Raw genomic sequence first — 260805 nt, forward strand, 5'->3', positions numbered from 1 at the left:
AATATTACTGCATCCAAAATGATAAATGGATTTTTGTGACTTCTTTTATTTTACTTTATTGTATAACCTGTAAAGCGCTCCACAGTTATATTCCCCAGGATCATAAAGGGTTTTTTTTCTGAAATTGCTCTTTTAATCTTAACTTACTCTTAATTATTGTTCTCTTTTCAAGGACTTGTTGGCACATGGTAACTGATTTAAGTTTAATTAAACAATGCCACTTCTTGATAGCCTTCCCCACTTCTCAAACCATTTTAGTCTCCAAGCAATGTTACTCGCTCTTTGGGTTTCATTAGCCCATTGGTGGCATCTCCTTCTCACAAGCCAAGCAATCCCTATGGGTACATCTCAAGATGCCAGCAACACACCTAACGTACCCCCACACTGACAAACACACATTTTACTCTCAAACCACACCTCTCAATAAGTGCTGAATGTTTGGGTCACTTAGAATTTTTCTGGCTTATAAAAGCTATATTTTAACAGATTATCATGGGACACTGTGTTGTTTCAGTCCATATGTGTATTGATCAACCCAAATTACTTATCACTCAAGTTGCTCGTCGCTCAAACGTTTGTAATTTCTTCATGATGAAACTCTTCTATCATCTAATTCTTTTGTGTCTTGAATTATAACGCACAGTATTTATTATTAAGTCTAATCTCTGTGTAATAGAATTCCAGAACATAGTCCTACTTTCTGGCTGTGACTTTATAACCATGAGGCAAAAGCTTCCCTTTTTCCTTCTCTCCCTGTCCTCTGGTAATCACTATTCTGTTCTCAACTTCTATAAGCTTGGAATATTTTATTGTTAATTTTCATATATTATGTTTTGATCATATTCTTTCCCCTCCCCCAACTCCTTCCAGGTCACCCCCTCTCTACCTACCCCAACTTTATGTTCTTACTTCTCGCAAAACAAACAAAACAAAGCAATCCAAAAACAGAAAATAAGGAAAAATAGAGTCTGTCTATTTCAAATTATTTTGTAAGGATATTATACATGAGGCTTTTATTAGCAAATATTAATTATATATAAAAATGGATTTCACTATAGCATTTCACACACACACACACACGCATCATATTCACCCTAATGTCCTCTATTTTTACATGTGCTAAATGTGTTTTCACACATGTACAGGTGTAGTTACATGTTTGGCTCTGTATATGTGAAGGCTTGAAGTTGACAGCAGGTACACCTTGATTATTTACCACTGTAGTTTATTGAGATGGGGTTTGTTACTGAACCTAGAGCTAGTTAGTCCAGCTAGCAAGCTTGCTCCTTCCCAAACCATCTTACTTCTGCCTCCCAAGTACTCGATTACTGGAAGTCACCTTGCCTGCTCAGAATTTACATGGTTCAAGAGATCTGAATTCTGGTCTTCATGCTTCCATGGCAAGCACTAAATTATGATCCACTGAGCCATCTCCCAATTCCTCCTTAGGTTTCTCTCATCTCTTTCGCTCTTCCACCAGCACTGATTCCCTTCCACTTCACAACATCCCTACCTATTACATTATTATCTGTGTCTCTCTATTACATTCTTATCTTGTGTGTGTGTGTGTGTGTGTGTGTGTGTGTGTGTGTGTGTGTGTCCCAACTAACTTAATCAAGGTTGCTTACAGAAAGATGAGTGGGGGGTTATTTATGGGAACATGGCAATTTACCAGTGGCTACACCACTAAAGAAACTGTCTCTCCCCACCTCAGCTACCGTTGACTGCCTTAGACCCTTAAGAAAGAGTGAGTGAGTATTCCTTTCCCTCCACTCCCTAGCAACATTAACTGTATATAAATTATCAAGGAGGCCAGAGCCTTAGGAGCCCCTCCTTGATCCATGATGAAATGTTGAAGGGCTCAGTCTTGTGCGCGACTCCTGCAGGTCATCACAGTTACTTACATTTCAAGAGTGCAATGGCAATGCCATGTTCAGGAGACAGTGTTCCATGTCACTCCAGCCCTTCCTCGGTTTCCGCATTCTTTCCGCCACCACTGCTCCATGATAGTCTATGAACCTTGGGAGACTTTGTTTTAGTCTTGGATACATGGTCCTGTAATATCAGGGCTGGCCTCAAAATCTGTAAGATCTTAAACTCCTGATCTCTCTGTCGCAAGTGTTAGAATTCTAAACTGCATCATTAGCATCCCTGGTTTATGCGTTGTTGGAACCAGGACCCAATGTCTAGTACAGGCTAATGAGCACTCTACCAAATGAGCTACAACTTTATTCTAACTTGTTAATGGAAATAGCTTTGCTACAAATAGATGATAGCAGATCCTACTTCAGAAATCCCACCCCCAGGAAATGTCCTCGCTAGGCACAATGAAGATCTCTGACATTTGCTTGTTTATAGTGCAGAAATCTGACCTCAAACCCCTTAGTAATTATTATTTGATGAAACTGTTGATAAGATTAAAGGCATTGACCTTAAATTTATCCCCGGATTTAAAAAGCTGCCTTGCTATACTTGAAAAGCTGCCTTTACGATTGATCTTTATTTGGTGTCTTTAAACAAAAAAAAAAAATTAAATGGGTTTCCATTCAGCCACCTCCATTAAGGCACAGTGACTCCATACTTCAATCCTATTGCTCTTAAAAGTTGCAAGAGCAAGCATTCAACTGTCAAAAGGAAGATTCAGTATCTGACTGGCTGGAACAGTGATTGGATAGGAAAAGGTTTAGGATTGGAGATTTAAAGAGATGAGCCTTTTGAAATTGCTTGGATTTATGGATGACTGAAAGAATGTGACTGCCTCCTAAAACAAAAGAAAAAAAAATTTAAATGAAAGTGACAATGAAGAGCTACATATTGCACAATGAGGGAGTATCAACATGCACAATTAATAGCAGGAAACAGGCTGAAGCATCTCCCGTTAAGCCACGTGCCATCTGGCCCAGAAGCAGTCATTCTACCAGACTGACACCAAAGGTCGGCAAGAGCGAGAGCCGTATGTCCCGCTGCCAGGCTCCTGGATTTTATTTATCATTTAAGAGAATCTGATCTGTCATTCCCCTGGCTCCTGTGGGCTTTAAATTCACATAATCAACATATCACTGCCAGAGACTTAGTAATAGCCAAGGCAGTTTAAAGGTGAGTGGAGAATAATCATACTCCCGTGCCAGATGCCTTCAGTTCCACAAAGAAATAAAACGTCCATCTCCCACTCTGAAAGCAAGGCAAATTGCCTTGTCTAAAGGAAATCTCGCCTCTCTTCTCAAGTGAGCTGGGAGCTAGATTTTACTTGCTAGGAGGACTGGGCCTTCACAGAAGTTTCAGCAGCTGTTCTCCAAATGTGGCTCCCAGGCCTCTGGGGATTCTCAAGGCCCTTCCTAAGGGGCCTAAAGCTCACAACTATTTTCCTAATATTTCCTCTACTTCCTGGTTCATTGTTTGACGTTTGTAGGGTGATCCAAAAAGTGAGGGTGGACAGAACCGCTGAGTCTGAGTCAAAGCAGCAATATCAAGTTATACTGGTAGAAGCTACACAGAAGACAGGGAGTGCCTGTTTTCTTTAAGAATATTCTCGATGGGGCTCTAAAACTTGTCAATTTCATTATTTCTGAGCCCTTAAGTACACCTTGTGTTCTTATGTTGTGTGACAGTAAAAAACATGATGAATTACACATGTTTCACTACATGTTGAACCACAACTCTCATTCTAAGAAAAGTGTTTTGGCTACCATTTTAGTTGGAAGGTAAGTTGTCTGTCCTTTTCATGGATGCTACTTTTATGTGAAGGAATCGACAAACTATGGCCAAACAAAATTGAGTATTTGGTCAGCATCTGTCAAAAATGAACTAATTGATCCAGTTACTTCAAAGAACAAAAGTATTTGGTGTTGGTGTTAAAACTGAACTTTTGCAATGAAAATTGGAATTTTGATAATCTTGTATCTTCAATAATGAGTGTAGCAGCTTCCAAGCACTAAAGATTTATCTGATGAGATGAGTGATTATTAATAATGAGCTCAATTCTTTTGGAGTTGCATAATGAAATGTGCCAGCATTTGGAAGATCTGTATAATGCAAACAACCAATATTCTCCAAATGTTCAACTGCTTGATATTAGAAAAACAGGGACCCACTTTAGGTCAAAATACTAACACAGAATGTAAATTCTGTTTTTATATTTCAAAATCCATATTGAAATTTACCATATTAAATCTTGGTTTAGAGTTTCAAAGAATAGCCACAGTTACCTAAAAGCCTATCCAAATATGCTTCTCCTTTTTCAATACTTTATCAATACAAATTTGGGGGTTCTTCCTATTCTTCACCAAAATTAAATATTATCATACATTGAATTAAGAAGAAGTATGAGAATTCAATCATCTTCTATTAAACATTGAAGAGATTTAAAAAACAAAAACAAGATGTCCCTTAAAGTGCAGGCATAAAATTCCACCTATCTGAAGCAGGAGAGGCACAAGTTCAAGGCATGCTAAAGTGAATTCAAGGCCAGCCTGAACAACTAAGTGAGACACTATTTCAAAATATCTGATTATATAGCTAAGTGGCAGAGTACTTGCCTAGCACAAGTGAAACACTATATTCAATGAAAAGTACCACAGAAACATAAAGAATAAAATAAAACAGAAGTTGGAAAAAAGGGTGAGTGGGTGAAGTTTACTCCCTGGCATCCTTATAGTTGGAGAGAACCGACTCCTACGGGTGGTCTTTTGACCGCCACACACATGCCATAGGATGGGATGTGATATATATATATATATATGTGTGTGTGTGTGTGTGTGTGTGTGTGTGTGTGTGTGTAGCCACTCTTGTTAATTTTGCACAAAATATTTTTTTTTTCGAGACAGGGTTTCTGCACAAAATATTTTATATACTGTACTAATATATTTTATTTTAAAATCAATTTTTGTTTCTTGATAAGCATAGTACACAAAACATAGTCTTATTGGGTTTCTCCATAATATTTAAGAAGCTAAGGAGAAGGACTCCTGTGAGGAAAATATTTAAGATTTACTAATCTATCATAGTAACCGCAATAGTGCAGTACTGGCATGAAAACTGGGCATGGTTGTGCACAAAGCAAAAGAAATCGCCTACAATGTGAGAAAAGCTTTACCATCCTACAGGGAGCTAATATTCTGAACATATAAAACGAAAAGAAAAGGCCAAGCAAGGAAAGAAAAAAAGCTTTGGGCTAGAGGGATAGATGAGCAGTTAAGAGCTCTTATAAATCTTGCAGAGGATCCCAGTTTGATTTCTAACACCTATAAGGGGCACCTTACAACTGCCTGTAACTTCAAGTTCCAGGGGTTCCAATATATTCTTTTCATTCCTGTTGGAGGGAGGTTGCTTGTTGATTCCCGGCCGCATGGCTGGCTTAGACCCGAAATAAACACACAGAAACTATATTATTTAAAACACTGTTTGGCCTATTAGCTCTAGCTTCTTATTGGCTAACTGTTATATTAATTTAACCCATTTCTATTAATCTGTATATCACCATGTGGCTGTGTCTTACCAGGTAAAGTTCCCAGCATCTGTCTCCAGGAACTTCATGCCTTCTCTCTGACTCCGCCCTTCTTTCTCCCATCATACAGCCTAGCTTTCCCCGTCTAGTTCTGTTCTTACCTGCCATAGGCTCAAAGCAGTTTATTCATTAACCAATAAAAGCAACACATAGACAAAAGGACCTCCCACACCAGATTCCCAGGTACCTATACATACCACCCCCAACACACACAAAAAAATAATTAAAAATAAATCTAAGTGAATATTCATTCCAATTATGTTCATAGAACAATTGTTTATCATAGCCAGACCATGGAAACAACCTAAATTCCCCTCTACGGAAAAATGGATAAGGAAAATGTGGTACATTTACACAATGGAGTACTACACTGCAGAAAAAAATGACATCTTGAAATTTATGGGCAAATGAATGGCTGTAAAAAACATCATATTGAATAAGGTTACCCAGACCCAGAAAGACAAATATCATATGTACTCACTCATAAGAGGCTTTTAGACATAAGCAAAGAAAAACCTGCCTACAATTCACAATCCCAGAGAACCTAGACAACGAAGAGGATCTTAAGAAAGACATACATGGATCTAATCTACATGGGCAGTAGAAAAAGTCAAGATCTCCTGAGTAAACTGGGAGCATGGGGACCTTGGGAGAGGATAGAAAAGGAAGGGAGAGAAATGGAGGGGAGTGGAGAAAAATATATAGCTCAATAAAAACAATTTTTAAAAATTACAAATAATAAACAAATATCTAGCTGCTCTAGGCTACCTGTCCTCTCAGAACCCCTGCTTTTTTGTCTGGTATTATTACTCCAAGCTCTGGCCCAACTGATTAGGATGACTCAGAAGCCCTAGAACTTTTCCACCTTCTAAATTAGCTGAAGTTGGAATGTGGAAATGAGAAAGAGATCGAAATCACTTAAATAGCAAACTCTGTGACATGCACCATGTATGTGATATGTCATTTAATTCTCACAAAGTCCTTATTATAATATGTCCAAATAATAGCATAACAGAACACATGAGGAGCCAAGTTTATGGACAAGGTCAATAAAAGCTCTCTAGAAATGACAAATGTTTGTAAGCCAAAGAAAAACATCTCTCAAATAACAGCAATGCCAATTTCAAAACACATGTAGGTGATTCTCACAATACATATTTATTGTAAAGCCTTAGCAAATTCATATAGGATTTTGACCATTACAGTATTTTTTAAAATGTTTTTCAATGAATGACATACATATAATTTTTGACAATGAAAAGATACCAAAGCAATCTTCATCCTGAAATATGGTGAGAAGCCCTGCATGGTTTAATACAAACACTATAAACTCTGAACATTGCAAACTTGGTGTCTTCAGGATGCAGGCTGTGCGGAACAATGCTTTGAACTCTGTAAGCCCCCCATTGCCAGCAAAATAGTTAAAGTAAAACTCTAATCAGTAATGTCTTTAACAACCTGTGGGACAGGAAAGAGGGATCAGCAATTAAAAAGAACATACTACTCTTGCAGAGAACTTGAGCTCAGTCTTCAGAACCCATGTTAAGTGACAACTGCCTGTAACTCCAGTTCCAGGGACTCTGACGTCTCCATGGGCACCAGCAATCATATTACTCATACCCGTACACTGACTCAGATACATAATTTAAAATAATAAAAAATTTAAAAAAAAATAATAGCCTGGTACGGTACTGGTTCAATAAGAGAACACAAAAGAAAATACTGTGAGAGCACTAGGGAAGGCTTGGCCCCTGCTATGCAAGTGTTCTGCAACTACACTAAATGTCAGGTCAATGGACTTTCATTTTTGATTAGAGATCAAGTCCAGAGCCTGGTGTATGGCACTAGGCAAACACTTTACCAGTGAGCCACAGGCACCCCTTGGAGCTACATTTTAAAAATAAATGTAAATGAGCAGAGAAGAGAAAAACTAGCCTTCTAAGTCAATGAAGCAACACTAGCAGAAACACACATGAAAAGGGCAATGTATTAGCCACAGTAGAAGTCTCAAGGTAACGGTGAGATACAGCCAGGAAAGGCATTTGGGGGCCAATGTTGGAGGGCTGGATGGATTAATAAGTACTATAAGTCTTTCCTAAAGGCAATTCAAAGCCATTGAGTAAAGAAATAAAAGGGAGCAACCGAGAGTAGATGTGGTGTAGATTGGCAAACTGGGACAGGAATTAGAAAGTTCTATTAGAAAGCAATTCACAATCCAAGACTGAGATTGTTCAAGTCTGACTAGAGAAAATAGAAGTCAAAAGGAGTAAGCATAAGGGAGACATTGAAGAGTCACAGTTTGGTAACCAAGGTAGTGGAGACGCAGGAAAGAGAAGATTCCAAGATTTCAAGCCCAAAAGTCTCACATGGTACAAATGCACAGGAATCACTTGGCCTGGGGTGCATCTGCTTACCTCTACATCCTCCCAAATTTGGTGCTGGAAGGAAGGAGGCCTGGGTTTCCTGCCATGGAGGAACCTGTCTCTACCGGACAAGGTAGAGCAGCATACTGGCCTTCCCACTGGCCAGTCCTTCAACTGTTTGCAAGATGTCTGCTCCTTCTTATCACAGCACAGTGAGACCTGAGTTGCTTTACAAGATGGTAGGTGTTCGCTACTACTCACATCCAAGCTTCTCCCATCGCTAAACACTTCTGCTGCCTTTTCCCTCAGGGTTTTCTAGTGACAAGGCATTTGTATTGGGCTTTTATTTTTAAGGTTGCTACCTTGCATTGTAGAACTCGACTTTCTGACCCGTGACTTAATTGGTCTCTGCTGTACTCGACAGCTGTGGACAATCAGTACCTGCTTCCAATTTCCCATTGCTTTTCCAGATTTGCTTAACCCTAACTTGTGAGTTAGCCAAAGAAGCATGGGGCTGACTGGCATTTCCCACATCTACCCTGGACATGGTGGTACATTTATAATCCCAATGCTAGGGAAGCAGAGACAAGTGACTGCCTGGGGTTTACTGGCCACTGAGCCTAGCCTAAGCTGTGAGCACTGGGTACCAGTGAAAGATGCTGACTCAAAAAACAAAATGGAAGACTCCTGAGGAACAACAGCAAAGGTTATTCTCTGACATGCACACACAAAGAGAGAGGAAGAGGGATAGAGAGGCGGGAAGGAAAACAAGAAGGAGAAGTTGCTAGTACTAAAGATGAACTTTTTCAGCCTGGAGAACACTGGGGAGGGAGTCATGATGAGGATGAGATAATTGTCTTCTGGTACAGAAAGGACTCTGCTGGAGAGAGGAAGTCTGGTTGTCCTCCCATCTGGCCTAAAGGCAGACCAAGGGCTTTAGCTACAGCATGGGAGATTTACATAAGATCAAAGAACTTCTTGAACAAATGTGGAAATGGGTTTCAGAGGGGTTTGTGCAATTACCTTTTCCGGAGATGGCTAAAAATAGTGTAGCCGACCGACAGCCGGAAGGCCAGGAGGTGTTCTGTGGGCAAACAGGAGGTAAGCTGTGCTTGTCACCCATCCCAAGCCCCCACCTTCCTCCTTCACACATCCTTTGATCCTCAAGGAAGCACTCTTAACCCTTTTCAAGAGCAAGACTTCTTAGACAATTTCATATATATATATTTTTAAATTAGTTAATAAAGCCATTGTCCCAGTGGCTACCACCACACTTACAGAAATATTATTCCAAAAGTAACAGAGGCAACTTCTGACAAAATGATGTCCTAGGCAGACTTAAAATTGTTTCTTTAACTGAAGGGTTGCACGGCTGGCTTTTAATTAGGGTGGATTAATGCAGCGTTCCCGTCTATAGAAACCTAAATTGAAAGGAAGGAAAAGCAATGAGGTAATTTGAGGGAAGGAAAAGCAATGAGGTCATTTGAGGAGGGAAATAGCCTCTTCGTCCTCTCCTTCCTAAATATAACTCTGAAAAAGATGGAGATTTGTATAAAAATTTGTCATTCATTGCATACCCTAATAATTTCTGTATCTGAAATCTCAAAGATGTTACATAACTTTCCAGAGTGTGTAGGCATATATATCACATGCATGTGTATATGTTTCTATATGTATACAATCATATGCATGCACAAAGTATATATAGCAGTACATATATGCACATCCCCTTTTTTCAGTTTCCACAAGGTCATTAAGAGAAACTAGTCATGTAAATTGCCTATGTCCTCCCTCTGCCCTCTGCTTCATTTGGCAAAAGCAAGAAGCTTGCACATTAGCGCATGAGATGACCTTCATAATCCTCGACTGTAAAATGTGTCCTTGGCATTCATTTTAAGAAGCAAGAGGAGGCAACTGGGAAGTGAAGTGTTGTCTTTTTGTCACAGCACCGTCCCTTGATGTATACAATCATAGTAAGATATTAACAAGGGAAAGATGGTGATGTGGGAAGGTCATTGGTTAATCAATAAAGAAACTGCTTGCCCTCATAGGTTAGAACATAGATGGGTGGAGTAAACAGAACAGAATGCTGGGAGGAAGAGGAAGTGAGCTCAGACTCGATAGCTCTCCTCTCTGGGGCAGAAGCAATGAAGCTCCGACCCAGGATGGACGTAGGCTAGAATCTTCCCTGTAAGCGCACCTTGGGGTGCTACACACATTAATAGAAATGGGCCAAGCAGTGCTTAAAAGAATACAGTTTGTGTGTTGTTATTTCGCGGCATAAGCTAGCCAGGCGGCCAGAGGCCGGGCTGTGGGAAGAGGCCCGCAGCTCCCTCAACAAGATGGAAAGAAAACCAAATGCTTTTCATCATCAAAATGAGCATCCCCATCATCTTTTACTAGAAAAAAGACCATGTCCATATATCAATTCCAGAGGCACCAATTGCCAAATCTTTTCAGAACAATTCTGTCTTGCTGAGTCTCACATCTCTCCTCACTTGTCTCTCTCAAAACCATCAGCATATCCTATCTCCTAAGCAGTACTGCAACAGCCTCCTATCTGACCCTCAGGCCTTTAGCCTCAGCTCTCTCTGAATGTTTTCACACTACCATCAGCTAAACGATGATTATACAAAAGCCAAATCTTGTCAACAATTCAATTTAAGTTACACCGTTGTTCACAAAAGCCTCCAAGAACAATGCAAATTTCAACATTGTGATATTAGACAGCTAGTTAGAAATTAGCAGATTCATAGATCACTGAAGCTTGACCCTTCCTCCCTAATCAGTTTTGGGCACCACCTCCTGTGTTGTGGAGAACGCATTCATTTAAGAAAAGGGAAGTATCTCAATTGCCCCTTCTTACCATTTGAAATACCATGTGAAGGAGAGAAAAGACATCCTAATTGCTCCTGCTTAAGATTTAAAATACCACACAAGACAGAGGCAGGTAGAGATAACAGGGCTTTGTTGATGTCCACCAAGGGAAAGCTGGAAGCCAGGGCAATGGCTAAGCTGGTAAAAAAGAGCTGGCTGTCCCAGTCCAATAACCTGGCCAGAGTTGAATCCCTGCAACCCGAGTACAAATGCCAGATAAAGTTACATCTTTAAATCTGCCATCCTAACACTCCTGCATCAAGATGACTGGTGAGATAATTGGCCAGAAGCTCTCAGGCCAGCTAGCCTAAAGTATGCAGCATAGTAGCCAAAACAAGAAAGAGCATGCTACAGCAAGGTGAAAAGGGAGAACCAACTCCCAGAAGTTGTCCTAAGAGCTCTACCTACACACACACACACACACACACACACACACACGCTAACACACACAAAACAAATTTTAAATTTCTTTTTATTCTATATGCATGAGTGTTTGCCTGGATAAATATATGTATATCACATGTAAGCCTGGTACCTGTCGAGAGCAGAAGGCATCACATGCCCTGCACCCTGCAACTGAAGTTACAGATGGTTGTGAGCCACGATGTGGCTGCTGGAAACTGAACCCCAGTCCTATGCAAGACAGGCAAACACTCCTAACTTCCAAGCCACCTTTTCAACCTCATATTGTTTTTAAAGAGAAAGCTATTTACTCCTGCTAATAATAGGACTGCTTTTATAAATTGGTTGTATATTAAATTTAATTCTTTTAAACCTGCTTTGTTAGAAGATTTTGATCAAAATAACGGGATCTAAGTTGTATCTTTGGCCCTTGGTACAGACATGAGATTCTAAACTGAAAAGATCCTAAGATTATTATCTAACCATGGGAGGCTTTCTGGTAGAGAACGAAGCCATACTATTATCTCCTCCAATAGACTTCATCCAAATGAGCCTGCCTGGTGCCTAAAGAAGAAAGTACCCTTCAGGAAAGCTATCTGTCCTAGAGACCTTGAGAAAATAGGATGAAGCCTAACTAAATATGAAGGCCGGCACAGCGGTCTCTCTAGAAGTAGTCTATCCCCATGAGAGGGTTTTCCTCCTTTTCAATAAATGGCCCTTTTGATCATCGCCCACGCTCATCCTTTGAGGGTATCTCATTTCATCCTGTAATAAGCCAGACTGGCTTCTACACTTCACTTATCTGAACTCATTTAACGGGCATCACAAGGACCAGGGGACTGAAAGGCCAGAGTGTGATACCAGCAACAATGCCACTTCAGGACCATTCCCGTCAGGCCCCTGCCAAACTCTCTTCCTTATCACAAACTGCTCCTCCGTCGCTCTTCAAACTCTTGCTCGCTTCAGATTTCCAGGAAAGTTATTCTGGATTCTGTTGTTTTCGCAACTACACTTCTGTGCTTTCTGCAAGGCTGGACTTTCTGCCTGAACTGTTGGCGCTCTCCTTGTTTCCCCTGCTGTCTACAATGCATGCTAGGAATCTCTGCTCTAGGGATACAGGTGGCTGAGTACCGGAGTGCTCGTCTAATACAAAGTCCTGGGAGTCCATCCCGGCAGCAGAAAAACAAACAAAACACTAAGGTTCCGTTTCATGCTATCTAGGCCAGGACCTCACACCAAGTCTAGTCTCTTAGCTGCTTTTCTTTAACAAGTATAAAACTGCCTAGTAATATCAAAAAGGGGCTTAAAAGAGAGGAAACATTTTGTTAAAAGAATTCAATACTTGATATTTGTTTTAAAAAATATCTGAGTAAAGGCGGGCGGTGGTGGCGCATGCCTTTAATCCCAGCACTCGGGAGGCAGAGGCAGGCAGATCTCTGTGAGTTCAAGGCCAGCCTGGTCTACAAGAGCTAGTTCCAGGACAGGAACCAAAAGCTACGGAGAAACCCTGTCTCAAAAATAAAAAAAAATCTAAGTGATTATTATTTAGAACAAAAATCAAAATTCACTTGGAGTTTGTGCTTCTGTTCATTTAAAAACATTTATTGTTAAAATATCCTATGGAGTAGCTATTTCCTCCTGGCTTGACATGACAACCGCCATCATGAAACAGAGTTGTTGTAATCTATGGAACTTTATCATTCAATCATGACACCAAAATAAGCAGAACAATACAGTGGATGGCGAAGTCTATGGTAAAGGTAATGAGACTGTACTAGTAAAAAGGGGTGGAATCCAAGCTTCTGGTCACCATTCTCTCATGCTCCAGCTGCCCCCGTCTTGCTATATAGGAAGCAGAAGGTGGAAATGTTTCAGTGATGCTGGTTTCCTTGAGTCAGATACACTGGGGGAGGGACTTCCTGGTGGATAACTGCCTTTAAGTTATCCCTGGTCTTGTGAGTAACCATGATAAACTCATTGCTTCACTGATGTGGACATGAATGGGATCCTTTCTTTGATCTCTCAGTGCCCTTTTGGCCTTGGGTAAATAGAAACATTTCATACAGCTCCCCAGGAAATGTCATGCAGTACGTATTTTTATATGTAATTGGAATCATAAAGTATGTTCTGTTGTTTTGTTTATGTGTGTGACAAACATAATGTTGCCTGCAGTTGTAATTTGTTCATTCTTACACATTTCTTATTTGTTTACTCTGATGTATTTGGATCCTTGCCAACATTAGACTCTTACAAATGGTACTTCTAACGGTTTGACAAGCATACAACACATAGGCATTTCTTTCAGGTATATATTAGGTTGAACAATATAAATTTTCCAGATTCAACCTTTTTTGTCTACTAAAATGACAACTTACTACCCTGGAATGACTGAATCATAGGATACATGTATACTCAGTTTGGGGAGGCAGTGCCAACTATGTGGCTGGGTTCTCTTTCTGGCTTCCTCTTAAGTTCTGTCAAACGAATTCAAACAAGATAGAGTGTAATGTTGAAGACAGACTTTATTACAGAACCACATGAGGTATTGTCAAGAGTTAAAGTAGACAGTGATCAAAGGGGCCACTGCAAAGGGAAAAACACTCTCATAGGGTGAAAGTAGACAATGGCCAGAGTGTTGGCATACACAGTTTAGGCTTTATACTATTTTTCTCAAAGGCCTAAGAACAGGCAAGTTTTTCATTTAGGTGATTGGCAGGCCCATTTGAACTTACTCTTTCTTTTAAAGATTATCTGTCTGTCTGTCTGTGTGTTTGAGAGAGAGAATGAAAGAATGAATGAATAATGAATGAATGTACCCTCAAAAGCCAGAAGAGGGTGTCAGATACCCTGGAACTGGAGCTGGAGCCGGAGTTACAGGTAGTTTTGAGCCACCCAGCATGGGTAGTGGGAAGCATAAATGGGTCCTCTGTAAGAGCAGAAAGCCTTCTTAACCAATGAGCTATTTATCCAGCCACTAGTTTCACCCTTAAGGAAGGAGACAAATGTGTATCTTTGTTCTTGATCAGGAAGCCTCCTGCTATATAACAATTTCATAATCTTCTTTGGCAGTACAGAAAGTCATATCTCAATTCAGAGCCAGAAATATAACTCAGTTCTCATTGTTTTGACCAAAATCATATCACAGAGCAGTTTTTCACTATCGCCATTTATGTTACCAGGAACACAGGAGGAAGGGCTCAAAGCTGACTTGGAGGAAAGGGCTCAATGACCTTCAAACCTGATCATTTAAAGTACTTACCCAACAAAATGGTTTAAAAGTTACTATACTAGTTGTATTTCCACCTTGACTAGATGAGAGGTGTGTTTGTCTAGGTCACTTTTTATTGCTGTCCTTCTGTGAAGAAAAGTGAGTATAACCAAGTCACTAGGTGGCCATCATTTGTACTTCCTTAAGGACTAGTGAAGCTGAGTACATTCCATGTGTCTTCATAATTTACATATCTACTATGGAGAATCTCTACCCATTTGTCCAACTTTCTATTGGTTCGCTGCCACATTCATTTTTATGACTACTTTGATTTCACAGCTGAAGGCATTATAATTCGCTCATTGCTTAGCTCTATAAATATTTTGATACAGTCCTTTCCCCCAAAGAACCCTGTGTTTGACTCTATTCAATTAAATATTACAGTACCGAAGTTTTATTTACATATCTTCTCTGGATTTCTAAGTAATTTTGGGGTTGTTAAATAATTGAGAACTAGAAGTATTATTCATCATTGCACTCATAACTCCAGTTTTAATATTCACAAGTGATCAATAAATATTTGTCCAGTTTAATGAAATATAGTTTTACATTATATTCTTCCTAAATTTCTGTGAGCCCTTTTGTGCTCATTTGTTTGAAACTCATCCCAGCATCAGAAGTGGTGTGAAGCAGAGTGCTCTGCCCTGCCCCCTATGTTAGAAAGGAATAACCGTAGTCACAAATGGACAAAGGCAAAGACCAGACAGAGCTAGAACGTTTCTCTGAAAATAAGTGAATATAACATATAAGCAATAATTACAATTGACAAGACAGAAACCTTAAGATTCTTTTAATATTTTAATACTGCAATGGGCAACAACATTGATATATAATTTACACCAGAGTGGTAAGGACTAATAAAGCTAATTACTAAAATTAACCTGCAACAGCCTTACACATGTAATCAAGGCAAATATTAGTAAAAATGAACCTGGTGACCTTTAAAGTTGTATAACTGTGGTGCTTTCTATTGTTTTTAATTACACTTCACAGAGAAGTTGTTGATTTGCACTTCTGAATCTCCATCACATTTTCACTTTCCTGTAGAAAAGATCTATGATTTCTAGTTTAGTTCTATTATAAGTCAAGTTTCTTCATACATACAATTGTTTTTATTTTCAGTATTCTCTCTCTCTCTCTCTCTCTCTCTCTCTCTCTCTCTCTCTCTCTCTGTGTGTGTGTGTGTGTGTGTGTGTGTGTGTTATGGTGTGGCGTGCTGTATGTGTGTTTATGTCTTGCTGGGGATGGAATCCTGAACCTTCCACAACATAGACCATATGAGGGTTACAACCTCAGCCCAATACATTTTTACTGGGATGGTATTTTAGTACATTAAAGAATAGACATGCCTCCTTTGATCAGGTAACTTCATTCTTAAATACTTACTCCAAGAAAATTAGAAGGAAGGGGAAAGCCCTATGCATGAAGATATTTATCTCTATGTTATGATAGTGGAAAAATGAAATCAAGAATTTCTAATAATAAAAAATTAATTGTAACCCAAGCATGGTGCTACAAGTCTTTAATCCCTGAACTTGGAAGGCCAAGACAGGCAGATCTCTGTGAGTTCAAGACCAACCTAGTCTACATAGCAAGTTCCAGGCCAGCCCAGGCTACATAGTGATAGTCTATTTATAAAAAAAATAAGTCTATAAATTATTTTATACAAACTCACCAGAATATTATGTTTCCATTTCCATTACAAATAGAAAATTATGATGTACATATAGGTACAGGCCAATGCTGATAAATTTATAAAATTTTATTGTGCTCCAGATAAAATTATCCCACACAATCATGCATAGATTCATATAGAACATTATTGGAAAAGCACATATAAAATCACTGGAAATTTATAGTGGCAAGATTATGAAGGATTCTTTAACGTTGTTCTTGTTTATACAGTTACTTTCTCTCCTCTTCCCTCTTGTATACAGCCACCATCATTCTTTCCAAGGACGGTGACAACCACCTCCCATCTAGTCTACAAACTTCTCTCATGCTCTTTAGTCTTCTTCCATGATCTATGTACCCTCAATTCTCCGCACAGCTAGAATCATCCTGAAGATTATGAGTCAGCATTGCCAGTTGTGTGCTCGAAACCATCCAAGGGCTTTCTCATCTCATATGGAATAGAAATAAGTATTCTTACACTAGTCTGAACGAGCATGAATGAGCTGTGCATTCACTTCCCTCCTGACATTAACTCATATTTCACTTACCTGGATCCTCTGTTCCACCCTTAGTAGACTTCCTCTGATGTACATGACATTAGGACCATTTCCATTCCCACGTCTTTGTATTGAATCCTACCTCCACCTTGAAGGCTCTGCTCTGAAAGAATGTCTTTGCCCAAATTGTTTTCTATCCATTCTGTTTAAATTTCCAATACCGCAACCTCCATATATGCTAACTCCCTTCCCCTGCCCCATGATAATTATTAAGATATATTAAATCATATGTTCACTTTTTTCTTGCCTTCCAAGAGTATGGACTCTACAAGGGTGAGGCCTTTTAACCGTTTTGTGTATCGTAAGTCCTCAGCAGCACCTAAATATTGTAAGGCACATAGTAATGATCAATATTTATTTTTTAATGAAAAAATAAAATGATTCAACATATTTTCAAGGACATTTTACATGTTAGATACTGTTCCAAGTGCTAGAAGTGACAATAGCAAACAAGACAAAGTGTTTAATGAAACTTACAAGACAGTGATGGAGTACAAACAATATGAAGGAAGGAAGACAAGAGACAAGAGATAACGGGCAAACAGACAAAAGAAGGAGAAGAGGAAGGGAAAAGGCGGAGGTGGCACACGCCTTAATCCCAGCACTCAGGAGGCAGCAGGCAAATCTCTGTGAGTTCAAGGCCAGCCTGGTCTACAAGAGCTAGTTCCAGGACAAGCTCTAAAGCTACAGAGAAACCTTGTCCCGAAAAACGAAAGGGGGGGGTAGAGAAGTAAAAAGTAGAATTACCAATTGTGGTTCGATCCAGGGATCTACAAACCAAGTAATGTGACAAACTTTATAGTGACGAATCTTGGAAGTAATAAAGTCACATAAAAGAAAATATTTAGGTAAAACAACAAAATCTGAGACTAAGAAGGGAGAAGAAGGGAAGGGAGAAGAAGGCTTCATAATGTTAGAGAGGCAGAAAAAGCCCAGTGGAGTTGGAGGAAAGGCGATGGAGAAACAATGCCTGAAGAGGAGAGAGAGCCAGGCTCATGGGCCTCCAGGTCGTGAGATTGAAAGAAAAGAACACTGAAGAGTTTTCAGGTAAGGAAATGGCAATGCCATTATAATAATTTTGTTTGTGAGGTTGGGACTTACAGTCTCCAGAGTCTTGGATCAATCAAAATGAAATAAAGCCACTGGCGCAATGACTCATCGGTTGTGAGCAGACAGTAAATGATGGATATTTCCCCTTATTCTTAAAGCACATGCCTTCATACCCATCACCAGTGGTCCAGGTTGAGGGGACTGATTTTATTAGCAGTATGGTTTGCGGAATAATTATAATATTGCTGAATGCCAAAGAACGTTTTTCAGTGATTACAGTAAAATCAACACACTGAGTATCCACTTTTAGAGAAGTATCTGCACTTAAAAAGACATTTGATTGATCTCGTCCCAACAAGCTCTGTGCATTAACTCAAACTCAGTCTGCGCCAGAGTCTGTGGATGCAGGCTCCGAGGACTGAGCTTGGCCCTTGTTGAGAGGTAAGAATTTCTCTAGAGCATCCATGAGAAATCTCCTTCAACCTTCCCTACAGTACCCCATGCAGTTTGGAAGGTAGACAGAGACAATCCTTTCATCTAAAGTAGATTCTCCACAGGCTGTTATATGTCTTCAGCAGAAGTAACCAAAAAAAAATATTTATTCATGTGTTTACTAAAATAACTAAATATATGTCAGCATCCATATATCCACATATAATACAATATTCAGCAATTTAAAAGAATCTTTAAACTCTAAGAGATGGGGTTGGATAAAAGCAATCATTCAGGATAGAGTGTTTCCTTTAGGATCAATTTTTTCAAAAACTGTAAACTTGCATTGAAATGTAAGGGAAAGATGAGGATCTACTCTTCTTCCCACAAAATGACTATGTATTTGCCTGGGGTGTGGTTATGGAGAAAATATATATATGAAGAGAGAGAAAATTTTTAGAAGAAAGTGTAGGCCTTACATGGACAAAGAATGGCATCCCTACTAGGAGAAAACTGTAAACACCAGAAGGCCTTGAAATTTGGAAACTTTAGTTAACAATCACTATCAGAATGTTTGGTAGGGTTAAAAACAAGGTTATAGCCTTAAAGACCCTCAAATACCCTCAGGCAGCATTGCAAAGGTTTAGTTCTCTGGATAAAATGACCTGGAGACAACGTGAATATGTGAGACCCGGTTGAAGGTAATCACAGCACTGGACTCAGGTACTTCTGAGGAAGCCTAGGAACTGCACTGATAGCGAAGGTACTCTAGCCCACTTGAGAACGTGGCTCTGGCAGGCCTTGCCTTTCTCCCCAGTCCCTCTGCCCTGCTAAAAACCGTTAGACTACATTCCTAAAGCTAACCACTAAGATCTATTCACTTATTTGGCCACTTCCTCCTCCTGAGGCTGACTACCAAAGTCCAGCAATTTGCTCTCGGAATTAAGATTTCCAATTAAAATCAAACACCTCATCCTAACTCGGTGTTTCCTTTTCTACCTTTATAAACTGCCATTTCCACGTCTATCTCCTCTCTATCCAGAAGCTGTCCTTTGTCCTCCTCCGGGACTAATGCCTGTTTTCCCCTCTCCCTTGTTCCCTTCCCCTTCTCCCTCATCCGCTATCTCCTGTCTTTGACTCTTATTTCCTGCCATCTCTCCTTCTGGGATAAACAAATCTCCTTTGTGCTGAGAACTTGGTCTTGGGGGTCGATACTTTTCCCTTCATTGAGGGGATACCCCAACTGGGAAATCTTGTATATTCAGGGCAACAATTGGGCCAAAATGAATTCAAGCCCAGAACTGCTCCTTGCCAGCTAAAAGCAGATAAGCATGTCATTAACCTCACCAAGTACTTCCTCACCTGTAAAACATGGGTGGAAATGGGTAACTAAGTTGTTGTAATTATTACATTATGATTACTAGGCAAAAATCATTAACAAATGCCTACTGAAAATGTGTTCAATTTGGGGATAAGTACGCTCTGGGATAGTTGTGCTATACCTTAGATGCCATGGGGATTTCATAGCTGTCTCTTATCTCCTGATTCCATTTGCCTCCAAAACAGTTTGGACATTAACACAATAAGGCTGCTACGTGATAAGCGATGCTTTTCTTTTTCTTGGGACATTACTGACACTTTTGTCAAATTGCAGTGTACATGGTATGCAATATTTTAGATAACTTTAATTATGAATTCTTTTCTCAGTGTTTCATATCACCTAAGCAGTGGTTCGCAACCTTCCTAATGTCGTGACTCTTTAATACAGCTCCTCATATTGTGGTGACCCCCAACCATAACATTATTTTCTTTGCTACTTCATAACTGTAACTTTGCTATGGTTATGAATCATAATGTAAATATCTGTGTTTTCTGATGGTCTTGGGCAACTCCTATGAAAGAGTCAGTTGACCCTCTCCAAAAGGGTTACAACCCACAGGTTTAGAACCACTGCCTACGGTTGCCCTTAAACTCACTATGTAGCCAACGGTAACGTTTAATTTCTGATCCCTGTCTCCACCTCCTGAGCACTTGGATTATAGGCATTCACTACCACACCCAATTCATGCAATGCTGGGGACTGAACTTCATGCATGCTAGCAAGCATTCTACCAAGTGACATACGTCTCTGGCCACCAAATAGGGGCTTTTTACCTATTTGGTTCTTTCTCTGTGAAAACAGAATCTCAATTCAGAATTGATTAGAAAACAACATTTGTGGCCTATACATGAACAATCACCTTCCTTTCTAAGACACATTCAGGGAACAAATCATAAAATAAAAATGATCTGAGTATTTGTCTATGTGTTACCCAAAGACAAACACATAGGCATTCTCATGAATATTAACCTTCATCAGGCGATGAAAGGAGACAGAGACAGAGGAGCACGGGACAGAAATCTCAAGGTCCAAATCAGGAGCAGAAGGAGACGGAGCACGAGCAAGGAACTCAGGACCGCGAGGGGTGCACCCACACACTGAGACAATGGGGATGTTCTATCAGGAACTCACCAAGGCCAGCTGGCCTGGGTCTGAAAAAGCATGGGATAAATCTGGACTGGCTGAACATAGAGGACAATGAGGAATACTGAGAACTCAAGAACAATCTTAGAGGGTTTTTGATCCTACTGCACGTACTGGCTTTGTGGGAGCCTAGGCAGTTTGGATGCTCACCTTAGGAGACCTGGATAGAGGTGGGCGGTCCTTGGGCTTCCCACAGGTCAGGGAACCCTGATTGCTCTTGGAGCAGATGAGGGAGGGTGACTTGATCGGGGGAGGGGGAGGGAAATGGGAGGAGGTTGCAGGGAGGAGGTAGAAATCCTTAATAAATAAATAAATTAAATTAAATAAATGATCTGAGTAGCATTTTTTCATCTCATAATAAATAAATGAAAATTATTTTATATAAGTTTTCTTAAAATAATAGAAAATACTAGAGTATTACTCAGCAGTAAAAAACAAGGACTTCTTGAATTTTGCATACAAATGGATGGAAATAGAAAACACTATCCTGAGTGAGGTAAGCCAGACCCAAAAAGAGGAACATGGGATGTACTCACTCATATTTGGTTTCTAGCCATAAATAAAGGACATTGAGCTTATAATTCACTATCCTAGAGAAGCTAAATAAGAAGGTGAATCCAAAGACAAACATATAGGCATCCTCCTGAATATTAACCTTCATCAGGCAATGAAAGGAGACAGAGACAGAGACCCACATTGGAGCACCGGACATAAATGTCAAGGTCCAAATCAGGAGCAGAAGGAGAGAGAGCACAAGCAAGGAACTCAGGACCGCAAGGGGTGCACCCACACACTGAGACAATGGGGATGTTCTATTGGGAACTCACCAAGGCCAGCTGGCCTGGGGCTGAAAAAGCCTGGGATAAAACCGGACTCTCTGAATATAGCGGACAATGAGGACTATTGAGAACTCAAGAACAATGGCAATGGGTTTCTGATCCTACTGCACGTACTGGCTTTGCGGGAGCCTAGGCAGTTTGGATGCTCAACTTACTAGACCCGGATGGAGGTGGGTGATCCTTGGACTTCCCACGGGGCAGGGAACCCTGATTGCTCTTCGGGCTGATGGGGGGGGGGACCTAATTGAGGGAGGGGGAGGGAAATGGGAGGCGGTGGGGGGGAAGAGACAGAAATCTTTAATAAATAAATAAATTTTAAAAAAAGAAAATACTATATTCTTCAGCAATGTTTTACATCCTAGTAGGTATTTTCCTTTCTCAATAGAATATAGCCTAAAAGCTTACAACGTAGCTGTAAACCTGTGGCTCAGCCAGATTCTTCTATTCAGTTACCTTCTTAATTGATCCAATTAACAAAACAAAGTACACGTTCAAATTAAACATGTATCTAAAGCATTTAGAAATGATTACAATTATAGATCAGGCTTTCTCTCTCTGATCAGAAGTTACTGGGATGCTTCTGTGGTGCTCAGCTCCCAGCTCACTTTGGTATGTTAGTAAGGCAGGGCATTGTCAGATAGCAGGAAGTATCTCATTTTTCTTTTCATATCTCCAATTCTAAAGGGGATTAAATTATCCAATTAAGCTGTTAATTAAAAAGACTCCTACAGAAGAAACTGCAGGCTACTAATAGCATTTGCAGTTTTCATTGTGCTGTGTTCAAAAGCAATCTTCTAAACTCAGAAGAGTGCAAAGTTACTGTCCTAAATTTCACTTCCAAAGGCACCCGACAGCAGCAGAGAGGCCAACGAACCCCCTGGCTCTTCGTACTGGGCACACAGCCGGCCGCACTACACTATATGATGCATCCGCCCCAAAGATTGACTTCAGCCACATGACTGAGTTTTAGCCAATGGAACAGAAACAGAAGTAATGTAAACCATGCCCAGGGACCAGAACAAATCTTCCATTTTCCATGGCCATTTCCTTCCCATCAGCCTCTTGTTTATGAGCATGTATCGAATTGGGTCTTGAACATTGTACAATCGCTGTATTGAAGGAGCCTGGGTTGCCAAATCAACTGGGGGAGGAAAGTTCAATAGTCATTAATCTCCATTATGCATGTAATGAAAACAATATAAACTTAAGTTGGGCTAAGCCTTTAAGACTGTCTGTTTCTATAACTAATGTGGCCTTAATCACTAGAGAAATCAGGTAAACTGGAAAGGCATGCAAAAATATCCTTAGCCTAACTAAACACATCAGTCTCCTTCAGATTTTGATGAGGGCTACCTAGATACATACCTGAAAATCTAAAGAAATTCAGTACCTCTTGAGTCTCTTGAAATCTAAGTTACATAAACCATGGTAAGGAAGATTCTGTGTCTCTTTCCTCTGTCTGCAGAGGAAATGTCTCTCTTAAACCACAACCTAGAAATCATTCTGTGATAAACTCTCTCATTTATAGTCATATTTCCTTCAAACCATGAGTTTATATACATACATACTTACACAAACCCTCTCCCTCCCTTTCTCCCCCCCTCTCATTTTGTGGATCAGTCCATGAACTAGAAACTCATCCTTAAATGAACACCCCAACAGAAGGCCACCAAGCTACAACTAGACACTTGTTAGCCATTAACTCTAGAGCCTCTCACTTCTATATCCCATGCATGACGTCATGACACAGTAGATTGACTCAGGACCTCAAGAGCAGAACTTGACCATATAAATGCTAGGAATTTATTTAAGATAATTAACGGGATCCTCTATTTGCATTATCAGCCAAATCCCAGCAGGCTCCACTGAGAAGTTAGCGTGAATTGTATAGTATACCTATAGATTTGCTTGAATTCAGAAGTGGCCAACCTTTTCGATTCCTGTCCATCTTATTGTCTCAGGGCACCAGGAAATTACAGTTCACTGAAAGTGGGCTGGACAAATAAGCCCCACATGCAGGAAGGTATATATCTAGAGAGCCATAGCCAATTAGGAACCAAAGTACACAGAAGGTGAGTTAGGGCTTCTTGTCAAAGGACTTTGCTAGAATCTTGACAGAGGGTGAACTGATAATGTACACCACAGGAGAGCTGGCTGAATTTTTTTTTTACCTGTGTCTCAAACCATACCCCCAAGGTACTTACACATCATCAGATGCTATTCAACAGTACAGTTAACAATGTCCATAGCCCTGTTAAAGCAGGCAGCCCATTGAAGCCAGAAACTGCATATTATCCACCTGAATATAGCTGGCTTGGGGATTTCAGTAGAATGGATGCTCAGTTCCCATGTGCTGGATGAATGGCTACAAATTGCCTGTATTATTAAAGCACACTGACAGCACATAGAGATTCTTTGCTCTGCTAGCAATGGTCTTGTGCATTGTTACTTTTGTGAGACCAGCCCCACTTCGGAGGTCTCTCTTTCCCTCTACAGGAATATTATTGCAAAGGAAATAAACTACACCTGTTGACTTGTATTCTAGAAGGTATGTAATGACCATCTCTCATTGTCTACAGAGAAAGTCCCTGCGTTCAAGTCCTACACTCCCAAAGCAAGAAATTCAGTTTTTTGTAGTGGTTGACATAGTTTTCTGGCAAGTATCTTTAAATCAGACCTGAATATGCACATATATAATAGATTGTAATTGTTCACAAAAAGGAGAGCAACAGAAATCCTTTAACCAATGTTTTATTGTCCTTACAATGATGATTCTCATTGTTTCACAAGGGGAAAAAATCACATCTACTAGTTTTCTAGATTTGTTCTTTAAATGCGCAATCCAAGAACATCTTTCTTCAAAACAGTAGGGTAGAGCCACTGCTGACCAGGGTGTTATTCTGTGAAACAGCCATATACTCTTTCAGAATTTAAGATGTATCGAGACATTATGTTCAAAATATCAAAAATGGTGGCTACCAAATACTAAGTTACTTTAGAAATACAGGCTGAATAAACATATTAAGAAAGATGATAATCTAAGAGATGCAAGTTAATCCAAAGGTCAGAAGCCCAAAACACGGAGATTATCTTTCGAGGCTCTGAAATATTTGACAAGCAATTTTAAGCCTTCCCATTTCTCTGGCATGAGCACCATCCGTCTGGAAAGCCATGGTTCTTAGTGTCTTCTTAGCACTGCTCCAGGGCTAAATAAGAGAAAAGTTATGGGCTGCGCTGTGAGCTTCATTGAGGTAAGGCACTAAATACGCTTGGGGATGAATTCTGAGTTCTGAGCTTGCATCAGCCGTATCCGAATCCATCTCCTAAAGGGGGGTGGAAATAGGAGGCCTATGCTGAACACGTGCTGAAACGCTCATCAAACTTTAGACAATGGCAGCAAGGCCAAACAAGGCAGCTTCAGCAGCTTTAAATATACAAAATCCTTGACTCACACAAGAGAATCTCCCACACATAAAAAAATAAAACCTCATACATGCCCGGTTAATAGTCCACTTGCAGAACAGCTGCTATGTGAGTCAGAACAGTGTGTTGTTGCAGCCCTAGCCTGAGAGCCAATATTTAATTTCCATTTGATTTCCCATAATTAGTTTTGAAGATTTTGTGGCTCTCCTCCGGTGGCCATGTTTAGCAAGGATTACCAAAACCCTGTCTTGTTTTCCTTAGGCCAGGTACCCAGCTTTTCTTCCATCCCTCCAGGTATGTCTGACCTTCTCTCTACCACTTAATTGGTGTCTATTTCTTTACAAAATCAGTCGCACAGGAGAAGAACAATACTGTAAATTGGAGGGTCAGACAGAACCATTTGGAAAGCTAGTTCGTGTAGAAAATGTGTGTGGCTACTAGGAGTGATTCTGTTTGTCTTCATAAGTGAAGTTGTACCGAATTAGTCACTAGTCCTGCCATCCAGAAACTTGGAAAGCCCCAACTAATCACAAACACCAATACCATTTCAAAAGTCATAATGCTATAGTTTTATCAAATACTCTCTCTGACCTGCAGGAATGTTTCTTTGGATTTTTTTTAAAAAAGGACATCTACAGGGAATGCACTATTTATATAAGCATGACAAACCAGCTATTCTGAAGTGCCCGAGTACAGGAATAAAATGAGGATTATCAAATCAAAATGCTTACACCGGAGAAAGGCACATATATTCCCAACACCTGAAAAAATACTGTTTGCTTTTAGAAATACAAACCAAGGTCACATTAAACCATGGTTAAGGGGAGGAAAAGGCTGCTGCCCTTCAGAAGTGTATCCACTCAGAGAGGAGGAAGTCAAAGGGAAAATCACTCTCCTCAGACTAATGCCGTGTAATTGTTTTCCTCATGATGGTGCCCTTCCATTTTCCTCCCTTCGGAAGTTCCCATAGTTACAAAAGTACGTGGCTCACACTTACTTTTTTTTTTTTTTGCAAAAGGGTAACAAGTCACAAGGATACAAAATGACCTCCTGTGGTTCATCTGAATTTGTCATTTTGCTTTTGAAAGTTTTCTATTGGCCCACTTAACCCAGCACCCCATGCACAATGGTTAATGTGACGGGGGTAGGGAAATGCCTATCCTAAATAAAACTAAAGCTAAACAAGAAATACCAAGTAGCCACTTGAATGCCATTACAATTTTATCCTACACACTTTCTTAAATGTGATAACAATTTCATCCTACATACATACATACTAATATTACATTAACCAACACTAAAGATGCTCATTTAAAAAATAATGCTCTAAGGATCAAAATACAGCACTGCTTTTTTAAAGATAAACCCTTCATAACACTTAAAGAGTAAATTTGTGCACCTTAGATCTAGGCAGGATTTTTTTAATTGGATTCATCTAAAGTGCCTTAATTCCAGAAGTTTTTGAAAGGGATTTTCTTTTCCAGGGATGTAACATTAAGTGGGCTGAGATGGAAGAGCCTTTACTCCCTCCTCAGTGTGGTGTTTATATAGTTGTTCTAAAGGGAAATGAAAGCCATATGTTCTTGACATGGAAACAGAAAATTCTTTTCTCGATGTCTGCTCGGTTCAAAATTAGGAGATACACAATGAGGGTAACAGTTTCCAGAGACTGGTCCTTTCAATGGATATACTCAACTCAGGTCACCTGCAAAGCTGTGGATTGGAATTCTGTGTCTCCGACCTGTGGCTAACCAAAACAGATAATAGGGATGCCAGTTTAACCAAATCGTTTTGACATTTGTTTTCATTGGTTTGGCTTTCTCATGAAATATATTTGGTTCAGCTCTCGAATTCTTTTATAAGCCCAAGGACTTTGAACAGATACTGTTTAGATCCAAGCAAGTCAACTACCCAAATACTAAAAATGCATTAAAAATAAAAGTTCTCAAAGAAATAAAGGCAAAAGGCGGTAGGTGCTGAGTCGGTCGTTGCCATCTCTACTGGCATCCCTCAGCTCTGGCAGAATGGTAGGAACCAGCACTCCCAGCTACCAGAGTCGACAGGAATTCAGGCCTCTGTTCATGCTGGAATTCGGAGGACAGTTAAAAGCTTTCTGAAATTCCTCAAAGTTGCTAACAGCACCATTGACCCTGAAAATAAGAGATGACAAAAGTACATTGTTATTCAATTCATACACATCCACAGGTTCTGGATAAAACAGCCAGTCCATTGCCTCAAAAGGATCTTTGCATGCATTTAATCCATTTACAAGGAAGACAGCTAAAGCTCAGCTAATTAAGAAAAGAAATTAATATCATCGAGAATGAAAACCAACATTTCCTCAAAGCATGGCCAGAACTCCTCGTACGCTTCCAAGTCTTTAAACTCCTACACAACTAGATCATCTCCAAGATTTTGTTTTCTAGCTTTTGAAAAAAATTACTTTTGGCCAAGTGTTAAGGATAGAATATAACTGATAGTAAGTGTACTCTGTAAATTATTTGCAAAAAAACATTTCAGTCAACTGGTTAGTAAAATGAGATTAGTTTCTAAAACTTAAATATCTGGTACAAAGGGCACAAATCATAAACATAGAAACCACTATTTTATCCAGATGTGTCTGTCACTACCAATTTGGGATCAAGGAAAGGTATCTCAAGCACTCCAGTTTCTTTGTCTCTCTTGCCAAGACTTCTTCAAAACTACAGCACTAGCTGTGTTTGAACTCCATATGAACAGAAAGTCCACTGCCTACAGCTCTGTCTTTAGCGCTTTCCCTCTCCGTAAAATATTATGAAAGCCATCCATCTTGCTGCATTTCCAATTAGTTTTTAACAATGCATTTAATGTACCAAAACACTCATTTGGAGATTCACACTACCTAGAATTTGGCTAAGAATCAACTAACAGATAGGATCTAGCTGTTACAGAAGAATCATTGTGACCTGGCTTTTAGCTCCAGAATCTGGTGTACACGCACAAGTTCCTGACTGCAATGAAGACCACCGATTCCTCCTCAGCCCTTTGGTTGTAACTGTCTTTTGGAAATGCTATTTCCATTGTGTGATTTTTTTCTCTGCATTCAGAATCTACACTGACTACAGATATCAGTAACAAGTCAGCTCCAAACCTCCCCCTCATCCATTTCTTACTCAGCTGAATATTTAAAGGGTTTACTAAAATTTAACTCAGCATTTTATTTCTTCCATAATAGCATGATTACCTCAGGGCATCTGAATGAATGCAATGGCCTGTATCCAGCAAATCCCCATAACGTCTCGGGCTTAGCTGGGGTTTATGGGTAAAGATTCCTAAATCACGGAATGAGTCACCTTAGGCAGGTGTGAAAGATAGACTAGAGCTGATAATCAGGACGTGCACTCTGGAAATTATTAGCAAAACTCCAACATTTCAGGCAACTAGCTAGTAAAATAAAAGTTGTTTCTAAAACTTAGCTGGTGAGCAATTAATCTACTGTGTGGTTTCCTCTGCTGCATTTTTCAGTGGGAGCACATTTTAGTCCATTAGAAACTGTCAGCCTGCGTGACAGTTCAGCCCAGTGGGGGAGAAGTTCCAACACAGTGATTAGATTTTTATGCTAGTGGGTAATTTATAGTCGATTTCGAAGCATTTCTAAAGCAAGGTTTTAGGAATACGATTTTAAAATATAGAGGAAATCCTAGATGACTTTCTTATGATATGCTAATGGGTCATTTAAATATTAAACATAAAGATATTCAGGTATAATGTGTTCTAAGCAGAGTAACTATAAATTAGCATGGTTTCTTGGATTTCTTTATATAATTAACTATCCTCTACTGTAGGAAATTTTCTCTCAAGCCATAGAACCTAGTCAAGGATAAGTAATATCAACCTTAATTTTGTTTTTACTTAATATTTTATACATTCTGAAATTACAGTTGTTAATCTTTTTCTTTTTGTATATAAGCAATTGCTTCAAAGGGCAATACAAGATGAAAAACAAAATGCAATGTCTCTGGCCTTAGATATGAATTATAATTGCTTAAGATTACCACATATATCTTTCTTTGTGTTGAGAATGAGGGCATATTTGTTTATGTTTGATAATTTACAGGGTAAGGGGAAAAACAAGAGCTATTACAGAGAATACTTTTAAAGAGAAAACAGACCAGAGTAAACCAGAATTCTAGAAGTTGTAAGCAGACTAGTTCACTAGATAATGAAATCCATTCTGAATTTATTTTTTGCCCAAACCTCCCTGCTAAAATAGATGGTTGGATCAATTCAATATTCCTGTTATTGAGCAGTGACCTCATGGCACCTATGGATTATTAACCTCCAAAGGCAAATTATATAAACATATATATAAACATATATATATTTGATCATGTGTATGTGTACAATGTGCATGCTCAGAGGCCTTGGAGACAGGAAGAAGAACTCAGATCTCCTGGTATTTGGTTTCCAGGTTGTTATGAGCCATCATGTCGATGCTGGAAATTGAACCTGAATCATCTTCAAGAACAGCAATGCTCTTAGCCACCAAATCATCCCTCTGACCCCATGCAATTCTAATTCGATATCTGAATCTTAATATTAAAACTGATTTGGACTGCAATTACTTCTGAGGCATCACAATGATGAACCTCATTATGCAACTTCACTTGGAAGGGAGAGGCAGGGAGGGGAGCAGAGAAAAAATGTAGAGCTCAATAAAAATCAATAAAAAAATAGAAACTTCACTTGATGTAACACTAAGCAGAAATTTAGTTGAAAAGACACTGAGAAGACCAGCTTACTTCTAAGGAAACAAGAGATGCTTAGTTTCTTTGGCTAGATTCCATTATCTACACAATGAAGATTATGTATTTATTTTATTGTGTGGACTTTTGTTCATAACTCCCATCTGGCAGCACACTGGTATGATTGGGAAGCACAGAATGGGGAGAGACCATTAAAACCTGCTGTCCCCCATTTGCGCATTTACCGAAATTGTGGAGGACTGTGAGCACCAATTTGGACTTGTTCTCTGGCTGCTTCTGGTCTGTAGGAATTGCACCTCACCTAAAAGATAAAGACACCCCTGTAAATATACTTCTACTCCGATCATACCTTTCTTACTTTCTTAACTCATCCAACTTGAGCTGAAGAATAATTCTGAAATTAATTGATAGCAAGCATTTTTAGTGCATCAACGAAAACTTTAAGCAACAGTAACATCTATTATTCAAATCCCCAGAACAGAAGGAATTTATCAATGTGAATTCCACAATTTGAGTAAATTAGGAAGGTTTCCAGGCAAATGATTTAAAGCAAGAGAATCAAATGTGCCCTGGAATTGAACAATGTATTCAACTTATTAATTTAATATTTTAAATAACTTTTTATCAAATTAAATCATATACATTTTAATGAATAAACTTAGTGAACAATACCATGGCTTAGCATAATCAGGAGGTATACTGATTATAGATGTCCCTGAATGTCTTGCTCGCCTCATCCTGGTCTGGACTTGAGATAAGAATACATGTCTCGGGCTGGAGAGATGGCTCAGAGGTTAAGAGCATTGCCTGCTCTTTCAAAGGTCCTGAGTTCAATTCCCAGCAACCACATGGTGGCTCACAACCATCCATAATGCCCTCTTCTGGCCATACACACAGAATATTGTATACATAATAAATAAATAAATTTAAAAAAAAGAATACATGTCTCTACATCCTTTGAAGTTAGGCATGACTATGTGCTTTGTTCTAATCAGTAAATATGAGAAACTATATATTCCATTTCCTGATAAAAGTTTAAGAAAACTTGTCATTAATTTTAATATTCTTAGGACCAATTTAATTTGCAACATTAAGATTCAATTGGGGCTGAGTAGATGACTCAATCTGTAACGTGTCTAGTACAAGCATAAGGACCTGTGTTCAGAGCCCTAAAACCTATGCAAAAATGCTGGGCATAATGGCATGTGCCTGTAACCCCAGAGCTTGGAAAATGGAATGGGAGAGGTGGTAGAGAAAGGTGGAGCTCATTGGCCAAACAGCATAGCCAAATTGATCAATTTTGTGTTTAATGAAAGAAACATGTATTAAAAAAATAAATGTGAAAAGCAACCAAAAAAAGACATTCAACATCAACTTCCGGCCGCCATACACACATACAGCTACTAAATAAATAGAAATGGACATTGAAAGAACCAGAAGTATAAAAATGAATTTTAAAAAAGCATGAGAAACAAATTAGCAGGTCATGGCTTCTACAGGCATAGAGAGGGCAGGAAAGTTAATGGGTTACTGTTATTTTGATAAGGACAAATCGTCTCTCGCAATATTTATGAATGTTTTTAAAGATCTTCTTGTAATGCAGTTTCTTAAATTTCTCAGAAGTTAGCCCATGTGAGCTTATTTTTCACTTTCAATTTTGCCTCATCTCTTGGGTTATTTTCTCTTTTATACTTTGCTTACATTATTATATAGTATTGACGATGCTTTGTAAGTCATTTAAGAGATTCCTGGAAATACATTATGGTTGTTACTGTTCTCGAGTACTTTTCCAGGGTAGAAAATAACATATTCCATATAAACAGATGTAATCCAATGTAGAAAAGAGTGAAAAATCTCTTTATTCTGTAAGGAGGGACTCGAAGACAAATTCCTCAATGGTGATTTAAAAAAAAATTAGGATTACTCTTTTCCCCCCAAATTGCTTCAATTTGACAAAAATGTTGTATTTGAAAACATCATAGACATTTTAATCGCAGCATCTCTCTCTATTACTTTCATTTACAAGAGTTACTATAGACTAGAATGTAAGCAGTACGAACAGATGGACCCTTGTATCTTGTCGTCTAGATCAGAGCTGATCAAAATTCTTCTGAAAAGAGAGAGATAAGTACTTGAACTTTTAAAAACCATAAGGTCCCTTTTTCAACAATTCAAATCTGCTACTGTAACACAAAGTAACCACGGACCACATGTAAACGACAGAGTGTAGCCTTTTTCCAATCAAAGTGTGATTTATAAATAAAAGCAAACAGCAGGTCTTAATTTGGCCCTGTTTGCCCATTCTAACTAGGGTGTGCTTCTTTGGTACGATTTTTATAGCTGACCCAGTACTGGCGCAAGATTAAATGGCTTTTGTCAGTTATCACTGGGAACTTTTCTTCCACACCTTTGAGTGAGGGCATAAGTTAACAGCATTCAGTTCGTCTTTTACGCCCTTCCCTCAGTTTACTCACATGAGCATAGCTCAAGAAGAACAGCTGGTTGTTGGTGAATGTGATGCCTGGTAGGAGAGGCTCTTCAACCCCCAGCCGTCTGTCATTTACCCATTTCCTGTAAGCCTGGTGATGGAAGCAGAGCTGGTGAGTCTCATCAGTGGCAGCTCTTCCCTCTTCACCATTCAGCACAAAAGTACTAAATACATGTCCTCGCCGTGTAGAAAAATTCACTTTTGGGTTTTTCTTTAAGAAAACAAACCTGGAAATGCAACTCAGTGCCATTTCACCTGTGCTACCAGAGCATGGTGGTGCACATCTGTAACCCAGCATTTGGGAGATTGTGGCAGGAGCATGGCCAGGAGCTGGAGCTCAGCCTGGACTACAGAGTGACACTCCGATTCAAAATCAAAAGCAAGTCAACAAAGGGGCGCCTTATACCCTATACATAGCAAAGTAACTGGGCCAGTGTGGTCAGATATTAAGTTGCTATTTTAAAGGTGCCCTTCTCATTCCAAGGAGGAACAAACAAATTTACCACCATGCACGACTGCTTTAGCAATAAATTGGAGTGGTGTCAATATACTATTCTATTTAAATGTTCTCATCAAGAAAACATATCTTTTTAAACCATTATTTAATAAAATAAAATTCATCTTCAGTAAAATATAGAAAAGATAATGCTTTAGGATTATAGCCTGGTCTGTAAAGTAAGTATATTCAGTTTTATGCAAGTCTTTCCATGTTATCGTTGTTTATTTCTTAACCACACACTGGGATATGATGCAAACACTTCTACGGACTCTCACTGGCCCAATGTATGAGAATGAATAAATAGCTTTAGCCATAACTTAGAAGTTTGAGGCTTTATGATAAAATAAGGAAGGATAGAGAGAAAGCTTTACTTCAAGACAATTTACATGAACTTAGCCCCAAGGAGAGTCCTATGGCATTCTTTAATATGATTCTGAGTATACTATCAGTAAACCACATTTTAAATTTACAACTCTTAACAACCATGATTATTTAGGATGACTCAATACTCCAAAAGAAAAAATGCAGCTCTATTTATCTATTTATCGAGTATAACATAGTTCATGTAGAAATACAAATGGGTTTTAGAGAGTCCAAAACGCCGTACTCCTCAACACCATGTAGGTACTATGCACTGAAGTGCACCTATGCGTGCTTCCACACGTGGTTTTTAAAGCTCAGTAAATGTAATGGTGTGTACCCTAAAGGCCTCCCGCAGGCCTCCGTTATCAGCAATATTTTCTCCCAAGGTCCTCTTCCCCTTTACCTAGAAGAAAGGAAAACAGAAAGTGTTCCACAGTCAACTAGCATTCAGCAAAAGGTATGTAAATATTATAGGATCCAAACCTGTCATATTTTAAAGAGAAAATGACATTCAGTGAATCAGAAGTAGACATGATATGTTGTGACATGGCAAACTAACCCCAGCAGGGGTCTTCTGAATGTAGATATTTTTATCTTATTACTCTCTGCATTACTTTCTCAGCCACCTCTTTATTCTTGCCACTTGAATCAGCTCGAATAAAATGTTTTTGGTTGTGAGCCTAGCTTTTAATGGTTGAGCCATCCCTCCAGCCCAAAATGCTAACAATATTCTCAGTGGCTCTGGTTTAATAGAAAAATAGAAATTGCAATATTCAGATGACTTCTCTGATTAACTCACATAATTTGAGTCTTTCTCATTGTCCCTGTGTCTCTAAAAACAATCGCCATTCACACAGAAACAAGATTTCAGCACCAACCGTTATCATTCTACCTTCAGCTATTTCTACAAAACATTAAAATGAAAGTTGTTCTCTTAGGGAACAAAAAAATCAAGTAGAAGTGGTACAGACTACAAGGTCAAGGTTTGAAATATGTGTAACACCCAGTCAAGCATGGGGAGACATTCTTCTCAACTGTTTCTTAAAACCATAAATGAGCTAGGATAGAAAGTCAACGTTTATACATCCTACAAGCCAAAGTCAACCTTCCATTTGCTTTTATCTAGTCTGGATTTTATCCTTGTCAGTGATTGAATGAAAATCAAAAGAACAATATCTTATGTACATAAAAATGATATAAAATTCAAATATCAATGTCTATAAATCATCTTTTATTAGATCACAGTCAAGCCCACTAACAAACACAGTCTGTGTTTCCTTTTTTTCTTGCTACAAGGACAGTTTAGTATTTCCTACCTAGCTTAAGGCTTTGCTTAAGGCACGCAGAATAATAGTAGGCAGAATAGTGGCTTCTTAAAGATATCTACGTTAAAATCCCCAAACCTTCAGGAATAAGTTACCCTACAATGACAAAAAATGACTTTTAAGATGTGATTAAGTCAAGGATAGAGAGAGAGAGAGAGAGAGAGAGAGAGAGAGAGAGAGAGAGAGAGAGAGAGAGAGAGAGAGAGAGAGAGAGACTGCCTTATTGACTTATTCTGGTTTGTCCAGATAAGCTCAATGTAATTACAAAAGGAAAAGGAAGACAAGAGAATACCAGAGTGGTACACCAGTCATTGCTGGCTTTGAAGGAGGAAGGGGTTATGAGCCAAGAAAAGTAGATAGCCTCAAAAATTTCGAAAATGCAGGAGACAGACTCTTCCCTATTACCCTCTACAAAGGAAGACATTCATGCCAACACCTATCTTTTAGGTCACTGAGACTTGTGTCACATTTCTGACTTAGAAAATAGTATGAGAATAAAATTGTATTGTTTTAAGCAACTAAATTCAAAGTAATTTCCTCCATCAGCAGCAGGAAACTAACATACAACTCCCAAGCCATGGATCCTACTGACTTAATTTAAGTTAGACCAACTATTGACATATCAAGTGATGTTAACAAATAAAAATACATCTTAAGAAAGCAAGAGTCTATGTTATCACCCAGAACCCCCACTATTCCTTGCTTTATTCTCCCAAAGTTCCCATTCTGACTCCACCTACATTCATTTTCTACATTCCAATGAGTTAAGGACTATTGTCAACATCTTTGATTAACAAACAAGCATCTGATTTTCAAAGCAGTTTATGGATTGTATATATATTTGAAACTAAAATATGATACATTATAAGCCTTTCCTCCTTCCAGCCCTTCCTATACACCCTGCCCCCTTTGCTCTCTCTCAAATCCATAGCCTCTGTTTCTCTAATTGCTATTCATAGAAAGTTACTTGTATATATATGATTTCAGGGTCATCCAGTGGTTCCCCTTCTCTACCAAGACTCTGCAGCCATCCCTGTGACTGCTAACCTTAACCTATGGGAGTACTACAGCCCATCTCCTAGTGACTGACTGATGTGCTAGTGCAGATGCCCAACTACTTGCCCCTGCGCTGAACAATTTCGGGGATGATAGTCATTCTCCAGAACCCTATTTAGTATCAAGAGTAAGGCTCAGCTTCCCTCAGAGCCAATGGCAGGTTTCTCATAAAACTACTTTCTCAATGACTCTGTCACCTAAGGAACCCCTTCTTGGGTTGTGCTTATCACGAATTTGTCTAAGACAGAATGATCAAGGGAAAAAAATGCTCACATTTGTCAGGTATTCAAACCCAAGCAGACCTCTTCCTCTGGAGCTTTTGGTGTGCGGCACATGCCTTCTCAAGTCTAGGTTTTTCTTATGTATGTTTATATATTCTCATGCTTGAATCTATCTCCTTTTCTCACTCTAAACTTTACATTTAAATTATAGCTTCTGGCAGAGCCCTATCCCTTTTAACTCCTCACACTCTGAACCATCACAGTGGAGTGCATAAGACCTGGTTTAACCTCTCCAGACACACTAGCTACTGACATTCTGCATCTGTGGGGATCCAACTAAGTTCTTCCCTAATCACTGCAAAGAATGATTTGGGCACTGGGAAACTTACTCTTACAAATAAAACCTGGAAAATAAAGCCTGACCACTTATGTCCATAAAGGAAACACACACACACACACACACACACACACCTTCTAGACACATAGCCCTTCTATGGGAAAGAGACTAAAGCTGTTTTCTGATGGTTGAATGAATTTATACTGAGACAGACTTGCTCTATAATCATTGTCCTAGTGACAAAGATACATGTTTTCAAACTTACATTACACTTTGGGCAAACAAATGCTGAAGAACAAAACTAAATAAATGTATTTGAATATATTCGTATACGTGAATAAACTTAAAATAAGAGAGCAAGAGCATGCTATGGACGCATGTAAAATGACTCTAGAATCATACAGTACTAAACTTGAACCTATACTTTAACAGTATATGAACTCCCCTATGAAGTCCACAGAAAAAAAAATTTCACATTCATGAACATTTAAATGTAAAATATCAGAAAAATAAAAACAAAAGTTTTTGGGAAAAAATGAGAGGCTCCTGTGATGGTTTGAATGTGCTCATATATTTGAATACTTAGTCCCAGTTGATGGAGCTGTTCTGGAAAGATTAGGAGGTGTGACCTTGTTGTAGGAGGAATGTCACTGGGGGATGGGCTTTCAGGTTTCAAAAGCCCATCTAGTTAGCTTGAATAGCTTTAATCTCTCTCTCTCTCTCTCTCTCTCTCTCTCTCTCTCTCTCTCTCTCTCTCTCCTTTCTTCCTTCTCTCTCTCACCCCCTCCCCCCCCTCTCCACCCCATATTTACCTGCTGCTGCCATGCTCCCCACATGATAATCATGGGCTCTAACACTCTGAAACTGTAAGACCCAAATTAAATGCTTTCTTTTGTAAGTTATCTTGGTTGTAGTATCTTACCACAGCAAGAGAAAGGTAGCTAAGACTATTTTCTATGCAATCTGAGTAGAGCAGACATCTTCGTAGGCAAGAACAGAAAGACAAAAGGTAATTTTAAGAGAGATTTCGTATTTTGAAATTTGAAAATGTTTTGATTTTGTGTGCCAAAAGATACTACAGAAAAAAAAACCTTAAAGGATAAGTAATACACTTCAGGGAAATACATATAATGTGAATAACAGAAGTTCAGCATCCCTGCTAATTTAAAAGGCTCTCATAAATTGACAAGAAAAGTAAGGTTTCATGGACATAACATTCCTTAGTCTATCACTTGTAGAAATATTCAATTTTATTCTGGTGAAAATAGGAATAGGTCCTACAGGGAAAAAGTAATATACAATAAGGTATTTATTGCATAGACATTTTTAGCTGAAAATTCAATTCCTGGGTAAGAGGTTAGTTGACTAGGTTATGGTATATCCACACCAGGAATTCTTAGGCCATCACCAGAAGCAATTAACTAAACCTGTGTGTATCTATCTTTACTTGAATGCAGGAGGAAGTGTATCAGAGCTACTAACGCTGACCTTAGGCAGAGAAGATAAGAGAGAAACGAAAAGGCAATGAAGATAAAGGCAAAAACAAAAGGAACAAAATCTCACATCCTCAAAATATGTATACAATTGTATTTTGCCTTCACTGAAAACTATATACATACACATGCCACAAAATAAACATTTCAAAAGTATATTTCTTTTGTTCAAACTTCTATAACTAAAAACTTGATTTAATTCTCAGACCCTTTGACTCAAAGTAATGAGATGTTATCTCAGTTAATTCAACCTAACAATGTAGGAGATTTTTTAAGAATGTTATTGTTTGTCTGTGCTAGGGCATTTGTGATGTCACTAATGGGTAGGCCTACAATTCTCCAAATTCAACCATCTGTTAGAACTACCTGAGGGCTTGTAACAGACTCCCGAGTACCAGACTCCACCCCTAGAGATTCAGTAGGTCTAGGCAGGAGTCAAAGATTTGCATTTCTAACAAGTTCCCAGGGAACACAGATGTTGTGGATCCCAGAAGCATACTTGGAGAACCAATGGTCTAAAGCAAGCTAATGTCTAAATGAGGAAAAATGGCCCACAAGGTGCCCCCACCACCACCACCAACCACAGCTGTACTCACATTTAAGCCAGCTTTCTTCCAATAATAGTTGCTATACTGGCTAATCATGCACTTTGTTTTTTCCTTAAACTTTTCTTCCGAGTCCACAGACCACCAAGGATCAAGGTTTCCATTTTTATCGTATTTTCTACCTAGCAAAAAGAAAAGTTACAAGAAATCTGTGTTACTTTCTAGAAGCCAAAATGATCATCTTGCCTTTCCTTCACCTCATCAGACTTTTCAAAGCAGCCCCGACAGCACAGGATGCTGTCCCTGAGATCAGCTCCCATGTCATCTCCAATGTCATGGACTAATTGTAGAAAGCAGGAAAGGGAGGCACAGAATTGAGCGAGTTCTTTCCTTGAAAGGAACAAAGGGCATTTTCAAAATGAGATTCATCAATTTAACACGTGCACCAGTCTCATCCAATCTCGGATTCCTTGTTTTCATCTCCTCTGACCTGAAACATTTTCTGGCAATCAAAATGAGCTTCTTGTATTCAAAAAGCAGAGGGAACTGGAGTAGCCCTACCAGTGAAATTCCAAATAATCCAGAGGAATAGCCCCAGTGAATCATCCAAACCATAGGACCACAGAACCTGACTCAGCCCTATAGCAACCTGCTTCCTCTCAGTTGCCAGGAGCGAAGAGACACATAAACCCTCTGCTATGAATCATTTCACAGTCATCGGTGTGGATGGAAGACCCATCTGTCCTGTTTGGATGAGGAATGTTGCTCTAAAAAGAGAACTTGGAACTGGAATAGAAATCTCTAGAACATAACTGGGGGAGGGGAAATCATTTTTCTTGCTTCGTGGTCTCTTGTTATCTACAGCCTTCCCATCAATGATTTGGGTACAACTCTTCTATTTCCAAGGTTATTGCTAGAATCAAAGGCATGCTTTTAATTTAATTACACAGAAAGCCCCCTACACAAGAGGCTCCAAAGGGAGAACTTGTAAGAAAAGGCTTACATGGAAGGACCCTAAGCAAAAGCATCCACTGGACCAACCCAAAGCTCTTCAGTAAGGTTGCTTGCTACTAACACTACCCCAAATAATGGTGTCCCTGTCCTCTATCCACTAACACATCAGTCATCAGTTCCTGGACATATACTCATATGTGCAATACATTGTGCTACGTATTGTTTACAGGATGGAATTGCCATCGTTAGATTCTATTCCATGGGAGAAACCTTAGAAGTAAAGTCTGGGACCAATGAGCACCATATGCCTTTGTTTCTTAGTTAAGAATCTTCTCCCTTAGCCGGGCAGTAATGGCACAGGCCTTTAATCCCAGAACTCAGGAGGCAGAGATAGGTGGATCTCTGTGAGTTTGAGGCCAGCCTAGTCTACAAGGGCAAGTTCCAGGACAGCTAGAACTTTTACACAGAGAAACTCTGTCTCAAAAAGCCAAAACCAAAACAAAACAAAACACATGAGAAACAGAGAAGCAATCCTGCAAGTTATCCCGTGACCTACATACACTCAAACTCACAAACACACACAAAGAAATAAATGTCAGAAAAACTTAAAAATGATGACTCTCAAAGGAGATATTTTTAGTTGTTTGTTATTATAATGCCTTTCCCTTTTGCTTAAATACCATCAGGATACAGAGCATATGTGTACGTTATTAATTTTGAATATATGCCAATATGAAGAAAAATAGAAAAGAAGCACTTGAAATTATACAAAGCAATCAGGCAGCCGAGTTCCCAAGGCTAACTTCTTAATTAAGCCGCACATACAATCATCTCAGGGGCAGAGCTCACACCTCCAGGGAAAACAACATAGGCCTGTGAGGAGGAAACAAATGACAAAGGAGAAAAGCTACAGCGAGATTCCTGCAGCCACTGTCGGAGCCCAGGAAATCCCATCCCAAATGCAAAAGTGATTTCATGGAAACTACAAAGTCTTTCTTTTTTTCATTTGACCCTAATCACCAACTGGAATAGTTATTTATTGCAAGCTATCACAGCAAACCATGAGACAAGTTTTCAATCAGCAATCACATTGCTTGAGATAATCTTCAGTTTATGATGATGCCACTATGAAAAGATAATATCGACAATTAACACACTCCAATCAACATCATTATAAAAGCAGCAGCTTGTAAAATAAACTAGTACTTACCATTATTATCAAATCCATGTGTAAATTCATGTCCAACAATTACTCCTATAGCACCATAACTCAGGGATCTATGTCATAAATAGACAATTTGGAACAAATTACAGGCATGCATCTGAGAACATAAGTCTTTAAATTTTTAGTGAAAAGCCAAGATAATGAACTTTTTACTAATAACAGTAAGACTAAAAGTATCCAACAATTATACCCATAAAAGCATAAACCAATTTCTCTAAGCATGCCAGTACTTCTAATGAAAACAAAGGAGTATAATTTCTAACATTGTCACTGTGACCTTGTATGGGTCTTGGTGTCCCACTCAGTGAAATGAGGGATTTCTAAAGACATCTGGGGTTCTATATCTGTTGCAGTGATGTTTTGTATTCATGAACACCTAAAACAGGACTAAAAAACAGTCAATATACTATTTTTTTGGAACATTTGTGGCAAAGTCACTATAATCGTAGAAGTCAAATTGTTTTCTAAATGTAGTCATAAAAAAGGAATAGAGCAGAGATTAAAAAGGAGCATTCTGTTTGGGAGTTAGTCATGTTCCTCTGTTTCTGTGACAGACAAGCTGACAGTTGGAATAGCTAAGACTGTGAAGCCTTAATCAGATTCGGGGAAAGTGTTATATTATTTCTCTTGACTTCTGAAGAAGCACGTGATAGATCATCTCTAAGGATGGCCACCAACAACTCCAGCTATCCTTAAATACAAATGCCCCCTCTCCTACCTAGATGTGATCTGATCTCTTACCCTTGAATCTGAACTGAGAGAGGCTACTGGAGCTAGACCTTAAGACACCTTGTAGTTTCCTCCTTTCCATAAGTTAGCAATAATGTAAAAAATCTGACTGCCTGGTTGAGGGGAAAGGGGCCTGGAAAAGCGATGGAGAAACTCCAAAACGTAAGGAACTCTGAAGGGAAAGGAAAGACTTTACTGGGCCCCACCTACTAGAAGAGCAGGAGGGAGGGTATTCTGAATAGTTCAGCCCAGTGGAGCAGCCCCTGTCAAAATCATAGACTTGTGAGGCAGAAGATGGCTGTTTGACAGGGCTTTATTATACAGTATAGGTAACTGGAGCACAGCACAAACACAAGAGCTGAGAAAATCAATGAGCCTTCCAGATGCACGCGTCTAGAATGTTCTCTCTAGCATAATCTCCATGAAGACCAAGCCCTCCCCTTAGTCATTTACCGCTAAATTCTCTGTTCCTAGTACAACAATAAGAAAATTAACTGCGATTTAATTCATGATTAATCAGCCTTTTAATGTCATGGAAAGGACATGTTTTATATGGAACTTACTTAAATCAGTTAACCTATAGGTAAGAATTATAGACAATTTAGACCTTTTAGTCTAAGATTTGTAATTATGCTAAAAATATTTCACAGTTGGCTCGTGACATATAACATCAACATCAACCAGCACACGGATAGGACCAAAGCTGGAAAGAACAGAATTTTTTGAAGCAACATGTTATTACAGGACGTAATGATCCTTAACATGCTAATTGTTTGTCTCAACTATACCCAAGGAAGTGCTGTGAGATTTAATTTTTCCCCTTGGTGGCAATTCTTTCCTTTGTTATTTCTTTCTTGCAAGGTAATTTGCATTTGAAAAAAACGTTTCCTACTGTTTTTCCATCATTGCAAACCTTCATTAAAGAAGTAAGAGTAAAATTATGCATTTCAATCATAGAGCTATCATGGCCTATGTGGGACAAACTTGTAATTTCACATGGTGCTAATTTTTTGCAGTAGTAGCCAGCATTGTGTGACCAGCAACATTTCAATTTCCAAGATTTCTCAGTCCTCCACAGCCCTCAGTCAATGCTGTTGACTGGATAAGTTTAAGGGATGGACAATGGGAACATACAGAAAGTACTCCACAATAAAAATCCCTTAAGAAGGGCTGTTCCAAAAGTTTGTTTGTGAGGAAAACAGGGAATTCGGAAAATGATTGAATCATTGTAAGTCTCAATTTTCAGTTACAGAAACACAATCCCTTGAACAAGAGACAAAGAAAAGGTAATTTTGTATGACTAGATAATGTTTTATATTACATTGATGTCTTCTAGTTTTCAATGGAAATTGTTTAATTTAGTATGCCATAAAAAAAAACCCTCAGGTGCCTTTTAGAATACAACTGACTGACTAGGCAGAAATTGGAAGACTTCCTGCCTTAAAAATAAAGCCCTTGGCCAGTACTTGGAAGGGAGAGGCAGATGCATCTCTAACTTCAAGGCCAGCCTGGTCTACAGAGTTCCAGGAAAGCCAGGACTACACAAAGAAACTGTCAGGAAAAGGGAAAAAACAAACAAATAAAAAAAGTGCTCTAAAGAGGAAGGTAACAGTATTACTTTATTACCTATTCAGTTTCTCTCATTGTGAGTGGGCTTTAACACACACACATGAGATTTGCTGTCAAATATATTGCTGTCTGGACTCACCATGAGCTCAGGCTGTTATCAAATATGGGCTACCCTACTCCGGTATCTAAAATCATGAAAAGTTCTGTAAAATCCTGTTCAATGTCCTGTCACCTACTTTGGAGTCAGAGAGAATAGGATAAAAAGTTAAAGGCTAGCCTGGACAACTTAGTAACATTGTATCTCAAAACCATTTTTCAGGTAGAACATAGGAGCACATGCCTCTAATCCTGGCACTGCATTTGAGATACTGATAGGAGTGTGAGACCAGCCTGGGTTATATGTTGAGCCTATTTCAAAAAGCCCAAACCAACTAACCAAACAGTAAAACCTTCAAAGAGTAGTAAGACATCGGTTTGCAGCTTTCCAATGATTAGGAGTTCACTTCTCTAATGGAACCTATTACTTCTTAGGGTAGTTCCAAATGAAAAGTTTCTTCTACACATTTTTCTAGAGTTTATCAACTGTGCTTTCAACCTATTGGTCCAGTACAGTCACGGGATGAACACCTGCTGACATCCCTAAACACAGAAAAGTATTTGTCACTTAATTTTCCTTCCAAAAGACAAAACAGAGTTCCTGTAATCCTGTAATTTAGGGGGAAAGGCAAGAAGATCACAAGTTCAACGTTAGCCTTACTTACATAGAAACTTCCAGACTGGCAACTTTGAGGCCACAAAAATAAATAAATAAATAAATAAATAAATAAATAAATAAATAAATAAATAAATAAAAGATTGCAAACCCCAAATTCAAATATTGCCAAGTTCTTTTTTTGACTATTGATTTTATTTTATCTGTATGAGTGTTTTGCCTGCACGTGTCTGCCTACTATGTACAAGGGGAATTGTGAGCCACTGTGTGGATGCTGAGAATTCAACCCAGATCCTCTGGAAGAGCAACCAGTGCTCTTAACAACTATGCCGTGTTGCAATCCCTCTTCTAAGTTCTTATTTTTAAGTCATGAACCAAAGAATGGCATTTCCCCCAAAACACAGAAAGCAGAGTCATCAAGCCTTGAGGTTAACCACATCCAAATAAGTTTAATATAGAACTTGGAAAATTAAGATACTAGAGGGAAGCGAGGGTGACAATTTCTGGGAACACCTTTGGGTCATGTGGCTGAAGGTCATTTCCATTCCTAATTCTTGCCTTTGGAAATGATTTGGCTTATCTCTGACCTCCCAATTAGACCCAACACTCACACGAAGGCAACTATCAGCAGGCTGAGCAAAAGGAAACCTATTCCTTCAGTTCTGGAAGCTATCCATCAACTAAGAGAAAATAGATGGGAAACTCACTGAACTGTAATTTCTATCCTTTCTATATTCCCACAGCAAAGTACACAAATGATGTTTATCAGGTACTCACTGAAGTGGTGTATTAATAGAAAGTGGGTGGCTCACTCAGGTATCAGCTATGGCGCCACCCGAGGTAGTTCTAGCAGACACTATCAAGAATTCTTAAGTTTCTGATTTGTATGATTCTATAAAAATCCCCTGTCCTTGGACCAAATAAACAAATCACTGAATCAATAACTTGCAAACATAACCAGACTATTTCCAAGTTTTCAGGTAAAGTTATATAACAATTGGAAACTCAGTTAAATTATCTATGGTAAGCAGAATCAAAGAATGCCAGGATTTTTTTTCAGTCTGAAGTGAACTTAGAGAATTACTTAAGTGTCTAATTTTATGAATTTAGTGTATACATTTCTAATCTTAATCATGGAAAAAATCAGAATCCAAATGCCTGAATACTGCAAAAAGCTATTCAGTTAAGGATTGGGGGTTACAAACCCAATAACTTCCGTTTTCACTAACAATAGAGCTTCCCTGCCAGGCGGTGGTAGCATAAGCCTTTAATCCTAGCACTCAGGAGGCAGAGGCAGGTATATCTCTGTGAGTTCAAGGCCAGCCTGGTCTACAAGAGCTAGTTCCAAGACATGCTCCAAAGCTACAGAGAAACCCTGTCTCAAAAAAAAAAAAAAGAAATAGCACTTCCCTGCAGTAGACTCTATTGCTGCCTGCCTACGTTCCCTCAGCATACAGCATGTCTCAGTGCACCGGCCTCTCTGCTTCTAAGTGCCAACTGAAAAGGAGCTGCCTAAGGAGCTTCTCCAGCCACGTATGGTGGGTACTGCCAGGGAATCCCCTGGGCAGCACCTCTAAATCACTGATGGAATGTGGCCTAGAAGACAGATAACCTAGCCCCCTTATCTTGAAGCATGCTCTGTAGTTCCCCAGCAAGACTGATTTCCAGTTGCCCATTATGATCTGTTAACTTTATAACATGCATGAGTCAAGCAGAATAATGGCTTCCCCAAGATACCCTGATGCTAATTCCTGGAACCTGTGAATGTGGTATGTTACATGACAAAGATAAATTAGGGTTGCAGATGAAATTAAGGCTGCTAACCAGATGACCTTAAAAGAGAGAGATAACTCTGAATTATCTGGGTGGGCCCAAAGCAACCCCAAGTGCTTTTAAGAAAAGAAGAGACAAAAATTTATGTCAAAGGGAATGCTACTTTGACATTTTTAAGATGAGAAGGAAGGCCATGGACAGAGGAATGTGCACCCTGCTCTAAAAGTCAGAAAAGATAAGAAAATACTTTATTCCCCAGAACTTTAAAAAAAAAATGCACCTTGCATTTAACCTAGTGAAACCCAGGTTGGATTATACAAGGATAGGCTTCGTGCTTGTACAGCTTTAGTGCTAGCTCACTTTTCCAGCCATAACAGACTCAGAGGACACATGTCATTTTCCTCCCCTCTCTGTGGCACCTACCCATCTTCTGCTGGGGTTTCCGGGCACCATGTTCCAAAAGAGCTATTTAAACCCTCATGGCAGGGGCAGCTTCTGAGGAAGCCCAATTAAAACACAACCATTATATCTCTCTGATTACTATATGTATGAGACATTTAGCTTATAATCATATAAAAGTCCTCATAAATCAAAATGCAAACACAAGTGACTCAACTCCTAAAATCAAGATGAATTTTTTCCATGCATTAAAAGACCACAGAACATAAAAAGGCATAGAAGAAAGTAATGGTACTGTTGACAAGGAATATTATGAGAAACTCCACTCTATAGAGAAAGTACGAATTGCATACATCAATGGCCTGTTTGCGAACAGCTGTCCCTAAGTCCAAACGTGTCCCTTCTGACCTATATGGTACAGCTATGCTGGCTGTATTTCTAATGACACATTTGCTCACCTCACTTCTTTATAAACTTTAGTATTTTCTGTTCTAAATTCCTCACTTAGACATTCAGAGCCCTCCAATATGAAACTAAAATCTTTTTTACATGACTTCTCTTTGTAGACGTGAGCAGCCACGTCACCCTCTGCCATCCCAGAAAGCACCTTTCTCCCCTTTCTTCAGTTTTTTCACCCAGAAAGGTTTTAGCCCATTTCCTTCTATCCCAGCAATCTTTCAAGTGATTAAATGCAATGAAAAAGAAAATCCTGTGTAGAAAATTGACTTTCCCATCTAGTCAAATACTCTGGGAACAAGGATCAGAAAACAAATACCGAATGAAAACTAATAAGACCTCCAATGCCTTCTTACGGCTGAATAACCATTGACTTGGAATTGACTGTTTAAAAGATTACTGTGAGTTTCAGAGAAAACTTTCAACTTTGGACTTTTAAACAATACTGAGACAGTGACAAACTATGGGAGCTTTTGAAGTTGAACTAAATGCATTTTACATTATGATATGGCTACAAGTCTATGGGGGCCACGGACTGGAATGTGGTGGTTTGAATGAAAACAGATCCCAAAGGGAGTTATACTATTAAGAGGTATGGCATTTTTGGAGTAGATATGGCCTTGTTAGAGGACACTTGTCACTGGTGGGTAGGCTTTGAGGTTTTAGAAGTTCAAGCCAGGCCCAGTGTCTCTCTTCCTGTTACCTGCTGATCAGGATGTAGAAGTCTCAGCTACATCTCCAGCACAATGCCTGCCCGAATGCCTTTATGCTTACCACCATGACACTAACGGACTGAGCCTCTGAACTGCATGCCAGCCCCAATTAAATGGTTTCCTTTGTAAGAGCTGCCATGTCACTTAGAATTTGAAGACAGTCTATAGTCTGTCATTGGCCAAAGTGACAAGTTCTCCTTTGCTAACTTGTCAAGGACCGGAGTCCTTTCTAATTTACTCACCGAGGGTATTCTGTTCCCCAAAAGAAAGGCTTCTGCAGTTCACCAGCTGGAAATCCTGAGAGGATGGCAAGCAAACAAGACAAATGTTAAGAATGCAGAGAAGATGATTCAATAGCCATACTCTGGTACCAACTACCAAGCTCAGCCAAACTGCATTCCTTATGAATTCATCGGATATCCAAGATATCTACTTAAAAGTGATGTTAATTCACCTTTCAAACTCAGAATCATTTCAAGGACAATTTGTACAGATAAGCTATTAGTAGAGTCCAGCCTACTAGGAAGTGGGCCACTTCGTATGGCACCCATAGGCTGCAGGATAGCCAGTAGGTTCCCAGATGTCTATAAGTTTCAGTCCCCGAGTTACCCACTATTGCTGCCACACACAACAGACATAAAGAATAGTTACACATTCGATATGATAGTTTATGTCATTGCCTTGACTGTCTTTGTAGTTGAATCTTGAACTTGTGTTTCCTATGTGGGTTCAAAGGCAATCATGAAGCATGTGTGTGCAAAGAATAGATGCACATGATGTGTACACCAGCTGTTCCTAGGGGCCCTTTGCACACCCAAGGAGTACAATATTTCAGTTGTTTCACACACGGGGGAGTCTAGCAAGATGCAGCCTAACCAGCATAGTTTCGTGTTACTTGGAACTCAACAGTTCTAGACTTGGATAGCCTCAAGAGCCTGTGCTTTCCCTGTTAATTGGAATTTGCTTAGATCACTAAAAGAAGTTAATATTATTAACTTCTAAGAAACAGAATGATTAGAGTTCTCCATCTCATTGTCTCTTCATACTTTCCCATATTGCCCAAACTTTCAAACTAAAATTGGTAACATAGAAGGAAAGGAAAGCATATCTCATTTCTTTACCTCTTAGTCTCTCCTTATTCATCACTAACGTAAAGGTGAAAAGTGCTGGTAGATAAATAATTAAGAATAAAAGGCCAGCTAGGCTATGGTGGCGCACTCCTTTAATCCAAGCACTTGGGAGGCAGAGGCAGGCGGATCTCTGTGAGTTCAAGGCCAGCCTGGTCTACAAGAGCTAGTTCCAGGACAGGCTCCAAAACTACAGAGAAACCCTGCCTCAAAAAAAAACCCAATAAATAAATAAAATAAAGAATAAAAGACCGAGGATACAGCTCAATGATAGAATGCTGTATAGTTTTTGGGGGGCAGCACTAATACCACCAAAAAGAATGAAATAGTAAACTTAGTAGTAGTAGTAACAACAGTAGCATAAAAAAACTGAATTAGTTATGTGTAGTATTTCTAGCTTTCTGATTAAAAAATATGCCAGGTATGTACTGCATAATACAAAGTGTGTCATTTTAGAAATTCCTTACACAAGTTAAAAGTGATCCTATTCACATTCAAGACTTGCTTTGGAGCATACAAAGATAAAAGGTAAAATTCATGCTAATGACATAAAATTTTAGCGTTCCTAAGAACAGCAGTAAATGGCAAATCAAAACACTGTTGATGAGTCAAAAGAGAGGAGGACACTCTCCATTTTAACCCTCGTGGCAGCACATCTTCATTTTACACTAAGCCCCAGAAATTAGTTAGTTGGCCTTGGAGATAGAAGAATGCGAGAAACACTCGGCTTTGTCCTTCCAAGTCACTACTAAACTGTGTGCCCTGAGCTGATCCTTGGAGTTGTGCGAAACAGTCATTACAGCTGGGAATTCAAAGGCGAGAGAAAGAGGAGGGAAGAGGGAGAAAAGGGGAAAGAGGGAAAGAGACCTTCTGCAATGTCCTTGTCTGCTTGAGAGCAGCTGCTCTAGGCCCCATGAGACGAAATGTTCTTTTATGAATTAAAATGCTCCTCTGCGCTCTGCTCAACCTTCTACCGCCCCTCCATGCCAGGACACTTCTAGGGGAAATGAAGGCAGGGAAGCAAGTCTTGCATTTAGAGATGAAGTACTCGTTTCCCAAAACTCTTCTATTCTGTGTCTTTTATTAATAATATCAGACTTTGAGATTTCAAGGTACATAAACCTAATTGCAAAACAGAGATGGAGCGAGTTAATGCTTCTCTCTCCCTGCTGCTTTCAAATAAAGGAAAGCACAGCAAATACGTTTGAATTTCAAGGGGCAATGTTACTTTAATCTTTATAATTTTCACATTTCCTTAAACATCTTTGGCATCTTTACATGGATATCCCATCCTCTTTTTCTGGAGATTTGATTTTAGTAAGCTATTTTGATACATATATATGCAAATATATATTATATATAAATGCAAATCATGGTGTTTATATGAAAATTCCACTTCACATAATAAATCACCCCAAAGCAATGATATTTTTCTAATAAGAACAATGATCAGAAACCAATGTGATTTAATTATTCAGTCATTATGGCTTCCCTGCCTGGTAATGTGCCCAGCTGGAAGCAGTTATGTCCACCGCCAACCTTGTCACAGGAAAACATCTGACACCTGCATAAGCCTTCACGGCGGCAGCTTTGGTGTCTTAGGGGTCCCAGTCTCCAATGCTGAGGCCGTCACATCAGCCTGATCAGCTACATCTTCTCAACTTGTCAGGGCCTTGAAACTCAATAGTGATAAACGGAAGAATCCGATGCCCTTAGGCATGTTTTGCTGAAGTGAATGGATTAACAGTGTAAGCTGCATCTTTTGGAGATGTCAACTAGCAAGAATGATAGATGGAAATCCCAACGGGGTCAATTCAATATCTTATCTTATAAAGTGAATAAGCTGTATTAGCAAAGGTGGAAGTGAGAAATAAATAAATGAAAAGGGAATACTTTCCCACCACACACTCTCTCATAGGTGTCTGTTCTCTTTTCTCACAGACTCATTCTATTTCAGCGTTTCCCCATTGCAGAACCACTCATCACATGTTCCAGACTTTTAAAGTTCCCTTTTGAAAATCAGTGTATCGATGTGTTTATGGGAAGCATTCCCCACACTGTGTGTGTGTGTGTGTGTGTGTGTGTGAAAGAGAGAGAGAGAGAGAGAGAGAGAGAGAGAGAGAGAGAGAGAGAGAGAGAGAGAGGGAGGGAGGGAGGGAGGGAGCGGGAGGAAGAGGGAGGGAGAGGGAGAGGGAGAGAGAGAGAGGGAGGGAGGGAGGGAGCGGGAGGAAGAGGGAGGGAGAGGGAGAGGGAGAGAGAGAGAGAGAGAGAGAGAGAGAGAGAGAAATTGAGAGACGGGCGGAGGGTTGGAAAAGATTACTTTGTAAGAAATATGGTAGGAGGGTAAGTTGTTGCAAGCATTTTTAAAGGATTAAATCTCTGTGATGTTTTGAGAACTCTAAGAGATAATAAACTAAGGAGAAACATGACATTTGGTGCAGTGTATGACATTCCTATGTAGTGTATATAATGGAGAGATATATGAACACATGTATGATTTCAATTCTTCTCTAACAGACTGTGTTTTATTAGTGAAAAGACAAGACAATTTTCTTCCAACACAGCGGATAGAGTGGGGCAATTCCGAGACGAAGCTCCGGTTTTGCATTTTTGCTTATGCGCACCTCCATTCCTGCGCAAAGCAGAAGCCACCTGTGCTGAGCTACCTGGGAGATGATGAAGTGCTCATGTTCGTACACTTCGGCATGCTCAACTATTTTCTGTCACTTTGTGCTTTAAAAGCCACATCTGTTGTCAAAACTGTCGACTTCAGGTAACTCTTCTACCACTACACGATAACTCTTGAGGGGAGAAGGGGAGGGGGGAAAAGAACTTGAGGAACATGATGGTCAAGATGGGGGAAGGAAAGGGACAGAACAAGGAAAGAGATGTCTTGATTGATGGAGCCATTATGGGGCTAGCAAGAAACCTGGCACTAGAGAAATTCCCAGGAACCCACAAGGATGACCCCAGCTAAGACCTTAAGCAATAGTGAAGAGAGGGCCTGAACTGGCCTTGCCCTGTAGTCAGATTGATGACTATCTTAAATGTCACCATAGAACCTTCATCCAGCAACTGATGGAAACAGAGGCAGAGATCCACAGTGGAGCACTGGGTTGAGCTCCCAAAGTCCTGCCAAAAAGAGGGAGGAACGATAATATGAGCAAAGGGTCCAAGACCATGATGGGGATACCCACAGAAACAGCTGACCTGAGCTAACGGGAGCTCACTGGCTCAGGCCTGACAGTGAAGGAACCAGCAAAGGACCAAACTAGGCCCTCTGAATATGGGTGACAGTTATGTGGCTGGGGCAGACTGTGGGGCTACTGGCAGTGGCACCAGGATTTATTCTTGCTGCATGTACTGGTTTTTTGGAACCTATTCTTTTTGGAGTAATGCCTTGCTCAGCCTAGATACAGTGGGGAAGGCCTTGGGCCTGCCTCAAAGCAATGTGCTAGGATTTGTTAACTGCACACGGGAAGGAAGCCTTACCCTCTCTGAGGAGTGGATGAAGGGGATGAAGGAAACGGGAGGAGGGGAGGGAATGGGAACTGGGATTGATATGTAAAATGAGAAAAGATAGTTTTTTAAATAAATAAATTCAAAAAAGAGGCAGCTCCCCAAACACCAAATGTCATAGCAAATACCACTTCCTTCCAAGAGAAAGTGGCAATTTTATCATAGTATTTGTGTATTTGCCCATTTAACACATAAAAATATGCTATGTTTCTGAGTAGACCCCCACTTTTCATTTGAAATTTGTGAGTGATAAGGTTTTTTTCATATTTATTTTTAATCATGTGTCGGTGTATGGGTAGGTATGTTCATGTGTGTGCCATTGTCCTCAGAACCCAGAGACATTGGATCTGTATGGAGCTGGAGTTTCAGGAAGTTGTGAGCAGTCCAGTGTGCATGCTGGCAACTCAACTGGAGTCTTCTATAAGAGCAAGATGCCCTCTTAACAACTTAGCCGTCTTTCCAGCAACAATTAATAAATTTTTGATTGTTGTATGTCCCATACTCATTTCCCTGTAAGCCCTGTGGCTTTTATTACATAATTTTGTAGACTGCAGTGGTCTTTACAAATTCATGTCATGGTATAGCAGGGAAGTACTCACATGTGGTAGCTGCCCTCAACCGTTATCACATAGAAGAATCAGATCCTGTTTAACTATGCTTTACTAAGCGTCACTTTGTAGGTCTCTCTAGTTACTAGTTAGTTTGGAATAGGGCTTCAAATGTCCATCTCTACCACTGTATGTAGTAGTCTAGGCACCACACTTGGAGTACCACTGCCCAAGAGTTTGTCCAAGAACACTCTGGAGTTCACTGTGGCATAGTGTATAGTTAAGACCACACCGAAGACTATTATGTAGCAAATGAAGAAGAAAAAGGCCAGTCTTAAAATTCTAGCATGAAGAATTTTCCAGGAGCTGTTGTTGGAATAATGCCAGGTATAGAAATGGAGATATAAACAGTATTTAATGGCTAACCTGTTAGTACATACATATACATGCATATTTTTGTGTATGTGTGTGCATATTCAATGTACCTGTCAAATACAGAAAAAAATGGTTGCAGTAATCATCTTTTGGAAAAAATTTAGATTCTGGGTAAACATTTTGATCAATCAATGGTACCAACTTTTATCATGAAAGTTAGCTGTTTTAGAATTGTGTGTGTTTACCAAAAATTCTTCTAAAATCTATATAAAAACAGTTAACTAAGCTTACATGGTGTTGTTTTGTTCTTCTATAGTTAACACTCACAAATTCCATTTCTATTTCTAGCAAAAAATAAGGCTTGTAGTTATAGAATTTCAATGAGTCCAATTGTAACAAAATAAAATATTGGCGCCTCTATGCTGTAATCCCCTCATTGTTTATTGTGATCACTTCTCTTTCTCTAATTTGCACCCGGGAAAGCCACAAGGCCCCGCTTCTAGGTTTCTACCTGGGTCAACATCTCATTTTGACTAAAACTTTCTCATTATAACTCTTCTATCAGTGAATACTGACTAACTTCACTGGAGCGCAGCCAAACGCTGACCATCGAATGTAAACTGTCCCGGTTGCTAGCATCATTGCCAAAGAACCAATCACATTTAGTGGGTGATAACCCCAAGTTCAACCATCTGACTTCTATAGTCATCAAATCACAGTAGCTACAGTTTTTCAGGGGAAATTAAATGTCTCAATGCTTCAGAGCTTTCGGCATCCGTCTTATTGTAAAATCACACCAATTAGATTTCTTAAGTACAAAGCATATAAAGAAGAAAATAAAATTAATCAATTATCCCATCACTCAAACATTGAGAAAGTAAATGAATATACTCAGGGCTAACAAATTCACACTATATAGGGATATGTCAAGCAGGAATAATTCTCCCTCATCTCCACCCATTTCTGCCCAACATTGATCTATCTTTCTGCCACTCTCTGCAGGGCTTACTTTAGCTATTTGTTCAAATGTCACCTCACCCCCCTGGTGCTATCTTCTGCAACTCACAGTAACACTTAGCTACTCTCCATCTTAATAGACAACCAATCTTGCCACAGGAATTTCAAGTTTCATAATATAATGGGATTTTTAAATTATTTCTTTTGTTTCTAAGATTATAATATAATTACACCATTTCTTCCTTCCTTGTCCTCCCATCAAACCTTCTCACATGCCCCTTCTTGTTCTCTTTCAAATTCATGGCCTGGTAGAGGGATTTTTCATTTTATATAGTCTTATTATTTTTTTCAATGTAATACCCTCAGAGCTAGAACACCTGGCAATTATCTGTGAAGTGGATGGAATCCCTACTGTATGAACTTTAAAAGGGTGACTAAGGTTGAAGCATTACCTGTAGTTATGATAATATTTTGTTAGCAGAAATGAAAAGTGCATGGTGCATTAAGTACTACCAATGAATTCCTTCTTGAAGCTTCCATCCTCAGTGCCAGATCTGGAATGTGTTCCATTATTCAAGTTTGACTTTCATGTTCTTTCTAGATGAGAGCTGTGCTGGCTCTTGCTATGATGGCAGAACTCATATGGTTTTGAAGCCAACACAGAGTCCATCAAAAAGCAGTGTGAAGGCTGGGAAGATGGCTCAGTGAATAAAATGCTGTCCATACAAGCATGAAGACTTAAGTTGGGAATCCCCAGCACCCACGGAAAAGGCCTGTAATCTCAGTGCAGCAGTCTAGCCAATCAGTGAGAGACACTGTTTTAGAAAATAGGGGAGAACAATCAGTGAAGACACTACTCATAATCTAGCCACAACACTCACGAGTGGACACACATGAGAACATAGACACAATGGGCAACTATGAACACACCGAGAAGTCCTGCCTACCTTTAGATAAGTTCTACCACACTATTTCCCCTGGGTCCTCTATACTTTCCCAGCAAAGAATTGAAATGAAGTATACTGTCCTTTCTAATGTTTATGGAACAAACTGAGGAGGGAAAATTGAACAAAACTAGACAAAAATTCTTGACCTGTGAATCCTGACCCTAATAGCAATTTCTTTCCTCTCTCGTTTTTGCTCTTTCCCTGTAGCTGCAGCATGCATTTATGCCACGTAACCTTGAGACTACAATTCAAGGTAATCATCTTATAGCAAACGCTCTGGAAACACTGCTTTGCAGAGGTTTCTCTTATTCAGAAGTTTCACTTTTTCATATCGACACAAATCCTATTGCTTTTCAAGACATCCTTGAGGAGGACTCCCACATATTTTCCTTTGGTTTCTGTGTTTAGTCACACTGTTCAAAGATGGAAGGCCTCAAACTTCTATTGCCAGTGTTCAAAGCCCAGCACACTAACATTCTCCCTTCTTCCTGTCAAATTTCATGAAAATTTATTAACAAAAAGCAAGGCAACGCAAACGTTTCTAAATCCAGAACCATTTCATTCAATATCCCTTCTGACTCTGGTGAAGGGATTAGCATTATTAAATTATTTAGTTAGGATTCTTCCAGATGCCTTTATGGCAGAAATGACAGTGGCAGATGCAAATTTCAGTCCCCCACAAAAAGTAATAGGGACATTTCAAACGGAGAATCCAAATGGGCTTGATATTATGTAGGCTGCGGTACAAAGTCAAGAACTGAATAAAAGGTTTGGACTTGCTGTAACTCCTTTCTATAGAGATAAACTTGGGGTTCTTCAATGACTAAGTATATGGGTCTTTGAGTTCTTATAAAAATGTGCTTGTCAGAGGAATCTAAAATAGCTGAAAGACACTTAAGGAAATGTTCAACATCCTTAGTCATCAGAGAAATGCAAATCAAAAAACTCTGAGATTCCATCTTACACCTGTAAGAATGGCCAAGATCAAAAGCACTGACGACAACTTATGCTGGAGTGGTTGTGGGGTAAAAGGAACATTTCTGCATTGCTGGTGGGAGTGCAAACTGGTACAGCCCCTTTGGATGTCAGTGTGATGATTTCTCAGAAAATTTGGAAACAACCTTCCTCAAGACCCAGTAATACCACTTTTGGGTATATACCCTAAGGATGCTCAATCGTGCCACAAAGACATGTGTTCAACTATGTTCATAGCAGCATTGTTTGTCATTGCCAGAACCTGGAAACAACCTAGATGCCCCTCAACTGAAGAATGGATAAGGAAAAGTGGTACATTTACATAATGGAGTACTACACAGCAGAAAAAATAACAACATCTTGAATTTTGCAGGCAAATGGATGGAGCTAGAAAACACCATTTTGAGTGACGTAACCCAGACTCAGAAAGACAATTATCACATGTATTCACTCACAAGTGATTTTTAAACATAAAGCAAAGAAAAATAGCCCACAAATCACAATTCCAGAGAACCAGAAAACAATGAGGACCCTAAGAGAGACATACATAGATCTAATTTACATGAGAAGTAGAAAAAGACAAGATCTCCTAAGTAAATTGGGAGCATGGGGACCTTGGGAAAGGGCTGAAGGGGAGGGGAGAGGATGGGAGGGGAGCAGAGATCTCAATAAATACAAAAAAAATGTGGTTGTTGGTAATATTTGTTGTTCAAGGACTGATGATGTCCATACAATATTATACTGCATTATTACTTTTTCAATTAATAGAATATTTGGCTTTTGAATGGAGTTGTTCATTATTAATAAAGGCTTTGATTTAGTGCATATTATGACAACTATTTTATTTTCAAAGGCTTAGGCACTAGTCTTATATGACCAAATGAATCCAAATATAAGTCTGCACTTGAAAGTTATTGATGATCTGCCATCCTAGTGAGTAAGGCATTGCTTCTTGTTGAGTTTCACTTGTAGCTACATTCTGCTTATACATTTAGTTGTTTCGTTTACGCCATTCAATAGTTTCTATCTCTATAACTCACTAAGTGAATGTAACTTATTATTCTAAATTCAGAATTGTCAGCGTATTAAACACATTATAAAAACTATCTCAAGCATTGGGTTTGGTCATGATGATGGAACTACTGACCACCAATATTTCCTGAGTCTCTGTGATATTCTAAGCCACATGGTTAAGTTCTGATAATACAAACATCATACATTATCAAAGTATATATAGTCTAGAGAATAAGAGAATGCTACTGAACAATGGTATCTTGCAAGACCTAAAGAAAAAGGTGAACCTATTCTATGCTTTCTAATGTACAAAGAAAAGAAATACAGGATTCACAGAAGATGTACAGAGGAGTTGGGAGAGGGGGCATTATTTATATAAACATCTATACTAATGGGTAGAAGATATAGTTGAGAAAAATAAAATCAATTGACTTTTGAGGCAGGAAATCTTAGGACACTTGTTTTCAAAATGTGGTTTGCAGACCAGCAACATCAGAATTCTCTGGGCACTTGTTAGAGATGGAAATATTGGACCCCTGCCCCAGACCTGCTCAATCAAGAACACTGGGAATGGGCTTCTGAGTTTCAACCAACCATTTGTATTACTGAGTCCCACCAGCTTCTATCAGAATAACTATTCTTAACTCCAACTACAAATTAGAATACTGACCAATGCTCTTGCCCAAATCTATTGAGGTGTAATATCTATGACGTTGTCCACTTGTAACTTGACCGTGCAAACAGTAAAGAACTGATCATATTTAAGATAACTGAACCATAGCTCAGCCCTCCTGGTTTATTCCACCTCTGTTATCACATATTTGGGATATGGTATTTTTCCATGAACTTTCTTCAGGCTATGCTTTCCAAGATTAACCTTTATATGACCTAAAAAGATATGATTGTGCTAAAGGAAAAATATACATTTAGTTGTAATTGCCTTGAAAAGTCCAGGATGAATGCTAAAAAGAGAATAAGTATTATATCCTATTCAGTATCAATTCTGGTTATTGGCTAACCTCAATAGCACTCTTCTTGCGTGGTGGCATCAGTTGGGGCATGAAAAATGCTGCAGTTACAAAGCACTTTTGGTTATGCCTTTTTCGATGTTGTTATAAAAGGATTTCATTGTCATTACTGCTAAGATTAATAGCAGCTTTTTACTCAAGTTGGCATCTTGCAATAGTTTGGTGAATGCCAACCTTCCCATTTCCAGAAAGTATCTCGTTCTACCAGCTGTGTCGCCTGTCATGGGATTCAGCAAGATGTAGCCATCTGTTGGCTTCCTGCAGGTAACCTCCTGCCACCAGATCTAGCGGCCTCGAGCGGACAAGCAGAAAGCAGATTCTGAAATCTGCCCTCCATTTTGCAGCTTTCTCTGATGACCATTCTATTCTATGTCTGTCATATCAGCCTTATTCCACAACAAACGCCATCTCTTGCCTTTCCCAGAGTTAGCAACCAACCCCATTTGTCCAGGACTAAAGAGATGCCTGGAATATAGTAGTTTTCAGTATTAAAACTGGAATTAGGCCCTGGCAAATGAAAAGAAATTAAAAACACTGCTTTCATCCTCTAAGTCTGACCTATTTTGTATTGGCAGAATTTTAGGGCACAATCGTTCTCAGCATTTGGCATCTTTCAAAGTCATTTGGCGATTAAAATCTTACTAAGATTCAAGGGGCTGGTGCATAATCACCAGAGTTTATTATTTAGTAAAAAGGGTCCAAACAATGCCCATTTGTCACAAGTAGTGGTGATGTTGCTGGTCCCCAATAAACACACTTTAAGTAGTTCAACTTTCTGAAACAAAGAAAATATAAATCCCTGCCTCCACCCCAGTATGAAGCTCTGTCTGGTCCTTTCATATAAATAAGTGCTGCCCTAGGCAGGAAACAATGACACTAACATCAGTGATGCTCGGCCTAGTCCTGGGAATATTAGGCAAATATATATTAATGAATGCCTGTGTGTCCCACTAAAGCCCTATCTGTTTATTTGATAATGATTTCATCAATAACGACACGGCTCCAATTCCCCCATATAAGTTATACAAAAACAAAAAACTCACAGTTTCTTTGTTAAGTCTCTTCCAATGTCATCCCTTAAGATGCAAACTCACCAATGCATATGTCTGCTGATGGTAAAGGCATAAAATGAAAAAAGAATACAGGACTGGGAATATAGCTTAGTGTTGATGTTCTTCCTTAGTTGCTTGAGGTCCTAGATTCAAGTTGTAACATTAAAAAAAAAACACCTCTTGGGTGGCAAATTACTTTTTTTTTCAATTCTGTGACCTTCTTTAGGGTACATTCCTAGAAGTGCAAGAGTTTCTGTAGTAAGTGATATTTAAGTTGCATCCTACAAAAATAAACGACAACTTTCTTTTTCAAGGGCGGTCACATAAGGCTGGGAACATGAAGATAGATTAGTGAGCCTGACCCTGAGTTCCCGTCTCCCACGGTTGTGTTCCAGGATCTTGGTGCTCACCTTCTAGCTCACAGCCAGAGCGCTCTCAGCCGGTACCCACTCACACCTTCACTCGAGTCAGATAGACCCTAACAATCATCCCATCCTTTCTGTTGCCTACCTGCAGCAAGCCTGCCTGGTCCATTACAAGAGAAGCAGCCGTTTGCAGATACCTCACAGGCAGCAGACTGAGGCCCTACAGCCACTGCTCCTTAGTCTCACTCAGTAATGGGCTTTTAGGAGACTGTGGGCTTAGCAGTTGCGGATACTCCTGTTTACTCATGAAGACTTCACAGAATATTGTTCTTAGCTGTCTCCTGGGTCAGAGATAATCTTAAAACACCTCCAGCAGGTGCTTGTTAAGTATACCATCTGTCAATTTTGCAAACTGTTGCGAGTTTGTTCATGACTTAACTTCATCCGTCTCAACAAACTTTTGAAATCTTATTGTAAATTTTTGTGAAATGCTCACTTTCTGGGGAATACACTTTAATATTCTTTCTAAGGCATTTTACAGTATCTGCCTATCAAGTAATCTACCTTCAATCCCCCTTATTCTAAGGGACCAAGAAAGCGGTGAACTTAAACCCAGGGCTTGTGTAGTAATATGAGCGGCGGGCTGTGTTCCCAGCACCCCGGCCCCCTGCTCGGCTAGCTTATGCCCCGAAATAATTACACGGACACTGTATTCTTTTAATCACTGCTTGGCCCTTTAGCTCTAGCCCTTACTGGCTAATTCTGATATCCTGATCAACCCATCTCTAATAATCTGTGAGCACCGGTCTTACCGGGAAGATTCTAGCCTAAGTCCATCCTGGGTCAGAGCTGGGGCATGGCGTCTCTCTGAGGTGTCTGCTCCGGAGAGGAGAGCTGTGGAGTCTGAGCTCACTTCATCTTCCTCCCAGCACTCCGTTCTGTTTACTCCACCTACCTATGTTCTAACCAATAAAATGGGCCAAGGCAGTTCCTTTATTAGCCAATGACCTTCCTCCATCAGGCTTGCAGTGTGCAGCATGCTTAGAGGTGGCAAAAGGAAAGTGCATTCATTGTCACAGCCCTTCAGTGCACGTGGGATCAATAAGACATGGGTTCTATCTCACCTTCTGATATTCAACTACCTTCTGGCTGACCTCACATCCTATATTCTTGCCATATCAAAAGAGAAAGAATCCTCCAGTAGTGGAATTTGTGAAAGTATATTCAATGATTATTTGAAGATATCTTGCTAAACATTCACATGTGTCGCTCATATAATTCTCATATTTCTTACCCCGTTGAACAGTATAGTGTAAGGATTAAAAGAATACAATCAATAAACTGGATTACCCTCCCATACCTGCTTTGATGCTTCATCTTGGCTGTCAATTTAATTGGATCTGGAATCAACTAAGAGATGTACATCTGTATAGATAAGCTATTCTCTGGTTTGGATTCAGTGAGGAGGGAGAAAGCCCTCCCACAGAGTGGGTGGTACTCTCCAGCAGCAGTCCTGTTTAAGATGGTCCCAAGGAAAAGCTGTTGCTTTTTACCTGTCCAGCTTCACTCCTTGCTGGTGAGAGCACCTACTTCACTGATGTTATTGTTGCTACCATCCTTTGCTAACATCAAAGCCAAGCTTCCTCGGCCTTTCAACACGAACTGAAGCCCAGTCCAGGATTTCAGTGTCATCTTGAGATAACTGAAGCATCTAGCTCAAGAACTGAGCAGTTACTGGGTCACTTACCCTGACTAATACACCTGCAGTTCACTAGTGTTGCAGTCTTCAGCAAATTATTTCACCCCTCTGACCTCTAGTTTCCTCTTCTGTAAAATGAACGCATGGTACAAAGTTGTATAGCTATTGTGGAAATTCTACATAATAGACGTGCACGTAGTAGGCACATTAATAGGTTCCCAGAATAGATGAGTGCACAGTGTGACCACTATACCCACTTGGTGTGAGTTTTTCAAGTGGAAATGGAAATGGTTGAACATGATATTATATATTACCATTTTTCAGTTACTAGAGAAGGCTCTCGAGATTTAACTTGCCCATTCCCTAACTCCCTCTTAGCGAGGTCAGTGCCCAAGATTAGGTCCTCTCCATCTTTCTCTTAGGCCATGTCAGAAACTCTTAGCTTGTACAGGCAGCCTGACTTTCCCCCTCTTTGAGCCATTATCTTTAAGAATAAAACTAAGAAAATAAATTGATTTTATTTTTTTTACTTCCTAAAGAAAATACACCGATCCCCTATTCTTTAACATGATCTATACGTCCAGTATCAACTTTTCCCAAGAATCGTATTATGCCCTTTGCTCTCTAAAGCACCAGGCAGCCTGTGTTTCAGCATACGTGAACATTCTCACGGTCCACTCCTGCACCGTGCACAGCTCAGCACGCTACCTTTACAGCAGTCATCCATCCCATATCACTTCTTCTGTCTAGAGAACTTTCCTTTCCTTCAAAAGTCTTCTCAACCCTTTTCACCAGAAATCCAATTGTGGCTCAGCCAGATTAAATGACTCCTCTGCAGTAGCTCTCAGAATACATTGAATAAGTCACTGTGATGTCCTCTAAATGACCAGGTCACAAGTCTCTCTCCCAACTCATCAGAAGCAAGCATTAGTATCTGGCTATGAATTACTTACTCTGACCCGTATTTTCTTCTAAGCATTTAATATGTTATTTCACATCCACAGTTCTATAAGATAGTTATGTCACCTCCGTTTTATTTAAAAAATTAAACTATTAAAGATAGATGGATTAAAGATGTTGAGAAACTTGGCCAAGACTTAAAGCTACTAGTGACCAAGTCAGGATTCAAAATCAAACTGTCCCACTTGAGAGCACACAGTATCAACTATCAGTATTGTACCATGCTCTACATTCATGTTTAAGCTCAGTACCTGGCAATGTTATAATGCTACATATAACAAATCATCTCCAAACATACTTTCTTAAAACCATAAACATTCTCTCTCAGTTTCTCTGGGCCAGGGATTCAGCAACAGCTTTTGAGCGGGGAGGTTGTCTGAAGGTCTCTCGGGAGACCACAGTCAAAATGTTTGACTTAGTTGTGGTCACCCGAATGCTGGGACTGAAGTACCTGCATGGTGTTTGAAGTGGACAGAAGGCCTACGGAGCCTCACCCGTGAGCCTCGAGCTGTTTAAGTGCCCTCATGATGTGGTGATCGACTTCTCCCAGAGGGATAAATCCAAGAGAGCAAGGTTCAAGTTACAATGTCTTTTATGGCCCAGCCTCAGAACTCATACTCTGTTATGTTTATAAAATCCCACTGGGTACAAAGCTGAGCTTTAACTCACTGTGGGAAGGGGCTTCAGAGAGCTGTAGATACCAAGAAATGAGGAATACTCCAACTCCTAGAATGTTAAGTGGGAACATGTTCTAGATCATGGCTTCTTCAGCTTTTCTACTCACAATTCCTTTACACCCAAGAAATTTTTATTTGATTTTGGCATACGCATATGTGTGCATGTTTATGTATATTAATCAGGTATTTCCTGATAATAAATGATAAATGTACTATAAAAATATGTTAATACATATTTAACATGTATTAAAGATAAAAATCTGCATGCTAATGAGATGGATCTTTTTATTTATTTTTACATAAGAATTAAATCTTGGATGAATATTTAATGCTGTGGGATATAAAGTATCTTCAGCATTTTCAGAGTTTTTAATTGTTTTTAAATATGTATTTATTTTATGTGTATGTCTTGCACCATATGCATGCAGGTACCTGTGGAGGCCTGAAGAGGCTTGGATTCCCCTGCAGCTGAAGTTAACATACATAACATACAAACCAAGTACATGTGAGCTGCAGGATTTGAATGTTGAAAAGCGAACCTGGGTCCTCTTCAAGTGTAACAAGTATTCTTAACTGTTTAGTCATATCTCCAGTCCCAATATACATACATACATACATACATATATATACACGCTCATCAATGCTGAGACTGCCACTTTGTATAAATATATACTACACAATGTTGGATTATATTTAGATCCATTTCAAAAATTATTAAGAATTCTACCTTAATCCTAAACCAAAATTCGTTTGCTGATTTTCTATACAACTCAAGTCAACCATTCACATAGAATGTGTGTATTGTATGCATGTGTTCAAGTGTGTGTGCTCATGTGTTGAGGTGTATGTGGAGGCCAGAGTTTGTCAATGAGGGTCTTCATGGATTGCTCTTCACTTTATTCTTTGAGACTGAGTTTTTCACTGACTCATGGGGCTCATCTTTGGGGGCTATCAGTCTCCATCAATCATCCCTAGAAGTGGGGTTATAGATATGTGTCACCATGCCCACGTTTTATATGGGTACTGGAGATCCGAGATGAGGTCCTAATGCTTGCACAGGAGGCACTTTTCTGATTGACCCATCTTCCCAACCACTCAAAGAGAAATTTTTAGAATCTTTGGATACGAGTCAGACATTATCCATTGCACCATTAGCTTGGTGATTCAAAAAGCAATGTTTTAAATCAGATTTTATAGAACACAGAACAATTCAAAGATATACTAACTTGATATCTGCTGAAGTATGCTAACAGGAAAACAGTAAAAATCCTTTATTTCCATAACTAAACTGTTCTGTTTCTGTAATAGCAATACAACATAGGCAGTACTGTCAAAAATATCTTGGGCAAAATGTCCCTCGACTGAAGAATGGATAAGGAATATGAGGTACATTTACACAATGGAGTACTACACAGTAGAAAAAAAATAATGACATCTTGAAATTTGTGGGCAAATGGATGGATCTAGAACACATCATATTGAGTGTGTAACCCTGACCCAGAAAGACAAATATCATATGTACTCACTCATAAGTGGCTTTTAGACATAAAGCAAAGAAAATTCAGCCTACAATTCACAATCCCAGAGAACCAAGACAACAAATAGGACTCTAAGAGATACATATAATCTACAGGGGAAGTAAAAAACGACAAGATCTTCTGAATAAATTGGGACTATGGGAGAGTGTAGAAGGGGAGGGGAGAGAAAAGGAGGGTAGTAGAGAAAAATATAATAGCAAAAAAAAACAATAAAAAAATCTTGGGCTTATTTTACACTTGATTTGGAATTTTTTGTCAGTGTTCAGAAATCTACTAGTCCACAGTTTTGAAACATGTTCAAATACACAGGTTACAGGTAGATTGTGTTCTAGATAATGAGAAATTGGTGTTGATCACTGACATGTCTCCATAGGTCCATAATTTTGGAGCACTGTTCCCAAATTCTAGATGTTTGCCCTGTTTACTCATGTCTCCAAATGGAGCATCAAATGAATTCAAGACTTTAATTCCATTAAATCTCAGTACAAGTCATGGGTGAATATCTACTAACTTGGCTTCCATTTTATGGTTTTAGGCTGAGCCAACAAAGAATGAGAAATTCTCTTAGTCTGAAAGAGTTATGTCCGTAACAGGAACACAAAGCTGTTTGGTTTCAGGATTAACTCTATGGTCTGCTGCCAGTATAAACCCAACCTCCAGACAAAGGTTTATTATCTTCTTTAGCACAATATCTGTAATTAAACTGGAGCAACAAAATCTCTTAGATATAAGAGTAAAGATAATAAAAGTGTTGGGTTTAGCCCTCAGGCCATGCTTGTTTTCAAGCCAAGGTTGAATTTGCTTAAAATAATTGTTTAATATTGTAGTGGCATTTCAATTGCATTTTAATAAATAAAACTTGCCTGGGGAGCGGGAAAGTAAAACAGCTACACTGGCCAGCGTTATAGACCAGGGAGCTATGACTTGCACCTTTAATCCCAGTAGCCACACTAGTTTGCCATAGAAACCGGCAGGTGTGTGTCTTTAATCCTAGTGGTGCATGTCTTTAATCCCAGAACTAGAGAGGATTATAAAATGGGAGAAAACAGCTCTCAGGCACAGTTTCACTCTGAGATTTCTGGAGGCCGGATCACCATTTTGAACCGAGTTCAAGGTAAGAGCCAGTGGCTGCCTGCTTTGCTTTTTGGATATTCAGGTTGAACCCCAATTGCTCTGAGTTTTTAAATCGTGCTTCAGTTGGTTTCAAATATACAAACATACAAACCAAATACTGGAATGAGGCATATTACAAATTCACAGTGACATGAACACATATAACAAACTTTATTCTAAAGGCTGGTTCGTATTACTAGAAATAAAAATTGGATATGAGCAGCAAAGAGACAGCAAGGGCTAGAACGGCTAGCTCTATCGTGCCACATAACTATACCCAGGCCACTCAAGCCCTTCTACTGAGGCTTTTACTTTGTCCCTTTCAAATGTGGGCTGATATGTTTTGAAGTTATTACAAAGTTAGGAAAGCCCAGGCGGAGGTGCTAATGATCTCAGTCCCTTGTTCTCTTTAAACTACCAATTTAAATGTCATTAGGACTGGTGACAGCTCTTTCCTACAATGCCCAATACAACCTGTGTAAATCACCAAGACTTCACACCACCCTCCATGTCAGAAGACGTGGATACTTAGCGTGACAAGGACAGAAAATGAGCTTTAACCACTTAGCAAAAATAATTGAACATCAAAAGATGGCCCCAACTTCATGGTTCTGCACAAAAACATGGATTGGGAAAGAATAACAACTCTATAGGTTTTCCTATTTGCTACTCGAATCTTTACTGCATAAAGCAGCAGACTTAGTGGCATAAATCAGAAAATGATAATGAGGCATGAAGGAAATTCTCATAAATCACGTTACTAAGTATAGTTACATTGTAGATGTGGAACCCAATTAAACGGATGGCCACATGCTGTCAGAATTAGCCCCTAATCAATAAAGATGTTCACTTTAGGAAATCACCTCAATTTTTCACTTCTTCAGTGAAGCACAGAGGAGGCAGTTGGGAGGGGATGGGGGAGTCCCAGGAAAGCCAGGGGGGAAATGTGTAAGGAGAAATTCCACCTGTCTTAATTTGTAGTCCAGAAAATCAGAAATGAAGGAGGGTGGGGGAAAAGTCACCCAAAGGATTCCTTGTCATCTTGCCTGGTAATGTAATTTACAATGAGAGCAGGCACTGGTCATTAGGAAAATAGAAACAGCTTGAATCTCTTAATTAAAATACTGCTTCAAATTGTTCATTCTAAAACCCCTCTGCCCATGAGCTTTCTAGAACCCATTGGGTTACCCTGAAATGGCTACTTCCTCAGGAAAATTCTGATGGGGTCAGCCTTTCCTAGACAAGACAAAGGCAGTGGGCAACCCTGGAGACAGAACTACTATTAGATGCGCTTAACTCTCCAAAGGAGCAGTAAGCTCCTTTAGTGACATTTGAGAGAAATGGAAACACCAGTGAAGGGACAATTTCATCACCCTCTTCTTGCACAAGAGCTGACCTATTACACACACTAGACTGGTAGCAATTAAATCTGTAATAGCAAAGGTTGATGAAAGTGGGCAACAAAAGGAATACTAGTGGAATTTAGAATGCCCACGTTAAAAAGCATCTGGCAATACCTGGTTGAGAACTTGCAGACTCTCGCTGCAAGGAGTTCTGCCCCCAAGGAATATCAGCCTGACTGGCTTCAGAAGACAACGCACAAGAATAGCAGAGAAGCACCATTCCAAGGAGTGAATATTTGCAATGGTGGAAGATATAGAGGGTATCAGCAGCATAACAGATTGTCTGAGTACATGTATGGTCAGAGAAATGAATACTATACAGAAATATGTAGCGAAATCGGGAAAAATACTACCACACACTCCATGCATATACCCAAAAAAGAATGGGGCTGGAGAGATGGCTCAGTAGTGAAGAGCATTGGCTGCTCTTCCAGACGATCCAGGTTAGATACCTAGCCCCCAATTGGCAGTTCACAACTTGGTGTAACTCTAATACTAGGGAATCTGATGGCCTTTTCTTGCCCTTGCAGGTGCCAACCAAACATATGGGCACAGGCACACATGTAGTCCGACATCTACTTAATATACTGATTGGAAAACCACAATTTCTGAAGATTATTTACAGTATGATAAACTTTTATTATGTTGAAAACAATATCAGTTAGGGGTACCTACATAAATTGCTAATATTTTAGTATTTAGAAGATAAACATGGCCTAGCACAGTGGTGCGTGCTTTTATCCCAGTACTTGAGGGAAGGGGAATCTCTGTGAGTTTCAGGCCAGCATGGTCTACATAGCAAGTTCCATGGCAGCCGAAGTTATATGTGAGACCCCCCCCCAAAGAAAGAGAGACATAAAATGTAGAATGTTGGTTACCTCTGTGGTGACGAGGAGAGTAGGTCAGGGAGGCGGACTGCAGCTCAGGTGACACTGGTAAGATTTCAGCTCTTCACTGAGTCGCACTTTATTGAAACTTGTTGATTTTCCATCCTCCCAGATGCTTTCTAACTTAACATGGGCCAGCATAGTACACAGATTCTCTTGAATGCAGCAGATATTGCATAGTAAAAGATGTCCCATTAAACTTTAATGTCACTTCAGAACCCTGAAGACAGGCTTGGAGGAAGTCCCTTGATCTTGCTGTCCCTCTTTCCAGTGTGGCCATATTAAACAGATTTTTTTTACTGCTTACCAACATATTCCAAGTAGACTTGTGGACTAGTGGCTAAATCTGGCTTAGGACACGGGTTGTGAAACCCCAAATTCATTGATAATATAGTAACCACAAAGGGACAAAAGACACATTTGGGGGATATCTGCCATCCCAGTAAGCTGACCCCAAAAGGAGAGGAAAGAAGAAAGATCCCAGCCATGACTGGAGTCATTTTACTCTGAGAATATTTTTCCATCTTTCCACTTCAGCTGCCATCAGCTGCCCTTTACTTCTACTTGCTCGAGCAGAATAATGAGTATTTGGACATTGTTTTGGATTCTCAAAGAAATTTGACCCTTGCAGCTATGAGGAAGGTGGGAGAAGAGACAGACTGACAGAGAGAGAGAGAGAGAGAGAGAGAGAGACAGAGACAGAGACAGAGAGACAGAGAGAGAACTGAAACAATCTTTTTGAGATGCTAGGATGTTACTGACAGGTAGTGCAGAACAGACTTCAGGATTCCTCCAAAGCTGTTCTGCCAGAAGAACAACATTCGTCCTTTTAAGCTCAACACACTTCTTTCTGAAGTCTTCCTGACCAGGATGGCCTGACTTGTGCCCCTCTAAGACATGACACCTGTGACAACCTTGCCTCTGCTTTATCAATCATATCAAGATACCAGAACCCTCCAAACTGGTATAGAGACTACTTCAAGTGAAAAGATGAGCTGCAGGAGAAAGAATTGTACCTGAGCTTCCCTTGTCTGCTAAGAATGAAAAGCAGGATACTGCAAAACGCCTTGGCAAGGTAATCTTAAGGTTACACTTGAACAATCTGAAAAATGATTGGGTAAATAAGGTGCCAGACATCTTTGCCCTTCCTACAGTAACCATACAAACTTTACTGCCAACTCATCTAGGGACAACTGCTCATGCAATACAATGTTCTTCTATTAAAGTGTTCTGTTAAACAATCTGGATCAGTGGAATGGTTCAGTAGATAAAGGGGCTTGCTGCCAAAACTCATAACCTGAGTTCAGCCCCCAAAACCCACAACGTAGAAGGAGGAAACTGTTTCCAGAAGCTGTCCTCTCACTTCTGAACATATTCCATGGCATGCCCCACCACACATAGAAATATAAAATATTACTAAAACTAATAGAAATGAATAGTCTAATCAGTATTCTACTTCTCAACGGACATTTTCTACATAACGTAATTAGATAAGTGCTATAAATTTTAATTATAATTGATAGCTCAATATCTTAAGCCTCTGTGTAACATATGCAGCTTGGTACTCAACTTGGAACTTTGGACCCTAAGAAAGCAACAACAGTACTTTCAGCATAATTAATATTTACATACTAAGGAGTGACACTCAAAATATTTAACAACTTCTTTGGTTATATTAATTAATGTAGAATCAAAATTTAACACCATCTGCTTGGTTTCCATCTGTAGGACTCTCAAGACAGTCCTACAGATTACCATTCCCAACAGTAGACGCAGGAGGGCGACTCTAGAAGCAAGCTCAATCCTCCAATGGCATGTGAGGCCACAGAGTCCTATAAGGTACAGGTCTAACTTGGATGAGCTATGACATATGGGGCTGACTGGACATGGGACAGGCCTGATACCTCATTGAGAAGAGATCTTTCACTTGAGGAAATTTCTAGGGGAAAAAAAGGCCAATGTCTTGAGAGAAGTATATGTGTCCCCTGTGTTCTAGAAGCAGAAAGGAAGCCAGTGTGGCTACACATGGAAAGAGATGGGAGTGGAGTTGGTAAAGGTGGAGGAACGACAAATGCCGGGCTGGCAATGGAGCTCAACAGGCATTATGCTTGCCTAGCATGCACTAGGCCCTGGGTTCGAGCACTAGCACCTCATATGCCTCCCGTGGTGACACACATGCAACAGCAGCACTCGGGAGGTGGGGACAGAAGCATCAGAAGATCAAGGTCAATCCTTACCTACACAGGTTGTTTGAGGCTAGCCTGGGACACATGAGACCCTATTAAGCAGGGGGGAAAGGCATGTTTCTAGGTCATTGCAAGTAATCACTTTTAAGCTAAGTAAGATAAGATGTGGATAAAAGGATTTGTAGACAGGGTGACATGATCTAACCAACCATAAAGAGAACAGCTTGGAGGAGCGGAGGACAGAAGCAAGAAGGCCAAGGGAGAAGGCTCTTCTTAACATCCAGCAAGAAAACAGGGAATCTCAGAAATGCCACATCCTGTGTTCACCAATGTAGAAATGCTATTGGAAGCACATATATCATACTAGAAGAGCGAACAAAGGTGGAGAATGAGGGAAAATAGAATAGGAACCAGGACTGAGCACTACGCCATCATGGTGGAGAGGTGAAGGACATAAGGGAAAGCAAAAGGAGTTTGACTTGGAGCAGTCAATTCTCCCCACAAGAGCTCACACCACCAACATGAATTTGATGTCTTCTCTCTTCCTAAATAACTTTTCCTACAAATGGATATGACTGTAAACGACATATAGGATTATTCTGCATTTATTAACGAGGTCTCGTACTCTGTATATTTTCTCCAGTTACTGATTTGCTATACAACCTAATTAGTGAAACTTATGTTAATAGGCGTCACAGCAGGCCATCTAACTTTCACTTTTGCATGCTCTTCCCTTACATGAATGTGCCACATTAGTTCGTTTCCATGCACAAGGACACAGAAGCAATTTCCCTCTCCTGCTGCCATCAGTGACCCTGCCACGAATATTCTCACATGGGCTTCCTTTTCCCTTCCTTTGGGTTCTGTGGGGAAGGTTTCTCAAACTTTAGCATTCAATAGAAACAGTTGGAAATTTTATTAAAACCAGTTTCTAAACCCAGCATTCAAAGATTTTGTATAAGCTAGAGCCTGAGAAGTTGCATTTCTGACAAGCTCCCCCAGGGTGGTTTTGTTCATGGTCCAAAAATGACACTAAGAATCAATATCCTGGAATAGACCAGGCATGAAGAAGGAAGTCACAGATGTGCAGGCACCTCTCTGGCTTTTCTACACGTTGTCAACTTGCCTTGCAATGGGGGTAGCCTACTTTATGTTTACATCAGTGGCAGGATCTTTAAGACCAATTCTGGATGCTGTCAGATTTTTAATTTTTGCCATACTAGACTTCAATAATTTAAAAAAAAATGAATCACAGAATTGGTTCTGGCTTTAGTTCTGATGTTGTGATAAAACACTATTATCAAAAGCAACTTTGGGGAGGATGTTTGGTTTACAATTCCAGACCATGATCCATAATTGAGGGAAAGCAAGACAGGAACTTGAAGGTAGGTCTGATTGTCATTCCACACAGGATTACCTCTGACAAAGGAACTCACTTCACAGCTAATGAAGTACAACAGATACCACGGAAGGTGCTGTTTGCTAGCTGACTTAAAAGAAGGCTTACTAGCAAGCTTGAAGACTGCTAACTTTCAAATGGCGCTCAGGACCTCCTGACTAGGAATGGTGCTTCTCAAAGTGGGCTGCCCCACACACACACACACACACGTGCGTGAGTGTGTGTGTGTGTGTGTATGCATGTGTGTGTGTGTGTGTGTGTGTGTGTGTGTGTGTGTGTGTGTGTGTGTGTAAATAATCAAGACAATCACCCGCAGGCCAATCTGATCTAAGAGATTTCTTTTTTTTAATTATTTATTAAGGATTTCTGCCTCCTCCCCGCCACCGCCTCCCATTTCCCTCCCCCTCCCCCGATCAAGTCCCTCTCCCTCTTCAGCTCGAAGAGCAATCAGGGTTCCCTGACCTGTGGGAAGTCCAAGGACCGCCCACCTCCATCCAGGTTTTAAGAGATTTCTTAATGGAGACTATCATCTTAGATGATGTAAGCTTTTTCAAGTTGACACTTAAAACTAACTAGAACAGCATATATAATTACACATACCCAACACACAGAAATAGACATTACATCCTAGAGCTAATCAGAATACATTCAAGCTTCTTTATTCCATAGAAATTGCTCCCAGTTAACTGCCATTTTCCCTATCAAGCAAAGATGGTGTGGACAAGACCATCAAAATAATTATGAAAGGAAAAAGAATGTGTGCACTTTTTAATGAAGAACTTCACTGTGGTTCGGTTTGTTATAGTTTGAAAAGCCAATGATGATATGAATTTTTTATGGACTACTAAGGAGAAAGGAAGTGAATGACCTATACAATGAAAACACTGAAGAAACTGAAGAAAACACTAGGAGATGGAAAAATATTCAAATATTGGAAAAATTAATATTGTGAAGATAGCCAACCTACCAAAAGCAAACTACACGATAAAAGCCACCGCCATCAAGAATCTAGTACTCACGTATCTGGTTAGTGGATGCACTGTAAAAGGCATTGACTGTTGTCGGATTTGTAAACCACCTGCAGAAAGAAAGACAAATGCCACAGGTAGCCATCAGTATCCAAATAGGAAACCAGTAAATGTAAAACAACACAATATTGCTGCAAGGGAAAATTATTGTCTTATTTATGGCTCCTACTCCATTGAATGAACAATTTTATCAGAAAGTAAGCACAGTTTGGCATGAATATGTTAGCAGGGCTGGAGAAATGGCTCAGTTTAAACACACTGGCTGCTCTTCCAGAGGTCCCAGGTTCAATTCCCCGTACCCACATGGAAGTTAACAACTGTCTGTAACTGCAGTTCCAGGGAATCTACGGTGCACAGACATTCATCCAGGCAAAACACACACACACACACACACACACACACACACATACTATCTCTTTTAAAAAAGAATACTAGCAAGCCTGGATTTTCACCGACAACAAAAATGATTAATTAATTAATTGATTAATTAACTAATTTTATTTTTTAATTAACTAATTTTAAAAATGCAACATGAGTGCATCTGAAAATCCTTTAACAAGAAGTTGACAATCAGAGGTGCTCCCTCGAAAAATCAAAACACACAGTAGCAAGCTGATGCTTGTCAGGTTCTGTTCAGATGATCCAGGCAACAACCACCTTTCTGGCCTGTATCACCCCTGACCTGCTATGAAACTGTTGCTGCCACAGGGTCTGCCTGCTCCCGTGAAAAGTTTAGTGATTTAAGTTGCAAGTGCCTGAACTATCTCTATAACCAGCTGAGTTTTGAGGAATCCATCACCAATCTTTCTGGGGTTTGCTTTCAGCTGTAACGTGAAGGTGTCGGGCTGGTAGGCTGGTGCTTGCCCTGCGATCCTGAAGAACTGAGTCTTATCCTTAGAACCATGGTAGAAGAAGAAAAACCACTCCTAAACCTTATCCTCTGACCTCCACCTGGACATCATGGCATGTGCACACCTGTACCTACCAACCCATCCTTACACAGGTGCACAAACACACATCCACACCCATGCACATGCACATAATAATTGTAAGAACAATAACAAAATAAAGTGAAAGATATTGCATTAGACATTAGGATCCCTTAAAGCTATGGACTGTCTATGTCTTTATATTAAATGCATACGTTACCTAGAGCAGAATATAGCACTTTCTTCAGTAAAAAATTAGAGTGTAAATACTTCAGGTTTTACAGATGAAGAAGCAAAACTAAAGATAGTATACAGATAGGAAATACTAAACTTTCTACAATGATTAATAAAATTAAAATATAATAATAAGTATCATCTTTATTCATCAAAATGACAGAATTCTTTTGAGGGGGAGTATTATTTCAACTAACTGGTTAAACTTATGGCTTATCAACATCAGACAAATTACAACTTTTTATCTGTAAATACCATTCTTGGTTCATGGGCTAAGTGACACAGCCAGGTGGTATCTAGCTCAGTCACTGCCTTTTATAATTAAACACGGGCAATGCCTTTTAAGCTGAATTGCTTAAAAATAAACTTGGACAGGACGGAGTGTCTAGCTTAGTGGTATAAGACATGCTTAGCATTCATGAGCTCTGGGTTCCATCCCCAGCATGAAAAAAGAAACATAAATCCCTTTTCAAACAAAGGTTTTATTCTTCTATGCCTAATAGAAAACCATCAGAGCAATAAATTAATGTATAACGGTCTTAAAAAACCTTGTAGGTACTCAACTCTTGATTCTTATTGGTCCTCTCTTATCTTCTTCCTTGCGGAAAAGCCTATGACTATGTCATCCAATCCTCGTGATTATTAGCTAGCAGACACTAAGCATTTTGCTAGGTTCTAACTTTATCATTATAGCCCATCTGCAGATAAGGACAATGAAATTGAGAAGCATTGCACACTTGTGCAAAGGCTGGTCTTTCAGATTTGAACATAGTTCTATTAGGCCTTGCATTATTCTAGAGACAGTAACAGAAATCAAGAGAGTATCTTGTCTTTTGTCCAATCAACGTAAGATAAGTGGTTCAATTAGACCCTGGTGTTTATCAAAAAAAAAAAAAAAGGTTACTGACTGGTCTATTTTCTTGAGGAAACAAATACAGGAGAAAGTATCTTTGCTGACCCCAACTTTCTGTCTGTAGTGAGTAGAATTATGGCCACATCCTAATCCCTGGGATCCTGCCATTGCACAGCAAAAAGAACTTTGCAGATGTAATTAAGATTAAGGATCTAAAAATAGGGATTATTTTACCTGGATTATCCAGGTAGGTTTATCTAATTCCATCAGCCCTCAAGAGTAGGCAACCTTTTCCAGCTAGAATCAAATAGATTCAACAGAGGATTGGAGGTCAGAAAAGATACTTGCACACAGGAAGTCAGGCAGATGGGAAGGGTGAGAAGAATTTCACACACTGCTACTGGCTCTTAGAAGAAGAGGCCATATTCTAAGGATTCAGACCTTCAGGCCTGCAACCACAGGAAGTGGATTCAGCCATAATATATACATGTGATAATTGCAATAATGTATGTTCCTACAGACTCCCCCTTCTCTTCCCCTCATTTCTCACTCTGCTTGTTCACATAAAAGTAAACATTCAAATTATTAGGGTGAGAACCATACATTGACCTGTTCCTAAAAGCTGATAGACAAATTCACACACACAGACACATACACACACACACACACACACACACACACACACACACACACAGAAACAAACAACCACTGTCTGGGGGCCATTTCAGAGAGACTTCTAAAGCTTCAGCAAGAATTGATAAAACATCCTACCTCACACATATGACCTCATTCCTGACCCCTATCCAACCCTCTGAGTTGTTATTGATTCTTTGGACCATTTGGAGCCTTAATTGTCCCTGGAGCTGATATTAAGTATCTGCACCAGCAGGTCTTATCAGTTGTTGATGCTTTTATTTCTTCTGCGTATTCAGGGACCGTGCCAATCCAGCTGTGAAACATTTTGTACATCTCCTTTATTATATCCAAGTTTGTTACATATTTAGTTTTACTGTTCTCCGATGCAAACTTTCAATATCTGTTTACAAAATAGTTTATTCACCCATTAAGATATGGAATCCAAATTCCTTTCCTCTTTATTATAGATTAGTCTTGCTGACTCTCTTCTAAAGAATGAGATGTGATGAAGCTTGAAAGAAGCAGGTAGAGTGCTGGCCTAGCATTCAGGAAGCGCTCAGTCCCATTCCCAGCACTGCACAGACTTGCTGTGATGGCATGCACTTATAACCTAAGCACTCAGAAGGTGAATAATCCTCAGCTACATATAAAGTTTGATGTCAGCCTATGACATGAGACCCTATCTCTGATAGATAAATAAATAAACTAATAGAGTAATATTTTATATAAAAAACAAAATTAAATGGTACTTGGTTACTTCCAAGGGCAATACACTGATGCACACAAGAACAGCCTCTTCTTATTTCTCTCCCATCTCTCAAGAAACTGGCTATTCAACTTTGTTCATCAACTAACATTCTGTTAAGACGTTTTACACACAAAGGGGCCATACATAGGTGTTCTAGCCAATGAGCACTAATGAGTAGGAATGTAAGAAAGGGAACCCAGTAACTATCTTACTATGACTACATTAAAGACTATGAGCAATAGCCACAGAGCTAAGCCTAATGACCACACCTAGAATCAGAATACGCAAAAGTCAAATGATTAGTGTTCCTACGAGCACCTAATTGGGGCACGGGGGGGCAGTTATACAACCACAAATAAGTAGAATGTGGAAAAGTTGACTCTCCACAGATTAAGCCCTACCTAACAGGCTGAAGTTTTCCCAGTTTTATTTGCCAATATGATGGATCTTAAAAATTATTAAGTTAGAATTCCTTAAAGCCAAGCATATAAACACTAATTCTTTTAATTGCTCACACTTGTCAAAGTTGGCTATCTCTTAACCGGCATGGCCCTGAAGGCCTTCCAGTTTGTAGGGCTGATCTCCTTGGATGATTTATGAGCTAAAACCACCATCCAAATGCCATGTTCTGAGCAGAAGGTCACTAAATCTATTGTTAAATATACATCCATTTTAAGAAGCAAAAATATCAGCCCTAGATTCTTCTTACTGTCTTTGAGGTGCTCCTGCAGTCTGTATTTGTGAAAAACCTAATAGATAAAATAGAGGAGAGAAGTCTAATATAAACTTCAAATCTCAAAACTTCTGGGACAGAGACACAGTTAAAAGGAATATAATACCAAACTGTGATCATCTTAGAGGAACACACTGATACTCTGATTTCCTTTGAGCACCTCAGATAAATAAATATCAGGCTAAAATTTCACATTTCACTAGTCAACTCTTAAAGGTAGTTAGGGAGTATGAAATGACCAAGAAAATCGCTGGATATATGGTACATTCCTACCAATATCCTACAGGTAATATTACTCTCATTCGGTGTTATACAGAATATTTTTGCAAGCAAAATTTCAGGACAAGATTGTAATTTGTGTAGATGTTTAATGTGGTTTTTGCAAAGTTTTTTTCACGAGTTAGAGACAAGAACCAAGACATGTTTTGTCACAGTAGAATGAGAGGGAGTTAATAAGGGAGCTGGTTTAGAATCATCTGTCAAAGAAGAGGATCCTGAGGGAAAGAAATTACTTTTGACTCAAGCCAAGCAGTAAAGTAAATCCTCTATTTTTTAAGCAAACTGATGAAGTGACAATTCTGAGAACCAATCCCTAAATATGTACCTTCAGGGATGACCGCCCAATTAATTTCATTCTTGCTGACATTTCCCATTGCCTTAGAAACTTCTTAATGCATATTAGTGCAGCTAAAATGGATTCCATGAGAAAAAAAAAGATGATAAAGGGTATTTATCTCCCAGCCCCACAAAGAAGCAAAATGTTATTTCAGGGCTTTTTGGAACAAGAATCATGATGTGCTGTTCAAAGTAAACTAGTACGGAGGAGCTACTCCAACATCCTCCTCACTCGATTAACTCATGAATTTTCAGAACTAAAAGATGTCAATTAAAGTCCATGGGCTTCACAAAGCTAAAATTCCCTGCAATGTTTGAAATGGACCAGACAGACATTTCCTTTAAAAGAAAAATTGACAGCCATGGAAACAGGACCTTAAACTTCATAACATTCTTTTCTCTGAAATAGACATATACATATACATTACAAGTATTACTCTGCTATTTATTCTTAAATAATGTTTCCCAAACATTGATCAAGTTACTACCTTTCTGAAGCAGAACAGATAGCACTGTGTGTGTGTCTACAGGGCTGGGGAAAATGCAGCTGTACTTGACACACACACACACACACACACACACACACACACATTTTCTTATTATTCCCTAAATTATAAAGTGTACCAACAGTTTACAGTGTGTTAGTGTGATAATTTGAATGAGATGCCCCCCCATAAGTCTCAGGTATTCGAATACACGGTCTTCATTGATGGCTATTTGAGTAGGATAGGAGGTGTGCTCTTGCTGGAGGAAGTATATCATCAGGGGCCAGCTTTGAGGTTTCATAAGACTTATACCATTTCAAATTAGCTCTCTTTGCTTCCCATTTGCTTAAGATGTGAACTCTCATTTCTGCTTCAGCAAATAGAACTGCTACTTGTGGCCAGGCTGCCCTGTCACGGTGGACTCTTATCCCTCTGTAACCATAAGCTTTGGTCATAGTGTTTTAGCACAGCAATAGAAAAAATGCAATTAAGACTATTAGGCATTTTACATAAAGATGATTCAACTTACATAAATAGATGTACAGGTTACATGCAAAGACTGCACCATTTTGTATAAGACACTTAAGTGTCCTCACATTTTGTTGTCTTCCAGATGTCCGAGATCCAATGCCTCATGAATATAGGGAAATTCATGGCAGTTATTTTCATTGACAAGGGTGTGGGTGGAACTATACAAATTAATGTCACCAAGAATTTTCTCAAGGTATGAATAAAATGTTGTTAAGACTTGTTAAGACCTAGATGACTCCACATAGGAGGCCTTACCCTCTCTGAAGAGTGGATAGGGGTGACAGGAAGTGGGGGTAGTGGGAGGAGGGGAGGGAGGAGGAAATATGGTTGACATATAAAATGAATTTAAAAACTTAAAAAAATAATAGCTAAGACCATCAGAATCTGACAGCTCATCAGTATTTTAGGATAATATTAAAGATGGTCCATTTAGTAATTTTTCTACTAGCAACCTAAACCTTGCTACATGACCAAATAAATAACATTTTGAAATTGAAAAATAAAGCTGGCAGCATCTCCAATATAGAGATGGCTCGGCTAGCAAAGTGCTTGCTTTGTAAGTATGAGTATTTAAGTTTAGATTTCCAATATCCATGTAAAAAGCCAGACATGGCGGCACACATCTACAATCCCAGCAATGTGGAGATAGGAAGATATCTGGGCGTGCTATCCAGCTGTTCTAGCTGCCAGGTTCAGTAAAATACTCTGTCACAAGATAGATAGATAGATAGATAGATAGATAGATAGATAGATAGATAGATAGATAGATAGATAGATAGATAGATAGATAGATGCAGATGGATAGACAGGAGACAGGGTGGGAAGCTATGGGTGAAGATACCCATCATTTGATTCTGGACTCCATACACACAGGTACACCTACAAACACATGTATCTCTCTCTCTCTCTCTCTCTCTCTCTCTCTCTCTCTCTCTCTCTCTCTCTCACACACACACACACACACACACACACACACACACACAAAGAATTTTTAAAGTTTAAATTAAAGGTCCCTTCTGCATAGCATTTAACCTTTCCACCCAACCAGATCTCCCACATCCTTCCCTAGGGTTTAGCTCTTGGAGTCCCACTGTCCCTTCCCACACATGCCTTCTCTTCAATCTGTCCAGATCTAGTTCAGTTCCCATGTCCAGTGTCCTGGCTTTGTCTGGCCATCAGTGCCTGTGGAGTAACCAACTTCTAAACTTCCTACAGGACCTGTCCTACGTTCCATCACCCACAGATCTTTTCTGCACAATATCCACACTCTCCACTCACCCAGATCTCCCACATTCTTCTACAGGGTCTAGTCTGGTGGGTCTACCTGATCTTCCCATCCACACATGGTCGCCAACACACCAGAACTACCCTTGAGTCCCATATTCAGTGCCATAACCTAGCCTGGATTCAACTGCCTGCACCACAAATGATACCTAAGCTCCTGCCACGGCCCTCCCTACTTGTCCCCACAACCCACTGGCCCCTTCCATGCTCCACTGAACCTTTCAATACAGACAGATAGATCTACCTCCACACTCAAAGTTTGAACCAGCACATACATCTTTGCATACAAGACCAGTACCCTCTGTCTACCTGACATCATTCTGTTCAAGCAATTACCAACATCTAGAAGCAAACCACCTATGCACCCTACCTTCTACCTCAACCTGCTCAGTCAACAACAGACCCAAAACTAAGAAACCAGTCCACATTATCACATATCATTGTAAAAGTGCCAACAATATGGAAAATCAAGCCAGTATCTTCTCCTCAAAATATACCAGTCTTATAGAAATTTTTGACTTTGAGAATTACCTAGATGAACCCTAAGACATAGAGTTTAAAAGAACAATCATAACCTCCATCAAATAATTCAAGAAATTGAAAGAAGGTAAAAAGACACAGCTTACTGATATTAAGAAAAAATCGAAGAAGAATAAACACTTGAGAAGGCTAATGGAAATAATGAAGAAAATCCAGGATTTGAGACTGGAATCCAATCAGAAGATAGAAACATTGCAGACAAGATAAAATGGTAATGAAACTGAAGAACTCAGTAACTCAACTAGGAAACTCACTGGGAAGCCTTACAGGTAGAATGAATCAAACGGATGACAGAATATCAGGACTTGAAGATAGAGTAGAAGATCTAGACCATCTAGACCAAATAAGCAAGGAATATTTGGAAAATTAAAACACAAGAAATGTGGTACACCATGAAAAAAATAGCTTAAAATTATAGGCAAAAATGACAGGGAAGATTCCCAAGTCAATGGCATTGAACAAAATTCAGCAAGATCATAGAAGAAAATTTCCTAAGACTAAGGAAAGACACACCCATAGGATACAAAAAACACACAGAGCACCAAGTAGACGATACCTGAAAAGAAGATATTCAAAGCATGGCATAGTTAAAACAATAACTATACAAAACAAAGAAAGTGTATTGAAAGCTGCAAGAAAACAAATGCAAGTTACAAATGGAGAAAAACCCACCAAAATAACAGCCAATTTCTCAACAAAAATTTTGAAAGCCAGAAGAATATGGAGAAATATATTCCAAGTCCTAAAAGATGATGGCAGCCAGCCTAGACTAATATTCCCAGCAAAATTATCCACCATAACTGAATGAGAATGAAACATGTTTCGGGATATAAACAACCTTAAATTTTTATAGTAAATAAAACATACCTAAAGAAAATACAGAAAGCAAAATTTTAGGTTGAAGAAAGAAATGAGCATGATAGAGACTGTGGAACAAAATAAAAAGCCATAATTATTAAAATACAAAGTACCACTGAGAACACAGAGAATATGAAAAATCAACAATATAATGACTGCAATTAACACATGTATTTCAATAATAACTTTAAATGTCAATGGCCTCTATTCTGTAATTAAAAGACAGAGACTGACTGAATGAATAAAGAAACAAAATCCATCTACTTACTGTCTACAAGAAACACACCTTAACTTTAAAAAGATGAACAAAAATACTCTAATCAAATGGAACCAGGAAGCAATAAGATATCATTATCTTAATATCTGCCAAAAAAGACTTCAAACTAAAAGTAATTCAAAGAGATTTTTTTTAAAAAAAGACAGTTTATTATAAGGGAAACAGTTAACAAAGAAAACATTGCTATCCTAGATATATATGTACCAAACTCAGGCGTGTACAATTTCATTAAAATTATCTATTACTGGAATTAAAGACATAGATAAACATCAATCCATTAATAGTAGGTGATTTCAACACCTTAATTTGAACAATAAGTAAATCATCTGAAGAAAAATAAACAAAGAAACTTCAGAACTAATTGGTTTCATACATCAAAATAAGTATAGTCTTTATCCCTTTTTCATCAAGAAAACTTTGTAAAAGATGAAGAACACTACAGAAAACCAGAACCAATCAAAATGCAGAGTTGTGGAACCCAATCACAATGTATACATCTATGACATGCTTCCTTCACCTGAGCTCAGGGAACACTGCAGAAGAGGAGACAGAAAGATTATGGGAACGAGGGGATTGGGTAGTTTGCTGTAAGACTGTGCCTCCTAGTACAGAAGCTAAAATCTCATCAACACGACTGCCTAAACATGACCTGAACATGGCCTGAACCAGGACAACACCAAACATGCCAAGGTGAAAGGGGAAAAGACCATGAGGCCTCAACCTGCACAAATAACTATAGGCAGCTAAGGAATGATAACAGTTTTAGGCAGAAATAAGTCTTTCCCAGAGGAGAGCACACCAATTGGTTGTTCAATACCAAATGGTCGGCCCTGAAAACATCCATACAAGTAATATACAAAGTGAGTGGGTTATATTCAAGAATATAGATGTATATTCGTATACATGTATGTACGTAACAACAATTCATGAAAAAGAGAGCAGGAGTTTTAAAGAGAATAAGGGCAGGAATGTGGTAGGGCTTGGAGTGGGAAAATGATGTAATTATATTATAATTTCAAATATAATTTTTTTAAAAGTTTGAACAGTTATTAATTAGATTTAAAAGGTCAAGATGACTTGCCTAGACCTATGATTATGCTACTACATGAAGATAGTCATAGAGATACTGAAAATTCTTTGCCGAAGTCATCAGCTTTGAGTCATCAGATTTTACAGCCTTAAATCTAGAATGCTTATGAATAATTTAGATTGAGAATGGAATGGAATAGACAAGCTGAAAATTAGTATGAGAAGAGTGAGAGCCAAGGACAGTGGAGTAGTTGGTTATAGATTATCATCTGCTATTAGCAAGGAGTTGAAAAACCAGCTGTCATTTTCCTTTGTACTTTTGACTAAAGTCAGGAATACATAAAGGACTGGTTAAGCTTTAGGCTTCCTCCTTAAAGTTAACAACTGAAAAAACAATTGTACATCTGTATTCCATGGAAGTCTGACAGACAGAGTCAAGACTGGGCATATAAGAACATCAAAAGGAGATGGTGATATCCACAGCTTGAAGGAAAAAAGGATACAAGGGTCTAGTGTTTCTGGAAGCCAGAAGAAAGAAGGGTGTTGAACAGAAACAAAGAGTCCAAGATGGTATAAAGAATCTTACTGACAGGGCTGGAGAGATGGCTCTGTGGTTAAGAGCACCAGTTGCTCTTCCAGAGGTCCTGAGTTCAATTCCCAGTAACCATATGGTGGCTCACAACCATCTGTAATGAGATCTGCACCCTCTTTTGGCGTATGGGCATCCAGGCAGGCAAAATGTTGTATATATAATAAATAAGTAAATCTTTAAAAAAAATCTCACTGACATCATGGAAACTAGGCTATTGACAGATTTTAAAAGCTAGTCCACCGACTCAGCTTTTGGGGGATGATAGCACAAATAAAGCTGAAAATTCCTTTCCAAAGGAATCAAGCAGAAAAAAAAAACTGGACACAATAGTCAACAAGCATCCAATTTAGGTCTCTGACAATTGGCAAAAAAATGAGCAATAAACTGAAAAACCTTCAATCTGAACAGACTGCTAGAACTGGGGAATAATAGAGCAGAGTTAGGTGGGCATGTTCCTGTGACTACTCCTGACCCTCCCTCCCTGTGCAATAGGAAATTCACTTTCTCCAAGGAAGAAGAAGAAGAAGAAGAAGAAGAAGAAGAAGAAGAAGAAGAAGAAGAGGAAGAGGAAGAGGAAGAGGAAGAGGAAGAGGAAGAGGAAGAGGAAGAGGAAGAGGAAGAGGAAGAGGAAGAGGAAGAGGAAGAGGAAGAGGAAGAGGAAGAAGAAGAAGAAGAAGAAGAAGAAGAAGAAGAAGAAGAAGAAGAAGAAGAAGAAGAAGAAGAAGAAGAAGAAGAAGAAGGAAAATCCAGTCAGAAATTTCAAAGAGGAGATCCTGAAACTGGAAAATGAACAATGATGATAACAGTACTAGGTCTGGAGTGTGGGAGACCACAGAAAGCCTGTTGTTAGAAAGCAAACCCCAAGGAAGCCAGAGACATGCCTGACTTTGAAAGCACTTGAACTACTCAAAGGCCAGAGCACTAGGTCTGCCCTGCCTCTTGTTTGCGCATGAGCTTGTATGCATTGGGATAATCACCAATAAGTGAATCTAAAAAATAAAATAAAGGGCTGAAGCCTAGACACAGGAATCTACAGTCACATATGTCCAGAGAGACACATTCCACAGTGTCTACAACAAATATACAGAAAAAATCTCAGAAAAGTAAATTATCATCCAAACTTGATACATTATATTATCTAAAATATCCTTTTTCAACAACAACAAAAAAAACTACAGGAAAGAAAAATGGGACGAGGATGAATCATTAGAAAATTACTCTGAGTTAATTCAGATAATAGATTTAGGAAGGATTTGAAAGTGGCCATTAGAATGTGGTTCAGATCCTGAATATTAATCTTCAGCAAGCGATGAAAGGAGACAGAGACAGAGACCCAAATTGGAGCACAGGACTGAAATCTCAAGGTCCAAATCAGGAGCAGAAGGAGAGAGAGCACGAGCGAGGAACTCAGGACCGCGAGGGGTGCACCCACACACTGAGACAATGGGGATGTTCTATTGGGAACTCACCAAGGCCAGCTGGCCTGGGTCTGGAAGATCCTGGGATAAAACCGGACTCTCTGAACATAGCGGACAATGAGGAATACTGAGAACTCAAGAACAATGGCAATGGGTTTCTGATCCTACTGCACGCACTGGCTTTGTGGGAGCCTAGGCAGTTTGGATGCTCAACTTACTAGACCTGGATGGAGGTAGGGGTTCCTTGGACTTCCCACAGGACAGGGAACCCTGATTGCTTCTCGGGCTGGGGGGGGGGGACTTAATTGGGGGAGGGGGAGGGAAATGGGAGGCGGTGGCGGGGAAGAGACAGAAATCTTTAATAAATAAATAAATTAAAAAAAAGAATGTGGTTCAGAGAATTAAGCTATATTCAAAGAATTAATAGTAAGATGGTAACAATGACTACAAATAAATAACAGAAATAGAAAATTATTTTTAAAATAAACTGCAGTTGAGAGCATAAAAATTGAAATTATCTGATCTAAAGAACATTTTTAAAGCACTGGAAAAGTCAACTACAGCAAAAGTTTTGTAAAATAAGAATAGAGTATCTATACCTCCCAGAACTGGCATGATGAAATCAATTAAGAACTGTAAAGCATATAGTGGGGAGATGGTCAACGGGTCAGAGCACTTCTTATTAAAGATGCATGGCCCGAATTCAGATCCCTAGCACCAGCATGAAAGTCAGGCCACACATGCCAGCAACCCACCATTGGGGAGGGGCAAACAGGTGGGTCCCAGAAGCTTACCAGCTAGCCAGCCTAGCTGCAAAAGAAATAGTGGTAAATTCAATGAAAGACATGTCTCAAAAACTAAGGTGGGTTTGGGTGCTCACCTTCCTAGACCTGGATGGAGGGGGGAGGACCTTGGACTTCCCACAGGGCAGGGAACCCTAACTGCTCTTTGGACTGGAGAGGGAGGGGGAGAGGAGTGGGGGGAGGGGGAGAGGAGTGGGAGGCGGAGGCGGGGAGGAGGCAGAAATTTTTAATAATAATAATAAAAAATGATTAAGAAAAACTAAGGTGGGTAATGGTAGAGGAAGCTCTCTGATGTCCTTCTCTGGTCTCCTTGGGAACACGCATAAGCACAAATGCTACACACACATACACACACACAAGCGCGCACACACACACATACCATGCAGATACACACATAAATTCAAAAGCACCTCTTATAATAATGTAAATGCACAGCAACTGTCATCTGCTTTCACCATCACCAACACTATTAAGATCAACAATGTTTTCTTTCCTAAAGGAAGATGCAGTGGCTAGCTTAACATGGGTTGAAAAGTTTGTAAGAATATTTTCTTATCTGCTGATAGGAAAAAGATAAATAATTCATAACTGTTACTGGATCAAAATGATAGTTAGTTTTCAGTTCTCTGACATGGACTACCTCAGTGAGTGGGCATCTTTTAGTTCAGTTTCTCAACCTTCCTGTTGTTGCAACCCTATAATACAGTAACCCCCAGCCATAACTCTATTCCTTGCTACTTCATAACTGTAATATTGCTACAGTTATTAATCATAATGTAAATATCTGTGTTTTCTGATGGTCTTAGATGACCCTTGTGAAGAGTCATTAGACCCCTGGGGGTTGTGACCCACAGCTTAAGAGCCACTATTCCAGTTGCTTCTTAATTATACAAACTCTTCTACATATCCAATCATACTAAAGTGTTTGTTCGTTCTTCAAGCTCTTCAAATGTTTCTGCCTGCATATGAAAATGCAGATAAATGTATGTAGAAATATTATCTATATACGTATTTATAACTACAGCTAGAACTTCAGTGTTTGCCTCCTAATGAGAATTCTGCTGATATGTGTTGATGCTTAGACTGGAAGGTCTGTAATAGATGAAAGATCTGTACCATGTAATATTAGAAAGGAGAGCTGGAAATCCATGACACAAATTTTGCTAAAACAAAATAACTGTCAAGCTGGCTACTCTGAGTTGAGGAGAATTACAGAGTTTAATCTAAAGAGATTCCACTTCCCACCAATGTATTTATCGATTTCACTTTTTTGAAATACTCACTCTGTTTTGGGAACAGCTTTTCTGAGCCAGAAGAAATCAGACTGGGCTAAATATTTGCGGGTTTGCAGCACATTGCCAAAGTAGTCCGATTCTGAAAATTTCATCTGCATAAAACAAACCACATCATTATTGTTCGAAATGCAGATAAGAGACGATTTAAAAATAGACTTCAGCCCACCGAGGAGCAATGAGAAGAGAAGCTAGGGCCCTCAGAACATCACTCAGCCATAACTCAGGGCTCACAAAGCCATGAAATTTAATCTCAGTAATTTTCTTTTAACATAAAAAGCTCAAAAATCAATATGGTCATTTCTGGATCACAGGGAAGAAAACAAGAGAAGCTTCAGTTGTTTACTGCGTTCCGTTTACTTTATAATTGAAAATCCCACTTTACCCTTTGCTAAACATATCATCTTAGAGCTGAAATTTCTTGGCTCACGAGTTCTTGATCCTTTCTAAAATGTGTGCTTTATTTATTTGTCACATGAGATTCTTCTAATCACATTCTGGGTATTCATCTGAAACCTCATTTAGCTTATAGATGATGATTTAGTCAAATGCTAAAATCCAATTTACTGTAATTGGCATTTGTTCATAAAGGAAAAATGGAAGTAATTCACAGACCTATTTTCTGCCCTGAGTACAATGGAGTCACCTAAATAATTTAATTATTAACAAGATTTATCTATTAACATGAAAAAAGACTCTAATTGCTAAAAACCAAAATTACAGAGGCAAATCACAGATTATAGACTGCATGGAACTACAGGAAATTAAGGACTCACAACAATGTTGTCTGCTAAGATAATGGGTTATCTAGTTCCTTTTTTCTGGAAAGCGAGTAATAAACAATTTCAGTCCTACTGCATTGCATCTGAAGCTGGCGCTGCTTCACCCACGTATAATAGTGACGCTTGTATTACAATAAAAGCAAGAGTTTGTAGTGGTCTTGAAAACTTGACTTCTGAAATCTCTTACTGGCATAAGAAGTTGAAATGTAAAAGAGATATGTAATTCCATTAATAAGAAAAACATGTGAGTAAGTAAACAACCAAGAGTAAATTCTTTTTTTAAAAGTGCTCATTATTTTTTTTACTGGGCTATTATAATTGCACAAAAGAATAGGATTCACTGGCATTATCTTACACGTATATAAGTTATTTTGATCATATTTTCTCATCCTACTACCAATACTTATTTCTCTCCCCTCTTTTCCTTCTATGTTTGTTCTTCCCACATTTCAATAAGAGAAAGCACATCCGGTTTGGCTTAACCAAATCCTTAACATGGTCCTCTCTAGACCCTTTTACTAATACGCTGTACTTCTACTGACAACCTATTGTGCAGTGCTAAGGACATTAGGAGAAGGCTGAATTCACAAAAAGGACATTGAAGTGCAAATGTATATTTTTTCAAAAAAAATCTTATAATTTATATAATGTACCTTGGTCATATCTATCCACTACTTCCTCCCTTAAGTTCACTCAATCACTTTGACATATTTTCCATCTTCCTCCCAACTTTATTTATTCTTTTTTTAACCCACTAAGTTCAATAACTGCTGACCATATGTCTTTTGTGTGGTCATCAGTTGGGAGCCTCATCTTTAACTGGACACAATGCTGACTAAACACCAGCACAATTCCAATTCTTTAAAAAGACTGAAAAGGAAACATTCTAAAGTTACTCAATTTAAAAAAAAACTTAACTGAATTTAAAACCCAAATGTAATTTCTTAGCAGCTATTAGTCTTTTGATAACTTTAAACCACATTCTTTATTACTTTTTGTATGTATTGTGTGTGCCTGGGAGTGTGTAGGTATATGTGTGCACCACACGTATGCAGGTCCCACAAAGGCAGCAGAGGGCTCCAGATCCCTTGGGACTGGAGTTACAGGAAGTTATGATTCACCCAATGTGGGTGCTGGGAACCAAACCCAGGTCATCTGCAAGAACAGCAAATGCTCTTGACTGCTGAATCGAAACCACAGCTTTTTCTAAAGCAAAAGAAAAATGCAGCGAGTGTTCGTGTATGAAACTCACACGCATTGGATTATAAGCATAAATGTACGTATTCAATATGATGGTGAGCACTTTAATAGGGAAGATGGTTGTTGGCCAATATCTAGTCACATTTAGCTGATTCCAAACATTGTGTCTTAGAATAAATAAAGCTTAATGAATCATGCTAACAATATTCAATTCTCAGAGGGAGAGGCAAAACTATTAAGCCAGGGACAAAACACACTGAGAACAATGGGAATGAAAATATGGATTACTGACAACAGTGTCGTTCTGCTTGGCCAAAAAAATAAATAAATAAATAAAGGCAGTGGCTTTAAATTGTCCCTTCTTGAAACTACTTAGACAGGGGAGACAGGGTTGATAAAGAAAGCACAGCATGGTTGCATAATTGGAAGCAATACAGAAGGCTAAATGAATGCTCTGTGGGCATGAATGTGAAATCGTCTCAAAACCAAGGTGAATAATGCAAGTCATACGTATGAAAGAATTTAAGGTTTTCATGGGAAAATACCAGAAGGTGGGAAGGTTGTGGGAGGAGATGGGGAATTCAAATATATTGTATTATGATTGAAATGTATTTCATGTAAAAATTAAATTAAAAATGTATACTAAAGACACTTCTCAGTGTATCTTTATGCACACGCTTATGTAGCAAAAGCTTGTATAAATAAAACTAAATTCAAGATAATTTTTATATTTTGAAGGAGCTATACATGAAAAAAGGAAATTAAATCAGTAAACATTATACAGAGAACTTAAAATGCACCTATATTTTGATTGAACATTTGTATATATGCCAGACAGTGGAACACACCTTTCATCCATGTACCTAGAATGCTCAAGCCAAAGGATTACTTGAACCTAGAACTATAAGGCCAACCAGGGCAACACAATAAAACTATCCCCATCTCTCTAAAATAATAATAAAGTAAGATATGTGTATACATGTATAAAGTGGTAATATCTGTTGAAGATTAATCCTTAGCATATTTTACATAATGTACCAATGTCAGAAATGTTTCATAATAGAAACACTAGAATTGGTTCTATTGTAAGATAGACGTTCTTTTCGCCTAAAACAAGATTAGAAAACATGTTTTAGAAATTAATTTTAGCGCACAATCCTAAGACATCTCTGGGCCATAGGGATATATCTGGGCCAACAGGACATATCTTTTACAAACATATCAGAATATGATTATAACTATTATGACTAGTAGAAAATTCAGATATGTTCCTTATTTCAGAAAACTAAGAAATTCTGCAGAGAAATATCCTTAACAAATATTATCTATTTTTGTCATATCAATGGAGTCAGTTTTTTTTTCATTAGATGAGCTTGCTAACGTCAGTATTTTTCAGTTACATATACAAAGCCAAAGATTGACATCTAAATTAGTTCAGAGACTTGAGAGAGAAAACTATTCCCTAACTTCCTGAAGAAAATGGCAAACTGCATGAGCGGCTGCATACACCTGTAATCACAGCATCTCAATAGGAGGACTGTGACTTATAAGCCTACATAATGTATATAGTGGGACCCCCCGGAATGGAAAGAAGGGTTCAAGTCTAAACATATAATAAGCAAAGCTACTACACCCATGAAAAGGAGCAAATGACAAGTGGAGTAGAACTCAAGATCACAACAATTCACCACCATAACTTGTCTACCTTTAAAATAATAATTTTGTACTGTTTCAGTTCCTAAACTGAGAATATCTATCACTTCTTTTTTTTAAATATTTATTTATTACGTATACAATATTCTGTCTGTGTGTATGCCTGCAGGCCAGAAGAGGGCACCAGACCTCATTACAGATGGTTGTGAGCCACCATGTGGTTGCTGGGAATTGAACTCAGGATCTTTGGAAGAACAGGCAATGCTCTTAACCTCTGAGCCATCTCTCCAGCCCTATCTATCACTTCTTAAACAGGTTCAATTGATCTACTCCACTAATTTAATAGAACTACAAGTAATGGAATTTTTCATATACATAAAATATATATGATATATAATTCATAAGAACACATCTTGTGTGCTTTTTTTCCTTTGAGACAAGTGTTTGAGTGTAGATAGTGGACCATCATTAGTATTGTCACCCAATAGGCATAAACTAGAGAGTGTAGAATAAGATAAGGCTACACAGTCTAAAAAATTTGGCTTTTCATTTAGTGTCACCTTCTTTGGCCCTAATAGGAAAACCCAAATATTCAACAGAGAGAGAGAGAGAGAGAGAGAGAGAGAGAGAGAGAGAGAGAGAGAGAGAGAGAGAGAGAGAGAGAGAGAAATAGGAGAAGGTAAGAATTGGTACTTGTGTGGAAGCAGTAACCGAGTCCTAATGCACCCTTCTTGGTACAATACTATATAGCTGCTAAAGCAGCGTTGATAAACATTTATGGGAGACAGTGACAACACAGAAGGTTAACTGTTAAGGAAAGTAAAAACTTATGTGCTGACATGAATGACAGCTGTAGAGAAATGGGAAGAAACAACATCTCTAACAGAAGTATTATGTTGAAGTACCACTATTGTGGGTGCTTTTTGTTCCTTTCCTCTGTCTCCAAAATGTTCTGCCCTCTGATACTTTGATAATTTAATACCTTTCAAAAACCGTATTTATGAGAAAAACTTGAAGTCCAGCAACAATTGGGAAAGTTTTGTTTCTTGTACCGACAGAAGCAAAAATGAATATGCACATATACTCTTAACAATTTTTAAAGCTCTACAAGGGACAGATCGGGTCAAACACCACTTGTTCTTTCAATTACTAAAAGAAATCTAGGTCAAGTTGATAATGACTTTCAATAAATTCCATTTTGATCTTTCAATTGAGTAACCTTTGTGGAGAGAGTTTGGGTTCTCATGTCATTTTGTTGGAACAGCTGCTCGGATTACAAAATTGATGGATCCTAGATTTCTTTTCTTGGAGATGCTACCCTAAAGTACCAATTGCCACAGATGAAGTGGAAGAATAAAGTTATCACTGCCTTCCTCTCCTCTACTCAACTTAGGTGAAGGATGTACAAAGCAGACATAACAAGGAAATGTGTTCAGCTTCTTTGTAGAAGAAATAAAGCTATGTTTATAAGATACTGCATATGCCAAGAGCAGTAGAGAGCTCCTATTTAACTCAAATCTTTTTTAAGGATGCTCAGAGACATACCCAAAACCTGTAAGATTTTATGTTAGGTACCCAAAGAAATTTCTGTATGCTTAATGAAATCCACAATTTGAATTTCCATTTTCCCTTATTTAAATAATAGAGCAATATACAAGAGACATGCGCTTAGATGAATGAGAGGTCGTGCACACACGCATACACACACAGTGAGAATTTGCATATCTATGCATATATATACAGGGTATGCTCAAAATGTTTAACCATCCACACATATAAAATACCATAGAAATTCCCCACAAGCAGCCATGTAATGGTAACCAAGAGCCTCAATCAACACACCATAACCACATGCCCTACCTCTATGCTAAGGTGAGAGAACTGTACTCAAGCCTGCTCTGGCCAGTAAAACACTCCAGATGGAATCTACTATATGAGAGATAAGGTGAGGAGAAGAGGGGAGGGGAGGAGAGGGGAGGAAAAGGGAAGGAAGAGAAGAGGAACAGAGTGGAGGGGAGAGGAAAGGAGAGGAGAGGCAAGACAAGACGAGACTAGACAAGACAGAGGAGAAGACACCCTAGCTAGAGCAGACAAAAGCCTGAAGTTCTTAATTTCCAGTTTACTTCAACTTTCTTTATTTCCCCCACCTCCCAACCTATTTCCTCTGACTGGCATACCCAGTGTAAGTTTTTTGATCTTTTCAAAACTGGTAAAAGCCCACTTTCCAGTCTATTTCCATTAAGCATCAATGACGTAGAATGTATATTTTATATAGCTAATTTGAACACTGACACTCACTTTCCCCTCACAGCCGAACCACCAGGCTTTCCTGCATACTGATATCATTTTAAATTAATAGTAGTTCATCTTTTACAGCTTTTAACAAAGACTACAGAAAAACAGTTTTTCAGAAGTGCATTGCACAGTATCTCAATTTACCGTGTCATTTTCAGAGGGAAAGAATATTTTCTGGTTCTGTTTCACATTTGCCTCTCGAATCTTTTCATTTCTTCTTAGCTCCATACGAGCTCAACCATAGTTTGCACCCTTTCTCCCTGACCTCCATCTGACCCATCTCCTAATCGCTCTTCTCTTCCCTTTTGTGCCTGATGAATCATATCTTTACATGGGTCAAACTGAGCAAGCTGCTTTTCATTTCCAACAACCTTTTACACTCAGAGCTCGCACCAGTGTAAACTGCTCATAGGCTCTCTAGTAGTCCTTATCTATGTGTTTATTAAAATTGAAAACACAGTACCATTGTGTATTCATGAGAGTTCAGTCATTTTTCTATTAACCTCCGTGGCAAGGTTTACAATCGCATCATGCCTTAGCATCTTTTCTGGTTGGGCTTTATTCGTTTTTCTCTATCAGTTTCTGAACACAAATGGGTTTTTACGTTGTGTATTTTTTTCACGTTGGCTTTTTAAACTTTTTGAAATGCTTAGGTATAATTTCAATCTGTTCTGGCAATAAGTCAGATAAAAACCATTTCTTCACAAGAGTGCTTTAAAAGCTTGGTACCTGGTGGCTGCAATTGAGCCCCTGGAGAAATGTATCCTGTTTGATATCTGTTTTATTTTCACAAAAGATACTGCATTCTGTGAAGCCTGAAGTCTGGGACTCTCAATTTGGACAGCAGCAGACTGCCAACAAAACCTGATCAGCTAAGTATTTCAAGCAAGCTCTGGATGCTACCTGATTGGATTATGGCTTGGGACAGTTCCATCTATATAGCCTTTTAAATCAATTTTAGGGACCTGGATACTGCATGCATTAATTCATCATGACTTTGGCTTTTTCAGACCAGAAAAAAACCACCACTGTCATAAGTACAAATTGAAGATATCATTGCTAATGCTTATGTTTGTGTTTATGTGCCAGTGCAGGCTTTGAACATGTTATTTGATCCTTATGACAACCCTGTATGGGAAAGATTACTATCAATCATTTTGCAGATAATGAAATTGAGGCACAGGAAGATACATAATCTGCTTCGGGTTCCACAGTAGTAATAGGAAGCATGCGAATTTCACTTTAAGCATTCCTGGGTTCATGCTCATAACCATTACCCTCCCGTATCCTGATTTAGGATACTCACCAACCACACAGAATTATGCAGGTAAGTAACCAGGATCTCCTCCTAGAGTACTTTGTACCCCAGAGATGGTATTTTTAGTAGCAGCAGTTCTCATTTTGACCGACAGAAATATCTTTTCAAAATGGTAGGCATATGGGTGTTTGGCCTACATGTATGTATGTGCACCTTGTGTGTGCTCATGCCAAAAAAAGCCAGAAGAGCATGTCAAATCTCTTGGAATGGAGCTACAGAATTTTGTGAGCCACCACATGGGTGAGGGACTAGAAACCAATCCTCTGAAAGAGCAGCCAGTGTCCTTAACCACCAAGCCATCTTTCCAGCCCCCATAACATTACTTTTTATAGGGATCCTACTATGTGTCAGACATTGAGCTACGTAGGTGCTTTTAAATTCATACGATCTCATCTTCTCAGATCTTTCCCATCAAAGCTCAGGGAACCCCATGAAAGAAGAGGCAGAAAGAGTATAAGATGGGGCAAAGGGCACCAAAAGAACAAGGACCTCTAAATCAACATCATCAGTGAAGGGGTACTAGCCCACTCATGTGGCTCTGGCAGGCTTTGCCTTTCTCTCCCATTCACTCCACGTCCCTAAAACCCATCAGACTACATTCCTAAAGCTAGCCACCAAAGTCTGTTCCCTTATTTGGCCACTTCTTCCTCCTGAGGCTGACTACCAATGTCCAGCAATCAGAGTTAATTAGGCTCACCTAATTAACGTTTCCAATTAAAATTAAACACCTAATCCTAACACAGAGTTTACAAACTGCCATTTGTCTGTGTGCCACATCTGTCTCCTCTATCCAGAGGTAGTCCTTTGTACCTCTGGGACAAATGCCCCTTTCCTTTCTTCCTCATCTCCTATTTCCTTTGCCACTGCACCCCAGCCCATTCTAACAGAGACCTCCCCTTCTTCTCCTCTTAAAAATTACACCTGCAAGGTCATCTGCTGCTCTTTTGCTGCCTGAGCCAGAAAGCAGCCACTTTAACTTTTCTTCCACACTTAATAAAGGATCTCACTGTGAAAGCAGGTTGTAGTCTATGCCTAATGCGGAGCCTGGGAGGAAGCCCCCACAGTTCAGGAGGGGGTCTCTTTCAAACAAAGCTCCTGCAAACACACAGAGACTGAAGAAGAGGCATAGGGCCCACACAGACCTGCACCAGGCCCCATGTGCTCATATTAAAGCTTCCAGTTTAGTGTTTTAGTGCGATTCCTGAGTGTGTGGATGAGTGAGTCTCATAATTGTGCCTTCTCTTGGGTTCTTTTACTTCTGTTAATTTATCTTGTCCAACTCTGATGTAATAATTTTATCTTATCTTTTAAAAATTAAGGAATAAAAACATATATCTCAATAAAAATGATTAAAAAATAAATAAACAAACTTCTGGGGGTTAAAAAATGAAGTAATGAACAAACGAAAACTTACCAACTAGAGTAAACTACAGAACTGTCATTTATACCTGCTGGGACCGGGGAGATCAGGTTTCTCTAATGGAGAGACACTGGGTATATCAATCACTTCAGGGTAGATCCCATTCTCAAGAGTAGTTGACCAAGATATAATGGACACCACAGGTTTTTTGTGTATTTAGTTTTGGTTTTGGCCCTTTTTTTTTCTTTATGGGTGCTGTTTTATTGTTTTCTTGGTTTTTGGAGTGTATTGGGTTCCTGTTTGTTTTTTTGAGAAAGAACTTAAAGTTGGATGGGAGGGAGATGGTATGGACAGACTTGGGAGAGGGAAAGAATATGATCACAATGTATTTAAATTTAAAAATTACATACATTAAAGAAATACCCAAATAGCCAACGGGAACATAAGTAAAGTCTGTACAAGGTTAAATGATGTTAACCTCTAGACAACATTCCGTTCATCCACCCTCAATAAATACCCCCCACCAAGTCTCCCAAATAGACTCCTCTGTTCTACCAGCACAGCTTCCTGATCAGATAGATGTCCCTGAGATCCCCTTTGATCTGTCCTGTCACCTGGTTACCCTGTCCTCTTAAGAGACAAGCCCTGCCCACTCTCCCCTTCCTCTGAGGCAAGTGGATCTTCTGCCTCTTCCTCCAGCCAGAGCTTTCTCTAGCTTCCCATCCCTCCTCTGAAGAGATGGCTGCTGCCTCTCTCTCTCTCTCTCTCTCTCTCTCTCTCTCTCTCTCTCTCTCTCTCTCACTCCCTCTTCCCATTCCCTTCTATAACCCACTAAATAAACTCTATACCCAAACTCTCTCTGCATGGCATTTCTGTTTGTCTCTCACCTGCCTCGGTCTCCCACCTGCCAAGGGGACCTGCCACGGCCTTGGGTCACCCACCAACCCCCCCCACAGGCCTCTGGTCCACCATGGTTTCCCACCTGCTGCTGCCAGGCTTGAGACACCCACTGCTTAAGAGAATAACACCCTTCTTTGACTGAAGTCAGTGCTTTCTGATCCCCTACTGTAGCCCTGGATCCAATACTCTATGTGGGCACTGAAAAGATCACCCAAATTCTTTCACTCCTCACATCCTTTGCTCCTAGATCCTCATAATTCATTGACTTCATAGGATCAGGAAAGACAGGGATAACAACATAGTGTACATTTGAGTGCCAAGTATTTCAACATTTCATTATCATAATAATAAAATGTTCAGAATTGGGACTGGAGAGATGGCTCAGTGGTTAAGAGCACTGGCTGTTCTTCCAGAGAACCTGGGTTCAATTCCCAACACCCACATGGCAGCTCACAACTGTAACTCCAGTTCTAGGGGATCTGACAGCGTCATATAGACATACATGCAGGCAAAACACCAATGCACATAAAAATGAAAATAAAGTTTTAAAAAATGTTCAAAACCATTAAAACAGTATAGAAGATAAACTGTTAAGTAAGATGTTAGCACAACTATTTTCTTCTGGAGCAGTATCATCAATTTGGGGGAGGCCAGATTTTGAAGACAAATGTAGAAAGACTCACCGCCCCCCCCCATGAAGGCACAATGTTTTTATTACCTAGAAAATAATTTAGAACCATGAACACCAATAATATTGCATCAGGCTGTTTCAATGCATTCTAATGATTTGAAAGAAAATGGTCCCCAAAGGAAGTGGCATTATTATTAGAAGGTTTAGCCTTTTTGGAGTAGGTGTTGGAGGAAGTGTGTCACTATGGGGGCAGGCTTTGAGGTCTCAGTGTGACAACCAGTAAGTCTCCTGCTCCTGCAAGATATAAGACACTCAGCACCATGCCTGTCTGTATGTGGCCATGCTCCCTGCCATGATTGACTGAGCATCTGAACTGTAAGCAAGCCACCACAAGTAAATGCTTTCATTATAAGAGTCGCCATGGTCATGGTGTCTCTTCACAGCAATAAAAAACCCTAACTAAGACATCTATTATCTTCAAATCACTGAGATCTTTCAAAAGTGCTCCAAATATTTATATATTACAAAAAAATTTTAATGAGAAGTAAGCATTTATTTCCATGTTCCTCAAATTAAGCTGGGTGAGTATTTTTATAACGTCTACACTTACTTTCATTTTTGACATGCAATAAGTGGTATGAAATACTCGTTCTTTTAATGCTATTTTAACTATTGACATCTAATAGATACAAACAGAATGTGAGGTGACTTTCTTCCACACTAGCTCTGAGATATGATAAATGCTATTTCCTTCTGAACATGAAGTTAATATCAAACCTGTTCAAAAGCATCAGATCACACCTAGGGGAAAATGTGAGTAGAAAGTGTTCAATTTAATCAGCACAAGTAACACCTTCTTGATGACTGAAATAAAGAAACTTTTAAATTCAGGCTTCATCTCACATGTAAAGGGTCTTATAAAATTCTGATAGTCAATCACAAAGCTAGCACTATTTACAGATAGGCCAAATGCCAAACCACAGGTTTAACAAAAATCTAGACCTATGAGCCATAGTTATGAAAAGCATTTCAAGACTACTGTTTAAAGGAAGGTCCAGTGCTAGAGCTAGAGAGATGGCTCATGGGTTAAGAACACTAAGCTGCTCTTCTAGACAACCTGGGTTTGATTCTCAACACCCACACTGAGTGGCTCATAACCATCTGTAACTCCAGTTCTAGGAGATACAATGCCCTCTTCTGGTCTCTGTGGCCAGACACACATGCAGATGAAACACCCATACACATAAAATACATATATTTTTAAAAAACAAGAAATTTCAGTGAATTGTGAAAGCAAGGCTTTTCTGGGAAGGAGAAAAGGTCTTCTGAACTATTTATTGGAACAGAAATAGCAGTAGTCATCATTAGAAAGGGCTGTAATGAAAAATATGGATCTCAAAACACTAGAATAAAAAAGAATTATTACCATTCCTCATCAGTAACTTACTGCCAATATACAGTCCAATGCACAATAAATTATAGAGTCATACATACATGCACTTAATTTGCCAAACCAGTCATAAAGTTTAATGAAGTTAACTCTCAACAGACAGATTTATGTCCATCCATTTAATATGGATGAAGAAAATAAAAAATATTTAGCAACAAATGTGACGCATTCACCATTAGAACACATCCACTAATTGTAAGACACTCAATTTGGTGAATTATTTCCATTTGCTTTACGATGTCCGCTCAGCTCTCTGACACTTCCTGTATTTGGAATCTGCACTAAATCTTGAGATAGGCCTGGCAAACTCAGGCTCATATATAGCCAAGGAATTAATCAAAAGTTGGTACTTTCTGGCACCACCAGGTTTAATTGCTTGGACTTGGGTTAGTTAATAGGCACAAGGCCAGTAAAACCTGCCAAGAAAAATACAGTAAATTTAGCACTTACTGCCTTGAGGTCTTCATTAACATGAGTATCATTCATTATAAATTCTGGATAGCCAACTTTTGCCAAAACAGCTCTTGCCTATAAAAAGAAAAATGAGAGATATGATGTCAGAGTTTCCTCACTTAAATCATCAATAATCACTGATTATAGGGGTTCAGACTTCATCTGAAAACTCCATTGACTGAATGTCTTCTATATGCAAGTCACTGTAAATGATAAAACAAAAGACTTACCACCCATCCTCAATGCGCTGCAAATGCAGCGAGTATAGCACAGACAATAAAAGACCATGAGCATAGCTGACAAACGCGAATGTCTGAAATATATTTTCAAAATCTATAGCAAGAAAACAAGTTCTTTAAAGAACCTGAGCTGGGTGGTGGTGGCGCACGGGAGGCAGGGGCAGGAGGATCTCTGTGAGTTCGAGGCCAGCCTGTTCTACAGAGCAAGTTCCAGGAGAAGCTCTAAAGCTACAGAGAAACCCTGTCTCAATTCCCCCTAAAAAGAACCTAAAATTTTGTATCTTATATATACATGTGCAGCAGGTATGTAAAAGGCAATATTTCAATATCACTAATCATAAGGGAAATGCAAATTGAAACCACAATGAAATATTATTCCAACGTGGTTAGCTGGCAATTATAAAGAAGGGTTGGTAGGGATCTGAAGAACTAAAGAATACTTACCTGCCACTGTGGAAAACAGACTGCTCAAAAACTAAAACCGGTATTACTGTGAGATCCAGCAATTCCTCTACTGGGTGAAGCCATAGATAATAGGTACCCCTCTCTCCAAATGAAATCAGTATATCAAAGAGCCATCTGGACTCCCATGATCATAGCAGCACTATGTGTAGCAGCCAAGAAACAAAGATGACCTACTGATTGATGTGTGTAGACAAAGCGTAGTGTGGGTAAACACATACAACAATGGGATAATATTCAGCTACAACAGGGTGATAAAATCGGGGATCATTGTGGTACCTGAGATAACCTAGACCCAGAAAGACAAGAACCACGGAAAGAATAGAGGAGCACATGGTAAAGCGAAGTTGTGAAATGACCTGGGGCTGCAATGCTCAGAAGCCCACATTGATCCACAGGGTCAGTTGAGTGTGTCGATTTTTCATGTTTTCACCACCCAAAGTGATAAATACATAAGGTATTGTATATGCCGATGAGTTTCTATTAGCCATTTTACAATGTATACTGATGTCAAAACATCCTGGTGTAATTCATGAATATGTACAAAGTGATCCTATAATACATTAATATGAAAAACAGGTAGATAGGAAATTCATGGATTATTCATGGAAACTCCCACTGCCATGCTAACAAGTCTTTTTACTGTTGTTGTGGTTTTTCAGATAAGTGAGAGTTAAATATTTCCAAGGGGAGTGAAAAGAGATGAGTCATGCATCAGGATGATGATCCTTGCAGCTCTGTGAGTGATGGCCAGAACACCAGAAAGATCAGAGGCAGGGGGTCCAGAATAATTTAAGACACATCACATCATAGTCATCCGCTTGATTGACAGAGGTACTAATGATGAACTTTTTGTTTTGCAGCATGCAGGGAATAGATAAAGGGAAAATCAGTGTGAGCGCCAGTCTAGAGCAACAACTGGCAAACTGTGGCCTAAGGACCAATTTCAGGCCACTTCTACCTGTTTTCATAAAGGAAATTATGCTGGAACACAGCCATACTCATTCATTTACCTATTATCTATAACTGCATCTGTGCTGCAGCTTCTGAGCTGAGTCACTGAAACAAAAACTCTGGGGCCCACAAAGTCGCAAATATTTGAGCTAGGCCTTTGGAAGAAAGCTTGCCAGCCCTTGTTCTAGAGACAATTTGCAGCTTCCTGTGAAGCCCTCCCCACCATGTTATTCCGTTTCAGAAGCTAATTCTCCTTCTCCCAGCAGTCATTAGTTACTGTAGATCTTTGTCTAGGGGCGGAACAATTCTTTTCCCTTCCACGTTAACATGTCCACTGATAATACCATAGTTCCGGTCTTGTTCCTACAGCCATTTCTAGAGTCTTATCTTCTCTAATTGCCAGCACCAGAAAATCTGAAGGCCCATGTATAATCACAGCTCATTCTGGGCTGTTGATCTCCCTTCTGTCATTTGGAGCCCTCCCTCCTTACAGGCAACTCTCAGCCAATGATTGACTGTGGCGGGATCATGAGAGCCCAGCATCTTCACTTCAGTTCAGAACAAGCTCAAAGGTATAATTTACACTAGCAGGTTGCTCACAGGATCAGACTGCTTCCACACTGGCTTCTGAAATCACATCCTCCCCTCAGCTCTTTCCCATCTTGGTCTAGTTTCTCCCATTCTGCTGCTGCTTTCGCCTGCAAGTATTTGCTAAATGAATCATGTAAATGTGAATCTGTATTTCCAGGTCTACCTTCAGATGAGCCAACAAAAGACCCAGCCAGCTGATGTAGGAGGGTCATCTGTCTATGTGTTACTTTCATTGGTTAATAAAGAAACTGCCTTGGCCTTTGATAGAACAGCAGCTTAGATAGGCACAGTAGACAGAACATAATGTTGGGAAGAAGGGAAGTGAGTCAGAAGCCATGACTCTCCGACTTGAGACAGATGTAGGCTAGAATCTTTCTCAGTAAGCGACCACCTCGTGGTGCTACACAGATTATTAGATATGGGTTAGTCAAAATGTGAGAGTTAGCCAAGAAGAGGCTGAAACTAATGGGCCAGGCAGTGTTTAAATGAATGCAGTTTCCATGTAATTATTTTAGGTAAAGCTAGCCAGTGGCTGGGAGCTGGGTGGTGGGAAGTGGCTGGCAGCTCCTTCTACAGGTAGCCCTGACCCATTAGTGGTATCCCAGCAAAGCCTCAATGCAAAACCACTGACCTCCCACACTGCTCTGGCTAATGACGTTTCTTCTCTCGTCCCTTCCAAATGACCGCATTCAAGAAATAAAGTGAGATAGTATGCCTTCCTTATCTTTTTTTAGATAGAAGAAATATTAAATATCATCAGAAACTTCCAACTCAAGATTTAGGATTTTAGAAGTGCCGCAGGACACTTGGTTTTGCTGTGCCAGGGACTAGCATAGAGAACAGATCAAATTCTGCCTTCAAAAGCCTGCGAACTACACTAAAAGCTTAATATGATAACAGGACATCACAATTCTCCCAATACCACAAAACAATATGTCACATGTCTATAGGCTTCCTCTTTCTGAAACTACTTCCTTTCCTAGTTGTAGCTAATTTCTCAGTATAACTTAGTGGCTCGTCACAAGTCACACGCATCATTTTAACAAAGAACTGTAGGTGGTTCTTTTCAGCACAAACACACACCCAAAAATCTACACGATGAGCTGAGTCATGCACAACTGTTTGCAGAACACTGGCTTTCCCAATGTGCACCAGTGAATTCTGCACTCTTTTTCCAGACTGCACACTCTGGGAGCTCACTGAACTACAGTTTCACAGCATACATTAGCTCCTGTACTGTATATGTATAGTACTGAATCCTTTCTTGTTTATTAAGCATCACCACAACTTGAAGAAAATCAGAAGCAAAATGCAAGGAATCTAGATTTCCCTACCAGGGACACACAAATAAAATCAGGTAATGATTCTAATAGCAGATCTGTAGAATGTTCTTTTTTGCCAAAAATGTATATGAACTTTTGTATTCTGGGTCTAATATTCCTTCTTCCAGAGTTTGTGGCTAAGTCCCCACCATCTCAACCCATCCCATTTTTCCCTGAGAAGCTTCAGAACTGCATTGTTGAAAACCCTACTGGGCCTGACTTTAAATCAGACTGTCAATAAGAAATACTCATAGGGCCTTAGAAAGCTGAAGAGATGTAGATATCATTTATTCACTGAGGCAGCATTAGTGGGGCCCATGTCTATCTGTGGACAGTAGGTACAACATGCTGCCACCAACTTCCAAGCATTCTCCTGGGAAGACCCTGTACAGAACACTGTAGAGGCAACAGTGGCCACTGGCAGACTTGGCCTTTACTTCCTAGCCCTGCAATGGCTTCATAACCCTCTAATCACTCATGTTAAACATTTTTCCTGTTTGATGCACTTAGAAGTGTGTCTGCATTCCTGCATACAGACTAAGGTAAATAGAGACACATCACTCCCCAGCATATTCAGGATGAGAGAAGTAACCCACCAAATAGTTGGTTGGTTTGTTGAAGGGAAAGGTATTAGCAAAGCACGTCTGAAATCAATTATCCCACTTGTTACAATGACAAGAGGAAAAAGCAAGTCACCATATAAACACTGAGGAAATAACGGGATGAATGCTTAACAGATGGCATATTAGATCCAGTGAGAAACAATTTGCGGGCTATTTGAGGCTGATAAAAAAAAACTCAAGGGTTTTCTATAACTAGTTATTTCCATCCATTATTCCATGCACACATCTGGAGAGAAACTGCATTTGACAGCTGGTCGTCCCTCCCCTGTGGAAGAGACACAAGCCGATGATCGTCCTCACTACTTCTTTATCTGTAGACAACTATTTCTCTTCTTAAGTCAAAACCGCCTAGTGTATAATACACATTGATCTATTCTACTGCCATTCTCTTATTATAGAGGCCAATTCTGCTCAGGATGACAATAGAACAAACCAAAAATACATAGATTCTTGTACAGGTTCCTTAACAGATTTGGCTGCAGGAAAAGATTTGGGTCAATAGCATATAGATTAAAATGTTTTATGCATTTCTGAGCATCTATTTTAAAAAAGAATAGACTCAGCAGGGACATGCTGCCTGCCTTTAGTCCAGAGCTTCCCAACTTCAGCAGTACTGACATCAGGGCAAAATAACTCTTATGAGAGTTTGTCCTCTAGGCTATTGGGAATTTAGCAGCATCATTGCCTTGAACAAACTAAATGCCAGTCACAATCCCCACATAAGCTGTGACAACCAAAATTGTAGAGGCATCAGATTCCTGTGCAGGGGGTGACAAAGCACCCTCAGTTAAGATTCTCTGGGGTGCTGAGCTTGCTTTCAAGCACACGGCAGCAAACCAGATAAAGAAATCTACATGTCAAACATGGCAGGATAAAAAGCAGACAGCAGGTGACAGCCTCAAAAAAACGTATAATAAAATGTGCGACTGATACCAACCTAATATTTAGCTTCAAATGGCTACATTTAGCATGCCTGAAAGTTGTTGGCTTGGATATCCTCCCTTTTCCCCTCAACAGTTTGAAGAACTCCATGCCATGTTTCCCATTATCAGTAGTGGAAGCTAATCCTACACACTTTCCCTTTCATCATGTACAGTTTGAGAAAGAGGATAGTAGTCTCTCAAGGTGCTGTCTGCCAGAATTCAGTATGGTATTATATGTAATACCGTTCTCAGATCCCTTGGTCCAGTGAACATAATGAAAATGTGCTTGTATATGTTAGTTGTAGACTACACTCCAAGGACCCAGCATTTTGGAGCATCTTTCAGGGGAGTTTAAGATATTCCTGAACCAAACACCTGAAATCTCCTGTACAACAGTGTCACTCTTTTTAATCATAGGTTTCAAAGAGCCATACTTGTGGTGAGGGAGAAATCAATGAGAGAAAATCGTATCCGAAGAAAAGCTGTGGCCTATGAACTTCCTGAACCATGACAGATTTCCCTAGTAAAGACAAAGTCTGTATACTTGCTAGAAGAAATCAGGCTATTCAGTCCTGCCTCCAAGCCAGAAAGATTCTTTTAAGGGTTATTACAAGCATACCTCTGAAAAGAAAGACAAGGCATATTATAAAATCTAACTCTAGAAAAGAAAGGTAAGGTAGAAAACAAAATGTCACGGCTTTTCTGTCATTTGTGGATCTTATATTTTATACAGACACACTAACTTATGCACGTATGGGACATGAAAGTAGAAACGAACCAGTATAGGAGAAAGAAGGGAACTAATGGGATAGGCAGAGTGAAGGGCCATGGGAGAAACACAGTCAAAGCATGAGTATGCTACAGCATCCTTATGAAATATATTGACAGTCACAGTGAATTTACATCAATTAAAAATTAAGGTTGTCATTAGCTTTCACCATCTTGGCTCCCACGTTCTCACTCCTTCCCTTCCCCAGTACTCCCAACAACTGTTAGGCCCCGTGTGTACATAGTCCTCGTTCTCCTAACATACCCACATTAGCCTTTCCTTCCTTCCTCATCAATCAAAACTCTTATTTCTTCAAAACACTAACCCATTAGCTATTATTGGGGCTTCAAAGCAATGTGTAATACAATGTGAGTGACTAATAGCAACCTAATATATTTACCGTGAGAAACAGCTGTATTGAAAAGGGTAGTTGATTAGCCAAATGGATGAATCCAATCTTAAGGGAAGTTTTGTTAGTGGAGAAAACTTTCTTGCTATTAAGAATCAAATTAAATCTACAGCCTATTCAACTTAATCACCATTGTGTTCCAAAATGGAATGCAATGTCAAGCACAAAGCGAGTGACCAATGTTCAATAAATGCTGATTCATAATATGAGTAATTTATTTAAGAAATTCACTTTGACCAATGTCATCAACAATATCAGAAAATAAAAAAGGTTATATTTAACTTTTAAACAGGAAATAGCTAACATTTGGTCAAGAATACCATTCAGTGTTCCTCACACCAAGGCATACTTCCATATTAACTAACATCATCACAGAAGAAGAAGATGAAGGAGCTTTGTAAGAGACTAGAGAGCCTTCTAGAAAATAAAGTGAAACACAAATCCACTGCAGTTCATTCCTTGTGACAAAAAAAAACATAATTTTCATATATGGTAATCATCCCTCATCCATGACTTGACTTTCCATTACATGCCATTACATCAACTGGTGTCCAAAATATTAGTATAAAATACCAGAAATAAGAAACTCATACTCTTTAAAGCAGATATTGTTCTGAGTGGTATGATTTTAAAAAAAAAACTTGCATTGTCATACTTAGATATTGCAAGTATGTCAAACCTGGCATACATTGTCACACCAGGGATACAAAAGATCCCTTTGCCCACTCTTCATCCCTTACATTTGTTTTGTTTGGTTACTTTATCAGGGTGAGGAGCCTCACTAACAAACTGTGTGGGAGAGTGAGGTATGTGTGCACACGTGTGAGTGTACATGCAGTTTAGCTACTAAGTTTGGTTTTGCTCTTTGCTATGACCACCATGTACATGCACCAAGTCTTAATTGCTTAGAATTTTGTTCCTTGCACTAAAATCTTAGGGCTACCACTTTAAAATTTACAAGTACTTTCTATGGAGACAACAGGGAGTTCATAAAGGGAAGATTATTACTTTAAGGCAGAGAAAATGGCTATCACAAATGAACTCAGAAAACCAATGAACATGGAAAATGTAATACACAACATGATTTAAAACTCTCAAGTCCCCCCGACCTCCCCAGAATTTTCCCCAAGGCGCACTACAACTTGATAATGCTGGAGGGAAGAACATAACCAAATATAATTCTGCTCTATCTGGCTGAGAGCTCTGTAATTGCATATAATTTTGACACACGTGACCAAACTGATTTAAAGACTGGTCAGCTTGACTGTCTTGCTCCCGAATTTGCAAAGCCACTTAGCTTTAAGCTGATCTACGGAAAGCGAGATGGTAAGGTCATTTGTTCTAATCCCTCCAGACTCAGCTATGGAGGAATGTCACAAACATTCTCAAATGTCTTGCATGCCTTCCATCAAAGGGATCACTTTAATCACTTAATTAAACAGCTCTGAGTTTACCCTACATGGTTAAGTCTCTTCACATATTTTTGTCTTTTCTATTAATTTAACTAACATAAGAAAAAATGGAACAACTGCTCACTGCCCTTTCACAAACAATTTCTAAAGCAACTTTCTTAAGCTTGCAGTAGCTTTGAAAACTTCAATCAGCCTTAACTATGCCAAGACCTCATTTTCTCTGATGAGTTCTGTAATAACTATTAAGCATCAATCAAAATTCTAAGCTGTAAACACCTGGAAGTTTAGGAAACTGTGCAAGAATTACACTATCCTTCAAGACAAAGGCCATTTCTACAATGCTAGACAGATGATTGGCTCAAATACATATCCTGGCTGGAAATCTTGCCCTGTACAGAACTAATAGTATTGATGAAAATTAGCCTGGGGACCAGCTTTAATATCCTTCAGGGTTATCATGATCCCACAAATAATAACAATGTAGTAATCTAACAAATCAAATTTTATCCTCTTGATAAGAATGACACTGATTTATTATAAGTCTTCAAAGGCTGTAATTCTGAGAATTGCTTTTTGGGTGCGGTTCACAAGCTAATGCGTTGTGCCAAGGTGAAAGAGAACCAAACATCGCCATGAATCATAGGTCTTTTCAACTACAAATCATAGTCCTGGATCTACATGAACCAGAAGACAGGAATGGTCAAATTTCAGGTTATCCATCTTTAACCCTGCATGGGTAATGCTCCATATAGTTGATACTTATTGTCTACTACTTTCTAATGTGGGTATGTTCTAGGAATACAAGTTCCAAATTACAAATGAGTACCAGGACTAAAACTATGAACTCCATGTTATCTTGGAAGGGAGTAGTTTCTCCAACTTGAAAAAAAAAACTACTCAGGCTCAAATAATTCAAAATTTAGCCAAATTGCAACTCAGTACTTCCGTGCTATCTCTCTGGTGCATTCTGGGCATATATGTGAGTCCTGTACCCCAACAGAGTTAAAGACATTTGGGTTTTCTAAGTGGTTGGTTGTATTAGTGAATGGTAGTGAATTACCCAAGTAATTAATTCACAAAGGAACACATGTTGCCTTCTCCTGGGAGTTGGGCAATATTACTTTAAAGAGAGAGACAATACTCATTTATTTCTTTTAAAATTGAATAAAACAGTTGCCACAAAATATAGCCTTTGAATCCATGTTTTTGTTCATTTTAAATTCATTCATGGACTTTTATAACTAGACCAGCTGTGATACCTGTTCACATGAATATCCTGAATCTCCATGAGGACAAACTTCACGTGTCCAGGCAGAGCCAAAATAGTATAAACCAAGGGCCAAGAAAATCCTATATAATAGTTAGGTTTTACACCAAAGTCAATTATGTTTCCCTCTGCCTCACACACAGGTTCTACATCAGGGGTCAGCAAACTATAGTCTGCAGGCCCAAAGCAGCCTATCACTTGGTTTTGTGAAGATGGGGTTTGTTAGACTATACTACTGCGGAAAGGGGTTATTTTGAGCTGAAGGCATCTAGAAATCAAGGGAAGCAAGAAGAAGCTTTCTGATTCTCCTTATCTACTTAAAAGCAGAGCTTTCCAAAACAATTCAACTGTCACAAATCCTCCCTCCCTTTAAGAAAGGCAGCTTCCTATTGTCAAGGAAAAGGGAGATTCCCCATCTTCTGACATGAGAAGTTGATGCCAGAATGACAGCATGCAACAGAACTTAATACAGTAAACCTTACCTTCTGTTAGGTTCTCCCATATATTTCTTAGTCATCTTCCATTTGTTAACCCACCCTCATTCTCACGTATATGTGTATGTATGTGTGCATACAAACACACACACACACACACACACACACACACACACACACATTGTCAAAGCCAGAACCTGGAAACAACCTAAATGTCCCTCGACTGAAGAATGGATAAGGAAAATGTGGTACATTTACACAATGGAGTACTACACAGCAGAAAAAAAAATAATGACATCTTGAATTTTGCTGGCAAATGGAGGAGCTAGAAAACATTATTTTGAGTGAGGTAACCTGATACAGAAAGACAATTATCATATGTACTTATTCATAAGTGGTTTTTAAACATAAAGCAAAGAAAACCAGCCCACAAATCACAATCCCAAAGAACCTAGACAACAATGAGGACACTAAGAGAGACATACATAGATCTAATCTACATGGAAAGTAGAAAATGACAAGATCTCCTGAGTAAATTGGGAGCATGGGGACCTTGGGAGAGGGTTGAAGAGGAGGGAGGTAGGGAAAGGAGAAAAATGTAGAGCTCAATAAAAATAAAAATAAAATAAAATGAAATAAAATAAAGGTAACATATATATCCGCATCAAAAAATAAACACACACACACACACACAAACATACACACACGGGGTAGGGGATGATCCAGCCTAAGACCTTAGACATGGTAAGCAAATGCTGTACAACTGACCTACACTTTCACCCTGTATTTTCTCATTCATAACATATGAAACCTCCAAATTCTAATCATTTTCTGGACTACACTGCTTATCCATATTCTAATCAGCATTACAGTCAGTAGAATTCACAGATCCCCTCCACCAAATGCTAAACCAAAGAGGGTAGAGGAGGAAAAGTTTTTTTCTCCCTGGCAACAGCCCACTCTTCTGCATATGGCCTGTGGCCACTTGCAAGCTACAAAAGTAAGTTGAGTAGGTGTTGCAGAGACCATATGGTCTACACAAGCTTCAAACATTTACTATTTGGCTCTTTACAGAAAAAGTTTTGCCAACCACTCTTCCACATAAAAGGTTACTAAATTTCCAAAACCTAGTAGCAAAGATAGCAATATAAGATGTGAAATTTATTTTTTCAGAGCTTCAATTATTTGATAATAATTATTTCAGTAATTATATAATTTCCTACAATAATTATTCCTGATTTATTGAGGTAAACATCTGAGGTAAAACATTTAAAGCAGAGACAATATACAAATATTAAGCAAAAATGGGGGAAAATGTCATGAAGAAATATCCACGCATTTGGAGGAAGAAAGGAAAAACAAACAATTAAAAAGCATCTTCAAATGTCAAGATCCAAAGAGCTCAGAAATGCACCTGCAATCCCATAGCTCCAAGAAATTTTATCAGCTACTTGATCCCCCTCCAATCATTAAATTAACTATTTAAACAAGAGGCAAGTTGGAGATTAACTTAAATAAACACATCCCCTTCTCTCATCAGCAGCTCAGTGGAATGGAGATTGACTCCATTCTTTCTGGGAAGATTTAGCTCTGATAGGGGTAACGCTTTACTGCTTAGAAATTTCTGGGGCCACCTAGATGTCTCAGTGGGTTAAGGTACTTCACTTGTCACTCGAGTATAATGACCTGAATTCAATCTCCAGAACCCACGGTGGAACAAGAAAACGAGCTCCTGAACACAACGCATACACACACACAAGCACGCATACACACACATACATACATACACACAAATAAAAATAGTAAAAACCTTCTAAAGAATCTTTTTGATAAGGCAGGGAAGAGCAAATGAAATAATGTTGGTGAATTATGAAATTAGACAAAGGTAGCTTGCTTTGTTGGTGCATAGCTATGATCCCAGGACTCAAGAAATTAAGGCAGGAAGATCTCAATTTTGAGATCAATACCTAAAGCAAGAGCCTGTCTCATAACATTCAAGCAAATAAGATAAGTATGAAATACCATGCAATTTTTTAAAAAATATTTTCAAGATTATAATAAAATTACATTTTTAGAATTTTATTTGTTTATCTATTTGCTTATTTATTTTTTTACATATCTATCCTTGGGTTGTTTTTTTTTTTTTGAGACAGGGTTTGTGTGTATTTCTGGCTGTCCGGGATGGGAGGTTGGAGACTGTGATAAAGAAAGCAGCTGGGAGAGTTAAAATGTTCAAAAGACATTGTATGAAATTCTCAAAGAATTAATAAAACGTTGCAAAATAGCATTTAAAAATAAACTAAGAGATATCATCCAGCCAGTGTCCATGCATTGCTTATTCTTTCACAATGGTACATCCTTTAGGGCTTCAGAAAAGTTGGTCTTTGGGGGAGCATTATCAGCATCCCTCGGGAGTTTCCTAACAATACAAATTCAAAGACCCAGACTAGCAGCAGCAAGCCAGAGCACCCCAGACATTTACATTCTAATAAATGCCACCACAGCGCAGTGTTGGGGAATCTTGCACTGCTGCCATTCCAGGTCGTTTGTGAGGGCCACCCTGTCCATTTAATAATCTTCAACTGCAGCCCTGACAGCTTACCACTACATACCTATGACCCTCCCCCAAAAGGTGGTGAGCAAAATTATCCTCAGGCATTTCCAAAAGTCCACTGAAGCTTTGAGAGCTCTCAGATTGGAGATGGTAGTGTATAGCTAACTTTTACAAGCTGTCTACTCTGGACTCCAACACTTGCCAAGGCTTCAGGGCTTCTGGCCAGAAGCCGGGACTCTACTCTACCGTTCCTAATGTGGAGACTTGTCTGTCCCTTCAGTGTTCTGGAGGGGTTCCTTAGTGACCTCCACTATTACGCTACTATGATACTTTATGGAGACAGTGCTACCATCCTTCCCCTCACGAGTTTTTGAATATACCTCAGACATTTGCAATTCAGCCCAGTTTCTGGACACCACCACTTAAATCCTAGAATGATAAAGGGCCAACAACCAACAATCAAAAAGTCAGGGCACAGGTCTCAGAGACATTTCGACTAAAACTTCGAACAACTTTTCTCTAAGTAACTTGGCAAAATCCATTTTAAGTTCTTTCAGGCATCTAAAACACCACACTAATACAATTACAGTTCACTGAAAAATTAGCATGCAATCTAGTTTGAAAGCTAAAATCAGTCATAGTGGGGTAATATTCCATTTAATTATAAAGATTAATTCAACCTTCATTTATTTGTGCATGTGTTTGGTCTTTCCATTTTTCACAGAACACCCAAGATTCAAATGCCATCTGGTAGAATTGCTGCATGGCATCAGTAGCATCTATTAGAGTTGCAGATTTCATCTAAAAGTAAAATTGATGGACAAAGGGAAAGTAAAAAGGGAGGGGTGGAGGTAATAGAAGTTGAATTTTAAAACCAATTTTTAAGAGAAAGGGATAACGTCACATCCACCAATCTGATGTGACGCTATCCCTTTCTCTCCTTTTACCCCTACCATGTTACCTATACAAACTCTTCTTTGTTTTTGAGTTTTCAGTTCTTTTTTTAATTTATTAGATTTAAAAAAATACCAATCCAAATTTCCACTCCCTCTCCTCCTCCCATTCCCTCCACACACCCTCCCACCCCACCCCCATCTAATCCTAAAAGAGGGTAAGGCACACTGCTTTGCGGAAGGTCCAAGGCCCTCCCTAGTACATCTAGGCTGAGCAAGGTATCCATCCAAAGAGAATAGGATCCCAAAAAGCCAGTACATGCAACTCTTAGAGCCATTATCTTCTACAAACTCTTCTTAATCACAAGTTGTCGTAGCATCTTTTTTGAAACAGGTGAGGATTCGAGCAACATTGCAAGCCATAGTGAGAATTATATAAATCATGTCCGCTGTGGTTTGCAAAAATACATGTTATGCCTTCCTTAAAGGCTAGACTTAGCCACATGGTAAGATTGACCACTTTTTTCATAATTTCATTCAATTCAATTCAAGTTATCTCTTGCTGGGTGGCCACTTAAGATAAAACAAGCCTTGCAAGCTAGGAAATACTTTACTTGTTTTTTTAGTGAGTGACAATGGGTACAAAGTACACAATGTGAAGGAAAAGAATCAAATTTTCTCTAATACACAAGCATAACTGTGTTAGTGATCTAAAGAATTTCTAGAACCTATACGACTCACCTAGGCAGCCTTCCAGGTAGTAAAAATAAGAACTATCCTGGACCCTATCTCCAGATATTAATTTCCGTTGTCCTTGAATGTCCCCAAAGGTCCAGATTCTTCTGTATTTGACACTAAACAGTATCTCTATAATTCATTTATGTGATGTATAGCAAGAACAGAGATGGTTTAATTAAGCTATATACTTAGGAAGTTCGTGATTGAGTGGTCGCATGTGGAGAATGAAAAATGAAATTAAATAGAAGAATAGAGTACAGTTATAAGAGAAGGATCTTGTGAAAACATCTGCAAAGAAGTCTGAGAGCCGAAGAGAAATAATAGAAGTAACATTGTAAAAAAAAATTAAAAAGGAAAAAAAAGAAGTAACATTGTATTATTTTTTAAATGTTTTGTCTATTTGTGTGTGTGTGTATGTGTTCATGTATGTTTATGATACCTATGTGCAGGTGCCTGCAGAGGCGAGAAGAGGATGTCAGATGTTCTGCAGCTGGAGCCACTCGGTGTGTGTATTGGGAACTAAACCCAGGTCCTCTGGAAGAGAAGCAAGCACTCCTAAATACTGATCATCTCCTAATTTTGTTATTTTCACAATAACAAAAGTAATACTCTTCCCTGATGCCTTACTATGGTGGCTTGAATAAGATGATCCCCTTAGGTTCATGTTTGAATGCTTGGTCCTCATTGGTGAAACTGCTTGAGAAAGACAATGAGGTGTGGCCTTGTTGGAGGAAGTTTCAAAAGACTCCTGTCATTCCCAGTATGGAAGGCAGGCAGGCACAGTGCCTGCCCCCTCCTTCGGCTTCCTACTTTCCCACTATCCGATTAAGATGTGACTTTAGTCTGCTTATTCCTGCCACCAGGGCTTTGCTCAGCCATTATGGACTCTAACTCTGAAACTGTAATCTCAATTAAACTCTTTAAAAAGTTGCCTTGGTCACAGAGTTTTGTCATAGCAACAGAAAAGAAAGTAATACACCTACCATGTACCAGACAGTGTGCTGAATTTCCCTTCATCACTGAATCTAAATCCTACTATGATCCGCAAGGCACTAGCATATCATCTTATGTCACAGCTGATAACATTCATAAAGGGGAAAACACACCCAAGTCACACAGAGACCAAAGCAGCTTCGCAACCAAATTGATTTACTTTTAATCTGACTTCAAAGTCCATATTTCTTCTGATATCCACTATGCTTAAGGGATGGAGAACAATTTTCTATTATATAAATTTTACTAATTTGTATAAACCCAAATGAAGTAAATCATATATAAGGCCTAGACAATCTCTGCATCAGTACCCAAATTCAGTATGCCAAGACAAATATGCTCAGCTATAAGACTGCTAAAAACCTGATGCAAGAAATCCCCCAGGAATCTACGAGAATGACTCCAGCTAAGACTCTTAGCAATAGTGGATAAATAGCCTAGAGAGTGGGAATGGGGATAGTTATATAAAATGAGAAAAGAGTGTATTAAAAATTATTAATAAAAAGTACTACAATTTAAAAAATCAGTGAGAGCAAGGGCTGTTTCTCTTTTTCTGGTTCTTATGACCCCTACTCCTGATGCTGGGTCACCTTGCCCAGTCTTAATACATGGGGAGATAATTAATCTTTCTTTAATTTTTATTTTCTCTCTTAAGTGATGTGTTCCAGTTTTTATAATTTTTTATTTAAATAACATTTTTTTCATTTATTTTGCATACAAACCAGTTTCCCCTCCCTCCTCTCCTCCCATCCCCTCCCCTTCCATAGCTATCCCATCCGCATCCACTCCTCCTCCATCTCCATTCAGAAAGGGGCAGATCTCCCATGGGCTTGCACAAAGCATGGCACATCAAGTTCAGGCAGGACCGAGCTCCTCCCCTTACTTCTAAGAGGACCAGGTAATCCAGCATGGGGAGCAGGTTACCAAAGTCCTGCTCTCACTGTTAGAAGCCTTACTAAGAGATCAAGCTACACGATTGTCACACACATGCAGAGGACCTACGCAGGTCCCATTCAGTCTCCCTGACTGTTGGTCCAGCTTCCATGAGCTCCTGCAATCTCAGGTCAGCTGTCTCTGTATGATCCCCAATCATGACCCCTCTGGCTGGTACAATCCCTCCTCCCTCTCTTTCACAAGACTCTCAGAGCTCAGTGCAGTGCTTGTCTGTGGATCTCTGCCTCTGCTTCCGTCAGTTACTAGATAGAGTGTCTCTGATAGCAATAAAGGAAATCACCAGTCTGCTTACAGTAGATGGCCAGTTCAGGTGCCCTCTCCACCATTGCTAGGAACCTTAGTTGGAGTCATCCTTGTGGGTTCCTGGGGGTTTTCCTGGCACCAGGTTTCTCCCTAACCTCAATATGGTCCTCCACCATCAAGATATCTCTTTTGTTATTCTCCCCTTCCATCCTGCCTCTCACGTCCACCTCATCCCACCCACTCCATCTAGTTCCTAGGCTTCCATTCCCCCAACCCCTGCCCCCAGTTTACCCAGGAGATCTTTTATACTTCCTGAGGAAATCCATGCATCTCTCTTTGAGCCCTCCTTGTTATCTAAATTCTCTGGGGGCTGTGTATTATAGGTTGGTTATCCTATGCTTTATGCCTAATAACCACCTATGAGTGAACACATACCATATTTGTCTTTCTGGGTATAGGTTACCTTAATCAGAATGATTTTTCCCCTAGTTCCAGCCATTTGCCTACAAATTTCATGAGGTCATCATTTTTTACAACTGAGTAGTAATTCATTATGTAAATCTACTACGTTTTCTTATACACTCTTCGGTCGAGGGGTGTGGTGATATTTTGTTTGTGCTGTAACAAATAAAGCTTGCCTGAAGATCAGAGTGTGTAGCTAGCCACACTAGTTAGTCATAGAGACCAGGCAGTGGTGACACACACTTCTAATCCCAGCACTCGGGAAACAGAAACAGATGAATCTCAGTGAGCTCAAAGTCAACCTGGACTACATGAAATTGAATCTGTCTAAAAGAGAAAGAGAGCTCACACTTTTGATCCCAGCACTTGGGATCACACACCTTTAATCCTATCCCAGCATTAGGAAGGTGGAGACAGGAGTGATATGGCTGGGTGGAGACGGGAGTATGAATATAAGGTGGGAGGAGACAGGAGCTAAAAGCATTCAGTCTGAGACTTGTAGAGACAGGATAGTCCATTCAGTCTGAGGATTTCTTAGAAGAACTAATGGCTGGCTTCTCTGCCTCTCTGATGTTTTAGCTTTCACCCCCTAAAATCTGACTCTGGAATTTTTATTATTAAGACCAATTAGAATTTGCTCTACAGAGGGGCATCTAGGTTATTTCCAGGTTCTGCCAATTACGAATAATGCTGCTATGGACACAGTTGAGCAAGTGTCCTTGTGGTATGATTACACATCCTTTGGGTATATGCCCAAGAGTGGTATCACTGGATGATGAGGTAGATGGATTACCAATTTTTTGAGAAAAAGTCATACCAATTTCAAAGTGACTGTACAAGTTTGCACTCCCTTCCTCCACATCCTCTCAAATATAAGCTGTCATCAGTGCTTTTTATTGTAGCCATTCTGACTGGTGTAAGATGATATTTCAGAGTCGTTTTGATTTGCATTTCCCTGAAGACTAAGGATGTTGAGCAATTCTGTAAGTGTCTTTTGAACATTTGAGATTCTTACATTGAGAATTCTCTGTTTACATATGTAACCCATTTTAACTGGATTATTTGGTATTTTGATGTTTAGCTTTTTGATTTCTTTATATATTTTTGGAGATTAGCCCTCAGATGTGGGGTTGGTGAGGATACACAAGTGACTCCAAAACATCTACCAGGGAACTCCTACATCTGATAAACATCTTCAGTAATGTGAAGGGATACAAGATTAATTCAACAAAATCAGTAGCCCTCCTATATACAGATGATAAACAGGCTCAGAAAGTAATGAAACAACACACTTTACAATAGCCACAAATAATTTAAAATATCATGGGGTAACTCTAACCAAATGAATGAAAGACCTGCATTGGTGTGGGACAATTCTGTAGTATGTCAATTATGTTTTAAATAAATGCTGATTGGCCAGTAGCCAAGTAGGAAATATAGGAGGGACAACCAGACAGGAAGTAGAAGCGGGGCAATGAGAACAGGAGAATTCTGGGAAGGAGGAAGCCCATTCCTGTCGAGTCCTGTCCAGACACCAAAGAAGGAAGATGTAACCTGCCCTGCTGAAAAAGGTACCTATCCATGTGGCTAACATAGATAAGAATAACAGGTTAATATAAGTTATAAGAGCTAATATGAAACCCAAGCTAATGGGCCAATCAGTTTATCATTAATATAGACCTCTGTGTGATTTTCTTTGGGGCTAACAGCTGTGGGAACTGGGCAGTACAGAAACCCCAACAAGCAGGCCCTCATGTTACACTACATGAAAATAACTTTAAGTTTTTAAAGAAAGAAATTGAAGAAGATATAAGAAAATGGAAAGATCACCCATGCTCATAGATAGGCAGGATTAACATAGTAAAAATGGCAATCTTACCAAAAGCAATCTACAGATTCAATGCAATACTCATCAAAATCCCAACGTATTTCTTTGCAGACCTTGAAAGAACAATAATCAACTTCATATGGAAAAACAAAAAAAACAGAATAACCAAAACATTCCTGCATAATAAAGGAACTTCTGGAGGCATCACTATCCCCGACTTTAAGCTCTACTAGAGAGCAATAGTAATAAAAACAGCTTCATACTGACATAAAGACAGACATGTGGATCAATGAAATTTAATCATACACCCTGACTTACATCTACACACCTATAATTTTTGACAAAGAAGCCAAACAATATACAATGGAAAAAAGAAAGCATCTTCCACAAATGGTGCTGGCATAACTTGATGACCACATGTAGAAGAATACAAATAGATCCATATCTATCATCCTGCACAAAACTCAAGTCCAAGTGGAGCAAAGAATTCAACATGAATCCAGTTACACTGAAGCTGATAGAAGAGAGAGTGGGAAGTAGTCTTGAATGCACTGGCACAGGAGACTACTTCCTGAATTTAATACCAGTAGCACAGACACTGAAATCGACAATTAATAAATGGGACCTCTTGAAACTGAAAAGTTTCTGTAAGGCAAAGGAGACTGTCAATAAGAAGTACTTAGTCTTATTGCAACTTGATATGCCATGTTTTGTTGATACTCATGGGAGACTTGCCTTTTCCTAAACAGAAAAGGAGGCAGAGTGGATTGGGGGGTGGAAACAGAAAAGAGTGGGAGTGGAGGGATTGGGAGAAGAGAAGGGAGAGGAAACTTCAGCCAGGATGTAAAATAAATAAAGAAAAAACAAACAAATAAACAAAAGCCAAAAGTGGAGTCACACCTCTCTTTTAGAATTCCCGTACTGCCATAAAGACAAAGGAGTGTGAATGTCAGTGTAGAACCAACAAACCTCCAAAACTGAGATGAACCATGGCTCCATCAGCTTGTGTTCTTGATTCCAAACGTTGGTCCCTCTAAACTCTAGCATGGTTCCACTTACCTGCTTATATGAATACATCATCACACCTTGGTGTGGTGACACACACCTTTAATCCTAATACTCCATAAACAGAGAAAGGCTGATCTGTGTAGCAGGCTTTCTTTTGGACCACAGATCAGCTCCCAAATTATGACACAGAGACATATTATTAGTTATGAATGCTCAGCCTTATCTTATGTTTGTCCCACTAGCTCTTATAACTTAATTTAACCTGTTTCTCTTCATCTATATTTTGCCTCTGGGCTTTCACCTTTCTTTCATTCTGTGTGCTTTACTTTTCCTGCTTTTTCTGTGTCTGACTGGCTGGCAGCTGCCTGGCTGGCTGGCCCTAGGCATCTCTCTTTCTTTCTCCCTTGTTCTCACCTCTCTCTCTTCTCTCAGGCCTGGATTCCTTCTCCTACTTTTTCTGTCTGCCCACCAGCCCTGCCTATCCCTCTATTGCCTAGCTATTGACTGTTCAGTTTTTTTTATTAGACCAATCAGGTGCCTTAGGCAGGCAAGGTAAAGCAGCAACATATCTTTACATAATTAAATAAATGCAGCATAAACAAATGTAACACATCTTTACATAGTTAAAGTAATATTCTGTAACATATCTTTGTGAATTCAAGACCAGTCTGGTCTACACAGTGAGTTTCAGGACAGCAAGGGATATACAGTGAGACTCCATTTCATGACAGAAAGATGAGGAGAGAAAATACATATTACCAGCCACATCTCATTCTATGCTACCATCATAACAATATCTGGGATATGACAGGGTTGAATACAAATACGTGGAACTAGGTATCTGGCCACTCTCCACCTGTCCAATAGGCAGGTCACTAGTCTCACACTCCCCTCCAGACCAAGGAACTACATCTGGAGACCAGCCCTGCCTCTATCCTTCAGACCTAGTGATTTATCCTGAGACCCTTGTATGCTACATTTTAAAATAAGTTTCCAGTTCTGCTTTGATTCATCCCTGCAAAGGCAGTTGAGATGGAGGAATCAAAACGGTCACTTATACTAAAGGCAAAATAGCAAGCTGTCGTCAAGGGACACAGGCTGTTTGTAGACAGCAGCATAAACGGCCTCATCAGTTATTCATCATTTGACACAACTACTGAGTAACCTCCTGCAAGCTCACTTAATGCTTACATAAGATTCAGCCAACAAGAAAAGAAAGAGCAAGCTTTGGCTTAAAAATGTGAGCAAAGAAGGCTCAAGACCTAATTGGCAAGCCATGGCCTACAGGTCAAATTGGGGCCGCTGCCTGGTTCTATAAATCAACTTTTACTGACATGCATCCATTTGTGCATAGTACCTACAGCTACTTCAATGCTATCCAACAGATATGAGTCACTGTTATTGAGACTACATTCCTTGCAAAGCTCAAAAATATTTGTTTATTGCTTTAGCTTTTTTTTCCCCTGGTACTGTTGGGCTAAGTCTGAGCTGACACTGGGCTTGTACAAGCTTTGCTCCTCCTCATCCTTAGGCTATGGACAACCCACATTGTTCTTGTTTGCTTTATATCCAGGAGAAGAAACCCAAATCACCAACCAATGGCAAGGGAGGACTAGGAAAGGGGCGAAATAAGAGATTTCTCCTTTCTCAGCTTTCCTTCTGCCCTGCCAGGTTTTCTCATTTCAAATGAACTGTCTCTGCTGAGCTTACTCTGTCTGTGTGGGAATAATTTTTACTGGAATTCAGCAATGACTTAGGACAACTCATAGGACCTCATTAGAACATGCTCACATGATCTATACAAATCGCTTTGCTAAACCTTAACTTTCATTTTTAAAAGCCTGGACGAACAAATCAAATTGTTTCACAAACTTGGAAATTAGCCTTATAACCTAACATTGGAACTGAATAAAGGATCTAACCAGTGGCCCTAAAGGACACAGCCTCACCCTGTCCTTGGCCCTGCTCTGCTCAGGACAGGTTTACTGTGCTCATTAGCTCTAATCCTGACAAATCACAGTCAGGAGCTCTCTCAGTCACTTGCCCTATAACTGCCAGTGCCAGGAACACAAGACTACACCAAAGGCAGGAAGCATATTCTTCTTCTCTCTAGTTAAGCAAGAACATGGTATAGCATGACCTTTTCCCTAAGAGGACAGGTTTTGTGTATAAAATACAGCGCACCCAGTTAGTGGGGGGGGGGGTATGTGTACTGAAAATTAGCTTTACTTGCTAAGACCCTAACGTGGAAAACTGGATAAATAAGTTGTCTGCTAAGATGAGGTCAGCAACTAAGGACTTTTCTACTCCTGGAGCCTAAAACCAGAAGGACTTTCTTATTTTATGATGGTCGTGGGGCCAGAGAATGCCTTCTTTCCTCATCACAATTCAGCAATTAGGTTTACTTCAATATTCCAACTGTAGATTAAAAGAAATAAAGAAAAATAAACCACATAAAAATGGAAAATTCACAGAGATTCTGGATTATGTACATTTTGTTTTCTTTAAAATTTTTGACTGTGAAGGAGCTAAATACAGCTGCTAAGCTGAACCTGCACATATGGTCTAAAGGTAACTTGACTTCAGAATTTGGATCTAATGTTATGATGCTTTGGAAAAGTCCTTCTTTTGTTTTCACAGAGGACCAGACCCTGTGGATTGATTCTATCCCAATATGGTATGATAGACCACGACCTCCTGAAAGGTTGCTGTGAACACCCTCAAAAAATTACTTCGCTCAACTGCCAACTGAGATAAACCTGGCACACAGGTTACATCCTAAACAAGCTGATTAACAGCGCCCCCATTCAGCAGGAAGCAGTTTGGAGAAAAAAAACTGCACCCATGTTCCCAAATATTGCTTATAAATGTTCTTTTACATTTAAAGGGGGATATGATATAGGTATGAATAATTTACATTGGTATGGATTTTGCTTTAGCGATTTAAATTTAAGGTCAATTTTGTCATATGTATATGTGTTTCTGATCTTGATTAAGGTATTGTGATTGTGTAGTTCATTTAAAAATGTAATGTATATAGGTTGTTAATGGCTAATCATTAATAATAGTCAAGTTTGTAGTCACGGTAGTTAGATTTTCTAGATATATAGATATATATTTCAGTTAGATCGGCATTCTTCATATCTTTCAAAGACTACGGAATATGCTATTTAATGTTTTAATAACTTAGGGTTTTTCATGATAATGAGACATGTCTGCTCCTGGAAACACCAATCTACTTCAAGAAGAAGATGGCATCGAAGAGGATCCTTATGGAGTTTGATAGCCATTTAGGCAAGAAACTGCTCTAGCCTGGACTATTGCATAAACTGGACACAGAGAACCCGCAGAGAGAGGACTACTGAACTTGCCTAAAGGTGAGATGATCTTTCAGGGTTCCTGATTCATAAAGGAGTCTGCAAGACATTCTGCATGACACAGCAGATGGTGATTGAACTGACTTTGAAATTTCCTGCTTCATGGAAATGTCTCTGGATACTATGGACCTGTAGGCCGAAGATGGATGCCCCAACGGTACAGAGAAACTTTGGGTGACTGTCCAGGCAGCGAGATGTCTCTGTCATTTCTAGAGTTTGGAAGTTGCTTATTTCTTGTTTGCTTAGGTAATATTGTATCTTTCTGGAGTCTTTGATGGAGTTGAAGAATAGTTAGTCATAGTTATAATTTTCCTTAGTTATGATAAAGATAAAATAGATGTAAATATTATAATTTTTACTTGATAACTGTTTTGTTATATGTAATTTTGCTATGTTAAAGTTAAAGCCTTCATTTTTTGTTTAAACAGAAAAAGGGGAAATGATGGAGGAAGGCCATTGGTTAATTAATAAAGAAACTGCTTGGCCTCATAGGTTAAAACATAGGTGGGTGGGGTAAACAGAACAGAATGCCAGGAGGAAGAGGAAGTGAGCTCAGACTCGATAGCTTTCCTCTCTGGGGCAGACGCGATGAAGCACTGACCCAGGATGGATGTAGGTTAAGATCCTCCCTGGTAAGCCACCTCGTGGGCTACACAGATTATAAGAAATGGGCTAGTCCAGGTGCGAGAGTTAGCCAAGAAGAGGCTAGATAGAAATGGGCCAAGCAGTGTTTAGAAGAATACAGTTTCCGTGTAATTATTTTGGGTGTAAAGCTAGCCGGGTGGCGGGACGCAGCCTGCTGCCGCTCCTCCTACAACACAAATCAAAATCACATTATATTCCATAAATATATACATATAATTATTTTTAAATTAGAAATAAATAAAACATTTAAATAATTTTAGTAACATTAATTGAGCAACTGCCAAAGGGAGATGGTAAAGTTAGTTCATAATTTTCTAATATAATTATAAAAAACTGAATATAAAGAGATGAAAAGAATGCAGCATGTAAATCAATCTTCCTAGTGACAACTCTAACACTCTAACAACTCCTGTCCTTCCTGTGTGGTCCTGCTCCTCCACACACCAAGAGATGGAGTCTTTTCCAACTGCTTTTGCCCAAGAGCATGTATCACAAGAAACAGTCTGAGACTTAATAGGACTCGCAGCATGTTCGTCCTCCTTCCTGATTCTTAGCTACCCCATGGGGAAAGCCATAAGGAACAAGAGACATGTGTGAAGTTGCCCCAATGAATTTCCATCCGCAACTGGCATCTGCTTTCAAATACATGAGAGACTCCAGGTAAGACCAAAGAAGAGCCACCCAGCAGAGTCAAGTCAACAACAGACTTGAAAGAGCTAAGACAACACCTGTTTGAAGCCATCACCAGCCAGCAAACAGACTTGAAAGAGCTAAGACAATGCCCATTCTAAGTCACTAAGTTTTGACGTCCTTTGTTATGCAGCAAACAATAGTCAAGACACAGACAACTGCAGTAGTTGAATTGTTCCATATTGGGGATGCTCTACTTCCTTTCCGCATTTACTAACCCAGAACTAAAATGCCAACTTTTTTAAATAAGGAATTAATCCATCCACAAATATTTTTTTTTACAAAAAGAGGAATATCATCCATTTGAATGATAACAATTAAAGTCAATATGAAATCTATTTTGGCAAAGTTTTCAATGCCCCTGTCTGATGCTTGATTACATCGTTTCTTCCTGGCAAGGCTTTTCTGTGACCTTCCCGATTCTAAGTCTTAACTTCTGGCCTGCATCCCTTCACTCATTCTTCTTTTGCTATCAGGCTTTTTCTCCCTTTCATATGTGAGTTTCTGTCAGAAATGGATTTGCTGTCACACCCTCAGTCTGCCTTTACCCAGCTATGCTGGAGTCAAGAAAATGACAACTCAGAAGACAGGTTAAATACAATTTCTCTCTCTTCACCCATTTTCCACTATGTGCCTGCCTGGCCCTTGGGTTATTAATGGAACTGACATTCCTGTACAACTGACTGAGCAGGACCAGCAGCCAGATAACAAGGGAGCAGCTGACAACGGTAGGCACAGACCTAGAGATAGCAGATAAGCAGACGGCATGGCTATTAGTTTCATCCTGGGCTATAAGGAAGGAACAACCACAAAATCTACACGGAAAATTCAAAATGTTTCTAATGAGTCTTTTCCCATGAAATTAAAACCCACATACCAAAACTGATTCTTTTTAGTAAACCCAACCAAACTCAACATGTATTTTTAAATCCTCACATCCTCAATTTGAATATGAGCCAATAAAAAAAAAGCTTTAAGACATCAAATCTCCCCTACCCATGTGATGGATAAAAGCAATAAAATTCTACGGAATTCTCAAAAAGTAGCCCTCTGCTTTGAACCTCTAAAGTTATACCTAAAGCAATTGTCGCATTGCTTAACCCTTTCCAAGTTCTACGGTCAACTAGTTCCCCAATCCAAAATAATCACCAACATACACTGAACACTAAATACTTTCACGGTACCTATTAAGCTGCTGGACTTGTTTGTCTGACATTGTTAAAAAAAAAATTTAAGTATTTATTATTTCATATTTCATCTTTTAATGTACCATGGCTCTACATATCTCAACACTTCAGATTAGCTCACTACCATTTTGTCGCTGTTGCTTTTCCTGTGCTGGTGATGAAACCCAGAGTCTTGTGCAAGCTGGGCAGGTACTCTACTACAGAGACATACCTCAAGGCAGACACTAGCATTCTTTTTTTTTAAATATATAACAGAATCACATACTGGTTAATAGTTATTTAAATTCCTGTGTGCATGTGTCTTTTGTGGGGAGAGTATACATGTATGTAGGAGAGTGTTCATGCACATGTATATGCCCTTGTTGTCCACCTGTGGAAACCAGAGGAATATGTTGGAGGTCTTCCTCTATTGCTTTGTGCTCCATTGCCTTGACAAGGTCTTTCAATAAACCAGAATCTCTGACTTTCTCTACCCCACAATGCTGGGGTTACAAACATATACAGCCATGTCTATAGTTATACAGCTCTTACATGGGTGCTTGAGATCTGAACTCAGGTCCTCGTGTATGCACAAGTTCTGGTAACCAGTGAGCTACTTCCCCCACCCCTTATTTATATTATTTCTTAAGATGTATAGTTTTATAATTCTATGTGTATGAGTATTTGCATGTCTAGTGCCTAAGAATGTGAGAAGAAGGTGTCAGAACCACTGGAACAAGAGTTACAGACCGTTGTAAGCTGCCACAAGAGTGCTGAGAATTGACCCTGGCTCTTCCGCAAAAGCAACAAATGCTCTTAACCTCTGAACCATCTCTCCAGTGTCATTATTTATATTCTTTTTTTACCATAATAATCCTATTTTATTATTTGTAACTTTGAGGAATGACAACATCCATTTCCCCACTTTTAGGCAATGTCTTGATACAAACGGAGGCTTGAAAGAGGGCTAGCATAGTATGGAGACACATACATGGTAGTTACCTACCATCATAGAGCCTAGGTTTGATTTCTAGGACTGATAAAGAACCGTATGGTGGTGCACATTTTTTTTTATTTTTCCATTTAAAAAAATTTACACTTCCTCCCCTCCTCCCATTCCCCTCCCACTCCCCCATTCACCTTCCTCCCTCCCCTCCCTCCTTAAGAGAGGGCAGGAAACACTGCCCTGTGGAAAGTCCAAGCCTTCCCCCTTCCAGTCCTAGGAAGCTTTGCATCCCTTATTTCTATTCTTAACAATCAATATTAAGAATATAATACTGCAAAAAGAAAGAAGGAACATGCAACAATATGTGAGTTTTCAAAATCCATCTACTATGTGTGCCCATTGACATGATAGTGACTCTTTACAAAAAGGCAATTTAAGTCACCTATCAAATTGTTTTGCAACTTTCCTTATTACTGGAGTTCTGTACTTCCAGTTATAACAGAAGTTTCACCACCACCCCTGAAAAAAATAAACATATTGCTCATTACCAAAGAATTTATTAAGACTCTGATTTAAAAATTTATTTAATAGATGTTAAATATTAAGGAGGATATCTTGTCATGACAGGAAACAAAAAACATAGTCTAAAAATTTGGAGTCACATCAAAATTCCCTAAAGGAAGAATCATAAGTTGACTCAGATGAAACAATGTGAACTTCAAAGAGAATTGTAATAAATTTGAATGTATCAAATGCATTTTTAAAAATCCTTGTGTTTATAATGACGCTGGGGGGGAGTGCTTTGATACCTCTGAAGGTTTCCAGGGTACAACTTGTAAAAATCAATAACAGGAAAGAGACCTTCATGCAGCTTTTCCCGTAGAAACTGTATGTCAGGCTAATCAAGTGATTAACAAAGGAAAAAAAAAACCTTAGAGGAATAACCTAGCTAATAATTGCAGAATGATAGAATTTGAAAATCACCCATTGAAAAGCTTAGCAGAATCTCATATCTAGCAATGTTATCAATGCCCACTAAAACAACTGTTTTACTGATTTTCAATAGCAGCTATTTATTTGTTGTTCTACGTAAGTTTAGAAACTGGTGACACCTTGAGCTGGGGTACGGCTCAGATGGTTATGTGTTTGCTGAGCAAGCACGAGGACCTGACTTTAAATCCCCAGAACCCACGTAAAAGCCAAGCATGGGAGTACATGCCTATAATCCCGGCACTATGGTGGGTAAAGACAGAAAGGTACAAAGGCCTCACTGTCCAGCCAGTCTAGGCAAATTAGTAAGTTCCAGGTTCAATGAAACACAGTTTTAAAAAACATTAACATGGCAAACTATTGAGGAAAGTACTCAACATTGACCTCTGACCTCCACATGCAGAGATACAGTCAGTCAATCAATCAATGTGATGTATTTATGTCTATCCTAGAGATCTTGTTTAAAATAGTAACAATAAAAAAAGATCCAATCAATTTAAAAGTGTGGTGGAGAGATATGAAAGGGGTTAGAGGTAAGAATGAGGAGGAAAGTGATAGAATTATATTTCAATTAAAATATATAAAACTGATCCTGCCAGGTGATTCTAATGGCATAGTCAAGAAACAGAATCACCATAAGAGGAGCAGGGCTGATAAGAAAATTAAAATGAAAGGATTAGGCCGAAAATTTCCAAATTCATGGATTTCCCTTGAGATAGAAGTTAAGACAACATGGCATCATGTGTTTCTTAAAGGAAGCATCCAGTGCTATACACAAAGTCTCCCTGTCAAAAAAAATGAACTTCTATCTAACCAAAACTCATCATTTACCTCCAGTAAATAGGAAATCCAAAGCACAGAAGAACATCCTAGAAGAAACCAAGACTGTTAAAAATTCTGCTAAGCGAGCTAATTTTTTTAGTAAGTAAATTAATTTCATTTGTAAAGGTGAGGATAGACAGTGCTCTTAATATTTTAAAAGATGTACCTATTAGTTACATAATATGGACCATGGATACTGATTTGCACCAATTGTTTAAAAACTATCCAAACATTTTTATGATAATTACAAAAATTTGCAAGCAGACAAGATACTAATTAATGAGAAATTATTGCTAATACAATTCATATAAAAATGGAATTGTAGTTAATTTTTAAAACTTCTGCATCTATTGAAACTGCAGTAAAAATATTTTGAAATATTTTATTAAAGTACAGTAAATATTGAAATATAGTAAAAATGATGTCTGTGTCATCATGGATAGATTTATCTTTAAAGTTTACAACCATAAACAAAGATGAGGGTAGGGTCTATTGAAGTTAGAGTGGCAAACTATTGCTAACTGCTGAGCCTCAGTGACAAGGTCATAAGAGTTTTCGATGAACACTGTTGTGTAGTATATTTAAATACTCATTAAAATATCATGTTTATAAAGAATGAAAAACACATAAAGGTTTGTCTTTTCCTTGAGTTTCCATTTTGGTACCAGAATGATAGATTAGAAACCCAAGGAAGGTAGTAAATAGAGGGTAACTGGATAATGGCAAAACATTGCTCAATGTCTCACGAATCCTCACAGGAAATGTAGAAAATACAAATGGTAGCTCTAGGGGTTAGGCAGAAACACTGACAGCTGAACTGAAAATCTATTGTTAAAGTACTGAATGGCTCCTAACACTAAACCTACCACAGAGTATTTCTCCAAGATTTTTTTTTTCAGCACTGGTGATAGAACCCACGGTCTCATGCAGGCTGGGCAAACATTATACCAATAAACTATATTAGTAGCCCTTGTTTACTTTGAGGCATAGTCTTAACTATACATCCCAGGGTGGGTTTGAACTTGCCATACTCCTAATCAGTTATTATTACATGCATAAGCCAGCAGGCCTGGCCTTGAGCATGTTTTTGTTCAGTAGATGAGTACTGAAGCATGGGCAAATGCTGATTCCAATTACATTTTGTGACCATATTCATTGAAACCCAAAAAACCAGTATAAGCAAAAATGCATATTTAGCGAATTTTCAAAAATATAGAAATAGAACTTGTATTTGATACAGTGAATCATAAACTTACAATTTTTAAAGATTATATTCTAAAGAACTAATTTGGGAGCTGGGAATGGTTGTGCATGCCTGTGACCCCAGCAATGTGGAGACAGAGAAAAAAGGATCAAGAATTCAAGGGCAGCTTTGGCTACATAGCAAGTTCAAGTCTAGCCTTCTCTACAAACAAGAAAAAGAAAATTAATTCTAAAATAAAGCAATGTGCAAAACCTGCTTATTATCACATGATAGTAGATACTCAACTATAATTCACGTCAGAGAATTTTAACTCACATATGCAAATACTAACAGGATATATATTTCCACATGATACTCTTCGGTAAAAATTATATCATAATAGGAAAATTATAACATAAATGTTAAAAGAAAAAATTAATCAAATTTACATATACAACCTTGTTCAAGAATGTATCTTTTAAAGTCTACATATAAAGGAGAAATCAAAGTAATATATCAAGAAGCTAGAAGCTGTTGTTTGGGTAATGACAAAGCAATGATTTTTCTTTATCGTTTTGTTATTCACTTTCAGTATTTTTTATAAGAATACATTTTCATAAAAATATAATAAATATGAAGATATGGAAATTATTTTAAAAGATAGAGCTATGAACAAAACAACTAAATAGATTTTATTAAGAATAAAACATAAAATTCTGTGAGAAGGGATTTTTTTAATGCCAAGTATAGGAGCAACAGAGCTTAACATCAGTTCCTATGAGATTATTTTTTAAAGACCAAGAATTAACTGACTGTAAACTTGCAAGAAGCCAACATTGACATGCATGGCTGAAAGAAAAAGATAGCCATAATTTCAACTTCAGCTTCCTTAATAGAATTTGTATGCAAAACAAAGGTGGCAATAATATCCCCACTGCGCTGGATAAGTTGGACTCTATATAGAATTACTGTGCTCCGCCTTGAACTTGAGCTTTAAAAAAAACGTGTTGAAGGCTGGAGCAGAGCCAGCAGCACATGGCATCAGAAACATAGCCTAGAGCACGGGTCTGCACCTCTGACTACATTAGAATCACCTGGGCATGGTGATTGCACGGTAGAGTCCTGCATTCCTTCTCAGAGTTTCATTCCATGGATCTGATGCGCAGGACTTTGGATCTGCATTTCTAGCTAGAGTCTAGAGAACACCAATGCTGCCAGTTTGAAGACCATGCTTAAGGTGCACATCTACTAGGATAAATGGGGACTGTGAAACCAACCATCCAGGAATGGAGTCCCAACTTTTCCAACAACCAGCTGGGTGACCATGGACAAGCATGCTTTATCTGTATAAATAAATAATTGGAGCTTCCTTGTGGTGGTAGCATGACATCCATATGGCAGTTATAAAGCATTTTGAGCCTCCAGGTTGGCATATAATAAATAACGCTGTCAGTGTTATGTGAGGAACACAACAATTGTTTCATCTACATAGCAAAACATTACTGGGTCTTTAGGAGGAGTTCTGTGCAGAAAACCTCATGTGCATAGTTCCTAAACACCGATGTGGAATCAAGGGACAGGGGGGCGGGCAACCAAGAGCCTTCAGCTCTCTAGCAAGAGCATTCAGCAGATAGAGAGAGCATTATGGACTAGATGGCCTGGATGGGTTTCAAGTGTCCCTGCTCACTGAGGCACTTCATTGTGAGAGGTGATAGAAAGACAAGACAGGCCAACAGAGTGGGAAGAACTCCATAAACTTCCTTCGGTTCTATTAACTCAGCCATGGTGGGAGGAAATGGCCACCTGTGGTCACCCAGAGTCCCATCAGCAACGGTATCCCTCTGAGGCTTCATCAAAAACGCTGATCCCCAGCATCACTTTACAGCCATTGAACCAGATTCCCTGGGGTAGGGCTGGATCTTGTTTCAGTGAGCATTTCTGGTGGTGCTAATGCACACTCAAGTACAAGAGGTTAAATGATGGGCTGGAGAGATGGCTCAGAGGTTAAGAGCATTGCCTGTTCTTCCAAAGGTGCTGAGTTCAATTCCCAGCAACCACATGGTGGCTCACAACCATCTGTAATGGGGTCTGGTGCCCTCTTCCGGTGTGCAGGCATACACACAGACAGAATATTGTATACATAATAAATAAATAAAATAAATATTTTTTAAAAAGAGGTTAAATGACCTAGGTATGTGCGACCATTGATACAACATTACTATCTATAGTTTTCAATTGAGAACCATACAATTATCTATCTCTCTCTCTCATAATATTTTAATTAAATTTATAATTTTTTTGTTGGCCTACACTCATATCTACCCTTGGCCATGAAAGCACCCCCAAACATCATTTCCATGAGGCTCTGAATTATAATCACTCCCATAAGATAGCATATAGAATGTATCAAACTCCTACTTACAGTACATATGCATACATACATAAATACACATCCACACACACATGTCACACTAAGATAGCAGTGCGGGGAGCTGGAGAGCTGACTTAGCAATTAAGAGCACTCATTGCTCTTGCAGAGGATCTGGGCCCAGTTTCTAGCACCCACATGGCAGTTCAAGCATCATAACATCAGTTCCAGGGCATGTGATGCCCTCTTCTGACCTCGGCGGGCACAAGGCAAACAAATGGTATACCTGCATTCATGCAGGCAAACATTCATACACATGAAATTGAAACTGTTTTGCTTTTGACTTTCGTATTTTTGTTCATTGTGCAAAAACATGAAGTTGGGTAGATACGAAGGTAAAGAGGATTTGGGAGGAGTTGGAGGAAGGAAAAGAATATGATTAAAACATATGGCATGAAAGATGTAATAAAATAAATAAACCATTAAAAACAGAAATAATCCACTTGCTTAAAATCATAAAATCTAAATCCCAGAGTTAAGCAACTACCTCCTTTAGAATAGCAAGTCCTTCAGTAGGTAAGCTCTGAGGTAGGCAGTGACTTCACAGTTTACAGATGTGAAAACTGAGGCGGGAATAGGAAAGATTAAACCATCTCCAAAAAGGCATGTAACTCCTAAGGGGTAAAAATTGGCTTAGAATACAGACAACGTTCCATCCAGCTAACTTCCCCACTGTCCTTCCTGTGGACAGCAGTAAGGCAAAGAGATCTAATGAAGACAAACCCTGCCTTGGCCTGCACATCTGTGAGACGGAGACTGAAAGATACATGGACAGGGTGGAGAGACGGTGGATGTAAACTCGCCATGGTGAATACTAGAAGCCAGAGAAAAGCAGGAAGCCAGAACAAGGACATAGTTTGCATGCTCTCTGTCCCCGATGAGTCCTGGGAGTAGATGCAGGAAGCGGGGTGGGGTGGGGGGGGACATGGGACGGGACGGGAGGGGTTGACTGTATTCTTGAACATTCTGCAAGTCCACTGGAAGCTATAATAGGGAGGGGTATGAGACACTCTGGCAAAAGCCTTTCCTCCCCAAAGCCATTCCAAAGGAAACCATGTGGTGCGACAGGAGAAGAGTCACCAAGGGAGAGGCGCTGCTGAGAGCACCTGTTCTAAGTAACAAGTGATGAGAGGCTCAGAAGAAGCCTCGCCCAAGGGCTTACAAGGTCATGCATAAAAAATGGGTCTGGAAGTAAGACAGAGGAAGAGAGGAAGGGGCAGGGTGAGCACCCTGAGGGAGTGCGGGTCTTAGCTTCTTAAAGCTCCCGCTCCTAGGCTCCCGCGGCTGCTTTACAACTCTCAATATTAAATAGCCTTCGCCTCCTAGCAGGGTACCCATAGCACTCCACCATTAGCCTCGGTAGGTGAGGCCTCCGGCAAAAGAGGGGCTGCAACTGATCCCCCCCATCCCAAATCCGCAGCTTCCAGCCTGGTCTTTGACACATGGAGGGTGTGCTGAAAATGCCTATGGGATTGAGGGTGCTGAAAGAATTCAGGCGTCCAGAGTTAATGAAACGCACTGTTACCTTAAAGGCAAGGAGGCATGAGAAGAGGACTTAACCCAGAGGCTGTGTCCTCATTAGCGGGCTCCTTGGGGTAGAGCCAGAGACTGGGATTAAAGCACACTGTGTTTGGATAGGGGCAGGGGATCAAAGAAACACCAGGAGGGGTCTTCAGAAGTGACTTGTCACTTCTGAAGGAAAGTAGGCAGTGAAGGGCATTTTGGCCAGGAAGCTCAATCCCACTGGGAAAGCCCCCCCCCCCCCCCCGGGAACTTGTATAGAACCTGCAAGAGCCAGGAGAGAGCAGGGACAGGTACTGGCCAACTTCCATCAATTGTTGCCAGCGAGGAGGGAGGGGCTCGTGAGCCTCCTGAATGCTGTGCCACTCACAGTAGGCTCCGGCGGGACAAGAGAGCCCTTGGGCAGAATGCAGGGGCCTGCAGGTAGAAGCCAGACAGGCATGCAGGGAAGTAGCAAGGACAAGTGGAGTGTCCCCCAAACTTTAGAAGCCTCAGAATCCCCTGAGCTCACCCCACCCCTAATCTTCTTAAAACAGGTTTGTAAAAATGTGCCTGCTTTACAAGCTCCTAGGTGCCACCTTCAGAACCGTGGGCTCAGAGGGGAGAAGCCAGGCTCCTAACGGGTCAGTACAGATTGCACGCTGTGCAAGCCTCAACGCCTGAGACTGGCAGAGTCTACTAGTGACAAAGGCAGAGAGGTGAGGTACACTTTGCTTTGCTCTCTGCAATGGAAATCTTCCTACCTCACTCAAAGCCTGTGCGTGGGAGTCGCATGCTTCAGGAGTTAGGAACAGGCAGCCAACTTCTCTGTACCTGCTGTGGCCAAGGCCACAGCTACTCCCTCACGCCACCCTCAGGACACAGCCTCTCCATGTGTTGTGGGCTGGTATTTTTTTTTCTTCGGGTACAGGCCGACAAGCTTAGACCCCAGGTGCAAAGAGTACACGGAAACAGTTCAGAGGAGCTGCAGGATTGTGCTGCATAATTAATTCAGCTAGGGAACAAGCCTGAGCCAGCCGCTCTCGGGAAGCTGCTCCTCAGAGCTGACTCAGAACTGGCCAGGGAGGCCAAAGGCAGCCTGAGTCCCTTGCAGCCCAGCCTCCGAACCATCAGAACCATCGCACAGTGACCTTGTGGGACTCCTCCTCAGCTCTGAACAAGGTGAAGCCTCCAGAAGACACCCAAATCGCTCAATTATCACAGTATGCCCACTCAAAGGCTATATTAACCTGAAAAACAGCAGGCCTCCTTGTCCTCTGCGGAAAAACAAAACGAGGCTATGAATTTGAAAGAGATTGAGGAGGACTATATTGGGAGAGTTTGGAGGGAGAAAAGGAGAGGGAAAATGATGCAATTATAGTGTAATCTCAAAAAATAAAAGGAAAAATTAAAGAGCATGTGCTTGCCGGGCACACAGCATCCTAAATAAAAAGTGGTACTTAGTTCCCAATATATTAAATTTCCCCTTGAAATCAACACAGTGAGATTCAAAAGACAAAAGTAGCCCTGACTTCTCTCCAGAGAGGAGCGGCAAAAGGCGGGGAGACAGATAACAAATTTACCCTTCAAGGAAGCAGAGGCATATCCTCATTTATCTTTTACAGTGATCACCCCTAGCAAAAAGGACAAAGCCCACCCTCACACTTTCGTTTTGAAATAGGGTCGCTGCCACAAAAGCTAAGCGGTTAGGCCCTCAGACCACTGCAAGTATCTGAGCTTCCCTACCACTCAGTTACGGAGGTTGGTCACGAAGGAAAGCTGAGGTCAACACCTCTTAGGAGGTGCTTTAATTAGCTGCAGTTCTGAGCTTCACGGTGAGAGAAAGAAACACTTCGACCCCTCACGAATCAGAAAATTTTTTTCAGCTTTGCCAATGGGTAGCGAAGTGAGTCAGCATCAGCCCAGTGTGGGCACTATTATTATTGATGAGAAATCTTCTGCTTGGGTGATATACTGCATACGACACATGCCCAAAGAACGGTGCCAAGTCATACCAGGAAGGGAAGGCAAATTATTCCCCTCCACTTCAAATGCAGGCAAACCCTGTCTTAATGCAGGGGCTACTCCATATCAGAAAGACAAAGCCCACAGACGGGCAGAGATTTCCATCTAAGACTCAAAAAATTATTAGGCAGAGTCTCTTCTTTCTTGTTGACTATTAAAAAGGCAATCAAGTTGAGGAAAGCAGAAGGAAAAGGGGGGCTGAGGGATGCGGTGAGAAAAATACATTATTTCAAAAACAGCCCCAGAGTGAAAAGCAGTAACAAAAGCCTGCAGGCAGCTTCTGTCTTCTTTGTCAGTACTGTGAGCTCCACCTAGAGGTCATTTCTAGAATCGCAAGTTAATTCAAGTTACAAAAAGAGAAATCTACGTTTTCTGGGGTCCAGGGCTGGTACTGACTGGGAGAACTGATGGATATCCTTGGACAACACCCTGTTTCTTGTCTCGCCTTACTGGAACTTCTCTGAACCTTGAGATGCAAGATCTCCTCAGGGAACCTAATGAGCTCCGGAAGGACAATTGCCTTTGATGTTTGTGCCTGTCAGGCTGCTACTGGAGTTCCTGGCAGGTTGAACTCAGCTCAAAGAAAGCAGAATGTTCAAAGAATACCTTTAGAAGGGAAAAAGTGACAGTTATGGTTGAAATAAAATAAAAGACTGGCGAGAAACCCAGAGGGCCAATGGAACACGTCTAATATTAGAAGGACTGAGAATAGTTTATTTCAAAGACTCATGGACCACTTGCTTAGAGAACCCAGCTACAAGACAGTCTTTCCCTAACTTGACACCAACAAGTACGCTGAAGTGGTCTTAATTTCTATTTCCGAAAAGTTGACTAGAAGCTCCCAAATATTCATAACTCACTCATTCATATGCTTTCTCTCTCTCTCCCTCTCTGTCTCCATCCCTCCTTCCATCCCTCTCCCCCTCTCTTCACACCAGTTGTCCTGTGAAAATTGATACTTTAGGACTCCAGGCTACAGCAAAGGGCACCTAATACACTCGGCAGGACAAATACAAGATACATCCTGCCCCACACACCACAAGCTAGCTCTGCCAATAAACCAAGCCTTCAAGAAACAACAATGTGGTTGGTGCCAAAAGTTTCATCTACTGTATGGAGAGTGCCCCCCCCCACAGCCTGTGTGTTCCTGCCTCCTCCAGCCTGGGCCGTACATGACCTAAAACAGCTTTGAGAGATCATGCAGAGGAAAAAAAAAAGAAGCAAAATTACCCTTTCTGTTCTTTCACTTCAACAAGGGGGCTTGGTATTTATAGCATCGCTACAGTGAGAATTTCCTAGTTTCTTGACCATAACCCAAAAATACTGGGCTCATGATGACTCAAAGCAATGGACCTAATGATAATAGTCAGAGGAGGTGGTAAAAATCACAAATGCACAGACCCCCAACTTGATAAACTAAAGCAATCATTGCTAATGATGTGCCCAGCACAATCTTGCATTTCCATGTCCCAGTGGCAACTGCTCTCATCGGGAAGGTTTCAAAACCCCCTCTCAAAGGAAGAAATTTCATTTCAGAGCCTTTCAACTACAAAGTGTCATCCGTAAGGAGTACATCAAGTGTACGCCCTGGCCCTGCCCATTTGAATTCCAGCTCCAGAAGAATTTTTCCAATTCAAGATGGGCCCCTTCATAATTGGTAGACAATGCAGCTGTTCAATGGTTTCCCTGTTTATTCCTTTATCTTGTCACACAGCATCAGAGAATTTTACCAGGCGTCACACGTATCCACTTGTGGCAGGAACTAGTTGTTTCTATTACTCCACAGTACTCTAAGATCACTCCCATACCACCTATATGCATGCTTTCTGGGCCATTTGGGGAACGTGATGGGCTAGGAAGCACATGTGTTTTACTGCAGGAAAGGACTTGCCTCAGGACGTTTGCACACATCAAGCGCAAATGGAGAAGACACGTGGAAAATATGGGGTTTTCTTCTGCGCAACTTGAGGGCCCTTCTGCCAGCTGCTTCCCATGGCTCCCCACTGCTCTGCATTCTGCCGTATCCAAAGATGGTTTATAGCACAATTCACTAGGCAGTAAGCCATGTGGCTCTTACAGACGGCAATTAAGAGCGAAAGAAAGGCTGAATTACATGGCATTTGAAAATACAGTTAGAGAAAGAACAAGTCGGATCTTATTTTCTGTTACCTCCTGGTGATGAAATCTATGTGTTCATCCAAAAGAACACACCTACTTCTGGGGTTATTTGGAGCCAACAACTCAGTCAATAAAAAAAATCAACTGCACAGTCAATGTCAAGCATGAAAATCCATTAAACAAAAAGTCGGGGTTTTTTTTCTTCCATCAAAGGAAATCCTTACCTTTTCTTGAGCTTTCCTTTTTGTTCCCGCATCCATCCATTCATTTTCTTTCTCCAGCATGTCAATAAAGGCCCAGCGAACACCCTCAATCAATTCTTCCATCTATAAGAAAATACCCCCCCCCCCAAAAAAAAAGCAGCATCAAAGCCAGAAACTTCAGACAAGGTTTCTTCAACCTAAATCAAGTTGCAAAAAATAAATAAATAAAAATACTTCAAGGTTCAAAACCGGGAGTGGGAGGGGGGCTTTCAGCTCAATTCCATGCTCTGATATTTTTTTGGGGGGGAGCATCTGTGAATGGATTGTGCAGGGAGGTTGTGGAAAACCCACCAGAAGCTACCACTAGTCAATCACTTACCTATATGGAGCTAAGAAATGGGTCTGTCCTTATCAAGGTAACAACCAATTTCAGTAATTTCATAAGAGTAGGGGAATGAGCTCAGTGGTAAAGTGAGTAACTAACAAGTGCAAGGCCCTAGGTTCTAATCCCAATGCCACACGCGTGCACACACACACACACACACAGAGAGAGAGAGAGAGAGAGAGAGAGAGTTTATCAGACCCCAAGGGTGCTAAGCAAAAGCACGGGCTGTGCATCTTAGATAGGCATTACCAAGAAAGTGAGCAACAACTGAAGGAGCTATTGTTTAAAGAGACTCACGCAGGCAGATAGAGCACCCTAAAGGACATCACACCAGCATGAATTAGATTTATGTTAGGACCCCCAAATGTCCCTAAATTCAGTGACAGGAAGTTTTCTGAAGGGCTTTTTCCAGAGCATTTAAAGAATGAGATCACATCCAGGTTGAGGACACATTTTCTTTGTTGAAGGCCTCAGCAGGGATGGGAAAACTGGAGGAAGAGAGACGCTGCTGCAGGGGTGCAAGGAGACCCCACCATGTATGTATGTATGCCACATAGTCCCAATCACCTGTGAAAATGCTGTCGCTTCCTTAATGAAATAGCCAGTTAAGATCAAACCCTGGCGTCTGATCTCTGGGTTATATTTGTTGTTGAGATTATGGACCTATAAATAAATTGTTAATTTTTTTCTAAAAATCCCCTTTATTTTATAAGGAATTGTCAGCATAAAAACTCACTTTAAAAGAATTTCTCTCTGTGTGTTTAATAAGTTTCCACTATGTTTTCAGTTCAATAACAGTTGTAAGAGAACAAGAGCTGTAAATCAGTGGGCTGGGTTCCATCATATGTAAATAAGAACAAACAGCAGATGGGAAAGGGGGAGCCTCACAGCTATTTCTTCCCAACTTAGGGAAAACACTAAAAGAAAGAGAAAGCTCCAGTTGGGATCCAGACATGACAAGAACATGAAATGACAGGAGAACAAAAGCCTCTTCAAAATCATTAAGTCGTAGTTCTCAACTTTATGATAATACTGGGATCTTGGAGAAGCTTTAAAAGTCCTGACAAAAAGTGATTTAAAAGAAAAAAAGAATGAATGGGTGAATTTTGGAGCCCAGGCATCAGGACACGGGCATTGTTGGTCCTAAGGTTCAGCCTGGGCAGTGGCCATTTTGAAAGCTCTCCAGGTGAGTCCTATGTACAGAAAGGGTTACTCCGCGAGCATTTCTGAAAGTCACTTATTTTTATAAACAAGAAAGCTAGAAGTTGAAGAACTACGTAAATTCCTACAGCTAGTGAAGGTCAGTAACAGGCCTTGACCACAGAGCCTAAATGACAAATATGAGTGCAGAGCTTCTAGAAACCTCAAAGGTTTTCCTCCATGAATCAGAGGAACATGCCACGGACATAGCAAGTAATCGAGAGTCAGATGCAGAAGCAACCATTCCTCACAGGAAGTCTGACAAGAGGGGTACAGAAATGCCACAAAGCCTCCCAGAGACCGCTACATCTTTTGCTTATACAGTACTTAACACCCTTAAAACTTGATGCGCTCACCAAGTTAGATATCACCTGCATGCAGAAAGAGCAAGGCTGTCAACCTCAAATCAGAGAGGGATACCAGAAATGGAAAGAAGGGAGTAGAGTTGACCAATTTAGTGATCGGAGAAATAGAACGAGATGATTCATAGCATGCGGAGAAGGGAGAAAATCAGGAAGATGGGGCAACGCCCAGGCTATAGGCAGGGACAATGCAGCGGATACTGCTGGCACTCTCTAAGACGAACATATGAGAGAACAAGAGAGATGAACGGCAGTGTGATGAGGAGGGTGCGGACATGGAGATAGCAAATCTGCGTAACCCAGCAGAAGAGATATGAAAGAAAGGAAAGAGGGGGACACTGGGACAACGGGGCGGTCTGAGGCTTGGGACTCTGCAAGATCTGCTGCTGATGGTTTTGTTGACATTGCTGCTGCTTGGTGTGGGAGCTCTCTGTGTTCTAACACCAATGAACACATTGAGAAAGGAACTGAAACTACGGCCTTGGCGATTTCTGGGCCTTATAACAGCTATCAAATGTATCAAAGGCTTAAGAATAGAATTTCCCACAGGTTTTCCAAGCTCTTTGTCCGTAATCCGCTGACTGGCATTCCAAGTGGAAATACACTGAGGCAAACCGATTTCAGCTTATTGTCTGAATGAAGAATGACAGTTTACTCATATGTAGAATTCCTTCTCCCCCTCCCTCCTCTGTCCTCCCTAAAGCAACACTTTGATAACTCACTCTGTGGCTTTCATCTACTTCAAAATGTAAGTAAATCACTTCACTTCTTGCTGCCCTTGGTCCTTCTTTGCCCTTGAGAACAACTTCAGGTGTTCTCGTTCTCTCTCCGCACCGCCCCCCTCTTTCTCTCCTCTCTCTCTCCTTTATGGATTTATTCTATAATGTTTTCTGTGAAATGGTACTGAACCACCCTAACAGATTTCCAGAACAAGAGAAATATTTTCAAAGTATCGATGACATTGTTTGGCATGTCAATGCAAATAAGATAATGATTTTAGCATGCTGGAACCAGGAAGATAAATCATAGAACACTTTCGATTTTCATCTTTAGACTAGTCTACAACTAGCACAATAACATTGCCTTCAGTCAAACTGCACTCCTAGAGACAGTAAAAGCCTGACATGATTTTTAAGTAAGGGGGAAGGAGAAATAATATTTGTTCACCAAACCTTGACCTTATGCCCCAAGAGTCACCATGAAGCATTAATGGAAATCACTTAAAGATGAAGTCAGCAGGTTAAGTTAGCCACACAAATTGTTTATTTAGAGTCAAAGACCAAAATGTAACATACAAGAATTAGCTAAAATATTACTGCAATAAAATCTCTCACATTCAGGTTAAGGGCCTTGCAGGTAAAGCAACTTCTGAAAAGCATCTCTCTGTTTCAGATTTTTCTGAATTAACACTGAAAGTACAGTTCATTTGGTTGGTCTATGGCAGTGGTTAGTTCTCTTCCTCAACCATGTCTGTTTCAAAGTTGGCTCTCCTCATTCTTTGCACCCCATGATTTGGGTCATAACATCCTATATCAGATCATAGAAAATTTCACCTGTATATATAACCATGTTATTCTTCTATCCTGAGCTTTTAAAAAATGAGGCTTTCCTATCATGTCCTTCCCACTCCCTCGTCTCTCTCTTCTCGCCTTTTCTTCCCACACATAAGCATGGGAATTTTTTTTTTCATATAAACAGGTAGTCATGGTGCATGCTGACAGTGTTTTGTGATCAGGGGATTGAGTTTACCCCATGAATGGTTATAGTTCCCTTCCAGTCTTTGCTTCCAGCTATAGAGAAACCCTATAGAACCAATTCAAATCCTTCACGTCCATGAATCCCATCCCGATGTTTCAATCCCTCTTGGAGTTCCTCTTAGGCTTATAATAGGAACAATATGAGTATATATGATGCATGATTGTTTTGGCATTTATATTATCTCCTAACAAAATATAGGAATGTTGAGAATAAGAACTCATAGATCAAATGAGACTATAGATATGTAATATATTATATATATATGTAATATAGGTACCCTGAAAATTAAATTTTCCATAACTTTTATGATTTTATATATCACATATGATTTTTACATGGTTATTTTATATCTCATTTTTATACCTAATACTGACATTGAACAGATGCTCAGTAAAGACAAATTCATCACTTCATGCTTTTCAAACTCTCCACTGGAAGTTTTAACTAGAGAAACTAAGTAAGAACTAGAAATAGAAGGCATACAAACACGAAAGGAAGAAATAAAAGTATCTCTGTTTATAGATTATATGTTCCTATATGCGGACAAACCTAAAACTTCATAAAATGACTCATAAAATGATAAATTCAGTAATATTACAAGATATAAAATAAATGCACCAAACAACTAACACATTATATCCCAATAAAATTGATGAGAAAGAACTTGTAAAAGCAAATCCATTAACAATAGCTAAGAATTAAAATATGTAGGACTAGATTAGCACAGCAAGCAAAAGAGAATTGCAGTAAAAGTAGAGTGCAGTGTTTAAGGAAAGAAGGGAAACTAAAAACTGGAAATACCTCCCATTTTCATGAAAGGAATAATTAATATTGTTAAAATGTCAACGTTACTCAAAATGATTTATGGATTCAAAGCAATTCCTGAGGGGAATACTAATAAAAGTTTTTTACAGAACTAGAAAAAGCCATCCTGAAATTGTTGCAGAAGCACAGAAGACCCCAAATAGCCCAAATAATCCTACGGAAAAAAAAAGAGCAAAGCTGAAGGCATCACAATATCTAGTTTTGAGACATACTACAAGGCATAAGCAAAACAGCATGGTATTGGCATGAAAACAGACACACAAGCCAGTGGAACAGAACAGGGATGCCAGAAATAAACCCATGCATCTACAGCCAACTGATTCCCCACAAAAAGCCAAAAACATACATTTTCCTCATCAATAAATGATCCTGGGAAAAGTGGATATTCATATGTATAATACTGAATTAGATCCCCGTCTCTCACTTGGTACTAAAATGAGCTCAAAATAGATCTGAGAAACAGAGGACATAGAAGGAAACAGAAAAAAAAACAGTCCTAAACACTGGTGTAGATTGTGAAATACTTTCAGTATGATCCGGAAAGAACAAGAAACAAAAACAAAAAACCAGGATTGGAATTCATCATACTAGAAAGCCTCTGCACTACAAAAGAAACAAAATGAAAAACCAACCTAGTAAATAGAAGAAAATATCTGTGAACTAACCATCTGATGAAGTATTAATATCCTAATCATACAGAGTACAAAAAATAAATAGAAAGACAAATCCTAAAGAATTCAATTTTAAAATGGGCAAATAATCTGAATAAATATGTCTCAAAAGAAGAAATATAAGTGGTCAAACAGTATATGAAAGAAAAATGCAGGGTTATTAGCCATTAAGGAAGTGGAACTCAAAGCCCCAGTATCATCTCATCCGGCTGTCTATGATGGCTATTATTTTTAAATAAAAAATTGCTGGTGATGAAATGGTAGGCTACATGTGGACATTTTAAAAATGTAAGTCAACTTGAAAGTAGAAGAGTAATTATTAGAGGTTGGAATGTGAAGAAATAGGGCATGAGAAGCTAGCTTTGATTGGTGTGCCTTGTATACACATACTAAATCATCATAGTAAGCAATTTTGTTAACAACAAAAAGCTACTTCTAGTAGATACTCAACAAGAAACTGAAAATGAACCAAATGTTTTTCATGTGTGCAAATCTTTAATACTCATCTGATATAAGAGAAAATATAAAGCTCTCTCACATATAGCATGTGATTTCCCAAATCTAATGAACAGATTTAACAATATGGACCTTTAAAAGAGGGAAAGGTACATGCATCCCTTTTTAAATAAAGTCAGTCTTTAAAACAGACCTATTCAAATTGAGTGATTCAAAACTGAATCCATCAATGAATAACAAATCCATCTTTACATTACTGGGAAGGTTCACAGCAAATGTCTCTAGAATGGCTATAGCCTGCAACCAAATGCAAACTTCACTAAAAAAAAACAGGTAGCTTGGTGAGTTACCCTAGTCTACTCTTAAATTAGTAGTATCAACATTACATTTGAAAAATGACAAAAAATGGTGTGTATATGTATGTGTGTTCATACACTTGTGTGTATTTTATATACATATATGTGTGCATACAAATATATATACATATTATATATTTGTGCATATATATACATATCCATACTATTGATATAGAATAGAGTTAGATTCCTCTACTTAAAACCACTTGATTAATGAAAGAGAAGGATGGACATCATTATTAATGTTGGTAGTTAACTAAAAATGGGTTATATTCTCAGGAAAGGGCAACTGTCATTTTAGCAGAAATATAGACATTAAGTGAATTCATAAATATTACATATTCACTGATTCATTAGCCTATGAATATTTATATAAATGAGTTTGAATTAGCTTCTGATAAAAATATAATAATGGCATCGAGATAAGTGAAGAATGAACCTACAATGGAAGTGGAACAAATGGTTAAGTCAGAAAGGAAAACGTCTAAGGACAGAAACTGCTGTGGTTTCTGGCAGCCAAGTGAGCTAATAAATCATATAAGACTGTCAGGATTAGCAAACTTGCATAGCCATAAACATGCTGGCAAAAGAAAAAATGAATATCCAATTATTTGGGCCCAAGCAATGCTATAAAGCATGTTAGTCTGGTTGCACAAGAGTTTAGCATGTCCTTTTATCAAAAGCTACACATCTGTAAGGCTGGGCTAGAAACAGGAAGGATATCATTTTGACCAAATATGAATATACAAGCTGTTTCCTATTTTATAATTTATCATGTCCTGCTTGCCACTTTCAGAGGGAATGGATCATAAACCAGAATAATATCTACAAATTAACAATGTCATCATAATGGCTCAGCCCTTGGCCTTAGCTGTGGTAACAATACCCTTTCCCCCAGCAAGTAACTGTGTTTGGCCATTCCCAATGTTCAGATCTGATTCAGGGCACAAATACTTTCTCGCAGTAAATGAATCTCCAGTACCAGGCTTTTGCATTGCATAGGTCTGAACCAATTTTCTTGCCCAGATGGTGACCAATAAAATGTGTCAAAAGCAACATTGTCCAAGACATAGACAACAAATGTGCAAAGTGGGCCAAATATGTCATAACCATGGCAGCACACTCAAGGGCAAAACCAAGAGTAGTGTCCACACTTATTTCAAAAGAATTCCCGATGAGACATCTAAATTACTTCTTTTGCTGGATGTCATTTTACCAAAGATTGCATAAGTGAGTTGTCAGCACTGGGGTCTGAGGATATTTACTGCAACAAGACTCAGCCCAGAGAGAGCCGTGAAGCCTGGATCTGCTATAGTAATTATATTTGGCTCCTTGAGTAGTTTCTTGAGACTCTCCTACGAGCCAAACTAATGTTAAATGATAGGGCAACTTCTGAAATGTGGCCAAGCCACATTTCAAAAGGTATTTATTCCAGGGATGGAGAGATGGCCCAGCAGTTAAGAAAGCTTGCTGCTCTTGCAGAGGATCCCAGTTTGGTTCCTAGTACCTATGTTGGGACAGCTAACAAATACTTATAACTCCAGCTTTAGGAGATCTGACTGACCTCCACAGGCACCCACATGCATATACATGTATGAACCTGATGTGGGAGTATCATATATCAATCTGTTGATTTCATTGGTTAAGCAAATACTGCTTGGCCCTCATAGGGTAAAACATAGGTTGGAGGAGTAAACAGAAAGGAAGGCTGGGAGAAAGAAGCTGAGTCAAGGAGTCGCCATGATTCTCCCACTCCAGACAGACGCAGGTTAAGATCATTCCTGGTAAGCCAGCTCGTGGGCTACAGCAGATTATAAGAAATGGGCTAGTCCAGGTGCAAGAGTTAGCCGAGAAAAAACTAGATATAATGGGCCAAGCGGTGTTTAAAAGAATACAGTTTCCATGTAATTATTTCGGGTAAAGCTAGCCGTGTGCGCGGCCGGGTGCCAGGAATGTAGCCCGCCGCTCCTATTTCAACATGAACCCACAAACACACACACACACACACACACACAAATACCTTTTATTTGAAAAGAAATGTAGCCTTATTCCAACTGAAAACTCCTACACCAGGATCCATGGAATCCTAGCAATGACAAGATTCCCTATACTTCCCTCACTCCAAAACAAATCCGAAAGAGGAAATCTGCATGTAGATGCCACAGCCTGTATCAAAACCTTCATATGACAAGCTCTACCTTTCCTGCCAGTGCTAGGCTAACACATGCTGGCTACTTACGGTGTACCACAGATTGTCTTGAGCCAACTCTAAGGATTATCTCGTTTAAGCCTCACCCCAACCCAAAAAGGCAGCAGGTACTGCTTTATCTCTTTCTGTGATATTCTGAAATCATAGCTTGATTCTTGCACCCTCTCCTTTACCTATAGCCAATGTTATGTGGCTTTCAATCCTTTCACTAAGAAGCACAGCTCGGTAATCTGGCCCTGCCTTGTGGTCTTTGGTCAAGAGAATGCATACACAGCATTTGCGTTAGCTACTTGTCTCGTTGCTGTGATAAAATACCAGGAGGGAGGGTTTAATTTGGCTCACAGTTTGAAAGTATAGTCTATCCCAGTGAGGAAGAAATAGCATAAATAATATGAGGAAGCTGGTGAGGTCGCATCCAAGGTTAGCAAACGAAGAACAGCAAATATTCACTTCCTTCTTATTCAGTCAGGGATTTCCAGCCCATGGAATGGTGCTACCCATACTTAAGCTGGGTCTTTCCTCTTCGACTAGACCTGTCTAAAAAAAACCCTCATAAATACTATCAGGGGTGTGTTTCCATGGTGATTCTACATTTAGTCAAGTTGACAAGGAAGATTAAGTATCACAGCCTTGATGCCAGCTCTGAGCCTGAGCCTCAAGAGACCCCACATGTTTCTGCTTGTTCACTTGCACCTCTGCCATCATCATGGGAGCAATTCCAGGCTAGCCAGATGACAGAAGTAAGACACATGGAGCGGGGCCTAGCTGTCCCAGTCACTTCTGCCAAAACTAATCTTGACGGGCCAACCCCCAGATATTTGAGCAAGCACAGCCAAAATCAGCAGATCTGTAGAGGGGACCACCACCGACTCCAGATGCATCGGCACTGATTGCTTATTGCTGAATGCCAGTTTGGCTTTGTGAGTGCTACGCTACGCTACTCTAGCAACAGACACTTGCGCCGAATTTATCAATTTCAAAATGGGTTCAAAGAGGTTAACTAATTTCCACAAATTGGTAAGAGTAGATGCGAGTTTTGAGGGATACCAATGCAACTTTGCAGAAAACTAGATGTAATTTCTAGGCAAGGTTATTCTAAAACCAAAATCATTTCATTTTCCCGATTTCAGACAGGTCCTCAGTAGAGTTTCTCTGGAAACTGACCCCGTTGATAGCCGGTACTATTAGGAGGAGAACTGAACAAGGACAGTCAATAGTCAGAGTAACTTTTCTATGCATAACGGCTGCCCAAGAGCACTTTTTTCTGGATAATGATCTTCCTGAGAGCAACTCTCATGAATATCTGCATATGAAGAGAACAAAGACGTAAAAAGGACAGAGCTGTGATGCATGATGCTGACTTTCAGGTGACTTCTGCCATCAACATTATAGTTACGTCTCATTTACTCAACTACTGAACGGAATGGTGACCGAGGGGATTGGAGACTATTTGTGGCAGTGCATAAGTTCAATTATCTTGGCTCACTGATCAGGTGAACTCCTAGTATATGGAGGTTTCAAGTTCAAACTCCACCACAGCAATTGGACCCATGTGGGTATTTAAGTCTTTAACACCAGCTAAAGCAGTAGGAGGTAGGAGGAGAACTCCTTTCGTAGGATTAGAATATACCAGAATCGCTCACATAGCAGTTTGGACAAATAGAAGACACGGTAGTCATCTATAGGTCATCTAGGGCTTTGCGAGGACATAAACTTGGAGGTGGGAGGGGAAACTAATGGAGTACAAGAGGAAGTAAGGCCTGTTCTAAGCAGTAAATAAAATTCATATCCTTCACCTAATAAAGTCTAGATATAAAGTATAATGAAATATTTGCCTTGCTTTAATTAGATTAACTTTCTGTGTATAGAACGTTTTCAAATCTATTGAGTCCAGTGACTTTAGTTTCCATCTAAGATTTTCCCTTTGACCAAACTTTAGTCAGTCTCCTCTGAGTCCTCTTTTCAAGTGAATCTTGACAGTGCCCTCCTCCCCAACCCCAACCTTGCCAACTTTGAACAAAACTCCCGCTTAATAAATTTAGAAGGAATTTTCAATGTCTCATCACTTTCAATATCAGATAAAGCTCTTCATTTCCTATAATTACTATCTGATTACATTAACAAAACGAAAAGAATAACAGATAAAAAGAATTGAACTACCTCTCTGTATCTTATTAGATCACCACGACTTAAAATGAGAATTCAACAACATTAATTGAGGGCTGACTGAGAAGCCAAGGATAATGGCACAGGGTTTTTATTGTACTGCATGTACTGGCTTTGTGGGAGCCTAGTCTGTTTGGATGCATACTTTCCTAGACCTGGATGGGGGCGGAGAGCCTTGGACCCACAGAGCAGGGCACCCTGACTTCTCTTAGGACTGAAGAGGGAGGGGGAGGGAGCAGAAAGTGGGAGGGAAATGGGAGGAGGGAAGGGGGTGGAAATTTTTAATAAATAAATAAATTTTTTTAAAAACTCATGGACCCATCCTAGCGCAATACTGATGAATATCTTGCATATCATCTTAGAACTTTCATCTGGCGATGGATGGAGATAGAGACAGAGACCCACACTGGAGCACTGGACTGAGCTCCCAAGGTCCCAATGAGGAGCAGAAGGAGGGAGAACATGAGCAAAGAAGTCGGGACCACCCACCCACTGAGACAGTGGAGCTGATCTACTGGGAGCTCACCAAGGCCAGCTGGACTATTACCAAAAAAAGCATGGGATAAAACTGAACTCTCTGATCATGACGAACAATGAGGGCTGATGAGACGCCAAGGACAATGGCACGCAGTTTTGATCCTACGCAATCTGCTGGCTTGGTGGGAGCCTAGCCAGTTTGGATGTTCACCTTCCTAGATATGGACGGAGGGGGGAGGACCTAGGACTTACCACAGGGCAGGGAACCCTGACTGCTCTTTGGACTGGAGAGGGAGGGGGAGAGGAGTGGGGGGAAGGGGAGAGGGGTGGGGGGAAGGGGAGAGGGGTGGGAGGAGGGGGAGAAGAGTGGGAGGAGGGGGAGGGAAAGGGGAGGCTGGGAGGAGGTGGAAATTTGTTTTTTTTTTCTTTATTCTTCTTTTATCAATAAAAAAAAATAAAACTCATGGAAATTGAACAGTCCTCAACTGAATCATCACCGGGTCAAGGAAGAAATAAAGAAAGAAATTAAAATCTTCCTATAATTCAACAAAAATGAAAGCACAACATACCCAAACTTATGGGACACTTTGAAAGCAGTGCTAAGAGGAAAGTTCATAGCATTAAGTGCTCACATAAGTAAAGTGGAGAAGGCTCATACTAGCGACTTCACAGCACAAATGGAAGCTCTAGAATAAAAAGACACAAACTCACCCAGGAGGAGTAGACATCAGGAAATAATTAAATTGAAGGTGAAAATCAATAAAATAGAAACAGAACAATACAAAGAATCAATGAAGCAAAGAGCTAATTCCTCGAGAAAATCAACAAGGTAGACAAACCCTTATTAAAAATGACCAAAAAGCAGAGAGAATATTCAAATTAATAAAATCAGAAATGAAAAGGAGGATATAACTACAGACACTGAGGAAATTCAGAGAATTAATAGGTCATACTTCAAAAAACTGTACTCCATAAAATTAGAAAATGTAAAGGAAAAGGACAATTTTCTGGATAAGTGCCGCATACCAAAATTAAATCAAGAACAGATATACAATTAAATAAGACCTATAACCCCTAAGGAAATAGAAGCAGTCATCAAAAGTCTCCCAACCAAAAAATAATCCCAGGGTTAAATTGTTTCAACACAGAATTCTACCAGAGTTTCAAAGAAGATCAAATATCAACACTCCTCAAATTGTTCCACACAATCCTCAAATTGTTCCACACAATAGAAACAGAAGGAACATTGCCAAACTCTTTTTTATGAGGCAACAGTCACCCTAATACCCAAACCATACAAAGACGCAACTAAGAAAGAGAATTACAGACCAATCTCCCTCACAAACATTTACACAAAAAAAAATACTCAATAAAATACTGGCAAACCAAATCCGAGAACACATCAAAAAAAAAAAACCGGTTTTGTTTGCTAGCTGCCCAACCAGCACGGAGGCCTGATCTCTCGGCCCCAGGAGAACCAGCGTTGGGGTGAGTTTCTGGCCCGCAGCGCCAGCCAGGGATGGGGATCTCGGGGGTCCCCTGGCCTCCTGTCTTTCTTGGGCTCTCTGCAGGACCTCTATTCCCTGGTTACTGCCTCTTTCTTCCTGGCCCACCCAGCTTCCGTCCAGAGCCCTCCCCACTTGGGCCCCCCGCCCTCTTTTGGCGCGAGGCATTGGGAGTTGGGTCCCAGTCCTCCCGGCGCCCGGGCGGGCTCCACTGCCTTTGTTTCTGTGGCCTGCCTGCACCAAGGAGAGTAGGCGCTTTGTTTGCGAGCTGCCCAACCAGCACGGAGGCCTGATCTCTCGGCCCAGGAGAACCAGCGTTGGGGAGAACCAGCATTGGGGAGAACCAGCGTTGGGACGAGCCAGGGTTGGGCACGGAGACCTGATCCCTTGGTGCCAGGAGAGCCAACATTGGTGAGGCCGCGTTGGGTAGGCAAGGAGACCTGATCTGGTAAAAGAAGACCCATAAGGGAGTATTTGGAAGAAGAGATGGGCAGACGCCAAGGCAAGAATTCGCCCAACAAACTGAAAAGCAACATGAAGCCACCAGAATCCAGCGACCTCACAACGGAAGGTCATGAACACCTTAATCAAGAAGGAGAAAAGTTTGACTTCATGAAAGTGATTGACGCCCTTAAACAGCATGTAAAAAACGCCCTTATAGAAATGGATGAGAAATATAACAGAAAGTTTGAAGAATTGAATAAATCAGTGAATGATACCCTAGAAAACCAAGGAAAAACAATCAAACAGATAATGGAAACAGTTCAAGACTTGAAAACTGAAATAGAGGCAAAGAAGAAAACACAAACAGAGGGCCGGCTGGACATGGAAAATCTAGGTAAACGAATAGAGACTACAGAAACAAGCATAACCAGCAGAATACAAGAGATAGAAGAAAGACTCTCAGATTCTGAAGATACCATAGAGAAAATAAACACACTGATCAAAGAAAACAGCAAGTCCAACAAACTCTCATCACAAAACATTCAGGAAATATGGGACACAATAAAAAGACCAAACCTAAGAATAATAGGAGTAGAAGAAGGAGAAGAAGTGCAGCTCAATGGTCCAGAAAATATATTTAATAAAATTATAGAAGAAAACTTTCCCAACCTAAAGAAAGATATACCTATGAAGGTGCAAGAAGCATACAGAACACCGAATAGGCTGGATCAAAAAAAAACATCCCCTCGCCATATAATTATCAAAACACAAAGCATTCAGAATAAGGAAAAAATATTAAGAGCGGCAAAGGAAAAAGGCCAAATTACTTACAAAGGTAAACCTATCAGACTTACACCTGACTTTTCCATGGAAACCATGAAAGCCAGAAGGTCCTGGATAGATGTACTGCAGAAACTGAGAGACCATGGATGCAAGCCCAGATTACTATACCCAGCCAAGCTTTCGTTCACTATAAATGGAGAAAATAAAATTTTCCAGGATAAAAACAAATTCAAACAATATGCAGCCACAAATCCAGCCTTACAGAAAGTAATAGAAGGAAAATCACTAACCAAGGAATCCAATAATGACCACAATAACTCAGACATCTAGAGACCCTTCATCAACACAAACCAAAGAAGGGATACACACAAACTCTACGACTAAAAAAAAATGACCGGAGTTAACAACCACTGGTCATTAATATCACTTAATGTCAATGGTCTCAACTCACCTATAAAAAGGCACAGGCTAAGAGATTGGATAAGAAAACAGGATCCAACATTCTGCTGTTTACAAGAAACACACCTCAACCACAAAGACAGGCACCTACTCAGAGTAAAGGGTTGGGAAAAGGCCTATCAAGCAAATGGACCTAAGAAACAAGCAGGTGTGGCCATACTAATCTCTAACAAAGTTGACTTCAAACTTAAATCAATCAGAAGAGATGGAGAGGGGCATTTTATATTCATAACAGGAACAGTTCATCAGGATGAAGTCTCAATCCTGAACATCTATGCCCCTAATATAAAAGCACCCACGTACATAAAAGAAACATTGCTAAAATTCAAGGCAGCCATCAAACCGCACACACTAATAGTAGGAGACTTCAACACTCCTCTCTCACCAATGGACAGGTCAATCAGACAGAAACCTAACAGAGAAATAAGACAACTAATGGAGGTAATGAAACAAATGGACTTAACAGACATCTATAGAACATTCCACCCAAATAGGAAAGAATACACCTTCTTCTCTGCAGCTCATGGAACCTTCTCGAAAATCGACCACATAGTCGGTAACAAAGCAAACATCCACAGTTACAAAAAAGTATTACTAACCACCTGTGTCTTATCAGATCACCATGGATTAAAGTTAGAATTCAACAACAAGGCTACCCCCGGAAAGCCCACAAAGTCATGGAAACTGAACAGCCAACTACTGAACCACACCTGGATTAAGGAAGAAATAAAGAAAGAAATTAAAGTATTCCTGGAATTAAATGAAAATAAAGAAACAACATACTCAAACTTATGGGACACTATGAAAGCAGTCCTAAGAGGAAAGTTCATAGCACTAAGTGCCCACTTAAAGAAAACAGAGAAAGCTCACATTGGAGACTTAACAGCCCACCTGAAAGCTCTAGAAAAAAAAGAAGCAGACTCACCTAGGAGGAGTAGGAGACTGGAAATAATCAAACTGAGGGCTGAAATCAATAAAATAGAAACACAGAGAACAATCCAAAGAATCAATGAAACAAAAAGCTGGTTCCTGGAGAAAATCAACAAGATTGACAAACCCCTATCCAAACTAATCAAACGGCAGAGAGAGAATTTGCAAATTAATAAGATCAGAAATGAAAAGGGGGACATAACCACAGACACAGAGGAAATTCAGAGAATCATTAGATCTTACTACAAAAGCCTATACGCCACAAAACTGGAAAATGTAAAGGAAATGGATACTTTCTTAGATAAATATCATTTACCAAAGTTAAATCAGGACCAGGTGAACAATCTAAATAGACCTGTTAGTCGCGAAGAATTAGAAGAGGTTATCAAAAACCTCCCTACCAAAAAAAGCCCAGGACCAGATGGTTTCAATGCGGAATTCTACCAGAACTTCCAAGAAGACCTAATACCTATACTCCTTAAGGTATTTCACAATATAGAAACAGAAGGGTCATTACCAAATTCCTTTTATGAAGCTACAGTTACTCTGATACCAAAACCACACAAAGACTCAACCAGGAAAGAGAATTACAGGCCGATCTCACTCATGAATATCGATGCAAAAATCCTCAACAAAATACTGGCAAACCGAATCCAAGAACACATCCGAAAAATTATCCATTATGATCAAGTAGGCTTCATTCCTGAGATGCAGGGCTGGTTCAACATACGAAAATCTATCAATGTAATCCAGCATATAAATAAACTGAAAGAAAAAAACCATATGATCATTTCATTAGATGCTGAAAAAGCATTCGACAAAATTCAACATCCATTTATGTTAAAAGTCTTGGAGAGATTAGGGATACAAGGGTCATACCTAAATATAATAAAAGCTATATACAGCAAGCCGACAGCTAACATCAAATTAAATGGAGAGAAACTCAAAGCCATTCCGCTTAACGCAGGAACACGACAAGGCTGTCCACTTTCGCCATACCTCTTCAATATAGTGCTGGAAGTTCTAGCAATAGCAATAAGACAGCATAATGGGATCAAGGGGATTCGAATTGGAAAGGAAGAAGTTAAACTTTCGTTATTCGCAGATGATATGATAGTGTACATAAGCGACCCCCAAAACTCCACCAAAGAACTTTTACAGCTGATAAACAGCTTTAGTAATGTGGCAGGATACAAGATCAACTCCAAAAAATCAGTCGCACTATTATACACAAAGGATATGGAAGCAGAGAGGGAAATCAGAGAAGCTTCTCCATTCACGATAGCCACAAACAGCATAAAATATCTTGGGGTAAATCTAACCAAGGAAGTGAAAGATCTATTTGACAAGAACTTTAAGGCATTGAAGAAAGAAATTGATGAGGAAACCAAAAAATGGATGGACATCCCTTGCTCTTGGATTGGGAGGATCAACATAGTAAAAATGGCAATTCTACCTAAGGCAATTTATAGATTCAATGCAATCCCCATCAAGATCCCATCAAAATTCTTCACAGATATGGAGAGGACAATAATCAACTTTATATGGAAAAACAAAAAACCCAGGATAGCCAAAACTATCCTATACAATAAAGGATCTTCTGGAGGCATTACCATCCCTGACTTCAAACTCTATTACAGAGCTACAGTAATGAAAACAGGGTGGTACTGGCATAAAAACAGAGAAGTCGACCAATGGAATCGTATAGAAGACCCGGATTTTACCCCACAAACCTATGAACACCTCATTTTCGATAAAGGAGCTAAAAGTATACAATGGAAGAAAGAAAGCATCTTCAACAAATGGTGCTGGCACAACTGGATGTCAACCTGTAGAAGAATGAAAATAGACCCATATCTATCACCGTGCACAAAACTCAAGTCCAAATGGATTAAAGACCTCATTATCAGCCCGAAAACACTGAACCTGATAGAAGAGAAAGTGGGAAATACCCTACAACAGATGGGCACAGGTGATCGCTTCTTAGGTATAACCCCAGAAGCACAGGCATTAAGGGCAACATTGAATAAATGGGACCTACTAAAACTGAGAAGCTTCTGTAAAGCAAAGGACACTGTCACTAAGACACAAAGGCAACCTACTGACTGGGAGAAGATCTTCACCAACCCCGCAACAGACAAAGGTCTGATCTCCAAAATATATAGAGAACTCAAGAAACTAGACTTTAAAATGCTAATTAGCCCAATTAAAAAATGGGGCACTGAACTGCACAGAGAATTCTCAACAGAAGAACTTCAAATGGCCAAAAGATACTTAAGGTCGTGCTCAACTTCCTTAGCAATCAGGGAAATGCAAATCAAAACAACTTTGAGATACCATCTTACACCTGTCAGAATGGCTAAAGTCAAAAACACCAAGGATAGCCTTTGCTGGAGAGGCTGTGGAGGAAGGGGTACCCTCATCCATTGCTGGTGGGAATGCAATCTTGTGCAACCACTGTGGAAGTCAGTGTTTCGGTTTCTCAGGAAATTCGGGATCAACCTACCCCTGGACCCAGCAATACCACTCTTGGGAATTTACCCAAGAGATGTTCTATCACATGTCAAAAGCATTTGTTCAACTATGTTCATAGCAGTATTATTTGTAATAGCCAGAACCTGGAAACAACCTAGATGCCCTTCAATGGAAGAATGGATGAAGAAAGTATGGAATATATACACACTAGAGTACTACGCTGCGGTAAAAAACAATGACTTCTCGAATTTTGCATGCAAATGGATGGAAATAGAAAACACTATCCTGAGTGAGGTATCCCAGACCCAAAAAGAAGAACATGGGATGTACTCACTCATAATTGGTTTCTAGCCATAAATAGGGGTCACAGAATCTACAATTGGCGAACCTAAAGAAGCTAAGTAAGAAGGTGAACACAAGGAAAAACATATCGTTATCCTCTTGGATAAGGGAAGTAGACAAAATTGCCGGGGAGAAAAGTGGGATCTTGGGGGTGGGGTGGGAAGGGGGTAAGGGGAGATGGGGAGAGAAAAGGTAGAAGGGAAGGAGGGGGGACTTGGGGAAATAGGAGGATCGGGATAAAGGAAGGTTGGATAGGGGAGCACGGAACCACAATTCTTAGTTAAGGGACCCACTTTAGGGTGGGCAGGAGAATTGACCCTAGAGGGGCTCCCAGGTGCCCAAGCTGAGGTCCCCAGTTAGTTCCTTGGGCAGCTGAGGATAGGGAACCTGAAATGACCCCATCCTAGCGCAATACTGACGAATATCTTGCATATCATCTTAGAACTTTCATCTGGTGATGGATGGAGATAGAGACAGAGACCGAGACCCACACTGGAGCACTGGACTGAGCTCCCAAGGTCCCAATGAGGAGCAGAAGGAGGGAGAACATGAGCAAAGAAGTCGGGACCGCGAGGGGTGCACCCACCCACTGAGACAGTGGAGCTGATCTACTGGGAGCTCACCAAGGCCAGCTGGACTATTACCAAAAAAAGCATGGGTTAAAACTGAACTCTCTGATCATGACAAACAATGAGGGCTGATGAGACGCCAAGGACAATGGCACGCAGTTTTGATCCTACGCAATCTGCTGGCTTGGTGGGAGCCTAGCCAGTTTGGATGTTCACCTTCCTAGATATGGACGGAGGGGGGAGGACCTAGGACTTACCACAGGGCAGGGAACCCTGACTGCTCTTTGGACTGGAGAGGGAGGGGGAGAGGAGTGGGGAGAAGGGGAGAGGGGTGGGAGGAGGGGGAGAAGAGTGGGAGGAGGGGGAGGGAAAGGGGAGGCTGGGAGGAGGTGGAAATTTGTTTTTTTTTCCTTTATTCTTTTATCAATAAAAAAATAATCAAAAAAAAAAACCATCATGATCAAGTAGGCTTCATCGCCGAGATGCAGGGATGGTTCACTATATGAAAATGGGTCAATGTAAACTACCGTATAAATAAACTGAAAGAAAAAAAAACCACATGATTGCCTCATTAGATGTTGAAAAAGCCTTTTATAAAATCCAACATCCCTTCATGATAAATGTCTTGGAGAAAGCATGGCTACAAGGAACATACCTAAACATAATAAAGGTAATACACAGCAAGCCAACAGCCAACATCAAACTAAACGAAAAGAAACACAAAGCCATTCCACTAAAATCAGAAACAAGACAAATCTGTCCACTCTCTCCGTATCTATTCAATATAGAACTTGAAGTTCTAGTTAGAGTAGTAAAACAACAAAAGAAGATGAAAAGGACAAAAATTGAAAAGGAAAAAAATCAAACTTTCAATATTTGCAGATGATGATAGAATACATAAGTGACCCCAAAAGCTCTACCAGGGAACTCCTACAGCTGATAAAATAAAACCTTCAGGAATGTGGCAGCATACAAGATTAACTCAAAAAAATCACTAGTTCTCCTATATTTAAATGATAAATGGACCAAGAAAGAAAACAGAGAAATATCATCCTTTACAATAGCCACAAATAATTTAAAATATCTTGGAGTAGCATTAACCAAAGAAGTGAAAGACCTGTTCAACAAAAACTTTAAGTCTTTGAAGAAAGAAATTGAAGAAGATAACAGAAAATGGAAAAATCTCCCATGTTCTTGGATAGACAGTATCAACATAGTAAAAATGGCCATCTTATCAAAAGCAACCTCAGATTCAATGCAATCCCCATTTTAAAAATCCCAACACAACTCTTCACAGACCTCGAAAGAACAATACTTAACTTCATATGGAAAAACCTAGGATACCCAAAACAATCCTATACAATAAAGGAATTTCTGGAGGCACTACCATTCCTGACTTCAAGCTCTAGTATAGAGCTATAGTAATAAAAATAGCTTGGTATTGGCATAAAAACAGACACATGGATCAATGGAATTGAACTGAAGACCTTGATATTAATCCACATACCTATGAACACCTGACTTTTGATTAAGAAGCCAAAATTGTACAATGGGAATAAAAGCATCTCCAACAAATGGTCCTGGCATAACTGGATATCAACATGTAGAAGAATGCAAATAGATCCATGTCTTTCCCCATGCACAAAACTCAAGGCCAGATGGATTGAATACTTCAACATAAATCCAGTTAAACTGAACCTGATAGAAGAGAAAGTGGGAAGTAGCCTTGAACTCATGGGCACAGGAGACCACTTCTGAAATATAACAGTAGCACAAATACTGAGAGAAACAATTCATAAATCAGACTTCCTGAAACTGAAAAACTTCTGTAAAGCAAAGGAAATGGTCAATAAAATAAAACGGCAGCCTACAGAATGGGGAAAAATTTTTAGCAAGCCCACATCTGACAGAGTACTGATCTCCAAATATACAAAGAACTGAAGAAATTGGTCATCAAAAGAACACATAATCCAATAAAAAATGGAGTACAGACGTAAACAGAGAACTCTCAACAGAAGGATCTAAAATGGCTGAAAGACACTTAAGGAAATGCTCAATATCCTTTGTCATCAGAAAAATGCAAATTACAAGAACTCTGAAATTCTACCTTACACCTGTAAGAATGGCCAAGATCAAAAACACTGATGACAACTTGTGCTGGAGAGGATGTGGGGTAAAGGGAACACTCCTCCATTGCTGGTGGGAATGCAAGGTGTACAACCCCTTTGGATATCAGTGTGGTGATTTCTAAGAAAATTAGAAAACAACCTTTCTCAAGACCCAGGAATACCACTTTTGGGCATATACCCAAAGGATGCTCAATTGTACCACAAGGACAAGTGCTCAACTATGTTCATAGCAGCATTGTTTGTTATAGCCAGAACCTGAAAGCAACCTAAATGCCTCTCGTCCAAAGAATGGATAAGGAAAATGTGGTACATTTACACAATGGAGTACTACACAGCAGAAAAAAATAACATCTTGAATTTTGCAGGCAAATGGATGGAGCTAGAAAAGATCATTTTGAGTGAGGTAACCCAGACCCAGAAAGACAAATATATGTACTTCCTTATAAGTGGTTTTTAGACATAAAACAAAAAAAAACCAGCCTACAATTCACAATCCCAGAGAACCTAGACAACAATGAGGACCCTAAGAGAGACATACATGGATCTAATCTACATGGGAAGTAGAAAAAGACAAGATCTCCTGAGTAAATTGGGAGCATGAGGACTATGGGAGAAGGTAGAAGGGGAAGGGAAGGGAAGGGGGAGCAGATAAAAATGTATAGCTCAATAAAATCAATGAAAAACAAAGAAAAAAAGAAAATGTGAAGAGACAGCAAAAAAAACTCCTAGTGGCAGAGCTGGGATACATAAATAAAGATAAGTTGTTTGAGTACACAGTATGTACAATGAAATAAAGCAAGATATGATAAAAACAAACAAACAACAACAGCAAAACACAGTTCAATCAAATGGAAATTCCAAATTTAATGAGTTTTCTAGAAACTACAGTCAAAGTAAAAAACAAATTAAGAAAATTCAACACAATAAACATCCTGTTCTTTAATATATATGTCCACATCTCTGCTTAGTAACTAGAGAATGGTAAACATTTATTTAAAAAAAAACTTTTTGAAAAGTACAGTCTTGGGCTGCCATTCCAAACAGTGATCTCTGGTAACAGATATCAGAGATCTCTGTTTAAAACTCTGTATGTAGAAAACGTTGGAAATTGAGCTTGGAATGGAGACTGAGCCAAAGACATGCCTAGAGTGGTGTTTTATATCAAAGCTCTGATGGCCCTCTTGTTCCTTGCTGTTTGACGGTTTCTTTGGAGAATCATATGAACCCAAGAATGGAATACAACTGGTTGGATTTGAATTAAGTTTCACTGCCTTTTTCTTTAAGATGCTGAAATTCTAGAAACAAAACCTCCTCTGTTTCCCATCTCTGAAAAGCTAAGAAATAGGAAGTGGGTGGGAGCCTTTTTCTTTTTCTAGGCTCCTAACAAGTTTGAATTAATTACAGAAAAAGCCACTGGGAAGTTTCCAAGTTCCTCATTTTGATGATAAAATTGGTGATGAGCCCAGATGTTTTTGGGGGAGAACCTAGGAATGTGTTCTATCTACTCTGGCTATTAAGAGGCCCCCAAAGCTCTGTGTGGCTAAGGTTGACTTTCAAGATGGTGCTATCCAAACATGGTAGTACCTTTGAGGTATGGGATATAGTCAGAGATATTTCAATCATTGTTTTCCTTCATTTAACTCTCTGTCCATGAGGTAAGTGTTGTACCACATGCATCTGCAATGATAGGCTGTGTTGTCACAGGTCAAAAAGCAACAGGGCCACCTGATCATAGACTGGAAGCCTCACAACCATGAGCAAGTTCCTTTGAAAATCCTTGTCTTTTATAAGCCAGTTGCTTCAGAAATTTATTAGAGTCAACATAAAACTAATTCACAATAGAACATGGGCTTAAGCCAGACTCACTGGACTTAGATCTAACCTAGGCAATTTTCATGCTATATGACCTCAAAGAATTTATGAATACTCTGCAAGCCTCGGTTTTGTCAATCTGGAAAGTGGAAGTACTAATAGCAATAACAAGGTCAATACAAATGATTACACATCTGAAATGTGCTCAGAAAAGTACTGGGCACATAGCTAAACCCCAGTTAATGCTGCTACTACAATCTTCATCACTAGATTTAATTGTATTGTGACTATCACATCAGACCTCATGACAATCATTTCCTCTCCCTACTTTCCTACAGATCTTCATCTGACCTCTGTGAACATGAATCTAAGAAATCTCCCTGTGCATTAAGGTAGGAATTACAGACTGGGGGGAGGGAGCAGTTCAGTTAGTATGGGGATCTGAGTTCACATTCTCAAAACCCACGCAAGAAGCTGGGTGTGTGTGTGTGTGCCTAAACTTCCAGCCCTGGGTAAGTATGGCTCGCTAGTCAGGGAGTTTTTCCAAATCAGCGAGGCTCTACATACAGTGAGGGACCCTTTCTCAGAAAAGTAAAGCAGAACCCTGCAAAGAAAAATACCTGATGTCAGCTCTGCCTCTATGTGCACACTGAAATGACAGTCTTTTATAGAGATTAGGCAAACAGCTAACAGGAATTTCACCTGTTCCTGGTACGCTGATGTTTTGCCGAACTTGGATCTTAAGGCTTGCCCAGAAGAGCTTTATCCACTGGGCCATCTCACCAACCCATTACGTTTTTAACCCAACCCCTAAAACATTTAAACGTATCCACGTGGCTTATATCCCAGCTCTCTTGGACAGTGCTACTTCAGCCCACAAAGACAACAAATGTGGAAAGACGGCTGCATCTCCTTTCCCTCACTCTGCTGACCAGTCCCTCACATAGAATACAAGCAAGGCTTGCAGCTAAGAGCTCTGTTCCACTCTCGGAACAGCGGGAGCTTATTCAATCTCACCTCTTTAGATGGCTCTGCGTTGAAAGACTCTCTTTTTCTCTATCCTGTTTGTCCCAGTGCTAATTAAATTGGCTAAAATCTCCGGGAGTTCTGTGAGTGAAGGAACAGGGGCTGGCATTGGTGTGCCTGCATGTACCCAGGTATACGTGTACTTTGGAAATCAGAAGGAAACAGTAGTATGTAATTATCCACCATTGCCGCCCCCGGAGGAAGAAAAGACAACACTAGTAGATCAGGGGGTTGGAAGAGGCAGACAACTAAGGCAGCAGAGGGGGATGAGTAGGAAGTCGCATTTCTTCTGCAAAGGAAACCTTGAAATGAATCACCTGCTTCTTCATGGCCACCATAGATAAAAGGAATAGCAGAGGCTCTCAACCAGAGGCCATTAGGCCAACCCTGCCATGGAGAAGCTCAAGATACATTAAAGAACAGGTGTCACCCAGAAAAAGAAATACCAGTTTTAAGGGCAAATTAAATAGTTTAGGGAGTGGATCAGGACACAAGTCCAGAAGCCCTCATGCGGGATTTGACACGATCTCAATCACTGAGATTTTCAGGCACTGAAAACTGAAGCATTGTTCAGACTATTACCATTTGAGCAAACAGAGTGTTGCTGTCCAAGTCAACCGGCCTGGCCTGACCTGCTCCAGCCAATCACTGGGGCTTTTGTTCTGCATGATAATTATTTTCTAGTGAGTCAGGTGAGAGACTTGCCACTCAAAGTGTAGTACCTGGAACGGCAGCAGCATGAACTGGGAATGTGCTAGAAATTGGGGCCCTAGACTTAACCACGTTAGAGAGAACCTTTGCTAAAATGCAGTGACCTTGTCATCTTGCAATGGGATTCTGCATGTTTACAAGGCCATATGATTTGTACACAGGCTACGGTTTGAGAAGTACCTGAAGCTTTTGCCTTCTGATATTCATTTGCTTTAACAAACGCTTCTTGGTAAATACACAATGGCAGGTTTTTTGGTCTAAATCAGACTTTCTAGAATCGGCCCCAATGTGGCTCTTTCTGTTTTTCTTGCTTTGTTTTCTTTTCTTTCTTTTTTTTTTTTTGCCTACAGCTAATAATACAGATTTTTTTTTTAACAAGTGCATCAGTGTTCCAGGTGGTTCTTGGATGGGATCCCTGAAACAAGGCTATAAAAAGCCAGATTTTTCTTCTAAGTTCCCAACTTAACTATCCCCTGAGGCAAACAGTTTGGGCATATGGAGGCAAATAATTTTATGAAAAAGACATGAATGTCTGCATGATTAACATACTACCCTCGTGTACATCAAAATAAGTGGGTAAAGTGCCAAAATCAACTTATTTTAGAATGTTTTACCCTGAGACATGTAAAGAGGGCATTTCCACCAAAATGGAGAAAAATAAATTTACTATTTTTTATATTAGTTAAAATATGCCTATCAAACCTCTCCCACTATATAGATTTTTTTTTTACTCACTTGCATTTATATTCTTTTTGTATTTTAGTGTTATCACTGTGATTGTTTGATAAGTTTTCCATTTGTTTACTCTGGCCAAAGAGCAAATGAAAACATTTAAGGATTGAACACTTTAAAAACAAAGCATTCATTTCTTGGTGAATCTATTTGGAAGAGGCCTATTTATTTAAAACATAGGGTCTCAAACGAGACATAAATTCCCCAAAAAATAGTAAAAACAAATTAACAAAGGAGAATGTATTTCGTTTAGTGGTAGTTAAAAGTAAACTCTAGTATAAGATACATAACACCCACCATTTGGTATTATTATCACTATATAACATCAACCATTTGAAAACCATGGCTTTTACGTGTTTACTTTAAACTAAATGGTTCTAAACCATCTGTATCCTATATAACTTATATGTTATACCTGATTGACAATATAGCGTTTTATCTGTGAACCACATACTAATATTTTGCTTACTGTCATTGGTAAAATGTAATTCATACAAAGAAAATCCAAACAAAAGTGGCTAAATTCGAACTTATAACTCAAAAATACACTCTTAATAGCAAAGGTAGCAATAATAATGACCTAACTAAAAATGAACAAAAGAGCCGGATAAACATTTTCCAAAGATATGTAAATACCCAAGAGGTGTATAAAAATGTACTACATGTCACTAATCAGAGAAATCAAACTCAAAACGCCAGTGAAGTCACACTTCATGCCTGTTAAGAGCGAAATGCTGTGGGAGTCGAAAGAGGCAAGTGTACAAAAAATAAAGGCACCTGGTACACTGCTGCTTGAGGTAAGAACTGGCACTGCCATCAAAGTAAGCCTACAAAAGAGCTTCGGAAAATTCCAAGCACGACTACCATAACGATCCAACCATTCTACTACTGGCTATATTTCCAAAGGAAATAAAAGCAATGTCTTCAAGAGACAGCTCAATCCCATGCTTATTGTAGCATTTTTCCTAATAACTAAGACATAAAATCAACCTAGATTGTCCTCAGTGAGCAGATAGGTAGAAAATAGGATATGTGTCTGTGTATTACTTAACCATGAAACCAAGAAATCCTCTTTTCCAATAACATAGATAAACTTGGAGGGCACTGTGCTAAGTGAAATAAGTCAGACACAGAAGGACAGAAAAGATTTATATGTGGGATCAAAAAAATGGAACTCATAAATAAAGAGAACATAACAGCAATTGTCAGTGACAGATGGGGCGGTGGGTGATGCTGGTCAAATGGGGCATCAGAGCACTGGACTGAGCTCCCAAAATCCAGTTGAAGAGTGGGAAGAATGAGAATATGAGTAAAGAGGTCAAGACCATGATGGGGACACCCACTGAAACAGTTTACCTGAGCTCCATTAGGGAGTTCACCAATTCCAGCCAGACTGGGAAGGAACAAGCATAGGACCAAACTAGTCCCTGTGAATGTCGGTGACAGTTGTATGGCTGGGGCAGACTGTGGGGCCACTGGCAGTGGTACCAGGTTTTATTCCTACAGCTTGTGCTAGCTTTTTTGGAACCCATTCTCTTTGGATGGATACCTTGCCCATACCTTGCCTAGATATAGTAGGGAGGGCCTTGGACCTTCCCCAAAGCAATGTGCCCTCTCTGAGGAGTGGATGGAGGATGGGCAGGATTATATGGAGAAAAGGGGAGGAGGGGAGGAAGTGGGAACTGGGATTGGTATGTAAAATAAAAAAAGATTGTTTTCCTTTAAAAATAAAAAATAAACAGATAGATAAATGAATGAATGAATAAATGAATAAATAAATAAATAAATAAAAAGAAAGAAAAATGCAAAGAAGCAGAAGAGAAGGCCTGTGGCTCTCTAGATCCTGGAAGACGGACCATAGACTATGGGTCATCACGTCTATCAGATCTGCCTAGATGAGCAGCGTTCTGTTGGTTTGTTTTGAGCATCCAGGAAGCTCCACTTACCATCTCCTTCTTATCTTCCTGGAAGTGAACGTTCACAAACATTTTCCCCACAACATAAGGGAGGGCACTTTCAATAAAGTTTACACATTTGTCCCACTGAGGCAGCAGAGTCGTCGTCCCCTGGATTACCTGTGAAGAATAACCAATACAATTTGAGCTTTGTTTAAATAATAGTTTGCTGGGGGGGGGGGGGGGAGTCAACCTATCTGAAGAAAGCAGTCTACAAAAGGACTTCCCACCCATCTTGTACACATGCCAGATAAGGAAGGTCAAGGTGAAATCAGATGGAGAAAAATAAAACATATATTTGTCCTTAATTTCTAGCTAAAACTAAATGAAGCTATGTTGACAGTGGAAAAACAATGCATTTCGCCTTTATTCTAATTTTCTTCATTAAGCAAGACATATGGGCAATAGCATAGCTTTTCTGCAGCAAGCAAGGACAGAAAGGGATGCAGTTCCAGGGCCTGGACAGTACTTAGTATCTATTGAGGACTGCAGTTCTACCAGGGAAGGTTTAGAACTGTATGTATGTAATCAAAGTTCTTGTTAGCCGGCCAGCAGACCACATCTCGCCATGAACAACCTGGGGAGCCCACTTACACGGTGTCATCGCAGAGTAAAATACAGATTAAATACTTTTCCCTTCTGCCACGTTATCCCATTTTAAGAAAACTTTCATAAACAATAAGGGACTTCTGAAGCAGGATTTGAAAGTGCCAAGGTTTACTCTTGGGGACAAAAGCACAGAAATAAATACCATGTAAGTTTTCCCTGGAGGCTGGAGTGTGTAGGCAGACAGCGAGGGAGGGAGGCCCTGAGAATAGGCGCCTGGAATACGCCATGCACAATTTTAGAGCCAGGTTGTTAGAACAGGGCAAAAGGGATTAAAGCTTAAATTCATCTCTCCTTCCTTTGCTTTCTGGGAACACGACCCTTCTCAGAGGTAAGGGATGAAGCTATTTTTAAAACCTCCAGAGAAAGCAATCCTACAACCTCCTTCGGCAATTCAATATTATATTTAGCACTTCATGTTCAAAAAACATCCCCTTATACCTAACCTCAAATTTTCACACACCACTTCTTACACCTTGCTCTCTCATTCTCTTCACAGTGGGGGTGGAGAGCAGCTGGGTACCATCTTTTATGTGATCCATATGAGTTAAAAATACACACACAGCAAAAATACCTACTTGTTTTCTATCTTAACTATTTGATATGGCCTAAATATAAGTAATTGCTTCATGTTTATCCAGCCTCTGAGATAAAGTAACTTTTTATATTCTAGTTGACTATAAAGCGCCAAAACTTGCCCCAAATAACCGTATCACTCTCTGGGTATAATGGTCCACTATAAATTTCTATATTTGTCAGTTTCTCTAAGAATTCAAATGTATGTTAAATGAAATAAGAGCTTATACGATTTGACATTCACTTTGCCTTAAATTGGTAGAAAAATAAAATACTTTTTTAAAGCCACAAAATCCTTAAGTCTTCTAAGCCAAAGCAGAATTAGTCACAAGCCTCAGAAATGCAGATGAAAGTAATATCTGTCTGTGCAAGTTGGGAGGCAACGAGGTGGGTGAGAAACAAAGACTCAGGGGCCAGGTAAGTGGGGGAAAGAAAATGGATTTCGGCACTTGAGGATATCATGGGAAGACGTTGAAATGGGTCAAGCAGAATTAGGATAGATTTAAGATTGAATATCTAAGGAAAATTAAAGATGTGATTCTAATACCAAGCGAAAATGAAGCTGGAACATTCTCTCTGCATATAATTAGAACACGGAGAAACCTTGAAAACCATAGTTACAGTAAAGATCATCAGACTGTATCCATCCAGTCTAATTGAATTTGTACATCCTTTGATGTACATCTCTTGCCCAGCCTCTCTCCTCTAACTTCTAGTAACTGCCTTCCTACTCACTGCTTTTTGAGCGACTATTTCATATTCCACATATACTTGAGATTATGCAGCATTTGTCATACTGCGTAAAGCGATCACAGTTAATGATAATTATGTATTTCAATTTTGATAAAATACAGCTTTGATGTTCTCAACACAGAAGTGATAATATGTTGCTGAAATGATGTATATGTTCATTATCTTGATTGAATTTTCCTATAATGCATTTGTAGATCAAACATCACACTGAACCCCACAAATATACACAATTATCACAAGTGTTTACCAGTAAAAAAGGTAATGAAATTTGAACTACTTTGAAAGTGATGTATCATTAAGAAACATCAAAACCATTAATTTCAGTTAAAAGCACTAAAAAAAAAGTAGAAATGAGCTGTTAAAGAGGGATGTTTAAACAAGATTTCATGGCCCAAAGTATCACTCTAAATATTATTATACAGCCCAATGGAGAGCCTGAGGTACTTTTTACAGGATATAGGTATACCTGAATGAAATGAACTAGCGTGAAAAAGTTTAAAGGAGAGTTTAGACTGCAAGCTCACTAAATCCCATTCTTAAAGATTTTTTTTAACTGGAATGGTTAACATTGGGACTGTTCTAGCATGTACGAAATGTTTTGATGTCCATTAACTCACCCTTGAGAATTCCAGCCATCTATACTGAAAGCGCCTGCTGAGGTTTGGAATTCTGGAATAAACCATTCTCCACACCAAATAGTTGGCAATGGTTCTGGCAAAGGAGAGAAATGGATATTTATTACATTGTCGGTCACATCTGATTCCCTGAAAAACACCTTTGGGGAGCTGTTGACAAGGATACTACAAGGTCAATGAGTAATACCAAAATCGGCTTGAAGATTCCGGCATCAAGGCATAGGCCTTCCCCTAGTTTCCTGGATCTGCAAATGGGAATACCTTCAACTTACTAGTGAACTGGTCCAATGCCTGCGTGTTATTGGCCTTTTGGAAACTAAAATCAAAATATTCATTAATAGCAATCATCTAAATTTTTACTTTGTTTCTGTGAGCTCTAAATAATGTGAGCCCAGGCAAATCAACTAAGCCTTGTTGATTATCTTTTCTCATGAAATGATGAGGATGTTCCCTACTTCACAAGGTGATTGTGAGGTTAAAATAACACAGTCATTAACAGAGTGAACTCCTAAGTCTTGTTGACCTCAAAACATATAAAGAATCTCATACGGTTCTGTAAAGCTCTGATACATATTTTCAAAATTCTGTTCTATATGAAGTGTTGCCTGTTCTATAAGGAAAAGAATCTCTGACCTCAGAGAGATGTGCGGTCTGAGCTCATTTCTAACTCACCCGTGATGATGGATATTTAATGACCCAGCCCCTCTTAGCTGTCATTACCATGGTGACTAATGACACACGTTCCTAAGATGACTCCTGGGTCATGCAGAAATGTGAACAGCAGTGAGACATGATGATACTAACCCACCCATCAAGAACAATTCACATGGTTATTTGCGTGAAACTGCCACAGGAGATATGTTCTCCAATGAGCAAAATATTTTTGAATATATACAAGTACAGAAACGTTTGTTTTAATTTATATAGACATACAGAATATACCAGGAACATTTTCGAGACAGTTTTCCCTATGTAGTCCAGGATGACCTAGAGTTTATGATCTTTATGCCTCTATCTCATAAGTGTGCTGGGACTACAAGCATGTGCCTTCATGCTTGAAGATTTGTGTGTTTCTATTTTATGTGCATAAGTGTTTTGTGTGCATGTGTGTAAGTACACCACATATGTGCAGTGTCTGCAGAAGCCAGAGTTATGATCCCCTGGAACTGGAGACCAACTGATGGTTGTGAGTAACCTTGTACGTGCTGATAACCGACCCAAGTCCTCTGCAAGAACGGCAATGCTCAACCACTGAGTCATCTCTCCAATCCCTCAAAGAATTATTTTTAATAAATATAGAAATAAAAATTTGAAAGATAAAATGTTTAAGGCCATGAATTAATTTTTCAAACAACATGACATTTGTACATTAAGACAAATTAATCCACATAAAATTATATTATATGACCAGGTATGTAAATATGTGTTTCATATAATCTTCTTGGCTATTTCAGAAAGTTTTGGCATACTCTTGTCAGATCTGCTTTAGGCACCACCCTCCTGATAATTAAAATGGCATACTAGTATAGAAAAAGGGACAGTTTGCCATTTTCTCCTTATTAATTTGTACTTCCATTATTAATAATTGCTTCAACTCCTGTCTCTGTAAAGGAGAGATCAAGTGTGGTCAGGAGGAGTGGAGGAAGAGTGTATGGGGAGAGATGACTAGAATGGGTGGCATTGAGGGGTAGTGGAAACCTCCTGTAACCGATGAGGGTGATCCTAGAGAGGTCTCCTAGGAATGGAGGATATGGAACTGGGACTTCAACCCAGCCACAAAACGTTCAACTCACTACCTGTCCCGACTTTAAGATACACTAGGGAAATGGTGGCTCAGAATTTGTGAGAGTAGCCAAGCAATTATTGATATAACTTGAGGCCCACGCTACAAGAGAGAGCCCATGCCTAACACTTCTTGGATGGCCAGGAACCAGAAGCTGGAAGGTTCAGAGACTAGGATAGAACCAAATACAACTAACAAAAAAGTCAATGAAATGTTTTCCAATGATGTTTTGCTATACTCATAGATCGGAACCTAGCCCAATCATCATCAGAGAGGCTTCTTCTAGCAGCTGATGGGATCAGATGCAGAAATACACAGCCAAACATTAGGTGAAGCTCAGGAAACCCCACAGAAGAGGGCAATGAAGACTTGTAGGAGCCACAGAAGTCTAGAACACCAGGAGAACACTGCCCACACATTCAACTAAGTAGGGTTCACAGGGACTCATGGAGACTGAGGCTGCGGTTATGGAGCACGCACAGGTCTCTGCTAGGCCCTCTGCATACGTGCTGTGGTTTTTTTAGCTTGCAGTTTTTTCATTTATTTCATTAGTAGGAGAGGGACTGTCTTGGACTTTTTTGCCTGCTCACGGGACCCTTATTCTCCTACTGGGTTGCTGTGTCCAGCCTTGATATGAAGGTTTATGCTAGTCTTATTGTATCTTGTTATGTCATGTTCTGTTGATATCACTGGGAGGCATGCTCTTTTTGGAAGGAAAAAAGGGGAGCAGTGGATCAGGGAGAGAAAGGAGGTGGGGAAGTACTGGGAGGAGGGGAGAGAGGGAAAAGAGGAGAGGGAGGGGAGAGTGAGGAAGAAAGGGAAGGAAGGGAGACTACAGTCAGGATGTACCATATGAGAGAAGAATAAAGAAAAAATAAGACAAAAAGAATTTTAAGCCACTTTTTGTGATATGATGATTAAAGTAATAAAATTCATATACCTATAACTATGATATTTCAGAATTATTTTCAATGTATGAATGAAAACAAACTAACAATAGTTAATGTGGGATTCCCTTCTGTGTGCTATGAATAGCATTGGTTAATAAAGAAACTGGTTTGGCCTGATAGAGTAGAACAGAGCTAGGCAGGGAAAACTAAACTGAATTATAGGAGAAGGAAGGCAGAGTCAAAGAGAAGCCTCAGAGCTGCTGCCAGAGACAGAGGCGCTGAAACTTTGCTGGTAGGCCACGACTTTGTGGTGATGCACAAGATAATGGAGATGGATTATTCTAAGATGTAAGAGTTAGCAAATAAGAAGCTAGAGCTAATGGACCAAGCAGTAATTTAAATAATATGGCTTCTGTGTGATTATTTCGGGTCTGAGCTGCCAGGCGGCTGGGAAACAAACTAACGGCCTCCCTGCTACCAATAGTAAACACTGTGTCCCCCAAACTGTGAGTCCGTGGTCATCAATATAGTGGAACTCTATTAATCCTAATTATTTTTTAATTAATAAAATGAAAATACAGACAATGTGAAATTTTCTTCTTGAACCCAATAGAGAGAACATGCTAGCATAGGGTGTTGGCACATCTCAGAGTCCACCATCCAAATAACTTAAGTCTTGCCCTCAGCCATGTTCTGCTTCGGTCCCTAAAAGAAACACACCAGCTTAGGTATTTCCTTTTTGCCTACAGATCCCTACTCCTGAACAAGCCGAGAAATTCTCACCAAGCATTTACAGTTGACTCAGCACCTACGGTCAGTACGATGCTTACTACTGTCAACTTGACAGGAACTAGAACCACTTGAGAAACAAGCCTCTGGGCAAGCCGGTGAGAGAATATCTAGATGAAGCTAACTGAGGTTAGAAGACACACCCTGAATGTGGGTGGCACCATTCTGTGGGCAGGAATGCCAGCTCCAATAAAAAGAAGAAAGCCAGCTGAGCACAGCATTCACTTCTCTCTGCTCCCTGGCTTTAGATGCAATGTGACCAACTGTAGGGATAAGTCCCGCCCCTTGGGGGGCGTGTTCGCCTCGGGCTAATGTCTGCCTATAAATTTGGCGAGCGTGCTCCCAGCTGTCTCTTCTGCTTTCCTGGTCTCCGCGGGAACGGTGGTTCTGTAAGTCTATTTCTACATTAAAACTATATATATTTTTACAATCTGTCTGCATTCGTTTACGCCGCTACAACCAACTGCCCCAAGCACTAGTCCCCATGATGCCTTCTCCACTATGATCAATTGTACCTACACACTGGGAGAGGAAATACATCCTTCTCGCCTCTTTTTTACGGAGTATTTGGTCCCACTAATGTAGAAAGGAACTGATACAGTGGAGAATGAAATATTCCAGCTGATTAGTATCTTTTTACTTAATTGTATAGACACACTTTAACATGTAAAAGACCCTTCTTTCATGGACTCAACATATCCTGGCACCCAGGTATGTACTGATTGTCCTAGGTGCTGAAGAGATGAAGAGGTAAGAAAAAACTTGGACTCCGAGATACTGAAGCTTTTGGTTGAATACAGAGATAATTGAAGCTTAGAATCATTTAGTGAACTCTTCATCGCACAGCCGGTGGTTTTCAAACAAGTAGACTCAGCTGGAGAGTTTGGATAAGTGAAGATGCTCAGGCCACCCCAGGTCAGGTAAATTACCAGCTCTAGAGTAAGACCTAACACAAATGGTATCTTTAAGTACTGCTCCCACCAAGGCCTATGTACAGGCCACTGTAATAAGCCATGGAGGCTAGCCCAGAGCCAGGTACGTCTAAGGCCTGTGTGCTTTCCCATACACCACATAGTGATATACAAATGCTACTAATTCAATGCCAGTCTCCTGATCAGTAATGGAAATCTGACTGAAAACACTTCGCCAAAGGTGTTTCGCAGAAATCTATGCAGATCAGAAGAAGAACAGCGAGGCCTTTCTGGCCAAGACCTTACGAAGACAATAGCACAACAAGTTCTCCAAGAAGTAAAAGATGGCATGCTGACTGAGAAGCTCACCCAGGGAGACAAAGGCGCTGAGGAGTTGTTCCAATGTCTTATAAAACTGCTGACACAGCACTACGGGGTATAGCTTAGGAGTGATCATATTACCATGCCAGGAACAGAGATGACCATAATGACTAAATCACTAGCACCTAATAAACAGACATATCAAAAACAAACAAAATACAGACTCAGCAACAGTCATTGAAAATAAGCCATATTTTCCTTCTTTTTGGTCCAAAAAGCATTTTCTGCAATACAGTAATTTCCCCAAATATTAATAAATAATAGAAAGAAAATCATCCCAGCAAAGGACCTGCCACTAGAACAGCAATATGGAATTCTTCTCCAAAGCCTTTGACTCAGAAGATTTGCTATTTAAGAAGATTTTGCTACCCTCCCCCATGTTCTGAAGTTTCAGGAGCGTACATTTATATTACATTTCAGAGATAAGATACCTTCTGTGGTAGTTGGAACAGTGCTGTGAAGTGGCGATTATTCTCCCCATTTATAAATGGAGAAAACAAGTGCCCAATCTTCCCATTTGCATTTGCATTTATTCTTTCCCCCAATGCCTACTATTTGAAGTGAGCCAGAAAAGTGAGTCAATGAGGTCTTCTAAAATCCTTTAGACTGTCCAGACAAATACCTGGGGCAGTAGTTCTCAATTAGCCCTTAGACCAACAGATTATACATCACTGGAAAACTAGGTATAAAAACCCTGATCCCTACCCTAGATCTACCACTGCATTAATAACTATAGCAATAGGACCCCAGATATGTGTATTTTAACAAGTCCTACATAACCAATTCTGATTTATGTCATGGTTGAGAACTGATAGCCTAAGAAAATCCTATCTTCTAAATGGTATGCATACATAGCTCAAATAGGACTTCCTAAACCCTAGGACAATCCTTAAATTTTAATGTCCATATTTGAATGTGTGTATCTCTGGAGATCTTAACTGATTGCAGCTTCTGATTTAATACATTGAGGGCAAAGACTGAGATTCTGCATGATCTGTGGACCACACTTTGAAGAGCCATATGCTAGGTGATCTTCAGAAAAGATGAACATAATAAGAGGTCCACATAACTGGACACTTTTTGAGTGAGCCTCTAGGAACTTCTGTCTAAGAAGAATCATTTAATTGGACATTCTGCTTGATTTATATGAAATAAAACTGAAGACAAGAAAAATCACAAAAGCTGAGCAAAATTCCCAAGGATAAAAGGGATGTTCTCTATTACCAACCTTCTTTGTGTTCTCATTTGTGCTTCTCTCTCTCTCTCTCTCTCTCTCTCTCTCTCTCTCTCTCTCTCTCTCTCTCTCTCTCTCTCTCTCCTCTCTCTCCCCTCTCTCTCCCTCTCTCCTCTTCCTCTTTCTCACTGTTCCCTCTGTTCCCTCTCTGTCACCATCTCACCCCTCCCTCTCATACTCATTCAAATCGTATCTCTTAGCTGTGTCTTCTTTTTGTCTCCAGTTCCATCATTGATCTCCTTTCATAGCAGCCACTGTAGGGCAATCTCACAGCGCTCCAATTTATAAGGCGTCAGATCTAGTCTAAGGTAACACTACTCTTCTCATTGTCTCATAGTCCTCGGGATGATAGTAGCTTCTTGATGTTAATAAGATTGGCACTTTGTATCTCATTTGGCTTTCATTTTCCTCATCATCTCTGTATATAACCATTGTATATCTCTGTATCTCTGTAACCACGTCTGTATATATTTTCTTTGTTTGAAATATCACTATGGACGGAATCGCATCCCCCTAGGTTCATATGTTTAAACTGTGAAATTGGCATCTGGTTATGGGGTCTTGGAAATTTCGTTGGATCTAGATGAGATTATCAAGGCAAACCTCTCATCCACAGTCTCCTGTTCCTCAGATCAAATCATTTAATTTGGAGCAATTCTGGGGCAGCTTCAAATTAGGGAATCAGTTAGGAAAGATACAGTAGACTATTGAGGGGACTTATTAGAGGGAGGAGTCTCCAATGTCCTTTGCCTAGTGACATGCTGGTAATGTTTACCAACAGCCTTCCAAGAAAAAATTGCATAATTTATTAATTTTGACTGTGTATAGAATTCTTATCACATTTTATTTAAACATTAGGTATATCATCACTGAACATGGAGTCAGGAAAAGCTGGAAGTAACTCGAAGGATGCAGCCCCTTACCTACCCACTTTTTCTGCACTTGGACCATCACCTCTTTTTCCTATGGCAACCTCTAGCTTATGCCTCCAATATTACACCCCAATAATTTGCTCCCTCAAACTACAAGAACCAATGTAGTCTCTGTATCACCACCTCGATGGGTGTCTCATTGCTCCAATATTTTTTATATGCTATCTACCAAGAGTCAATGATAGGAGATGTAGTTTAGTGCTAGAATTCTTTCTTAGCACTTGAAAGACAATGCACTCAATCTGAATGAAGTACTATAAACTATTCCTGCATTACTGTCATCACACCCGATCATTTAGAAGGAACATCCACATCCTATCAAGTGAGCAGTAGGCTTGATCTAAGGGGTGAAGCAGCATCAAAAATTGAGCAATTGATATCAACTAAAGGTACCTTTGGAACATTAAAAATAACAGGAGAATTCCCAACACTGCAATATCTAACTAATCAGAGATGTGTTACTGCAGGTTGGACAACTCTGACCTACAAATACAAAAAAATCCAAAGTGCCCCCAAATCTGAAACTTTTTGCAAATTAACACAAGACCACAAGTGAAATTTTCTGTATGCCATTATTTGACAAGGCACAAAATGCAGGTACAACAAATCTATGTTATGAAATGAGCTTCCTTCTAAGTTTGGATGTGCAGAGACACAAATGCTGGGTTTTGTCTATAAACTGAGATCCCATCTTATCATGTATATGCAAATACTCCAAATTCAGGGAAAAAAAAAACAAGCTCTAATCCACATCTGGTACCAATCACTTTTGGTGTGGAATAATGAACATATATCTCTAAAGCCTTTCAAGAAGTTTTAAAAGTACCTGTTTTCCATACAGGAACGTGTGTGGAACTAAGAGATGGAATATGAAAACAAATGTGAACCAATTCAGAATATCATCTCTACTTTCTAATTGTGAGTAACTGGACAAATCGCCTCCTGTGTAAAATAGAGGCCACTTACAGAACTTTTAGTATTAATCTTGATGTTAGTCAGTGTCAGAATGACCTGTGTATGGTTTCCAACAGCAAATTCTCAGAACAGCGGCAGTACAGAAACACCAAAAGAGAAGGGCAGGTGGGAAGAGGTTGCAAACAATAAGCTAACTCCTTCTCTATCCATCCTGAACCCTAAATAGCCTGTCAGCGTCTAGCCTCTAACTTTGAAGGCAACATCTGTATTCACATCAGTTCCACCACCCCAGATGTTCAACATGGCCCTTTTCCTCATTTCCCTACCTGAAGAACTAGTTCTTATTCTTTGGAGTTCTGATCCCAAGTCCCACATGGCAGTGGTAAAGCAGATGGTTAATGTCTAGAGACTTTAAAGACGTGCCTGCTATGTGAGAGGCACTATGCTGGACTTCACAGCTACAAATCCATTTCACAAAATGTCTCCTTTCCCATTTACACTGTGCTGTGGCAAGATAGGGAGGGAGCTGTAAAAATAAGCAGTCATTTCAAGAAAATGCCATAAACTCTTTGATAAAGGTGTATCTGGAGAAAATCTCACTCTTTCTCCTCCCGATACACAGATAGACTCCGTTTTCCAGGCACTCCTGCAGTTAGATGTGTCTCAAGACTGAGTTGTGTCGTATGGATGTTGGTAGGAATGATTTATCCCACCTGAAGACCTTTCCACAAACACCTATACAATCCTCCACCTACCCTCTTTCTTCAGCACCAGCTGAATGGAGAGAGTACTGCAATCCAAGAAGAAGGGCAAGCCACAAAAGAGAACGATCCTGTCATATTTGCAAGAACAGGGGGCAATGAGAGCTTATAGACACTACAGCACCTGGCATGTACAGTAACGATGGAGACACAAGACGGCCTTTCCTCAACGAGACATTTCAGATTACCCAAGTGAGGACCAAATGTGACCAGCAGGGAATATAGTCCAGTAGCATTATTATTATTATTATTATTATTATTATTATTATTATTATTATTATTATTGGCTAAGCACCACACAAAGACCTAGGAAACAAAGGATAAGAATGGAAGTGGAGGGAAGGAAAGAAGAGGGGGGGAGGAAGAGAGACAAAGATAAAATGGCGACAGAGGCAAGAAAGAAGACAGATAGAAAAAATGTAAAAGACTGATCGGCAATGTGAAAGCTTCCTGAGAAATGAAAGCGCTGTTAGTCTTTTCAAGACAAATGGAGCAGCTTACAAATCTTGCAAGTGTGCATGGAACTCCCTTTTATTTATTTTTTTATTTATTTTTTGATGACTTGACTGTTGAGAAACTGTTTGAAGCATCTGGGTTTTACATTGACGTTTCAGTGAGATCGTATGTAGACATGATGTCTGCGGGAGCCTTTTGTCGGGATGCTCTTTTAGAGCTGTTGGTTGTGTTCATATTTGGGTAAGTTATCCATGTAGGATGAACTAGGTGAAAATCTCCCTCCAGGCCTTCCTACTGCCTGTTAAGAAGTCCCAAAGCATTGGATGCTCACCTTAGGAGACCTGGATAGAGGTGAGCGGTCCTTGGGCTTCCCACAGGTCAGGGAACCCTGATTGCTCTTCGAGCAGATGAGGGAGGGTGACTTGATCGGGGGAGGGGGAGGGAAATGGGAGGCGGTTGCGGGGAGGAGGCAGAAATCCTTAATAAATAAATTAATTAAAAATAAAAAAAAAAGAAGTCCCAAAGCTATAAAACATAATCGCCACCAGAATTGGAGCTGGTTGTAAATTAAGCATTGGGAAAAATCAAAGTAAGACAATTTCCAAAAGTCCCTACTCTTTGAGAATGGAGTTCACAGTCACCAGAAGAAACGGACTCCCTAACTACGGAACAGTGTGCCTGGCAAGCACATCCTTTTGGTGGAAATCGCCACGTGAATCTAGAAAGTGCTCAGCCAGCGACTCAATGGCAGGTAGAGAAAGAAGAGTACTTGGGTTTCATTTCCTAGTGCAGACTCAGCAACAGCCAAGGAACCTGAAACCCAAAATGCTCCAAACTCGACAACATTTTAAGCAGCGATTTTACAACATACATAGCAAAGTCCACACCTAAACTCCTGTGAAGAGTCTCAGTCAAAATCTGAACATACTACAAATACTACGTAAAATTATTACAAGTCTACATGCATATGTTATACATAAAATAGAATAAATTTTATATTCAGACTTGGATCCCATTCTCAAGATAGCTCATTAAGTATATGGCCACTTCTGGGCCCAAGTTCTTTGGATAAGGGATCCTTAACATCTATTTTAGAGCTAGAAAATATTTACAAAGTAGCTTTATAATATAGTAATTCCTCCATGTTTCCCACAATCCCAAAAAAGAGAATCAGGAAACTATCCTGGGATGCCTGTTTAAAATCCAGATTCCTGGGGCTAGAGAGATGGCTGGGTTGTCAAAAGCACTAGTTGCTTTTGCGGAGGGTCCAAGTTTGGTTCCCAGTGTCAGTTCGCAACTGTCTATGAATCTAATTCCATGGAGATCCAATGCTCACCTCTAATATCCATAGGTACCAGGCACCCACATGGTACACATTTATATATACATGCCAATAAAACAATCAAACTACAAAAATAAATCAATATTTTAAGAAAGAAAAGAAAATAAAGATTCCTGGCCCCTGCAGACCTACTACACCACACTCTGTGGAGGAGGTGGAGTTTGGTGTCTGTATTTTCAACAGGCCTACGGAGATGTGGCAAGTGTCACCCGCCGTGTGCAGTAATAAATAGCTTAGCATCGCATACGCTTACCCGCTGTCAAATTCTATTTTCACTTAGCAAATTTCTAAAGGATCACTACTTCTCTTGAGGTGAATTTGTTGTTTCTTCTGTGGGTTTTTTTTTCTATATGTGTCAATGAACATGGAAGAGACCTTAAACAGCTGCAGCTTTTTGTGGCAATCTAGATGTTTCTCTGGGGTAGAAGTGGAAATTAGATGCTATATTTTATTACTAGGGCTTCATTAGGTGCCTTTGAAAAGAAACTTAATGCCTGGAAATCAGGACAGAACCTGAATAATAACATATTTTTGTTTTTACCACAGCACAGCAATTAGCTTTAGTGGATTGTTTTTATAAATTTGTTCACCTTTCATTTTCTGTATCAAAACTAAATGGCTTAATGAACATAAAACACATGAGCATTTTTAGGACTTTTTTTTTTCACTGTAGTCCTACGCTAGCAAAGCTCCAAACCCTAAACATTCTTTCAAAGAAGAAACACGTCATCTTTTCTAAAGTTGTTTTATCCATTTAATTTTCCTCCAGCTCTCAAAGCAGTCTTGTCTTTTCAACACAGGTAATTTGGTCTGTTGCCAGCAAACAACTTGCTGACTGAAAAAAAAAATAGACCAGAAAGGAAAAAATAATGCTGCAAAAGGCCAAAAATGAACTGGGGGGAAAGTGTTTATGTAGAAATCTCAGGAAATAACATCATTACTAACTAGTTCTTAAAACTAATAAACAACCTAGGTTCTCTGAGGAAACAGCATGGAGAAATAAAAAAAATGGGGGTAAATAAGGAGCATAAAACATTGGGTATTTGTTATCATCTCAGCAAGCAAATTACCCCAGACAATGATGTAGGCCAACTCAGCAAAAAGGGCGCTGCAATTTTCCCTCACTGTTTAGCTGTAACTTTCTTTAAAAGCAATTTTCCAAGCACATGAAAAATGGAGGCCCTTCTAATTTATAGAGAAAACAAAGGCCACAGTAAAATGCACATGAAAGTTCTTACTTCTTCCTCTCAGAACCTAATATCCTAAATAAATCTTTAAAGTATTGTGGGACGCGGACCACCACATTCTCCGAGGGACCGATGTCTTTCAAGTGTGGGTAGAGTCTGGTATCAATGACCTTCTTGATATAGCCCAGCCAGTCAAACTGAGGAGAGAGAAAACAAAGGAAACCTATGGTAAGGCAGCAAGTAAGAGAAAACGGCATTCAGATAGAGTAGGCTGAGCATAATCCACTCCATCCAAATCATTAAAGATAAAACTGTGCATCATTTGCTTATCCAGAAGCCAAAGTCAGATCATTGCCACTTAGCCCTGTGGCTTTCATCACAAATGGAGCCTGTGTTCTGCAGCACAGACTTCTGGATAGTAAACACTCTCGTGCTTTAAAATATGATGCACTCCCTCAGCTGCCCCAGCCCTCCTCACCCTCCGTTTCCTCTCTATCTGATTCCCTCAGTCCCACCTCATTCCAAGCCCTGCTCTTCTGTTGGCTTGGGTCACTCCTCTATTTCTCTGCACTCCCTCCTTCAGGCTTCTCCCCCTACCTCTCACCTTCCCCTCTCCTTCCCCTAAACACAGATGCAGAAGCCTTAGCACACCTTGGATCTTCTTCTCTGTGCAACCTCCCTGATTCCAGGAGGGGGGAAACGCAACAGAATAGCTCACCTCCATTCTATAGAGCATCATTGCATGTTTCTAAAACAAACACGGTTTTGTGCTTTGTATCACTAAAGGCCATCTGCTGACTCTTCCTCCTTTGTCTGCCTCCACTAGTGAACCTGAAAACCAGTGACTTACTTGCTTAGCTCCCACTTCCCTACCTCTTGCCCCACAGCAGGGATGGTCACGTGGCCCAATTCTACTGATAATTAAAAGCAAGCTATCTAGGAATATGCTAAAAGGGGGCTTTTCTGTTTACCTTGGTAAAAATAAACAAGTCAGATGGGACCGTGGGTCCTTTCCCCTTCTCCTGGATCTAGTGAGGAAGAGCTACAGTGGTCACTTTGCGGCCGTGTCATCAAAATGAACTAAAAAGCCCAAGGAGGGTAAAATGTAGAGATAAAGTCTATGCAATGCTAAACAGCTGAACCAGCACCAAAGAGTGCCCATGGCTGTGTTGTAAGAAAATGGCCTTACCAGCTGGACCTGGACTGAAAGAGCTGTGATCAAACCGGACTCTCTGAATGTGGCTGACAATGAGGGCTGACTGAGAACCCAAGGACAATGGCACTAGGTTTTGATCCTACTGCATGTACTGGCTTTGTGGGAGCCCAGTCTGTCTGGATGCTTACCTTCCTAGACCTGGATGGAGGGGGAGAGGGTCTTGGACTTCCCACAGGGCAGGGAACCCTGACTGCTCTCTTAGGACTGGAGAGGGAGGGGGAGGGAGGGAGTGGGAGGTAAATAGAGGGGAGGAGGTGGAAATTTTTAATAAATAAATTTTTTAAAAAAAGAAAATGGCCTTACCATCTTAACCACTATCAGAAAGCTCTTAGTATTCCTTGCATACAACTGAAGAAATCCCACTGTACACATAAGGATATTTTATGTGATAGTAAAAGAGAAAGATAATCAAAATGATAAATAGTAAAAGTTCAGATTTACAAGGCTAACTTTTATACACAGATGAAGTATAATCCCTTGTAAAGTATCAGGCAACAGAGTTGTTTTTTTCAGAGAGGTTTCACCAACCTGGGGAATCATTGCACTGAGTTCTGAGATGTTCATTTTGTTATACATAGCCTCACTGGTTCGGTTTTCATGTGGAATCATTATCTGTCAAAAAGAGATTTAGGTTAGTTTTTCAAATAAATCATGACTGCTTCTCACATGTGCCAAAACATCTGTATATTATTATCAGCTTTTTCAAGACTTTGGTGTGATGCCCAGCTCTGGGGAGAAATAAAAAAAAAAAAACAATGCCAGAATTTTAGACAGGATTAAGAAAATAAAAAGAAATTTAGATATCCTTTGCAGTAGGAAATATTGTCGCCAGTACAAAAAGAAGTTCCCATAATGCCCTTCTCCTTTACCATGTGGATGGGCCAAGTCCATTGCTGGCTCAGTTTTGACAACCAAGCTGAAGTTGCACAATTATGGTCAACATTCCATGTTTACCTAAGGTATCCTGATAATGCTCTCAGCTCATTCACCTCTAGGGGACAATGGTCAATGACAAAAAGGAAGCAATGTGCATATCATTGGTACCAAGGATCAGTTTTCTTGTTTTTTTGACCTTCAGATTTCCCACTGCTGGTGGTATGAATTTGGTCGCCACCTAAGCAAACAACTCACAAACTTCTAGCCTCTACCATATAAATCTAAGACCTGCAAAAATGACTCTTCCTCAAGTCATCTTAATCCCTTCCATTGAGCAGCCATAGCTCCCTTTCCCACATTATCACTTGGCTTTTCTATCTTTCTACTCCCTTGCACCCTTCCAGCCATCTTCTGCCTCACCCAGCTCTCCTGTCCTCACACCTCCTGCCCCCTATCACCATCTCCATGGCTAAGACTGATTGAAAACTCGGCCTGAGGTTTCTGTTCTCTAAGAAGCCTTTTCAATTGACCTCTACTTCGTTTTAATCGCCAGGATGACTCCATGAACAAGTCCTCTCTCTCCTTGATCAGTCTCTCAGACAGGGATTGGGTGGCTGCCTATTTTGTAGCTATCTTTATTTATTTGGATTTGATGAGGTTTTTTTTTTCCTTCTCAGCCTCAGAGACTCCCAAAAACTGTGTATCTCAGTAGTTTTAGACGTGACGAGTCACCTGAAGACTAAGAAAATGAGAGAAACCTTCTGACCAGGCAAAAACTCCATGCACCACAGATATTTCAAGACAAAATCACAGAAGACGAATGGTAGGCAATTGTCCCTCTCTTCTAAGTCCTTCGGGGTCTTAATGTCTCCCTCCCCACTTTCCACTGGAGAGATGATAAGCCCCTTATAGTTTCCTTGCTGTCTGTGAATTATAAACCATTTCCTTGGAGGATTTCTACATATCTCTCCCATCCTCCTCCTTTCTCGACTCAGAATCCAAGCTCCAGGTTGAAACCTTTTGGCCTCAAAACTGTTTCCAGCTCTCTCGCAGCTGATCCCCTCCACACAGTGGATTTGCCACTTCATTCACCCTCACAACAACTCTGTCTTGCCTCCGTCCAGCTGTTTTTAGATTTCTTTTTGGTCTAACTCTCTGGCTCAAGGCAAAACCCTTTCATGCTATTGATCCCACCTTCGGCTCAAATTAGCATACTGGGGCCCCTATTTGCTTGGGAATGGAATTTAGACAGTGTGTTTGACATAGCTTATAGGCACATCTGCAACAATCTTCACAACATTCGAGGGACATGCAGTAGTAAACTTTTAAAAGTGAAGTTGGGTTCATTAAGAATATGTTTAAAGAGGAGGGTGAGTGGGGGAGCGGGAGGGGAATGGGAGGAGGAGAGGAAGTGTAAATTTTTGAATGGGAAGAGAGAAAGAAAGAAAGAAAGAAAGAAAGAAAGAAAGAAAGAAAGAAAGAAAGAATATGTTTAAATACAGAGTGAAGCAGGAAGACGCAGAGGGGAAAATCTTAAGAACAGTATTATATGCCCTACAGTAAGCACAGGCTTGACAGAAGAGTTTTCATAAATGAACTAGAAGGGCACACATGTGCCACCGTGCATGTAAGTAAATGAGAGGATAACTTTGGGTACTGGTCCTTACTTACTTTGTTTGAGGCAGGGTGGGTCTCTTTTTTCTACTACTGCACTATGTATACCCAGCTAGCTGGTTCACGAGCTTCCCAGAATTCTCTTGTTTTCACCTTCCATCTCAAAGTAGAAGCACTAATATAAGAGATAGATAGGTACCACTACGCCTGGCCTTACATGAGTTCTGGGAACTCAACTCTGGTCCTCATACTTACCCGGTAAGTGTGTTTTGCCTACTGAGTCATCCACCTAGCCCCTAGAAAGGAACTTTCTATTGTGAGTAGGGATTTAGAAAAAGATATATGTGAACATCATCACTGTAAGGGGAGACCTAATTCCTCCAACCCTACCCTTCATCCTAACTCTGTATCTCAACATACCACCACCAGTTTACAAACACAAAGCCAGTAAGCACCTGGACCACAGAATTTTTATTAACTTCTATAATAAATGATCACTAAGTTCTCCCATAAGCAAATGTCACTGTATTTACTATCTCTGGATGTAAGAACATTTAGGGATTTTACACATTGTTTCTTCTAGAAACCCTTTCCGTCTCTAACATGAGCCAGAAAGAATTTAAGGTGATTTTATTCAGAATATAGTATAGGACACTATCATTAAATGATTAAAGGAGAGGGAGAGAGAGAGAACAATGTATGGGCATAGTGGCACACACCTTTAATCCCAACACTCCAGGATGCAGAGGCAAGTAGATCTTGAGCCTTTTCTACCTGGGAAGTTCCAGGACAGCTGTAGCTACCCAGTGAGATTTTTGTCTTAAAAAATGGGAGGAATGTAAAACTAAAGCATGGTAACGCAATGGAGCACCAGCAAGGCAGTTTTACAGTTTTAAGTTTCTGCACCAAACTTCACATTCAATATTGATAGATAATCTTCTCTAAGATCAAATTTTATCAGTCACACAGAGTAGGTATAATACAAAAATGTGGGCTGGGTTAAAAATTACCTTCCAGGACTGGGGGTGGTAGCATACTTAGCATATATGAAGCCCTGCATTCAACTCCCAGTTCCAGAAAGAAAAGAAAAGAAAAGAGAAAAGAAAAAAAAGAAAAGAAAAGAAAAGAAAAAAAAAGAAAGAGAGAAGGAGGAAGGGAGGGAGGGGGAGTGAGGGAGGGAGAGAGGGAGGAAGGGAAGGAGGGAGGGGGAGTGAAGGAGCGAAAGAGGGAGGGAGGGAGGGAGGGACGGAGGGACGGAGGGAGAAACCCAACTTTCAATGAGATGAGTATCTATTGAACATCTGTCTTCTATTTGAGCCATATAAGAATTTCTCTGAGACCCACATTGGAGCACCGGACTGAAATCTCAAGGTCCAAATCAGGAGCAGAAGGAGAGAGAGCACGAGCAAGGAACTCAGGACCGCGAGGGGTGCACCCACACATTGAGACAATGGGGATGTTCTATCGGGAACCCACTAAGGCCAGCTGGCCTGGGTCTGAAAAAGCCTGGGATAAAACCGGACTCGCTGAACATAGCAGACAATGAGGACTACTGAGAACTCAAGAACAATGGCAAGGGGTTTTGGATGCTACTGCACGTACTGGCTTTGTGGGAGCCTAGGCAGTTTGGATGCTCACCTTTCTAGACTTGGATGGAGGTGGGGGTTCCTTGGACTTCCCACAGGGCAGGGAACCCTGATTGCTCTTTGGGCTGACAAGGGACTGGGACTTGATTGGAGGAGGGGGAGGGAAAATGGGAGGCGGTGGCAGGGAAGAGACAGAAATCTTTAATAAATAAATAAATTAAAAAAAAGAATTTCTCTGAGAAAACAGGTTTCCTTGCTGGCATACTTTAATCATCGTAAAGTAGCACATAGATATTGACTGGGCTTAACCCAGAAAAGTAGAAGAAATGAGGAGCTCTTAATTCCAGTAGTGTTTTTTTTCTTCCCAAAGAGGATGCAATTTCTACCTTGGACCCAGAAGGCAGTGACACAGAAGGTTACCATTTGGTTGCAATTTATATTTTCATTCAGCATGTATTGTTTACAAAATACGGGAAAGAAAATGGGAACGGCAACAAAAAAGAAAAGGTTTGTAGCTAAGACTTACCTCAGCTATCTTAATTTCCAGTCTAAGCACTGACTTCATGTCATGTTCAGCTCGAGAGCTATTAGCTCCTAAAAGCACCGCAGTGTCCACCATGAACTTATAAAGGGCATCACGATACTGTAAGAGATAAAGAAGCAAGTGGCCATGACAACAGCCTGCTAGGAAGTACGTTTCAGAGATATGGAAGCGCCGAAACAGTAGGTGGCAATAAGCTTCCTTCATATTCACTCTGTGTCGGAGTATGATACCAGTATTATGCAATGACAGTCACCTACCTGCCACTCTGAGAGAAAAAATAAGTGATGAGTGCACAGGTACTATTTTGGTGACAGATAGAGTTGCCCAGGCATCAAACAGCAAGCAAACTAGCTTTCTGGCAACTAGTGATATTATGGATAAAAGAAACATCTCCAAATGAGTCCAGAATAGAAATGTAAAGATCAGGTGTCTCCTTCCCAGGCAAGCGATGCTTTAGTAGAGGAATGGGAAAGAAGTGAGTCTAAAAGCAGAGGACCTGACCCATGAACACTAACGCAAAGTGCAATTTATTCCCATCCGGCTCCATTTACCCAGCTTCCCACTAAGAAATAAAGGATGATTATGGTGGTTGGAGTCCTGTGTCTTTTCAGTTTCGGCTTCCCTAGAGTTGTCCTCCCTGTGTCAGGGGGAACAGGAAAAAGGATGATGAGAAACCAACAACTTAGCAAATACAGAATTTCATCTCCAAGGTAACTATGACCCTGCAAGCTATTCTTACTGCGGGACTCACCTTAAGACCTGTATGTTTCTTGGTAGATAGCCATTCTTTTAATAAATGGAATGAAATTCAGTCAGCAAGTCTGGCTAATAGTATTAATTGGAAAGAATGGTTTGCCCTTCCCAAGTCTACTAAAACGTGTTCAACGACTCAGTACACATTCAAGGTGGCTTGCTCAGCAGGTTTTATGACGGGGGAAAGGCATACAAATGAAAACCTAAATGATGCTTGAGACTGTTTCTCAGTCTGTGCCCTAGTGATGAAGAACACATAAAATGTTTCTTAATAGACTACTGCATGCACGGAAGCTGAAGAACTGGAAGATTCCAACCCAGAAAACCTGGAGATATACTACTTGAGAGACACGGGGTTTGGGAACAGTACGAGATAGGTCCTTCTCTTGAAGGAAGAACAAAAACAGGCAAGTTAGTAGAGACAGGCTGAAAACAGGCAATGAAGAGGCCTTAAACTTCTTCAAAGGAATGTAGAGTCTATCCTGAGAGTGAGATATACTCTTATGTATTTTTGGATGTGAACCTAGCCTTTAACAGCTAAGCCATCTCTCCAGCCCAGAGTTTAGGCTCTATCTTGAGAACAAGATATACTGGGAGTGGTGGTGTGGAAGCAAAACTTTCCACGTGGTGCTAAAAGGCTATTGAGGTGAAGGTGGTCACAACTAAGTATGAATGGCTGTAGTTAAGGCAAGAATAGACAGAAATGTGATCGAGGACAGTGGGGCTAGGAAGGAGGGACCAGGCGTCTGGAGGAAGAATTACTTGCAAAGGTGGCATCATTTGGACTTGGTTAACTACTTATAGGGAAAGGATATGATCTTGAGTCTGCTTGCTAAGATGACAGATTCCCTAGTCTGGCAAGGTTGACTCAAGAAGGAACACTTGGAAGCCCCCTTAGATGAGTGTCCACTGACTGGCAGAGGCCTAAGTGTGTGGCTAGTCTGCAGAGCCTTCCACATATAGAGGCTACAGCATAGGCCCAGGAGACCTGGCCATGAGGCTTGTTTGGAGGACAAAATGTCCAAAGTGAATTCAAATTATTAAAATGACCTAGCCCTGTCCAGTGTCCAGGAAACTCCCGTTTCCAAGCTGAGTCTAAAACTCTAACCTGATACATCCTTTTTGTTTCTCATTACCCATCATTAATCATCATTAACCCAGAGCACATGCTAAAAATAGAGTCCCAGATCCCATCTTGTCTGCTAAATCAGAATCACCATGACTGGATCCATATATGAAATTTCCAGGGTGATTTTTTTAAGCCAATACAGTTTCGAGTGTCCTTCAGCTTGGAAAATTATAGTGAATGGTTGTTCATGAATTTGCTCATCTGAGAATTGGCTGCAAACTCGTATCTTGGTTATTTCATTTGGATATGCTATCTCATCAAGGTGATGGGGTCACTGAACAGGGAACTTACACAACCTTGATGTTCCTGCTTCTACAAGACAGGAAGTAGAACTACGTGTTAAAAACCAGTGATTCTCAACCTTCCTAATGCTGTAACGTTGTGATACAGTTCCTCAGGTTGTGGTGACCCCAAACATAAAATTATTTCCTTCCTAGCTCATTACTGTAATTTTGCTGTTATGAATTGTAATGTAAACATCTGATAGACGAGAGTTGATATGCAATCCCCAACAGAGTCGAGACCCACAGGTTGAGAACCACTGGCCTAAACAAACACTCTCTGCCTTGCTACACTGGGAATGTGTTCAGTGAAGTTATGGTGATGGTTTCCAGGACAGAAGCTGACATCTTATAGTAATTGATGACCCAAACAGCTGCCAGGCAAGACATGTAGCTAAATATGAGTAAAACTCACAGATTTGGCCTCTGTACTGTTATCAAGGAAGTCTTCCCTCACAGCCAGGGAGAGTGTTGCTTGGTCCAGCTGTTAAAACAAAAAGAGAAAGAAAAAAAACAATAAGACAGACAAACAGAGAAAGCATGGCATGGACATTTGAAATGGTTGTGTAGCATGTTAACAAGAGTCATGGGCTCCCTGGCAGCCCAGCCATATTTTGAACGTGTGTCACCGTCACAAGAATCCCTTCACTCTATTCAGAACTGCATGCAAATAGGCACTTTGAGAGACCTAACATATCAGAGACCTGTCCCCTGACTTGCGGATTTGTGTTATCGATCGCTGAGGTTTTACCAACACTCAACAGTGCAAGGCTATTTGAGTTGGAATAGATATTAGAGATTATCTGACCAAAGCCAGAGAATTTATGAATTTTCCCAAGCTCGTGTGGCTGAACAGAGCTCAGAGTCAAATTGCCTTCTGTTCCCAGATCCACTACCCACATCACCGAAGTGCTTTGCAAATGCCCTTCTGGCTGGAGCTGATGCATTAGGCTTTCTACAGCCCACCTCAGAAATAACGTTTCTTTGTACTCACAAAGAATGAACTGACATTCTGGAGAAATCTTTGTGGCTTTTAAAAACTTCTCTGAAAAGTTAAGAATACGTGATAGAAGCACAAATAATAATCAGACAACTTTAATCAAGTATTTTATCCCCTTTTCATACATAAAATCTATATAAAATTATAGTTCTCCATCAAAATCCCCTTTACATGCTGCAAAGTCTATAAAAGGTCAAGTTATAGCGGTGCCATTATAAAATTTGAGGAAATACAGGTATTGTATTTTTGAGTAAAATGTATTCAAGACATTCTTGTAGCCTGTGTACATTGCTAATTGGCCTAAAACAACCAAATCACAAGCCATTCTGGCTTTATCCTCCTGTGATTCCCAATCTGCCATTGTTTCTTCCAAAAATGAAGTAAGCCAGAACCCACAAAGCAAAATATTTTTATGAAGATGCTTCGGCTTTCAATTAAATTTGGATCCCTCAGCAACTCTTGTGAGTGCCAGGTTCAGAGGAAAGGAAACTACACAGATAATATCAAGAAAGTCAAAAGTTCTTCTCATAAAATGAAGTTAAACCCACAGAAGGTAAAAGTTTGGATAATTCAAGTGAGGTTGTCCGACCTTTCATAAACCTTCAGATTGTTACAGTTTCTTGGGAACATTTTAAATATACCAATAGATTGAATAAGGCCAGCAACTAAATCTCATTAGAAACACACAAACTCCTGAGGCAAAGTCTTTCTCAAGAAACCCCCACAAGTAGACGGTATTGCTCTGGGTTTGAAAGTCCTTGCATTTACAATATGAAGTTTTCACTTTCAAAAGAGAAGAAAATGTTCATCCAAGCACTGGAGAGGTACATGGACTGGCAGCTCAGATCAGTCTGGGCTACAGAGTTAGTTACAGGATCGCCTTGGCTACATTAAAAAAAAAAGTATGATTTTAGAAAATCAGATACATTGAACTGAAAATGTGATTTTTGCCCAATTATAATTGGCATGCCAATTACAATAAAGTGTTTTAGGGGAGAAAGTAATAATACAAAAAGAAATATCTGAAAATTACGATATAGGAAAGGAAAAACAAAACATTAGAGAAATTACATTTCTAAGAGAATTTCTCAGGTTGGCATCATGAATTTTGCTGAAAGCCAGAAAAATGCAGGTCATTGAGTCATAATGAATTTGAGTTGTCTTATACTAGAACAACCCTGACCCTCCACATAGTCTTTCAAGATCACACATCCCACTTTCCATGGTTCCTGAAATTCTGACTCTTCCTAACACAGGCTTAAGACAAGCATACGCACAGGCACTGAGGCAGTATTTTAGAATATGGTTTTCTGTTGTTTCTTATAATTTTATCTCCCATTGAAATCTACAAGTCTCTACCATCTTGACACGGGAGAACTTTTCCAAAGACCAATACGTGGGCCAATCATCTGCATATCATTGAAAGGAGTGCGTTTTTCTCCATCCAGAGGCATCATATGCTCTGCTAACTGTAAAGGGAGCCCATGCTCGAGGTCAGAGACGAGGCTGTTTCTTACACAACACAGGTCAAACGGGCATGCCAACTACTCAAAATGAAGAACAGCATTGTTCAAATGGTCCTGGCTAGTTGATGGGCCATGGTTCAAGAGAAGAGAGCCTCTCCTCATGAGCTACCATGAACCAGTATCTGCCACAGAAACTACCAAAGTTCAAGTGAACTAAACCAAATAGCAACAACAACAACTAAATAATCAATTAAACAATTAAATAAACAATTAAATCTTTTACATGTAATTGATTAGTGTACATCATGTGTACATGTGGAAGTCAGAGAACAACTTGCAGGGAAAGGTCCCCTCCTTCCAGCATGTGGGTTCCAGGGACTGAATCTACCACATCGCAGGCCTGTTGGAAAGGGCTTTTTCACCTGATGAACCGTTTCATGGGCCCCTAGAAATTTAAACCTATCAAAACAGCCATCGCATACACAGAAGTTCTAGAACGTTGGTAGCCACCAATACACGAACTTTGTTGTCAGGTTCATTAGGTTTCATACAGATCTCAGAACAAAATCATTCCTGCTATCGCTAGACACATGCTTCAAACTGGTTCATGACTATGAAAACTGCAGTTCTGCATTGTTTGGGGGAGGAGGTTAATTCAGATGTGTGAACATTCACTCATGTAATTTGGTACAAACAGGATAGAACTAAAGCCAATGTGAACTGCACTCAGATGCCAAGCAGTGCTTAAACACTTCAGTTTCGAACAGGCTGCCACCTTGGCAAAAGAAAGCAATAATAAGTGTGCAAGTGACTTCTTACATTTGGAAAGCATTCTATTATTGACAGTGTTTCTAGGACCAGTGTCATTGAATATTAAGTGTGCAAGGCAAGCTGTTACCATCTTCCTCTGTCTCCCTTGTTTTTCTATAAACTGGCACTAATGGTAGACACTGTACTTACTTTAAAGGATTTGTGTTTTGTTTCGTGTTTTGGGCACATGTCTTTGGTGATGGTGTGTTAACTACTGACTGGTATCAAGAGGCATACAATATCTACTTTTTCCATTTTTAGCAAGGCCACCATTGATAGTTGATTTCCAGAGGCCTCATTCCATGAATTTCCCAAACATTCACCTGATCATTTTAGTAACTATTGATGATAGTTCCCTAAATCCACTGGCTCTATGGAGATTTAAGTAATAGCAATCTAACCCTTTTTTCCTCCTGATTTATTTTTATTTTTAGTTACGTGTCTGTGGGATGGAGAGACATCTCAGTGTTTAAGAGCACATACTGTTTGCTCTTGCAGAGGGCCTGAATTCAGTTCCATGTTGGATGACTCAAAGTCACCTACAACTCTAGCTCCAGGGAATCTAAGGCCTCGGGCCTCCAAGAGCATCTGCACACACACACACACACACACACACACACACACACACACACACATACACACACATCTTCTTCTTCTTTTTCTTCTTCTTCTTTTCCTTCTTCTTCTTCTTCTTCTTCTTCATTGTCTCTCTCTTTCTCACACACATAATTAAAATAGCAAAGATAAATATAACTGTGTTTATGTGACTGTATATATGTGTAGATAGGTATTCAAGGGTGCAAATACTCAAAGAAACCAGAGAGGGCATCTCAATGTGAGTTACCAGCGAGTTATGAGCCATCTGACATTGGTGCTGAGAAACAAACTCAGGTCTTCTGCAAAAGGACTACGTTCTCTTAACTACTGAAAATCTCTTGAGTTCCTCTCCTGAATTTCCAAGCTGTTCTTCTCTTACAAGTGAGAACTTTGTCTCATTGGCTATTCATTTATCCTGAAATCAATCAAACCCAGATTGTGGAGAAAATATATGGGAGAAATAATCCAGTTTCTTTAGCAAATAAATGTGGTTTAAAAAACAAAGAGAAGGTGATGACTGTTGTAGATTAAACCGGACTTAGAAAGTGCACATGTGATTGATTCTTAATTTTAACCTCAATCAAAATGCAGCTGTTTCTGGTTGGGGTTTATTAAGGACACATTTGGGGGACTGAAGGGTATAGCTTGATTGTAGAACACTTGCTTATCATGCATGAGGCCCTGGATTCTACCCTCACCAGCACAAAAGAAAATGTTTTATATAATCAGAAAAATTGAAAACTTTTATATTAACTTTTATATTAACTTTGTATATTAGATGTTAAGTATGGTTTTGGTAAGAGTCTTGTTATTGTAAGAGTCTTTTTTATGGTCTATTTAACTTTATTTTATATACATTGGTGTGAAGGTGTCAGATTCCCTGCAACTGGATCTTCAGATAGTTGTGAGCTGCCACGTGGGTGCTGGGAACTGAACCCAGGTCCTCTGGAAGAGCAGTCAGCGCTCTCAACCACTGAGCCATCTCTCCAGCCCCTTGTAAGAGTCTTTTATATTAGCTCAGACAATGAAATATTCACAGTGAAAAGATACGTTTTAGCTATGCTATAAAATATTTTAGCCTCCAAAAAGGAAAGGTTTAAATTTGATTAAAAAAATAGCACAAAGTTGAGGGTATTGATGTTAGGTTCATAAATACATAGGTGCTTATTGCTCATTTTCATTTTAAGTGGTAGTTTTCTTCATGAAAAAAATATTAGAAAAAATAAGTCAATTGTTTGTCTAAGTCCAGGAATGGGTGAAAAATAAAATAGTTACCATTTGCAAAGATGCATCATCGTGTGAATCAAAATCATCCACCACTCCACAGAGGGTGTAAATTACATATGGTTGACAGTCTCCTTACTTTGAAATAACATCTAAAGTATTTGGAAGACTATCATAATAGTCCTGTAATTGAGAATAATCGTCTTAAAATCTGGCTTTAAACATCGAGTACTCCATCCACATTGAAGAGGGGCTGATTGGATTGCACCGTCATTGTGTCTCACATTATGAGATGGCTCAATAGCATGTTGCTACTTCATCATCCAACACAGACACACAGCTGCCTCTGGAACTAAAACTTTCCTTCTGAGTGAGAATCCTTTCAACAACCAAAGATTTTTCTTGCCACCTATCACTGTCTACACTTAGAGGTCAGGAATCTACAGCTTTCAGGCCAGCTCGTCACATACTTCATCTAAAGCTGCTTTTCCAGGTACAATGGCAAAGCTCAATAGTTGAAATAGAGACCAGATGGCTGGCAAAACCTCAAATATGAACCATCTGTCCCTTTATAGAAAACACATTGCCCACCTCTTACTTAGCTCAAAACAGAAGCTCCATGGTTTTGATTTTTGGAGAGGTGGCTTATGTTGAATGAGGAAATATGCTAAATGGTTTTATTGTCCTACAGTTTTTATATTGATATATCATTAATATGTTCTGCTTTGATGAAGGGCAGCTTAGGGTAGAAATCAATGTTCAATAGCATCATTATTTTTCTTCTATGGAAGAAAAAAACACAGCAGGGTGAATGCATAAAATGAGTTAGGAAATGTTATTTGAATTCCTACAACCCCCTTTCATTGATGAATCTTCTGTGGTCTGTAACTTTCTGACAACCTCCTAATTTCACCAATGCAATCCACCTCAGGGCACAGCCAACTGCTCCCTGCCTTTATACTCCTTCTCCCAGCAGAAAAAAAAATGTGCTTAGAATAAGTTCTGCTTTACCTTTTGAAAGGGAGGAGGACAGATTCAGATTGAACTTGACAATGGGGATGTAGGCGTGTGTGCAAGTTGTTCCTGAAAGGGGAACAAGGCATCTGGCATGTGTTGCCCCTTCTGTCGGAGGAACAAGGAGGTGAGGGAAAGAGCAGAGTTCAGAAAGTCTTCTGTTATCACGGGAGACCCAGAAACCTCTCCCAGCTGGAATTTCCATGCTCAGAGAAGCCATCTGAGAATGAGAACAGGGATCACTTGAAAGCCACACACAGGGTCCCTGAAAGGCTGGCAACATTCTACTAATGATCTACACCCTGCAAATCTTGGACTTCTAATGATCTACTCTCTGCAAATCTTGGACTTCTAATGATCTACTCTCTGCAAATCTTGGAGCAGGGCATAATTCTAGATCCTAAAGTTCAGCTGAATTTTTGCCTCACCATTTCATAAAGTCAGCATGAATTTCTGCCTTTAGGAAAGCACCCGAACTGGGGATTGTAGCACAGTTGGCAGAGTGGTTTCCTAGCATTCATGAGCACTGCATAAACATGGCATGGTGATACAAACCTGTAATCTCAGTAGTCAGAAGGTAGAGGCAAGTGACAGGAGTTCAAAGTCACCCTGGGGTGCACCGCAAGCTTGAGGACAGCAAGGGATACTTGAGGATAAACGAAAAGAAAAAGACACCCTAAAGGGTTAATCTTAGCATGAACAAACAGCCCTGGCTATACCTTCAAGATATGTTCATTGGACGCCTTGTCATCGGGGGACACATACAAACGGATGAACACAGAATTGCTGTATTGGCCACGGAATGTTGCAAGTGTTTGCAAGAGGCTGAATTTTCTCTCCGACCAAACCCCTTCAGGACCAATATTAGCTTCAAGCACAGGCCAGCGGAAAGGTGAATGCCGCAAGATGTGGAGCAGGGGCTTGGCGTCTGCTTTTTCAATTGCTTCTGAAAGGGAGTGGACACAAAGGGCAAGTTAGAATTGTAAACTAGAAGCCAGGTACCATGACTCATCCCTCAAGTCCTGCACTCGAGAAGAAGAGGCAAGAGGATCAGAAATTCTAGGTGACCCTCAACTACACAGTGATTGCTCAAAGCCAACCTGGGCTCCCTGAGACCTTGACTCAAAACACTGAAAATGAACTGCAAACTGGATCACCAAGCTAGAGTGCAAATGTCTCTTCTCAACCTGCTGGATGTTCTCTATAATGAAGATGGGCTTAGTTGCACAGACCCCTGCCAATGAATGAAATGAAGTCAGTGGTACTTATTATTGGCACCAAGGAACAACCCTCATTAACAATATGGTTCAGTTATGACAAGGATGCCCCGGTGAATAGGTGCTTCTAGCATATCAAACGATATCCCCAAATCCTACCGAAATCAACTAACACACTTTCTGGAAGCACTTGCTTCAACTCTGGAATGGCCTTGAAAGATCACGTTGAGGTCTTTGTCTCCCAAGGAAAATGCTAGGAGGAGCCTGACATGCCTAGAAATCTAAAGTTCCAGTGGTTTCTACGGAACATAATTTTCCTAAGTATTTGCCCTCTCAGGTTTTGTCTGGAGCCAGAACTGGCCTGGCTATGGATTCAAATTTATTTTTTTACTAGATACAATGAGCTTTTCCCTGCTGCCCTATCTAAATTTCTAATATAGGAACTGACACAGAAATAATCCAGTCACAGAGAAGATCATTTTCTTGAGGCTGGAGAAATAACACAGTTGTTAAGAGCACATGCTGTTCTTGCAGAGGAACCGAGTTCAGGTCTCCACACTCTTGGTGGGCAGTACACAACAGCATGAACCTCCAGTTTCACGGGCTCCTACAGCCTCACCTGGTCTCCATCTGCACTCACGCACTCGAGTGCACACACCCACACACATATACACAGTTATAAACATCAAATAACAAAATCAAAATGTCTTTAAAAGATTATTTTCCACTACAACAGTACAGATTCTCTAAAAAAGATTCATCAAAATCCAGTCTTTGAGACTTTTTATTACCTAAAGAAAAAACCTTTAAACATTGATAGAATTTCAGTTTTCTCTTCCTTAACAATGCCTTTAAACATTAATAGAATTCTGAGGGATAAGGATCATAAATATTTATTTTCCTTATTACTCACTCTCATTCATGCAGGATGAATAAAGGATTTTGGCTTTCTGTACGGCTTCAATGTCCCGCCTTCGACTGACTGATTTCTCCAGAAGTGCTACGAAGGTGAAATGGAATTCATTAGTATCTGCCTGTATACGATGTCAGATTGAAGGTCAGCCTCCAGAAAATTAAATACCAAGACAGACAACTCTGGAGAATACCAGGAGTGCAGACAGCAGGGAAGATTCCAAAGCTACTTGAGGTCCAAATAAAAACAATTGAACATTATTTTATCCAAGGTTCTCCTAACTCAAAAGAAACTGAATGTTCACCAGCCATCTGAGGCTAGACTTTCTGCAGGGGTTAATTTCTGCTGCCACCTCCAAAAAAGAAAGCTGACTTCATTTATTAAAAAACCAAAAATAATTCAGTCTGTTGTTTCTGTACCAAACAATACTCTCAATGGAGGTAATTTCATCTGGGTTAAGTTTCTTACCATTCTTTTTTCATAACTCAGCCTCTCAGGGAGGTCACCCGGAAGAAAATTTCTCATTACAAGTCTTATTTGGTATTGTATAACATGTACATGAAAAAAAAAAGTTCTCACAACAGGAAATAAAGAATCGAGATTGGAAAGCCTACCCAAATTGTCTGAAAATGTGTCTATTCCCACATGCAAAGCCCTGGAGAAGCAAATGAGGCCATGTACAAAAACTGTTTGCCAGACCCTCTTGGAAAATTATTTTCTATTTATAAAATCATTAATAAGATTGTTTGAAGGTAAAAAAAAAAAAAAGGTTGTTGTCGCTCTTCTTTCATATAAGGAAAGAAGAAGGCCAGAACACAGTGGAAACAAACTTCTTCTCAGGGAGGGGGGGATTGCACTTGACTTGAAAGTATCAGTTTACCTTCACGAAGCCAAGTTGATGAATCCCTAGGGTGGACTGTAGCCCCTTTGGCCCTGCCTATTTCCACTATGTAAGACGGCTTCTGGCAGGAAACACACTTGAAATCCTCCAAAAAATCAGCGGAAAAGATGGTTTATATCTCTCCCAAAGGCTTCACGGCACAATGTACAATGCTAATCAATTTGATAAAACACACACACACACATTCCAAGGACTGACATCTAAACCACAAGTTCCACATCCCAAAAACTGCAATCCAAAGTTCTTGCCCAGGGTATTTTGTTTTGGTTTTTTTAAAATATATTTTATTGTTTCCATGTGTCGCTGTGTGTCTTTGTGTGCATGTATATGTACTTGTTTGCAAGGGCCACCAAAGGCCAGAAGAGGGGTCCCCTGGAGCTAGAGTTACAGGCAGTTGTGAGCTGCCCATTGTGAGTGCTGGGAACTCTGCCAGAGCACCAAGCATCCCTCACTGCCAACAGTCTCTCAAGGCCTACTTGGCTTTTGTCTCTATGAGAACCGGTACATAGACCAAGCCTAGGACACTAGACAGAGTCTAGCAAAATAACCTCTCGTTGAAGGTGAACATTTTCAACAACTTGTTTGGGGCATCTTGTGTATCGTCACAGCAAGAAACATTGGGAAACTTGCTCCAGAAATAAAGGGGTTTGTTTTGTGGGGTTTTGTCTTTTTCAACAAAGTTCTCAAACCACACCCATACATTCTTCATTCAAGCCATCTCACATGTCTGTCACATTAGACTGTCACACATTAGACTGTCACATAATGACTTTCTGTCATTAGACTATTGGAAAGACACATTCAGAAGTAAATAATCCACATTTCATTGAGGGTTCTTAGTTAGGGTTTTATTGCTGCGAAGAGATACCATGACCATGGCAACTCTCATAAAGAAAATATTTAGTTGGGGCTGGCTTACAGTTTCAGAGGTTCGGTCCATTATCATCATGGCAGGGAACATGGTGGTGTGCAGGCAGACTTGGTGCTGGAGGAAAAGCTGAGTCCTACATCTTGCAGGCAACAGGAAGTACACTAAACACTGGGTTGGGTGATATCCTCAGCATAGAAAACCTCGAAGCCAGCCCCCACCGTGATACACTTCATCCAACAAGGCCACACCTCCTTAGTGCCTCTCCCTCTGGGGGGGCCACTTTCTTTCAAACCACTACAGGTTCGGATGAGGTTTCAGTATTATAAACACCCTGCAGGCTGCAAACATGACTACCTGAAGGGCCAAGAAAGAAGCCATAGGAGCAAAACTAAGCACCGGTCTTTAATATTTATTTGTGTGTGTTTCCAACGCATACTGTGGCTCAACACGTGTTGAACAGATCAGTCCTAAAATCCTAACCATGCACAAATACCAATCATTTACCAATAATTACAAATACCAATAATTTACACTGGACAAAATTCTGGTTTCTGTAACAGAATTTGGCTTTTCAAACAGATTTAGCTGATGCTAGGTTCTTTGTCCTATCCTTTGTCTTCTTCTCTCGGCTTTCTCTCTGTATCAAAGCAGACGGAGAAGCACTGCTATGCAGATAGTGATGTAGCAATCAGCTCCCAGCACTATTTTCTTTATCTATGCATGTGAATTAGTCAGAAGAAGAAGAATATCAAGCCTGGAGAGTCATTAATAAGCAGAAAATAATACCTGCCTATCACAGGCAATTATTCAAGTTATTAAAATGTCTCCAAAATGTGGAAAGGTCCCATAGGTCACCAACGCAGGGCTTTTCCAGCATAGCCGGTGTTGTTTAGTGGAAGATTTTCGATGCTTCCTACTCTTTCCTATAGGAAACAAAAATGCCAATTCATAGAATCTTAAGACAGCCTACATCAAACTTCACATTTGGCTGGAAAAAAATATGTTCTCCTCAAATTATCTTAAAACTGAATATAGTAAGCCAGGTAATGGTAGCACAAGCCTTTAATCCCAACACATAGTAGGCAGGTGAATTTCTGTGAGTTCAAGACTAGCCTGATCTACAAAGAAACCCTATCTAGAAAAAAAACAACAAACAAACAAACTCAAAACAAAACAAAAAAATCCTGCATATGGGAAGTATTTTTCTCCTCACTAAGATCAAATAAAACTGGTTTCAAAAAATAAGGCGGCTAGGTACAGTAGCTCAGACTTGTCACTCTAGCCCTAGGGAGACTAAGACAGGAGAACTCCTGTGACTTTTGGGCCAATTTGAACTAAAGAGTGAAAAACATATCAAGATAAAAGGCTTCCAAGTCCCACAGACATGAGCTCCAGTTTCAGTTCGCTGATACCTCCTAGCTAGAATGGAGGCAAGTTATTTAATGTCTCTAAGGTTTTGGCATTTTTGTCTGCAAATTTGGATTATACTATACACCCCCAGGGTTGGTGACGATTTTCAAACTTTTATGCGTCAAGAATTTCTAGCTCAGAGCCCAGGCACATGCTGAAGTCAGTGGTGGCTAGGCTGTGGATGCGACTCAGTTGATCGGGCACTTGCCTAACATGAAAGAAGCCCTAGGTTTAACATTAGCACAGAATAAATTGGACAGGGTGACACATGCCCGTTCTTTCAGGACTCAGGAAGTGGGAATACGAAGATGGAAACTTCAAGGTCATCCACGGGTACATAGCAAGCAAACTGAGAGCCTATCTCTCAAAAAAGACAAAACAAAGGGGCTGGAGAGATGGCTCAGAGGTTAAGAGCATTGACTGCTCTTCTGGAGGTCCTGAGTTCGATTCTCAGCAACCACATGGTGGCTCACAACCATCTGTAATGAGATCTGGTGTCCTCTTCTGGCCTGAGGGCATACATGGAGGTTTAACACTGTGTAATAATAATAAATAAACAAATCTTTTTTTAAAAAAAAGACAAAACAAATAAACAAAAACAAAAAAAAAAACCCTAGTAGCTTAATCTGGATGACAGACCAAGTTAACCATATCAAAAAGTGGATCGTTATCAATCTTCCTACTGTGTCCTCTATAACTATTTGTACTTTCCTCTTCCTGTTTCAGGTGTGGTGGCTATCAAGATACTCCCTTTCTGTGTATTGGATGCTTGCTCAAACACCCCGCTGTAGACACTTTGCAGAACCCTGCACATTTCCTCTGCCTCCATAGCACAGAAAATGCCGGGTAGCTATCTGTTAGTCATTAGTGATCTCAAAGCTGCTTGGCTTATGTGCTTCATCCCGGACAGCAAGGCCCTGTTTTTCCAAATACAAACATTTTCAATCCAATTATAGTAATGTATTCAACAGAAAATGCCCAGATCATAATTTGAAAGGATTCTGCAACGTAAACACACAGAAGTAAGCGAGATTGTTACCAAAATCCCAGAAGCCCTACAGTCACTTCCTTATCACTGCCCCCAACCAGGATTCGGAATGGATGTTTTTGCTTGGTTTTGTGGCCTTTCACTGAACCGAAGACCCGGTTATGCTGAACGGTCTTCTGCTGAGCCTCACCTCCGCGTCCATTGTTTGCTCAGCTCTGTTTCACAATACTTGCATAATTTAACTTGGTCTTTTGATTTATAAAAGATCCTCCTATAGTCCCCACATCTCCTTTTTGAGGACTGACAAAATCTTCTCCCATTCTGTAGTTGTTCTTTTCTTCCTGGTATCTTGCGATGAAGTGAAATTTCGAATTTTAATATAGTTCTATTTCTCCCTTTCTCCCTCTATGATTAATGCTATTTGTTATTTTTTTAAAAATCTACCCCCAAATCAATACAATGACCTACACTTTCATCTAGAATCTTCATTGCTTCATATTTATACCTACAGCCCATTTATAATTTCTTTTTGTCCATGATGTGGACAACCAAGGTTGGCCTTACTGGGGATGAATCATGAAAAGGGTTTAATAAGTAAGATATATTGGTCAATTCTTCTCAAATGATATCACCAGATACATTTTGGCATGAAAAAAATGGCACTGACATTCTTGGTACAGCCGCAGCTTAGCTCTTTCACACTGGCTCTCTCAGCCTTTCCTTTCAGACCATCTCCATCCCCTTGTATCAGTTGCCTATTGCCAGGGACCCCAGTATCCACACTGGACTGTAACTCAGGTAGGCTATGCTCACTGTCTTTCCCACCATCCCTTAAATTGTTTATCTCCAAGGCTCCTCTTAGCCCTATAGCAGCCTGCTTGCAGGATCCCTGCCTCCCAACACACCCCCATTCCCTGAGGACTCTGCCTCTTGGTTCTGAACAATTCCCCTAGCACTTTCCCAACATCCCCTCTCAGCCTTTCCTCACGGCCCATCTTCATCCCTTTCTGCAACCCACTGAGCCATCAAATAACTCTCTAGAACAACTCTCTACGAGGGACCCCACAGCCACCAGACTTGCCTAGGATCTCAGGTGGACATAGCAAGCAAAGAACAGATCACTCACCCTCCAAAGACAAGACTAGGCATCAGGACCACAAAATATCTCAAATACCATCACTCCTGGTGCCTTGACACTAGAAAAAAAAACCACAAACATGAACAGCCAAGACAATGTGCCTCCGCCAAAAGTCAGTAACTCTAGTACAGCAAAACCATGAAAAGTGGCCTGGTGTAGTGCATGTCAGGGAATTAAAAATACTGATTATGCTATGTTTAGGGACCTTAAAGAGGAGATGAATCGATGCCTTAATCACGTCTGTGAAACATAAACAGTTGAATGGAATAATAAAAACAATTCAAGATGTGCAAGTAGAATTCAACAAAAAATATGCCAGCACTTGGGAAGCAAAGGCAGATGGATCTCTGAGTTCAAGGCCAGCTTGGTCTACAGAGAGAGTTCCAGGAAGGCCAGTGCTACACAGAGAAACCCTGACTCAAAAAAAAGAAAAAGAAAAGAAACGGGATCATGAAAGAAAGTCTAAACTGAAAAAAAAAAAGAAATAAAAATTTAAGAAGTCAAAGACGTCAGAGGGACTACAAGACAAAGAAGAGAGAGTCTCGGGCATTGTAGATAAGGTAGAAGAAATGGATAGCTCAGTCAGAGAAAACGTTAAATCTAAAATGAACTTTTAATATCTATGCGTAAAACATCCAAGAATTCTGGAACACTAAGACCAAATCTATGGATAATAGAATAGAGGAAGGAGAAGAAACCCAGGTTAAAGGCACAGAAAATACTTTTAACATGGAAGAAAATTTTCCTAACCTAAAGAAGAAGATGCCTATCAGGGTACAAGAAGCATAGAGAACACCAAATAGACTGGTCCAGAAAATAAATTCTCCATGACACATAATAATTAAAACACTAAATGTACAGAATAAAAAACATTAAAAGCTGCAAGGGGAAATGTCCAACTAACATAAAAAGGCAGGTCTATAAGAATTACACCTGACTTCTTAATGAAGACTCTGAAAGCCAAAAGGGTCTAGACAGATGTCCTGCATACTCTAAGACACTAGAGACACCAGCCCAGACTACCATACCCAGCTAAACTTTCAATCACCATAGATGAAGAAACAAGATATTCTATGATAAAGTCAATTCAAGCAATATCTATCAACCAATTCATCTCAACGGAAGGCATTAGAAAGACAACTCAAGTCTGAAGGGACAAACTACAACCAAGAAGACGTGAAGAATAAATGATTACAGACCAGCAAATCAAAAGAGAGAGAAAAGCTAAAACAGCAAAAGAATAAAAATCTATGAACTGCTCATTGATAACTCTCAGTATTGATGACCTCAAATCTCCAATACAAAGACACAGACTAAGAAGCGGGTTAGAACATAGGATGCATAATTCTGCTGCATCCAAATCGCACACCCCACCATAAACAGAGAAATGCTGGAGGTAAATAAGGTCCTAAGTCAAATGGACCCAGCAGATACAGCGCGCGTCACCCAAACACAGAACATATTTCCTCTCAGCACCACACTGAACTTTTTCCAAAATTACCACATAATTGGACACAAAGCACAGCTCAACAGACGTAAGAAAATTAAAATACCCTGCATCCCTTCTGACCACCCCAGATTAAAGCTGGAGATCAACAACAAAAACAGAAAGCTTATGAACTCATGGAAAATTAACAACTTGGGGCTGGAGAGATGGCTCAGAGGTTAAGAGCTCTTCCAGAGGTCCTGAGTTCAATTCCCAGCAACCATATGGTGACTCACAACCATCTGTGATGAGATCTGGCGCCCTCTTCTGGCGTGTGGGCATACATGCAGGCAGAATGTATACATAATAAATAAATCAATCTTTAAAAAGAGGAAAATTAACAACTTACTACTGAATAAAACTGGTTCAACACAGAACTTCAAAAATAATTTAAGACTTTCTAGAACTGAAGGAAAATGAACATACAACACACCCAAACTCACAGGACATAACGAAGGCAGTTGTAAGAGACACATTCATAACATTAGCTGCTATTACAAAACTTGGGGAGATCCCACTTTAGTAACTTAACAGCATATTCCAAAGCACTAGAACAGTGGATCTCAACCTGTGGTTTGCAACCCGTTGGGGGTCAATGGACCCTTTCACAGGGGTCACATATCAGATATTTTGCATATCAGATATTTATTTTATGATTCATGACAGTAACAAAGTTACAGTTATAAAGTAGCAACGAAAAGAGTTTTATGGTTGGAGGCCAGCACAGGATGAGAAACTGTGTTCAAGGGTCACAGTATTAGCAGGTTAAGAATCACTGCTCTAGAATAAGAAAAAATAACATTCAAAGGGAATGGGAAGCAGAAACAAATTCAGAGCCAAAATCAATACAATAGAAACACTAACAAACAATACAAAGAAACTAAGAATTGATTCTTTGAAAAAATCAGTAAGATTGGCAAACCCTTAACCAAATCAACTAAAAGACAAAAGGGAGATCCAAATTAATAAGATTTGATAGAAAAAGGAGGAAAGCCAGGCGGTGGTGGCACACGCCTTTAATCCCAGCACTCGGGAGGCAGAGGCAGGCAGATTTCTGTGAGTTCGAGGCCAGCCTAGTCTAGAAGAGCTAGTTCCAGGACAGGAACCAAAAAGCTACAGAGAAACCCTGTCTCGAAAATCCCCCCCCCAAAAAAAATAAAAAAAGAAAAAAGAAAAAGGAGGAAATTACAAAAAAAAAACCAACAACAAAGAAATCCAGATTTGGCATCTTGGCTAGAGCCATGAGACAACTAGCTCCAGATAAGATTTTAAGTAATATATTTAATAGGTATGGAGAATGTGGGAATCCTTGCCTTGTTCCTAATTTTAGTGAAAATGCCTGGAGTTTCTCACTGTTTAGGTTGATGGTGGTTGTCGACTATAAATCTCCTTCATTATGTTAAGGTATATCCCTTGTATCCATAACCTCTCGGACTTTTATCATGATGAGATATTGGATTGTCTGTATCCAATGAGATGGTTTTTGTCTTTCAGTCTGCTTATATGGTAGATTATGTTCAATTTATGTATGATGAACAATTCCTGCATCTCAGAGATGAAGTCTACTTAATCATGGTGGATAATATTTTGTATATATTCTTGTATTTGGTTTGCAAGTATTTTATTAACAGTTTTTGTATTTTGTTGATAAGGGATATCTGTCTGTAATTTTCTTTTGGGGTGGGTTTTATGTGACTTATATATCTGAATAATCATGAAAAGAATTAGGTAATATTCCTTCAGTTTCTATTTCACAGAATAATTTTAGAAGTATTAGTGCTAATTCTTCTTTGAAGGTCTGATAGAATTCTACACTGAATCTTCTGGCCTTGTGGTTTCCTTCTTGAGTGGGGTGATGGGAATTTGGGAGACTTTTAATTACTGTTTCAATTTCACTAGGGCTTATTGGTATGTTTAAATAGATTATTTGATGTTGCTTAACTTTGGTAGGTTGCATATATCAAAAAAATGTATCCATTTCTTTTAGGTTTTCCAGCTTGATAGAGCAGAGATTTTTTTTATTATAAAACATGCTTTATTTTGTAGACAGCAAGTAAACAGTGATTTTTATTAGATTTTTCTTGGTTAAAACAATTTTTAAATTTAAATATATTTGGCTCATATTCTTCCTCTCCCCCAAGTCCTTCCAGACCCACTTCCCATCCCTACCCATGTACCTTTATGTTCTTTCCCAAAACACAAAAACCCAATAAAATAACAAGACTCCCCTGAACCAATAAAACGAAATAAAACACCACCCCCACCAAAAAAATAAAAAAAAATTAAAAACCACCAAACTGTAAGCAAATAAAAGTCCCCACAAATAAACACGGTGCTGTTCATTATATGTTGGTCAAGTACTCCTGAACATGAAGCCTGCTCTGGAGTGGTTGATATACCCAATGTCAGTCCATTGGAGAAATCTGACTTCCCTCTCTTAGAAGGTATAAATGACAGTTCCGTTGTTAAACTTTACCCTAGTAGCTAGGTTTTCCTTCATTCATTCATTTCATAAATATAACAAAATAAAATATAATAAGATAAAACAAAAGCTACTAGTTTGGAGTTTGACATGACAAGCCAACAGAAGGAAAAGAACTCAAGACAAGGGACAAGCATCAGAGAACCACTCATTCACACACTCAGGATTCTCATAAAAACACTAAACTGAAAGCCTTACTATAAGCTCAGAAGAACTGCTAGAGATCTATCCAGGCACTGTGCATGTGGCTTCAGTCTCTGTGAATTCATAGGAGCTTTGTCAATGCTGATCTGGAGGGCCTTAAAATAAACATCCTTCTGAGTCTCTGGATTTCCTGTCTGTTGTAATGTCACCCTTTGCATCTCTAATTTTATTAATTTGGAATCTCTCTGTGTCTTTTAATTTCACTAAGAAGTTCCTTTGTTATTACATGGGGCATGATATGGGTTTCTTTTGGGTCTTTTTCTTGTTTTTGTTAAGGACAGAGAGAGAAATGGCACAGTTGGATGAATGAGAAGGTAAAGAAGGTAGGGTGGATCAGGGAGGAATTGGAGAGGGAAAATCATAACCAGAATACATTGTATAAAAATTTTGCAACTTAAAAAAACTGTAAAACAAAGACAAGTTATAAAGGGCAAAAGCTGGCATTGACTATAGTTATTATTGGTTACAGTCAAATCTGAAGCCCCAAGGCCTAGGGCTTGGTGCACAAAGCTAGTGCTTAGCAAATACTGCCTGCGTTAAATTTCCAAGAAGAAAAGGCAGAATTTTTCATTCAATTGCACAAGACATGCAAAAAGCTAAGCTGACTACCTTTATCATTTCTTACTATCATGTGCAATATCCTGGCCATGTAGCACCATAATCTCTGGGTTTGTTCACATTCCAGTCTGTAGCATCCAAAACTCTATTCACCTGTTTCCATGGACACTAGTTTGATTTTACCAGTTGTCTCATCTTAATCACCCATTTTCAATGCTCTGTTTTTCAGAACTTGGAGGAAAACGTTTCATGTTCCTTTTAACTTGGAAGTCCAGAGAACATCTACCTTGTCCGTTTGATTCACTCCTCCTACTCAAACGACATTTATTGATCACTATAGAACTAAGAACATTTCAAAGGATGCTGAGATTCCTGAGGACATCACAGTACCCTTGTGAGTCAGAAGTTCACGAAAGGCACACACAGTTAAGGTCAGTCACTTCAAGTTTGTAACAGTTAGGAACTGAACAATGAATATAGTCTTAAATTTTCCAACTGCTCATGCAAAAGTTCAGGTACATGAGTAAAAGTTGGCCAAGAATCTTGGTACTGAACTGTTACCATGAAGCCACAGAGAGCTTTACAGGGCACCTCCATTCTAGTCTTTCTTTATCTCCTATGAGATGTCTGAGATTTCCCTGAGTGCCATGTACTCTGATAGGGATCCTTGGGCTATTAAGAAACCAGTGAAAGCAATAGTCACAAATAGCATAAAGTATCTCGGAGTGACTCTAACCAAACAAGTGGGAGACTTGTACGACAAGAACTTTAAATCTTTGAAGAAAGAAATTGAAGAAGACACCAGAAAGTGGAAAGATCTCCTATGCTCTTGGGTAGGTAGAATTAACATAGTAAAAATGGCAATCTTACCAAAAGCAATCTACAGATTCAATGCAATGCCCAGCAAAATCCCAGCAAAATTCTTCACAGACCTCAAAAGAACACTACTCAACTTCATATGGAAAAACAAAAAATCCAGGATAACCAAACAATCCTGTACAATAAAAGAACTTCTGGAGGCATCACAATCCCTGACTTCAAACTCTACTACAGGGCTACAGTACTGAAAACAGCTTGGTATTAGCATAAGAACAGAGAGGAGGACCAATGGAACCAAATAGAAGACCCGGATATTAATCCACACATCTTTGATCGCCTGATTTTTGACAAAGAAGCAAAAAAATATCAAATGGAAAAAAGAAAGCATATTTAACATATGGTGCTGGCATAACTGGATATCAACATGCAGAAGAATGAAAATAAACCCATATCTATCACCATGCCCAAAACTCAAGTCCAAATGGACCAAAGACTTCAACATAAAGCCAGCCACACTGAACCTTATAGAAGAGAAAGTGGAAAGTACACTTGAATGCATTGGCACAGGAGACTACTTCCTAACTATAACCCTAGCAGCACAGACACTGAGAGAAACAATTAATAAATGGGACCTCCTGAAACTGAAAAGCTTCTGTAAAGCAAAGGACATGGTCAACAAGACAAAACAACAGCCTATAGAATGGGAAAAGATCTTCACTAACCACACATCAGACAGAGATCTGATCTCCAAAATATACAAAGAACTCAAGAAATTGGTCATCAAAAGAACAAATAATCCAATAAAAAATGGAATGCAGACCTAAACAGAGAACTCTGAACAGAGGGATCTAAAATGGCTGAAAGACGCTTAAGGAAATGTTCAACACCTTAGGCATCAGAGAAATGCAAATCAAAACAACTCTGAGATTCCATCTTACACCTGTAAAAATGACCAAGATCAAAAATAATGATGACAACTTATGCTGGAGAGGTTGTGGGGAAAAAGGAACACTCCTGCATTACTGGTGGAAATGCAAGCTGGTACAGCCCCTTTGGATATCAGTGTGGCGATTTCTCAGAAAATTAGGAAACAACCTTCCTCAAGACCCAGCAATACCACTTTTGGGTATATATCCAAAGGATGCACAATCGTGCCACAAGGACATGTGCTCAGCTATGTTCATAGCAGCTTTGTTTTTCAAAGCCAGAACCTGGAAACAACCTAAATGCCCCTCAACTGAAGAATGAATAGGGAACATGTGGTACACTTATACAATGGAGTACTACACAGCAGAAAAAATAATGACAGCTTGAATTTTGCAGGAAAATGGATGGAGATAAAAAACATCATTTCGAGTGAGGTAACCCAGACACAGAAAGGCAAGTATCACATGTACTTACTCATAGGTGGTTTTTAAACATAAAGCAAAGTAAATCAGCCCACAAATCACAATCCCAGAGAACCTAGACAACAATGAGGACCCTAAGAGAGACATACATAAATCTAATCTACATGGAAAGTAGAAAAAGACAAGATCTCCTGAGTAAATTGGGAGCATGGGGACCTTGGGGGAGGGTTGAAGCGGAGAGAAGGGGAGAGGCAGGGAGGGGAGCAGAGAAAAATGTATAACTCAATAAAAATCAATTAAAAAATGAAAAAAAAACAGTGAATGCTGGAGCAATTTTCTTAATTTGCTCTTGAAAACTTTCACATCAACTTTACTAGGGTAAATTCTGAAATTTCATTTAGAATATGCCAACACTTCTCCTTTGGAAACCGAAGGATTTCTCATTTCTAATGAGAAAAACATCATGAAAATTGAAAACTTTGGAACACCAAAATCAGTACTGGAAGTTTCCATACCTACATAATGAGCAAAATGTTCTCTACACACACACACACACTATATGTATATATAATCTTTATAACTATAGTACCATGGCCTGATTTCTCTTTGGGCAATGCTTAAAAGCCACCTTTAGATGGTCCATGATTGAATGTTGCCTCTAACTTCACTATTTTTGCCCTCGTTGATTTTCCAGGCTGCAGACTTCAAACCAAGCCTACTTTCTAGGCTCCTTGGCTTAGTTACTGTACTGATTTATATTTTCACCTTTCTAACTCACAGCAGCATGGGTGTTAAGGCCTTATACAGTTAAACATGGAGAGCAGATCAGCTCCGAAAGTCCAATATTATTCCCTTTAAAAAATAAAACTCAAGTTAACCGGGTCATGGTTCATGGAGCCTCTGGCCCTCATATTTTACACAAACGGCATGACACTGGGCTTTCCAGTTCCTTAGCCCTGCAGCCAGCCGAGCATGAGATTAACTGAGTCTGTTTGACATACTGAAAAGACAATAAGAACCGATATTTCTCATTCTTCTAGAAAACTTCTACCAACCTATAGGGAGAGAAACTGTCAGAATGATTTTCTCTGTCCACTTTTTATGACTATCTTAAAAGTAATAATTGTTGGTTAGCCTCGGCTCAAGTGAAAGGGGCAAGGATGATTTTAGGAGGATTGAAAACTTCTAACTCATTAATCTAAATCATAGGTTACCAAATAATACAAAATACCTCCTTTTAACACAAAGACCTCTTTGTCCGGAAGAAAATCAATTTTAGAAAACTGCCAGATACTACAAAACTCTGATGGAAAGTAATTATTTTATTATGTTCACTTATAAGTGAATTAATTTATAAAGATTATACTTATCAAGGTTACAGTTAAAATAATTTAAATTTTAGCAATGCTCTTTGAAAGCACAGTATTACAATGGATCTGCCAATATGATATTTAAACTCAGGAAAATACCTTTCCTATTTCGATAGTTCAGTGTAAAGCCTGCTCTGAAATTGAAGCCATTAAAATCCACCTTCAGTTTCACCTACAATAAAAATTCTAGCTAACTTTTATTCTCCTGCCTTCTATTTCAACCTTCCTAGGCAAAGGCCAAGTACAGTTGCAAACTCCTTGAGGTGGTCCATCCTGAGTAATCCTGACATAGCCAAGGACCCAATAATGGTACTGTGGATTAGTAAGCACCTCTGCTGTGCCCACTATATTGTTCTTGACCAGAGTTAACCTCCCAAGCATCCCTAGACATGGATCATTAATCCTACTCTGCAGGTTGAAAAAAAAAGTTAAAAAAAAAAACTCTTAAAAACTTATCCAAGGAGATTTAGCTGCTGAAATTTAGAATATGGACCTGGACCCAGTTCTAGAACTCTTGTTCAACCAACCATCAGATACTCAGCAAAATTCCACAAGTTGGTTTCTTTGCGAGATAACTAGGCTCTCCAGTGCTAGACCAGAAATACCAATGCCCTTGTAGAATTTCCCAACGACCCTTCAAACTTAACTGGTTATATACACTCTTGCTTTTACAATGGAGAAATGACTTTATGCTCAGCCTCTCCTTTGCTCTGTCATTCTATTTTGTGACCAGGAATATCGGTTCCTGGGGCACCTAGTCAGAGATGAGAAAGTTGGAGAGCTTGGAGAAGAACCAAGTTAGCATTGCTCAAGGTTTCCCTGCACATCATGCTCTAACCCAAGCCATTGCTATCCAAACTTGAGTGTGCATCACCATTAGGAGAGATTAAGGCATAGATAGCTGGGTCCTTTCCGAGTATCTGATTTAGTCGATCTGAGGTGGAGTCTATGATGCACTTAGTTTTTGTTGTTGTTTTTTGTTTTTGTTTGTTGGGATTTTTGTTTTGTTTTTTTAAGACAAGGTCTCTATATCCCTGACTGCCCTGAAACTTGCTCTGTAGATCAGGCTGGGCTTAAACTCAGAGATCCATCTACCTCAGCCTCCCAAGTACTTGGATTAAAGGCATGTGCCATCACCACCTGGATGATTTTACACTTCTAGTGAACTCCAAGGTAAAGCTGAAGTTGCAGGACCAGAGAATACACTGTGAGAACCACTACTTTAAATCAACAACACTTACCAGTCAACAATTCCTGATATCTAGAATCCTATCCCACTCAAGATCAAGTAAGGTTGGTTCAGCTTTCTTTTGCTCAGTCTACACCTGTTTCTTTACTGGTTTTGTTTGGGTGTGTGTGTGTGTGTGTGTGTGTGTGTGTGTGTGTGTGTGTGTATGTGTGTGTGTGTGTGTATGTACATGCTCATGCATGTGCAAATGGACGTGTGTGTATATGCAAGTGGAGGTCATAGGATAACTTCCAACATCACTTCTTTGACATCATCCATCTTTTTGTGTGTATGTATCTCTGTGTGCGGATGTGTTTACGCATGTGAGTGCCATGATGCATATGTGGAGGTCATAGGGAAACCTTGAGTGTTGATCTTTGCCTTCCATTTTGTTGTTCTCCAAGGTGTACCCTGGTCTACCTGGCCCATGGACTTCTAAAGATTCTCCTGTCTCATCCTTTCATCTTGCCACAAGGTGCGCTGAGATCACAGACATGCCCTACCACACCTGCCCAGCTTTTGCATGGTATCTTGTTTACTTTTCTATTGCCATTACACCATGACCAAAACAACTTACAGAAGAGTCTATAAGGGCTTACAGTTTCAGAGTGTGAACCCATGACGATCATACCAGGGAACTTGGCAGCAGGCAGGCATGGCGCTAGAGCAGTAGCTGAGCATTTACATCTCCAGGCGCAGCCATGAGGAAGAGAGCACTATAACTGGGAATGGTGTGGGCTTTTGAAACTTCAATGCCCACCTCCAGTGACAAACCTCTTCAACAACAACAACAAAAAAAAAACCCTCTGAATCCTTCCAAACAGTAAGTGTTCAATTATATGAGCCCATGAGGGCCATTCTCATTCAAAGCATAATTCATGGGCTCTGGGGATCTAAACTCAGGTCCTCATATTTGCATGACAAGTGCTTCCCCAAGGCCACCCTCCTCATTTTTTGAGACAGAGTCTGTCAATAGCCTAGAACTTGCCAAGTAAATTAGGCTGACTAGCCAGCAAGCCCCAGGAATCTGTTTGCCTGCTTTCCTAGTGCTAGGATTGCAAGCATTACTCCACAGAAACTAGCCTTTTAGATGGATTCCAGGATTAGAATTCAAGGCAAGAATTTTACCAACTGAGCTCCTCCCCCCTCCCCGATTTTTTTTCTGCTTTTGTGGTCTTTGGGTATATGAGGGGGTATTGTTAGGTTTTGAGGCAGGACCTCTAGTTTTAAATTCCCTATGTAAGCAAGAGGGACCTTGAACTTCTGATCTTTCTACCCTCTGTCTCCACCTCCTGGTTACATAGGAGTGTGTGTGCACCAGCACGCCAGATCTTAACCAGTGCTCAAGATGGAGCTCGGGTATTTGTGCATACTGGACAGATAGTCCACCAACTGAGCTACAGCCCAAGCCCTGCAACTCCACTTTAATTCAGTGCCAGTGTTCTCTGAGGAGAGCACTAAATGTTTGTTTCGTCTTAGGAAGTGTCTGTCTCCTTGCATTTTGATCTTAGTTCCTCAGACTTTACAGTCCCAGATTTAGAAACATCCTTTCTTAAAAGCAAAGTGCAATGGGGGTTCGAGGGGAGGGCTGATTTACTGGTTTGCGTGGGGATGATCTATGCTATACCAGAAAGATTTCCAAACGAGAAAAAAAAATGACATAGGACATCTGTTTTCAATTCTAGCTTGTATAACACCCTATGGGGAAAAGAGGGGCGTAAATAGGGTACACCCCAAATCCTAAAAAGTATGAGCTCCAGACTTTGTGAGTCTTCTCTCGTCTATGAAAGCAGCTTCAAAACACTGTAAACGTAGGTTTAAAAACCACATCCTGACTAACCCCTGCTTTGACTTCCACCTACCATAAGGAGGTGAGAGGTGGATGGGTTCTATTTCTGGATTTTCAAACAATAATGTGTGATCCAGTGAGTCTATCTCTTGAAAACTGGGTTGCTGACAGTGGAGGGTTAGAGGACATATTCCAGACTCTTCTCCCCACAAAGAGAGGAAGCAGTAGACCCGTTAGCATCACCAGACAACTCCAAAAGGTACAAGGAATGAAAGGCTGTGTGCTAACTACCCACGAGATGCTATGATGGCTTCCCCACCAGATGCTGCCCGTGACTAAGGATACTTGGGTGCATCCTACGGTCACAGAAACCAGGGGCAATGAAGGTACAGCAGTGACCCTTACAGCTGACTTAAAGGAAAAATAAAAGAGAATCAAAATGCTTCCGAGTTGCCTTCGTGTGAATGGGCACAATGGGCTCTGATGAGCCGGTGTCCAACACATCAGCCCCTGCCTCCAAGCCATTGTCCACAGGCAGCCAGTATGCTTTGGCAGAACACATCACTCATCAGGGCTCTTGATGTGACATTTACAAATGGCTTCCCATTGCCTTAGGATAAAGTCTAAGATCATTACACAGCCTACAAGGGCAGCATGCTCTGGTCCCTACCCTCCTCTTCTCTTTTGTCTTTTAGCCCTCTTCCCTTCCAAGTCAGAGCTCGGAGCACACGGAGCTTCCTGCATTTCCTCAAAGGCACCAGCTGGACAGAGCCTCCACTCCTGCAGCTCTTTCCGCCTGGGTTAAAATCGGAGACATTTGAAATGGTAGACCCATAATCTGTGGGGGACAAATTATATGGCTGGATTGGTTTGGGCAAGTCACATAATTTCCTTGACCTTCACTTCATCGGATGTAGGGCAAAGACAAAAATAAGCAATGATGGCTGCCAACATCCCAGAATTAGACTAAAGACTGATGGTACAATGATCCTCTAAAGAAACAAACAGTATAAAAAAACTGCCGGGGCCTTAGGGAAATGAATTATAACTTTAGAATGGACCAGCAGGTAGTGGAAGCAGTTCAATTTGGAACTTAATCTAAACAGCCCCTATAGGAAGTCTATGTTGCAACTATGTTTCTCTGCCACAAATGTCTTCTTCTGCACCTATCATAACTATTCATCAAAGAAAAGTCTCATTTATTCTTAAAGATATATTTAGTATTTTTATTTCTGTGTATGTATGTGAAGCTATGTGAGTTTATATGCACCGGGTGCATACAGTTAGCCAGAGGGACTCAGATCCCCTGGAACCGGAGTTACAGAAGGTTGTGAGCTGCCCGATATGGATGCTAGGAACTGGACCCAGGTCCTCTGCAGGAGCAATATATACTCTTAACTGTGGACTCAACTCTCAAGCACATCTCATCTCATTTTGTTTTTTTTTTTTTAGATCTATGGATCTTTTGAAAGTGCCTCCCACTATGCAGACATCAACACCAATGAGGCTTTCCAAATGCATCTTATTTATGACAAACTATTCTCCAACTAACGTACAATTAATTTTCCTCTTATGGGAAGTGTCTTTTTACAACGTCCTACTGTCATGTCAAAGTAAACGGTCCACCATTATTAATTCATTAAGCATCCACATAGATGCTATTAATCATGATGAACTAATGTAGTATTAATGGGTAGCTTGTAAATCTGCAATTGCATGTGGATTTCCTAACAAATTCAAGTTTTCCATGTTTTTTGAGAAGAAAAGAAAAAGAAAATGAAATGAAAGAAAAACCTTTTAGAAAGAAATTAAGGGATGGAAATTTCACTCCTTGTACTACAAGAGAAAAAACATCTTGTTTTCTTTCTTATCCCCTAAAAAGTCTTTATATTTAAACAGTACATTGATATTTGCAACATGAAGGTTTTCGTTTATATGATATGAAGAAAGCAAAAATCCAAACACCCACGCACACTGGAGAGGTACTGAATTTTCCCATGACAGGCTGTTTCCTTTGATGCACTGAAGCCCAGCTAGCTACTCGATACACCACTACCCACACTTGCAGAGTGGGCAGCAACTGAGACTTGCTAGCACTGTACAATCTCAGGTTCCGTCTCAGATCCACTGGACCAGGTAATGTGCCTGGCTGTGCAGGTCTGCAATCCCAGCTCATTGGGAGTTCAAGGACTGATAGGACTACAGATCCAGTTCAAGTTCAGCTAGCAACTTAGGGAAACTCTACCTCCAAACAAAAAAAAATGGGGAAAAAGGGGCTGAGGCTGCAACTTGTTGGCTACTTAGTGGAATAGTGTTTGCTTAGCCTGTGTGAGTCCCTGGGTTCAATCCCCACTGCTACAAAAATAAAATAAAAATGTGTAATTTATATATCATATTTCAACAATCCCAAAATGAACACTTTTCCCCATGGTATCATCTCTGAAACTGGATTTTGTTTTCAAACAAGCTACCCAGTGACCACATAGCTACCATTGCCTGGCCAGGCAAAAACATGGGCACAGTTACTCTTTAAGTCAGTACTTAAAATGAGCTGAGTACAGGCATGGGAAGCTGTCGCTAAGTAGGTCCTCAAGAAGATTTCAGGGACAACTTGACAATGAAATAAGAGCTTAGTGCATATACTAGAAGGCCATGTTGGTGGAAAATTCCTGAGATATTGACTGGGGGTGATTTTTAAAGAAATGTTGAATCACTGCTGCTCTTCACGAGCAAGATGGTATTTTGTAGCAAAGCAAAGATGATGATTCCAAACCTAAGAGACACTGCAAACAGCTTTTACTAATGCCCAAATCGATGTGGGTTTTGTTTTGTTGGTTTTGTTTATTTGTTTGTTTTCATATTGTTTGTTTTTTGCAGTCTCCTTTTGAATGGACGTAAAGGGAAGAATTTGCGATAAAAATTAGCATCTAGGTAAGTCTAAAAGAATGCTCACTAACACAAAATAAAAATTCCAAGGGATAAGAACACGCCGAATTATAGTCCTCGCCTTGGCACGTGATAATTGCGCAGGTTACAGTTGCCAATACTTTCGTTTCAATGAAATATGGTATTAATTTTGTTTCTTTGTTTTGTTTTGTTTTCTCTGTGGTTTTGGAGCCTGTCCTGGAACTAGCTCTTGTAGACCAGGCTGGTCTTGAACTCACAGAGATCCGCCTGCCTCTGCCTCCCGAGTGCTGGGATTAAAGGCGTGCGCCACCATCGCCCGGCTGGTATTAATTTTGTGATGACTATGGAAAAGCACAGTGTTGTGTATTCACTGCCTTCATTTTAATTCAAACAAATCAAGCTCACAACACCACACATAGCTAAAACGCTACCACATCAGAAGAACCAATATTTTAATTCTGGGAGCTAACAACTACATCAAAATACAAAAGCTGCCTTTGGATTTAAGTAAAGATATCAATATAAAAATAAAAAATAAAAGAGTATTCCATATGACTCCAAAGGCATTTTAAGGACAATTGAACTTCCTCCTCTTCGTGAGAGACTTTAATTCCTGAATATGAGGTTTCACATCCAGGTCCGTGGGACAGAAATACAAATTTGGCCAAGTGAGGATCCGGGTGTGAGGCTGCTGGCAAGCACAGCTTTATGAAAATTCTGAGACACAGTGAGCTGTACAGGCTTCAGACAGCAGCAGGAACCACAATTGCCTCTTTTCCTCACCCAGAACCTCCCACGCGTTCCCCGTGAGATATGTTTCATTCTGGCAATGACTTGGCTTGCAGCTTTCAACACCCCCCTCTCACCCGCCAACTTCTTCTCCACAGCTCAGAGGTTCCAGAATGAAAGCAACACCTTTGACCTCAATTAGCAGAGCCGAATTTTACATCTTAATATACTTTCGCTGGTGTGTAGCCAATGCAAAGTGCAGCTTACAGTGGGGGTGGGGTGGCTAATGCTTTTTCACTTCTTAAATTATTCCAGTGTCTTGGGCAAAATGTAGGGAAATACAAGTTGAGAGAAATCAACTTGTGCAGGGGTGTTTCTCGGCATTCTGCAGTGTCAACTAGCAAAGCATACGAATAGACTAGCCACTTTGGATGGTTCTCATATCACACAACTCACAGACCCACCTCCAGCACAGTTTGAATGGTTTAACAAATGGAAGTAAGGGGGTTGTTAAATGACATCATCTCAATGAAGTTCCTGGCCCTGGTAGGCCTTTCCCGGTGCAATGTATTGATGGTCACAGGGGAAAGATGCTTGGCCTATCTACACCTTCAGTCACAGGTGAAAATTTCTCAGACTTCATCTATTCAGAGTTCAGAAATATGAATAGGAAATTTGCAACTTGCTTTCACCATGCACTTTTGAGCATACAACCGCCATTTTACTATTTCTCCGGCCTCCCTCTTAACTCTGACCAAGAGGAAGATTGTAAAAATAACGGATTGACCTTCTAATCTACAGCCAAGGAAATCGAGATCTCTGCTTCTGCCATAAAGCCCAGATGCCCTTGGAAATTCTCACCAGCGATGCCACATTTGCATTCCAGTACGACTCTCATTCCTGGCAAACAACAGCAGGAACACGTGGCTACTTGAGGGACTTTCAGGAATTTGTAACCACCCAAGATCATGTGAGCATGCCTTCCAGCTGTTACCACCAAAGCCAGCCAGGGGCTTTCTACACCTGCCAAATAATCCTCCTGTTTCAGGAAAAGGTTTTTCAAAAATACGCAAACCTCCAGTGTAACTGGAAAGAACAACTGAGTGGCATATACTAACCATGGAAAACAGGACCTGGGTGTGGGCAGGTAAAGAGTTGGCACTGTGGCTAGGCCCAGCTTTCTTTCTCAGGACACATATCCTGTGTCATAAGCCATGCCAAAGAACATGTATTTAGTTGAAAGAACCTAAATTTAGTCAATGATTTCCTAGAGTAAAATGTTTCCTTCCTCCTCCGACATTCAAGTTCACAGGACACTTTTCAGAATGTGTTAGAATACTTCTGCAACCAAAAGGCCCCCTAGTCTGCCCTCCCACTCTTTTTTTTATTTTTTGCCATCTGAGGCTATTGTTCTACTCCTTAGCATTGTCTGTCTCAAGTAAAAAAAAAAAATTTAAAAAGAAGAAGAAAGAAAAGAAGGAAGGAGAGAGAGAGAGAGAGAGAGAGAGAGAGAGAGAGAGAGAGAGAGAAGAGAAGGGAAGGGAAGGGAAGGGAAGGGGAGGGAAGGGAAGAAGGGAAGGGAAGGGAAGGGAAGGGAAGGGAAGGGAAGGGAAGGGAAGGGAAGGGAAGGGAAGGGAAGGGAAGGGAAGGGAAGGGAAGGGAAGGGAAGGGAAGGGAAAGGAAAGGAAAGGAAAGGAAAGGAAAGGAAAGGAAAGGAAAGGAAAGGAAAGGAAAGGAAAGGAAAGGAAAGGAAAGGAAAGGAAAGGAAAGGAAAGGAAAGGAAAGGAAAGGAAAAAAAATCCCAAAAGCTTCATTCACCCATCTCATTCCTGTCATCTCTTCCCCTACTTAGTTTTCCCTTCCAACAATCTTATAGGTCATATTTTTGGAATCTGGCTCCAAGCACCTCCAGATGTTTAATCCCCTCACCCATGACATCAAGTTCAGTCAGTGGTCCCCATCTTCGAAACGGAAAGGCTACTTCTTCCTTCTATCATGTAACTATTAGATTTATGAATGGACATCCTACTTGGTGTACTGCTTTCTCGATCATTAGTACAATTCATAAATAGTTTGAACTACATCATGACAGAAGCTACATCATCTAGAATGGGGGATTTACTTTTAATTCCTGAATTCAACGCATGGCAGCAGTCAGTAAGTTCAACTGAAACTATACTTCTTCCACGGCCTGAGCAATTCTTTCATCAGTTCAAAAGTTACTATTGGCACAAACCTCTGAACACAAATGTCCAGTTTCATCAAACGTCCTCAGAAACACACATTAACTGCCTGTAATGTGCTCATTATCAAGAGAGTCTAGACAGTGGCCTGATGAAAGAGCTTTGTAAACATAGGTTCACAGTAGAAACCGGGTATTCCAAAACACGGCTAAGAAAACTCTTGGATTTGTAATGTGAATCACAATAAACAACTAACAGTAACTTCATTAACTCATTAAATGACCAGACCTGATCCATGGTCTAACAACCGCTATGGCTTGAAACGGTGATACAAGTAGATATCATCATCTGCCTACATCCAATATCGGAAATAATTTAGAAAAATAACCGCAAATGAAAGTCACAAACTCTTTATGTCCTAGCAGAGAAGAATGTAAGTATATATTCACTTTTTCCCATTCAAGTCCTTGAATTATGTCAGTGGTCCTCTTGGAGGCCTGTGGAACTGAGTTAAGGATCCCCCAGTGATGAAGGGAGAAAGAGAGAGAAGGGAAAATTGCAGGGAAAAAAATAAAAATCATCCAGAGAGGATCAGGAATATGTAAGGCAAGTACTTTATCAATAACCTGCATGCCCATCCCAACATGGGACCTCTTTTAAAAGGCGATTAGGCTACAAGGGCTCTGCTGTCATAAGTCTGGTGTCAATTGGGGACTGGGTTAGCTAGCGTGGATGTGCCGTTCCCTTTTCCCTCTGCTTTATGTGCCTGCTTATCCACTCGCCATGTTATGACACAGGATGAAGGCCATCACCAGAGGCCAATAGCAGGCTCTACAGCCTGGAGAAACAGGCGCTAACTAAACCTCCACTGTTTGCACATTACTGTATCTGTGGTATACTCTTACAGCAACACCAGGCAGACTAAGGCAAACTCGAGCTTGTCACGTGTGCTCTCAGACTTGCCTCTCTCAGGATCAGTTCCCTCCTGCTGAGACTCTGAAGAAATTGTAGACCACAGTATTCCATTGCAATAGGGTGGAAGTTTGGAAATCGTGAAAGCTGCTTTTATTTCTTCGGTGTTGACTGTGTGCTAAAGACTTTTAAAAAAATGTTCTTTTAATCTTTAAACAACTACCAAGAATCAGAGATTCCATTTACTTAATCCCACGCAAGAGCGTTTCCATGTATCTTATTGAATTCACTAACGGGATCATCAGATCTGCAATTAAGGTTCAGGGAGAAGCAGCTTTCCCGGAGGTCATGTGCTTTACAAGTTCCCAGTTGCTGTCAGAGCTCAGGCCTGAATCTCGCACGGCCAGTTCTTATTTTACTCATCAATGGTTTGCAGAAGATTACACTACAAAGATATCTTTGAAGGGCCCAGATCTGCCTAACAGTCCATGTCCTTCCCTGTCATGCCTGCCTAAAGGCCAAGAAAGTAAATGAAGAGTGATAGACAATTTCTCTTCTCCTAGCATGAACAAACTCCAGTTTTTGCTGGACTCTTCTGGGCCTGTGTGCAAGGCCCTGGGAAGAGAAAGAGGAGAAGTAAAAAGAAAAAGTCTCCTTGTCTTTACTCGGCCATCCATGACTGCCACTGCATCCAGCTGTAAACAAAAGGAACTTTTCTTTGTTCCTTTCAACAAATGCTGACCGAACGCCTCTCTACCCCATTATATACTGTGGCCTGCTTCTTTCGAAGTCTGTTGGGCTGGAAGATTGGCTTAATGGCAATCGGATTTTTTTGTTTGTTTTTATGATTGTATTTTAATTATGTTATACTGTAGTGGCATTTCATTTATATTTTTTTTCCAATGGAAAGATTTTTTTTTATACTTTATCTCTTTTTTTTATTGATAAAAGGAGAATAAAGAAAAGAAAGAAAAAAAACAAATTTCCACCTCCTCCCAGCCTCCCATTTCCCTCCCCCTCCTCCCATTCTTCTCCCCCTCCTCCCACCCCTCTCCCTTTCCCCCCACTTTTCTCCCCCTCCCTCTCCAGTCCAAAGAGCAGTCAGGGTTCCCTGCCCTGTGATAAGTCCTAGGTCCTCCCCCCTCCGTCCATATCTAGGAAGGTGAACATCCAAACTGGCTAGGCTCCCACCAAGCCAGTACATTGCGTTGGATCAAAACCGCGTGCCATTGTCCTTGGCGTCTCATCAGCCCTCATTGTTCGCCATGTTCAGAGAGTCCAGTTTTATCCCATGCTTTTTTTGGTAACAGTCCAGCTGGCCTTGGTGATATTTTAAGAAATAAAGCTTGCCTGAGGATCAGAAAAGTAAAACAGCCACACTGGCCAGCCTTACAGATCAGGCAGCATTGACACACACCTTAAATCCCAGTAGCCACACTAACTTGCCAGAGAAAGCAGGTGGTAGTGGAGCATGCCCTTAATCCCAGAACTCGAGAGGAGTATAAGAGGGGAGGAGACAGCTCTCACACACAGTCTCATTCTGAGATTCCTGGAGGCAGGATCACCATTTTCGGACTGAGGCAGAGGTAAGGGCCAGTGACTGGCTGTTCTGCTTTTCTAGTCTTCAGGCTGAACCCCAATATCTGTCTCTGAGTTTTATTATTCATGCTACATTATACTTTTCTATTTAAAATATCCACAAAAGATGGGTTAGCATAGGAGATAAAGAAGTACAGAGATTAATGTGTGCCCTTAAGTTATCCTCATAAAAAGTTTGATCTTCACGTGACATAAGGCATAAAGGAAAGAAATACTGGGAAAGTTTGTGTTGTTGTAAGGGTTGTGTGAATACTAGATGGTGAGTTTAAAGATTTATTTGTTTATTTTCAAAAAAAAAAGTTTGATCTTCATACAATGAAATATTCAGAATAGATATAAAGGGACTGACTATTCCTTTAATGACATGATTCAGCTGCTAAACTGACTCTTACCTGAAGTCTAAAAATCACTGCACTTTTTGGCTAGATGAACCAGTGTATTTTCTTCTTAAGTCAGTTGGAGTTGGAGTGTCTGTTATTTGTAACTGGAAGCAACTTATGATAGGGAAAAAGGGGAATGTTCAGTAATCTTGAGTACACAAATTAGTCAGTGCAACTCTTCCACACCATACAATACATACAATAGCCATACTTTCAGTTCTGAATGCACAAGTGTGTTAAGTATACAGTAAAAAAAAAGGAAAAGAATAAATAGCAAATGGAAGATATAAAAAAGCCAGGCAGTGGTGGCTCATACCTTTAATCTCAGCACTTGGGAGACAGAGGAAGGCAGATCTCAGTGAGTCCAAGGCCAGCCTGGCCTACAATGAGTTCCAGCATAGCTAGGATTGTTACACAGAGAAACTCGGTCTTGAAAAACCAAATATATATGTATGGACTAGATAGTAAAATATCATCAAATCCGGCATCTTGAAAACTTGAAAACATCCAGCAGTAACAACTGGATTAGCCTAATTGAAAAAACAAACAAAAGTAGCCACATCAAATTGGCCAGTTACAACATTGAGCAAAATGACTGGGGAAAGTCCACTGAGACAGTCATGCCTGATTGAGAGATTCCCAGACAAAGCAGGGCATTCTCTCCATAAGCGAGTTCTACCTTTCATTCTATCACAGGCATTCAATGTATGTGTATTTCCACAACCAAAGTCCTAAACAGTTCAGTCTATTCCAAGTCCATGTATTTTCCCAAGATTTACTATTAAACCCTTCAGAATAAATGCAGTGAATGGAACTGCTTCATGTTGAACATATTCATTGTGTTTATGTGAACTACTAATGGCAGAAGAGCTATGTTGCAGCTACAGGGGAATAGATCACACCTAAAACTGCCACAATTAATAGGAGACCAGCTTTTACACCCAATAGCCATTCTAATGGCCACCTTAGGTCATATTCCTGCTCAGAGAAAACGGATTATCTTAGAAATACAATCACATTTTCTGCAGTCATCAGAAAGAAATAATTTCTATATTTTGTACAATTCTAAAATTTTTAGAAAAGTTTTCCTTCAACATGCTATACACCAAGATTGTAAATGGTGCATGAAGAAGAAAAAAATAAAAGACAAAAATAGCTTTTCAAGTAAAATTAATTCATTTCACATTTCATGAGTCCTCAATGCAACACCTTTTGTATATATAGGACAGTGACATGAATAACCAGATAGTTTGTGACTTCCTATATGGCCACAAGGTCTAAAGCAATTGGAATCTTCTCTGAACATGTATACCCAATTTGTACAGGAGACTCATACAAAATAATAGGGCCGAGTTTTCATTAGAAAATCTGCCAAGTCTGAGTCTACCCTGGACTACACAGTGAGATCTAGTCTAACATAGGCTACAGAGTGAGACATTGTTTCAAAAAAGGAAGGAAGGAAGGAACAAAAGAACAAAGAAAGAAACAAAGAAACCAAGAAAAAGAAAGAGAGGAAAGAAGGAAACAAAGCCAGCCAGTCCACACAATAGACGGTCTGAAGAAAATGATACATTTTACCGCCATCTCTTCAACCATATGAACCCTATCATGAGGAGGCTGAACCGAAGCTCTCCAACTTTTATTAGCTATAAAGATTATTTGGCTAGGATCATTCATGGGAAAGGCAAGATTATAAAGGTCATAGGTACTAACAAATAAATAAGCGACCTACACTACAGTCTCGCAATCATCGCTATCCAAACATGCACATATAGTCTCAATTTCATCTCCCTGCTCTGCTACAGTTGTGATTGAAAATAATATACTGTGTTTCTTCACAAAATATTGGCCAAGATAGCTAAACCACAATAAAGATGAGCTGGCCCAACCTTGAGCCATCTGTCTTCTGCCTGACACAAGTGATCTAGCTCACTCATCGCCTCATGTTTCCGAGGTCCTCCTTAAGCTCAATTTCTGTCTGCTCATGCATAAACGATGCATGCCCTTCCATCTTTACGGTCACGTGAAGACAGATGGGGAAGGGCGAGAGGAAGGACATTTTAGACAACCGCATCACCACATTCAGTCTTTTCTCCTCCACAAAACAATCTTGCTTCTTGGCGACAGCAAGAAATAAACTTATTTTCTAAGTAGAAATCCGAGTCATATATTTCATTTAAGGGAAAAATTCACGAAGCCAGGTTGCTGCCTTCAATAGAGGGCAATTTTTCATCAGCTAGCTCTGTCAAGTCCATTTTATTTCACAAATTGGACAGCCGAATCTTTGTGTTCTCTTCCAGCCATAAGAAAATGGTATTCTTTTGGCTGGTGATATTGGGCTTTATTTTTGGAGATTCTTTTTACCAAAGATGAGGAAAAAGACCTCGGCAGTATTCAACATTTTCAAAAGCACATGATATTTATAAAGGATAAGGGAAGCACAAAACTTAAAACATTTGGTAGATATTATTTTGTGAACGTCAGACTACCTTTGAAATAAATCAAAACACAAATATTTATTGAGTGCTTGCTATGTGCCAGGAGCGGAAGTGGGTAGTTTCTATCAGTCATCTTCCTCAGTCCTTAATAAATCTTCTCTCTGCTGGGGGTTTAAAGCATTTTGAAGATGAGGAAACTGAACTCAAAAGAGATTGGTGATTGTCCCTAGGTGACACAGAGGGAAAATGAAAGGATGCAAGCCCTGCTGTCTAGGCTTAGAAACCTCACACTCTGAGTGGCTTACAGTGACCAACACAAGTCCCCTGGTCACTTTACACATTTGCCACCGGCAGTGCTTGCCACAGGAGGACTTGGAACTGTCTTTTCCAGAACTTAGAAAGACACAAGAATCCTGCTCCTTGTTTTCCAAGGCGAGCACATCTTTGTAACTGAATTAGACAAAACGACCACACACACAAAAAGCCGTAGAACCAGATGAATTATAAGCACAGACACAAACACATGAAACTGTACTAACTGACTGAAGTCTAGCGTGCCTTAAAAAGGAAACATACAGAAATAAGGTTTATTTCAAAGTTATGAGTTTAGTTCAGCATGAGGAAATCTAAAGAAGGTTAAAGACAGTCCTGTTAAATGGCAAAATAAAAAGTCAATTTCCTGTAGCAGGCCCTTTTGTCCATTAGGGAATAATGAGAAATACGAGCCTAACTATCAGAAAAAGAATATACATACACACACGTCAGGTGACGCAAACTAAACCCACTACTCCTCACGGTAGCAATAAGAAAATGTTTAGTCAACATCATACTGAGGATCCTAAACAAAGGAGAAGCAGGGAGGGAGGGAGGACAATGTCTAAATCTTTCTTAACTTTATGATTAACTCTCTAAAAGTCTCAGAGAAGCTACCAAAAGTCTATTGACAAATCTAATCAAATCTAGTATAACTATAACCAAGCTTGCTTTTGTTATCAAAAGTTGTTGGTCTTGGGGTTGCAGAGATTGCTCAGCAGTTAAGAGCACTGACTGCTCTTCCAGACGGAGCTGGGTTCAATTCCCAGCACCCATGTGCCAGCTCACAACTGTCTATAACTCCAAGATCCAACACTTCCACACAGACATACAGGCAGGCAAAACAGCAAAGCACATAAAAAATAAGCAAATTATTTAAAAAATAAGTTATTTTTAAAAAGATTTGTCAGCCTTTTATTCATAAATACCAGGAAGTAAATATCTCAGACTGTGCTGGCCAGATGATTTCTCTAGCAGCTACTCAACTTGCCCACTGCTGCACAGAGATAGTCAGTGACTCTGTGTGCCTGAGTAAAGGTGGCTGTGTTCCAGCAAAACCGTGCTCACACAAACAGAAAGGTGGGCTGGATAGGGCTCATTAGCCACAGTTTGCTGAGATTCTACTTTACAGCATGCACACGCGCGTGTGCGCGCGCACACACACACACACACAAACTACGGGGAGGAGGTAGGGAGGAAGCGAAGGAGGGGGAGAGGAGATAGAAAAGAGTTATTTCAAGCAACAAGAAAATATAAAAGCCTAGAAGTAAACCTTCCAAAGGGTAATTTCAGTATATGAGTCGTCAATACTTAATTATAAATACTTTCAATCGAACAATTTCATTACTGGAGATTTATTCCAAGTTTATAGTTCGATAAGAACATAGAGATATGCACACAAGGCTACTACTGTGAATCTATTTATCTTATCCATGTTTTTTTTATTAACAACATGTTCTAGTCACATTCAAGACATCTAATTTTTTAAGATATGAGTATGCATAAGAAGTTATATATGTGTATATATATGTATCTATATATATGTGTGTGTGTGTGTTTTATTAGCACTTGTGTCTAAAGGTAGACTTAGGGAAAACCTTCTATGTCTTTAAATGTAGCTAAATAAAAACGGGTTCTGGAAGTGAAGAGACAGCTCAGTGATTAAAGCACTTGGAAAGCAAGCATAAGGATGGAGTTCAGATGCCCAGAACTCACAGAAACACCCAGTGAGGACGGCAGCTCTCCTGTAATTCCAGCCCTCAGAGGGTGGCGAGAAGAGGATCCCCAGCATACCAAACTAGTTAGCCAGGTCAGCCAGACTAGCCACACTCCGGCACGCTCTGGGTTCAGTTGAGAGATACTGGCTCCGTGAATAAGGTGGAAAGGGATCAAGTTAGACTCATGTTGTCAACCTTGGTCCTACACACACACACACACACACACACACACACACACACACACACACTTGCACCCATACACATGCAAACACATAAACACAAACACCACATACATTCATGAGGAAAAAAAATCAAAATTTGTATTTTTTTAAGAGAAATGAGCAGAGTAACTATCTTTTTTCAACAGTTTGCTCTCAATTCTATTAATTCTGAAGCAGTTCAAAGACCAGAGGTTCTCAAATTGTGGGTGGAGATTTCTTGGGCAAACCTCTAGCTCAAAAAATATTTATGTTATAATTTATAACAGCAGCAAAGTTACAGCTATGAAGTAGCAATGGAAATAAGTTTATGGTTGGGGGCACCATAACATGAGGAACTGTATTAAAGGGTCACAGCATTAGGAAGGTTGAGAACCACTGTCATAGACAGTGTCCTCCTCAAACAAATCATACCAATGCTGATTATAATTTTTATAGTAACACACCACTAACAGAAAAAGAACATCTACCCAGAATGCTCCACCTTTTTTTATTCAATGGTAGTCCTGCACGCATGAGTATGTGTATGAGCACGCGCACATGTGTGTCCATTCATTTGTCTTTCAAGAAAGAAAAGACAGAGGAGGGAAATAGGACATAGCCAATGATGGTGGATGAAGGATCAACATAAACTAATATCGCACAGAGAGGAGATGAAGAGATGACTGGTAATTACGAGCACTTGTTACTCTTGCAGAAGACCAGGGTTCGACTCACAGCACCCACATGGGGGCTCGCAAGCATCCTTAATGGGAGTTCTAGGAAATCAAAGTCCTCTTCTGACTTCCGCAGACACCGAGAAAGCATGTGGTGCGCATACACACATGCAGGCAGGACACCCAAACACATAACATAAAGATTTTTTTAATTGTCTTACAAAAATAAGTACTAGTCTAGGAATTCAGTGCTAAAGGTATTATTTATGGCTCGACAGCACAAGAATCTCATCTATCAGGTTAGAGGAAACCCCTGACGTTCTTCGAAACTCTCATTCATAATTTATCCAGACTAAATTTAAGCCTCCTAATAAAAAATGTAAACTTATGTGATTTAGATCTATTTATGAAAATACATTTTCCTCACAATTAAAATAGGCTTCTAATTATTTTGACAGTGGTTTCACATTATATAAAACATACAAATTGCTGCATATTTAATAACCATGCACTTAAAATTTCAGAAAATTGAAGATGGAAAAGAAATAAAATTCTCAGGTCCCCAAAATTCTTTTTTTTTTTTTTATTGGTCACAATATTTATTGTAGACACGCCGTTTCCTCTCCTTCAGCCTTCTAAGTGGTGTTTAGAACCTGCATTCCAGCGAGATAAGCCCCTTCTGGAGACAAGGGTGTCGTGGATGGGACTTCTCCAGTATTTAAACAGGTAACGATAACCACTGAGCTAGAACACATCATAGTGTTTGTACACAACATACTTTACAGTTATCAAAAAGAGGGAAAATATGATTTTTTTATCTTCTCTAGTTTTGAAACTTTATCTAGTTTTGAAATTTTTCTACTTTCCTCCTTCAATAACTTCCTCCGAAAGCTTAACATAAAAATTAGACTCAAGCCGGGCGGTGGTGGCGCACGCCTTTAATCCCAGCACTCGGGAGGCAGAGGCAGGCGGATCTCTGTGAGTTCGAGACCAGCCTGGTCGACAGAGCTAGTTCCAGGACAGGCTCCAAAGCCACAGAGAAACCCTGTCTCGAAAACCAAAAAAAAAAAAAAAAAAAAAAAAAAAAAAAAAAAAATTAGACTCAAGACAAACACCATCTTGTCCAGCAACAGATGTTTCCAACTTTTGGCAGGGGTCACACAAGCACACATGAAAATGTGTATGTGCACATGTGAGTATGTGTGTGAGAGCTTGTCATTGCTCCAGAGGTCACGGGAGAAAAGCAAGTGGCCTAAAAGCTAACTTGGAAGATAACAGGAACAATATGACAACCGTGGGTCGTCCAGAGTTCTCTAAAATGATGTCAAAAGACGATGAGGCGTGAAAAACATTCTGTAAGCCATGAAAATCCAGGAGGAAATAAGAAAGAAAAGAGCTTTACCTTGAACACAGTAGACAAAGAAGTTTCTTGATACAGCGTATTGGTCAGTAACTATCTCTGTGCTCTTAAGCTCTATCGAGTGCTAGTTAACCTTCTGAAATAGAATTTACCGTGGCATTATCAAGTCAAAAAGTAACAGCCTACAATGGGCTTGTCTTAAGGAAATCAGGGAAACTGAAATTCAAAAAACTTTCTATCTTCTACTGAAACAATTTTTTTTGGAAATGAATATAGTATAGTTTAAGACTGGATAGTCCAAATTCAAATACTGAACTCTTCTTCTTGTCAAATATTACTCTGGACAGAGTACCACCAAACTCTAGTAGAAACTTACCCTTCAGCTTGAGGTCAACATTGTGTCTAAGCCAAGGATAAACCCCAAAGCTTGGCATATCTTCAGGAATCGGGTTATTGTTTATCCAGCCGTCACAAGCAAACCGGAAGAAATTTTCACAAGGATCCACAGAAAGATTTACTTTGCTCATGATGGCAGCGGCTGTTTAAAAAGAAAATCACAGGATTTAATGACAAGCGTTAGATATTGTGCACTGTTCTTTTCCAAATGAAACAAAAAAAATCATATCAACCAGTTTCCACACCCTGGCTTCAACATGTCGCCTCAACTATCTCTCTGGATGAACTTCACCATAGAAAATGACTGCCTTCAGAGTGTACAGGAGAAAGCTGGGTGAGATTCCTAGTCCTAGTTCTGTCAGGCTGTCACTAATGTGTTTGGGGTGTAGAACTCGAATATAAATGCACCAACTGTTGACCTTTCTTCCATCCAACATATTCCCCTGCATGCTAAATTGGCTGCACTTCCTCTGGAACAATAAAGTCCATTTGCCCAGTTTCAAGTGGATTCGTTGGGCTCTCTCTGTCACTTTCTTTGATCAACAGACCTGGTAGGAATGGCTTCTTGTGATTTTTCTAAGCTGAGCATCTAAGAAGTTCTACACCCTCTCTGCCGGATCCCTTCAAATGGAGCCTTGGGACCATCCTTTGAAGATGTCTTCCTTGAAAGTAAGAGGCCCTGGCGATGTAATTTCATTTTCTTGAAATGACTGCCAGCCTCATAGCTATTCTCCTGCCTCGGCCTCCCAAGTCCTGGGATTACAGGTATGAGGCGCTACAGTTCGCTGCATCTATGACCTTTAAGGAATTACTACAAAATGAGAAAAAGAGAAGGTTCCAGTATTCCTAGCACTCATCTCTAAACCATCTTCCAGCTGCAACACAGTTGCTGGTTGCAGAGATGCACACCATCCGAGGTTTTAAAAGACTGCCAATATTTTAATGACATTGGAAGGATGACACTCTGAGCAATTTTCATACCTTAATTAATGCCAGAACACATTTCTACTCGAAATAATGAAAATCCAATGAGTTTTCGGCTAAATAAGAATGAATATCCCACCCCAGTACAATCGAAATAAATTGAGAGGCGTATGTTTTGGTTATGGGGGCAGTTCCACCAGCTTAAAAAACGAGGCTAGATGATGCTTCCCTACCTACCCTTTTGATGGAAAAACCACTGCTTGGAGACATTGAAATGAATAGGCAAACACCCTACTTTTTTGTTTCATTTTTGTATTTTTAGACAGGCTCTCACTATTTAATCCTAGCTGGCCTAGAACTTGATGTGTAAACAAGGCTGGCTTCTAACTCACCGTCATTCTTCTGCCTCTACCTCCTCACTGCCCAGGGCATAATTTCCATAGGACTTCGAATTTTCACCATTTTCAACCACTATCTTGGGGGAGAAACTTGATTTGAAAGTGTGATAAATTTCAAGTTGGTTTAACTTTTTTTCTTTTTTCCAGAACTAATTCCACTGTCTCTACAGTTTTGCTTACAGCTACTATTTCCCCAATACTTTTTAATATTCAAAAGTGCTAGAGCACACAAAAATCTTTCTTCTGGCTTGTAGTTGTCGTCAGTCTGTGCAGTCACAGATGGAATCTGCCATGTCACACCTCAGGGACATTGATCACGTGAGTCTCAGTCGCACACAATATTTACAGTCCCACGGGGAGCTCTCGCACGCACTTTGACTCACATAAGCTCACTACTTTCTGGCTTCCTTCCCCAGCCCCCCTGGCCCCAACTCTTAAATGCCTCTTCCCTATCTCCTTGGGTTTTCTCACAGGTACTGAGGAAAACTGCAAACTCAGCTCTGACCTCGGGCCCCGCTAGAAAAGCGAAAGACTACATCATTCAAGCTGCGTTTGGAAAGGAGCCCGCGGAGCGAGAACACTCTTCCCTCAGCCTTGCAATCCATCATTCCCTGCTCACAGTTAGGAGCAGGGCTGCCCTCTCTGTGCAGAACTGGGACTTCAAATTGCAAGGGACCATCGTTGTCAAGACACCAAAACTCCATTTTCCTACTAGCCCCATGGAGAAAACTGAGACTCTCGTTTTAATAAACATAAATATATAAAAGCTGTGAAGGCGCTAGCTGTTTAGTTCTCAAGTGTTGCCCATGAGGCTAACATTGGAAGGGCTCCCACTAGTCTATATGGTACAGGTGGAAGCATTCCTCCACAGGGACCCTCAGAGGTGTTGGTTTCAATCCGGGCTCAAAGAAACGTTTTGTAAAGGCGTGCATATTAATATTTCTATGAAATAATCAAATCACTCACATTGAACATTTCCTCTGTGCCCAGAACTATATGCTAAGCCCTTGCTTGAGCAATAAAGCTTTTTTTCACAAACTCTAGCGTGTGAGGCTGCTTGGGTTAGAATGACAGGAACACTATGCAAGAGCGAAATAATTGTCCTAGTTCGGTTTCTATTGCTGTGGTAAAACACCACGACCAGAAGCAACTTTTGCAAGAAAGGGTTTATTTGGCTTTAAGTGACACAGTTCAACATGGGAAAAAGACAAGGCAGGAACTGAAGCAGAGATCACAGAGGAATGCTGCTTCCCAGCTTGTTACTCCGGCTCTCGCTCATCTTCCTTCCTTAAACCTGCCCAGGGGTACCACTCCACGAAATGGGCCGGACCCTCCCACATCAATCATTCATCAAGAAAATGCTCCTGCAGACTTGCCTATAGGCCATGTGATGGAGGCATTTTCTCAACTGAGTTTGTGTACACAGAGATAGCTAAACCCGGAACTACTCACATGCATGTAAGCATTTTGAAAATAAAATTCTATAAATGGTCATCTAAAACTGATACTAGATTTCCAGAGCTGGCAGATTTTCAAATTTTGCAAAAGAACGTACACCATATATAGCCACAGGTGACCAAACAGCTCAGCAATGGCTGGATTGGTACCACTAAAACAAGCACATTAATATTTCTACAGGGAAATAAATGCATACTCTCATAAATGGAGCGAATGAAGTCTAAAATGGCTTCACACTGGCTACTTTTGCTTATAAGCCCAGTTTTGCCAAAGGAACTGAGATGGGGTTTGATGCTACAAATTGGGGTTACATTGCTTTCAGGGATTGAGGGTTTTGATGCAGGGGTACTATTACAATTTTTCTTTTCTTTGATTTCCTCAACTCATATGAATGTTCAAAAATTCTAGTCCCATTTCACAGGTAATGAGACTGCAGTTTGAGATCATGGAACCTAGAAGTATCTGGATTGTGTATATTCCAAATCCAAGCCAGCCTATCTCCATTGTTTCTCCGTAGTCTTTCTGCCGTTTGCATTGCCAAAGAGGAGTTAGGAGAAGAGATCAAGAGGACAAGAAAGAAGTGCAGAGTTTTAGAGAGGAGGCATCTCACAAATGACTGCCACTTGCTCAGAAGAAAAGCGAGAGTGGGTCAGACATTTCCATGCCCAGGCCTTTCACCACTGGCACCTGTGCCTATGCGCCCTTTCCCCACCCAAACACAAGCTCTTGCATAAAGCCAGACTTGACTATAGTTCTCAGGACACGTGTACTCAACAGCCATTCCACAGCTTCCTGAGCATACTGAGGCTCACAGTGCATGAGAGGGCTGAGGCCTTGGTGCTTCCACTAAAGAAACAAAAAAAATCAGTACTTTCCTAAGATCAGAAAGCTATTTACTACTGTGAACGTTAAAAACAGGACAGCAAGGCAAACCACACGAGGTGGCGGAAGGTGACATCACAAAACATCACTCTGTCCATTTTCCTCCAGTGTTATTATGATTTGGAATCAGCAGAATCCATGAAGGAAGTGGCCTTCCATCCCTAAAGTTGTCTAAACTAAAACTGAACACTTATGGCTCGAACATTTTTAATTTCTCACATCTGCAAGAACTCTAGCACAGCTAAAGTACCCAGGAACATGAACTGTAGAACCTGCCATCCGATTGTAACGCCTGGTTCCTCACCTCACTCCATGAAATATTCTCTCCACTTCCTAAGACTCCAGGTCAACCGCTCAAGTTAGAAACAGGAAGGGCCATGGGAAATGCACAGTGTTCCGAAGCGGGGGGGGGGGGGGGGCGGGGGGGATCCTAACCTTTCCAGGGGCAACGCTAAGAAGCTGAAAGGGCTGGCTAGTCACAGGACCCAAGGGAATCTAGCATCATGAAAACCAGCAGAAAGTCCTTGCACAGAGGTAGTTGGCTTGGCACGAAGGGGAAGAAGGAGGGGAGCCAGATATGGACTTGAAGCCTACCTCTGCCCCTAACTCGCGATGTGACCCTGAAAAGTTTGCCTTGAGAAACCTACATTCGCTCATCTAGGTGTATCAACTTCCTGGAGTTCTCAAGAAATGGCAGGTGTGAATCTTTTAGCACATTGTTTGCTTGAAAAGGAAATATTGATCCCTCAAGAATGGACTTAATATAACAATCCCAGAGTGCTGCTGTGGCACTTGTGACCAGACCCTCATGAACACAGATCTAGCTTCACTCATTCAACCCATTCCTCCCCCACAGGAGAGGCATTGATCTCAGAACAACCATGAGTCTTTGCGAGGCTTTTTACATGGTTCCTTGATTTTGAGCCAACGTGGTTTTTTATGACCATGTCAATACTGAGAAGCACAAACTGAGCACAAAATAGAGGTTGACGTGTGTGTGTGTGTGTGTGTGTGTGAGAGAGAGAGAGAGAGAGAGAGAGAGAGAGAGAGAGAGAGAGAGAGAAACAGGGTCTTGTTATGTAGCTCTGGCTCTCTTCTGGAATTAGCTAGCTAGATAGACCAAGCTGGCCTTGAACTCACAGTGAACCACCTGTCTCCACCTCCTGAGTCCTGAGATTAAAGGTGTGCACCATCACAACCAGCAGGTTATGAAGCCTTTCCCAGCTCAATTAACGCTACTGCTTACCATCTAAATCCTGCCTTTTCCCACAATACACCTCAACCACATGGCTACCACAATGCCTTCAGGAAGGCTTCCAGCTCCTAGATCTTTGGCAATCTCTACCTCAAATTAAAGCAACATCCTCTCTCGCCTGGCCTACTGACTGCAACCTCCTTTCTGATTGTGTTTTCTGCATTTCTCCCCAAAGCCAAGTTATCTACAGAAAGACAGCCGTTGCTACTTTGAGACAGTTTCTTTCCATGCATCTCAATGCTGTCCTTGAACTCACTAGGTAACCCTGGCTGGCTTCACCTCACAAGTACTAGGACCAGGAGCACGTGCCACCACAGCTGGCTGGCATGATCTTAATTAAGAGCTCATATGTTTTCTCCCAAAACTCTCAAGAAACGCTAGAGAACACTAAAGAAAGTCCCAAACCCATGGCACCTAGGTCACCTACAGAACCCTTCCGCCTGCACGGCGCCTCTCACCCAGAAATTGCTGCCATCCTTCAAGATCATTCCTCTATGGCACCTTTTGCCCAAGGGAAAGCCCTTGCCTCAGTCTTCACATCCCATTTCCCTTCTCATTATTCAATGTCTTTTTGAAGCTCCTACTCCCAGAACCTTCAATCTGGCCAGTCTATCACTTATTAGCACATGAGTCTGTTTGGATATTTTCATTTTCTCATCATATGTTTGTATGCTGTGTGCCTTCTATGGATTTTGGTTTTGGTTTGTTTTAGCATTGTTTTGAGACAGGGTCTTGTGTAATGCACACTGGCCTCAAACTTACTAAGTAGCTATGGATGGCCATGAACTCTTGATCTTCCTGTCTTTCCGTCCAGAATACTGGGGTTGCCGCCATGTATCACCATGTCCAATTTTTGTGTGCTGAGAAGTGAACTCAGAGCTTCATGAATGATAGGCAACTATTCTACAAATTGAGCTACATTCCCAGACCCGTGTGTGTATGTGTGTGTGTGTGTGTGTGTGGTTTTATTTTTTTCCTCTCTAGCTATTTGTTGTGATATAAGCCTAACCATATATAAACCAAAACCTAACTCAGTCCCTGGCATGAATAATAACTATTTGTTGAATTCACGCATTAATCTCTTCTTCTCCTGTCAAGAGGAAAAGCCTGCATGTTTAATTGGCCCATGAATTTCTCTTTAGAAAATGCCCTAGGGTCCTGCCCTCTTAAAGAACTTGGGGTGGGGCTGGAGGCAAGGATTTGGCTTCTTCAAATCTAGGCCCTAAATGAATGATGGGGACGCAAGCAGGATTTACTAACTGTGTGACAACCAAGACAGCTTTAAGCATGAATCTTTGCCTTGGTGTCCTCACTGATACATGGTCTTGTCAACTCCTAAGAAGTTCAACTTGCATCGCAGAACAGATGAACCCAGAAGCATAGACTGCCAGTGTCCCTGCTTAGAACCAAACGGGCCATGCTCATTGACCCAGAGGATACACAAAGTCTGCTTAAGACAAAGAGGAATCTGTCCAGCAGAGTCCTGGGAGGCCCATGGTCCCTGTGTGATTTAAGGGAGGATGTCCTGGTTTGCAAGCCCTTTGCAGAGTCCCTTATCATGACGGCTGAAATGCCGTACAGCTCGGATTTTACAAAGAAAACAGGAAACCTAATCTCCACTACTTCACACCAAACCTTGAAAGTAAACTTGAAATACCTTCAAAATTGCATTTTGTATTTGGTCAACCTCAAGCAAACAGAACACTAAAAATACTACCTGTTTTCTCTTCCACTCCCCAAGGTACCAAAATTATAACTCGACAGGGTGGAAAACAGACTTACCGGCTTCTATGCACTCTGGCTTCAGACAGTACTCCTGTTTAGCTTGGAAGCTTAGGAGACCTTGACTCACTGCAAAAACAGACCAAAATAAATGATTGACTTGTAGCAGACCACCATTGGGTAAAACCCATCTGGGCACATATACAAGACATTTGCCATCAGTTCACGCTTCTCAGTATTGACATGGTAGTCAAAAAATCAAGTTGGCTCGAAACCAAGGAAACACTTTGATGAATATGTAAACAGCCTTGCTAGGACTCATGGTTGTTCTAAACTCCCTCCTATCCTATGAGGAAGGAGTGGGTAGAAGGGGTAGAAGGAGCTGTGTTGAGGAGCCTAATCACCGGGGCCACAGCTGCGCCTGGAAGCTTGGTAGAGTGCACATCCTTACTCCAAATCTCCAGGTTCAGAAACTCTAAGGGAGAGGCATAGCCATTGTATGTGTTTATGATTTGGTTGGCAAAGACTGAACCCAGAGCCTCTCACAAACTGAGCAGGCTGCATTATGGACACACACACACACACAAACACACACTCCTGTACAATCGAAACAGTTTTCACCAGTGTTTAATATTCCCAACTGGCAACAACCTATCAGGCATTTCCAGTCCTTTGACATGGCAGTGTCTTCTACAAAGTTCAGGCTTAAGAATCATGCTGCCAAGTCACAAAACGAAAACGTGTTTTTAATCTCCTAATGTCTTTAGGTAAGTTAAGATTTTCGTGTCAGGCCACATGCATAGCTGTCTTCGACTACATGCGGGACGCAGACACAGGCTGGACATGAGTGCTTTTGTAAAAGCATAGAAGAATGCACTGGCTTTGAACTCCAGGTAGAATCTGGACATTGGCAAATATGAGACTTAAATCTAAAAGCTTTTCGAAATCCACGTTTTTTCCTCCATAGCTGGAGAAATTGTGAGCCGTTCATTATTGCTGCGCTCCGTGAACAAAAACAAGGGATCTTTGAAGAGCTGGCCATGAAGAAATGGACAAGGGGGCTGAGAAGCGCAATCAAGAAACCTTAGCGTGTTGATGTTTCTGCTCGAGATGCAGCCCTGCAGGTCACCTGTCAGTGTGGCATGTCTTATTATTTATGAACCCACATCCTAAGAGGAGTCTGCTTTGTCTTTGTTCTTTTCTCCGCTCCCATCCTCCAAACAGTCTTTTTATCTGTGCTCCATTATAGATTCAAGAAACCTGCCTACACAATCTCTCGGGCTTATTTTCAAAAGAAGTCTTAAAACCTGAAAGGAGTGGGAGTTTTCCTGGAAGAAAAAAAAATAGGTAAAAATATATAGACAGCATAAAGATCAGTACAGGACATTCTAATGTACCTTGATGGTAGATGTATGGGGAGTTCTTCCTTTTCGTCAATTTTTACATATTTACCAAAAGTTCTTTTAGGAGCAGGTGGTATTTTTATAAAGGAAATACAAATTTTACTATAAATAATAATAATTTTATTATTCTAGATAATATGTTCTTGTTAGTAGCTTTATTTTTTTAAATCTTATAAAATGGCTAAAAAGCTATCCTTTCTCAAAACCTTGCTGAAAGAGGTAGGGAAAATCAGGGATTCAAGGACAACCAAGAATCTCACTGCAACTTTCAAGCCAGTGTGGCTTGTAAGGAATTCAAGCTAATGTCAGTTCTTTTACCTGACAGTGTATATGAGGAAGGTTTTGAATTTAATTAGTTGGGACACAGACAGAAACCGTATCCCTCAAAAAGAGAACATTATGCCCACGTGGATTAAAGTCCTGGAAACAGACAAGGATCAACAAGCCCAAATTAAAAATTAAATAAATGAAATGGAAATGAATGAGATGGAAAATAGTTTACTATAAAACAATCAGGCATTACTTTTAACTCTTTAGAAGCTTTTTGAAAAAGTCAAGCAGCTCAACTTAGAATCCCCCCCAAAGATGCGCTGGAGATATCCACAGATCAAGAGAGTAAGACTGAAGCCAGTAACACGTCTCAGTGATAGAATACTTACAACACATGCGCAATGTCCTGATTTCCACCCCCGACACGGATAAAAAAAAACAGAATGGAAAGCTTGAGAAAGACCATATACAGCTGAGAGAATCATCACCCAAGTACTGACTAGAACCCACAAACCAGACTGAGGTCACTTCTTCCTATCTCTGTGAAAGGCCTTTTTTGATGGGGGAGGGATCCAATGAAGGATCATATGTTATGATCTATGAAAAGTATAGAAAATTCAAGCTTCAGTATCGAGAAAACTTATCTTCCTGGCTCCCATTCGTGCCCGTTTTGTCTAGGGATGCTTTAGTGGTACGATGCAACAAGGAATGTATGGCAATGGGGCCAGAAATATTTACTCTCATCTGGTCTTGACAGGAAAAGCTTGCAGAGCACTGCATCTGAGAAACAGATTTCAGGAAGGAAGGAGAAGGAAGAAGAGAACACTTGAAATGGTGTGTGGCTCTATTGCTATACTTGATATTTTTAAATCCCCTGGTTCTCTGAAACCACCTCGGACCACTGGCAGCCATTCTTTCTGTAGATGACAAAGGCAAAGGCGAGGTGAGGCAGGATGCTAGGCATCGTAGACATATGACTGAACATGGACATGCAGAGCACATACTGCAATGTCAACAAAGAAGCGCCTTCCAGGGAAGATCATAACTAGACTGTTGCATGAAGAACATGGTTTTTCAGGCATTTAGCAAGCAAGATGCAGAGTACGGGTTCTTGGGGGCAGACCGTGGAGAAAGATGTGGGGGAAACCATTGTGCTGAAATAGTTGGCAAAAATATAAAGGTTCTTAGATAAGCATGGCAGTACAGTCATGTCATCCCAGCATTTGGGAGGCAGAGGCAGGAATATCACAGTTAGTCGTGATAGTCACAGCCTGATCTACATAGTAAGTTCCAGGCCAGACAGGGATACATAGTGGGAACGTGTTATAAATAAATAAGTAAACAAACAAACAAATAAATAAATGGGTGAATGAATGAATAAACATTCCTGACTGTAGACCCTCAGATAGATGCACTCTGAAACAATGTTTTCCAGACTTGCACATGCAAATGAATCCTCTAGTGTCTTGTGAAAATACAGACTGAATCAGTAGATCTGGGGTGGAGGAGCTCAAACTCTCAAGTGATGCTGATGTTGCTGGTTAGAAGACCACGTGGAACAACAAAAGAAGAATGAGGTCACACCCTTAGCTGGTCCTGTTTATTGTCCATCATCATTAGATGTACTCCAGATGATTCAAGGTGAGAGTCAGGTTACTAGACATACTGGAAAGTTATCTTTCTTAGCCAGGCCTCCTCCAGAGCAGCGATACTTGATTTAGTAAAGTTTACCTAAAAACTTTAATGTTTGTGTCAAAATTCATTTTCTCAAGAGCAACACAATTTTGCTCTAAATGATCATCTTCTGGAATGCTATGGTCTCAAAGTGCAATGATCATAAAAGCAGAATTGAAAAAAGTTGCAAAACGCTATTAACATCCCTAAAAGGATTGCATATTGACACTTCATGATGACCACTTGGAGTATGTGTAAACCTAGCCCCTTAATCACTTCCCACATCATGAGTAGTTCCTTGGCGTGCCCATAAAATTTCTCCTCCAGTTTAAAATTTCAGAAAGTTGATTGTCTAAAGCCAAGTTTGGAGAAACCTCACAATAGTTTTTAAGACCCACAAATTCAGTCCCAGGAGTAGAATGTCCAGCTTCACCAGAAAGCAATATACTGATCTAATTTCCTAACTCTTCAGCCATAGAAAACATGGAAAGGTGGTTTTCTCGTTTTAGCAGGGATCTCAACCACACAAGCCTAACTCTTTTAAAAGTTAATTACTGGTTTTCTCTTGCCAAAATAAACATGACCTCCCGCATCCTGTATATGCCAAGGAATGTTTCCAGGCCTGCTGCATTTCAAGATACACCTAGAAGCTCTTAAATATAGGGCTTGTTTCTAGGTGACCTTCAAGCCAATGAAATACTAGGAGTTACATAAGAAAAAAAATAGCCAGAGGTTTGGAAACCCTAAACTCTCGAGCATGCCCTGTCCCTTTCCAACAGGTTTCATGCTTTCCCCCTCCCTGGGAAAATGCTTTTGTCTACACATTCTCTCTGAGTACAGCATTCTCACAGGAGTTAGGAAAGTGATTGAATCTCACTGCCTTTCAAATCTTCCACCTTCATTTTGAACTCTATCAGGAAGGTGGCGTTAACCATTCTGCATCTATCAAAATCACCGGATTAACAAAGATTCGAAGAATCCCATGTAAGGACTGATTTATCTTTTGTGAATTGTATTTTGTAACTTGTTCAAGCGACCATGAACAAAAGTCAAACAAAAAGAAATTCTAGTGTGGCTGTTCCCTCACAAAACAAAGGCAAGTATATAACCATGAATTCATAAAACAATCTGGGAAATGTAATACATAATGTTCCCCCCCCATCAGTGCAATCGAACCCACCAGCCATTCCAAACCACTTTCTAATCCAGTTTGTCTCCTGGACTATATATTTGGTGCTTTAAAAAAGCCTCCTTTTTCACTGACATATCTGGCTGAAACTAAGGGTGCATCTTTATTTTTTAACATACACAAACAGCCTGCATTATGACAAGGGTTTCTAGAATAAAGAATTAGAAAGTTTTTCCATAGATGCCCAGTTCCTCTGGCCTCTGGAGTTCTACTTACCTAGGAAGAGCAGTGTGCCCAGGACCAGGGTGCCACCAACAAACAGGGCCAGTGCAATTCGAACGCCTCGACTGGTGCCCTTTCCGGTCTCCATGGTGCTCCCTGTTTCTGCTTCCATCGGAAGGGCCGGAGAAAAGACTCAGAAAGAAAATCACTTTTCGTGGTTTGGTAGCTAGTCTCAAGAGTTTGTCAGGCGTTGACATCCAAGACTCTCCTGCTCGTCTGCTAATAGACAGCTTTAAAAATTCCTGTCAGGAAACTTCCCCTCGACACCCTTTCTTAAATAATCTTTCACAAACGAAATAAAAGAAACCCAAAATATTGGTTGCCTTGGCTCTCCCTTGACTAGACAAAACAAACAGCAGTTGCTTTATCTTGGTGCTCTCTCTCTCTCAGCAAAGTCCCTCTCAAGCGGTCGCTTGGCAGGCTTTCTGCTCAAGCGTTCCGAGTATACATGTTTTACTAGGTTGCTGCACAGATGTTTTAGCTATTTAAATGTATAGTCACTTGGGGAGGGGAGCACACAATTGTCTTTATCAAAACGGAATTCGCAACCTCCCCCTAACCATGATAAGTTAGGTGGCAAGGACAGTCTGCAGCCACTTTAAGATCTCAATTAGTCATGTAATTCTGCCATGCCAGCCATTCTCCTTGTCTGAACTGTCGTCCTCAAAAGCTACTCTTTCAGTGTGCTAGTCCCCTTTTAAAGCCTTCTAAGAGTTCCTAGGATATCCTGGAGCATTTTATTTTAGGAACTCTGTGTATGATAGCATGTGCCAAAAATCAGTCAAAGTCCACTGCAGTGCAAAGTAGCAATTAAGACAACCTACAGAGGCTCTTGGTTTGGACTAGAGCTTTCTATTTTATTTTCTTTTCTTTTTTTTTCTTAGGAAAAGGAAGAGTACTCTTTGTGGTGCCAGAATTGTTCAAAATGACAGGTAAGTATATGAATCAGACTCATTAGCAGGCACAAAAGATACAGGAAAAGATTTTCCCCGTGTGTTTTGATGAGCACAGGGCATCCATGTATTTTGTTCTCTAGTTCCTCCCAGGCAGTCACTGTTTACGATGTTTTTTGTGTTTCCATAAAGTGTTTCTTTCAGAAGCTTCCCCAGAATGAATTCAGACTTATTTGGTTCCACTAGAAAGATCGGTTAATCACAGTCTTTGATCATGATCAAATTCAAATCATGAAAAGCTGCCTTTCTACATGGGGAAGGGCAGTGGACATTTCAATACTATTGAAATGATTTAAATTTTATCCCTTAATGATACAGAGATCATGAATTCGCAGCACAGTGAAATGCTGCTCACCTGTTCCTGTCCAGCCAGAGGTCATAAAATGGCGGAAGTGTAGGAGGAAGGTTCAGGAACAGCTGTAAACCAGATAAACACAGTTTGTGCACGTAACTTTGGCAGCAACACCAGAATTCAGCAGATACCAATGAAGGAGGCACAGCATGACTGTATTGTATATTCATGTTCTTATCTGGCCAGGCTTGGTCAGTCCTTAATCCCACACCTTGAGATTCTCCCAGCTTTAAAAATATATCCCATAGAGGCCTGGTGAGATGGCTCAGTGGTTAAGAGCACTGAAAGCTCCTCCAGAGGACCTGGGTTCAATTCCCAGCACCCACATGGTAGCTCACAGCTGTCTGTAATTCCAGTGTGCATGAAATAAAGTTAAATTACATATATATATATATATATATATATATATATATATATATATATATCCCATAACAGATCTTAACCTTACTTTCTGCTTGCTACATGGCACCCCAAACTCAGACAGGTTTTGAGCAATTTAACAACATCCTATCATGTTGGAGCCCTTCTGTGCTCATTGACTGTCAACAATACTTCATTGCAGATGGATTTTCCCCAAGAATGTTTGTTCTTGGTTCCATAATACATCTTAGGAATGTGAGCTTTGTGAGACCAAGAACAGTGTCTGATTTTCAGTGTTATAGCCCTAGCAGCAACAGTTCCTGGTGTTACACAGTGAAAGAGGGGAAAAACAAAAGCAAGGAAAATGCTTCCTTATTCCTAGTTAAAAAGCACTTTCAAGAACCAGTCTTATTGCGGCCTCATAAGGGGGAGGGGTTTCTAAACACGCCACTGATAATGGGACTTCCGGTGGGCAGAGCCTTTTTGTTTTAATCTCACAGCAAACAAAATCATGTGACAGCAAATGCCTTCGTAACTCCAAGATAAAAACACAGCTTTGGGTGGTCCAGGACTAGACATGGGAAGGGGGTGACATGGGAATCATTGTGAGACACTGCCTATCAGCAGCTGAGGGTGTACGCAGAGCACAGGGGAGAGAAGAACGGCCCAAGGAGGCCCAAAGTGCAGGCCTCTTTCTCCCCACAATCTTCTTGAGCCTCATGGCTTCCGATCCATTTGGAACGGTGACAGTGGGTTGCCAGCTGGAGTCGTAGCCTTCATCTGCCTCCGAAGGTCTACCCATACATCCTTCACAGAGCAGACTTCATTCTTTAACATTAAACATCTGAGAGGAAAAAAAGCAAGCCCAAAAAACGAAACCTCCTTTCAATGATAGTAATAGAAAATTTGATGCTTTTCATTCCAAACTCAGACATGTGTAGGAAAGAATGCATGGATTCATGAAAATAAGTCGATGGAAGTAAAAACACAACTCTCGAGATGTTAAAAATAGTTTTCGGAATCTAATGTAATGTAATAAAGGTTCCTTTTACTCACCACAGAAATTAAAGGAACATTTGCGAGTGGGTGGGATTGATAGAGGAGAGGGGGTGGGTGGATCGTTCCTTATAAGGTGATTCTTCAATACGTGTCACCTGCCACATGAGGTTTCAGCCTTTGGGAAACAGTGATTATCTTGCTCTGAAAATAAAAAGCACTTAAAAACTAATTAGAATAAAAAAAAACACTTTAGGCCAAAATAAATAAGTTCAAGGTCCAGATGAATAATGAGCACTCACAAAAAGGCCGAAGAAGAGGGCTGCAGAAGGAAATACATATGAGCCTTGTCGGCTCTATCCCCTGTTTTTGTAAATAAAGTTTTGCTGGAACACTTATGACTGCATTCGTGTGACAAGGGCAAAGTTCTATACTTCTGTGACAGACATTTTTGTCTGTGAAACCTAGAATGTTTTACTCTCTGACCCACTGCAGACAAAAATTGTTACCGCTTCAAATGACACACGAGACACACCTTGACCTGCAACTCCGAAATGTTCCAATCTAAGCTCTTGGAACAGAAAACGTTGTGTCAAAGGAACTGACAAGTGGATCTTTACCTGAAACTACAATATTGAGACTATAGCATTATTATCCTGTGTTTGGAAATGAAAAGCCATTATCCCCGGGGAAAGGAACTGTTCAAAAAGGCTACTCCTCCGGAGCTGTGAATATGAGTTCACTGGCAAGTCACTCTGCTGGGGACATTTGTTGATAGGGTGATATACAACCACTTAATTGTTTCAAATAAAAAACATTCCACACCAGGTTGCGCCTTAAATGCAATCAGTGAATCAAAAGAAGTTCCATGAGACTTTCTCGGGTGCCTGGCCAAGAGGTCAAACAAGAAATTCAAGAACGGTCAACTGGATTCAGGCAAGAAAATACTTGAAACCTTTGGCAACTTCACCACAAATCCCTCCCTACAGCACAAAGGCCTGGTGAGAATGGCAGTATTCAAGCAGAAATCTGAGTGAGATTTCTTTAAAAGGCTTCCAAAAGCAGGGGCTGCAAGAATTAGGAGCTTGGCAGCATAAAACAGTGGTTCTCAGCCTTCCTAGCGCTGCAACCCTTGAATAGAGCTCCTCAGGTTGAGGTGACCCCAGCCATAGTTATTTTCATTTCATAACTGTAATTTTGCTACTGTTATAAATTAGAGGTATTTTTGAATATAGAGGTTTGCCAAAAAGGCTGTGGCCCACAGGTTGAGAACAAGTGGCATAAAGGAAGGCTTCTAGATGAGCCAATGCCTTTCTCGGGGTTGGGACTTGAATATTTCCCCCAGTTGCCCTGTAGGATGCACATGTGACACTGTCTTAGCCAAGCATGATGTAATCCATCCCAGTACTTAGGGAGTAGAAGCAAGAGAATCAGGGGTTCGAGTTCATTATTGGCTATATAATGAGTTTGAGACCAGCCTGGGCTACATGAGGCTGTCTAGATAGATAGATAGATAGATAGATAGATAGATAGATAGATAGATAGATAGATAGATAGATAGATGATAGATAGATAGATAGATAGATGATAGATAGATGATAGATGGATGGATGGATGGATAGATAGATAGATGGATGGATAGATAGATAGATAGATAGATAGATGATAGATAGATAGATAGATAGATAGATAGATAGATAGATAGATGGATAGATAGATAGATAGATGATAGATAGATAGATAGATGATAGATAGATAGATAGATGGATAGATAGATAGATAGATGATAGATAGATAGATAGATAGATAGATAGATAGATAGATAGATAGATAGATAGATAGATGATAGATAGAGATAGATAGATAGATAGATAGATAGATAGATAGATAGATAGATAGATAGATAGATAGATAGATAGATAGATAGATAGATATAGATAGATAGATGATAGATAGATAGATAGATAGATAGATAGATAGATAGATAGATAGATATTGATAGATAGATAGATAGATAGATAGATAGATAGATAGATAGATAGATAGATAGATAGATATAGATGATAGATAGATAGATAGATAGATAGATAGATAGATAGATAGATAGATAGATAGATAGATAGATAGATATAGACTGACAGACAACAAGCATTTCTCCTGAGATGACTGAATCCAGGGAGCTGAGCCCAGTAGCCAAACTGGCTGGGCTACTGGCTGAAGCCGCTTTGTGCTAAACAGGAGTGACTGTATGGGCAGGGGTTTTTGGTCTCAACCTGTAAAATCTCACGTGGGCCATTAATTTCAGGGAGAAAGAAGGAAATGATTCAGATCCTGAGCAATATTTTCATATTGTGTATTCACAATATATTCATAGGGTGTAGGGGAAAAAGACAGAAGCTGGCCAGGAGAGTTAATTAGTGAAAGCGGCATCTAGAGACCTGGTTGTTTGTTGGCTAGGAGCTTCCGACAGGCCAGGTTCAGATTCCAGGCCCCCCTCTAATGAGATGCAGTCCTTACTTCACACCGCTCTCTTGGAGCATCTTTCCAAGATAGATATTCTTATCTCCTTCTTACAGATAAAGAAATTGAAGTTTGGAACTATTAAGTGATTTGCTGAAGGTCACAGAACCACATTTGTCTGAAGGCCAACACAATTTCAAATTCCAAATTCTTGCTCTCTCCCCTATAGGCTGATAAGTTCTCTTATCAGGTAATTAGCAAAGGTAGGCACGGCGTGTCAAAATGCCACTCGAGCTGAGGAGAAGGGATAAACTATGCTCCCTTTAATTCTCTTGTTTACAAGACTAATTATCAGACTTTAGTCCCTTACCAGGGACCACGGCCATCACTTATTAATGTGGAGGGGGGGGAGGTTCTCAGTTGGAGAACACACAGAGCAGTACAGGAAATGGCTCCTACTGTGTTACTGCTGCTAATTGAACATTAGGAAGGACTGATAAATCTGAACCGCCACTTATCTGTGTGATGCACTTGGTCATATTTGAGCCAAGGGAGCATTTTTATTCCTTGATTTTTCTTTGTACATTTTAACCAGCTTATGAAGTATTAGGTATCCTTATGACTCTTTCTGCATCTTTCATTTTGGTTGATGGTGTCCTTCCTACTCCTCTTCTCTCCCATCTCCCTAACACCACCCCTGCTTAACCCTTTCCACCCCCAGTGCTACCCCTTCCTCATTCCTATCACATGTGTTCTACTTGGCCATACAACTGTGTCTTTCAGGTCTCATTCACTTTATGAATATTCTATTCATATTCAATATTTCTGTTCTGCTGTATTCTCTAGGTCTTGAAGCTGGCTTAGGAAAGGAAGGCCACATGATGAGTAAATCATGGAGTGAAATGGAGACACAACTCTGTCTTACATGCACTTGGGGTTTTTCCTACTAGAGTATGGTAAGATAACAGACACAGAGGCAGCCTTTGAAAGAAGTTTAATAGATTCCGTGGGGGGGGGGCACAATAATGCTCCAGAGATACATGGGACTGGACCAGGCTAGCTAGCTGGTACACAGAAGAGGGGAGGAGAAACCGTTAAGCATCAGGTAGGAAAGGTCAGCAGCCGGACAGGCTTCAGAGTGGGAGGTTTGAATAATTTCAGGAGGCTTCAGTCAGCAGGAACAGTCTGAAGTGCACTGGGACCCAGCCCTCAGGTGACTGGGGACAGCAAAGCAGTGTGCCCAACTGTGGTGTCTTCACACAAGAAGAAGGGGATATGAGTGTAGGATTCATTGGTTTATCGATCAAAGTACCGGACAAGTCTTTTAATATATCTGGAAATCAGCTGACTGTGGAAGCGGTAGCCCTTCTAGGGCTCTGAACCATCCCAACATGTCGAGAATCATAAGATACAGAAACTTTAAAAAAAAAATATGATGGATGCAGAGCCCAACACATTCCATTTCCAATGCATCCCTCTACATAGTACTTTTAAAAAAATGTAGTAGCTTTTCAGCCAATTAGCATCCTCAGTCTGAGCAAGCCCACCCTGTGCCCTCACTTACACCACTAACCTAAAGAAGATGGAAGGATTTTTGTTTTTCATCCTTTGCCTTTGACTAATAAGAGCTAATCAGGAAAACAAGAAGCCCCAAGGAATGGATGACAAATTGGAGAGGACTGGTTAAAACACACACCACCAGGCTCTAGCCTCGAGGTTTCTGATGAAGCAGAGGATGGGCTGAAGTGTGTATTTCTAACCACTTTTCAGAAGCTGCTGCTGGTCTAGAGACCACATTTTTGGGAGCCACTGGTTTAGAACAGCCACTAATCTCTTTATAGTGCAATAAAATGGGCTGAAGAACCCACAAAGCTAAACACAGATCTGGAGTAGTGAAACCAATGATGACGCTCAAAATGTTTAACAGCCAGAGTGCATGTCACTGACCAGGTTTTAGGTTTTGGGTAAGTGTCCCCCAAAGTACCAAAGTTAAAAGACTTAGCTCCGAGGCCATGACACTTTGTGGAGATGCAGAACCTTTAAGAGGTACATGCTAGTGGGGGTTTTTCCAACCTTTGGAGTTGGGGAAGTCCCTTGAAGATGATTTGGGATTCCAACCATTTTCTCACCCTCTTCTTGGCTTCCTAGGCACGAGATAGTTTCATCATCCACCACTGCCTCACCATAGGCTTAAAGTCCTGAAACTGGGAACCAAAATAAACCATTTTCTCTTTTCAAGTTTATTGTCTGAGATGGTTTTTGTGACATTTTGGAAATCCAATGAACATACCAAAGGACTGGGGCCAGTTTCAGTGGCCCCCACTGGACCTGCATCGCTTGTCAGTTGCTGGATCTGGAGAGTCACAGAATGACTGGCATGGATCAGGCTTTAGGAGCCAGAGCTCAATGTTTAACATAAGCTGCAGCCAAACTGGTAGGATCCAAACGAGCTCAAGTCCCGAGTCAAACTTCAAAAGGGTGAGTGAAAGCCTTCAGTAGCTGGCTCACACATACAGTACTCTGAGCTCCCTTCTGGATGACTCAATTTATATTCTACACACCAGCCACTCTAAATACCTCCATGTGTTCAAATGGCCTGGAGATATGACTCAGTGGTTAAGAGCTTATGGACCAAGGTGTAAGCCCTCTGGCTACTGCTCCAGCACCACGCCTGCCTGCCTGCTGCCTTGCTCCAGGCCATGATAGTCACGAACTCTCATCCTCTGAAACCTAAGACCCAAATAAACTCTTCTGTCTATAAGTTGCCTCGGTCAGGAGGTCTTAGCACAGCAATAGAAAAGTAACATACCACAGTCATGCTAAACTTAGGCATGCAGCTGTCTCTAAATATACTCAGTGGATGGTTTCCAGATCAAAGCCTACGAGAACTACATTTTCCAGGTACCCCTGCCAACTAAATTTCTAGCAGAGTCTATCAATGGGAGTCTTTGATGGGAGACTAGGAAACAGGAAGAATACAGAAGCCAGGTTTCGTTGTTGTTTCCTGTTCCTGGTTTTATCCAAGGATCTAGACAGTAAGTAGGAACACCTACAACAGCAGCGGCGACAAATGTGACTACGGTATCTGGAGCTCAACTCTGCAGCAGTGGCATTAGAGACGAGTGCTGTAGACTTTGGGTCACATCCCCTCCCTCATTGTGCCATCTCAGCCTTAACAGCAGCAACAATATTAAAGGTCTTTACCCTCTAGGTAACCGCATCATCCTTGGCTCTCCCATCACCTCCTGTAACCAATTCCCCCCATTAAACATATTGTTTGAAATACTTAGAGTGGTTTCTTTACTTGTAACCCAACACTGATGACTATCGTTGCCTTTTCTTGAAATTCCTTCCTGTTCCATTCCACGCTGGTGCATGTTGCTACACCGTCAGGCAGAATAGCAATGATGACGTAGCGAAGGACTTGGTATCTGAGCGCAAACTGGTTGATTTTTACCACTGTTACTGCTGTGTGACCTTAGTGGAATCACCCAGTCACTCACAGTCCCAATCTTGACAGAGGTAGACATTAATAATTTCTACTCGATAGGGAAGGACTAAACATAGTGCTTGAGAAAGTGCTTGATATTATAATTGCTTAATGTTTTATATCTTATCACTCACAGACATACTTGTAAATATTTCCCAAACTTTGTTTTTTATTTTTATTCAGAACTATCTTTGCATATGAGAAGTATTCCATACAGGGATAGCAAGGTCAAGTAACCAAGTCTGATGTCCTGAGTTCAATCCCTGGGGCCCACATGGCAGAAGGAAAAAACCAACTCCAATAAATTGTCTTTAAACCCACACATACAGAGACATGCATTTGTGTGTACACACAGAGAAAAATAAACCGAATTTTAAAAAATTAAATGACTATCCAGTGCAGACCTTCATAAGGGAATGAGAAAGGGAAGAAGGAATGAAGAAGAAATGATGGCAGGAAAGGAATGAAGGAAAAGGGATGTTTTGTGACCACAAATTTGGTACAGAATATTTGGTTGGTTTTTGCTTTGTTTGTCCGCTTGTTTTTAAGAAAGAATCTCAATTCAAAGCTCATACTGGCCTCAAACATAGTGGCCAAAGTGGCCTCAGATTTGCTGGAATCCTCCTTCCTCTGTATTGTGAGTGTTGGGATTATATATGAAGCACCATGCCTGGTCAGCTATTTTTTTTTTAATGTCACCTCATCTGTTACCGAGCCAGAAAAGCTGACTCTTCATTGCAGACACTGGTCACCCTCCACTCCCAGCTGGTAGTAAGGACAACTAGATGTGAATACCTGTCTGCTTCCTGCTCTACAAGCCGCTTGAGAGTTGGACCAATCATTTGGACATCTTGACAGTCCTGGGATCTGATAGGGAAGGTATGTAACTCTGTAGGATGAATGTACCAAAAATCCAAGGAGATTACAGAAATCAGCCTGAAAAGGCAAAGTTCACCATGTCAATTTTGTAGCCAAGAGAAAAAAAGAAGTGATAACAGACTTTACTGTTTTTACCTAGAGCAGCTGCCACCATCAAGGACAAGAGATCACAAGCCTTTTTCAAGGTGGTGGCCACCGATCGCTGTTGCTCATATGCTTCAAGGTTCACCAGAATAACTTGCCTTCAGAATACTTCCCAACAAATGCTCTCTGATGTACCAACTCTCGTCTTGTTTAAGATACCCCTCTTCTCTGCAACTTTCTTCTAATACAATACTTGGCCAAAAAAAAAAGAACAAAAAGAATGGATGGGTATCTATAAAGTAAGGAATTATCTAAAACAAGTAACGGGAACTAATATTTCTACATTTTAATCGTTCATTTTCCATTTTGTAGTACATAAGAAAGTTTTCGGGTCTAAATGAGCAGGATTACCACCAGGTACTAGTTGCCATTATTCTTCTAAGTATAGCTACACAAGTCTTCACTAGCCATATATGTTGGCAATATAGGAAATTAAATTCAATACTGTTCATATATTTTTAAAAGAGCACTATAATATAGCTCCTTAATCCAATCCCTACATTCTAGGTATGATACAGAAGAAACAAACAAAACCCAAATAGTAGTTCAGTCCCCTGCCATTTGAGGCTGTAAATCATGCTGCCGGCTATAAAATAACATACATCCTCCTTCACTACACATTTATCTCACGGCCATCTGCCAGATCTCAATTCAGAATTCTCAAATTCCACAGAGTTCTGGGGAGAAAAAAGTTGGTGAGCTGACACTGGCTAGCAGCCTACCACTTCCTCTAGCCACACTTACCCAGCAGCCTAGACAATGCGCACTACAATGATAAACTGGGAAAGAGAACTTATTGGCCACTAAAAGTACCAGTTGGCGGATATGACATTTTGGGTCCTGTAGATACACTTGTACATACAGTTTTGTGTTTTAGAAGGGGACACGTGTTCCACATTAGCCATGAAGACCCTTTGCTCCATGGCAAGGGACATAGCTCAAGGAGATAGCCACCATGGAGCCCCGCTGAAGCAGGGACCCAGGGCAAGGGCCTCTTGCCCAGAGCTCGGGACTAGATCATAGCTCCCACCCAACATACCAAAAGAGACTGAAGCTACAAGACGATTTTCCAGCAGAGAAGTATAGATCTCAGGTGCCAGAAAAGAACTATCAAGGACCCTGAGAGCTGAAGAAGAAAGGAAAAGACTTCAGTTATGAGTTCTTCAAGTCATTTATGCAAGCTTGTTTCTTTAAGTCAACAATGTTTCTCAAATATGAAATTCTAGGAATATTTTATTGTGGTACTCATATAGAGAGTACACCAGGTGCTGTATGAATCTCAGAAATGTAGTACATTAGGCAAGACAGAGAACAGCATTTATCTTTGGAAGGAGGTGACAAATAGTACAATCACACAATAAGCGGCTTTGCTCCAATTCGAGGCCACGGATTCCATCTGAAGTTTACTGTTGTTTCCAAAGCTTAGCATTACTTAATGGCCATAATTTCCAGCCATGACCACTCAGATGATCGATCCTATCTAATCGCCGATGTTCCCATAACGGTGAGAAAGCTGTAGTATTTGTGTTTGAAGCCAACACACTAAGTCCCATGACATACTATAATTAAGAACAACTGTTTACTTTTTCTTAAATACAATACCCCGCACCCCCACCTCAAAAGCTAGACATTAAAGTACTAAATATAATGATCTCGGTAAGCCAAATTGCTATGTTCCTGGCAGCCCTTCCCTACTGTTTCCCTTAAACATTTCTATCTGAAATGATCGAAAAAGAAGAAAATAGAAACCTGGAAAACATACAGCTATGTACTTTGACCGTATCTTCCACCTAACCACCAGTGTTTCCATCTGAACATTTAAAAAAAAAAAACAGTCACTGCTCTCTCTATGTCCTTTGTCCCAATTGAAGCATTTTTGTTTTGTTTTGCACTCATACTGTTTTAGATCCCCATGTGTATACCTTGCAGGACCATGAAACAAACAGCAGCCCTGATTTTCATGTCGGTGAAAGCAGTCTCCCTGATAGATGGGCAAAATGGTGAAAACTTGTTGATTTTAAGTCTTCTTTGCCCCCTTAGTAGACATACAGAAAGATTCAGAATATTGCTGTATAAATGAATGGTCACTTCATGGTCTCCATAAACTATGTAAGATAAATTATACATTCTGAATCCAAAAAGCTGAAATCTGGAATGCTGCAAAACATAAAATTGTGAGCAACATCAAACAAAATGGAAAATTCCAAGATTGAAAGGGCACAGTCGGGATGCAGATGGGCTAAAAATCTTGTACAAAAGTTCCTTCAAGGTATGTGTATGGCATGTATATGAAGCATAACTTTTTAATGCAGCTCATGGGACCTGGATTAACATATTGTATCAGTCTTTTTGAACGGCTATGACAAACTAGCTTTAGACAGGCTCAAGAATATGGTGCTGGCTTTTGCTCAGTCCCGGTTGAGGGCCTTCTGGCTATGGCACAGCGTGGCAAATGGCATCATGTATGCAATGGGAGAGATTAGATGGTAAGCCAGGAAGGCAAGAAATGAAGGCTCACTCTTTTATAGCAACCCCTTGTCTTCAGAACCAATTCATTCCAAAAGACGAACACATTAGTGTCTTTCAGAGGCAGCACAATTAATAACCTCATAACATCCCAATAAGCCTGCCTCTTAAAGGATACCCCAACTCTACACATCCAAGAACAAGGCCTTAGAGAAAAAAAAACACCATCGAAACCACAGCATTCATGTATCTATATTTAACTATTTCTAGGGTACACTTCTTTTGGGGGGTGGATTTCATATGCTTAAGTATTCGGTCCACAAATCTAAGAACCTCAGATGTAACTGTAACATTTGATAAAATGTGTCGTTCACAGCCAAGATCAAAAACTCTGATGACAGCTTATGCTGGACACTCCTCCAATGCTGGTGGGAGTAAACACTGGTACAGCTGCTTTGGAAATCAGTATGATGATTTCTCAGAAAATTAGGAAACAACCTTCCTCAAGACCCAACAATACCACTTTTGGGTATATAGCCAAAGGATGCTCAATCTTACCACAAGGACATGTGCTCAACTATGTTCATAGCAGCATTGTTTGTCATAGCCAGAACCTGGAAACAACATAAATGCCCCTTGACTGAAGAATGGATAAGGAAAATGTGGTACATTTACACAATGGAGTACTACACAGCAGAAAAAATAGCGATATCTTGAAATTTGTGAGCAAATGGATGGATCATATTGAGTGTGTAACCCTGACCCAGAAAGACAAATATCATATGTAGTCACTCATAAGTGGCTTTTAGACATAAAGCAAAGAAAAAGCAGCCTACAATTCACAATCCCAGAGAACCTAGACAACAAAGAGGACCCTAACAGAAACATACTTGGATCTACATGGAAGTAGAAAAAGATAAGATCCCTGAGTAAATTGGGAGCGTGGGGATCATGGGAGAGGGTAGATGGGGAAGGGGAGGAAAGGGAGCAGAGAAAAATATCTAGCTCAAGAAAGAAAAACATCAGCAATCCCTAAAAAATAATAGTGTCATTCACAGCGTCTTCACTAATTTTCTTCAATGTAAGCATTTAGCCTGAGTCCACATAATTTAATAGTGACTTCATATTCAAAGCTAATGATTATGAAGAAACTATGTAGTTTAGCTCAGTTTGAGAAATCTTTCCGAGTGGCATGCAGTGGTCCCAATTGCAATCCCAGCACTCGGGAAATAGAGAAGGATCAGGAATTCAAGGCCAGCCTTGGCTGCATAATAACTCTAAAGTCAGCCTAGGCTATGTGAGAGCTTGTCTCAAAGGAGGAATGGAAAGATGGAGGGAGAAAGGGGGGGAGGGAGGGAGGGAGGGGTGAAAGGAAGGCAGGAAGGAAGGCAGGCAGGCAGGAAGGAAGGAAGAAAGGAAAGAAGGAAATCATTCCAGCTATGCAATGGTCACCATCTTTTTCCTTTTTGAAGACATTTTAAGATAAAATATTAGCTGGGCAGTGGTGGCACACGCCTTTAATCCCACACTCGGGAAGCAGAGGCAGACAGATGTCTGTGAGTTTGAGGCCAGCCTGGTCTACAGAGTGAGATCCAAGACAGCCAGGGCTACACTACACAGTGAAAACCTGTCTCAAAAAATATATAAAAAAAGATAAAATATTATCCAGTAACATTTTGTTAATATAGAAGACCATTCCTATATATTTTAAAAGTATTTTTTACCCAGCACTCGGGAGGCAGAGGCAGGTGGATCTCTGTGAGTTCGAGGCCAGCCTGGTCTACAGAGCTAGTTCCAGAACAGGCTCCAAAGCCACAGAGAAACCCTGTCTCGAAAAACCAAAAAGAAAAAGTATTTTTTAGTGCAAACTCATCAACTGTCACTTTCCTGAAGTTCAAAGCAACTGCTGGACCCAAATACATGTCCATTAAAAAAAAATGAGTGGTTTTGGTTTGGAGAGTTGTTTTCTTTTGTTTGCAGAGCTGGGAATGAAAGCCAGATTGTTGGGCATGCTGGGCAAGCATGGGCCTATATTCCCAGCCACAAATACAAACAAATGCACCTCAATCATGGAAAGATAACTTAATCAAACGTTTTCGTAATGAGTGGTACGCTCGATAGAAAAAGAATGTTTTTACAGCTCAAAGCAACAATAAAAAGAGAGAAAGAACGAGCGGGCAAGCAAAAGCCCCAATTACCAAATGCAGAAACTTAAGACACTGAAAAACTACATATGGAAAATCAATCCAGGGAACGGTTTCTAAAATAAGACACAATAGACACAAACCACAAGAAACAGAGTGACAAGTTTGACTACATCAAAATTCTTAAAAACGTTGCATCCAAAAATATGGTAAAAAATGAAGACAACTACAGACTGAAAGAAGGCATGCCAAACTGTAAACAAACTAGGAGTATTTGGGGCTAGGGAGATGGCACAGTCAACAAAGTGCTTGCACAGTGAAGGGCTTGCTAACAGGCGCAAGCGTTGCGAACGGGGGCACCAGCAGATCTTGCCACCCCCTCCCCCTTCACTTCCCCTTGCCAAACCATTAGATTGCAGTCCTAAAGTTAGTCCCCAAGGTCTTTTCCCTTATTTTGCCACTCCCTTGCGCCTGACTAAAATTCCAAGGTCCACCAGTCAAAATCCATTATTTGGCTACACAGACTAACACTTCCAATTAGGTCTTACCAACTCACCCTAGCACCTTTTCTCCTGAAGAACCAATTCTAGAGAGACACGTGATGATCCAGAGGCACTCCCCCACCCTGTTGTCCCTGTTTGTCCCTTTGGGGATAATAAAACCTCATTTGTGCGAGAATTTGGTGTCTGGGTGTGTTCTTGGCCAAATCCAACGTCCCTCACACTGAGCAAGCAAGAAGACCTAAGTTTGGATGCTCAGAACCCACATAAAAAGCTGGCATGGAAGAACTCCCAGTACTGGAAAGGTAGAGAAAGGAGAGTCCCTGGGACTTCCTACCCTGTTAGTCGAGCCTATTCAGTGACTAATCACTAAGACTGTCTCAAAAATTCATGGGGGAGAGATCGAGAAGGACACCTGTTATAGCCTGTGACTCTACACACACACGTGAACGGACACCCATACACACTCACACAGATACAAACACACTTAATATAATCCCAAAGATCTCAAGAAAAACATATCAATAGAAAATAAAGCCAAAGCCGAATGACTTAGCTGAATGACCTGTGACTTAGCTGAGGCAGAGGGAGCTTTGAGTTCTAGGCCAGGGAGGTAAAAGGACACAATTGTAGGTCGCCTCTGGTGATTTTTGCCAAGTGCTGTGATCATTTCTGACGCTTATTGGCCCTTCTCATGAGATAACTGGTAGGATTTTTTTAATATTTGTTTTTATTTTTTAATTATATGTATGCATGTGGTCTGTGGGTTATGGACATATAAGTGCAGCTGCCTATAGGGAGGCCGGAAGAGGATGTTGGATCCCCTGGAGCTGGAGTTACAGGTCTGGTAGAATACTTTAAGAACTCTTTAGTGCATAACAAATCCCTGGTAATGTGACCATTCCCTAGCTTCTGGTTGTTAAAATTCCTTCCTGGGTGTGGAAGATGGGAGTGGGAATATAAATGTCTATCCTTACTCCTAATGACAAATCCAGGTCCAATTCCATCCAAGTTCACTCTGGGGAACCAGTGAATTTATTGAGTTTCCTTACAGCGTGTTGGTGCCTCCCCAAGCAAAAGGCCGGCCGCACTGGCAATTCTCCACCCAGCAGGGATGGTGGTGGCTTGTCTATAACCACAAAGCTGAGCTCTCCTCCCCTAGTATTCGCCAGCCTAAAAACGCCAGTCCCTCCCTGATGTCAGATATAGTTAGGGCAGCACTGCATAAAGCAGGGGGCAGGGAGCCACCGGATCCTCCAGTAAGGGTCTCATTATCCTCCCTTCTTCTCTATGGGGAGGGAGGTAACAATCAACAAACGTAACTGGGATGACCCTTTCCAAGTGGGCACAGTTCAACTCCCAAAGATGGCAATTGCTTGCCTCGGAGGATAGTTCTGCACAGCACCTCTTCATTGCTATTTTTCCAGTAGCGAGGTGGCAAACGCATTCTCCCATGAAGATGTCTGCATTCATCACCTGAGTTCAAATGCCTTTCTTTGCATTTAGGCTTGATTAAATGCCCTTGTTCAGCGAAGAGAGTGCCATCCATCCATTTGGTGGTTCCGTTCCTTCTCGATGCCAGTGCCCAACTGGAACTTAAATTGCTCATTATTCTTACTGCTAGCTTGAACTGCCTGCTAAGTCTTCACAAGCTCCTGAGTCGCCCATAGGCAAATCTCCAGACCTGTCACCTTTTGGATGGTTTCTATTTCATATTATCTCTTCGATCGTTTATTTTTTTTTCCGTTTCCTTGTTATAGAATACTAACTGTATGCCTATCAGCTCGAGATTGTGAAGCTCAACAGGGCACAGGCTTGACTACCCGAGAGCTCACACAGTTCTCACTATGTATAACTAACCTTAACCAATTGTAGCATACAAATGGAAGATTGCCCAATTCTCCCTTAAAGAAGCCCTTCTAGGATAGTCAAGAGTGTCTAACATCTTTACTGCTCTCATTTAATTATCTTTTAACAGCCAATTAACTCGGGGATGGGAGAAACTGAAGTGAAAATCCTGAGCATGTCGGAAGAATGGCAGTCGCAGTGATTGCGAAGTCTTTGGACACCGCGAGCAGTATTGTGCGGGCTCTACTGCTTGGTTTCTGCTAAATGACAGAATAGAGGAGGCAGTCATTGTAGCTGTGCCCTGGTACAAGTCCTGCCTCTGTGTAAGCAAGTTTTAAAATCTGATACTTGCTAACGATAACAGAAGATAATCTCTGAGCACTTGCTCCGTGCCAAGCACCAATCGAAGCATGGGTTCTGTCAACTGGGCTGGAAAACTGACAGAAGTGCCGCCGGTTTTCTTCCTCTGTGGATGCACACACAGGGAACTAAGGTGCAGCTCGGCAGGGCCAGGAATCAAGCCAATGGTCTGGGCCAAGACCCTTTGCTTAAAACTACTTTTACACCCTAAAGCCCAGCAACAGTCTTGGAAGGAATAGCTGGCATGACAGCAAGTGTAGGTGTGAGGTGCTTTTGTTTGGGGGTTTTGTTTGCCGTTCACTGTGATGTTTTTAATTCATGAATATAATGTGATTTCATTCTCTTCACTCCCCCATTGCCCTCTCTTGACTTCCCCTTCCACTGGTGAGTGTTGGGAGGGGGGACATGGGATGACCCTTTACACACTGTTGATGGGAACAAACTGAAAACAGAGAGAAATGCAAACTGATGCAGCCAATATGGAAATTGGTATGAAAGGTTAAAAAAAAACCTGAAAGTATTATATAAATCCAGTTCTACCTACCACTTTGAGCAATATCCCGAAAGGACTCTAAGTCAGCATACCCCAAAGGCACCTGCACGTTCACATCCATGTTTCGTTCATACTTACTGAGGCAATGCTCACAACAGCCAGGCTATGAAAGCAGCCAAGGTGCCCACAAACAGATGAAGGGATACAAAATGCTGTCTTACCTCCATTTGTCAAAGACAAGTTAGAGTACCGGTATCCCTGAAAGATAATTTTTCTTTATTCCCTTCAACGTCATTAGTTTTGAATTGAGGACATTAAGTAGTCCTTGGATTTCAGATAAAATTCTCACGTAAAACGTGGCTGAGTTCAATTCAGCTTCCCAACTCTTCCCTCCGCTACCATGCATCTCCCTGCTTTGACTTCATGATTGGCAGAGAATTCTGTCCCTTGACCTTGGGTTTGTCCAAACAATAGGCCAGTGGGACATTAGCATACATGGCACACATAAAGGACGGAGCTTAGCTTCTCCCGTGTGCTTGACCTCTTGCACATCTGCCTGTCAGCAGATGTCTCGGGCAGCCACTGCTCTACGGGAAACGAGAGACACGTGGAGCAGACCTAGCTCCACTACACATCTTAGAACAGCAGTCCGTCAGGCCCACCCTAGCTTAACCCCAGTCCACCCCATAGCGGGCTGAGAGGGTAACCAATACTTGCTTCTAGAAGCAGCTGGAATTTCAAGTTGGCTTCTTATGAAATAGTAAACCTTTGATAAATTAAATCTTCCATCGGCTATGTGTTAGTTCCCTTCATATTATTATAACAAAATACCCAATTAACTTCTGAGAAAGGTTTATTGGAGCACATGGTCCTGAAGGTTCTACTCCACGATCCGATCCAGTAGCCACTTTGGGCTTCTAGAGAGAATGAGTCATCCCAGCAGGAGGGTGTTACAGGGCAAATCACTCATCTCATGAGCCAAAAAGCAGAGAACAGGATCATTAGGAGGGTCCCACAAGCCCTTTTGGAGACATGCCTCCATCACACAAGGGCCTCCAAGTAGGCACTACCTCTCAGAGGTTCACAGCGCTTCCCGCTGTGCCACCCTTAAGACCACACCTCCAACACAGAAAACCTTAGGATACACTCATTCAAACCACAGCAAGAATCTTAAAGGGCATTAGTATTGATTTCTTAGAGATATTCTAAGAATAGACCATAAACTGGGTCACTTCAGCAACGGAAAAATGATTTTCTCATAGTTGGGGAGGTTAGAAGTCTAAAATCGAAGTGATGGCAAGGTTGCTTCTTCTAGAAACTGTGAGGGGAAATCAGTTTGATGTGTTTCTTCAGGCATTCCTCGCCTTGCCAAAGAGCATTCTCCTCTTATCCTCACAGTGCGCAAACACCCCTTTTCCAATAGACCGTCAGCCAAATCGGTAAAAAGTCCACCCGAACATTTTCATCTCATCACCTACCACAATACTAGTTCTAAACAACGCTGCATCTGTAGGCACTGTGGGCAAGGTGGGACTCCAACATCTTTAAGGAAGAACACAATTCACCCCAGAACACCAATCCCTGATCTTTCAGAGGGTAGGAGGGAAAATAACGCTGGAAGGGTCTGATAGCTTTCGGGCAGCAGGACATAGAAGCATCCATCTTTCTGTATAGTTATAGTGAGCTGTAAAACATGTTAGGTTTGCTATGGCTGCTAACCACTAAGCACTTAAAAATCGATGCTGTTTCCATTTAGTATGCTTGTATGCAGCTGTGTATGGGTGACAGCTGGAAAACAGCGCAACATGCAAGTGGAGGTCAGAGGACAAGCTGTGGGCGTTCCTTCCACCATGTGAGTCCTGAGATTAGGCTTGGCAGAAAGCGGCTCCGCCAGCTGAACCATCCCTCCCCCAGCCCCAACGTCAAACATTTTATCATGCACATGTAATAAATTCCCTTGGCCCTGCACATCCCTTAAACTGTAAGCTGTGCGCCGCCTTTCCAGCTCTCACCATATTAAGGCTCCACTTCCCTTCGTGTGTCTGTTTCCCGCAGTCTCCTAATGCCCTCTTACTGTGGGCTGGTGGGTCACACTTATTTTTCTCTTGCTGCTAAAGAGGCTGCCTCCACGTTCTTTTCTTGCCATGTTCCCCCGGCTGCACTCAACACTTGTCTCCTCTGACCCCCTACCCAGCTACTGCAGCCAGAGTGCTTTAATAAGTGCTGGGGAGAGCTGCTCTAGTATGCCAGAATAGAATTGTATGACCTCCAACCTTTTCCTTTATGACTCTTTGTATCTTCAATAAACCTGCAAAAGACCGAAGCACAAATTGAAATTTGTTCCAGTTTTTACCCTTTACAGAAATAAGCATACCCACTAAAGCAGGAACATCAAAGCACGAGCCAGGCTTCAGTAAATTGCATGTTTAGTTGGGTCAAGAATACAGTCCCTTATCCTGTGTTTAGAACTCTCAGTGTGCAATGTCTGAACACAGAGCGGGCTTTCCAGTCCTTTCCAAATCAGACTCGAAAATGTCTGCACTACGCAGCTTTCATTAGTGGGACCCTACCCACCAGCACTGTCTGGGGATTTTCAAACGTTGGGGAGGACTCAATACTCTGGGGAGACCCCTTGGGCATTCACATAGGAGCATCAGGCTAGTGGTTTATCGGGCCGCCTTTCTGGTTTTAGTGTAGGGACTGAACCCAGGCCCTCATGCATGCTGGCTGCACTTCTAGGCCTGCATTCAAATACTATTCATGAGAACATTAGACATGAGTAGGAAGTCATGTGAGAAATTAGTACAGCAACACCTACCTTTCAAGGATGCTTATAATAATGCATCAATATTTAAAACATTTACATTCAGCAGCAGGTTCAGGCCAGCACTTTCTTTCTTTCTTTCTTTCTTTTGAACAATGTGACCTATCAGATCTTCCATCATTTATTCAGTAGTCAAAGTGCGGTTCAGACTGACCTCATAAGCATCCACCCATTAGATGGTGAGGGATACAGGCTGTTGGGCTTAGGCTAAGACTTCACCTAATCAGATGTTATTCTAGTAAGACCACCTAGTGATGCTCATGGGCTTTCAATCATAGGTGCTACGTCAGCTTTTCTCTCCCTATTTCTACACAAAGGGACAATTTCCTTTCCAGCGGAACTCGTCAAAGTCCTCAGCTGAGTACCTCAGAGAGAGAGAGTTGACATGTGTGTGGAATCTCCCTTTGTCACTCTGAACTTTATGCATTGAGGCAGAGTCTCTAAGTCTCTTGGTCTTCCTGATATATCTCTCCCACAGATTTCATGGGCACAGTGCTGCTCTTCCAAACTTTGTGATCTCTGGTGGGACACTTGTAGCTCCCTACAGTTGTTTCTCTGTGGAAGTACACAAGAAGCCTCAAAGATCTAATTTAGCCACTCAGATGTCTGTGGCCCCAGGAGCATCCCATAGTCTTACCTTGTAGGCTACAACCTAAAGCTCCAGTATCCTTCTCTGAGAGCCACAGAATTACTCTTGTTCTTCTTGTTAGCTTTGTGGTTTCGTATGCCCTAAACTTGCCAATGTGCCTCTCAGGCAAACATCTTTGTTTTAAAGATTTTATCTTTATTTTTAAATTTTCTGAACACAGAACAGGGCTTCCAGTTCTCTCTCTCTCTCTCTCTCTCTCTCTCTCTCTCTCTCTCTCTCTCTCTCTCTCTCCCTCTCTCTCTCTCTCTCTCTCTCTCTCTCTCTCTCTCTCTCTCTCTCTCTCTCACACACACACACACACATATCCGCGAACAAGCAAGCATGCACACACATGTACAGAGAAGGCCCAGGAAGGCCAGAAGAGGACACTGGATGCCCTAGAGCTGGATTTATAGGTAGTTTTTTATATGAGCAACCCGACATAGATGCTGGAAACAGAACTCAGGTCCTCTGCAAAAGCAGTACAAGCTCATCACCACTGAGCCTCTCTGTGGTAGTCTGAATGTAATTGGTGCCCATAATCTCATAGGGAGTGGCACTATTAGGAGGTGTGGTTTTGTTAAGTATGGCCTTGCTGGAGGAAGGGCGTCAGTGTGGGGGCAGGTTTTGGGGTTTCCTATGCTCAAAATACTGTCCAGTGTCTCAGTCAACTTCTTGTTGCCTGCAAAATATAGGATGCTCAGCTACTCCAACACCATGCTGCCATGCCCCCCACCATGATAAGGGACTGAACTGTAAGCAAATCACCCCAATAATTTTTTTTAACTTTTTGTTTTGTTTTGTTTTGTTTTTCAAGACAGGGTTTCTCTATGTAGCCTTAGAGGCTGTCCTGGAACTAGCACTGTAAACCAGACTGGCCTAGAACTCATAGAGATCTGCCTGTCTCTGCTTCCCGAGTGCTCGGATTAAAGGCGTGTGTCACCACCATCTGGCTTAAATATTTTATGAGTTACCTCATAAAGGTCATGGTGTGCCTTCTTCACAGCAATAAAAACCGTTAAGACACTATCTCTACATCTTTTGTCTTTAATAACTTATGTGCAAAAATAATTTCAAACTTAAGAAGTAGCTTTATGTACTTTGGTAAACTCGGCAATGGGCACAAACACCTTTATTGATTCTACTACCTACATTCTAATGTATCAATTGACAACTTGACAGCATTTCTCCTCCAATATATGGTCTAGTTTAGGTCAGAAATAACACTGTCTTACCTACTGAGCCTCTTCAGATCTGTGGCCTTTCATAGCCTGATTATTTTAAAGTCAATGCTTTTAAGAGTTTTAATGTATATGTGTGTCTGCATTTATGTGCACTGTGTGCATGCCTGAAGTCAGAGGCCAGAAGAGGAACTCAGCTCACCTGGAGCATCTGCTGCGCGATGAGTACTGGGAACCCGACTCAGGTCCTCTGAAATTGCAAGTACTCTTATCCACTGAGCCATCCCTCCTGCTCCACATCCTTACTTTTATTAAAATGGCCAACACTGGGCGAGGCCAGAAGTAGCACTTGCTTAGCATACCCTACATTTGAGGAGTATATAGCCTGTAGGGTCAAGGGTTAAGGGTAGGTTTAGGTAATCCATTCTTAGCCAAGTATTGTATAGGTGACAACCCTTTTAAGACTGCAATTTCTGGAGGCACAGGATGTCCCCTTGCCACTTGGGCAAGTAGATTTGGGCCACCTGCACAGGCTTGTGTCCAATTCCCCCACTGTCAAGTTGCTTTCCCTTGCAATGTGCAATAGGATAAATACCCTGCCCTTGATCATGGTCATATCCTAATCCGCAGAACCTTGTACAGATGCTGCTTCATATGGCAAGGCAGCCTTAGCAGGTATGTAAGAAGTAGGGCTAGTGTCTGGATCGTCTGGGCAAAGCTTAGTGTAATTCCAAGAGGCCCTACCCGAGGAACATAACAGAAGGAGCAACCTGACAACTGCTACTCTAAAGGTTTTGAAACTGGCAGGAAGAACTAAGAGCCAAGAAATGCAGACCCCCTCAAGGAACTGAAGGGGTAGCAAATGTATTCTTCCAGAAGGTGCCAGATTTGCCAATAACTGCAATTTTTAGCTGTATAAGACTCAGCTAAGATTTTTTAACCCCAAAACCTTTTCAAGAAACTACACTTGTAGCAATCTGTTAAAGAAACCAGAAACTGACATCTTAAAGCCCCATAAATAGGATCCTATCAAGATTTCCCCTTTAACACTAAAGTGAAGACCGCCTCAGTCTTCAATGATTACCAACAGTTAAATTTCCCCTCCGATTCTACCACCTTAACACAATTCAGCACTGAAAGTAAGAACCTATTCATGCCCTTAACTTGTTCCTATATTGTTCAGACATACTCAAGATTTCAGGATTTTAAAGATTTTACGTGTGCATGTGTTTGGGTATGCAAGTATGTGGGTGCCTGTGGAAGCCAATTGAGGGCATCGGATCCCTTGGCCGTGAAGTTAAAGGTGTCTGTGTGGGGGCTAGAAACTGAACTAGGGACCAAGCAGGGTAGGCGCTTTGTTTGCGAGCTGCCCAACCAGCACGGAGGCCTGATCTCTCGGCCCCAGGAGAACCAGCGTTGGGGTGAGTTTCTGGCGCCAGCCGGGGACGGGGAGCTCGGCGGTTCCTTGGCCTCCTGTCCTTCTTGGGCTCTCTGCAGGGCCTCTATTCCCTGGGTACTGCCTCTTTCTTCCCGGCCCACGCAGCCTCCGTCCAGAGCCCTCCCCACTTAGGCCCCACCACCCTCTCTTGGCGGCGCGTGGCATTGGGCGCTGGGTCCCAGTCCTCGGGGAGCCCGGGCGGGCTGCAGTTCCTTTGTTTCTGTGGCCTGCCTGCACCAAGCAGGGTAGGCGCTTTGTTTGCGAGCTGCCCAACCAGCACGGAGGCCTGATCTCTCGGCCCCAGGAGAACCAGCGTTGGGGTGAGTTTCTGGCGCCAGCTGGGACGGGGAGCTTGGCGGTTCCTTGGCCTCCTGTCCTTCTTGGGCTCTCTGCAGGGCCTCTATTCCCTGGGTACTGCCCCTTTCTTCCTGGCCCACCCAGCTTTCGTCCAGAGCCCCCCCCACTTCGGCCCCACCGCCCTCTTTTGGCGCGTGGCACCGCCCAGCCCAGCCTGTCTGGGCGCTAGGTCCCCGTCCTCGGGGCGCCCGGGTGGGCTCCAGTTCCTTTGTTTCTGTGGCCTGCCTGCACCAAGCAGGGTAGGCGCTTTGTTTGCGAGCTGCCCAACCAGCACGGAGGCCTGATCTCTCCCCGCTAGACGAGCCAGTGTTGGGCACGGAGACCTGATCCCCTGGTGCCAGGGAGCCAACATTGGGGAGGCCGCGTTGGGTAGGCAAGGAGACCTGATCGGGTAAAAGAAGATCCATAAGGGAGCATTTGGAAGAAGAGATGGGCAGATGCCAAGGCAAGAATTCGCCCAACAAACTGAAAAGCAACATGAAGCCACCAGAAACCAGCGACCTCACAACGGAAGGACATGAACACCTTAATCAAGAAGGAGAAAAGATTGACTTCATGAAAGTGATTGACGCCCTTAAACAGCATGTAAAAAACGCCCTTATAGAAATGGATGAAAAATATAACAGAAAGTTTGAAGAATTGAATAAATCAGTGAATGATACCCTAGAAAACCAAGGAAAAACAATCAAACAGATAATGGAAACAGTTCAAGACTTGAAAACTGAAATGGAGGCAAAGAAGAAAACACAAACAGAGGGCCGGCTGGACATGGAAAATCTAGGTAAACGAATAGAGACTACAGAAACAAGCATAACCAGCAGAATACAAGAGATAGAAGAAAGACTCTCAGATTCTGAAGATACCATAGAGAAAATAAACACTATGATCAAAGAAAACAGCAAGTCCAACAAACTCTCATCACAAAACATTCAGGAAATATGGGACACAATAAAAAGACCAAACCTAAGAATAATAGGAGTAGAAGAAGGAGAAGAAGTGCAGCTCAATGGTCCAGAAAATATATTTAATAAAATTATAGAAGAAAACTTTCCCAACCTAAAGAAAGATATACCTATGAAGGTGCAAGAAGCATACAGAACACCGAATAGGCTGGATCAAAAATAAACATCCCCTCGCCATATAATTATCAAAACACAAAGCATACAGAATAAGGAAAAAATATTAAGAGCGGCAAAGGAAAAAGGCCAAATTACTTACAAAGGTAAACCTATCAGACTTACACCTGACTTTTCCATGGAAACCATGAAAGCCAGAAGGTCCTGGATAGATGTACTGCAGAAACTGAGAGACCATGGATGCAAGCCCAGATTACTATACCCAGCCAAACTTTCGCTCACTATAAATGGAGAAAATAAAATTTTCCAGGATAAAAACAAATTCAAACAATATGCAGCCACAAATCCAGCCTTACAGAAAGTAATAGAAGGAAAATCAATAACCAAGGAGTCCAACAATGACCACAATAACTCAGACATCTAGAGACCCTTCATCAACACAAACCAAAGAAGGGAAACACACAAACTCTACGACCAAAAAAAAAATGACCGGAGTTAACAACCACTGGTCATTAATATCACTTAATGTCAATGGACTCAATTCACCTA

At 40.3% G+C, this 260805-nt stretch overlaps 1 protein-coding gene across 1 annotated transcript; it reads right to left on the reverse strand.

Moving 5' to 3' along the window:
* Nucleotides 1–24224: 24224 nt before the first annotated feature.
* On the reverse strand, nt 24225–235644 carry Phex (phosphate regulating endopeptidase X-linked). The gene is made up of 22 exons (XM_075958100.1): nt 235302–235644; nt 230610–230678; nt 223891–224052; nt 191510–191596; nt 190099–190325; nt 183684–183752; nt 181088–181204; nt 177014–177097; nt 175321–175466; nt 163671–163764; nt 161110–161238; nt 134403–134504; nt 97208–97285; nt 85160–85263; nt 71303–71361; nt 46757–46811; nt 40149–40216; nt 38036–38166; nt 33345–33410; nt 32132–32236; nt 29882–29958; nt 24225–27062 (listed from the first exon to the last, which is right to left on the reverse strand). Exons 1-22 carry the CDS (start codon nt 235417–235419, stop codon nt 26960–26962), a joined length of 2250 nt encoding a protein of 749 aa, XP_075814215.1. The 5' UTR covers nt 235420–235644; the 3' UTR covers nt 24225–26959.
* Between the last annotated feature and the right edge of the window lie 25161 nt (nt 235645–260805).

Source organism: Microtus pennsylvanicus, chromosome X (assembly GCF_037038515.1).
Source record: "Microtus pennsylvanicus isolate mMicPen1 chromosome X, mMicPen1.hap1, whole genome shotgun sequence".
Taxonomy (NCBI): domain Eukaryota; kingdom Metazoa; phylum Chordata; class Mammalia; order Rodentia; family Cricetidae; genus Microtus; species Microtus pennsylvanicus.

Excerpts from the sequence above, each read along its gene's own strand:
- Phex (XM_075958100.1), bottom strand. The coding sequence starts at position 235,419 with ATGGAAGCAGAAACAGGGAGCACCATGGAGACCGGAAAGGGCACCAGT. Across the intron at positions 97,286-134,402 it reads AAAGGAAAGCTCAAGAAAAG|GCAAGAGCTGTTTTGGCAAA; the intron begins GTAAGGATTTCC and ends TTCTTTTTATAG. Across the intron at positions 29,959-32,131 it reads TCTTCTTGAGCTATGCTCAT|GTGAGGTGCAATTCCTACAG; the intron begins GTGAGTAAACTG and ends TTTATCTTTTAG.